The sequence below is a fragment of the Trichosurus vulpecula genome, chromosome 3 (assembly GCF_011100635.1).
Source record: "Trichosurus vulpecula isolate mTriVul1 chromosome 3, mTriVul1.pri, whole genome shotgun sequence".
Taxonomy (NCBI): Eukaryota; Metazoa; Chordata; class Mammalia; order Diprotodontia; family Phalangeridae; genus Trichosurus; species Trichosurus vulpecula.
The window spans coordinates 172856759-173103805 of NC_050575.1; the positions used below are offsets into that span (position 1 = coordinate 172856759).

Genomic DNA, 247047 nt, shown 5'->3' on the forward strand with positions numbered 1-247047 from the left:
TCTTCTGTTGTTCTTTGAGATCAGGGAGATAGAAGATTTAGTCCCTATCTTTAAGAGATTCTCAGTCTACCCGAGGAGATAGGACTTCTACACACTGAGCAACTTTACAGTGACCTGGGGCCAAAGAAGATTGATTGACTATGTGTGTTGAAATAGCTGTGTGTACAGGAAGGCCACTGTGGGCAGGGAATAGCCAAGGAAGAATTCCTGGTGGAGGTGGAGCTTGAGCTGGGCCTTGAAGGCTGAATAGAATTTGATTAGATAGGAAGGGAGTTTTCAATGACCACTACTTATCCAGGATGCTGTTGGGATTCGTGCTCAGATATAAATTAGTCTAAATGAGATTTCTTAGGTCTCTTACAATTCAGATATGCTATGATCAAAGAAGGGTATTCTAGGTGGGGGAATAGAATGAGCAAGGGCACAGAAAGAGGACAGAGTCTCTCATTTAGGAGACTAACAAGAAACAAGCCTGTCTACAGCAACAGGCATGTGTGTGAAAGAAGGTAGACAGGTCTAGTGATGCCATACTGAGGAGAGCCACACCCACTGAGTGCTTCTAGGAAAACAAGAAACTCTTTTTGGGGGGCAGGGGGAAGGGTTTGGATTTGACACAGTAGTCAATAAGGAGCCATTTAAAGTTCTTGATCCATAAACAGTGTGAGGGTCAAAAACTCACAATGTGTGCAGAGTCTTCTACTTAGCTTTATGGAATTAATTGCATGTAACTAAAGCAGTAACACTGGGAGACTAAGAAATATGAAACTAGTCATGAACTTGCGCATCATCTTTATTCAGGAGCCCTGTTAATCTGTTCAATGTTACTTCAATGAGTATCTAAGACTTATGGAAGGTGGGAGGAAACTGAGTCACAGCCCCCTTTCTTTAGTCAGTATTCTAATATTACTATGGGTGAGTAAACAATTGAATGGTTAAGTGAGTAAAACAAGCATTTATTAAGTGTTTATTATGTGCAAAAGTTCTGGGGCAAAAAATAGAAAAAATAAGATAGTCTTTGATTTCAAGGAGTTTAGTTTCTATTAAGGGAAGATACCGTATATGGATTTCAGCTGCAAGTCAGATGGAAAGGCCCCCCAGGGTCATTAGGGTAAGTGGTAAAACAGATGGCAATGCACCGTTCTGAAGTGTCATTTTCATTGATAAAAAAACCCCAAACACCTCTGTTTTGGAAGTTGAACCGTTTGACAACGCCAAGGATTTTGGTTTCAGGATCTTTCTATTCTGCCTTTTCAGTAGCCACGGCTGCGAGGAGGCAGCACCTGCTGAGACAGTCGCCAGGTCTGATACCCACAGTGGCTGCTTCTCTGGTTTCTGGGACTGGTTTGGAAGCTGGGCAGAAAGCGAAGTGCTGCTACTCCCCGGGCTCTTGAGTGCAGGGTCCTGAGATGTCTCCATCAGCGTCTGAGGTGGTCAAGGTGACAGCAGGGGTTTGACCTACCCAGCAAATGCTGCCTCCTATCACACGCTTTGGGCTGGCAGTAGGAATACTATATAGTAATAGCAGTATATAATATAGGAACAATACATAGTAATAGTATTATAATATATAGTATAAAATATAATAATGTGGGAATAAAATACAGTAATAGTACTTTATAACAGTAATATATAGTAATAGTACTCTAATATATAGTAGTAGTACTAGTAGTAGTACTGCAGTGGGAAGAGCTCTGGGAGCTCTTGGTCACTACTTGGTCACTGTGGGACTGACTGCTTTTGGGGGCCTTCAGCTTCCTCATCTGTAAGATGGCAGCAGTAGACTAATTGATCTCTAAGGTCTCTTAACCTCTAAAACAATCCACCAAACCTAACCTAAGAAGTTCGATGGATGCCAAGTTCATTTCTGCTTGGTGTGGCGGGGGTTGGGGTTCAGGGGCATGCTACAGAATAGTTACAAGGAGTTACATTGAAAAAAAAGGGGGAAAAAAAGAGAGCCGGTCAGCGGCTTGGCAGAGCACCAAGTGAACAGGGTGTTCCAGCCGATTGGAACTGTATTTATATGCAGCCAGCTGCCCTGTCTGAGATTGCACACAGGCCGAATAGATGCTGAGTTGATCGTCAGGATGGGAGGGGAGCCTGGAGCCCTGGGAGCTTAGTTCAGCTCTCATCTGTCCTGTGGAGGCAGTGGATGAAGGCCAGAATAGGCTGGGCATCAGCCGTGCCTGGGTATAATGATCCCTTGCACATCACACAGGAAGTCCTGTCTTTCCACACTCTACAGAATTCGTCCCCAGTGTTGAATTTTCTCACCCTGGAAGTTCTACCTGCTTCGGTTGACATGGTCAGAATTTACAGAGGTTGCATGCCTAGGTCACTCTTATAGATTTATGGGGGTTGGGAGAATGGGTTGATTTATTCTAGTGAAATAGGAATCATAAGGAAAGAAAGGCATTTAGGCAGTAACTGCAGAGTAATGTATTAGAATAAATATGGAGCTGGGATTTCGTATGTGATGGGCTCCCCCTGTGGAGGGTGGATGGAGGCTGGGCACTAGCCCTCACACAGCTAGTAACTCACTGTCTTACCACGAGTGAGCCTTTTTCCTCTCTGAGCCTCAGCTTCCCCTCTGTAAAATGAAGGTGCTTTAGATACAATACCCTCTCCAAGGTCCTTTGAAGCTTTCATAGTCCATGTGCTAGGATTCTGAGTTTAATCAGGTTCAGTGAAACCCATTTAGGGACTGCTTCTACTACTCCCATATGCACTTCCAGAATTCTAAGGAATCTCCATCCAGCAGGCAAGATCTCCATTCTGCTCCTTCCAGGCCTTCCCTCCTCCCTCCCCTGCCATGTTTGTTGGATCAACATCAGTATTAAGATCCATGAACACTCTCTCTGAGATTTTGAGGCTGATAATTAAAAAGCATAATGGGTGGTTTAATAATCCCGTGGCCTCAGTGCAGTTTGCCTCACATTATGAGACCATTTCACCATAAGCTCAATTAAGTTTTCCATGCCCTGGATGGGCTGTCCCAGTAGTTCAAATGATTAGGCAAAATCAGGCTCCTTGGGATGCCAGACAGAGCTGGAGTCTGGCACTGTGCTTGCAGCCTCTTTGGTTCCTGAAGCTAAATTAAAATCCTATTGTCCTGGGTGGTTAATATTTCATGCTCTTGTTTCCAGCAATTAAATTGTGTCATTGTGCCAGAATGAGGAGAGAAGGACAGACCCTCCTAGAGGTACTGAGGTTGTAGCTGCCCTCTCTAGGGGCAGAAGACCAAGAGTCCCCTCAGGGCAGAAGCTGCAACTGCAAAGTGCACCAATAAGGAGTTGTTAGGAATTGGGATGGTGCTCCCCTCTCCTCCCCTCCAAATCCTGACTCACTTTTCTCTGCCACCTCTGGCTACAGCACCACTCTCAAAGTGATGGGGGTAAGGAAGAGAAATATGTAAGTATTCCTTTCTCTAGGCTCTCTCTCCTTAATTTAATGCATGCTCGGGAGACTGGCTCTACTCCCAGCTTGCCCAGCTGTGTGAGTTTAGGCATGTAATTTAACCTCTCTGAACCTCAGTTTCCTTAAGTATAGAATGGAGATACAATAATAATAATAATAATAATAATTCTTTGTATTACTACCTCAAAGGGATTTTGTGAGGAAAGCGCTTTATAAACTATAAGACATCATATAAATGTGAGCTATTTTATACACACACAGATATGGTACTTTAAGATTTAAGCTTTATAAGGTACTTTCCTCTCTTCAACCTCATGAGGTAGTTAGTACAAGTGTTTTTATCCCTTATTTTACATGTGAGAAAACTCAAAGAGGTTCAAAAAATTCAGAATGCTCAGATGGGTTTAGTTATCTGCCCAAGTTCACACAGCTACTTAGTATAGATCCTGAGATTTGAACCTAGCTGACACATCACTCAATTGCCCAAAATTTTCACTGATTCCACATTACCTACAAGAGAAAACTCCTGGTATTTGAGGCCCTGCACAGCCCGCCATGACCCTCTGCCTCCATCCTTTTATCAGCTGATACCCAGCAAGAACTCAGATAGAACTGTCTTACAGTGTCTTAGCTGCTTGCCTCACCCTAGCTCTATGATTTTATTCGTTCTATTTCCTGTCTCTGAAATGTTCTCCCACTCCTTACACCTATCCAAATCCTCCTCATTCTTTGTGGCTCAGCCCAAGTCCCATCTCTTAAGCTTCTACATACCTACTTGTGCATATATGTATACTTACACACACACACACACACACACACATCTCCTTTTGTGTGTTAGCCTCCCCATTAGATTATAAGCTCCTCAAGGGCAAAGACTTTCTTTTTAGTGCCTGGCACACAGTAGGGACTTAATGAATGTTTATTGGGTAGATGGATATAGCACTTTAAGGTTTGCAAAGTGCTTTACAAATATTACCTCATTAAATCCTCACACCAACTCTATGATGTAAGTGCGAATATCCTCATTTTACTGATGAAGAAACTGAGGCAGATAGAGGTTAAGTGACTTGCCCAGGGTCACACAGCTAGTAAGTGTTTGAGCCTGAATTTGAACTTTGGTCTTCCTGACTGTAGATCTAATGGTGTATGCACTGTGCCACCTCACTGCCTCAGTAACAGACTGAGCTGTGATCCCAGTCCCAGACTGGACCACCCAAACCTTAGATAGAGACTGAGTCCCAAACTCCAAACCCTGACATGATTTCTAAGATATTTTTCCAAATATAGGGCTCAGTGATTCTATGAGTATAGGGTAAGAATAAAAAGCATATGAACAATTGGACTAAAACAAAGGAAACCCATAAATAGTGTATTTGAAGGAACATTAGACTGGGAGCTAAGAGACCTATGTTCCAGTCTCGTCTCTGCCACTAACTAACTGCCTGTCATCTAGGGCAGTAACTCTCCCTCACTAGAGCTCCGTTTCTCCAGTTATAAAATGTGGGAGAGAATGATCCCTGGAAGCCACAGAATCACTGAATGTTAGAGCAGGAGGGGATTTAGACATCATCTAATCCAACCCCCTCATTGAATAGATAAGGAAAATGAGACCCAGAAACATGAAGGGACTTTGTGGTGGTTGTATGAAGATCAAGTGTCAAAGCTAAGACTAGATTCCAGGCCTCTTGAGTCTTAAGTTCCATGTTCTCCCATTCAAGCAAAGGCTGGTTGACACCTGAAAATTTAGGGATTAGGCTAAATTAGGTTAAGATCCCTTCCAATTCTAATGTTCTAGGATCTTATGACCCTCTGATCATGTTCCATGGATGTTGTAGGAGCATTGCCTGCCTATATGGGGTGGGAGGCTAGTCTAGATGATCTCTAAGGCCTCTTCTAGCTCTGACATTCTAGGAGTCTGATTGGGATCAGTTAGATGCATGTATAGTAGAAGCAAAAAAGAAGGCAATATTCTATCTGAGGAGAAGGACAAGGGAAATGGGACGAGGGGATGGTGGAGATAGAGTGTTAAACTAACCAATGTTTTCCCAAGGGGCTTCTGCCATTTGCATAAGCAGATTTTTCATTGTTTATTTCTTATTAATTCATATATTATTCATCATCACAGCCATTCCTCTGAATTAGTTCTCATTTTTTTCCCCTTAAGCCTAATAAAAGCAACCAGATTGGCTCCAAAGACCTAAGTCTATTGCTTGGTTCTTCAAGACTTGATATCTCTGAGATATCTTCTGCGTCTGACTTGGCCCCTCAGGCTGATCATCAGCCCAGCATATTTACCTATATGCTAAGTCCTAGTTTATTACACAGTTGCTAATTTCCTTTCCTTTTCTCCTATTTAAAGTCTTTTTCTAGAGGCTCAGAGTTCGAACCAAGATGGCTGCCTCTGTAGACCTGGAGTTGGAGAAGGCTTTCACAGAACTACAAGCCAAAAGTTGTTGATACTTAGCAGAAGCTGAAGCTTGCAGATGTACAGATCAAACAGCTAAATAGAATGAAAAAACATGCACACTTACAGATATAGAAATTATGACTTTGGTAGATGAGACTCACATGTATGAAGGTGTAGGGAGAATATTTATTCTTCAGTCCAAGGAAGTAATTCACAACCAGCTGTTAGAGAAACAGAAGATAGCAGAAGAAAAAAATTAAGGAGCTGGAACAGAGAAAGTCATACCTCGATTGCAATGTGAAGGATGCAGAAGACAACATTTGGGAAATGCTGATGGCCAGAAGGGCACAGTAAAAAGTACCACTAGAAAACCTTTATTCAACCCCCTTCCTCTGCTCCTGTTGGGTGGGACAGAGCAGCAGACTCTGGTTTGCTTTAACCTGGAGGACATTTTGGAAACACTTGCTTTTTTTGGACCATTGTTAGGCGGCTGCCTTCACCCCAGTGGCCTCCTGCACCTCTGGCTGAGCCAACCCATATCCTTGGCCTGGGGCTTGACCATGACCTGCTGAGGGTGAGAGGAGGAGAGTCCTGGGCAAAGGAGGTACCCCCTGCCCAATGACCCCAATGGTACCATTTTTTGTTAACAAATAAAAGGTATCCATCCCCTTCAAAAATAGTCTTTTTCTAATCTGAAATTTTATGCAGGAGTTCTTGCTTTTTTTTTTTCCTGTCATAGGCCCCTTTAGCAGCCTGGTGAAAATTATGGACCTCTACTCAGAATTATATTTTTAAATGCATAAAATAAAATATATAAGATTACAAAGGAAACCTTTGATGATATGATCATCAAAATATTTTTTTAAAAACAAATCCATGAACTCTATGTTAATAGCCACTGCTAGGATCATAGGATTTAGAGCTAGGAGGGACCTTAGAGATAATTCAGATTCAATCTGCCTCATTTTATAGATAAAGAATCGAAGCCTAGAGAGAGGTGCCTTGTCACATAAGAGGGGTCATAGATTTAGAGCTGGAAGTCATTAAGTTCAACCTTCTCCTTTAACAGATGAGGAAACTGAGGGACAGAGAGGTTACATGACTTGCCCAAGGTCACACAGGTCATAAGTAACAGGGCAATAATTCAAACCTAGGTCCTAATATTCTGTTTAATTCTAAATGCAATACTCTTTTCACTATATTCCCTAGATTATTAATTCTCTGAGGGCAGAGACTAGCAGTCTTTAGTTTGCTTTGGTTCTCCTCACAATGCTTAGAGCTTCGTACCCAGTAGGTACTGTGATGCCAGTTCACCAACTGTCCTTCCAAATGACATACCTTTGCCAAGGTAGCTTTCAATAACCCTGGTTCCTGAGAGAGCATCTAGGTACATTCGTGCTCAGGGAGGGTGTCATCTAATGATACTAATAATAGCAAGCATTTATATACCGTTTACTGTATGCCAGACACTGTACTAAGCACTTTGCAAATATGGTTTCATTTGATCCTCACAACAACCCTGGGATGTAGGTGCTATTATTCTCCCCATTTTAGAAAAGAAGGAACTAAAGCAATCAAAAGTTAAGGTACTTGCCCAAGGTCAAGCAGCTAGTAAGTGTCCTAAAGGATTTGAACTCAGATTTTCCTAATTCCAGGCCCAATCTCCATCCACTGAACACAGCTGGTCCTCATGCTAACTTTTAAAAGGGAGGCAGTGTGAGGTGGAGGGGTGCAGCAGTACCCTTCTTATTGTGGTTTCTAGGCAATGTCCCCTTCTATACCCAGCTAAAACCTATTCTTTTTTTTGCCCATACCAAAGGTGTATGAGTATCTAACTTGAATTAAAATTCTGGAATCTTGGTTGGAAGAGATCTTAGAGGAAATGCAGTCCAGTTCTGGCAGGTAGTCAGAGCTTGCAGATAGGCCCATCTCAGACAGATATGCCTTTCTTGGAAAACTTGTAGTGATCATTAATTTCAAATTTCCTCATTTTACAAGTGACGAAACTGATGCTGAGAGAGGGGAGCAGACTAGCCCAAATCTATGACGCTGCTAAACACTACTCTTCCATCTCTTCTCTTCCAGGATAAATGATGCAACAGTCAGTCACTCAAGAGATTTGTGGTCAAGTTCACACATTCTCGAGAAGGGGTCCCCTTTGGGCTTTTTTGGACCTGGAAGTAGAACAATTAAGTATTTACTTTGTTTATGACTGTCTCCATAACTTACTCAGGGTCCCAGTGCCTACAGTTAGGCCTTTTTTTCTGTATATATTTTATTTAATATTTTAGTTTTCAACATTGATTTCCACAAGATTTTGAGCTACAAATTTTCTCCCCATTTCTACCCTCCCCCTCATTCCAAGATGGCGTATATTCTGATTGCCTCATTCTCCAGTCAGCCCTCCCCTTTTTCACCCCATTCCTTCCCCCCACCCCCTTTCCCCTTACTTTCTTGTAGGGCAAGATAGATTTCTATGCCCCATTCTCTATATATCTTGTTTCCCAGCTGCATGCAATTTTTTTAAAAATTTTCTTAAGCATCTGCTTTTAAAACTTTGAGTTCCAAATTCTCTCCCCTCTTCCCTTCCCACCCACCCTCCCTAGGAAGGCAAGAAATTCAACATAGGTCACACATTATCATTTTGTAGACCACTTCCACAATGCTTATGTTGTGAAAGGCTAACTATATTTCCTTCCATCCTATCCTGTCCCCCTTTATTCATTTTTCTCCCTTGATCCTGTCCCTTTTCAAATGTGTTTGCTTTTGATTACCTTCTCCCCCATCTGCCCTCCCTTCTATCATGCCCCCTTTTGTATCCCCTTCCCCTTACTTTCCTGTGGAGTAAGATACCCAATGGAGTGTGTATGTTATTCTCACCTCAAGTTGAATCTGATGAGAGTAAGATGCGCTCATTCCCCCTCACCTGCCCCCTCTTCCCTTCCAACAGAACTGCTTTTTCTTGCCACTTTTATGTGAGATAACTTACTCCATTCTATCTTCTCTTCCTTTCTCCCTCTCTCAATATATTCCTCTCTCACCCCTTAAATTTATTTCACTTTTTTAGATATCATCCCTTCATATTCAACCCATCCAGTGCCCTCTGTCTATATTTCCTTCAACTCCCCTAATACTGAGAAAGGTCTCCTGAATTACACACATCATCTTTCCATGTAGGAATGTAAACATAACAGTTCAACTTTAGTAAGTCCCGTATGAATTCTCTTTCTTGTTTACCTTTTCATGTTTCTCTTGATTCTTGTATTTGAAAGTCAAATTTTCTATTCAGCTCTGGTCTTTTCATTGAGAAAGCTTGAAAGTCCTCTATTTTATTGAAAATTCATATTTCGCCTTGGAGCATGATACTCAGTTTTGCTGGATAGGTGATTCTTGGTTTTAATCCTAGCTCCATTGACCTCTGGAATATCATATTCCAAGCCCTTTGATCCCTTAATGTAGAAGCTGCTAGATCTTGTATTATTCTGATTGTGTTTCCACAATATTCAAATTGTTTCTTTCAGGCTGCTTGCGGTATTTTCTCCTTGATCTGGAAACTCTGGAATTTGGTGACAATATTCCTAGGAATTTTCTTTTTGGGATCTTTTTCAAGAGGCAATCGGTGGATTCTTTCAATTTCTATTTTACCCTCTAGTTCTAGAATATCAGGGCAGTTTTCCTTGATAATTTCTTGAAAGATGATGTCTAGGTTCTTTTTTTGATCATGGCTTTCAGGTATTCCAATAATTTTTAAATTCTCTCTCCTGGATCTATTCTTCAGGTCAGTGGTTTTTCCAATGAGATATTTCACATTGTCTTCCATTTCTTCATTCCTTTGGTTCTGTTTTATAATATCTTGGTTTTTCATAAAGTCATTAGCTTCCCTTTGCTCCAATCTAATTTTTAAGGTGGTATTTTCTTCAGTGATCTTTTGACCTCCTTTTCCATTTGGCTAATTCTGCCTTTCAAGGCATTCTTCTTCTCATTGGCTTTTTGGAGCTCTTTTGGCATTTGGGTTAGTCTATTCTTTAAGGTGTTATTTTCTTCAGTATTTTCTGGGGTCTCCTTTAGCAAGTCATTGACTTGTTTTTCATGATTTTCTTGCATCACTCTCATTTCTCTTCCCAATTTTTCCTCTACTTCTCTTACTTGCTTTTCCAAATGTTTTTTTGAGCTCTTCCATGGCCTGAGACCAATTAATATTTTTCTTGGAGGCTTTTGATATAGGCTGTTTGAGTTTGTTGACTTCTTCTGGCTGTATGATTTGATCTTCTTTGTTACCAAAAAAGGAATATAGAGTTTGAGTCTGAGTTCATTTTCGCTGCCTGTTCATGTTCCCAGCCAACTACTTGACCCTTGAGCTTTTTGTCAGGATATGACTGCTTGTAGAGTAGAGAGTACTTTGTCCCAAGCTTTAGGGTCCAAGCACTGCTGTTTTCAGAGCTACTTCTACTCCATCATCACCACAGGCTCTGTCACAGCAGTGCTCCTCCTCCCCCAAGAACTGCTAATTCAGATCCAAGCAGGGCACAGCAAGAGAATCTGCCTTTGTGCCCACAAAGTGCACCTTGCATCCCGGCTCTGATCTGCTGCTAGATTCCTCCCACCATGTGAGCCGGGTACTCGGGAAGCTGCTGACACTGGTGCTCTGGACGCAGCCTCAGGAGCTTCCTGCTGCTGCTACTGCCACTGCTGCATGACCTCCTTCACCTCCAGAGCTGGGGGCCAGACCGCTCTGAACTCGATCCCGCAGTTTCCTCCTAACCTGCTCTTTGGTGTTTGTGGGTTGAGAAGTTTGGTAATTGCCACAGCTCACTGTTTCATGGCCCCAGGGCCTCTTCTGGCTGGCTGACTCTGGGTCTCGTCTATCCCAGTGTGCCCCATGCTGGCCCTACACTCTCAGCACCTTGTGATAAACCCTTCCTGGAGACCATCCTGGTTCTCCTGGGCTGGAGATCTGTTTCCGTCTGCTATTTCGTGGATTCTGCAGCTCTAGAATTTGTTCAGAGCCATTTTGTTTACAGGTGTTTGGAGGGATTTGGGTGGAGTTTAAGCAAGTCCCCGCTTTCCTGCTACCATCTTGGCTCCGCCCCCTCCAGTTAGGCCTTTAAGCCCAATTCATAGAAAGATAGACTCATTATTTAATGAAAACAGTATTTTTTCTCCTCATAAAAGATTCACAATTTCTAAAGTATTTTTAAACTGTTAAACTCTCATCTATTCATTCTTCATATTGTCACAGCAGCGGTATGTGGTAAGGATGGCAAATATAAATACTCTATATAGTATTTATACCCATTTCACAGATGAGGAAATTTCAGCAGAAGTGACTTACTCAAGATCACACTGTAAGTCAATGGCAGAATCAGGCTTTGATTACAGGCCTCCCAACTCTCAGTCTAGGGTTCCTTCCACTAGAATTGACCTGGAAGGGCCACTTGCTTTTTTTGGTTTCAACTGGGCCCATACCAGGCACAGCAGAGAGAGGGAAGAAAGAGGGTATGTGAAAATGATTTGTATTTGTTTGTTAGTATTCGGCATACAATGAAGTGGAACTTAAAAAACAAAACCTTGTTTCTGCTCCTTACCACCCTCCCCTTAAAAGCCTGTGCTTAGAAATTCCATGCATTTTAAAATAAAGACATCACGGAATGAGAACATTCCCTGCACAGCATCCCCCCACCAACAATCTAATGCCATCCCCGCTCTGGAATAGCTCTGCTAGGGGGTGGGGGCTTTGCTGATGAGTTTAGCATCCTTTTTATGAAGGCTGGAAATCGAGGTAGAAGGGCCATCCATAAACAACCCCATTACAGCCGTCAGAAGACAGCCAGAGAATTTCATGGAAATGTCTGTAAGGGGCTGTGGATATTTATAGCTGCTGGCAGGATGTTTAGAAGCACGATGGGAGGCCTTCGTCTCAATACAGAATGTTAAATATGGGGAGGAAAATGTATTTGCTTTGTGACGGAAGGACTCCTGCCTAACCAGGAGTTAGCCCATCAGCCAGCACCATCTATGGAATCCCTGGGCTGATCTCGGCACAAGCAGAGTAGGCCCAAGGGACAAGATACAGGAGTGTCTTAGAGAGCAACTTTGTCATTTTGCAGACGGACAGGTTAAAGAATTTGCATTTCTTTTTGTCTTGTTCTAAATCATGTATCATCTTTTAAAATATAGAAATGAGTGATTTATAATTTTTAATGCCTGGCTATTTTTATTTTTTTTTGTGGGGGAAGGGCAATCAGGGTTAAGTGACTTGCTTGGGTCACACATCTAGTAAGTGTTCTGAGGTTGAATTTGAACTCAGGTCCTCCTGACTCCAGGGCCAATGTTCTATCCATCTAGCCCCTGAATGGCTATTTTCATAAAGATTTCTATATTTGTTAAGAAAAAATAAGTGGAAAGGTACCCAGTAATCCTTTGAATCAATTAATCATGCCTACAAGAAGGCCATGAGGCAGCATGGGATAGTGTTGGGAGAGCTGGCATTAGAGTCAGGAGGACCTGAGTTCAAGTTCTGCTTCTGATATATGCTAGCTGTGCGATCATGAGTCAGTCATTTAACCCTCCAGTGTCCCAGGCAGACAAGACATTAAACTACAGATGACTTGCCAACCTGCATTGGTGAATAGAATTTCCATTTTGGGAACTTCTTACATCATTGAAACCATATGTCATTGGTTCATACATGCAAATAAAAAAAACTTAAAGGTCATGTAGTCCTGCCTTCTCAGTTTACAGATGAGAAAAGTTGTGATTTTTTTTAATCCGAGAGTAAGGCTTTATTTACATTTATCCCTATTCAATCTCATACTTTTGGATTTAGCCCAACGTTCTAGCCTGGCTGGGACGACAACAACAAACAGAAGACAAAAAATAGGAAGAATAATCACTCTTTGTGCCACGGGGCTTCCCAAGACACTACCATCCAACTGGGGTTAGCTTATACAAATTGCAGACAGGGCATGTGGAAAAAATAGAATTGAAGAATGTTAGAGTTGGAAGTCATCTAAAAATCATCTTGCCAACCCTTCCACATTTTACAAATGGGGAAAATGAGGCCAAGAGAAGAAAAGTGACTACCAAGGCTACACATTGAGCCAGTGACAGAACAGGAAGCCATTAGTATGTTTGCATGGCAAAATCAAGCCTGTTAGGTAGAGTGTGGAAAAGCAAGCACTAACTCAGAACCAAGAGACCTGAATTCAAGTCCCATTTTTTGCAAAGCAGCTATGTGACCACCTTCATTTCTTTGAGAACAATTTTTTCATCTGCAAACTTAAGGGCTTGAACTTTTCCATCACTAATGTTTCTATTGTGATGTGAATCTATTATGAATCTAAGTGGTGTCTTTCCTGGCAAGGCTATACGAATTATCATATATTCCAATGTTTTATTGCTCTGGAAAGCTATAGTCTGAGGGATGCTGGAAAAGTCCCCACTCTAAAATATAATCTCCCATACCCTAAGCATAAGGTTTTTTGTTTTTCTGCCATTAGAGCTTTATTGTTTTGGGGGAAGCGTTGCTCTCTACAACGCTCTTCTTTTAAAACACACATCTTCCTGGTGGCAAGAGTGCCAAGACACTAACATGTTAGTGATAACCAATTCCCTATGAGTTGCAGTTCAGGGATGTGGACACATGGAAAGACAAGAAGGAGAAATATTTGATATGATGGGTTAAGATCTTGGCACCTGTTTTGGTATGCTGGGGAACAGGTCCTTGTTTTTAATTTTGAAGAATTCTGGATTACAGTGCAATTTTCCATAGACAGCATGTGACTTTGTGTGCTAACAGGAAAAATGCTCTAAAAAGCTTATAAAAGGAAGCTGACAAAGCTTCTCAGACACTAACTGGTGCTTACCAGTCATTTTAGCCTAATTCAATCAGAAACATATAGATCAGATTGCATTGCAAATACATATAGTTTTTCAAATTACAGAAATAATAGCTCCAGGACAACACACAAGGTGTGAGAGGGCTCATTCAGCCCTATGCAGCTGGGAGTATAGCAATGTGGATTCTATGCCCCCTCAGACAGATAGATCCATCCACCCATCCTAACCTTTCATATATCTCTATCCCCAACCGACAGTAAAACTCAAAGGACAGTAATGGCTCATATTTATATCATGCTTTAAAATTAACAAAACACTTTTAAATGTAGTAAGTAGTATTATCTCCACTTTACTGATGAGGAAACTGAGGAATCCAAAATGAATTCGGGGGAAGAGGAAGAAGCTATGTACTGAGCTGTTGATTTGGATCCTAGATTCATTCTGAGACATGTGATCCCCAAATTAATCAAACTGCTCACCTTCTACTTTTAAGGTATGAGTGGTCATTCTCTTCTCAGCAGAGAACCCAGGATGATACCAGCTGAGAGGTTTGGGTCCTCCCCCACCCCCACCCCAGTGTGAGAATTTCATATGGCTGTCTCTAGCAGGGCAGCTTTTGGCAGAGACAAAACAAGACATCAATAAATACAAAAAGATGCAAAGAACATTGAGTATCCCAGTCCATGACAAAAGGGGAAGAGAGTAAGGGAAGGAACAGGGAAGATATATTTCAAATATGAGATCAGAGTTAGTGAGGCTAGTCTGGTGGGAGGTGAGGATTTTGAGACACATTTTGTTGTGGTAGAAAGAATACTGAACTAGGAATCAAGAAGCTTATGTTCTTCTAGTCCTAGCTCTATTACCAAACATGCTATGTGAACTTGACTGAGTCATTTTCACTTTCTGGGTTTCAGTTTACCCATTTGTAAAATGAAACGATATATAGATGAGCTCAAAGGTCCATCCCAGTTCTGAAACTATTTTCTAAGAAATTTCTGATAATTATTACTGTGCTCTTTGCTACATCACTAAGATGATTCCCCTCACTTAAAACATAGCTTGGTGAGGCAGCTAGGTGGCACAGTGACTATAGCCTTAGACCTGGAGTCAAGAAGACATGAGTTCAAATACAGCTTCAGACTCTTACTTGTTGTGTGACCTTAGGTAAGTCACTTAACGTCTATTTGCCTCAGTGTCCTCAATTTTAATATGGGGATGATAATAGCACCTACCTCCTAGGGTTGTTGTGAGAATCAAATGAAGCAATATTTGTAAAGTATTTAGTACCCAGCACATAGTAGGCAACATATAAATGCTAGTTATCATTATTATTATTATTATTATGTAGATACCTCTGGAAAGATAATAATATTAAATGATTGTTTAATATGGTCATTCTCTCCAGAGTTTGCATGACAGCTGTATCACTTCCCTATCTGATAGTAAATCCGAGATTGATTGGTGTATAGTGGGAATGGGAGTTCCATGGGAATGGGGAAGGATGGCGGTATCCTTAAATTATTTACTTGATCCAGTAAACCTTTTATTCCTAAATTATACAAAAGGAAATCCATTATTATACCAAACTCAAAATTTGTAGCATTTAGATAACTACAGTTTTTTCCCTGTCTATACTTAACAAGGAAGTTGGCAATAGCTGTAGAAGGGCCCAAAAAAATCCTCAAAGTGATGACATATACGCTACCCCTCAAAAAGTGCTTATGATGATTTGTTAATTACAGAGACAGGGATTGGGCTGGTGATGGTAGTATATGAAGTCTGAGAGCACTGAATGAAATACAATCTTCCAACTCCCCTGTGCCTATTGCCATGGGGACCTGGTTAGCTGGGCATTCTCCAACGTTCTTCTGTGTCATCATGTCATTTCTGTGATCTCACTAATTCATCACAAAGGCAACTGAACTCTCTGATGTTCCCTCCCCCCCTCAGGTGATTCTGTCTCTGTTCCTCAGTGACTTCTAAATTAAATTGTCAAAACATGTTACAGAGAGAAATATCTCCAGAGAGGGAAACACTTCATCCTTTCATCCGAACTTGGCAGCAAGGCCAGTTTGATCTGAGAAAATACTTGCCCAGTCTGTTATCTGGCTCCTCTCCTTTCATATGCCTACTTTTCATGACCCATCACAATGAAATCCACCCTGGTGAGTGCTGAGGACTAACAAATGTTTTCAAGGTGATTGGGAGGATCTGGGGCTATGGCTATTTGGGACCTGACAGAGTATTGATAAATTGGAAACAAATGTTTTTCCTCTAGAGTTATTGCCACAACTTTTAATTAATGTTCAATTTGGTGCAAGGGCCTCAGTTTCTCCCTCTGTAAAATTAGTGTGTTGGACTAGATTGTCCCTAAAGTCCTTTCTGTTTTGCCATTGTGTGACTCTATGAATAGCTCACAAGTATAATGTTAATGCAGTTTTACAGCTTTACAATGCTATGGAAATATACAATAGTCATTTCTTTGTAGTACTGAGTATTTCTAGAATCACCGCATTTTAACCTATCAGAACTTGTACTGTTTTGTTATTAAAAACACCAAGAAAGGCATTAATGTCCATCATGAAATATTCAGCAAGGAAATTGCATAAATGCCTTGGGTTCCCAGAAATGGTGCCAAACATTCCCTGCATTAAGAGCTTCCAAATACAGGCTATTTTATAAATCTTCAGAGGCTATTATCATGTGACTGGACAACTCAATACCATTTCAGCATTTATATCATTGCTTATGGGAGAGGGAGAGGAGAATAAGCATGGGAAAGGGGACAGAAGCAAAAAGAGTCCCAGAAAATGGAGTTTTTTTTTATTCTCCTTCCGTATTTCTGCAACAATAATCATACTAGGGGTGGAACATTTAGTATTTCATACAAGTAACACCTGTGTGTTGAACTATTTTATATACTCTCAGCAGCCGTGAGCTGTAAGCATTGTCCCAAATAGTTGGGAGAAATTGTGCTGAACCATTCACATCTTCTAACCTTATCCACCCTTTTTGTCTAGTGGCCCAAAACAGCCTGGAATTATAGTTCTAGAGATCCTAGTGACCAGGGATAGGGATCAAATTCTATGGCCGAGGTTAAAGCTCAGTCAGTGACCAGGGATAAAAGTTTCAGTCCATGACAGAATTAGGGACTCAATCTATGGACAGAACTTTCATAGTTTAGTCTGTTGTCTAGCACTAAGCTTAAGTTTTGTGGTTAGAGTTAAGGCTCTACTAAGGTGGAACTCTATCTATGACCAAATTGGGGGATCAGTCAACCTATGGTCAAGGTAAAGTGTTAGTCTGTGGTCATAAATTAGGAGGAAATTTGTTGCCAGAATTAGAACTCAGTCTCTGACAAGATTTAGGGTTTAGTCTTTGGCCAGGGTAAGGGCTACTGTGGCCTTCTTGGAGCTTCTCATTCCCCATTATGTAAGCAGTTGCCTATTTTTCCTTTATAGTAAGCTATGGTTATAATTTAACCTAGAAGATTTTCATAGAAGTAAAAGAAGTGAGGGAAGGCAGAGTAAGAATAAATCCTTTTTACTTTGCTTGCAAGGTTCTTCTGAAGTTTCCATTGACCACCCACCTTAGAGAGCTATAACATTGAATTTTAAGTTTGGCTCAATTTGTTACCTCTTGTTTTTGGTTTATGCACAGGTTACTCTCTTTTATTTTCCTCTAGGAGAAAGGGACTGAGTTACCTTGATCAAGTAGGTCTTCCTCCCTCTCAGGCCCAGTTACCTGTCAAGAGGATTTTAAGATCTCTTGAACTTCAAGATTCTATAATATTCTACATGGTTCTTAATTTTTAGTAGTAGAGAAAAGAGCCCTGCTGAAAATAAAGATGTTTCAGCACCTTGGAGAAGGACATGAAAGAAAGTCATGATGTAGGGAGGCTGCATCAGTCCAACAAACATTTATTAGAGTCCTACTGTGTGCAAAGAAATGTGTCAGGTAATGAGGAAGAAAAGAGTTTAGATGAGACGCAGTCCTTGCCACCACAGGGTTTACAGTCTACTAGGACGATAAGACATCAAAGAGAAATAATACAGGATATTACACATGTACTATGTATTGATTTGCCAAACAGCGCTATGTTAGGTAAGGTGGAGAGATCATTACTAATTGGGGTATCAGGGAAGGATTCATGGATGAACTAGTTTTGATTGGTCTTTAAAGGATGAGGTAGGAATTCACCAGGTAAAGTAGGGGGAAGAAGGACATTCTAGACATAAAGAACAGTTTGACAAGAGGTCTCAAGACAAGAGAGTAGAATGCATGTAGATGGGATTTCAAGTAGTTCTGTTTGGCTGAAGCATAGAGTGCATGAAAGATTTATGGACCGTGAGGCTGAATATGGTAGGTTGATGCCACATTGTGGAGGACCTTGGATACAAAGTAAACAAGTATGAACTTTACTTGGTGGATGATACAGAGCCACCAAAGATTTCTGAATGGAGAAGTTTGACTTAAATCAAAATCTCCTTCAAGAAATTGAATTTAGGTGAGTTTGGTATGGAAAAGTAGAAGATGCTAGAGAATAAGTCCAAAGCCCATCTGTTCTATCCTTAGAGCTGTTTTATTGTTTACCCAGTAGGGTTAGTACCTAATGAGATGACTAAGGATTGAGTTTACTCCAGAGCTGAGGTGTTTGCTAGAATTATGTATGGTTAAAGATGGAAAATGTCACTTCATCACACTGTCCTCACTGGGGCTTGAACATCTGAAACAACTGCTAATGATTAGAAAGGTAAGAGGAATTTAGGAAAGCAGAGCACTAGGCTGAGACTTTAGTCCCAGCTCTGCCACTACTCATAAGTCATTTAAACAAGTAAGTCATTTCTCTGGATCTTACTTTCCTCATCTGAATAAAGAGTGGGTTGGAGTAGGAAAGAATTAATTTGTTGAAAAGCATTTATTAAGTGCTTACATGTACCAAGCATTGTATTAAGCATTAAGGATAAAAATACAAAAGTAAAGACAGATTGGCCCTCAAGGAGTTTGCATTGCAAAAGGGAGAGACAATACACATAGAGGAGTGGTGGCCAGAGACCTTTGGTCCAGAAAATTGCTGAGATGGTGAGTAGATCCAAAGGAGAGTAGACTGACATGATACAGCCATTCCAGAAGCAAAGGCGGAGTTAATTTGATCAAGGTTCCAAAACTAGGATAAGGAGATGGTAAGAAATGTTTGAAAGGGTACAGGCATGGTGGTGAGGCAATTGGTAATTTTAGGGAAAATAGCTGGGGAGTAGGGAGTGAAGTTCTGAAGCATGACTGGAGCCTTCCTGAAATAGTGGGAAGAAAAGTGGTCATCAGTCCATATAGCAATGGCCCAGGGCAGAAGTTCCAGAGACGAAAGGATTAAAACCTATAAGGCATCATGGTTTCTGGTGTGGGTAGCAAGGCAGTGTGACATGGTGGACTAATATTCAGGGGAGAGATTAGTGCTGGGTTCAGGGATATAAGAGTCATTTGTATAGAGATTATACTTGACCCAATGGCAAATGATGACATTGCCACGAGAAAGGAAAGAGGACTCAAGAGTCCTGGGAAACACCCATGCTAAGTAGGGGTGGGAAATGGATTTTGGTCCAATAAAGGAGACTGAGACAGGGTGGTCAGATGGGTGGGAAGAGAACCAGAAGATACAGAGAGGTCAGGGAGCACAGTATAAGGAGTGAGGTCATTGTTTTAAGCAGTTGAGATCACTGCTAATCCGGGAGAGAGTAGTTTCATTAAAGTGAGGAATTCAGCAGTCAGATTGCAAGGAGTTGAGTGGTAAATGGGTGGTATGGGAACAGAAATGGCAATGACTTTCTAGGATTTTGAAAGTGATGGAGTAGATAGACATAGAATGATAATGAGGGAATGGCAGGTTTTCAAGGATGGCCTTTATGTGATAGAGTCAGAATTAAAACTGGTGATCAGGGCTAAGCATCAGGAACTATTCTGGGGAGATGTCTCTGACTAGCCCTGATCTTTATGCCTCTCTTTGGGGGTGCCTTCTGAAGCCCTATGTGCTGCCTGACCTCAGAACCCTTGTCATAGTGGGATACTTGAATTGGAGTGGAGGGCATCTATGGAGAATTGGCCATGACAACAGACACACTCCACCAGTCATTCATGGTAAACACTTAATCATTTGTAAAGTTATAGCTAATAATACTTGTACTACCTACCTCAGAAGGGGGAGAGAAAGAAAGTGCTTTGCAAACTTTGCACTCTAAATGTGAATTTAACATGCCAAGCCCAAACTCAGCAGGGACCCAAAGTAGAAAAGAGGTATAATATAAGGGTTGTTAGAGAAGGACTGCTCAGTTTCATAAGTAATAGTAATGTCCTCATAATATCTAGATGGACCTTAGGCAATATGTAGCCTAACCCATTCCTTTGAGAGATGAAGAACTTGAGAGGGTGGTGACTTGATTTCTCCAATATCACAAGCTAATTGAGGAACAGAACTTAGACTCAGGACACATTGACTTCTAGTCTCAGCTTGGTCACTTTTAATGATCTTAAGCCCAAATTTCTGTCCTTGTAAGGTTCTTATCAGAGGCTATCTTGTCCTTTGGTTGTTTTTGTGCCTGTCATCACCTTTCTAAATTAATTATAAGTAGGAGCAAGATTTTGCATATAATAGATGCACAATAAACACTTGTTTGATGATCAAATACTGTGCAAACATAATTATTTCTTATAATGTCTGTAGAATCTGAAATAAAGGAAGGAAACAAGCATTTGTTAAGCATATGCTATGTGCCAGGCCCTACGCTAAGTACTTCACAGGTGTTGTCTCATTTGGTCCTTACAACAATATTAGGTAAATACAATTATTATCTTCATTTTACAGTTGAGGAAACAGACAAATTAGTGACTTGTCCAGGGTTATACATCTAGGCAGTGTCTGAGGCTGGATTTGAATTCAGGTTTTCCTGACTCCAGGCCCAGCACTCTAACCACTGTGCCACCCAGCTGCCTCACAAAGATCTCTTTTATCAAGAAATTAAAGTTAACAGCAGTGATTAGTCTTAACTGCCCACTGTGATAAAGGATAGAATGGAAATAGTGATTCTTTACTCTGTTATGCAAATCATGAGAAAATTCATTAAGAGGAGGTAGGGTTGCATTCTCCTTCAAGTTTAGAATTGATCAGAGGTTCCTTGGATCTAATTCTGTGTGGCCTTTCTCATTTATTTCAACATGATTACAATTGTGCTCATCACTAAGGCACTGGGGCAGAGAAATGGAAAATTGTACGTATGTCATTGAATAATGAAGCGCTATGGGGTAGGGAAAAGAATGCAGAGGACCTGAATTCAAATCTCAGATCTACCATGACTTTGAACAAGTCTTTTCACCTATCCTGGGCATTAGCTTGCTCACATATAAAAATGAAGAGTTTAGACTAGATGAATTATAAGGTACCTTCCAGCTTTAACTCTATGTCCATATGTCCCTTTAGGGATAGGGACAGGACCTGTGATTTTATTGGTATAGGAATCTTCCCTTGAGGAACTGCCTCTATCAATTCAGGTTGGAACATTCTTTGCAAGTTATGTAGTCTTAAAGGGTTGTCTAAAGTATTGGGAAGTTAAATGATTTACTCAGGGTAACGCAGGTAGTATGTGCCAGAAGCAAGCCTGGAGCCCAAGTCTTCCTGGCTCCAAAGCCAGCTCTCTATCCACAACTCCGTGCCGCCAAATGTGCCTGTTAAAAGAATATTTACTTCAATACTTCAAGAATCTGTTATTTCACTATGGAGAGTAGTCAAATCAAGTCAACAAGCATTTATTAATTGCTTATTATGTTCCAGGCACTGTGCTAAGCCCCGGAAATACAAATACAAAGAGAAAGAAAAACAGTCCTTGTTCTCAAGAAGCTTACATTCTAATGGAGGAAGACAACACATAAAAGGAAGTTTGGAGGGAAGAGTGGAGGTAGGGGAAAGGTACCATGCCTAGGTGGCATAATGCAAGAGTCTGGACTGCAGCCTAGTGAGAAATGAAGAGATGGCTGCTTTGGGCATAGCCTTTAAATGGAAGTTGATTAAATGGAGGTTCAAGGAGTAGCTTTCCAGTTAGAGGAAGGGGCTGCAGGGGTGGAAGATACTTTCAAGGTATTTATTCCAGGGTTGGAGTGAGCTTTGAGGATGAAGAGATTTCTGGGGCATGATAGAGAAAGCCCTAAGTGCAACATGGAGAGGAATGTCCCTCTATCAACTGATCAAAACCTCTATATACCTTATTAGATCATACTTGAGGGTTGCTGTGGTCAAATAAAAGCATCTATATAACCAACCTGTCAACAAGTCTCTCTCTGAACTTAGTGATGCTGGTTTATGAACAACAGATGGCCCGTTACTGGACTACAGTAAAGTACCAATCCTACAATAAAGTGCTAAGATCACAGAATCTTAGAGTTGATATTGGCCCTAGAAGCCCTAGGGTTTGACCCCCTCATTTTGCAGATGAAGAAACTACTCTTATTAGGAAATGACTGTCAGGAAAGCTTTGCCACCAGTGTATAAGCATTATCAAGTACTACCAAACTGGAAATGCTTCAAGTATGGACTTGGTAATGATTAGAAGGAATATTTGATTAAAAATTCCAGACTCTCTAGGGTGGATAGGATCTCTAGAATTCATTAAGTCTATCTTCCTGCCTCAAAGGAGGACTCAGTTTAAATTGCCCCATTCAGAAAAGGGGGGGCATTTTAACTTTAAAATGTCAGGGGAGGGAGACTGCACAACCTCCTTCCATAGCGTTCCCATTGCTACTCAAACAAGTACAATTCAAGGCAAAGGGGGATACCATTGAAAGAGGGGTAGAAAGTAATGGCAATTTTGTTTTTATGTTAGAACTAAGGGAAGAAAGGAAGTATAGTACTCAGGAAAGAATATTGCAGATTAATAATAATGAATTTCTCTCTATCCTCTCTAGCTTCTTTTTCTTCTAGGCTGAGGGAAGATGGGATCTGTAGATTTCCAAACAAGTCTCCCCCCTCATCAATACATTAATACCTTACTTATAGGTTTCATTTCCACCAGACTCCAAACTATTCCTCTTCTTCAAAGATCCTGGCCTCCCAGTTCCCTGACATCCTAAACTCCCATGGCTTCTTTTTTTTTAGTCTATCCCAACTATGCCTAGGGATGTTCATACCTCAGACTTACCCATTGCCCACCCCCTCTTCAACTGAATTTTGACCCAGGTATCAGGATTTCTAGTTATAGTTCTGAGAACTGAGTACATTTTTAAGCAGCAGAGAAAGCAGACTGAAGATGAATGAGAAAGAAGGAATCATCAATAGGACAAACTCCCACATGATTCAGGAAAATGAGGACCAGGGATACCACTAGAAGGGTTGATCTCAACAAGGAAGACCACTTCTTTATCAGAAAATTGGAGTAAAGGAGGACATAGCGGATGAAGATATAGGCAATGCCAGAGCATCTCTTGTGGGAGATGAGTGAATTCACAATGGAGTCTCCCCACTTTCTCAGTAAAGATGGAGATAATGTCATTTGCTGAGAGAAAACCACTTGGAGTTTGAAGAAAGAGAAAAGCTTTAGAAGAGTTGTTGAGGGGATAGGGATTAGTAAGTCTATTAGGGAAGAAGATAAGGTTCTAAATAGTGAGAGCTCAGTTAAAATGAGTTAATATGAATTTGTAATAACTCCAAGTTTCTTCATCTGTGAAATGGAATAATAGAACTTTCACTAACTCCCTCATAGAGTTACTGTAAAGATCATGTAAAATGTAGCCAGCATTTCCTCAGTGAAGGACTTACCTTTGTGAAACTATCCCCTACCCCTTTGCCACAGTGGGAGAGAGGTTTACTGCATATGCACAAGGAGACAGAAAAAGTTTTTCCCATCAGAATGATTTCATAATGAAGACTTCTGCCAGAGTTCATGACCACAAGGAGAAACAGACAAACTGAGCTATCAACATGTAGACAACCATGATTGAGAGGAAGAAGACTGGCACCTGGTATAAAGTGAGCCAAGAGCTGCATCAGAGCCTGAGAGTGAGCTAGACAGAGTAGGCTTGCCCATTAGGCATGCAGTGAGATACATAGGGAATCTTGCTGAAGTCTTTAACCCTAGGAGACCATTGTGAGTATTTTCTAGCCATGACAAAAGATCAGATCCATGCCTTCCCTTTGTTTAAGGCCATGAGTCTTGGATGATATCATAAGGTTATATTCATGGTCTAGGTACTGTACTCATTTGAGAATGTGGCTGATGTTGTTTTCTGTTGCTTTATTAGTAATTTTTTGCCTTGATTAAATGTTTTACTGTTTCAGGGCTCCTCCTTGGATGGGTCTGTTAACCTACATGGTGAGCATTAAGTACCTAGGCCTGAACTAATTTCAGAAGTTCCCAATTTTTACTTCATGAGAGCAAACAAGTGAAGGTTGGCAAATTACCATTAAAAATTCCCACAAATTGAACCCAAGTCCATCAAGGTCCAAAGGTGATAGGATTTATGGGCTATAGGGACAGCATATGCAAAGCTTTTGGTAAAGCTTAAAGTACTAAGTATATTTTTACCATTATTGTTATTATTATTATTATTATTATTATTATTATTAAGAAGCAGCTTCCTTTAGTGGATAGAGTCAGTCTTGGAGTCAGGAAGATCTAGGTTCAGATTCTGTCTCTAGAATGTTAGCTGCATGACCCTGGCTAAGTGCCTGATCATCTTAGTGTCCTGGTGACTCTATGACTGTAAGCTGCATAGTAGTTCCCAGAACTACATGAGAAGACCTAATAGGATAACCATTCCTATGAATCAGTTAATTTAGATCCACAACAAAGATGTGACAAAATTAGCATGCAGAATGAGGCATATATTTTTTGCATACAGCCATTGCAGGAATTCATTTTGTATATATTTGTTACAAGAAATTTGTTTTTCTTTTTCGTCCCCCAATGAAGTGGGGTGTGGGAGCATAAGAAAATAGATTATTGTTAAGTAAAATAAATAGAGAGGTTGTGGGGGAGTGTTACAGATGTGAATTGTGGCATGTACTTCCAGATGAGGTCATCATATTATTAGTTTTACTTTGTTTCAAGTGACCTCTTGCAAAGTGGGAGTAGTCTGTAAATGTTTGAAATGCAAAAACAAATTATATCAATAAAACTTTTTTAAAAAAGGTTCATGGTAAAAACACATTCACTTTTAGGAGCTAAAGCAAAAATGTCTTTTATTCATCCATTCTGTTTAGAAAATACCTAAACGGGATTAAAACATCATTAGTTCATATTTCATGAATTTGGAATTCCTAACAATCAACCAATATTTATCAAATACCTTCATTGTGAAAGGCATTGTCAATCAATCTATCAATATTGATTGAGTGTTTACCATGTATAACATTGATAATTTAAACCTTTAAATTTAACTTAGCTTAATAACATTTTAATCTTTTAAAATATGTAATTATACTCAACTGCTATATTGATTATAAATTATTCTTATTTATTCATTTAAGCAGTTCCCTCACTCTTTGTCAATTGCAAAGGTTGTGAGTTTACATCTGATTTTCTTCTTAAAGGCACATTTAACAAATTGTTATAGTTCTTTAGACACTTGGAATTGCCCATAACAGCACTGAGTGAGAAATTTGGATGATATGAAGCTCCCAGTACCAAGATAGGACAGGCTGGATAGCTCCTCGTGCTGTCATCTAGCTCTAAGATGGAATGATTTTCATGATAACCACTCAGCAGATATAAAACCTTCAAGCTCGCAATTAGCTTTTACTACTTCTTTCAGATAAACATCTCGGTCTTCGCAACAGAAAAATGGACAACTGGTATAGACCAGCAGTTTTATTTTTGTGCAAGAATTTAAATTTAATTTAAAAAATTCAACCAACATTTATTGCATGCCTTCTTATATGCAAGGCCCCATTATAGGCAATTAAGATAAAGAAATCAGAAAAGACAATTACCTTTCTTCAAGGAGTTTGCAGTTTAGTGGAAGGAATATGGCAAAGAACATTAGATGTGGAATGGACCTTGGAGGTCATCTAATCTAATGTGTACAAATAACAATGGACAACATATCATGTGATAATGGCAAAGGAGAAATCCAAAGTATTATAAGACAATTCAAAAAGAAACACATCATTTTTAGCTGGGGAGAGGTAAAAGCCCTGAAGTGAAGAGCCTGAGTTTGAATTCTGATTGTGCAGAACCATCTGAGTGACTTTCCACAAATCACTGCTTTTCTCTGGGCCTCAAGGTCTTCCTGAGAAGGGGGCTGAACTAAATGTTCTTTCTTTGAGATCTCTTCGCTTCTAAAAAGCACCTATGACATTATGAGATTTAAAATTTCATTTAGATCCAATGTAGAAAGGTAGTCACACTGTACTACTGTCTCCTGCCCCGTCATTCTTAAAGTATCATTCATTCATTTATTCATTCAAAATTCATTAAATTATGTGTCATTATATCATGCAGGGTTTGAATTATATTGTCCTTCCTTGGACTCCTCTTTCCAGAGATCATGAATGTTCATTCTTATTCCCATTCATGTAATAGCATTTATTAAGAGAAAGACATAATTCAAAACCAGTCTTGTAATTGGAGGTTTAATGGGACTAAACACTATGACAGTCCCTCTGTCCTTTGTTACTATTGGCATTTTAAGTTGGGCACTCAGAAAGTATTTGGGAAAAAATACTTGTTGCATTGAATTGGAGGAATCAGTTTGTTCCTCTTGGTCTTATAAGATAGAACTGGGGTGAAATAGTAGACATTTTAGAAAGCCATATTTCAGCTCAACATCAGGAAGTGATTTCTAATAATCACAGCTTTCTAGCAGTGAAACAGATTGATTCCTGAGGAAGTGAAGTGGCTGTCAAGCCAAGGAAGAACAATCACCTCTGAGGGATATCATCATAGAGATTTCTGCACCAAGTGTGGGGTGGACTAGACCATTCCATGGTTCTAAGATTCTGTACCATATGATTTTATGGGCTGCCAAATCATCCCTGAACATGTTCAGTACGATTCAGTAAGCCCTTACCTTGTATGTCTTCTCCCTTTTTTACATAAACAAACATTGCCTTTCTTGACTGTTCCAGCCCACATCAGCCTCTTCTTCCTCACCTTCCATTGCATTTGCTGTCTGTACCTTTCCTTTGGCACCAGTCACTTGTACACTGCGTGGTGTTGTTCTTTTCCTCTTTTGAGTATGAGTGTTTTGTGTTCCCTTCTACATGGAAAGCACAGACTATGTCTTATTCTTGGTAATTATGACAAGGTGAAATGAGTTTGAAAAGTGAACTGGAGTCAGAACGTGAAAGGAATTAAATATCAAGCTAAAGACTTTGTATCCTACAAGTAATAAGAACTCACTGAAGTTAGTTGAGTAGAGGAATGACATAGACCTGTGCATTATGGGAATTAATTTGGCAGTTGTATAAAGAATGAGGTAGAGAGGTGAAAGATGGTAGACAGGAAGACCAATTAGAAGATTATTACAATAGTCCAAGGGCTTGAATGTTATGAGCTGGTGTGTGTGTGTGTGTGTGTGTATAAGGAGAAATAAAAAATGACACTGAAATTCTGAACCTAGGTAACTGAGAGGATAGTGATGCACTTAACAACAAAAGTGATGTTCAGAGAAGGAGCAGATTTTGAGATGAAGATGATGCTTTTGTCATGTTTCATTTGAGGTATTGGCAGAATATCTAAGTGCAGATGTTGAGCAAGCAGTTGGAGATGTGAGACTGGAGTATCCAAGGGATAAATGAGGGCCAGAGATAACACATATGGGAGTCCTCTGTATGGAAGTGATCATTAAAAGAATAGGAGTGATTGAGATCGCTAAGGTAGATTAGTGTAGTGAGAAGATGGCGAAGGATGGAGCCTGAGGGATTCCCACTTGGAGACAGGAAGAGGAAAATCAATCATTGAAAGAGTATGAAGATATATGGGAAGATAACTAGGAAAGAGTAGCATTAATTAGAATTCAAGGGAGAAGAGATTCAGAAGGATCATAGATTTAGAGCTGGAAGGGATCTTAGGAGCCATTGAGTCCAAGCCCTTCATTTTACAATTGGAGAACCCAAGACATAGTACAGTAAATGACTTCCTGGGATTATCCAGCTATCAAGTATCTGAGGCAGGATTTGAACTCTGATTTTCTTGACTTCAAGTCCAGTACTCTATCAACTACATCATCTATCTGTCTCAAGATGGGTGATAGTCAATGATGTCAAATACTTTAGAAAGATCAAGGTCAATGAGGACTGAGTAAAGGTCATTGGGTGTGGCTATTGAGAGGTCATTGGTAACCTCAGAGAAGTTTCAGAAATTACTGAGACAGAGGTAATAATGCAGGAGATGAGGAGAGAATGGGTGGTAACAGTAGAGGCAGCAAATGTTAGTAGTTAAAAGAGGGCAGATATAGGTTGTTTTGAAGGGGGTAAAAAGGTTAGTGAAAGTTTTTTTGTTTGGTTGTATAGGGAATATCTGAGCATTCTATGGGCAAAGAGGAAGGAGCCAGAAGAGATGGTGAGATTGAAGACAAAGGGTAGAGGGATGGAGATGGAGATGGTGATGGGGAGGATTGTTGCTGAGCTTATGACTAGAGACAGAAGTCTTTCTCCAAACTATCTCAGGTCCTTTTCCCTGTCTTCAATCCTTGTCTATAATAATAATAATGTTGTATTTATACAATGCTTTGAAGTTTGCAATACCCTTTCATTGCAATCTATAAGGAAGGGAGTTCAAGTATTACTCTGAGGCATTTCTGTAATTTTGATAGCACGATTGCGTATTGAAGCCCTTCTCTGAGGAGAGATGCTGTGGCCAAAAAAATCCATCACACAATGACCAGCGTGATGATGAACCTCTCCACGACAACACATATTTTGTTCATTACTGAAACCATAGCCACAGCATTTCCAGCTGCCCTTTTATTCTGTTGCCTAATCCTTTGAGAACCCCAGGTTACCTTCACGCTATGGTGTGGCATTGGAGCAGTGATATGCCGGTAAATGTTTAACAACTGGCTTTCTGAAAAGGCATGAGACACCTGTAGGTTTAATCTGCATTATTAAGATTTTCTGCCAACATGTTCTTGAGTCTAGACAACTAACAAAAAAATAAACCAAGCCTTGATTGGTAACCTTTGCCTATATCTGAGGTGTAAATATTCACAATGGAAATTTCACAATCAGCTCTCCAGTCTGAACTGGCTCCAGTACATCTCTGCAGTAGTGTAATACAAATAACAGCTGATATTTGCATAGTGTCTAAAGACTCACAAAGCATTCTTTATGTATATTCTCATTGCTCTTCACAATCATCCTGGGAAGTTACTATAGCTATGGGTCACATTTTAGAGGTGAGGAAACTAAGGCTCAGAGAAGGTAAGTGACTTACCCATGGTCACACATGTGTGTCAGAGGGGAGACATGAATACAAATCTTCCTGGCTCTAAGAAGGGCATGGCTATTCCTACTGCACCATGCTGTGTCCATGAAATGTAGCATTTTAATGCAAATATTATCCCCATTTTAAAGAAGAAGAAACTAAGGCACAGATAAGCTGAGTGACTCATTCAGATTGAATCATAGGTAACTTCACCTCCTGTGGCAAGATCTCATCCTGAATGTGAGGATGAGTTTGCCCTTATACTCCATGGGCCCTGAGTGTTTGACTACTTACACACCCTGTGTAATTACTGTCCTGGCTCTTTCATTAACCAGGGCAAGAACATTAGTATTCACTACAGCAAATTTAAAAAACAAACTGATGTCTGTCCTCTGAAAAAGCAAGTTCAGCCTGAGAATACTCATGAGTCACATGTGACTCCATGGAAAAACGTTAGAGGCACAATGATTATTAGTCCATTTAAATAAACAACAGGAAGAGTTTAGGGAAATATGCTTGTCATTCTGGGAAAATGTATGAATTTTGTTAAAAGCAATGTGTAATTTCCCAAATGCACTCCAGCCCTTTCTCCTCCTCCTCCTATTCAATTCTGTACCCAGCTCATTATCCATCTGCAGAGCCAGGCCAAGATATCTATCCTGACAGACTAACTCAATGGGCTGTCTATCTAACAACATGTTGTCATCTGAGCAATACACATTCATCAGCCATTGGGTTTCTCCTGTGCGGAATACTAGACTAAACTCTTCTGAATGGTCATGTGGATAGAGTGTTGGACCTGAAGTTGAGAAAATCTTGGTTCCAATTCCAAACGCTCTGACACTTACTAGCCGTGTGATTAACCTCTGTGAGCCTCACTTTTGTTATTTGTAGAAAAGGGTTTATAGGACCTGTAATACCTACTTGATTGGATTGCTGTGAATCTCAAATGAGAGAATGTACATAAAGCTTGTTGCAAATCTTAAAGTGCTACATAAGTATCAGTTATTGATCTTGGTTTTCCCGGGCTTGATGAAATCAAACAGGAGTATTTGGAGGACCCCAGTCTAGAGAGCACTTGATAGTTTGCTAAAAAGGAACAAATGATTCTGAAGGGTTGAAGTTTGAAACAAGCCAGTTATACGGATTACATAGCCCTAAGTGATATAGAAGCATGGAACAAAGGCCTTGTCCTTGATGAGCAGGAAGAGAAAGGTTAGAGGACTTAATCCTTATAGACACTATTTAGCTGGCTAGCTGTTCTGTATTCTAAAAGAGTATGGCTCCTGGAGGTGACTTTTCCATCAGGAGAGAAAGAAAGATGACCACAGCCAAAGTTCAGAGAAATTCCATGGTAGGGGAAAACCACTAAAGGATTTTTTAATTGTACTTTTCCTTTTTTTAATTTTATTTTTAATATATGGAATAAAATAAACATTTCCATAATATAGTACAATAAAAAGATAATTGTACTTGAAACTGCAAATGTATTATGTACAACTTGCTATTCCTTTCAAATGTATGACAAAATTATCATGTAAATTTCTTTTTTTCCTTCCCTATCCCCACCCTAGAAGTAGCTAGTGTTAGATATGAGTAGATACATATGTAAAATTATTCCATACATACTTCTATTTATCAGTTCTTTCTCTGGATGCAGAGATCATCTTTCTTCATATGTCCTTTATACTTAATTTGGGTATTTCTAACGGACAAAATAACTTATTCATTCAACGTCATTCTTAAAATAATATTGCTGTTACTATATACAATGTTCTCTTGGTTCTGCTCATTTAGCTCTTCATTATTTCATGCAAGTCTTTGCATGTTTTTCTAAAATCATCGAGCTCATCATTTCTTACAGCACAGTAGTATTCCGTTACAATCATATACTACAACTTGTTTAATCACCCCCAATTAATAGGCACCCTGCAATTTCTAGTTCTTTGCCACCACAAAGAGAGCTGCTATAAACATTCTAGAACATATAGATTCTTCCCTCCCCACCCCCACCCCCAATCATTTTTGGAAATAGACCAAGTTTCACTAAAGGATTTTTCCATGTTCTTATGCAAGGTTCACGAAGGACCTGCTTCCCTTAAAGAGATGAAGCTTAAGCCTCTGGTCTTTAAGCTAGAAGAGATCAGATGGCAGAGCCTGCTTTTCTTCTCATGGGATAGGGGGACACCCCTGCAGGCTAGCTGATGCCAGAGAGAAGATCTACAACTTTTTTTCTTATCTTCGCATTAAACTTATTTACACCATAGTCAAATTGCAAAGAAGAATTATAACCAATGGAATGAATCATGAGAGAGAAGAAACAAAACCAAAAAAGAAGAGAAAAAAAAGAGAGCAAATAGTTTGCCTCAATCTGCATTCAGACTCCATAGTTCTTTCTCTGGATTTAGCCAGATCTCTCCACCATGAGTCCTTTGGAGCTGTCTTTGAGCCTTGTATTGCTGAGAAGAGCCAAGTCTATCAAAGTCAACACAGAATCAATATGTTTGTGGTTGTGTACAATGTTCTCCTGGTTCTGCTCCTCTCACTCACCATCATATCATGTAGGTCTTTCCAGGTTATTATGAAGTCCATGTCTTCCTCATTTCTTATAGCACAGTTGTATTCCATTACATTCATATACCACAACTTGTTCAGCCATTGCCCGATTGATGGGCATACCCTTGACTTCCAATTCTTTGCTACCACAAAAAGAACTGCTATAAATATTTTTGTACATATAGGTCCCTTTCCCACTTGTGTGATCTCTTTGGGATACAGCCCTAGGAGTGGTATTGCTGGGTCAAAGGGTATGAACATTTTTATAGCACTTTGGGCATAGTTCCAAATTGCTCTCCAGAATGGCTGGATCTGTTCACAACTCCACCAACAATGTATTAATGTTCCAATTTTCCCACATCCTCTCCAGCATTTATCATTTTCCTGTTTTTTCATGTTAGCCAATCTGACAGGAGAGATATGGTACCTAAGAGAGAGTTGTGTTGATTTGCATTTCTCTAATCAATAGGGATTTAGAGCATTTTTTCATATGCCTGTAGATATCTTTAATTTCTTCCTCTGAAAACTGCCTGTTCATATCCTTTGACCATTTCTCAATTGGGGAATGGCTTTCATTACTATAAATTTGATTCAGTTCCTTGTATATTTTAAAGATGAGGCCTTTATCAGAGACACTGGTTGTAAAGATTTTCTCCCAATTTTCAGCTTCCCTTCTAATCTTTGTTGCATTGACTTTGTTTATACAAAAACTTTTCAATTTAACATAATCAGAATTATCCATTTTGCATTTTGTAATGCTCTCTATCTCTTGTTGGGTCATGAATTCCTCCCTTTCCCCTAAATCTGATAGGTAAACTATTCCATGCTCTCCCAAATTGCTTATAGTATCAGTCTTTATTTCTAAATCATGAACACATTTTGACTTTATTTTGGTATACGGTGTAAGATATTGGTCTATGTCCAGTTCCTGCCATACCATTTTTCAATTTTCCCAGCAGTTTTTGTGGAATAGTCAATTCTTAGCCCAGAAGCTGGATTCTTTGGGTTATCAAAGAGTAGATTGCCATAGTCGTTGACTACTGCATCTTGTGTACCTATCCTATTCCACTGATCCACCACTCTGTTTCTTAGCCAGTACCAGGTAGTTTTGATGACTGCTGCTTTATGATACAGTTTGATATCTGGTACGGCTAAGCCACCTTCCCTAGCATTTCTTTTCATTAATTCCCTTGATATTCTGGACCTTTTGTTCTTCCAGATGCATTTTGTTATTATTTTATCCAGCTCTGTAAAATAATTTTTGGGTAGTTTAATTGGTATGGCACTGAATAAGTAAATTAATTTAGCTAAAATTGTCATTTTTATTATAATAGCTCAGCCTAACCATGAGCAACTGATCTTTTATGGGAGAGTTCATCCCATTCACATTCACAGTTATGATTACAAGGGTGTCTTTTTCTCCACCCTATTTCCCCCCTGTTTATGCTTCCCCCCCCCCTCCCTTCCACTCCTCAAAAGTTTTGCTTTTCACCACCATCTTTCTCAATTTACCCTCCCTCTTGATTCCCCTTCCTTATCTTACCTATTTCCCCTTGCTACATCGAAGATCTACAACTTTGTGCCTAGCAGAGCCACTCCTAGCTTTGACCAATGGTAACCAAGGGGCCAGCCCAGCAGTGGTCACATGAGAACAGAATGGAGCAACATGCAGTATATCAACCCCTCTAATACACACACATACACACCCAGCGGAGCTTACAACACTGTCAGAGATGACATGACATGTCAGGCCATCAGGGAGCAAGCCCAACAGAAGCAGATAATGACACCACCAGAAGATGTTAGCAGACTTAAAAGTATCAAAGGTGTGAGCTGTCCACAAATGTTCCCCATATGGGAGCTCCTCAATGTGTGTTTTCTAAGTGTGTCAACTTTTCTCACCAATTGTGTGTATTTGTGGGAGAATGTGCCCAGATGGGAAATGTTCTACTGCTACTTTTCTTATTATTATATTACACATATTGTTATGCAATACTTGCTTTAATGAGGCTTGTCTTTTATTTTGTATCCCCCACTAGTTTCTCACTTGAATGGCACCAGACATGGATAGAAAATTCAGGAGAGTAAGGAGTATTGCCAAATTGTTGCACTTAGCAGGGCATTTAAAACCAAGAGACTGAAATGCTTTACAATAGTTATACTAGAACAACCTGCAGTCACCACATGAGAAAATTTTGTCAGAGAGGCATGCTGCAAAGAGACTTATGACTAGTGAATTTGTAGTATTGTGAGTGGGAGTCACTGTTTTCATTAGGTAAGTGATATCTCACCCCCTGTCTGTCTTACATGCCAAAAACACCAGCAAATATTGCTGGAGCCTAGCTAGAGAAGAACAGATGGATTGTAGTGAAGGGCTAAGCAGAAAGGCTGGGGGGCCGGTTGGGGGCAGATCTGTGATCTATATTTCATAGGTAAAGACCAAGAAGACTCCTGACCCTGAATCATCTGAGGCAAAGTAGATACTTTCCCTTTTCCCTCACTGACTTTGAACAAGGATTGTGGGAATGGACTTCCTAAAAGATCCTTCTGGTGTACTAAGAATATTGAAGACGAGAAAGGGGTGGGAGCTGAATTTTTTATTTCAGATAGCTGCCAGCATGATGGAGCCATCAAGAGTTTCAATACTGTATCTTTTTAATTCCAATATCATGCTGTAAATGTACTCTAATCTATAATTCAAGTGTTTTCCTGTGGATCTCAAAAAATTGGGAAGAAGATAAGAAGCTTGATGGGATGGGAGCAAATATAAACCCATTGAGATAAATTATGAAATATGGTATGATGATGCTTTTTTACATTTTAAACCCAAGATTGAGCCAAGAGGGAACCCAAGCAGGCGCTGGGAGTTAGGGAGTGCCATCTGGCACATGCACAGAGATCCAAGCTGGAAGTCTACATCTGCACATGTGTTAAGGGGTCTGAGTCTGGCAGCGCAAGCTTGGAGCACCACCTGGTGGCTCATGCTAAAATTGCATTCTGAGTAGCTGTGCCAGCCTATGCTTCTGGCAGGCACATAAGCATTACGTTTAGCCAACTATCTTTCCTCCTCCTATGCCCAGAGACAAGCTGTACCAGTAAAAGGGAAAATTGCCTTCATTAACACCAACACACCCATACAATTAAATGCTCCTTTGAATTAATTATGTCCTCTATCTGCCTAGTAAAAAGTGAAAACTTTAGGGCTTGTGAACAACACATAGAATAATGTGAACCTGGGGTAGCTTTTCTGGGCAATACGCAAGAAGGGAGATGCTCCAGGTGCTACACATCCACTGAAGAATTGTATATGATCTTAACATCTTAACCTTGTTAGACAAGAATTTTTGAGGTTGCATTTTACCCTAATGAGTCAAATGCATTATTGTATTCATCAAATAATAAACACAATTGAATCTCATATTCTTTTTTAACTTTAAATCAATTATGTGACTGTGAGGATACAGTCTGCAAAGCACTGTGAAAGTTTTTCTTTTTTCTCATATTTTCATCCAGTACTGATTCTGAATTCTGGTTCCGTCAGGCCCTTGGGGACCTGATCACCAGGTATGTACTAATCCAGATTACTGGCCTTTTTACCTGGTATTTGAGAAAGAGCACATCACAGAACCTCAAAGTTATCCTTGACTCTTCTCTCTTTCTTACCCCTGTATCCAATCAGTTGCTGAGTTATATCATTCTACTTCCCATAACATCTCTTCAATTCATCTTCTTCTATCCACTCGCATGGCCACCACACAAATTAAGGCCCTCATCACCTTTCACCTCAACTCTTTTTAATAGCTTCTTAGACTCTTTGCACCCAGTGTCTCTTCTCTGCAATCCACCCTCCCCATAGCTGCCTCCACAATCTTCCTAAAACACAAGTCTGACCATATCATTTGCCCCCCTCAATATTTTTTAGTAGCTTACTGATCTCTCTAGGCCAAACATTAACTCTCCAGTTGTAAACTTTTCACAATATGACTCTACCCTCATTTCCAGGCTTATTTCCTCCCATACATTTTACTATTCAATCAAATTCACCTACTAGATGTTCCCTAAACTCAACATCCCATCTCTTCTCTCTCATGTACAGGTTTTCCCCATGTGAAATGTATTCTATCCTCTCCTTAGTTCCATAGAATCCTTAGCTTCCTTCGGGGATTAATTCAAATGTTACTTCTTATTGAAAGACTTTCTAGATTTCCCCTAGTTAATAGTGCTCTCTCACTTCAAATTATCTTGTATTTACTTCCCTATGCATATGCTGTATTCCCTAGCAGAATACAAGTTCCCTGAGGGCAGGGACCTTTTTTTGGGGGGGGGGGTGTATTTCCTCAGTGCTCAATCTGTGCCACAAACATAGTAGATGCTTAATGAATGCATACTGAATTTAATTGAATTGGATACGTGCATTGACTATCTTCATAAAGTTTTATAGACATGAAAAATAGGAATATGGGTTGATGGTTACTGATGTCTTCTTGTTAGCTCTTTTTTGGTGATATCTCAGCATATTGATTCAGGTATATAGGTAGGCATAATAGGTAGAGCACTGGATTTGGAGTCAGGAAGATTTGAATTCAAACTCAGCCTCAGATACTTGTTAGTTGTCTGACCCTGGGCAAATTGCTTAACTTCTGTTTCAGTTTCAAGTGGCTATAATAATAGTACCCACTTCACAAGGTTGCTGTGAGGATCAAATAATTTCATATTTGTAAAGTGCTTAGCATAATAGCTGGCACATAGTAGGTGCTTAATAAATGCTTTTTTCCTCCCCCCACCTTTGTGTCTCATAAGCACACTATCTAAGCTTTGATTCAAGTTATTGATAGAAATGTTAAATAGCAAAAGGCCAAGAACAGATCATTAGAGTATTTCACTGTAGAGCTCTTTCTAAGGTAACACTGAACCAAAAGGTAGTAAATTATTGAATCTGGACTAATTTGGGTCTGGACTACTCTTCAATTACTTCCAAATCCATATAATTTTACTGTTGCCCAGACCATATTTTCCATAAGAAAAGCATGAGTTACTTTTTCAAATTCCTCACTACAAGTTAAAAAAGAAAATAAGGTCACTTTTGCATAACCAATTCTTAAAGAAGTGATTGCTGATTGAAGTGACTTCTGGGCTCTGTTGAGGCTTGCTTGTTGTGACAATTCCTTTGCATCAATTATTTTTCCTCCTTGAAATGATGATGAGTCTATTTCCTGTTTTTCAGAGTCAGGAGCTTATTTAGCTAGGTCAAGTTGGAACTGTTATAATAACATACACTGACTTCTCATCTTTATCCTTCTATTTTGATGTTACTTTTTTACCTTTGTTCTAACCAGTGGATGATCTAACTGTCCACAGATAAGCTGATAGTGAAATGACTCCCATAGCAGTAACCAGTCATTTCCTATTTCTTAAAACATAGTCTGTTTCATTTCCGGTGTGATGCTTAGTACTATCATGTCTAACACCTTCTTTGTACCTTCTTGAAGAAAATGTTCATGAAATGCTGGCATGATGACTCTAAATCACCTACGTGCTTTGGGCTTCTTTCTTTTTCAATTTATTTTATTTCATTTTATTTATTTAATTTATTTAATATATTTAGCTTTCAGCATTGATTTTCACAAGAGTTTGAATTACAAAATTTCTCCCCATTTCTACCCTCCTACCCACTCCAAGATGGCATATATTCTGGTTGCCCTGTTCCCCAGTCAGCCTTCCCTTCTGTCTCCCCACTCCCCGCCCCCATCCTCTTTCCCCTTACTTTCTTGTAGGGCAGGATAGATTTCTATGCCCCATTGCCTGTGTATCTTATTTCCTAGTTGCATGCAAAAACTTTTTTTTTTGAACATCTGTTTTTAAAACTTTGAGTTCCAAATTCTCTCCGCTCTTCCCTCCCCACCCACCCTCCCTAAGAAGGCAAGCAATTCAACATAGGCCACATGTGTATCATCATGTAAAATTCTTCCACAATACTCATGTTGTGAAAGACTAACTATATTTTGCTCCTTCCTATCCTATCCCCCTTTATTCAATTTTCTCCCTTGACCCTATCCCTTTTCAAAAGTGTTTGCTTTTGATTACCTCCTCCCCCACCTGCCTTCCTTTCTATCGTCCCCCCTTTTTCATCTTCTTCCTCCTTTCCTGTGGGGTAAGATACCTAATCGAGTGTGTATGTTATTCCCTCCTCAGGTCAAATCCAATGAGAGCAAGATTCACTCATTCCCCCTCACCTGCCCCCTCTTCCCTTCCTACAGAACTGCTTTTTCTTGCCACTTTTATGCGAGATAATTTACCCCATTCTATCTTCTCACCCTTTCTCCATCTCTCAGTATATTCCTCTCTCATCCATTAATTTGATTTTATTTTTTTTAGATATCATTCTTTCATATTCAACTCACCCTGTGCCATCTATCTATCTATCTATCTATCTATCTATATATATATATATATGTATATATTCCCTTCAGCTACCCTAATATTGAGGTCTCATGAATCATACACATCATCTTTCCATGTAGGAATGTAAATAAAACAGTTCAACTTTAGTAAGTCCCTTGTGATTTCTCTTTCTTGTTTACTTTCTCATGCCTCTCTTGATTCTTGTGTTTGAAAGTCAAATTTTCTATTCAGCTCTGGTCTTTTCACTGAGAAAGCTTGAAAGTCCTCTATTTTATTGAAAATCCATATTTTGCCTTGGAGCATGATACTCAGTTTTGCTGGGTAGGTGATTCTTGGTTTTAATCCTAGCTCCATTGACCTCTGCAATATCATATTCCAAGCCCTTTGATCCCTTAATGTAGAAGCTGCTAGATCTTGTGTTATCCTGACTGTGTTTCCACAATACTCAAATTGTTTCTTTCTGGCTGCTTGCAGTATTTTCCCCTCGACCTGGAAACTCTGAAATTTGGTGACAATATTCCTAGGAGTTTTCTTTTTGGGATCTTTTTCAGGAGGTGATCGGTGGATTCTTTCCATTTCTATTTTACCCTCTGGCTCTAGAATATCAGGGCAGTTCTCCTTGATAATTTCTTGAAAGATGATATCTGGGCTCTTTTTTCAATCATGGCTTTCAGGTAGTCCAATAATTTTTAAATTATCTCTCCTCGATCTATTTTCCAGGTCAGTGGTTTTTCCAATGAGATATTTCACATTGTCTTCAATTTTTTTCATTCCTTTAGTTCTGTTTTATAATATCTTGATTTCTCATAAAGTCACTAGCTTCCCCTTGCTCCAATCTAATTTTTAAAGTAGTATTTTCTTCCGTGGTCTTTTGGACCTTCATTTCCATTTGACTAATTCTGTCTTTCAAGGCATTCTTCTCCTCATTGGCTTTTTGGAGCTCTTTTGCCATTTGAGTTAGTTTATTTTTAAGGTGTTGTTTTCTTCAGTATTTGGGGGGGTCTCCTTTAGCAAGTCATTGACTTGTTTTTCATGATTTTCTTGCATCACTCTCATTTCTCTTCCCAATTTTTCCTCTACTTCTCTAACTTGCTTTTCCAAATCCTTTTTGAGCTCTTCCATGGCCTGAGACCAATTCATGTTTTTCTTGGAGGCTTTTGATGTAGGCTCTTTGACTTTGTTGACTTCTTCTGGCTGTATGTTTCAGTCTTCTTTGTCACCAAAGAAAGATTGCAAAGTCTGAGTCTGAATCTGAGTCTGTCTTCGCTGCCTGGCCATGTTCCCAGCCAACTACTTGACCCTTGAGTTTTTCATTGGGGTATCACTGCTTTTAGAGTAGAGAGTACTTTGTTCCAAGCTTGAGAGGATGCACTGTTGTTTTCAGAGCTATTTTTATACAGCCAGTTCTGCCACACCAGCGCTCCTCCTTCCCCAAGAACTGCCAACCTGGACCAGACTCAGATCTTCAGCAGGCTCTGCACTCCTGCTCTGATCTGCCACTTAACTCCTCCCCCAGGTGGGCCTGGGGCTGGAAGCAACTGCAGCTGTAGCTCTGTAGCTGCATGTCCCCCGCTGCCCCCTGGGGCAGTGGCTGAGCCACCAACTCCTTTCAGTCTGTCCCCTGCAGCTTTTCCCACTAACCTCCATTGTCTTTGGTGTTTGTGGGTTGAGAAGTCTGGTAACAGCCACAGCTCACTGATTCAGGGTGCTAGGGCCTGTTCCACCTGTCTCTTAGTCTGGTTCGTCCACTTGGCTCATGCTGGGCTCTGCTCTGCTCCCAGTTCTGTGTGATAGACCTTACCCAGTGGCCATTCAAGCTGTCCTGGGCTGGAGCCCTGCTTACCTCTGCTATTTTGTGGGTTCTGCAGTTCTAGAATTTGTTCAGACCCATTTTTCATAGGGTTTTGGAGGGACCTGGGGTGGGAGCTCACACAAGTCCCCGCTTTCCAGCTGCCATCTTGGCTCCACCCCGGGCTTCTTTCTTAATCCCAAATTATTTTCCAACATATTTTTCACCATCCTTACCTGTGCCGCTTTTGTCTTGAAATCACCAAGTATCAAGGGATTTGGAAGATCTCGTCTAGTTCTTTGAATGATTCCTCTACTTTTTCATCATTTACAACAGATGTTAGCACACAAGTTGCGATTATTATGGAAATCCTCTTTCTGATTCCAGTTCTCACATTATATGACACCTCATAAAGATTGGAAGGAGAATGAACCAAATACACCATGAAGTGATCTTTCTTGTTACCTTAGGAGCATAATGAAAGAACTCTGCCAAGTCTTTTGTTTGCCACTCTGATGAGAACCTATGAGGCATTATGTCATTTAGTTGCAATTTTTTTCTCTTCAGATTTTATTTATGGCAAGAATGCCAAAATGTCTGTGCTTATTTCTTCTGGGATTATGTTGATTTATTGGTCGTTTACAAGGATCTCACATTTAGAGTAGCAAACAGTTAAATTCATGCTTGTAAAAAAAATCTAAAAAAACTTCATGTGATTCTTAATTATCAATCAAGCTTTTATTAAGTGCATATTATGTGGCATGTGTGGTGTTAAGTAAGTAAAGAGAACACAAAGAAAAAATAAAAATAGCTCCTACCCTCATGGAGCTTTCATTTTAATGGAAGAGGAAAAATATACAGGCATACCTCAGAGATATTGCAGATTAGGTTCCAGACCACCACACTCACTATCCATAATTTTTGATGCTCTGTTGTATGACTAGCATTTGGTAGAAAGGAGTCAAGTCTGTGGATGTAAACTTGAGATATTTCTTCCTCTTTAAAACATCGCAACCAGGAAAACAGCTTGGACCTAAAAAAAATAAATCCCTTAGACCAGCAATACTTAAGGGAGGCAGAGAGATGTAATCTAGTCTTGTACCTCTCTCAAAGAGCAGTTTGACCAGTCTCAATGACCCTTTTCTTGATTCCCTCCAGAGAGGAATTAAAGTCTTTTGGCAAGTGGTAGACAAGATTCCATATATATCCATTCATACCTCTCCATTAGCCCTGTTTAGACAGTTCAGGTGCCTATATATGTATATATACATACATATATATGTATATACGTATATATACATATATATATTTATATATACACCTACATGGGCAACACACATAGATTCAATATAAAGGAAGGCATGGATTCTAAGAGGGAGAGGTGAGGAAGAAGAGCATCCTATGCATGGACTCTCTACCCCATTATTTCCTACATTTTGTCATTATCTCTAAGAAGCAGAAGGGAGCTGCATAGGACTGGGAATCATTTTGTCTTTTTTGTTTTTGTTTTTGTTTCATGGATTGTTGTGACCAACCTTCTGGTGATGACTCTCTCCATATTACCTAGGCTAGTCCTTGGACAGCAGATACAATCTGTCAATGGGACCATAGTCAAAGCCTTTCCAGCTTGTTACAACTTCCCAGAATTTGTACTCCACTGGGATAACCTTCAAGAACCCACAATGAAGTATCAGGGTAGTTTTTGTAGAGATATAATAATGATAATAATAGAAATAACTACTTCTTTTTGTAAAAGCTTTATACTTTCGAAGCCCTTTAATATCCATTATCTCATTCATCCTGAGAGAAAGGGAGCCCAGGGATATATTATTATTCCCACTAGACCAATAGGAACATAAGACCCAGAAAATTAATGCCCAATATCACAACAATGGATTAACTGTGGAGCTAGAATCTAAGTATCCTGACTCCACATATCACTTACGATATGAAAATAAAATTCTTGACCCTTGCTCCTACTGGGGATGAATCTTGATTCCCAACTAAGCAAGTATCTGTAAGACAGATGTTTTCCTGCTATCTTCTACATAGTATAGATTTGTGGCTGCCTTCTTCAAATGCCAAGAAGGGTCTGCTGAGTTGCTGCCTTAGGGTCAGTCACTGGGCCTTCCACCTGGGAGGAAAAAGAAGGGCCAATGGAAGAGAAAACTCAAGAAATGAAAATTTGAATGTGAATTCATTTTATCTCCAACTAGACTATAATAAGACAGGAGCTTTCTTCCCTGCTTTTCCTCCTCAAAGAAAATGATAGAATTGAGATTTTTCGAAGAAGACAAGACCTTAGAGATTATCTACTCTAATTCCTTCATTTGTCAAAGAAGAGAACATTGTAACATAGTAATTCACAATTAAGTTCATCCCCTGTTATATGTCACTGTGTTTTATAGGTGAGTCTTGCCTTTCTAACCCAATTATGACCTCCTTAAGGGCACAAAAACCATTTTTTTCATTTGTTTCTACTTAGTGATTAGCAAAGGGCTGGATTAGGTACACACTAGCTCTCAATACATACTTCTTGGATGGATAGCACTAAGTTTAAGACTCTATAAATAGAATTTTCTGATCCTGTCCCTCTTTTTGTCTTTTTTTTCCTCTTTCCTCTTCTTCTCTCCCTTCTTTTTTTCTCCTCCCCTTTTCTTCCTATTTGAATTTCTACCTTTTCTCTTTATAACTATTAATCATTTGATGCTTTGATTTTAGCAATATATTGATTTATAGCTAATCTGCATCATCACTGTGAAGTAAGCTCCAGAAAGAGAGCCAATTGTTAAATTTTCAGTGAACATTTACCCCTTGGAAGTTGGCAAATGTTATAATTCAGGGCTTGATTTATTTTATTTCTTGTCTAGACTTAAGAAAGCGATGGAGAAAAATGTTAATAATGTCGATTAAACTTGAAAGTGTGTCTTGTGTCCACTTTCCTCCGGAAAGCCGATTGTTAAAACATTTAAAAAAATTTACCAGCACACCTTACCATTTGAAATATTTACCAGTTCCAAAGGACTTATTATGAAAAATGTTTATCCATCTCCAGATAAAGAACTGATGGAGTCCAAATGCAGATCAAAGCATAATTTTCTAAAAATTTTTCTTTATTTTTCTGGCTTGATTAATATGGAACATGACTAATATGGAAATATGTTTTGCATGACTATACATGTATATCAGATTGCTTGCCTTCTCAATGGGGGTGGAGAGGAGAGAGGAAGTGAGGGAGAGAATTTGGAACTTAAAATTTTAAAAATATTTAAAATAGTTTTTACATGTAATTGGGAAAAATATTAAATAAAATTTACCATCATACTTCTGATTATAGTGTTATGATCCCCACTTTATAGCTGAATGAATTAAAAAAATTTTAAACATTTGCTATGTACTAAGCATTATGCTTAACATTTGGGATAAATATACAAGAATAAAAATAATCCCTGCCTTCAAGGAGTTTAGAGTCTAATAAGGAAGACAATACTCACAGGGAAGTAGTAGCTAGGGAGGGACACTTTTCTCCTGAAGATTACAATGATGATGAGTGGGGTAGTAGGGGAGGAGATTTACACAGTCTCCCAGGAACAAAGTTGGAGTTGATTTTGGAGTTGATTAAAGAAATTTAGGGGTGTGGGAGATCAATGGACAGAGAACCTGAAATAAAGTTATTGAGAAGATAGCTGTGAAGTGAAGCATCACAGGTTTTCCTGAAATTATGAGAAATGATAGGCAGTAAATAATTAGGACAGAAGGGCTCCAGGAAGACAGTTCCAGAGGTTAAAGGGTTAAAATCTTCAGGATTTGCTTTCTGATATGGTCATCAAATCATTTGGCAAGGCTGTCAAGATGGCTGGGGAATAGGTGGTGATGAAGAAACTGAGTGTAAATGACTTGCTCAGCTGGTCATACAGCTACTAAGGAGCAGAATCGGACTTGAACCCAGATCTCCTGACTCTAAGTCCTAACTCAAGAAGCAAGAAAGATCTTAGAGGTCATAAATTACAATCCCCCTTCTAGTATTGGAATCTCCTTTTGCCAGTGTCCCAAGCAGGTGGACATCCAGGATCCCCAGTACCCCTTGATAACAAAGTAAACTGCATTTGATTTCAAATACCTAAGAATGTAGACAGAGACTCAACCGCTCTGGCTCATCAGAGACCCAGGAAGTTAAATGAACTTGGGCATATTGGTAGTGCTGGTTCTTGGCAAAATTGTGGCATAGGCAAATTTGTTGTCACCTTTCTCATTCTATGCCTTCTCCTCCCTCCGTCAGCATCAATCCCTTCATGCACTCATCCTCCTTGTAGTCCTTCCCCTTCTAAACCTGCTCTGAAGAAAGGGGCAGTATGGTACAGTGGAAAGAGTACCAACTTAGAATTAGGACAAATGGATCCATATCTCAAACTTTGAATTTATGAGCTGTATGAGTGATCATGAACAAGACATTTTACCCCCTCATCCTCAGTTTCTTCCTCAGAAAAAAATGGCATTAGTACTTCCATTATCTGCCTCACTGGGATACAGTGCAGAAAGTGCTTTGTAAACCTTAAAACCTTTTAGAGCATGAAATAATAAAGAGTGAAATGAGCAGAATGAAGAGAACATTGCATACATGAACAGAATTTATTTATTACTATTTTATTCATATTTTATTTTATTTATAATATAATATGTATGTTATATTTTATTTATATTATTAGCATATTATCATTTATTTATATTATTTGAAGAATAATAGTGAATGACTAAACTATTATTATAAATATTCAAATCAACTACACAGGACCTATGAAGATGCTATCCACCTCCAGAGAAAGATTTGATAAACAAAAGTATGCATAGTAAGGTTTTACACATATATAGATCTAGAGATAGAGATAGAAAGATAGATACATATAGATGTGTGTTATATATATACACACACAATATACATACATACATTATGTTTATATATATATGTGTGTGTGTGTGTGAGAGAGAGAGAGAGAAAGAGAGAGAGAGAGAGAGAGAGATGATGGCCTTCTCTTGTGTGGGGTGGGGAGAAAGGGAGGTAGGCAGTTCTGAACTTCAAATGTAACAAAAAATGAATTAAATTAAATTTTTTAAAAAGGTTTTAAAAACCTTATAGAATTAATCCTAGACTTTTACTGTTAGAAGAGACTTCAGCAGCATCTAGTCTCATTCCTACACTTACCAACCTGTCAAGTGTTTATCCAGCCTCTGCTTAAAGAACTACAGTGAGAGGAAGACCACTACCTCTTAAAGTAGCCTATTTTACTTTTGCACAACTTAACTGTTAAGAAATTTTTTCTTAAATCCAGACTTAATTGTTCTCCTTGAGACTTCTAACCATTGTTCTTGATTCTTCCATTTAGTGGCAAACAGAACAAGTGTAATCTCTCTTCCCCATAATAGCCCTTCCAGCACTTGAAGACAGCTATCATGTTTTCTGACCCTTTTCTTCTCAAGGCTAAAAGCAAAAAAAAACCTCAACTCCTTCAATGAGCTGTAATTATTACCATTACTTAGAAGCAAGCTATGATCTGCTGATCTTATTACTATTCATAATAGGGAATTAATTCAAGAAGCATTAATAAGTGCCTACTATGTGCAAGGCATTGTGATTTGAGATACAAAGACAAAATTGAAACTATCCATACCTTCAAAGATGCTTACTTTTCCCCTGAGCTGAGCTTTGAAAGAAGCTAAGGATTTTTAGAGGCAGAGATAAGGGAGTACATTTCAGGGAATGAGGAACAGCTTTGATGAAGGCTAAGATATGGAAGATGGCATGTTGAGTTCAGGGAATAGTTAGTAGGCCAGTTTGGTTGAAACACATGTGAAAGAGAAGAATATGAAAAATTCTGAAAAGGTGGAATCAGATTATGGAGGGCTTTGAATGTCTGACTGATAAATTTGCATTTTTTTCCTACAGGCATTAAAGAATAATTAAAGATTTTTGAATAGTGGAGTGATGCAATTAGGCTTATGTTTTAGAAATATTGATTTGGTGACTGGGACCAATTAAAAGCTATTATAACCGTCCAGATGATCGGTGATGAGGGGCTGAGGAAGAGTGTTAGCCCTGTGTGATCAGAAAGGACCAGAAAAATTGTCTTGCGGTAAGTTATAAATGGCTAATCGTTGAAAGTATTATCCTTGACAAGGAAATTTTTATTTTAGTAGGGACCAAAATATATAGGAAAGAAATTCAATTTGTGAGACTTCAGGCACCAGCAAGTAGGTAGGGAACAGTTTGGGGAGAGAAGGAACCTTCTCAGAACCTCTGAAATCATACAGAATAGGCAAGTTCCTGCCTCTATCTATACACAAACTCTGTCCTACTGATGAAAAATTTCAGGTGTTCAATTATAACGGTTACAGCTAATGAAGTAGAAATGACAACAAAGAGAATAAAGATGGGAAAAGCAGCCAGGTTGGATCAAATACAGAGGAGATCCATGCTAGAGTAGATACAATTGTGAAGGCATTGAGGGGTTGGTTTATAAGGTATATAAAGGAGGGGAAGATTCAAAAGACATGAAAGAAACCTCTCAAACCATATTGATATGAGAAAAAAATATGACTGAGAAAGCACTAAAACTAGTGCTCTATTTGCCTACTCTCCAATTTATATAAGTGCTTTATTAGGATAATCTAAAGACTAATTAAGGGCATCCTTGATGAGAGCATTAGTAGAGAATAAGCAGGCCTTCTCAAATGATATTCAACAATGGAATACATCTTTACCATCTCACAACTGGCTGAAAGATTTAAACAATATATGATGCCATTGTGCTTAGTAATTGTTGATTACAAAAAAGCATTATACTTATTAAAGCAAAACACCACTTTATATACTGTTACAAAAAGGTGTTTTCCACCCACACATCAAGATCATTTGTTATAACTTGGAAGCTGTAACAACAGAAATAATCCTACTTTGTGACGATTGGATAACAATCATCAAATGAAGCCCAAAATTGAGAGAGATATATGATGGCTAAAAATATCTGCCACTGTGGTAGAGGAGATCTAGTGTAGAGTCCAGATTGAGGAGGGATCTCCAGTGGATGGTGAGTTTCTCTGTTTGTAGATGGCATTGTGCTGATTGCATCAATTCCCCAAGACACTGCAGAGCCTCCTAGAAGAAATCTGCAGTCACTAAAAGGAGTTTAGCCTGTTCATCCACACAGGGAAGACCAAATAAAGAATAAAGAATTATCTATTGCCCATATTTCAATATGCAATAACTTGGAATGGACACCCAATAAATGTTATCTAATTGTATCTGTATTTAGGACAGAAAATACAGATGGACAGTGAGATGAGCCCAGAGTTAAAAAAGAGAAGGAAGGAAGACAGTGGGGAGAACTTTTGGGAAACTGCAAATCTCTTTCATCAACCCCAAGTTTCCTGGAACAGCAAAGTTCTATTTTTTTTTCAGCCCAAACATTTTATCAGTACTGCTGCATGACAGTGTATGCTCTGGGGCTCAGTCTCCCAACACCACTCAGAACAGCAGGTCAGGTACCCAGAGCTGAGTTATGACTTCTCCCTCTCAGAGTTCTTTGGGTAACTCTTTGGGATTGTGAGTTCAAATACTATAATTCATGAGCCTCCATCCAGTATTTCCCAATTTCAGTTAACCAGTTAGCATCTCCTCAATATCAATTAACCAATTAACATCAATTAGCTTTTACAAAGGTTTATTTACTAAGAAGGTATAGCAAAGACTGAAGTATAGTTTAATGACATCCTTCAATCCTGAGGTTTATTCATTCTCTTCTACACACTCTCTCTGGTCCCTGGAAAAAAGAGATTCACACCAAAAGGGGTTGCTACAAAACATACCTACCCCCAACCTGGTGGGAAGATGGTACTTCCTGGCCTTGGTAACCTTAAATATATCTACTCGGTTTCAAGTCAGAATCTGATTAAAAGGTTTTTCATTACCAGTGCAATACATTTGCAGGAAGCAATCAGAGGATACCTGAGCCTGCTCTAAAATAGGAGAAAGAGTCCCTCCATTATACATGCCCAAAAGTTGGCTCACCAAGCCTCCATGTAGGTTGGTAATAAATAAAGCATATTGTGCATGTTCTAAGGACTGAATTTTCATTGGCCAATATGCCTATTGCAGCAGTGAGACCTGAAATACCACTAAAGAACCTAAAGATGAGTATCACTAAAGGACAATGGAAAGATCCATGGTGGTTTTAAGTAGGCCATAATGTATAACTGAAGAACTCCAAAGAACAGGAACAAGGAAGATCATCAAAGGATTGTAGGACAAAAAGAGAAGATGGGCTGGTCTTAGGGCAAACATGAGAGATGACAAGAGCATTCCACTTGTATATTCTGATGTTAGAAGAAAGCAAGGAAAGACTCCAACACACTGGGTGGACCACCTGTGGCAAACCTTCGGAAGGACAATAAAGTTGCACAGGATGGGCAGGCATAGCAGGGTTTCCATCTGCATCATTGGAGAGGATAGATGAGATAAGGGATCCATTCATTTGAGCATTAACTTTTTAACACCTTATGTTTCTCTCTGTCTCTGTCTCTGTCTCTGTCTCTCTCTCTCTCTCTCTCTGTCTCTCTCTCTCTGTCTCTCTCTCTCTCTGTCTCTCTCTCTCTCTCTGTCTGTCTCTCTGTCTCTCTCTCTCTGTCTCTCTGTCTCTCTCTCTCTCTCTCTCTCTCTCTCTCTATCTATCTCTATCTCTCTCTCTCCTCTCCCTCTCCCTCTCTTCACCTTCCTTATCTTGCCATTTCTCTCTCCTTCCCTGTCTTGCCTTCTCTCCTTCACCTCCCTGTCTCTCTCAATCTACAGCTCACCATTCCCCTCTAGTGGCCAATTTAACCAATTTCCACAATTTTCCAGAGCTCTAGGAACTTAACCAACTAACTAACTTTCTTGCCTTTTCACCAATATGCTCTGTTCCCCCAGGAGACAGTAGGGGAGAGAGAGGTCCAACCTTAGCACCAGAACTTTTTAAAAATACCTTTCCTGCACTTTCATCTTCAAAGTGCTATGCTCCCATTAATTAATCAGTGGCACTTAGGGCTTGAGTTCTGAAGCTCTGCTGAGCCATCTGTCCCTCCCCATCTCCACCCCCTCCACCGCCCTGGAATGGTGACAAGAGAGAGCTTCTGGCTCCTTTGGGGATGTGAAAAGAGGCTCTGAAGTCCAGCTCTCCAGCATGTCATCTGAAGTCCCCGATCTATTCTGCTCAGAGTTCAGGGAACTGTTTTTTCAAGATTAAAGCTCCTTGGTAGCTTTGGGGTTACCATGAAGGGCGTTGTTTCTGGGAGATTTTATAAAGTCAAAGTCTCCCTTAAGACTCATACCTGCCTGGCAACTGGAGACTTAAAGGAGCACTTAGATCTTCCTCAATGATGGATTTCTCCTAGATGTCAAACCAGGATTAAATAAATTGGAAAATTGGCTTGCAATTTGTGGGGTAGTATAAAGAGGCCTAGAGACTGAGGTCCTACTTCCAACTGTGCTGATAACTGTGTGACTCTGGAAGCTGCAGAGGCAGATTTGATTAGGCTCCATGTAAGGAAAACTTCCTACTAATCAGAGCTGTCTAGATCAGAATAGACTGTCACATGGGGCAGTTAGTTCCCATGACTGGAGGTCTATAGGATTGAATGTCACAGAGGGGCTTTGCCTAAGCTGACCTCTGAATCCCTTCCACTTTTGAGAGTCTGTGACCTTGGGAAAGGCACTTCTCAGTGTGTTAAACTCCTCATTTATAAATTGAAGGTATTGGGCTGCAGGATCTTTATGAAACCCTAAAGCTCTGAGATTCCATTATGTGAATTTCTCTTCCCTAGATGTTGTATAAATGTACATACTCTGGGAATCAGCAGGAGCCTATTTGGGACATTAACATTAAATAAAACACCAGTTTTCTTAAAGTCAGGGTGAAAACCTTCTGAATCAGGTGGGATGGACTCTTTTTTCCCCCCGACTGTCTTAGGTTTCACAGAGTGAAAGATAGGGAGCAAAGCTAATATCCTCATGTGGTCTCCTCCACAGAAAATGCCAAGGACAGATTCCTTTTCTTTCAAGGGAACTCTTGGTGCTGGGGCACAAAGCCAGGCTGCTGTCCTGGAAACTGAAACCTGTCTTCAGCCACTAGAGCTTGCTCAGCATAGAAGCTAGAACCAAAAGCCACCTCTAGCCTTTCTGTCCCATTTCTTTACCTCTCTCCTGTCCCAAGCTAGTTGAACCTCAGATCAAGTTCCAGAAAAGGAGGAGGGACAAAAAGAGGGACAGGGATATCCAAGGAAATGATACATCTGTGGTCAGTTCTTTTCCTCTTCCCCTTGATAGAATTGTTAAATGTCAGAGCTAGGGATTTTAGAGCACAGAATGTCAGAGCTGGAAGGGCCTTAGAACGAAGAATGTTAGAGCTGAAAGGGCTTTAGGATATAGAATATCAGAGCTGAAAAGGGACCTTAACGAAAGTCAGAGCTGGAAGGCAGCTTTTCTACAGTGGACTTTTTTTGTCTTTCTGAAGTGCTTCTAAAAGCAGGTCTGGCTATGTCATTTCCCCACTCAAAAATCCTGTTGCTTTTAGGATAAAACATAAATTCCTCAGTTTAGCATTTAATACTCCTCCCCATCTGGCTATCACCTATCTTTCCAGTTTTATTTCATATTTCTCTTCTTCATATACTCTTTGTTCCTACCAAACTGGAATGTTAGCTGTTCTTCAAACTTTTTTTTAGTAAATATTTTTTCAATCACACTTAAAAACAATTTTTAATATTCATTTAAAAAATTTTGAGTTCTAAATTCACCACCAACCCCTCTGTTCCCCAAACTTGACATGCTTTCTCCCAGGCTTTGTCTACACTATCTCCTATGCCTGGAATGTACTTCCTTCTTACAATTCACTGGCTCCAAGGCTCATTTAAGGTGCATCTTCCTTTTTGAAGCTTTTCCAGATCTCCTCCTTTACATCACATTCTTTCCATCTTCAAAGTACCTTCTATTTACACATCTGTATATATTTTGTCTTTTCGAAGTAGAATATGCCTTGAGGACAGGGTCCATTTGCTGTTTTTTGCCTTCGTACCCCCAGTGACTATCAGCAAGCAGGCCTTTGGTAAAGAAAAGGAATGCAAAGGCCAGAATGATCTCTTGAGAATTATCTGATGCTACTTTATTTAAAAAAAACAGTTATGAGCATTAACTCTCTAGTAACTTGGGAGTTACTGCAAATTGGGCCCTGAACTGTGAAATATCATGCTGTATATTTGTCAAAGGAGAAAAAACGCTGGATTCTTCTGAGCTAGGGCAAAGTGCCTTGACCATAGCAGTCTACCTTGAGGCCTACTCAATCTCCAGACTCCTAACTTCTCAACCCCCTTGATGACTGCCTTCCCACCCTGAAGATACCTCTGCATTGAGTTCTGCTCTTCTGATTGGTGAGTCTCTAGCCAAGATTACCATTTTATGAGGGGCTCAGGCCATGTTCTCTTCACTCATTCTCTAAATTTCTCCATCTTCTTTCCAGCAGAAGGAGATAGGCAACTGATCTGTTACCCCACCCCCCAACTCTATGGCTCACCTTTATGTGTTGTCTTCCCTCCTTAGAATGTAAGCTTTTTGAGGTAGATACTACCCCTCAGTCAGTCAAAGCAAAAACATGGTTGTATTTGTATCTTATTGAGGAATTACTCAGCACAGAGATCCTAAGATGCACCTGGAAAGTAGTTCCTCCCACTTTGGACTGTTTGACTGAAAGTTTATAAATCAAGAGGCAAGGCTAGAAGATAAAAGGTTTCATTATCATCAGCTGGTGGGCAGTTGATAGGTGATTAGCAACAGAACCAATGGAGATATATACATAGGATTTTACACAGTCTTAAGGCAAGTTAGCAAAAGGAATCTGTCAGCTTAGGCTACTTAGGCATTTTCCTTATCGAATAATAGGAACAGAATGTCAGGTGATTTGGAGGGAAGTGATGTTTTAAATGGAGTTTGGACTTGTTAACCTTGTTTCCTGGGCAGTGGATAGCCCATCTTTAGGAGTTCAGATCTGGTCTCAGACACTTACTAACTGTGTGACCCTGGACAAATCACTTAGGCTTGTTTGCCTCAGTTTCTCAGCTGCAAAATGAAATCTTTACCAAGAAAACCCCTAAAGTGGAGTCAAGAAGAGTCAGTCATGACTTGTTTTCCAAGGATTTAGCAAAGATCATGTTTATTCTGGTTGTTAATCCTATCAGGACAGGACCGGAGGTCTCCAAGATAGTGGAGGCCTCCTTCCAGGTAGAATTAATGGGCTTATCCTTTTGAATAAAATATAGAATAAGGGTCTGTATTTACACACTCCTGTAGCTCCCTTTGACCTCTAGAACTACTTTTTCTAGGGAGATGTTTCCCCCAAACTTACAATACACAAATTTTATCCATTTCCTCCACAGTTCCCAACAAAAACATACTTGTATTTGTATCCTCAGTATTTACTGCAGTGCCTGGCACATAAGTGCTTAATAGATGCTCTATCTAGCCACTTAATTAATACTTGGTCCCCACACGTTTTATCATGCATTTCTATGTTTTGTATAAATGGCTTTCCCATATCTGGAATGTACTCCTTCCCTCTCTACCTCTGCAAATTCTTTAGCTTCCTTTTCAAAGAGCAGTTCAAGTGCCACGTTTTAAAGGCCTTTCCTAATCAACCTATTAGCACTCTCTCCTTCTCTAAGTTACTTTGATAATATTTTGCATTTACTTACATAAGCTCTTTAAGTGTAAGGATTGTTTGTTGCGTTGTTGGTGTTGTTTTGTCTTTGTATCCCTAGTATCTGACATAGTACTTTGCCCACATGAACAAACTTTAAGTTGAATTGAATCCTATTGAAGTGCCTCTCTCAAGGTCACCACAGCAAAGGCCGTCGTGTTCTAAATGATTGCTTTCAGAACTGGACAGCTCCAAAGGGAGTCTAAACAGAGACAGGGTCAGAGTGTCCTCATCCAACTGAATTAGCCTTGTGAACTTGGGCAAGTCCCTTTCCCCCTGCATCTCAATTTCTTCATGTGCAAAATGAGATTGTTTATTTCCAAGTTCTCTTTCATCCCTAACGTTTTCTATTTCATGTTCTGGGTCTTTCGACCCTGATAATTCCTTATTCTCAGGGCCCTTCGCGTTCCAAATCTTATCCTGCGAACTCTTGCCCTTAGGGGTCAGCCGGATCCCTTCGAGGCTAGGCTCAGCTTGGACTACAACTCCCAGCATGCCCCGGGCGCACCTCCTCCTGTACTTCCGGCGTGCGGCGGCAGCGGCGGGTGGCGAGCCAGGGCGACGGCTGGGGGCCGAGGGCGGCGAGTGACAGGTCGCTAAGGGGCCGAAGCTGGGGTCGCAGCCGGGACCCGGATCTCTGGGGACTAGTTGCTCTGCTTCTCTCGCTGGTCCCCCCGCGGTGACCTTCATGGGCCGCGGGTCCCCCGCCCCGGGGCGGCTGAGGAGGGCCGTGTGAGGCGGCAGCGGCGGCTGGTGGCTAAGGCCGAGGGAGACTGAGGCGAGCCAGGCCCGGGCCGAGCCGGGCGCTGAGGGAGGGCGGCGATGTTCGTGCAGGAGGAGAAGATCTTCGCCAGGAAGGTGCTAAGGCTTCACATCTGCACCATGGAAGGCACCGAGTGGCTGGAGGAGGTCGCCGAGGATACCACGGTGGAGAAGCTCAAGGAGCGCTGCCTCAAACACGTAAGGAGCCGCCGCGGACCCCGGGGGGGCCCTGCCCCGGCGCCCCTCATCCCCCTTCACCCCGGCCTAACCCCGCACCCCTAGTCCACTCCTTCCGACAGTTGGCATACAGATGAGACCCGATCTGCCCTCTGTGCTCTCCTCCGTTTACATTTTCCTTCCCCCGCTTAACCCCCCTCTTTTCTTTCCTTTTCACTTAACTCTCCTTTTTTTCACTGACATTTCTTCCTCACTCCATCATTCCTTCTTTCTCTCCTTTTCCCTACTTGCAGTTTTGTCTCCTTCCTTTTCGTCTTTTCCTAAAGTTTCTTTCTCCTACTTAATGCACTTTCTTCCTTCTTCCTTTTCACTCCTTCCATATCTCCTTTTTTCTCACATTTAACCTTTTTCTCCCGTTCCTCTCTTCTTTTTATAGCTTATTACCCCAAATAATTAATCAATAAGAATTAAATACTTACTCTGTGCCAGGGCAGTGTTCTAGGTTCTGGGGATACAAATATGAATGAAACAATCCCTACTTTAAAAAGGAGCTCACTTTCTGATAGAGTAAGCAAGGATATCTATCTGTATCGGCATATATATGGGTGTGTGTGTGTGTGTGTGTGTGTGTGTAGGTGTAGAGAGAGAAAGAGAGAGGTATATAGATACGTATACGTGTATATAAATACAGTAGATGTAAAGAAAGTAAAAAATGCAAGGTCGTTAAATTTAAAATAGTTTGAGAGGGAGGGCACTGGAAGTTAAGAAGCCCCACCCCTTCCTCTAATCTTTTCACATTTTTCCTGTTTTTAGCTACCTTTTACTTTTTTTCCCCCACATTTCTCCTCCCCAATTATAGTTTCCTGTGCCTTTTTTTCCTCTTCCTTTCTTTTCTTCTGTCACTTGCTCTTTGCTAGTTTCCTTCTCGAATTTAAATGCATCTAACTCATTTTTCCATTTCTTTTTGCCCATTTATATTTTCCTTCCTCCACTTAACCCCTTTTCTGCTTTCTTTCTTTTCTTCCCCTCTTGTATTTCCATTTCTCATTATTCTCTTTCTCCTATATCTCTTCTTTCTCTTTTTTCCTCCTCCAGTTTTTTTCCCTTTTCCTGCTTCCCTCCTTTTACTTTTTTCACCTCATCTTGCACTGACATATTTTCTTGACCTCATTCAATAATCCTTAGTCTGTGAACTCATTTTCACCCACCTCTATTATTCTGTTTCCCCTGGCTTTTCTTTCTTTCTCTTTTTGTAATCCAATAGTGTCTAGTCCTAACTTTGCTACCAACAAGCTGTATAACTTATAGGCAAGGGACAGCTTTTCCATCTGTAAAATAAGGTGGTTGCACCAGTTGATGTTTAAAGGGCTTTTCTAGTTGTAGCATTCTATTATTTTCTTCTTTTCTGAGGGAATGTGAACTATAGAGGGAGATAGGTAGGACACTAGACACTTACCCTCATTACATAACCTGCTTCAACTCCTTTGATGATTCAAGGTCACTTTCAGTGATGCACAGTAGGGATGAAGAGGCAGCCTGACTTACTGAATAGAGTTAAGAATACTTTGATTCAGGCTCTGCCTGTAACACATACTGGCTGTGTGACTCTGTGTGACCCTTAACCTCTCAGTGCTGTAGGCTGAGAAGGTGCTAACCTTCACTGGGAAGAGGAATTTCCTAATCTGAATTTCCTGTATCTATGAAATAGGTCCAGGCCCTATCCCTATCTTTCTGGCGAGGTTTTTTTTCCCCAGTCAATTAGTCCACTATGAACTCATAATTAACGTTTTCAGGCGTACTGAAATGAGGCCATAGAGATGTTAAAATTGCCTCTATAAAGCCTGGCGTTTTGGGGCTTTTCTTGTTAACTGTTATTTTTGTTGCCTGTTGACCAAAGCAGGGTTTGGTTTTTTTTTTTTCTTACCTGAAACCACTAAAACATTACCTCTCCTCTAAAGGCATTACTCTTTGGTTTGAAATGAGTGCCTTTAAGAAAAAAAGACCAAAAATGGATTCCTGATTTCTGATTTTCTGAGGTGACCACACTTTTAAATTTATTTCACACAAATGAAATAAGAGTGTGCGTGTGTGTGTGTGTGTGTGTGTATGTGTACCATATATTATGTGTGTATATCATCTATTATATAATTAATGGCTGAAATGAATTCCTGGAGACTTATTCATTTCTGTAAATTTTAACTTTATATCACTTACAATACATAGACCAAATGTATAAATGCCTAGTCAAATAGGATATTTGTCACTATGATTACATAAAGTGTTGTGCCACAGGCTATTGTCTCATTCGAATTGGGAGAAAAGCAGTTGATTATCACCACAGTAACCCCTTAGTGAAGTGTTTCTTTATGTAATATTCATGTTATAAGGTGTATGTGACTATGTAGCATGCATGTTATAATCTATATGTGATATATCATTATCCTTGAATGTTAAATTATGGGTAAATTTTACCCCAGAGATTCCTTGGTGTTATGGTAACTGTCTAAACCAGATTGATTTATAGTTGTTTTCAGAGATTAATGAAAACTATTCTGTAGAGTTGCTATTGTTATAGGGTTACCCAGTAAAGTATGGAGTGCAGCCTCTTACTGTTTACTTTCTTGGCATAGAACTATGGAGGAGAGAGAACAAGACCTGTATCATCTTAATTGCTAAGAAGGCATTTACATATTGAAAAGAGCCCTGGATTTTGAGTCTGAAGCCTTGGTTTAAGTTCTGGCCCTTTCACTTTCTATTTTAACTCACCTTGTTTGTTGCTTCCCTTCTCTGAGCCTCAGTTTCTTTATTTGTAAGATGGTGATGATAATATACTGCTTGCCTCAAAAGGTTGTTTCATAGAAAGGGCTTTGTAAACTTTAAAGTATTATATACAGGTGAGCTAAAAATGAGATGCACAGGTCAAGACAGTGATACTTAATGTCCTGGTTCTAGAGGTTCTGTATGTAAGATTGCTTCCTTTTTTTTTCCCTTGAAGATTCAATATAGTCCTTAGATTACTGGAAAACTATCAGTGTGCACTTTAACCAGAAAAATTTGAACACAACCTGCTTTTCTTGCCACATTTTAGTCTCTGTGTATAATAACTGCCAGGCTTTGCTATTGTTTCTTGTATAACTTTACTGGGATGGTAGGTGATCTTGAAAATTGTTTCTACTTAAAAAATTTTTTTTTAAATTTTAACTGAATTAAGTACTTTCATAGTGGTTAGTAGGCAATAGCTTACTTGTCAGTGACATTTAGTTTAGCAATGCTTTTTAACTGATAGTGTAGATTTATATTACTAATGGTATTTTATGAAGGTGGAACAGGAAATGGAAAATTCTTCACTGATCACAAATACACGTTAATGAATTTCTGGAACACCTTGGGGTAAATTAGGCAGCCACTTTAGATAGGATGCTAATTAGTATATTCCTGAAATGTATTATTTTGGTAAGTACTAGAATGCATAGTAGTTGGGGTTTTTTTTAATTAAATTCTTTAACTTGAGTTTTTTCTTCTCTGTGTAGTCTCCCTAGAGGTATGTGGGACAGGCCACCAAGGATATTTTACTTTGAGTGAGACATAAATTACTGTGTAATGATAGCTAAGCAATCAGAAGTATTTCCACCTCCACATCCCTTACCATTCTACCAGATTTGAGCTATCCCTTAGCTGCAGTCAGAATTCATTAGTCAGGAAAGTGATAATTCTGAAGTTGTACATGTGAATGTTACCCTGGAAACCAGTTCCTGAATGTCACATACACTGCAGAGCAGTAATACCAGAGTATATATTTTAGTTTATATTATACCTTCTCATTTTTACCCTGATGTATACTTAACCTATCAATGATTTTCTTCCTCTGTCCCTGCCATCCATCTTTGATGAAAGCATCTAGAAATTTAATAATATTGTTATTTAAAGATGATAATAATACTAATGAAAGGATTGCCTTTACCAAGCTGTCTTTTTACATACTAGGATCATCATTGTGTTCTAGATCTTACACTTTTTAAAGATGTCAAAATTAACCCTCTTGTACTGTGGATTTAGTTACAAAAATATCTGTGATATTTTTGAAGTGTATGTTAAGATCTCAACTAATTTTCTAAACTTAAAAACATGGTTACTAAAACAGTATTTAGATCATATCATTAATATGAAGGCAAACAGGCTTCTCTATAAAATTTAGTTCACTAGCTAGTCAGAAATAATGACTGTAATTACAATTAGGTGTATACTTCGACCAACCATAGTGCAGCTAACCCGGGTAGGATTGATGTTGAAAGAGTTGAGTTGTGTTGGTGACCTAAATGTAGATATCTTTGTTGTGAACTACCACACCCTGACCTGCTCTAAAACAGCTTAGTATGTAATAGTGATTACTCATTCTTAGGTTCCATTTTTTAGGTTTTGTTCAGACTCACCAGACCAGTATGAGGTTTCCATTGGAAAATTAAATTTCATAAGATAGATTCAGAACTTTATAATTCAAATATCCCACTATTAAAAAAAACATTTCTGGGAACAGAGCTAATTAATGGTTCAGAGAGGAAAAAAGTTCATTTCTTTGTCATAAATATCAACAGTACATTTAAATGGAAAATGGCTCTTATCCCTGTTTTACTTAAATGTTCATGTCATTCTGAAGTCTTGTTAATCATTCTGTTTTACTGGTTTCCATCTAAGGGTAATGAAAAAGAAATGATACAAAACTGACATCTCTAAAAAATGTCAGTTTATAAAAAATGTCAAAATGCCTTAAGTGTTTTTGTGAGTTTATAGAACATTGTACCTTCACTGTCTCTCTGTCCTCAGTACCTTCAAGACATAAGAGTTAAGTAGTCAGTTATTAAGAATAAAGTTTATATAACTGAGCCATTTGGAGCCATTTGGAAAATGTAGTTGTTAAATAAGGGCTAAAAATTCTCTGATTATAATAATGTGGTAGCCTATTTATAGTCAGGTAAATAGCAGTCTCCACATCTTTATTTTCCAATCCGTAAGAGGGCTTATCTGGCAAAGATATTGTCAATTACGTAATTAGTTGTAAAACATTGAACAAGTTATTTAACTTGACATTATTATCTATCCCATATTTAGGGGATTTTACCACTTAGCCCTAATTAATCAATATTAATAATCATGTGAGTATGAAAATACTAATTTCATTCTAAGTTTTAAAGTGTTTTTGTTTGGCTTTAATAATGACAAGCATAATATTTTTTTCTTAATTTTTAGTTCAGTGTCATTTTTGATGTTTTTGTAGCTTGTTTATCCATTATTGATTCCTGTATATATTTTCATATTACAGATATATTTTTATATGCTTTTCATTTTATATTTGTTGAATAATTGTTCTTTTTGGAAGAGCTTTAATTCGTGAACATATTTCAACATATCTAGTATCAGTCAGTCAGTAGGAATTTATCAAGTGCCTACTGTGTGCCCAGGCATTGTGCTAGATTTTGGGAAAACAAAAACAAAAGCAAAACATTCCCTCATCTTAAGGAGCTTATATTCTAATAGGGAAGACCACATTTATTGAGCACCTGCATTGTGTGTGCAAAGAAGAAACCAGTCACATCTCCTGCCTTCAGAGTTTATATTCCAGTAAGGATGGTTAATACACATATAATTACAACCAGTCATAATATGATAAGGGCATGCTTAGCAGAATTCTTCTAAATAAGTCTAGATTGCATTTCCCAGCCCAGCATGAATTTTCTATATAAAACTTGCATCTGCCTTAGAAAAAGTCTGACAAATCGTAAACTTGAATAGTACAGCCAAGTGGATGAGCAGTAGCAATCAGAAGTTTGCAGGACTACATTTTAGATCACTGGCTTATGAAAGAAGAAATTTCTAAAAGGAAAAAAAAAAGTTTCTTAACGATTATGTCCCTGATTTATTGATATCTCAACCTATCATAGGCAGGTAGATAGTACAGTGGATAAAGCACCTGACCTGGAGTTAGGAAGACTGTGAATTCAAATCTGGGCTCAGACACTTAGCAACTGTGCATCCCTGAGCAAGTCACTCAATTCTGTTTGCCTCAGTTTTCTCATCTGTTAAATGAGCTGGAGAAGGAAATGGCAAACCTTTCCAGTGTCTTTGCCAAGTAAACTCCAAATGGGGTCATGAAGAGTTGGATGCAACTGAAACAACTCAACAACAAGCTCTTATATCCTCTGAGATGTGTGGGTGCTATTATAATAGGTTTTATGTCTAGGTTTGTGTTCAAACTACCATTTGGTGCTTTTATGAAGGAATAGGAGTTTAGTTTTAGTCATGGCTTTAAAGTAAGAGGAGAGATTATATATTAATTTTAGAAATATATTTGATCAAATAACATTTGATTATTCATGGCAAGTTTTTTCAGCCCTGGTTATACTTCTTAGTTAAAATGAAAACGAAAGGATTTACCAAGATTGTTCCGTGTCCTTGGTTCAGTCTGGCTGATGGACTTATCTGATTACATTCAATGACTCTACTTTTGCCTCTATAAAATTTGAACCATTATGTGTTGAATGGATACAACTAGATACACTGATATAATATTCTTGAAAGTTATCACTGTAGGTCAATGAACACTGTTGTATAAAGATGACTCAGCGCGAACTGGATTTATTTTATCATGTGTCACGATGCAGTGCTAAAATAGACAAGTTAGGTGAAATCATGAACTACTATATGAACCCAGGCAAAGATGTTATCGCACATAAAGATAATTATGCATACGAGACATGTTGTACTTATCACATGCTGTCATGCTGTCAGTCTCAATTCAAACTTTAAATGTTGAGGTGGATTACAATGAAATAAGAATTGAGACCTTTTAAACTTTAAATGACTATTTCTGGATTCCATTGTATTTGATTTGTCTAGAATTATGCATATCTGGAAATTAGTTTTAGGAATGGATTCTAACCTGTCATTATTTTGAGGTATTGTGAAAGGTCAGAGGAAATGAGAAGGAAAGCGAATATTTGAAACTTAATTTTTGTGAGGAAGAGGTAGTAGCAGGACTTTGGAGGGAATCAAATCATACTTGGCTAAAGAGGAAGGATAAAGCATTATTATTCTACATATGCATATGGGATATTGTAGATGAGGTTATATGATATTGCTTAGGAAAGAAACTCTAGAAGAAATAATTTGCGCGTGAATACAAATCTTTACTCTAAAATCTGCCATGTGACCTTTAGCAAATAATTTAAATTCTGCATGCAGATTTTGTTTGTAAAAAACTGATAACTGCTGAATGTGTCAAAACTGAAAGAGACTGGTAGTATTAAATACTCTTCTCTTCCCAGTATTATACTAGAGTGGTTAAGTGAATGAGGTTCCTTTTTTTAATGAATATTTTAGCTTAAAGATATAATTATTTTATTTGTAGCATCTTTGGCTCAAAAGATGTCTCATTCCCCCCTTTTATCTGTGGGAGAAAGAAAAAAAAGGAGAAAACATGAATCTTTTTTTAAAAAATCTTTAGATTCTTTGGGGATAGTGCTCCATTCCATTTCATTTAATGATATCTATGTTTTGAAAACCACAAGTTTTATATTTACTGTCTAAAATGAGATATTTAACGTAAATTGTAAAACTATATAAATAGGATGTAAAAAGAATATTTAATAGGATAAGTAGGATATAAAATAGGATATTTAATATATTTAATATAAATTGTAAAGCTGCTTGATTGACCACTTTGTTTATTTGCAAACTATGTAATATGCGGAGAAGCTGTACTTTTTCCTCTTTGATTATACTGAATCCTCCTGTCATATTTAGCTGAGTGTATCTTTCTTGGCTTAGGAAACTGTTCCTAGGTAGTTCTAATTATCTGTACAGTATCATACAGGAAAGACAGACAGTGTGGCCTGTTGATAGAGGTCAGGCCTTAGGGTCAGGAAGACTTTGGTTCAAATTCTAGTTCTGGCACATGTTGGCTATGTGACCATGAGCAAGTGATTTCACCTATCTCTGTCCCAGACAACCAAGTTGCTGATCTGCAATGGTAAAAAGAGTTTTCGTACTGGGAGTATCTTACACTGATGAAATCCCTCTCCTCATCTCAACTTTTCTATTACTTTTGAAAGTGCAGCTGTCCTCCTAGTCACACAGGCTGGTGTCTTCTGTCATCCTTCATTCCACGTTCTCACACACCCTACATATCAAAACAAAACAGATCTTGCCTTTTTTAACCTCTATAACATGTCTCATATATACTCCCTTCCCTCCATTCACATAGCCATCACCCATGTACTAGTACATTAGCCTTCTAATTGGTATTTCTGCTTCAACTCCCTCCCCTTCCAATCCGTCCTCCACTTGGTTACCAAAGTGATCTTCCTAAAGCACAGGTACAACAACAAGGTACAACTCTTCTATTCAATAAGCTAGGGTGGCTCCCTATTATCTCAGGGATCTAGTATGAAATCTTTGGCATTTAAAGCCCTTTACAGCCTTGTCCTTTTCTACCTTTCTAGGCTTCTTACATTTCAATCCTTTCACTGCACTTTATAGTCCAGCTACATTGACTTTGCTACTCCTCACACATTGCTATTCCTCACTGTACTGACTCTTGCATTTACACTAGCTGTAAGTTTCTTTGAAGATATGTATTCTAAGATATATAGAAAACTGAGTCAAATCTACAAAAATAAGAGCAATTCCCCAAATGATAAACAATCAAAGGATATGAACCAGGCAGTTTTCAGAGGAAGAATTCAAAACTGTCAATAACCATTTGAAAAACTCTAAATCACCAATAATTTGAGAAATACAAATTAAAACAACTCTGAGGTACCACCTCACACTCGCCAGATTGGCTAACATGGCAGAAAAGAAAAATGATGACAGATGCTGGAGGAGATTATGAGAAAATAGGTACACATTTGCACTGGCTGTTACTCATGCCTGGAATGTTCTCCTTACTCACCTCTCACTTCTAGCTGTCTGTGGCTTCCTTCAAGACTCAGCTTAACCTCTTCCACAGGAGGCCTTTCCTGGTCCTCCTTGCTGCTAGTACCTTCCCTCTAAGATTACCTTTCATTTACACTGTATATATCTTGTGTATATGTTATTAGGTGCTTGCTGTCTCTTCCATTATAATTCGAGCTCCTTGCAAGCAGGGATTACATTTTTACTTTCTTTTTTATTTCCAGTGCCTAGTAATGCCTGGCACATGGTAAATATTTAATAAATGCTTGTTGATTGGATGAATGAATGAATGAATGAAATCACAGATTTACAGTACCTTCCCCACTCCCTACCTCCAACCCTTGAAAAAAAAACATACATAAAAGTTTACATGTATTTTAGTACTTCATTGGGTCAGTGGAAATTGCTGAGGACTCCAAGTTGAAAGCCTGAGAATCATAGTAGAGCTAGAAGGGGACTTTAGAGATAATTTAGTCTGCTCCTCTGTTTGTTTTTTTTTTTTTACATAAGAGGAAACAAGCTTAGAAAGATGTTATTACTTGTCCCATTGCCTGATAATAATAAGTAAAGAGAGTCAAATTTGAACCCACTTCTTCGATTCCAAATCTAGTGCTTTTTCTAGTATATCATACCACTTCTAATGGCTGTCATTATCCCCTTAAATCTTCTCTTCAAGCTTAGCACCCTAATTTCAACTGGTTCATATGTGATAGGATTTTGAGTCTCTCACATACATTATTACATTCAGGAAGACAAGGCAGTTGAATGAATGGACTAGAAGGCAGTGGCTGCTGCCAGAAGCCCTTTCAAACACATCAGTCTCTCTCTTAATTCATAGGCACTTTATAAAAGTAGAAGTTGTGCTGCATTGCTAAAATGGTCCATATAGTATAGAGCTGAATGTGTTGATAGGAGGGGCAACAAAAGAGCCAGGTAAGACCTCATGGCAGAGCAGCTACTGGGAAGTCTAGTTACCTGGGTTGTTTTCCCTTGTCAGAACTGGTACCAAAAAAAATGCTTTTGTTTCTTCAGTACTTATTAAAATTAACTCTAAACAGTCATCTATAATCTAGAAAGGACAACTAGTAAATGTTGACTTAGAGCATGTCTAGAATTGTATTTTATTACCACAATGATTAGAGCAGTAGCTTGGTTATTTCTGATTCTCTTGGTCTGTATTTTATTATTTTTTTTCTAGTGCGTACATGGGAACTTAGAAGATCCCAAAAGTGTAACACATCATAAATTAATACATGCTGCTTCAGAGAGGGTCCTGACAGACACCAAAACTATCTTAGAAGAAAACATTCAAGATAAAGGTAAGATAGTTGATTAAGCACATTATACCAGTACCACTATATAAACACAGAAATTTGATATTTTATTAATTTGCTTTGTGTTAATTCTCACTACTGAGAATCAGAATGAAAAAGCAAAAAAAAAAAAACCTGCTGATCTGAATTTAAAAGTATTTTTGTTTGCTTTCTAAAGTATTTGTGTAAAATGATAGAAATATAAACTGAACAATAGATATTTAACACTTAAGTTTTATGAGTTTAATTATTTTTCAAAGCAAAATATAATCCACAGAAAGAGCTTCTGCAGGTTTGGTTAACTTGATAATTATAACTGGAAGAGGGGTCATTTTTATATCAACCACCTTTTAATTTACATGTGGCAGTAATTTAGTCATAAATTATATGAGACTAGAGCTCTAAAGTTCCATATAGCACTAACATTATATGGTTCACATGTTAAAGTTAAATGTCTATAAAACTATATACATGTTGTTATGCCCTAAGTATAACAGAAAAGTGAGTGTGTGTGTGTATGTGTGTATATAGGGGGGTATCTTTTCATAATTCAAAATAATCTGTGGTCTCACTGTGTGTACGTCCTCCACCAAAACAGATTATTGCCTTGGTATATGTTTTTCTTGAGTTTATGCGGCTGAAAAATTCTATTATCCGGTGACTCTATAAACTTAACTGAGTTGATCCTTGAACATCAGACATATTGGACATTGCTGCGTTCAGACCAAAAGCCTTTTCATTTTTCTAAGACCTGGTAGGCTTGTACTCTGTCTTTTAGAGCCCAACATCATCTCCATGCCACAGCCTTAACTACATATAGCGATAGTTATATGTGTGTGTTTGAGAGATAATTGAAATAAGCCCCTCTTAAGCAACTATTATATGTAAGTTCTGTTTGAGATTTAGATAAGACTACCCTCTAGATACATACGTACATATGTATGTACATACATGTGTATGCTAATCTTAGGGAGGCAGCATGGAAAGACCCTTGGATTTAGAGCCAGAATATCTTGGTTCACATTTCACCTCTACTATTCACTACCTATAAAACCTTGGGAAAATCACTTAAACTGTCTGCGCCTCAGTTCCCTAATCTGGAAAATGAAATAATTGTACTAAATTACATTTAAGGCCTCCTCATGCATAGGAATGGTTATGATCAACCCATGGAGTGCTGGGCCTAGAATCAGGAAGACCTGGGTTTAAATCCAGCCCCAGACATTTACTAGCTGTGTGACCTTGGGCAAATCACTTAATCTCTCTGCCTCAGTTTTCTCTTCTGTATAAAATGAGATATTTGTAAAGCAATTTGCAAACCTTAATGTGCTCTATAAACGCTAAGTATGATGATGATGATGATGATGATGTATTTCACTTCTTTTATCAAAATTCTGACATGCCTGTATCTAACTCTGACCTATCATTCCATCTCTCCCTGTGCCTCACCCCTTCTGACCCTTCTCTTTACTTTCATTGAGACCTTCAATCCTTCATCCTTCAATAAGTTCTCAAGCCATTAGCCTGCTCTGTTTTCACTTTCCTCCCTTTTCAGACCTTATAGTTGATCAATTCATTTCTACACTTTACTCTCAAATCCCTTGTTTCTTGTCCTAAAGCGACTCAAATCTTGCCAAGCCTCAGTTCTTGGATCATTTCCACCATCCACCCCCTAAACAGAGAGCTAGAGGAATTCACAAAACCACATTGACTGGGCACATTATAAATTCAGTATCAGCTTCACCTGGCCCTCACTGCATCACAACAATCCTTTTACTCCTTTCTAATTGGTTCCCTATCTCATTCTCCATAAAAGCTATTCCAAACCTCTCCTTATGCCTCCTACTGCTCTCGCTTCGTCATCCTCTTTCAACTGAAGACCTCACCTCTTACTTTACTGAGAATATTGAGGCCATTTGATGTGAGCTCCATCTTTGCCCATTCTCCTCACCTTAAAACTCCTTGACATCACCCCCATCTCATAATGAAGTGGCTCTTTTCTTTGCAAAGGCCAGCTCCTACACCATCCTATTTTCTCTAACAGACTGAAATTCAATCATCCCCTTTCTCATACGAATCTTCAACCTCTCCCTATCCAGTGGTTTCTTAACTTCCTTCAAACATGACCAAGTGTAACCTCACTGTAAAAAACCTTTATTAGAGCTTATCTTCCTCTCAAACTATTACCCTACATCTCTTCTCTATTTCTTAGCCAAACTCCTAGAAAAAGGTATCTGTGTTCACTGCCTCCACTTCCTCTCCTTTCACTCCTCAACTTTCTACAATTTGGCTTCCAGCTTCATCATTCAACTGGAACTGCTCTCTCCAAAGGTACCAGTGATCTCCTAATTGCCAGATCTGATGGTCTTTTCTCAGTTTTCATCCTTCTCCATCTGTCTGCTGTATGTGGTTGACTGCCAGAGGAGAGCCTCCTGTATAATCTCTCCTCTAGATTTTTGTGATACTACCTTGTCCTGGTTCTCCTCCTACCTGTCTACTCCTCCATCTCCTTTGCTGGTTTGACATCCATATCACACTTCTTAACTGAGTGTTCCCAAAACTCTGTCCTAGGTCCTCTTCTCTTTTTCTCTTTTAATGGCTTCATCCTCTCCTGGAGATTAAGTTATCATCTTTTTGCAGATTATTAAAAGAGCTATATATTCATCCCAGTCTCTCCTAAGCTTCAACTCCTTATCACAAAGTGCAAATTGCCAATTGGACATTTCAAACTGGGTGTCCCAGAGACCTCCCAAACCCAATATGTCTAAAACCAGAATTCATTAAAACTCACCCCTATTTTAAACTTCTCTATTTCTACTGAAGTCACCACAATTCTTCCAGTCTCCTGGGTTCTCAGCAGTAGTGTTCTCCTTGACTCCTTACTCTCCTTCACTCCACACATCCAGTCAGTTACCAAGTCTTGCCTTTTGTACCTTCATAGCATTTCTTATATCTGACCCCTTCTCTCTATTCACACAGCTGCCACTTTAATTCAGCCTCTTATTGTCTCTCTCCTTGATTATTGCAATGCCCTCCTAATTGGCTTCTCTGCCTCCAGTCTCTCCATGTTTCAGTCCATCCTACACGCTGTTGCTAAAGTAATTTTCCCTAAGTGAAAATCTGTCATTCCCTTATTCAGTAAATTTCAATTGCTTCCTGTTGTCTTTAGAATAAAAGATAAACTCTTCTGTTAAACTTTTAAAACTCTTCACAGCCTGTTCCCATCCCACCTTTCCAATCTCATGTGCATTACTCCCACCTCTGAACTCTGTGATCCTGGCAAACTGGCTGTCACTCTGTTCCTCACACATGACACTGTCTCTCATGTCTGCCTTTATTCTGACTATCTCCTCCTGCCTAAAATGAGTTGTCACTCACTTCCACCTCACAAAATCACACTGTTCTCTGAAGACAACAACTCAGACATCTTATGAAGTGTTTCCTGATTTCCCCCAACTTTTAGTGCCCTCCCTCCCAAACTCTCTTGTGTTTAACTTTTTATTTCTTACATACTTAATATTTGTATTTGTGGGCAGCTAGGTGACACGGTGGATAGAGTGCTGTTCCTGGAGTCAGGAAGGCTCATCTTCCTGAGTTCAAATGGGACCTCAGACACTTATTAGCTGTGTGACCCTGGGGAAGTCCCTTAACCCTGTTTGCCTCGGTTTTCTCATCTGTAAAATGAGCTGGAAAAGGAAATAGTAAGCCACTCTAGTATCTTTGCCAGGAAAGAAGAGTTGAACGCTACTGAAATGACTGAACAGCAAAATATTTGTATCTGTTTCTCCTATTAGAATGTAAGCTCCTTAAAAGTGTATATTATTTCATTCTTTATATTTGTATCCAAGGTTCCCAGCACAATGTTAGACACAAAGTAGGCTCTTAATAAAATATGTTATTGATTGGTTCTAACAGTCTTTCAGATAGTTCTCAGAATCAGTAAATCCACCAAATTTTTGCCACTGTGCAAATCCCAGCTAGTCCTCACTTTCACCAGTGTCATAGAGATAATATACTCAATAGCTTGTAGTGAAACACTGCCTGAATCCTGTGTCATAATTTTTATTAAAACTTTTGTTAACTAAGTTCTCTTGTGCTACTTTTCACAGTTTGCATGTGGTTGTATACATGAACATAGTATAATTAGTCTTATGTAAATAATAGAAGAATGTTTCCATAGACTCCTTGGTTTAGAAAGGAGAACCCCCAGGCCTTTTCATCCAGGCAGTGCAGCACTTTAATGAGCACAGGTACATTTTATGTATATACAATTTTTTATAATTTTGTTGACAAATATAATTTTCTTTTAGATGTGTTACTATTGGTAAAAAAACGAGCTCCTCCTCCTCCTCCAAAGATGACTGATGTCTCAGCTGAGGAAAAGGTTAGTTTCAGATAATAAATACTTGCTGGTTAATTTCAAATCTTAGTGCCTGAGGATGTTTACAGGTTAAGATAAATTCTGTTGTTGTTAATACCATTGCAGAGCAATAATCTGAATAATAAAGCTATTTTCAGGTTCCAGCAGATTATCAATATAGTGTTTTGTTGTTATGGTTATATAACTTTTTCTGTATTCCCTGATCTTGTCAACAAATTAATTTTTTCATCTCTGGACACATAATAGACATGCTCTGTGACCTGGTTGTGCCTTCTGTAAGGAAGGAGAGAGGGCAGGTGATCTCTGCTATTGTTGAGCTCTTCGAAGTTGCTTCATGCTACCAGTAAGCTAAAATTATCCATCTTCTATACCTCAGACATCTGCATCAGCCCTGATGGAAAAGCACAAATCATCTGGAAGAGCTCAACTGTAGTGCAACTCCCCTAATTACTTCCCATATATCAATTAAAAAATCTAGCATAAAAAAGAGCCTGAGTGAGGAAAGTGGTATTTCATGATATTGTCTCTGTCCCCTACTTTGTTAAGAACTCATCTTTTCACTAACTGATTATGCAGTTATTAGACGTCACTCTTCTTTCATCTTAAGTTGCAGAATAGAGATGTGATTTTTATTAGTATGTTTTTTATACAATCAAATTATCCTGTGATCAGAATTGTGGCTTAGTTTAATCATAGGTTTAAAGCTGGAAGGGAGCTTAAAGGTCATCTAGTTCTCCCCCTTCATTTTACAGACAAGACCCAATTAATGATGTGATTTAATTAAGGTAGTTTAAGCAGTATGTAGCAGGGCCAGGATTCAAACTCAGGTTCTCTGACATCAAATTTAGTGTTCTTTTCACTGTACCTCCTTGTAAGACTAGAATCCCAGGTATTATGACTCCAAGCCCAAAAATCTTGCTAACCTTCTTCTTCCCTCTCCTGGAGCACCTATGAAACAACAAACTAAACTACTTTGAGTTTACTTTCCTTCTTTTTTTTTCCTACTCTGCAAGCTTGCTGGTAAGTGATGCAGTGACTAAAAGAAAGGATCTATGACTTCCCTAAAGCCATCCTAAGTGTCAGAGATGATATTTGAATCTGAAAACAATCTAATCTTCTACTTCATCAGTGAGATTTGATCTGTAGTTCATATATTTCCTTAGTTTGGTATCTAATGATAGACTTTCAGTGAAATATAAAATAAAACTGGATGCAAAAGAAAACCACCCTCCCAAAAAACAAACAAACTACTAGTTCTCCAGGATTAGCTACAAAGCCTAAATTGCATAACAGTAAAATATAGTTTCATATTGCTGTTGCACAAGAGTCTAGGCATGTGGCCATTCAGGAAGAGCTATCTTAGAAGGTAAAAATCTTGGTTCCCTCATAGTATATTTATGTGTATTTATTTAACCCAGGTCTCTTGAAATTAAAAAAAAAATTTAACTTATCCTTCATGGCTTAATGTTTGTAGAGAAAGCTTTGTAACGGATTAGAGAAAGTGATCATCCCCTAGAGAAGTGTAAAGCCAAACTATTTTAAGACAGAATTGAGAGGGCTATGCTCATGTACTCAATACACTGAAAGTTATTTTAAGATGTCAAGCTGCCTTACCATCTCCAGTTGGGCCAAATTGTGAGGGAGTGGCTTTGGGCCACTGTGTGACCTCTTATCTTTAATTACACCTGGCCTCCAGCACACACATTGAATCAGCCAAACTATTGCCTTCCATGTCTCCAAAACACATATAAGCCTTTCTACTCTCTGTTGATGAGAATTGCTGAAGGAAAAAGTCAGTTCTCAGGTTACATTTTTGAGCATTGGCCAAGCTGTCTTTCCTGTTACTATGCAGCCTTAAAGGCCCTGTGTCTAATACATACCAGGCAAATTTTCTGTTCTGTTACTATTTATCTGACTTCTATTTAGCTCTATATTATTCAAGTTCTATTTGTTTTTAGTCTTCATCTTTAGCATATAGACCTTAAGGAATCTCACATAACCGGAAATGCATAGGAAAGTAGAATTAAATTAGCTAGCATTTTCATCATATGTTCATCTAGGGGTTGTACTAGGATACACAATGTATGTTAAAAAGCCCTAGATCTTCTTGACTTTTTTGTATCATGAACCTCTGTGACTGTCTGGACCCATTTTAAGAATAATATGTTTAAGTGAATAAAATAGGATTACAAAGGAAACCAATTATATTAAAACCTAGATATCAATTTTTTAAAGTTCAAAGGCCTCAGGTTAAGAATCCCTAACCTAAAGAGAGTTGACCTGCATATTCATTAGCTATTTTATGTATAACCTTTGCAGGAATATGGGTAGAAACTGCCCAAGATGAGATATGGGTGGGTTGTGAGCTGCATTTATGGAAGAAATACATGAGACCACAAATTCATTGAAGTATGTTTGACATTTTATGAAAGATGTAAAATTCTATGGCCCATCATAAAGTTGTAGTTGTAGAGGAGAAAGGAGTATAAATCTATAAGGTTAAGAGAGGCAGGGTGGTGTGATAGAAAGAACACTGGAGTTGGACTCAAACAACTTAGTTTTCAGTCCCCATTGTACCATAGAGTAATTTTGTAACATTAGACAAGTGACATAGCTTCTCTGAGCATCATTTTCCTCACCTTGCGTACTTGCACTGTACTCCACAGGACTATTACGAGGTAATGTATATAAAGCATTTTGTAACCTGTAAGGGGCTATGTAAATATAAGGTGGTGTTATTATGTATACCTCTTCCCAAAATTGACATATCCATATTCCCAGTTACAAATGATTAGGGCTCCAAGAATTATGCCACCTAGTCAGAGCTATGAGTTTGAGCTAATTTTTCACTCTATCTCATTCCTCATTTCTAGTCACATTAATCAGTTTAAGACATCACATTTTTCCATGTCCTAAATAATATGTCCCTGGTATATTTTTGTGACTAAGCAGTGCAAAGAATTAATTTGAAAATTCTTATTTGGACCCATCTGTCTTAAAGAAAATTGAATTTGTTGATGTGCCAGGCAGTTTAATTTCTAAGCTTTGTCAGACATTTATTAAATTTATTTATTTTCCTTCCTTCATGGTTCTGTTTTATGTTACTAAGTTTCTTAATTCTCTGTAGAAAAAACAAGAACAGAAAGCTCCAGATAAAGATGCTATTCTCAAAGCGACAGCAAATATTCCCTCCCACAGTGTAGACAGGACCGTGGCCCATCACAGCATGAGAGACGTGAGTATTTGAAGACATAACCTCATTTGACACATTTTGAGTTAACAGGTGGAAAAAGGTTCTTTGAAAGTTGGACTGGAGAGTAAGATACTGCATGAATATACTGACGATTCCATAGAATTGTAAAATCTTAGTGTTGGAAGAGACCTTAGAGGTCATCTAGTCTAATCTTTTACTATCCTAAGTATGAATCTGTTTCCACAACTCCATTCGGTAGGCTTCTAGACTCTGCTGAACTCTTCCAATGATGAGGAATTCACTTTTTACTTTTTAAACAACTCTTAATTACCCGAAAGTTCTTCCTGATTTTGCAGTAAAATTTACTTTTCTTTATTTTCCCGCTACTGATAACTCATTCTGCCATCTGGAACCATACAGAAGCAATCCTACTTTCACATGATAGCTCTTCAGATAGCTAAAGACAATGATCATATTTCCTCATAAGTCTTCTTTCTGCAGGCTCACTGTCTCAGTATCCCCTCAAATATTTCTCATATAAAATTATTTTGGTCCCTTGTTTATCTTATTTACCTCTGGACATGCTCTGGTTTTCAGTGCTTAATTCAGTGCTTCAGGGATCAATGAATTCATCAATATGAATAATCCTTCCACTGATGTGGACTAGTATCTTAGCTTAGTAGAGAGTCTTTATGAGTTTCAGTGGCCCAACAAATGAATCACCTGATTGCCAACTCTATAGTGATGAACCTCTTTGAATTTCACTTATATTGGTCCTCAGGTGGCAGGTACATATTTGTCTGTTAGTAGGCCATCCTTTTCAAAATTCCTCTTAAAATATGACATACAAAACTGAATGTATACTGTAGGAATGGTCTGATGAGGGTAGGGAGCACAGTAGCAATATTTTCTTCCTTTTTCTGGACACTATACTTCTCCCTCACATGTTATAAATACTGCTTTTATACAGATTTTTTCAAATAACTTAATTTTGAGTCATTTTATGTAGAAGATTTTGGTCCCCAAAGCTTCAAGTGATTTCAAGATGTTGGTCTCAAGTTAATTTGGATACAACCCAAACTAAGGTATTGAGTTTTATGCATTGAGACTGAATAGCAGCTATTTTGATTATCTTCTGTGTGTCTGACTCAGATTGGTAAAAACAGCTGAACTATATGGTGTATAGCGCCAACGCAATACCCACAGTGGCTGCTATGAATATGACGCCTGTTTCTGAATCGCAGAATATAACAGACTCTCTCCATGGAAGACAAAACCAAAATATTTATTCCAACACCAGAAAACCAAATCCATCATAGTAACCAAGAAGTCTATACACATTACCAATGCAGGGGCACTGCCATCCCTAAGCCTTCCCTCCATTAGGGCCTCCTCACAAACAAGCTCCCTTAAGCAAAATCACTCTCCAAGTTCCAAATCCGTCTGTCTATCTCTCGCCCAGCTCTGACACTCTAACTTCCTGTTCCACCCCTTTCTGCTCCACCCATTCAACAAGCTCCTTCCACCACGGGCTTATGTGACTCAGATTCATGTGACTCAAGCAGGTCACATAGGATGGGAATTAATGGATGGGAAAGTTCTTTCCATTTTCATTAACATAACATTGGTGGTATGAGTCTTTCTTCCTCCCTCAAGCACATAGAAAATACTTTTCTTAAGATTTGTCTGAATATTCCTTTTCTAATCAAGATATCATAATTGTTCTAAAGAGGCCAGTGTGTATGTTTGCCTGCCTGATGTATTCTTGATGAATTATTCTGTTCCATTGAACCTGATGATTCCAAGCTCTTTGTTGTCCAAGTTCATGAAGTATAGTAGAACTCCTTTGTTACATTATTAGGGGATAAAACTCATTTTCAAGTCTATGTTGGGTGAGGAACCTGCAGCCTCAAGGCCACATCTAATCTGTGTTCTTCTGGAGTTCTCCTATATGTCAGTCAGTCAGATACCATTTAAGTGCATGCTATGTGCCAGGCACTATGCTGTGTGCTAGGGATACAAAGAAAGGCAGTAGTTCATGGTGGGGGTGGGGTAGGATGTTGGGGATTTGGGGGAAAAGTTAATATAATTTAGTCTCTGCTATATCAAATCCCTATAATAACCATGTTACAATGGACTTCCTACTGTATTGCCAACAATTACTTCCTTCTAATTTAGAAAACCCATTTGCTATAGCAGACAATATTCAGAGAAGTCATTATTTTAGTAAGGCTGAAATTAGAAATCTGTGTATGTTTGATCCATCAAATTAAGGGAAGTCTGTTTCTCTTATTAAATGAAGCAAAAGAGGAGATGTGCAGAATACTTAGCAACCAGTTAGCATAATGTTGTGTTTATTAAATGAAGCAAAGCTAGGTTTGTTCAATATATTTAGCAACCAGCTACCGTCACTTTGTGCTTTTAGACTTGTGTTATTATCCAGAAAGATTCGTGGGTCACTAGAGATTCCAGACTATATTAGCACATGCTGATTTAAATAATAAGGATTTGATTATATTTGAACTACTTAGCTAATTTTCATATGTCATTTCATCTCCTTTTGAGTATAAGAATAAGAGAAACAAACACCTTCTCCCCTCCCCCTCACCCCAATAGATTTTGGTCTGTTTGATGTAAAATAGCAACATAATTTTGATGACTTGAACCTGATAGCTCAAATAAATGAAATAGCCTTTTTATAGATGAAAATCCTAGTATAAAATAACGGTGCTATCAACCTATTTCAGTCCTTTGGAGTCTTGCAGAAATCATTTACTTTTTTCTTTTATTGCAGTTCCAGACAGAACTCAGGAAGATCTTGGTTTCACTTATAGAGGTGGCACAGAAATTGTTAGCACTGAACCCAGATGCAGTTGAATTATTTAAAAAAGCAAATGGTATGATCACACCCCAGATTTATTTTATGATACTATATGACCTAATAAAAATGGTTATATGTACAATAATTGAATGAACATGTTATTTCCTCGTGCTGTTTTTTTTTATCAGTTGATTGTGACCCATAGTAGGTAAACTGGCAGAAAAAAGATTGCTCTCTCTGTGTCTGTCTCTGTCTCTCTCTAGATATGTATTTATTCCTTTGTCATTTATCATATGCTGCATTAATTAACGATATCGCATTAATCAACATCATTGTGCCTTTTAGACATGTTCAAGTTACCTAGATGTCTTGTCTAAATCTAAAATGTACATAGGCAACGTAAATTTCATCTGTGTGATCATAATGTTCGCATAGATGGAATTTCCTATTTTACTCACACTGTGTCACACTTTTTTTCTGTTTTGCTGATAGCAATGTTGGATGAGGATGATGATGACCGAGTGGATGAAGTGGCTTTAAGACAGCTTACAGAAATGGGCTTCCCTGAGAACAGAGCTGTGAAAGCACTTCGTCTCAATCAGTATGTATTTTTATAAATGTCAAAGAAAGAGTTTTTCTCCTCCCCTGACCCTTTCTCTCCATCTACCATTTTAAGGGGTAAATTTGAATACATGGATTTTAAACTGTTTTGCATCACAAAAAAATTCAAGGAAGAGCTCAGATATCTTAGTGTGGTAAATTATGTACACCAGCTTGTTTTATCTATACTCATAAGGGTCATAAGAGAAAGGGGTACCAAAACTTTTTAATTTTTTTGGTAAAGATAGTTGAATTTAAGTCTAAAACAGTCGGAAAATTTTGTCATCTATTCTTTTATTTCCCCCATATGCATGTAAGCGTTTGTGTGGGGTGTGTATGTGTGATAGCAACAACTCAAAATTGTCTATCTTTGTTATTCTCAAGTCTTCTGTTTTGAGGTTAATTCCCTCTTCATGTGCACATTTAAAATAAAAGCAACTTACAAACCAAAGAATAGTCCATGGACTGTTTCTTCCTCTCTCGAACATAAACCTGTGTTGTATACTCTCTTGTTTGATTACAAAGTTATAACCACTGCTTTAGAATGTTTTATTTTTAAATTTCTTTCATAATCTTCAAATTAAAAGTGATTTGTGCATTGTAGTGGCTAAGACAGACATTAGCAAATATCCTGGAAAACTAAGGCTTGTGACATTGCATCTCTAAATTTACTTCTAAATACTTTTAAAATTGTAAATATAAGGATAATTCCAGTTAACATTATTAGAGTTGTTGAAAAGAAATAAAAAGTCCCTTCCAGGGCTTTGAAAGAAAATTAAGAAATTCACTGAGACTTCAGCAATTAACTTCTTGATGTTTCAGAGAAACTTTTGTTATTTTACAGCATGTCAGTTACACAAGCCATGGAGTGGTTGATAGAACATGCAGAAGATCCAACTGTGGATACGCCTCTTCCCGGTCAGGCTTCATTAGAAGCTGCAGGTGCTTCTGCCTCCTCCTCTCAAGCTTCTGGTGGACCTAGTACAGAAGGGGAGGAAGTCAAGGATGAGCTAACAGAAATTTTCAAGAAGATCCGTAGGAAAAGAGAATTTCGGCCAGATCCACGAGTATGTTATATTTGATATCAACTTCTAAATGAAAGTTTTATTTTATCTTGCTCTTCAGGATATTAGTTACTTATATGCTTATGGGAGAATGTTTGGCACTTGATAGTTAACCTAGGTTAGTTTCTGCTTTTGGAAAAAAGGAGTAATGCCCTATGAAATGATTTTATGGCCTAACATCCAAACAGACCAGATTCATTTAAGCTTGAATTCCTATGATTTTTTTTTTTTTAGAAACCTGACATTTGAAGTCATAAAATAATGTATTGATGCACAATTCTTATGCAATAATAAAAATGCCATTTGGTCATAAGTAATAGGTTGAAGCAAAGAGGCTACACTATGAATTTGTGTTTTTCTCTTCATATTCAGAGCTGTAGGCCAGCTGTTGTGTGTAGCCTTATGCCTTAGTGCCTTGTGTTATCCAATCAAATAGAATAATTGATTTGTTAGTAGAGGAGAAAGGAAATTATTAAAACTAATTTACCGTCTTTTTGCTTGTGACAGTTTCAGAGGCTCTAATCTTTGAGACTTGACTTTACCCTCAATTATATTTTATTGAGCTAGCCTTATTTTACCTCTGTGCATTATTTTGGCCTAACTTAGCTGTTTTATTCTAGTTTTATTCTGGGGCAGCTATATGGTACAGTAGATGGAGAGCTGAGTCTGGAGAACTGAATTCAAATTTGGTCTCAGACAGCTACTAAGCAACCCTGGTCAAGTCACTTAACCTCTGTTGTTTACCTCAGTATCCTTATCTGTGAAATGGAGATAATAATAGCACCTACCTCCCAGGGTCGTTATGAGGATCAAACGAGATAATCATTATTAAATGCTTAGCACAGTTCCTGGCGCATAGGAATCACTCTATAAATGCTAGCTATCATCATCATCTTAATCATTATTACTATTCTCAAATTGCTTAATATTATCAGTATACTTAATACTACACAACCTAAAGCTGCCTAAAAAGACTTTTCCTTTACATCATTCTGGTAGCTATTTGAAATGTGTTAAGTATTTTCTTCTTTAACGGTGATGTTAAAAATATAAGATAGCTGAAAAATCTTTTCCTCCTTGATTAGTCCATCACAGTTGTAACAAGTAATAGCCATGTACTCCAAAATAGTGTAGCTATGTTACTAAAAAATGCATGAGTTTAGAATTAGTCTAGATGTATTCAAAAATGACTTTGCCAGTTCCAGTTCTTCCACTGACTAACTATGATTTGGGACAAGTTACTTTACCTTCATGATGGATAAAGTATTTATTAAGTGCTTACCATGTTCCATGCCCTGTACCTTACATTCCTTATTTTTAAAATAGAGGGATTGGATTAGATGTTCTCTTAATGTCCCTTGTATGTCTAATATTCTTTGAGGGTCCTCCTGGCTCTAAATCTTATTTTTAAATGGTCCTATGCTTTTATTTAGCAAAGATCACTCTAAAATACAGATTCTTCATGTTTTATAGCAAAATAGTTCTGGAAATATAGTGTGATCACACCTATGGTTGCTGAAAAGTTTCGTCATTGATGTTTAATCTTAGCAGGAAAGAAACTTTTCTTTCTGATCTTTTCCTAGATTACTGAGTGAAGGAGACATCATGGCACAGTGGTAGTAACACTGGACCATGACTCAGGAAACCTGAGTTCTGTCCCTGGCTCTATCTGTCTGACCTTAGACAAATTAATTCCCCTCTCAGGGTCACAGCCACCTTATTTGTGCCTCTGTCTTTCTTTGTGTCTCCACTTAGCACATTGCCTAGCACAGAAGTGCTTAATAAATGCTTGTTGACTGCCTATCCAGCTACAATGAGTGAGTTGAATTAGACTGTGTCTTACGTCCTTTCTGGTTGTAACATTGAGGATTCTATACTGATATTTCCTATCTTCATTTAGTAAGATCATTATACATTATAAGATTGTTTGGATAGTCACTACACAATCCATACTGCAGTAAGGTTATAAGGGAAAGTAATCATATTGTGGTAAATCTAGTGGTACTAAATTAAAAAGAAGCACCTTCTGCTCAAATACTATTAAAGAAAAGTGCTGTAGTTTCATGTCAGATGACTTGTTCATTGAATTTGCTGACTTGTTCTCAGTGAGCATGGTATTTAATGAGTTGTGTAATTCTCGTTTAGGCCGTCATTGCTCTGATGGAGATGGGATTTGATGAAAAGGAAGTGGTAGATGCACTGAAAGTAAACAACAACCAGCAAAATGCAGCAGTGAGTACTACATAGTTGAAATATTTCCAGTTGAAATGGAGATTTTTGTTCACTTCATATTCTTCTAAACCTAATTTGAAGAGTGTGGTTAACTTCTTTTCCCCTTGTTTAATAGTACTCCCCTATATCCACTCTTTACTCTAGCCAAACTGTCCTACTTCTGTTTTTCATTCTAATTCTGTCTTTTCCTGCTTCTATACTTGTCATCCCTTATGCCTAGGATTAATTTTTCTCAGGATGATAATACTTGGCATTTTATGAGACATCAGAAAGAATGAAGATTGGGAAAAAACCCTTAGACTTGCCAATTAAGAGATCATTGATAACTTTGGAGAGAGCAATTTTAGTTAAATGATGTGTTCAAAAGTCAGATTGTAGAGAATTAAGAGAGTGACAGTAAAGAAAGTGGAGGCATTGATTATAGACAGCCTTCATAAGGAGTTTAGCCACAAAAGGGAGAAGAGATGTAGGATGATAGCTATTGGTGATGGATGTGAGGATTTTGGGGGGATTGGGTAGACATGGGCATATTTGTAGACAGTAGGGAAATAAGCAGTAAACAAGGAAGGGTAAGTGAGAGGGTGAAGATGTTGGAGGGGAGAGTTTTCTGTAGAAGATAGGATAGAATGGGATCATTTGTGCATATGGGAGGTAGTATGTTGGCAGAAAGAAGACCATTTCTTCATGTGAGTCTGAGGTGAGGATGAGATAGAGGTGGAAGGCCTCTGAGTGAGGTAAGATGAAGAACAGGAAAGGAGAGAGCTTTAGTCAAATAGCCTCATGTGAAAAGATCTGGAAAAGCCACTGTGTTGAGTGAGTTAATTGATCATTTAGAGAAGTGTAAAAGAATTGCTTCACCATAATGAGGACCCGGCTGAGATTATATAATATAAATTTGTAGTGAACCCAATCATCACAGTTTTGTGGGGATTTTTTTCCAGCTTTGTTCAGCAGCACATTTATAGGAGCAAAGGCAGTGAATGGTATGAGTGATCTAAGACTAAGGCTTCACAGGGCAGAATCACAGATACAATAAAAGGTGAAGAGACTTGAGAAGAGGACAGAGTAGAGTTGAATTAATTCACCCAAGGGTCAATATGGAGAAGAGAGGAGAATGTAGCCAGTGCAAGGGTGAAGGCCTAAGAGAAAACTGAGGGGCCAAGGGATTGGAGGTCATGGTGAAAACAAAAACAGTGTTTAGGGTTATAAGAAGGAAGAAAAGCTTGAATGACAATTGATTATGATAAGGTAAGGGATTTTCAGAGTTCACGAACATGAAAGTAGTATGGTTGCAGGTGATGGCAAGATCAAAGATATGACTATATTTGTACTGGCTAAGGTAGGGTGGAGGACTAGGGAGTATCAGTATGTATGAGGGCAGGTGTTGGAAAGGAGAGATCATGAGCTACTCATTGAGGAAGGAAAGGGAATGTCCTGGAGGTGAGTAGATGATAGCTACCAGAATTTTAATTGGGTGATAGACACGCATTGAGTGAACCTCAGAAGAGCAATGGCTACTGAGTGTTGTTGATAGAGGAAGAACCTGAAAGTGGCGATGGTGAGCAAGGAGTATTTTAACTCTCCTGCTTCGATCAATGAGTCCAAGGGGAAATGAGTGCAACTGCAGCCAGTGCTGGAAAGGGAAGTCAGGGAGGTTGTGCATTCAGGAGGATCTCAGTGAGAACCAGAAAATAGAACGAGTTGGAAAGGAGAAGATTTAATATGTTAGCGCATTTGTTACCCATGGAGCAGGCTTTGGAAGGAGTTGGGTCCCTTTAGAGTCAGACATTGGAGGGGTTGGATTGAAGGGAATGAGAGTGACAGATCAGAGATTCAGAATTATTGGTATGGGAAGGGTTTAACCAGGTGAGAGTTTGCTAATCATTGAGGAATGAGTTGAAGTAGGATTTCATTGGCCCTAGAAGCGTGGCCTCAGGGTAGAGTCCTTTCTGGGCCTTAGGCATCTCAGGTGAGGGGACAAATGCTAGGCGCTAAAGGAATGGTGTTATTCCCCTTCCTTAACCACAGAAGACCAAGCAGGAAACATGATAGAATTGTGTTTCTCCTCTCACCTGGAAGGGAGAAGTCTGTTGCTTGATGAAACGGTATTTCTCTTTTTTCCCATGAAGACCAGTTACGAGACCTGGTGAGATGGAATGTTATTTTCTCTCCTTACCCCAAAGACAGGAGATTGGGGTGTGTAGAAAAGGGGAGCATATAGAAAGAGAAGAGGAGGACCCAGGACCAGATCTTGAGGAACAAAAACAGGGAGTGGGATATGGATGATATCCAGCCAAGGACACTGAGCAGAAGTAGTTAGACAGGAGGAGAATCAAGACAGAACAGTCATGAAAACACAGAGCAAGGGGTGGTTAATAATGTGAGATGCTTCAGAGAAGTCAAGGAGGAGAACTGAGAAAAAGGATATTGAATTTATCAAATAAGAGATCATTGGTAACTGTGGAGAGAGCAGTTTTAGTTGAGTCGTGAGATTGGAAGTCATTGTGAAAGCTTTAGAAGTAAGTGAGAGAAGAAGAAATGGAGTTAGCTTTTTCCAGACATTTGGTTGAAAAAGGGAAGAGAGTTATCAGATGATAGCTTTAGGAAATAGAGTCAAATAAATGTTTTTTAAGGATAGGAAAGTTTATAGGCAGTGGGAAAGAATAGGGAGAGATTGACGATTAGAGAGAGTAGGAGGATGAAGTTGGGAGCACTCTGCTGGAGGAATTGGGAGGGAATTGGATCACAGATACATATAGAAGAATTGGCCTTGGTGAGGCTATGCACCTCTTTATCAGAGACCAGAATAAACAAAGGAGGAAAGAATGGAGTGGTAATGTCAGGGGTTTTAAGATGCAGAGAAGATTCATAGCAAAGTCTCTATTTTCTAACTGAAGTATGTGTTGCCAGCTTAGTATTTGAGGCTGCAGAAGAGAACATCTGGGGAGTGTTACAGAGAATCAGTTAGGGAGAAGTAAAAGGATTGCCTTGCTGCATTTAGTGCCTGGTTAGAATTAGAGAACATAAATTTTTAGTAAACACAGTGCTGTCCTTTCTCCAGCCTCATTTATCACTTGAATAGAAGCAGAAGAAGTAGGTGGATAGTGGGAATATCCTAGGGTTGGAGCTTGGCAACACATGAGCAGTAGTAGGACAGTGATCAAGAGACTCAAAGACAGTGTAACATTGAATTGATAAACTATAGAGTTAATACTGTGAAGTCCAAAGTAGTAATAATGGCCCGAGAGGTTACTGAGAGGAGAAGGCATTGAAAGTGATGATGAGGACAAAAAATAGGTTTAGGAGAGGTGAAGCATGGGGAAGAACATGCTGTTGCCCTTATTTTATAAGTGAAAAAACCAAGGGAGTTAAACTGAATGATAGTAGCAGAAGCAACTTTGGGAGTCAGATCTATAGTTCCTTTCTTCCAGAGCCTAATCCTCTGAGTACATCACTTTCAGTCTAGACTTGGTTTAATTTTTACTTTTACTTTCAATTAGTAAACCTTGAGAATTTTTCAAGAACTAAGAAAATATTTCTTTACTGGGAACATAAAATAATTATATTAATGGTTGACACCTTATTAAAAAAAATTTTGTTTGTTGGGAAACTAATTCTAATGACTACTACTCTGAATTTTTCAGTGTGAATGGCTGCTGGGAGACAGAAAACCTTCACCAGAAGATTTAGATAAAGGAATTGATCCAGATAGTCCTCTCTTTCAAGCCATCCTTGACAACCCAGTTGTGCAGTTAGGATTAACTAATCCTAAAACCTTGTTAGGTAAGTATTGCAGCATTTTGCACACAGACAAATAGAATCTTGGCTATTCAAAAAGATGACTTTTTTTTTTTGAGAATAGATTTATACTTGCGGTTCCCATTAGGCATTACCTCTCGCATCTGGCATCCTCCAGCTCTAACAATTTATATCATGGTTACTGTGGGTAAGTTGCTTGACCTTTTTAAGTCTCAGTTTTCTCATCAATAAAATGGTGTAATAAGATGTACATTACCCTTTGGGATAAGGAAAACACTGTATAACATTTACTATAGAAATATGAGGAGTTGTAGTTTCTTAGATGGGCCAAGATCTTGTAATCCAGAATATGAGCATACAAGGACTTAGATATTTAGATCTGCTAGAGAATTTCATATTCTACAGGACAAAAAAACCAAGAACAACAAGAAACTGGCCTTAATCTTTCTAACATTTAAAAATCTCTTGTGGGTGAATTAATTAACCACATTTGTGGCAGTCTAGCATATATTAACAATCTTAGCCACAAGGGTTGAGTTGAATTAAAAGATTAGGACCTATGTATGGTTTATTTCACAGTCTGAAAAAAAAATAGTACAAAAGGAAACATGCACTTGGTACATTTCTATAGGAATGTACATAGAATTAAATGCCATTTGCTGTTTTTAGCATAGACTTTTATGTTAGATCTGTCAAGGCTGAAATAGTACAAACTTTGACCTGCTTGGAGCTTTGCCTTGTAGTAGCTGTGTTTTCTTAGTCAAAAAGAAAGTTTCTCTCCTGGAGAAAACTCATCTGTATTAAGTCTGTATCAGAATAAAATGTATATGTGGGGGCTGGGTGAGTCTGCCTCTACCAGTAACTGGATTTGGGTAGAACTTAGCTTCTGGTTCACATGTCAATCCTCAAGGTAATAATTTCCATTATGATATTGCTTGGAATTATTATTTTGGTACCAGCCCTTATATTTCCAACTGGATTTTTCCAAATAAAATTTTATTGTTCTGTTTTGTTTCTATACATTTCTTAATATATATCTTTCCTTCTTCCCTTTCCCAAACCACTTTTTGAACCACGCCCTTAGTTCTTCCCTTACAAAGAATTGAAGGAGGGAGGGTACTTACTCATGTCTCTTCTTTGGAGCCAAACTTAGTCATCACAATTCCATGGCATTCAGTTTCTATTGTTTTATTGTTATTCTTTCCTTCTACATTGTTGTAGTCATTGTGTATAATTTTCTTGCTTCTGCTTACTTCATTTTGTATCAGTTTATATCTTCTGATTATCTGTATTTAATATATTTATTGCTTTTCACAGCACAATAATACTCCATTTCATTCAATGTCAAACTGAATTTTAACTGACTTTCAGAATACTTTAAATAAACTGCTATGTGAAGAACACAAAAACTCTTGTTGATGAAAACTTAGTGGGAAATAAAATTTTATAGGTCAAAAGAGCTTTCTAGAACTTTCACATTTTAAAGTATAAAAATTTGGTTTGACATTATATTTAGCTTCATGTGCCAGATCAGGTGAATAGTACAGTTTCCCTTTTGAAAAAATGCCAAGTATTTTAATAATGAACACTTATGAAACTTTATAAGTTGGTTTATTGTTACTAGATTTCTTATCAGGAGCTTAATGAAATTTTGCTCACTGAGTTTTGACATGGAAAATCAAGGAATTTGAATTACAGGTTATTGCAAAATATTCAGCCTTTATTTATTTGATAGGAACAAAATTTGGTGATACATTTGAAGCCTATGGTTTCAAACGTGGGGTATTTGAGGGGAAAAAAGTTTAATCACTTTTTTAGGTATGTCCAGATATTAAATATACTGGATAGCGATTGTAAAAAGAAAAGTATGTTGTAGCTCTTTTATGACCCTGCTAGAAATAATATTTGCCTTATGGACTAGCCATGCTCTGGCAGGTTTTTATTTTATTGATATGGAGGGAGATAAGATTTGATATGGCATAAATCTTAATTCATACAATAACAAACATATATAATAGAGTCCTGCATTACTATGGGGTTGAGTTCCACTTGATCTGAGATTATTCAGTCACTTGACCTGAGGTTATTCAGTGTTTGCTAAATCAAAAAGGCCTATACATTTTTTTGGAAAAAGTAAGAATAAACATATTTCTTGCTATAATTTTCTCATATCTTTTGATCCAAAGTGTCCAGTCAATGCTTCTATATTAGTTGATATTTCTGTTTTGACAAGCTGCCTATTAGACATATCAAACAGAAATTCCTATAGATATATCAAACTCAACATGTCCAAAATAAGAACTTGTTATTTTCCAAAAACCTGTCCAGATTCTTGAACTTCCCTATTTCTATAGAAGGTACTGCTATCCTTCTGGTCATTTAGGGTCACAGTCTCAGCATCATCCTTGACTCCTCACTTTCACTTGCTACATTTGCCACTTTTGTCAATTCTAACCCTGAAAATCTCTCACATTTATTTATCCCTTTTTTTCTATTCACACAGCCAGTTCCTTTATTCAGCCCTTTTTGCTTCTGGCCTACACTATTACAATAGCCTCCTAGAAGGTCTTCTCTCATCATTCTCCTCTCCAGTTGATCAGCCACACAGTTGCCAAAGCAATATTCCTAAAGGATAGGTCTGACCAAATCACTCCCCTGTTTAGTAAACTCCAGCAGTTTCTGATTATCTTTATAATAAGACGTAAACTCCCTTGTGTATAAAGTCCATGACTCCAGCCAACCTTTGCAGACTTACCACATATTATTCCCCTTCACACACCTTATGTCCCAGCCAAACTAGCCTTATTGCTATTCTGCACATGAGTTATTTCCCCATTCCATGTCTTTGCACAGGCTGTCCCCTTATGCCTAGAATGCACTCCCTTATCAACCTTAGGAAATCAGAACCTCTAGTTTCTTTCAAAACTCAACTCAAAGTTATGAGGCCTTTCCTGATTCCACCACCTACTAAAAACTCTTCTCCCTCCAGCCCCTAAAATTACCCAGTATTTTATATCAGAGGCATCATGGCATACTGGAGGAAGTCAGAAAGACCTATTTCAAGTCCCACCTCTGCTACTTACCGGCTTTGAACCTAGACATTTCACTTAACCTCCATTAGCCTGTGAGCTCCTTGAGAGCAAGGACAGTCTTTTGCCTCTTTTTGTCTTCTCATCACTTAGCACAGTGCCTAATACATAGTAGATGCTTAATAAATGCTTATTGACTGACTTAAGTTCTCAGTGCTCTACAGAACTCTTTAGGAATTTAAGTTGCAGAGAATATCCTCAGCAACATTGGTAAAGGAAGTTTCCTCACAGGAAAATTCCCTTACACCAATGAAATCACAAGTCTTATTCCCATTTCCATCCCTTATTTGATGCATACTCTTGTATATATAAATGTTCTTTTCCCTTATGAAATATCAGTTTCTCAAAGGTGAAGGCTTTCATTTCTATCTTTGTATCCCCAGCTCAAAGCACAATACGTGGCATATAGTAAACACTTACTGTTCTTTGATTGATCTGTATATGTACTCTTTATATCTAAGGATGTCCCCTTTATGTCTAGAAAGTAGTTTTTAAAAAAACACAAGCACTGCATACTTACTAATATTTACTAAAGACATCATGAAGTAAATATTGTTCTTCTTCTTTCCACAGCATTTGAAGATATGCTTGAAAATCCATTAAATAGCACCCAGTGGATGAATGACCCTGAGACAGGACCTGTCATGCTACAGATTTCCAGGATCTTTCAGACGCTGAACCGCACCTAGGGGGATGGAAACCCCTGCACTCTGCTGCACCCGCTGCCCACAGCTTCAGGTTCCTCAGAGAAGAAGGAGCCGAGGATTTGGGGGGAGGGGAAGAAAAGTAGCTTTTGGTATTTGGCTAGAGGCCCTCTTAGTTATACTTCTCAAACAAGAAAGAGTGTAGCTTACGGCCAGCTGGAAATGTAGTTGCCTTATGGATATATTGGTAGTAGAAGAAGGGTTTGCATTCAGTTAGATTGAATTAAAAAATCCATATCTCAAAAAATACTCATGCAAACAACTTACATGGGATTGTTTGAGATGGTAATGACTGCTCTGGTTTTATACCTTATTGCTTTAAAAAAAGAATCTGTGAGGGTAGTTTACAAGTCAGTATTTTTAGCATCTGACCGATGTTTACAAAAAGTGACTGACCACTTTGGTGAGGAATTAAATGATACTCATCTCTAAAGAGTATTAAGTTATAACTATTAAAATAAATTGCTATTTGAATTGACCCTTAGGGTTTGATTTTAAAATCTAGATGTTATTCGAGAGAGCATGTTTCAATCCAAACTGTTAACATCAGACATACTAATTTAAGTAGATTAATTCATAGGTTAAATTTCTTTAATAAATAGTTTTCCTTTTTCCTATTTTCTGTGTTAGTGTTGTTCTAGTACCCAAAGAAAAAGTGTTACATTACTTTAAGGAACTCACATCTCACTATATTAAAGATGCAGTATTTTTTTCTCTAACAGTTCATTTTGCCACACCAATATTCTACAGGAGTAGATTTTATTAATATGTAGATAATTTTGATGGTAAAAAGGCTGTTTTCTTTTAATGAGTTTAAAAAATTGTTAGAACACAATTTCCCCACATCCCCCATAGCATATATCTTAAGGAAAAGCAAGCTCTGTTACAGGTATTAAGCTAATACCTTTTCTGCCTCTTTACCCTCTTTTTAAATTAATTAATTAATTCTTTGTAATTGCCAGAAGTAGTTATCTTCTGAGGATGTTTTGGTTACTAACATTCTCTTGAAGGCAGCTGAATAACATCTGCCTTAATGCACTAACATATTTGCCTTGATTATTGGCACCTAAATATTATCTGGCATTAGTTGGCTTATACCTTGTGCAGTTCCATAAATAGCCAGTGAATATAGAAGTCTTGTAGCTGAGTTTTAAGCTAGATGACAGTTCTAGTTAACCAGTCTGTGGAAGAGCATTTTTATCTCACTGACCAGATATCTTCATGGTTTTAGATTTTAAATTTCTGGTCAGAAATATCAGGAATGATTCTTGCAGCTCTTTTAGGCATTTTCTTGTTCCCATATTTGTTTGTTTGGAAAAAAAGATCTGTGTAAGACACTCCTATATGTGTGAAGTGTTGCAATCTATCTGTTCTCTAATAATTTGTTCTTATTTTTTTCCTCCGTGGTTTGACTTGAAAGTAACCTGTTGGGAGTTTGGGCTTATTTTTTTTTTAACTCAAAGTCCCTAATTCATTTATTTTAACTTGAAAACCTGTGGAATAAATGATTTTCATTTTTTTTCCTCTTCCTTGTTAGAGAGTAATGTTCCCCCTGGTACTTCTCCCATTGAAAAGAATAAGTTTACAAGTCAGTACTTTTAGCATCTGACCAGTTCACAAAGAGGGACTGACCACATAAATGAGGAACTTAATGATATATTCATCTCTGAAGAGGAATCACTTCCATCTCCCCCTTCAAAAAAACAATGGGGGTAGGAGGACTGCTATACTTCTAAGATGATTAGTGATAATTTACAAAGTACTAACACATTACCTATTTGACTCTATATAATATTTATGAAAGAGCAAAATATCTTAGATATACAAAATCCATGTTACAATAATGTAAAGTTTAGCTTTTAGTACAATAGGAATTTTTCTTTTGTACTACAGAATGGTTCTTACTTTGTATAAAATTTATCCAAATAGTATATACAATAATCCTTATTAAAGTACCTCTTCTCCCAGGTTGTGAAAATTTCCTGAGTTCATTGTTCCTTCTGTATACAGATTTTCAAGAGCCCTAATTAAGAAAATTAACTAGTTTCATAAGCCTAGCCTAGACTCTTAATTTGCTTGTACAAACTGGAATTTCTATGAAAAGAAAGCTGTTTTATAGCCAAAGAAGTACTGCATCTTTAAAATATCCCCAAACTGAGCAAATGTTTCAGGTTTTGTGTGTGTGTATTTTTTTTTCTTAAATTTAATTCAAGTTGTTTTAGAATGTTAATCTTTTAAATATTTGAGAGGGAAAAACTAAAAGGTAGTTGATTTTGATGTGTCTCTTCAAAAGGGCAAATTACTACTTGGACTGTATAGCTTCTCAAGATTATTTCTTGTCTTGGTAGAGCTAATTGCTTCCAGTTGCTGGACAATTAACGATGTTCTAGGGATATATTTTTTGCAGAAGGCTCAGTGTGAATAAGGACTTCATGTAGAATCATATTAAATTATCAGACGATGCCACATAAGAAGCTAGTAAAATCAAACCATTAGTATACATACCTGTTTAGTATGCAGTCAGGGCCAAGGATATGTCTGTCAAGTGGCCAATTCAGCAGATTTTAGAGAGGAGCCATGGAAATAGGCAAACAAAGAATGGTTACCTTTTATGTTCTTTCCATTGTGTTTGGAATATTTATAATTCCCTATGTTACTAAACGAGAATTTTTAAAATTCTCGTACTAAATTTTGGGTTGGGATTTGGCAAACATAGGAAGAGGTTTCCAGTGAGGGACCTTGTTGGCAGGGACAATATAGTTAAGTGCACTGTCAAAATTGATATTCTCTATCCATGACAAAAGATGGAATAATTATGTTTACAACTTCAGAGTTCAGTCTAGCATATATAGCAATATTAACATGCAGGTTACTGAATGAAAAGTTAAAGCCGCTGCAACCGCGTGTCTCTGTGTCATTCAAGCCAGATGTAGGGTAGGAATATGCAGCGTTTGATCTTAAAGAGAGGAGAAGATACAGGAAAAGAAAGGAAGACTAAGAAGATACCTAATGAATCTTCAACAGTATTGATTCTTTCCGAATTGTTCTTATACTTGTTCTCTACCATCTCATTGGTTGACCTAGACAATCTTTACCTTTTGATATTTACATGTGATTATGGAAAGGTATTTATTTATTTAATATATATAATTTATAATTTTGTCAGATCACAAAGCTTTGATATTTTTAATAGAATTGTTCTATATGAAAATTTGTTCTCAGGGCTTCATATTTATACTAACTTTGTAGAGGATGCAATACAGTTTGAGAAGCTAGTAATCATTTTACTACTGAAACATTGGTTACTTGGTATTAACTTGTGAGACAACCTCAATAGAGGCAGGTCCAGTGAGAGTTCCCTTCTTGTTGATTGGTATCTTCTAATGAAAGGGTCCATGGGATTTGGTGTAAAAACTATGAATGTAAGCAAAAATAAGATAACTTATGGTATGGGTCTAAATTTTAGAATTTATATGTACTTGGAGAGAAATGTTTGTAGGCATGATAAGGTCTGTATACCATTAGATGAGAGCTTAGATGCCTGAGTTGGGGAGTACCAAGTAGTACACTGTATCCACCAAATTATAGTACTAAAAACCATCACAGCAATGGACTATTGCCATGTCTCACCTCTAGAGGACACAGCAAGAAGTGTGTTTGTTTTCAAAGTTTATTCTCAGGCAGCTCTAGTTGTGATGTCTTGATATTATTACTGGAGCTAGAGAAGGACATGCAGAGCACCTCACCCACCCATGTCTAGTACCCCTTGCCTTGTAGTTGTTACAGTCTTTTGGGTTAAAACTTTCTCCTCATTGACTTCCAAGGTTAAATCTGAAAAGATTATTCCTTATCTTCTGAAGAATTGATTCAATTGTCTAAAAGTGACTGGGCCATTTAAATTCAATCTTAAAAAATTAACCTTTTGAGAATATTGATGGGACCAAGGACTAGTCCCAGATGTCCTGTCTAACTGAACTGTAGGCTTATTCAATAGTGGTTTTTATTGGAGCAGTTGTCCTGTTCCAGTGACTCTTGGCTCTGTTATCATTTGAGTGCTTACAAGATTGGCAAAATTCTCACCAATCTGAAGTTTTACTCCCCACCCCACCCCCTTTCTTGTACAATCAAGTGTGTGCTTGCTACACAAAATGGTAATAGCTTGTTGCCTATGAACATTTTTCATCAGAGACTATTAATTTACTCTGAAAATGCAGGTTATCCAGTGTGCATTTCCTTTGCCAAAACTTGTTCTATTAGTATCCCAGTCTTAACTAATAACAAAAGGTTATAGTTGTAATTGGGATGTTATATTTACCTCTCTAATAGTTTCCTAACCCTAGAGTCTAAGCACTTACATACCAATCTCTGGCTGAAACTGAAGGAAAGACTTATGATAAATATAAATGCATTAAATTCCACTTGAATTTGGTTATTGTTTTTGTACCATTGTGGTGTTCGGAGGTTTGGGGAAAGAACAATGTATAAAAAACTACCAAATGAAATGTTAACAGCTGCTGGTGATGCCTGTGTATTATTTTTTAAAGATGACTGAATATTTTGCTGGTTTAATAAAATATGTCAGAATGTGATTTGCAGTGACTACAAGGTAGCTCTAGTGCTGCATTTTCATTTTACCTGGTTATAAAGATAATTGCATAGGTCTGGTACTTCATACTTTTTATATGAAAGTGATACTGTAGCATGCACACTTGTTTTAAGATTTAATGTTACTCTGGGGCAGCTTAAGTTGGGTGGCTATAGCAAAAACTCTAGAATTCAGAGTTCATTCTACAGATATGGTGATAGGAGCATGATTTAGTTATAGAACCAGTAATAATGCTAAATATTTGAATTGGTTTTGGGGTATGTAGTTTGGTTTTTTTTAATACTACTGGCCTCCAGAAAGCAAATATGATAATCCACTGAGCTAGGTTTTAATGAAGTCAGATTTCAGCTACTTAAGAAAATTTTCTAGATAACACTTGTTCATATGATAGATTGTTCCCACTTTGGTAGTAGTCATCAACTATGTTAACACAGTTTCCTAGGGGACTAGAATGATTACCAAGTCTCAATTCCACACACACACACTGACTGACATTGTGCTGATAGGTGTGTTGTAAATTTATAACATAATTAAAATAAAAATTTTGTGATTATATAAACTGCTAGTAATTTTTTTGCAAGAGACATTACTTTTAAAGGCCCATATTTTAATAATCTTTGATCTATCTAGATTGAAATATAGTATTTATCTGTACAAATTAGAAAGTCATTAAGGCAACGTTTTCTTTTTGTGCACGTTATGTTATTAAAGAGATGTAGAATAGGATGTAGTCTGAGAGTACTGAAATCTTTTATACATTTAGGAAATGGGATAAAGAATCAAAAATCTTTTTTTTTTTTTACCAGATCCCTCTTTCATAGTACAATCTATTTGGTATTATAGGTGAGTATTCCTTTTAAAGCAAAAACTTTATCAGAGAATTATTATAACTGTTTTGAAGAATATCATAAAGCATTTAGTGTATAGTAACAAGGAGGCACTGTACTCTATAAGATGCTATCATAATGTGTGAAATTAAGGTCTTAAATAGCTAGGAGGTAGAATACTGTTAAATATAAGCTGATGGGGAGAAAATTACACAAAGTAACTTCATAAACTACATAAATAATTTGATTGCAGTGAGATGGTATTTTAATGATATGTGCATCTGGGTTATAAATCAAAAATTCTGCTTGGAAGCCCTGGGTTTTTGTTTTGTTTTTGATGACTCATGGAGGAGAGGTATAAACTAATGAAAAGAAAAGGGTTAATCCAGGTGTGGGGGAATAGTAAAGGGTGGGTCTTATGTGTAGTTTTTTATGCAGGATAAAGTGAGAGACCAAGATAAAAACTGTAATGGGACCTGGTACCCACAAATACTAAATTTTAGCCCAATTAGTGAGGTAATAGGGAGTCTCCAGAGTTATTTGGCATGGGTGATTGATGCCTGTGGCTATTGCACACAGATTGAGTGAGATGAGTGAATCTGGAAGAAGTGAGGTTACAGCCTGGAAATGGATCTGGTGTACACTCTTACTTGTCTTATCTTGCTTTTTATAAGTTCTCTGTCTTAGGGTGTGGCTTCGATGTTATGTGATGAATAAACTGGGATTGCTAAAGGCAAAATTGTGAAGCTGGCCAAGTTAGTTTTTGTGCCCTAATGCTGACCCAGGCCTGCCTTCCTGGAAGAATGCTCAGAGTTTCAATTTTCATCTACCCTCTCCACTTTCAAAACTTTCTTTGCTACTAGTTGCCTTGAGAATTTAATGATAGATAAAAGCATATACCTAGGGGAGAATGCTTTCACCCAAACAAACAATACTCTAATGGTAGGATTTCAAGAATTGCTACAGGCCCATGAGGGAGATTTTTGGATAAGGTAGCTAGCTTCCTAGTGCTCTTCATATCACAACAAAGAGGTGGCTTTTTCTTCAACCTCAACCTAAAACCAGCACTAGGGATAAACCTCAACCTAAAACTAGCCCTAGGGATGAGTCTCAACCTGTGTAATGTGACTACTGACTTGGCTCTGTTGAAATTTGGTTTTGATGGAAAGCTCTGAGGGGTGTAGTCAGCTTTGCCAAAAGATTTCTAATGTGCAGTGCTGGGCAGAGCCCTGTATTAGAATGAACAAATGGCTTCCCATACCCCATAGCCTATTTTGAAAATGCTGGTGTATAGAATCAGTGGAAGGGGCTGGATGTTCATTGTAGAGTAATGAGATTGGGGTTTTTTTTCAGCCACAAGTTATGGTGAGACAGTTCCTATCCTTTTATCTTATGTCTAGTTGCCTCTAGGAGAGATTAGTTAGGGCCGGGGTGGAGAACCTGCATCTATAAGGCCACATGTGGCCCTCTAGGTCCTCAAGTGCAGCCCAAACTTCGGGTCAAAAGGCCACACTTGAGGACCTAGAGGACCACATGTGGCCTTGAGGCCACAGGTTCCCTACCCCTGGGTTAGAGAGATGTGGCCTTTGTTAGATTTTCACAGAACTAACTGATTCCACAGGGTATGGGATTTGGAAACAGTTTAGTTTCTTAGTATTGTTGCTGCCAGGGACTCACTTTTCCTCAGAGGAGATGGTGAGTGGTGCCAACATGAATGAATGAAGTTTGGAGTTTTGTGGGTGTCATCTTTCTGTGGGGCAAGGAGGTTTGAAGTGTTAACTAAATCTTCCTAGATTTTAAGAATGGAAACTATTCTTTAAGCTCTGGGTAAGTTGCCACCTAGAAGGGTTCATCCCACAAACATTAAATACCTGTTGTATGTACAGCACCATACTAAGCCCTGGGGAGACAGGACCTTTACACTTACAGGATTTGTAGTTTGGTAGAGGGATAAAAACACCCAACACAGATATCCTGTAATATTGTGTATCAGAGACTTACAACGTAATATGTAATGTGAAATTCAAGAAGGGGAGATCATTACTTTTTAAAAATATTTTTTAACTTTAATTTTTTCAATTAACAAAAATCTGTTTTCTCTTCCTACCTCCTTCCCCATTGAAAAACAAAAACAAAATTCCTGTAACAAATAATATACAGTCAAGCAAAATAAATTCCTGCATTGGTCATATCTAAAATTCCATACATATGTATATGGATATATGTGAGAGAGAGAGAGAGAGAGAGAGAGAGAGAGAGAGAGAGAGAGAGAGAGAGAGAGAGAGAGAGAGAGAGAGAGAGTGTGTGTGTGTGTGTGTGTGTGTGTGTGTGGTGAGAGAGAGAATTCTATACCCTGAGCTTATCACTTCTCTGTCAGGAAGTCAGTAGCACATTTCATTATAGGTTGCCTGGGTGGGGAGGAGGTCATTACTGATTGGGGATCAGAGAAAGGCTTCATGGAGGAATTGGCTTTAGGGAGGCTGGCAAATTGTGCTGTAAAATATGGAAAGATATTTAATAACTGAAGAGGAAAGGGAAACTAGCAAAGGGAACAGACTGAGTGAAGGAATAGAGGCAGAAGGTCATAACATTTAAGGGTCAGAAAATAATGAACAGGTTGTCAGAAGGGATGCAAAGGAAGAACATGAGATAAAAGCAGGAGAGTTGCTAAACATGCGTGTGTGTGTGTGTGTGTGTGTGTGTGTGTGTGTGTGTTGGGAAGAGGTGATAAATCTTGAAACTATTCAGTCAACTGGCAATACTTTAAGTCATCCAGCTAGATGCCTGTCAATGATATTAGTCATTTTAAAGCTCTAACTCTTAGGATCACAGATTAAGAATTAGAATGACACTTAAGAGATCATCTCGTAGTCCAGAGTTCTTGATCTTTTTCTGTGCCATGATCCCCTTTAGCAGTCAGGTGAAAGAAAAAAAAAGTTCACTGACCTCAGATTAAGAACATTTGGTCCAAGCAAAGCCACTAATGGAAAATGAAGAGTTTACCTGGAAAGTTTTGAGCCCTCTGTAAAGGAAGGCTTTGGGAGGAGTTGATTTTTCAGCCCTCCAGCCCTTCATTCAGAGGAAAAAGGGAACTGAGGGAGCTGAAAAGGTGTTGAATACCAAGATCTGGTACTACAGTGGTCTAACACAGTCATTTTACAGATGAAGAAACAGTTTCAGAGAAATGGCTGTTATGATTCAAACCCAGGTCCTCCACTGTATAGTACCTAAATTCTAAAGGTATTTTTAGAAGTGAGATCTCCTAAAGAGGTTAAGTGTATTCAAAAATCCAAGTTTTAAAAGTATGTAAGTTCAAGGGAAGGAATGGTTTCATTTTTGTATCCTTGGCACACAGTAGGTACTTTGTATCCCTAGTAGATGGTTGATCACAGTATAATAGATTTAAAATTCAAAGAGACCTTTAGAATCACGTGCTACCTCTCATTTTCATAGATAAGCAAACTGCGCCCTAGAGAATTAAGGGATTTGACTGGTCATACAAATAACAAATAGCAAGAAAAAGGATTTGAACTATGGTCCTCTTAGTCTTCTACTATAGCACAATGATAGTTGGACTCAAATTGAGGCTATTTGACTGATCCAAGTCAGATAATGCCTTTTTCATCAAATATAAAATGATAGAGTTGACTAGGTAATCTCTAAGGTTCCTTCCAGATTGAAATAATTTATTCCTATAAATTTTGATTGATGAGAATTACAGGGAAGCCTTTGATACTTCTAAGCAGTCAGTCCACATTTAGTCTAAAAGACCACATAAAGGTAATATGTGATATGGGATACACTCTCTTTCTGGTCTTATTTTCCTCCTGTTCAAGAAGAGCTGAGGGTGACTGGGAGCCTTAAAATTTAACTCACTTGGCTATCTATTCCCTAAATTTCTGCTAGGAGGATGTTAATTTTAGGTTTTGCTGATTTTTTTTTTATATTAGCTATATGTAGCATTCTGCGTCTGTAGTTCATCAGTTCTCTGGAACCAAGATTGGTCATTGCATTGAACCCAAGAGTAAGCCAACTTTTTTGTTTTCATTTACATTACTGCCATTGTGTATGTTATTTTCCTAGTTCTGCTACTTTACTGTATCAGTTTCAAGATTCTTTCCATATTTCTCGAAATTTCTCATATTTATTGTTTCACATGGCAGCCATATACCAGTTTGTCAGCCACTCTGCAACCAACAGAAACTCACTTTGCTTCTTGCTTTTTTCTGCCATTAAAAAAATGCTATTTTGAATACTACATAGATATTTCAAAACATTTTTCATATTCTTGAGATTGGAATGCACATATAACTTCAGAGCTAGGAAGGGACCTTAGAGATCATCTCAATCTACTACCTTGTTTTATAGATCAGGAAACTGAGTTGTGAGTTGACAATAATTTCGATTGTTCTGTATCATATGCACTAATGCTTTTGACTTTAGGTCTCAGTGAAATGATTGCAGTTTTCCTCTGTTGCATACTATAAGGGGTATTTGATGGACAACTTTTTAAAAAGTTACCACTCTACTGCATGAACTGAATCGGCATCTTGTGTTTGTCGGAAACACCTTGAGCACATGAGAGTTCATTATATCCTTGGCAGTGTTATAAACCTGTTGTACAGGACTCCGTCTGATCTCCATACCTCCTCTAGAAATTACTGGGTAATTCAAAACTTTGTGAACCCAGGTTATTTGGTCCTAGATGATTTAAAAATAATTCTGTTCTGAGCGTGAGGGTTTAAAAAAAATTAGCCAGTCTCTCCAATTCTATTTAGTTTTTTTCTCTCAAAAACTCCTAAAGTGTGTCGTAAGCCACAGTCAAAAAAAGGAAGCAGAGGTACACATAACCTAAAATTCCAGATAATCATAGATTTAGAACTAGAAGGATCCTTTAATGTCATCTAGACCAACCCTTCTTTAGTTAGATTGGGGAACAGGCTGACAGACTCAATGACTTGTTGTAGTAACAGAGCTGGGACTTTAACTCACTTCTTCTGAAGAGATTCAACATGTTTTCCATTTTACTAATGAAAAGTAATTTCTGCATGGCTCTGAAATGACTTCCCAGCTGTTTGCTTTTTGTTTTTTGGTGTGTGTGTGGTGGAGGAGAAAGATGGGGTATATCTTCAGTAGATTCACTAATGAAACATTTATTAAATATATTGTATGTGCCAAGCACTGTGCTAAGTACTGACAATACAAGTAAGAAAAAAGACAGTACCAGCCCTCAAGGAACTTGTATTTAAATGGAAGAAGACACTGCACAAAAGGAAGCTGAAAAATGGGGGAAGGCAGGGGAGCCCTACCAAACCATACCCAGTATTGGGGCTTGATATTCACCAAGTCAAAACCAAGCAGAGCCGCTGGTGGAAAATGATGAGTTCTCTGGAAAGTTCTGAGCCCCCTATAAAGGAAGGCTCTGAATGGAGTTTATTGTTTAGCCCTCCAATCCTCCAGTCAGAGGGAAAAGGCAACCAAGGGAGCTGAGAAGTTGAGTATCAAAAGCCGAGTCTGCAATGGTCTGCATGATGGTAAGATTTCAGATGATCAGCATATCCTGGGGGAGGCACTTGCCTTGACAACAATTAATAGTCATGGACCCCCAAAGTCACCTCTACACTAAGTATCCCCACTTCAATTAATCTGTGTATAGAGTGGTTATGACACCCCCTCATCATCCTGGTTGCCCATCTCTAGACACTTTTCAGCTTATCAATGTCCTTCTGTAAACGAGACCCCAAGAATTGAATTTCAGTAGTCCAAAGGAGGTCTAACTAGGGAAGCATCTCATGGGACTGTTACCTCCCATGTTGTGGATATTACGGTTCTCATAAGGCATCATAATAATGACTGATTTGCTTAGCTGCCATCTTGTGCTTTTGACTCATATTAAGTTTGCATTCTACTAAAGCTCCTAGGTCTTTTTCAAAGGAACTGCTATCTAGCTATGCCTTTTCCAGGTTGTGAAGTTGATTTTTTTAAAGCTTGTGTAGGATTTTACATTTATTTCTAGTAAAAGTTCCCTTATTAAATTAAGATCTTTTTAGAGCCTAATCTTATGAGAAGCATTAGTTTTTTTTCCTGTATTTATATCAGATTTGATGAGCATGCCATATTATATGCCTTTGACAAAAATGTTGGCCAATATAAGGCCAAGAACAGATCCCTTGGCCATTCTACTACAGACTTCCCTCTAACTTTCATTAAGTCATTAATGAGTATTCTTTGCACACTGTGACAAATAAAAAGTTTGAGAGACATAGTTTCCAGGGAATTAATCATTTCATTAATAATGCTAGCACATTATTAATAAAAGGATGGTTATTTGACAATCTCTCTTAGACCAAAGACCCCTCATGGAACCCACTCAACACTTCTATGTTCTTGGAAGAGTGGTGTTCCTGAGGCTGGAAATAAACTCTTGATTGGTTAACAATTAATGAGAAAGTGAATATTATAATGAGAAGTGGACCTATTCTAAGGAGGGCATGGGATATGTGATTCTGATCACTCAATTTTTGTCAAAGAGAATTATCTATATTCATATCATTCTATCTGGAAAAAAAAGATAATCTGCATTTTCCCAAACCTGTCTGAGTAAAACACAATGCACCAGAAGCCATCAATTCACCTAAACTAAAATTTCTTTGCCTTCTGAGTTTTCCTTCTCAGTGTCAGCCTGCAAAGGCTGCCTGAGTAACCTGCAAAGGGCTGATTTCTGAATGAGGAAGTAGAAAAAGGTATAAACCTTGGTCCTAATTCAATAATTAGCCATTAAATACAAGAGAGAAATTAATCATTTCTCTCATTTTCCCATTTGATTCTATTGAGAGACAGTCTCCTCAATGAATTACTAACTGATATTATAAACACTTCACCAAGGGTTCTTAACTATGGGACTTATGATGGGAAACTGAGGCTGGAAAGGGAGAGATTGATCAGCATATTGACAAAATCAAAGGGGATAATCCTCTTTAGTAAATAGGCCCTATAGATAAAAGGCACAAAGGGAAAAAGTAAATAGTAAAAAAAAATTGTCCATTTCATAGAAATCTCATCTCATACAACAATCTGGTTTTCTAAGAACATCTGATGCAACCAATTTCAATTTGCCCTCAGAGAAGTTTGGATGTGGTCTCAGAGTAGTTTCCAGCTGACTGGCATCTCTGGTTCAGATCACTTGTAGAGATCCTGTTCTTTACTAAAAATCTTTTACGAAAAGACTCTTAACACGATTTTAAGTTTACTTTGTCAATAACCAGGTCAAATAGTGAAAGTTCAAACCTTATGTCTCTACTATTAAAAAAAATCAAATTAGGAACCTTTTACACCAGAGAATTTACATTTTTAGGTTAGCCAATTGTCATGTTGATATATTCAAAGAAACTCAGATACAAACCAAAAAATTAGAAAATTCTAAACCCAATTTTTATACTTGGCATAGTTCAACATATTTCTGCCAGTTCTGAATCCTCCTAACATATCTCCATATTGTCCAGAAAGATAGCATGAGAGATTTTGTCAAATGCTTTGCTGAAATCTAGGTAAGCTTTGTCTATTATGATATTCCTTTGACTTTCCCATGTGATAATCCTATCAAAAAAGGAAATGAGGTTAGGCTGGCATGACTTGTTCTTAATAAACCCATGTGAGTTCTCTTTGCCCCTTTCTTTACTAGATACAAACCAAATTTTTAATAATACACTCTTGACTTTTGCTAGAAATAAAATCATGCTCCTTAACCTATACCTTGTAGATGCCACTGTTACCTTTTTGGAAAATCAGGCTATTTGCCTATCCCCAGTTCAGCGCACCATTTTTGTTCTCCACAGTGTTTCAGAGATCAGTGGCAGTGGTTCAGCAACCAGGTCTTCCAGTTTCTCATCTATGTACTGGTAAGGGAGGTCATCATGCTAATTCTTTAATAATAAATATATTCCTTGATGCCCAGCAGCAATAGGATGCAATATAAAACATCCCGGATTCGAAATCATGAAACCTTGCCTAGGCTTTACTTTGTCACTAACAGGTTTTGTAGTGCTGGACCTCAGTTTTCTTATCTATGAAGTGACAGGATTAGACTAGATGATCTGAAGTACCTTTTAGCACTGACTCCAGGATTCAAGGTCTATCAGTCTTTATGGAGCATGAAGCTCATGGAGCATGTTTAAAACTCAGTTTTCCCACTTCCTACAAATGATAATTACTAAGCTGTAAAAAGTCTGATTATTAGGTATGAAATTAAATCAAATCTCACTCTCTGCAGCAGGATCTTCCTGGACCTTCAGGCTTTCCCTTTTGTCAGTGGATCAGTAAGTATTTAAGTGCCTTTTATGTACCAGGCACTGTGATAAGCACAGGGAACACAAAAAAAGGCAAAAAAAACAGTCCCTGCCCTCAAGGAGACCATAATCTAAAGGGGGAGTCAGGCAAACAAACACATACAAATATGTGTATACAGGATTAAAGTGAAATAATAGAAGGCTCTAGAATTAAAAGGGATTAGGAAAGTCTTCCTGTAGAAAGTAGGATTTTAACCGGGACTTGAAGGAAGCCAGGGAAGTCAGGAGGCAGAGATGAAGAGAGAGAGCATTCCGGGAATAGGGAATGGCCAGAGAAAATGCCCAGATCCAACCACTGACACTGGTCCTCTAACAGTGAGGAGGCCAGTGTCACTGGATCCAAGAGTTACCCTCTGTCTGCTCTGTGTACATCTTGTATGTCCCTGGTTATTTACAGGTCATCTCTTCTTTAGAGTGTATGATCCTGGAGGGCAGTGTCTGTTTTTTGTCTTTCTTTGTATCTCCAGAACTTAGCACAGTGCCTGTAAGTAAGTGCTTAATTAATGCTTACTGTCTGTGTCGAAGTGAACCCTGGACTTAAATTCGGCCCCTGACCTTTAACGGCTGTGTGTTCATGGGCAAGTTATTTTACCTCTCTGATCTCTCTGGACCCCGGTGTTCTTATCTATAAAATGGAGGTGTAATTCTTTCCTCACAAGTTGTTAAGCCTCCAAACAAATTCTCTATGTAAGTGCTTTATACTTTAAAGTGCTGTGTAAATATCAATTATTTTTAGAGGGAGAAACAGGGATATGTGAATTTTTAGTAATACAAATTAGAGTTATTAGAGCAGGGAAGGAACTTTATGATCATTCAGTTTTATCCCCTAATTTTATAGAGGGGGAAATAGGCCCAGAGAAGTTACGTGATGCAGCAGAAGTCTCCTAGCCAATAGTTAGTGGCAAGGTTGGAACTGGAATCCTGGTCATTTTGCACAATTCAACTCTGAATTGAGGTTTGGCAAAAACCACATGTCAGGGAATGAAAGCCATAAATTCCTAGCTGAGCTTCTCCTCCTTGTAACAAGCAGACGGAGGTACATCACCTCATCTTGGTGTTCTAGTTTCCCAGTGTTTTTCAGTGAGAGTGGCAGGTTCTTCCTCCTCTCATTTGCAGAAGGCTGTCATTTACACGCTCATATCTAGAGACAGGGCTCCAGGAAAATCACCCAATAAGCAGCTCCTGTTCTCAAGCCCTAGTGTGGAGGGTGTCTGAGTTTTTAAACACTGCACAGGTGGGAACTTGCGAGGAGTTCTTAGAGGCACTCACACAGCATCTGTCAAGCACAGAAAGAACTAAGAATAGTTAGTGGTGGTACCTGAGTCTGGGAGTAAATTGGGGATCCCGTGCCCTCTGAAGTGAGGAAGGTGTAGGCCAGGCATCATTGAAAATGGAAGGAATAAAACAAGTCAAAAGTGAAGAGCTGTTACATTATAAGACTGATCTGAACAAAATTTGATCTGTTTTTTGGCTTCCAGTCAGGGCTAAAAGCTAACAATAATAATGAGTAATATTTACATAGCACTTTATGGTTCACAAATATATGTTACATTACAAATACACGTAAGAGATGTTATCTGATTGGGTCCTCACAACAGCCCTGTGAGGTGGGTAAGACAGGTATTATTATCTGCATTTGTCAGATGAAGTTCAGGTTTAGGAAGCTTGTTTCATGTTTTAAATGATATTTTTTGGAGGGGGGAAGGCAGGGCAATTGGGGTTAAGGGACTTGCCTGAGGTCACACAGCTAGTAAGTGTGTCAAGTGTCTGAGGCTGGATTTGAACTCCGGTCTTCCTGACTCCAGGGGCGGTGCTCTACTCACTGCACCACCTAGCTGCCCCCTAAATAATTTTTAACATAACATGTACCCAGAAACATAACCTACAATCTCCTTCGATTTGAATTCTTCAGATTAATCCAAGTTCATTCAAGATGAAGCATCACTCAGAATCACAAATGCCTGGGGATCAACATCCTTATATAATTAGCATTCATAGGGCAAACCTGCCTCTCAGAGGGAGGGGACCATAGAGATCATCTAATCAAACACTCTCATTCTCTAAATGTGGAATCTGAGGACTGGAGAGGGGAAAGAACTGGTTTTAGAGGCAGTAAGGCCTAGTGGGTAGAGGCCTCGAGTGGAGTCAGAAAGACCCGTGGTCAGACACTCATGAGCTGTGTGACCCTTTGTGAGCTTCAGTTTCTTCAACTCTAAGATGGGAATAATAATGCATTTTACTCACAGGGTTGTTGAAAGGGTCAAATGACAATGTAGGAAAAGCATTCAGTAAATCTTAAAGTACTATATAAATGTGAATTATTATTTAACTTTACAGAATTTAAAATCTATCGATGTATAAACCATAGAATTCAGGAGAAATACTTGCCCTGTCCCTGTCCACTCTTTAGATACTTGTTATAAAACTTTATCACTTAGGTTCTTCTACTAGGCCTTGTAAGAAGGCAAAGAAAAGCATAAGAGGGAGGCAGTGTTGGAGTTTCTGTTTTGCCTCAGTGGTGTAACTTAATCAGGCAAGTTTTGGGTTACTTTGCTCCAACTTGACTGCAGATGTGAGTGGTAATTTCATCTCAGCCTGGGAAAAAAGCACCGGGAGTACCCAGGACAAGTTTGCCAGACAAGGAAATCTGGCTTTGGTAGTTTCTTTGCCAAAGCATCTGCTTATGCTCTTGGAATTGGGGAGCCAGAGTCGAGTGAGACACTGGAGCAAGTGGACACAATCTGGCTTTGGGTTTTCCCAGGGCAACTGTCAAGCAATTTCTATGAGCTGTTTTTGTTTGTTTTTGCTTCTGTTGAGCTTTAATTCTTCCCATCAATAAAAGGTTCTTGACTTAAAAGCAGCTCATGGAATTCTCATTTCTTAGAGCAGTTGTTGTTTCTTTAATCCCTAAAAGATCTCAACTTCAGAATCTTCTGAACTTCTCATCAGCACCCACACATCTTGCATTTTTATGCTGAATTATTCACCAGCAAAGTTTCAGGGCTGGTGCTATTGCCAACTCAGCCTCTAAAATTAGAAGAATGATGAAAACCAGGCCTTTTTATGTCTTGTTGGGGATCTTGTTTCATCCCTGGTGAAAACCATGGGAGGGGGGGAGAAGGAGGTGGCTGTCATCAAGAGTTGAGGTAATATTTATTCTCCTGCTCCCTTTGGCCATATGGAAAACGAATAGCAGGTGAAGTGGTAGTTTTTAGCTCTAAGTTATACTGGGAAGTATGGCAATTTTCATGCCAAGAGTAAAACACAATTATAGATTAATTCTTGTTAAAATCATAAATTTTTTTTTCGTTAGAGATTGCCCAGAAACCAAAGTTGTGGAAGAATCATTGATCAAGACCTGGATATGAATCCAGAATTCTCCTTTGAAACCCTTCCAGAGCTTTCCTTAAGATCTATGAATACCATTTTTATCCATTTTTATCCTTTCTCTCTTCTCCTACCCATATATCTTTAGTAAATATTACTTCCATGGTCTTGAAAGTAGGCTTGCTATCAATTCATTTAAATTCTGTGATCCTAATTTCACTTAAATTAATTCTGACTCTGTTATAATGATATGACTTTACAAGCTGGCAAATTTTATTCAATAAGCATTTATTAAGGACCTACTCTGTCTCAGGCTCTATGGTTGGTGATGGGGATAAGAAGAAAAAAATAGAATTATCTGTGCCTTGGAAGAGCTTACATTCTCTTGGGGATTTTGGGTGGGAGGGATGGAACATTCATAGAGATAGACATGCAATATATACAAAATAATTTGTGGGGTAAAGCACTAACAACTGGGGAGTCAAGACAGGCTTCATATGGGTGGTAAACCTTAAGGGGAATTGAGGATTCCAAAGAAGTAGGGAGAAAGCATTCTAAGAATGGGAGGAAGGCAGGAGACGGAATGTTATGTTATGGGGAACAGAAAATAGGTCAGTTTGACTGAAGCAGAACATGACAGAGAGTAAAAGGTAATCAGTCTAGAAAGATGCATTGGATTATGTAGATTACAAAGGGCTTTAAATGCCAAAGAGAGGAGTATGTTTCTCACTCTTAGACTTAATAGACAACTGAAACTCTTTGAACAGGAGAGTGATGGGATCATACATGTGTTTTAACAAAGATCCATTTGGTGGATGTGCAAAGAATGGATTAGAGAGGAGAGAAAAGGAGCAGAATCCATTGCTGTCATCAAAGTGAGAGGTGATGATGGCCTTAACTAGACTAGTGGCTCTGTAAATGGAGATAAAGGGATGGATGTAAAAGAGATTAAGGAGAGAGAATTGATGATAGGATGGGGTGGGGTGAGAGTGTGAACAGCTCAAGATAACACCAATGTTACCAGCCTGGGTGATTGGAAAGATGGTGGTACCCTTGACAGAAACTGAAAGGGAAGAGGGGAGGAGGCAGTGGGTTATGGTGAAAGCACTTGTTTGTGTTTTGGACATTGTGAGTTTGAGATGCCCATGGGATGTTCAGGTGGGGAAGCTGGTGATTCAGGAGAGAAATGAGGATTAAAGATATAGATTTGGGTATTATCTGCATAAAGATAATTGAACTACTGAAAGCTGATGGGATCACTGAGAGTGGGGGTTTTAACTTTTTTGTGTCATGGTCCCCTTTGGAAGTCTAGAGAAGCCTGTCTACTTCTCAGAATGTCTTTAAATGCATAAAATAAAAATATAGTATTACAAAGGTAGCCAATTGTGTCAAAATACAGTTATCAAAATATTTTTTAAAAAACAAGTCATAGACCTCAGGTTAAGAACCCCTGGAGTACAGAGAAAGTAAAAGGAACCAGGACTATACCACTCTGCGGTGCACTAATGCAAAGAGTAGAGAAGACGAATCATAGACACAGGAAACCACACAAAAACATTATGAGGCAATCTATAAATCTAGGCTAAAGTAGTAATGATATCATCTTGAAGTGTGGATGGGATGGGCAGTTGTGGATAGGTAGAGTTAGTTTAGGAAGGAAGGCTTCCTGGAGAAGGTGGCTCTTTAAGAGAAAAGTGGTAGGAATAGCAATAGGCAATGCGTTGGTGCAGTTATTAGATTTGCCAGCTTGTAAAACTTTCCTCCAGACCAAACTGTTAAAAAACTTCATTTTTCCATCTGTGCAGAGAAAGGCTTAATGGGCAGATGGCAGGTGATGGCAGAGAGGAAGGTGTGAACCATCCAACTACTGCTCAGTACTGGCTGGCCACCCACTTTTGGAGAGGATTTTTCTTCCCATTTTATTATTTATCTGGTGGACAATTTCCCAAGTAGTTCATCAATTATGACAAAGGATGTGGAAGATCACAGGATTGTAGGTCTAGAGCTGGAAGAGACCTCAGAGGCCTAGGAAATGCCTTTGTGCCTTTGGCTTCCCCCGCCCACCCCATTGCCTGCTGCTATTCCCACTCCTCTTGAAAAAAAATCACTTTCTCCGGGAAGCCTTCCTTCCTAAACCAACTCCACTAGCCCTCTAACAAGAAACAGAATCAAATAAACTCTTGGTTTTGAAAGCAAAGGAAGCCAAGAGGTGAGGAGGACATACATGTGGCCTTGTGAACTGCTTAATGAGGCAAGCACCCCAGGAGAGGAGACAAAGATGAGCTCATGATCTTGGAAGAAGAGCAAGCACTTCACATTCATTCCCTTTCCAACTCTGACCATTTGGTTCTTCAGTTTAGTGTCAGGAATTTGGTTTTCTTTTTCTGGAAGGGAATTGTAAGGACAAGTGGTCATAGAATTTTAAGAGGTAAAATACTGTAAATGTCTTATCTAGTCCAAGTCCCTCATTTTACATGTGAGGAAACTGAGTCTCAGTGCCCAAAGTCACATAGGTAGAAAGTAACTTTGCTATTTGGGGGCATCCAAGCAGAACAAAAGAACTGGGAAGAGCTCAGCTTTGGCCTACACACACACACACACACACACACACACACACACAAACACGCGCGCGCGCCCACACATGCACACACACACACACGTGTACACACATGCACCCCACATACACCCCCCCATATGCCCCCACACGCATATACACACACACAAAACACCCCCACTTCATCCCTATAAAACACACACACACATACCATTCATATATTCACACAAAAACACATACAAAACACACATACCACAAACACACATATATACACCTACACACATACCACAGGAAAATGCACATACAAACACCACATCATGAAGCAACATAATATAGTAGAAAAAAAGGACACTGAATTTGAATCCCAAGGCTTGGATTCTAATTCCACTACTGCTAAGCCACATATTTCTTGGGTAGGTCAATTATTTATATTTCTCTCTTTAGACCTGGTAGCTCCATTAATTAAGATAGTATGGAAGTACAATGAGTTTTTTCTGACTTAGTTTACTGAATTGTTTTGGCTTCATGCAGCAGGAGACCTTTAGACAAATTAAAAAAACTTAATTTCAGTCCACCTTAAAAAGAATCTCATTAATTTGGTCATCAGCATTCAAAATAAGAGTTATTGAGAACTTTCTTTTTAACTGCTTATGAAGAAAAGATTTATGAGAACTTTAGAATCATCACCTATACGAAACATTCTTACCTATTCTATATACCTCTCCAAAGACCTCTGCAGGTGATATTTAATTTTGTTCCAATTACATTAAGAATTTGGAGTGATAACACTTATTTAACAATATTTAATAATCCAGCAGTGCTAGATCTAGTTAATAAGTGGGACTTTCTTTGAGATCGCCTAAATACTTTACAGCATTTTGGTGAGATAGGAAGGAGTCGGTAAGATTGATACTCTGTTAATTTTTTTTTACATGTTAAGTATTTTATTTTTCTCCTTTTTTCTTTTTCTTTTTGAAAATTTATCTTTTGGTGACATTTTAAGTTCTAAACTGTCTCTCTCCTTCCCCTACCCACACCACACTAGAGAACACCACCATTTAACAAACACATATGTGTGTATGTACATATATATATATATATATATATATATATATATGTAAAACCATACTATATGTATTTCTATTTATCAGTTCTTTCTCTGGAGGTGGATAGCATCTTCCTTCAAAGGTCCTTTGTAGTTCATATGAGTATTTATAATACTCAGAATAATTTAGTCGTTCAGTTACCCTTCCAACAATATTGCTGTTACTGCATGTTACAACATTCTCTTAGTTCTGCTCATTTCACCCTTCCTTATTTCATGCAAGTCTTTCCATGTTTTTCTAAAATCAACCTGCTTATCATTTCTTATCACACAGTAGTATTCCACCACAATCATATACCACAACTTGTTTAGCCATTTCCCAATTGATGGGCATCTCCTCAATTTCCAGTTCTTTGCTACCACAAAGAGAGCTGCTATAAATATTTTAGAACATATAAGTTCTCTTTCCCCTATTCACCTTGGAAAACAGACCAAATAGTGGGATTGCTGGGTGAAAGGATATACACAGTTTTATAACTCTTTGAGCATAATTCCAGATTGCTCTCAAAAATGTTTGGACCAGTTCACAGTTTCACCAACTGTATACTTGTGTCCCAATTTTTCCGCATTCCCTTTAACACTTGTCATTTTCCCCTTCTCTCATTTTAGCCAATTTGATAGGTATGAGATGATATCTCAAAGTTGTTTTAATTTGCATTTCTCTAATCAATAATGCCTTAGAACATTTTTCATATGACTAAAGTTAGCTTTGATTTCTTCTTCTAAAAACTGGCTGTTCATATTCTTTGACCATTTATCAATTAGAGAATGACTCCTATTTTAATAAATTTGAAAAAGTTCCCTATATATTTGAGATATGAGATCTTTATCTGTGAAACTGTCAAAAAATTTCCCCCAATTTTCTGCTTTCCTTCTAATCTTGGCTACATTGGTTTTATTTGTATAAATCTTTTTAATTTAATGTAATAAAATTTTTCCATTTTACATCTCACAGTGCTCTCCATCTCTTGTTTATTCATAAATTCTTCTCCTATCCGTAAGTCTGCGAGGTAATGTGTTCTATGTCCTTCTAGTTTACTTAGGATATTTCCCTTTATATCTAGGTCATGTATCTATTTTGACTTTATCTTGATAAGTGGTGTAAGATATTGTTCTGTACCTAATTTCCACCAGACTACTTTCCAGCTTTCCCAACAATTTTTTTTTTACCAAATAGTGAATTCTTATCCCCAAAGCTTAAATCTTTATATTTGTCAAACACAAGGTTACTATAGTCATTTACTACTGCATATTGTAAGTCTACTCTGTACCACTGATCCACCTTTGTATTCCTCAGCTAATATCAGATAGTTTTGCTAATTGCTGCCTTATAATATAGTTTAAGATCTGGTACTGCTAAACCTCCTTCTTTTATATGTTTTTCATTAATTCCTTTGATATTCTTGACCTTTTGTTCATCCTGATGAATTTTGTTACTGTTTTTCTAACTCAATAAAATAATTTTTTTGTAATTTAATTAATATAGCATTGAATAAGTAGAGTGGTTGAAGTAGAATTTTCATTTTTATTATATTGGCTCTACCCACCCATGCACAAGGAATATTTCTTCAATTATTTAAATCTAACTTTATTTGTATAAAAAGTGTTTTATAATTATGTTCATCTGTGTGAACTTTTAAAATACATTCAACATTCTATTTGATCCTGAGAATGGCTCTGGGAAGCAGACTTGGAAGGGATTGTTATGTCCAGATCAGACTAAAATATAGGTGTAGAAGTTAAATACCTTAAATTTAGTTCTGAAAATCAGCTGCACAAGTGCAGGACAAGGGAAGCATGAGTAGACAAGAGTTCTCCAAAAAAGATGGGGGGGGGGAGTTTAGTGGACTGCAAGCTTGAAATAAGTCAATAGTATGACATGGCAGCTCCCTTCCTCCAAAAAATCCATTTGAGGCTGCTTCAAGTGAGAGACAGTATCCAGAATAAAGGAAGTGATATGTTGTATTTTGCTCTCCAGACCTCATCTGGAATACTGTAATCACATTTTGAGGAGCACATTGACAAGCTGAAGTATATCCAGAGGAGGGTGGTGAGATAATGAAGGAACTGGAAAGTATGCTGTACAAGGATCAGTTGAAAGAACTGGGGACTATTTATCCTGCAGAAGACATTGAATAGTTCTAAAAACTGTCTTCAAGTAGATGGAGGCCTGAAATTATTCAGAAGTGGAATTGGACTTGTTCTGTTTGGCCACAGAGGGCAAAACTTAGAACTACAAGTGACAATTTCAGAGGGGAAAATCCAGGATTGATACAAGGAAAACACTCCTAACAGGAACAACTATCGCAAAATGGGAATACATTACCTCATAAAGTAATGAATATGCTATCATCAGTAGTTAAGTAGAAAGAATAGGAAGAAGGATCAAAGGGAATAAGTGTTTATTAAACACGTGCTATGTGCTAGGTACTATGCTAAATGCTTTACAGATATTATCTCATTGAATAATATCTAATAGTGACATCTACTTTGATAGTGGAAGATGAGTGACCACTTATTGAGAATGTTATGGAAGAGATTCCTATTCAGATATGGATTGGAAAACATGGCTCCTGAGCTCTTTCTAATTATGAGATTCTAAATTTTATAGGACTTTAAAGTTGGAAGGCATCATAAAAATACAGTCTAACTCCATTTTTTAACATAAGGAAAGTGAAGCCCAGGGAAGATACATGATTTGCTGATGAAATGCAAAGCGAAAGCATTTATTAAGCACTTATTCTATGTGTATTAGGCACTGTGCCTAGAAATACAAATACAAAAAGAATGATGGTCCTTGCCCTCAGGAACCTTACAGTCCAACAGGTGAAGTCTTTAAATAAGATGTGTGAATTACTTAAGGTGAGCAACAATTTTGATATAGTATCATTTTGTGACAACAGTGGTCATGTATGTGTGCAAGCCTATCTCAGGATGTTTGGCTTGAACCAAATGAAACAAGATTGAAATATTTTCCCAACATTGATTTAGTTAGACCTACATCAGTTGAGTGCAAGATTTTGCGCTATACATGTGTTGCACTGCTCTTTTCTGTTGTGGTTTTAATTTTGTGGCCTATTACTCCAAGGATATGTGAAAAAGTTATAGTTCTTAAAGAACACACATGACTGTCAAAGATGTTGAGGTAGTTGGTATGAGGAAAGCAAGTGTTTCCAGGATCATTCAAGCCTATAATGAACTAGAATCAGTTATATCAGTTTCAGGAAAGTGAAATTTAAAATGAGAGGCAACACCAAGAACTGACAAAATATTGCTACAAAAGAGCGTAATTAATTCTTAAAAAATAAGCAAAGACCTTCCAAGGGACCTGGCATCTCAAGGGGCTGTTATTGATTCTTTTGCATTGTAACATCAACTTTTGAAGTTGGAAGAATAGCGAGAAGACCAGTAAACAAAGAAAAAGTTATTGATCTTTGCTGTGAAGAAAAAACACTTTTCATGGACAAAGCAATACAAAGACTGGAGTACCAAAGCATGGAAAAAGGGGGAAATGGCAAGGCTGTTGCTGGAGGAGGTTTATACCTGCTGCCTCTTTGGACGTATCTGGCAGCAGCCATGGAGCTACAGCTAACCCAGAATCAGGGCCTCAACTCTAATGGAAACACCAAAAGTATTTTGTATTAGTGTGGTATATACACATTTGAAATATTTACATGGGTACAGAAATATGGACTCATTTTTCTTGTAACAATTGATCTTGATCTCATAAAATACTTGAAAAATGTTATGTAACAACAAAGAGACTGGTCATGGAAGTGTTCAGTTCAGTTTTTGTTGGTGATTCTTAATATTGGAAGTGGTGAAATCCTTGAAAGTTTGCAATGTCATATTGCATTCTGTGTGACAAGACTGAAAAAGAGTATAGTGCCCCAAGAGAGGATCTGGGGAGAAAATCTATCCAAGATAAAATTCATTCAGCAATTTGGTAAATTATGGCCATGATGACATTTCTTCCATTGTTAGAAGTAGCTTGAACATCTGATATATTGACTTACAGACAAAGAGCTTGTAATCCATGAGAAATGGGAAGGGGCAGGGCCACAACTTATTATCAATTCTGAAGAGATCATCTTGGTTCCTTTACTACTACCATTCACAAAGTAAATCACATGGTGGTAAAGGGGTGCTTGAGTGCCTGTGCTTAGACCCCAGTTCCAAAATTACATTTCTCCCTAGCCTCAAAACACTGTCCCTGGCAGTTTCTCCCCAGCACAAGGACAGTCTGCATTAGCAAAACAGGACAGCATGCCCTAGCAAAACATTTATGTCTCTTCCTGATACAGTAGCCAGCTGTGCCTATAGAATTTATTAGTTTGAACTGGTTGTGTACTGGCTAAACTGACTGTGTACTGGCTCATAGAGATATTTACTATTCAGTGACCTCGCTGATACATATCCTTCCTTACATTTATCTTGTCTAGCAAGACATTGACGGGGGCAGCCTGGATATTTCTCAGTCAGCCCTGACCATTAGTTGACTTAGTGACATTTCAGGCCTAAAACCACACCTCCCTATAGCACCCCCATTGGGCTATTTCCCAGTGAACTCTGGGTAAAATACCTTCTCAGTAGATAAAAAAATTGCATGTTCCTTTAAGAACTGACCACTCCTTAACCACTCCCTAATCCCACCCTGAATCACCTAGTTAGTGTATTTGGCATGTTTTACTATAGTTTATCCTATATAAACTTTAACTGTACCCCTCTAAGGTTGCAGGTTCCCTAAGAACTCTTGCCCACTGAAAAGCATAACAATAAATCTTTGCCATCTTAAAGAATGCTTGAGCCCATGAATTCATTCCAGACAACCCCATTTGGCAACAATATTCTCGGGGTTCCTGTATCTCTCCTAACTCTCAACAGTGGCCTGCAAAATTCCTGTCAATGATTGAAGGGTTTCAGGGAGGAAAATATGCACAAGATACTCAATCTCTGGACTTTAGGCATTTTCACTGACTGTTCCCTGGTGGCTGGAATTCTTTTCTTCCTAATCTCCTCCTCCTGGCTTCCCTGGCTTCGTTTAAGTCCCAGCTGAAATCAGTCCCCCTTTATACTGGTACCTTCCCTCTGTTAATTATCTCCAGCCCATAACTCTGGTAAGTCCCATTTCTCATGGATATATATGTGTGTGTGTGTGTATAGTATATACATAATATATACTATACACACACACATTCTCAGACTTATAGTACTTGCCTGGTTGATCCTCTACCCCCCCTCAGTTCCTCCTTCCCTTCCCCTCCTCCAGTCCATCCCACACACAAAAGGGAACACTTAAAGTTCCTGGTAAGCCAGTCTTCTTCCTGACCTGCAGAGTTGCTATAACACAGTACCAGGAAGAGCAAGGTCTGAGTTCTTTGTTGTGGCTTGGATTCTAACTGGTCCCGTATCTCCTTCAAAGGCTCCTCTTCACCTACCACCAATTTCCTGGAGAGACTTCATGGCTATACAAGTCTTCGTGTCCTTTTGGCTTATCTGTGTCTGACTTCCCACAGGCTGAGCCCCAAGGGCATTTCTCCTCTCTACTTACACAGATGGCTTTCTAAGACTATATGTCTTGATCTTCATAGGAAGAGCAAATTCCTCACTGGAAGTTTCCTGCAATAATGAAATCACAGGTTTGGGGGGAACATGATACTACTGTGGTATTTTAATAGAGTCAATGTTACAAAGTTCTATGTGGGAAAAATTGATTTTAAAATAGAAATCAAACATTATGTAGGACTTAAGCAAATACAAGATCTGTAGCTCAAAAAGATTCTGTGAAATGTGTTGTTCTTCTCGGTACCTTTCTCCCTCCCATACCCCCAAAGTATAAACTTCTGGAGGGTAAGGATTGTTTCCATTTTGTATTTGTATTCTCAGAGCCTGGCACATAGCAGACCCTTAGAGAATGTTTGTTGGTTAATTCAAGTCACACAGAAAAATAACTCCCATGTATCAATATATTTTAAGAGTATTTTTGTGGCCTTAGGCAGACATATTTTTATCATCATCTTGCATTTTAGGGACTTGAATAAAATTATCAGAGATTAAGACATGTATTATGTAGCAGAATTATTCCATGCCATGATTGCCTCTGAAATACAAATCTGTGGGCAGAATCCTTATTCATTCCAACCAAACCAAAGGGTTTAACAGCCATCCTTTAGCCTGGATCCAATTTACTAATGTAAGGAAGGTTTTAATTAACTGTTTGGGGAGGCAAGCTCTGTAATGTTACAGTTCGATGCAAGGTACCAATTAATGAAACATCATGTGGGCTCTCAATTAGCAGTCACAAAGAAAGCGAAGTTGATGGTGACAGAAATAGTAAATTACTCAAGTGAAACCAATCATTTGTTATCAGTTTGCTCAAAGAGTATATTCTGCCAGGAGCTGTTACCCAGCTACATGAGAAAGGTCTTTGACCTCAGATTATTTAATTAAGTTTTGTAAAAATGTACAACTTAACTAAAATGTGATAGCCTGGTTTAAAAAGTCACTGTTGAAGTTATATTGATACATGGAATTTTTTTTTCTGATTTAAAAGGACAGGTTTGCTTTTGGCTTTCAGGTTTTCTTTACTGGTTAACTTCTATTTCTTTCTTTAAAGTTTACCTTTGTCCTTGTGAACAGTTCAGACTTGACAAGATTCCACACAGACAGTGTGATGTATTGGGAAGAAAATTGGTCCAATTTTGCCACTAGCCAACTGGACTTGGCTTATTCCTCACATTAAACTGTAAGTCAATCCAATGCCCCTAGAAGGCAATGACTGTGCGATTTTTCGTCTTTGTATTCCCAGTGCCTAGCATAGTGCCTTGGACAGAGTAATTACTTAATAAATTGTTGCATTAAATTATTGAATTAAGCTGGGGGTACAAATGTGAATGTCTTCACCTTACTATGCCTCAGTTTCTTCATTTGTAAAATGGTAATAAAATATTTTCATGGCCTACCACACAAGGTTGGCATTTTGGAAGGCATTTTGTAAATTGTAAAGCGTATAGAAAATATGAGATACCATATTCACTATTATTATTATTCCATACAATGTAGTGCAGTAGAGGTAGGAAGATAACTTTTGACTTTTTTTTATCCATACAGAGAGGAAGCATGGTAATAAAGAGCTAGCCTCAATGAGAAACCTGGGTTCAGGTCCTACTTCTGAAACATACTGGCTGTGTGACTGTGGGCAAATCTCTTAACCACCTCCCAGGTAACTTGCTAAGACTTTAAGTTGCAAAACAGCTGCTGATCTGCATTGGTAAAGAGAGTAAGAGGCTCCTACAAATGAAATCAAATCTCAGGCTGGGACCCAGAAACATATCACAGGAAGACAGAAAATCCTCAATGCTTGGGACCAAGTGGAAGAAAGCAATGTGCAGGTACTTGGTCTGAATGTTCTACCTTATACCAAAATGTTTGGTATATCTACTGCCAATGCTAAGTATCATATGCATGTATGTCCCAGCAGAGCTTCTCATTTTGAGCATTTAGTTGTAGCCATTGCCTTCTGTTCAACAAGCATTTATTAAATGCCTTATTTGGCATTTGTGTTGGGCCTTGGAGGTGCAAAGATACAAATGAAAACAGTCCCTGACCTCAAGGATCTTACAGTCCCCTGATGGAGGCAAATTATACACAGAGAAGCAGATTTTAAGGTTACCTAAAAAATAAATACAGGCTGCCCAGAAGGAGTTTACATTTTTATGCAATATTCAGGCAAAGTAATTTCAAGAGAGTGAGAGTACTAACAGCTGGCAGAATCAGGAAAAGTCCTGGTCCACAGTAGAGTTTACGTTGGGAAACAGATTAATAGACCACTGCAGCTGGATGGGATCTTAGAGATCAAGGCCCACTCACTTTATAGACAAAGAAACTGAGTCCAGGAGATCAAACAGCGTGTCAGTGACAGATCCAACATTGATCTAATCTGCTTCCTCAATGCCCAGGGTTCTTTCCACTAGCCTATGCTGTCATGCTTGGCATCATCTCATCTGTACCCTGTTGTGTGGCTCTGGTGTGGGATCTTGGTGGAGTAGGGGCCTTCTCTCTGAAGAGGGCACTGGGCAGGCCCAGCAGTATCCCTTGACACTGGTAGCTCAGGAAAGACTGTTGGCTACATTTTTTTTCTTCCTGGGCTTTCCATCTACACTCTATTTGCGTCAGGTTCAGCAAGAACAGGAAAGAAGTTTGCACAATCTAGATGTCCTGGACCCCTGGCCTGGGTCCATCTGTGGAGGCCACATGGGGGATCCTCTTGCTTCTCCAAGGAATATGCTATTGATGAACTCTTCCTCCTACTCAGAGGCCAGTGGTTGAACTCAGGAACTCTCAGGCTTTTGAGAACTCAAACAAAAACCTTGAAGAGTAACAACTTATATCATGTAGCACCTTAAGGTTAACAAAGTGCTGTCCTCATAATTCAACAAGTATTTGCTAAGGGCTTCCCGTGTGCCAGGCACAGCACTGAATGCTGGGGATACAAAGACAAAATAAACATAGGCTGCCCAGGAGGAGCTTGTGTTTCACACAACATTCCAAGTAGCCTGTGAGGTATGAAATAAACGAAGGCAACCAAAACTCTTCCAACTCTGAGATTCTTTGAGTCCCTCATGGGCCTGGTATAACATGGGGCTAGCTCTTGTCTCTCCATATCGATGTTATGAAAAATATGAACGCCTCTGCTAACATCCTCCATTGATGCCTCCCCACAGTTGGGTTGCGGGGGAGGGTAGGGGTGAACTTGTGTTCTCAAGGGTGATTCCCCTGGGGTAGGGGGCAACCCAAACTCTGTCAGGTCCTACCAAATTGCAGTCTTTACATAGGGGCCTAGAAGTGAACTGTGGTATGGTTTGTCCAAGGAGCAGCATAGGTAAGCGTGTTAACAGCCTGTCTGCAGAGTGATGGTATCCAGTCATGGCAGATAGACCAGTATCTCTGCTGAGGGAGAAATGAACCCAGGGATGTAGAAATTCCAAACCAAAATTCCCAAGGCAAGGCCGCCTGGAATGAATTCGCAGACTCAAGCATTCTTTAAGTCAAGGAGGCAAAGATTTATTACACTTTATGTAAATAAAGCAGGCAAGAGTTCTTAGGGAACCTGCAACCATACAGGGCTACAGGGAAAGTTTAAGTACAAGATTTAGGGATGAAACCTGTCAATTAGGTGTGTTGGGGTGGGATAAGGGAGTGGTTTAGGAGTGGTCAGTTCTTAAAGGAACATGCACTTTTAATACCTACTGCACAGTTATTTTACCCAGAGTTCGCTGGGAAATAGCCCAAAGTGGGGCTACCCGGGGGTGTGGTTTTGCTTGTGAAACGTCACTAAGTCACCGAAAGTTCACGGCTGACTGAGAATATCCAGGTGGACTGCATCACGTGTCTTGTTAGACAAGATTAACGTAAGGGAGTATACATCTGGCTATGTCTAGGACACATGTTAGACTCAGTGTATAGTCAGTTATCAGCATCCTGAATCAATCTATAATTGGGCATAGCTGCTTACTGAGGAAGAAGCAGAGATAATTTTGGGGCATGCTGCCCTTTAGCTATAGAAATGCTGCCTGGAAAAGAATATGTTTTGAGAACTAGTTGTTTTGGTAAGGCATGCTGCCCTTGAACTAGAGAGAGGCTGCGTGGGCCAATGCTTTGAAGCTAGGGAGAGATGTGATTTTAGAACTAGAGTTCAGGTACAGGCACCCAGGCAGGGGCTAAGGAGAAATGTGATGTTAGAATTAGAGTATGAGCACAAACACCCCATCATCTCTATAATCCTTTCTTGTATTATGGATACCTTTGGAAGCCCAGTGAAGCCTATGGACCCCTTCTCAAAATAAAGTTTTTAAATGTATAAAATAAAATAGATAGGATCACAAAGGAAATCAATCATGTTGAAATACAGATAGATTTTTTAAAAAAGAAATAAAGATAGATTTTATTCTCATCCAGGTTCATGGTACTAAAAAATCTATCCATAGACTACAACTCAAGTAAAGAACCCCACTGATATAGCCTAATATCAAGATTAGTAGCTAATTGGAGGTTAAAGGTAAAGATTTGGGATTCTTGCAAACTCTGGGATAGGTAGAGTTTGAAAAGAGTGCATTGAAAAGCTGGAAAAAGAAATAGAAATACAGAATCTCAAAGTATACATGAGAAAAATATCTCAAGGTATATCCTCACCACAATATCCACTCATTCCATCCCTCCCTATTTGCTCAGTCTATTGTCCCTGCCCTATCCTCATTGTGCTCCCTTCAAAATCTTGCATTATTGTTAATCAGGTCAACCTGACACTGTCCTCTACCCTCAACTCTGTTGGTGCCTTATCCTATCACATTTTCTGGTCCCAACTCTGGATTACCCTTTCCATCTGCCTTTTCTGCTCTATTTGTATTTCTGAAAAGTTCTGGAGGAGGTTACACAACACTGATGACTACAAACGTATGTCCTTTGATCCTAACTGGGCCATCATTCCTGCACAGCAATCCTCTACCGTTTCCTGATTGGTTCTCTATTGTACTCCTCACAATCGCTATTCCAACCTCTCCTCCTCCTTCTATCCCCAAAATTCCCATATTACCTCCTCTCAGCAAATGACCTTATCTCATGCTTTAGTGAAAAAATAGAAGCCATACACTGCCACATCCCTCCTCTTTCCTACTCTGCATCTCAGAATTCCTTAATCTCATCCCCAATTTTCTCCATTTTATCCCCTTCTCTGATGAGGAGGTGGCCCTTCTCCTTATCAAAGTCAACTCTTCTATATGTATCATTGATTCCATTTCCTCCAGCAGTTTATCCCCACAATTATCCTCCTATCTCTCTAATTTTCAGTCTTTCCTTATCTGGCTCATTCTCTGCTGCCTACAAACATGTATTGATCTCCTCCATCCTTAAAAGCCTTGCTTCTCCCTACCATCCCCTCACATTCTCATCCCATATCTTTTCTCCCAAATCCAAATTATTTATTTTCATCCTGCTGGACATTTCTGCAGCATTTGACACTGTTGACTACCTGCTTTTCCTGGGTACTCTTTCCTCCCTGGTTCTGGTGAGACTGCTCTCTCTCTTGACTTCCCTCTTACCTATCTCTGTTGTATCATAACCCATATCTTGTTCCTAATTGAAAGTGCCACTGTAAACCTCTGTCCTGGGCCTTCTCCCCATCTCCCCACTTTTTCTCGTGGTGACCTTATTAGTTCCTATGGGTTCAATTATCATCTCTGTACAGATATGTATCCTCTGATATGTATCCTGCCTTGGTCTCTCTCCTGAGTCCCAGTCAGTTACCAATTACCCATTTGGTGTTCAAAACTGACCTCACTATCTTTCCTCCTAAACCTTTCTCCCTCCCAAACTTTCCCATTCCTGTTGAGGGATTCCCATCCTCTCGGCCACCCTCGGTGTCATTCTTGACACCTCACTCTCTCACCTCTGATGTCCAATTTGTTGCCAAGTCTTATTGATTTTGCCTTTGCAATATCTCTTGTATACAACTCCTCCTCTCATCTGCCCCCACTCTGATTCAGGCCTTTATCACCACGTGTCTGGAATACTGTAATCACCTGCTGTTTGGTCTCCCTGCTTCTCAAGTCCTTCCCCATTCCAGTCTACCTTCCATGCAGTGATGAAATTAATCTTCCTAAAGTACAAATCTGACCATGTCACCACCCTATTCAATCAGTTCCAATGGCCCCCATCACCTCTGGATCAACTGTAAAATCCTCTCTCTGGCATTCAAAATTCTTCATGAAGTGGCCCACCTTTCTAGTTCTACCTTTCCAGTGTTCTTGCACCCTGCTCCCCAAATCCCCTCATGTAATCTATGTTCCAATGATTTTGGCTTCCTTGTTGTACCCTGAAAAAGACTCTCCATCACTAAACTCCATTTTCACTGACTGTTCCCCAAGCCTGAAATACTCTCCATCCTCAATCTCTACTTCCTGGCTTCCTTCAAGTCCCAGTTAAAATTCTATCTTTCTACAAGAAGCCTTTCCAGTGCTAGTGCCTTGCCTCTATTGATTATTTCCAATCTTTCTTGGATATATATCATTCGTACACAATTTATTTTTATGTTGTCTCCTCTATTAGACTATAAGTTCCTTGAGAATAAATACTGTCTTTTGCCTTTCTTTGAATCCTTAGGGTTTAGCACAGTGTCTAATACATAGTAGTTACATAATAAATGCTTGTTGACTGACTTACTACTAGACATTTCAAACTAAATGTCCTCTAGGCATCCTAAATACAGCATGTCAACTTCCCTATTTTTGTCAAGGGCATCATTATCCTTCTAATCACCTAGGCTTGCAACCTCAGAAACATCCTTGACACTTCACTTTCCCATCTTTCCAGTCAGCTCCTATCCATCCTGCTTTAGTAAATATTATCCCATCTCTCCACTCTCCAGGCGCTCTTGTTACCTCTCACCTGTATTGTTACAATAGCAACTAAGTGGTCTCCCTGCCTCAGGTCTCTCCCCTATCTGATCCATCCTTTACACCTCTGCCTACGTGATATTCCTAAAACACAGGTTTGACCATGTCATGCCCCTGCTGAATACGGTCCAGTGGTTCCTTACTTTCCCTAGGAGCAAATACAAGTGACATTGTTGGGCATTTAATTCCTTTTGCAATCTGAATTCAACCTACCTTTCTAAGCTTATGACATATGATTCCCCTTCATGTACTTTGTTCAAACTAGAGTGGCCTCTTTTTTTATTCCTTACATACTTCCCATTACTATGTAAATAGTAATTGTTTCTCTTTGGCCAAGCAACCCTAAGGGTCTTCCCCTCTCCGTATCATTTTTTTTTTTTTTTATTAAAGGGGCCATCCCTTGGCTTACTTTTTAAACAGGCCTATTCACTGAATGGGTGTTGCCTCACTCAAAGTAAGAACTCAGAAAGACCTTAGCTTAAAAAGGCCAAAGTCTCCCACTGCATCCTGGGCCACCTCTAGTCATCCTGATGGCTATCTGGCCACTGGACCCAGATGGCTATGGAGGATAAAGTGAGGCTGGTGACTTTACACAGCCCTCCCTCACCCAAATCGAATTCATTTGCAAGTCATGTCATCATCTTCCCAATGTTATAATCCTCTTTGAGAACAAAGGACACACCACACAACACACTTCCCAACTCTGAGTTTGTATAGGCTGCCTTCATCCTCACCTCCACCTTTTATATTCTATAACTTCCTTCAAAAACACGGCTTAAAGTACCTCCCTTCAAAAATTCCATTTTATTTTATTATCTATATGGATAAGCAGCAGGTGGTGATAGTGAGTTAAGCAAGCTGAGCTGTCAGTCATCCACTGAGCCAGTGGGTCCTGAGCATGTTCCTGACACTCATGCCTCCTCCCTTCTTTTGAGGGTGGTGGTGGTGGAGAAGGAGGAGGGGTAGCTTTCTTTCAGTACCTTCTTCCCACATGCGAAGAGTTTTCCTTTTTCAGATCTCCTATGTGCCAAGAAAGGGGGCTGGCAGTTTGAACATGAAAATATGCTTACCTACCCTTTGCTTGATTGCATCCTGAGATGTCTCTTGTTTTCATCTGAGGAGAAACATGAACAAATGAAGCATTTTAAAGTATCTATTATGTGCAAAGTACTGTGCTTAGCTATGGAGATACAAATAGGAAAGCAAGACAGTCTCTGCCTTCAAGAAGCCCTCAAGAATGGGCAAGAATTAGAAAATGGGGGAGACAACACATGTAGAAAGTTTCACCTGAAAATCAGATGGAAAGGTTCTATTGACCTTAGGGTGTAGTGGTAAAGTGATAGTAATGCCTCTTAATGTTATTCTCATTGATAAAATCATATTATTTTTATGTTGAACTATATATGACAGTGCCATGGACTTTGGTGACAAGAACTTTCTTTTTGAGTGTTCAATTAGATGTGGCTAGAGCAGCTGTGGGAGTAGTGTCCAGGCTACTTCCTCACAGGAGTTGCTTTCCAGAGTGATGGCTATAGAAACTTGACTGGAAGAATTGTTATTCCTAAGGCTCTTGGGTTCAGAGTCCTGGGCTTTCTCTAACAGGGTGTGAGGAGAGATGGTGGTCAAGGTGATGGTGGTTTGGTTTGCCTGCACATTGTACCTTTTGTCTCTCCCTCAGCTAGACTGGCTTATCTGCTCTGTGAGTAATAGGTGGTTGGCAGTAGGTGGGTATGACTGACCCCTTTTCCATAGGAATCACCTTTCTGAATGACTGTGAGGGCTGGGCTGAGAGAGCTGCTACTCCCTGGGTTCTTGTGCCTATCTTCCTGTTGGTAGCAGTTGGTCAGCAGTTGTTGCTGGTGGTGACAAGGAAGTTTGGCCCCTTCTCCATAATGATTTATCCCATCACTGATGGCTGCAGGGGCTGGGTTGGAATCAAGTATGGTAGTTTGGGATAGTCTGCTATTCCCAAGGCTCTTGGACTCAGAGTCCTGGGCTATCTCTATCAAGGTCCAAGGGGAGATGGTGATCAGGGTGGTGCATGGTTTGATCTGTTTGGCTTGTGCTGCCTCCTAAGTCAATTATTTATTCTTTTTTTATTGAAGTTTCACATCTTTGTTTACCTGTTAAACTCAACATGATTTCATGCAACATGAGGGAAAAATCAAGCATTTCCTAACTGTATGCAGAATTGTGCAGACGGCTTGTGGAAGACCTTTTTTTTCAGCAGCTGAAAAGCATCATTTTCACTTAGAATTCTGGACCTTCTTTCTTTGGTTTGCTATAATCCACATTCACTGAGTAGAACTTGTACTGGTCGGTGGGGTTCATTTTGTTCCAAGGCTCTGGGTTCTTTCTGTCCCAGGTGACGTCGGGGTTGAAGAGCACCAGGCGCATCACTTACAGCGTGGCCCCGGTGCCGCCTGCACCGATGAACATGAATGGGGGATGAGTCTCGGGTGCTTCTTGGCCTGGTTGATGATCGTGTGGAACATGGTGGCGGCTGCAGGACTCGGCCGCTCGTTTGCTCGCTCATGGCCCAATGTCACCACAGAGGAGGAAGCGGAGGAGGAGGAGCTATTTATTCTCTTTCTCCCTCTAATCCACTATATTCTCAACTAAGTGTGTAGCTAGAACCCCCCAGCCAGTTTGCACTGACAAAATCTAAATTGCTTTTTGATAACTTCAAGTACTTTAAATCTCTTCTACTTCTGGGTCGTTCACACATTTCCTATTTCATTGCTATCATTCAAGTAAGCAGAATTGGTACAAATTTGAATGGACATTCAGAATTTGGGACATTGACACACGCAGAGAACCACATAACATAATACTCTTTACAGAAATAGCAGTTTTTAAAAATGAACATTGTTGCTACAAGGAGTGAGGAGGAGGAGGAGAGGCAGAAGCAGTATAACTATCTTCTCCTCTGTTCAGTTTTCTATTAGGGAATAAGTAAAGCAAGTGAATAATGGGCCATATAACATGAAAATGGATCCGCGTCTACTAGGAAAGCATGGGGGAAGTCTCCAAGGTAGTCTCACCAACAGCCCCATTCATGCATCTTGGATGGTCACTGTCCGGTTCTGATTTTCTTTCCTTGGGTTCCCAAGGCTTGCTCTGTCATTAAGGAGATTGTTGTTGATGGCGGTTATCACAACCCAGAATGGCAGACTTCAGCGTAAGAACTGCCTGGGATGACTTCAACCTCTGCCATTCTCTATCGTTTGCCAGAGTCAAAGCCTTCCGTGATTTGCTCTCACTGGTTGCGCTTTGCTTTGCCTCTCCTCCCTATTGATTCCTTTTAAGGTCAGGGGCCCCTCAAGATCCAGATGCAAGTCATTCTGGGTAGTTGGCCCTTAGGGAAAGTCAGAAGTCTCCTGGGAACTTAGAAATTGCTCTATTTCCCTTTGCTTTGTGCCCAAGCACTTTTGGCAGTGATCCAAAAGGTGGGCCTTTATGTATTTTGTTTATGCTTCTATATGTACAAATTGTTTCCCCCAACAGGATGCAAAACCCTTCAGAGTAGAGACTTTCTCAATTTGTCTTCATCTCCCCACCTCCTAGCACAATGTATGGCACATCATAGACGCTTAATAAATGCTTGAATGCATTTAATTGAAAGTAAAAGTTGCCTTGAAACCAGATGTTGCCTTAGGGTGGGGGGGAGGGGATGCAAATTGACCACGAGCTTCCTTGGGTGACCTTTAAAAGAGAAATCCAACCCCTCTCTAAAGCCATCCCATTGGCCTGTGGCATGAGGTTGTCCTAGGAAAATACCCTCTGCCTTTTGGGGGATGGGCCTTTGCCCAAGTTTGCTTGTGAATCTGTGTGTCTGTTCACGTGTGCTTTTAAAATCTGTTTTTGGCACAGGCAGTACCCACAGCCTCCTCCTCCTTGAGAATGTTTCCAGCTTTTTCTTCCCCTTCCTGTGATGTCATGTTATAAAACAGCTATGATTCATCTAGTTGTTGCTATGGGGATGGGAGCTATGCTTGTCTGCCCTGGTCCACACTGTGCATGGGCAGCAGGTTTTCTGGGACTGGTTGCAGGAGAATGTGGGTTGAAGGCCAAGGTCTGTGCCAACAGAGCAGCTGCATAGAGCAGCCTGGACAATAGCTGCATTGGCTACAGAAGGGAGATTTTTGGCTCTCAGCTCATTAAGACGCCTGTGTTTGCTTTCCCTGGCACTGGTTCAGCCTGAAGAGGTCGAGAGGGCGTTGATGACCACCAGTAAGTGACAGTGTCCTTCTGTCTGAGGAAGCAAATCCAGGAAGGGGGGAGGCTGTAGAGAGAGCATGCACAGCCAGGACAGCCCTTCAAACAGCTTAAGGATTTTGCCATTGTTGGGGTAGTTTTCAAATACAAGCATCCTGTACTAAAGTTTTCCTCTCTTCTGTTGCTTCATTGTGACACAGAGGTGATCCTGGGTTGCTGAAAGCTATGTCAGTGAAGAACAAGCTCTTGAAGTTCTACCAAGCTGGAAAGGTATAGTCTAGGGATGGTTGAAGGACTGTGTATCTACCATTATCCAAGGACCACCTCTGATGTGTGGAGAGGCAAAAATCAAAAGGCTGCTCACTAGGTACTGAATGTTTTTGTCCAAGGCAACTCATGAAGATCTGCTACAGCATGGAGGGGTTGTAATCTGTGTTTACTGAGTGGAGGAACTACACCAATGAAATTACAGATGCTTTGTGAAATAAGCAAATTTTATTGCACAGAACAGTGCTATAGAAGCTGAGGGAAGGTTGGGGGTCTCGTAGAATAGTAGCCAAAATTTGAATCAGCACCAGCAAGGGATTGCTTTTCAAACACTCTTAGGACCACTCCATTCCTTAAAGGGATTAAAGGAGCACTGGACTGGGAACCAGAAGATCTGGAACTAGGGTTCTAGTTCTAGCATTCTAGAACGAGGAGATATGGAACTAGGGTTCTAGTCCTGGCTCTGCTCTTTAGGGAGGCAGTGCGATGCAGTGAATAGAGCATTGGATTTGGAATCAATAAGACCTGTCTTTGAATTCAGACTCACACTTTTCAACTGTGTGATCCTGGGCAAGTTATACAAACTCTCTCAGACTCAGTTTTCTCCTCTGTAAAATGATGATAATAATATTGGAAACACTTTCCTCACAGGATAGTTGTGAGGAGCAAATGTATTAATGTATGCAAAGCTCTTTGCCACCCTAAAGCACTATCTAAGTCAGTCCTTCGTATTATTATTACAGTTAACTCAATCTGTCATCTTGGGAAAGTCAGTTCATCTGCTAAAGAAACATTAGTTTCTTTATCTGTAAAATGGAAGGTTTGAATTAGCTATCTAGAGGAACTTCTAGGTTTAAAAAGCTAAGACTTGTCATGATTATTGAAAAATTCTATGGCCACTTTATAGTTGTAAAGTTCTTCATATTCTTTAAGATGCTTCACCATTTGGCATGTAGCATGGCTAGTAGAAAGGGCATTGGGCCAGGAGTCAGGAGGCCTGGGCTCTGATCCAGGCTCTGACTCTAGCTATTTCTGTCATTTGGGACAAATCACTTCCTCTCTATGGAGCTCAGTTTCCATATCTATAAAATGAGCCAGATAGACTTTGAGGTACCTGACATGCTATAATAATGTGACATCAGTTGAAACTAACAGAATCTCTGAAAAGTAGATATTATTATCCCCATTTTACAGATGAGAAATTGAGCTCCACAGAGGGGAAGGGACTTGTCTAACATCACATACAGAGCAACTTAACAGCAGCACCAGGATTAAAACATGGCTTTTTCATTTCCCAGTCCAAAGCTCCTTATTGATGCACTTGGTTTTAACCCAGTATGATAATATGGACATTGTCATAAAGCATTGTTGAGATTTCTATTTTCCTGAATCTGTGACAAGCATTCAGAAGTCTTGCCTTCTGATTTAAGGTGAATATATTATGAATTATTAGTTTTGGGGGATTTTTTTTAAAATAATATTTTATTTTTTCCCGATTGCATGTAAGAACATTTGTAAACATTTATTTTTAAAATTTTTGAGTTCCAAGTTTTCTCTCACCCTTTTTTCTCCTCTCTTCTCCCTGAGATGGTAAGCAATTTGATATAGGTTATGCGTGTGCAATCATTCAAAATATATTTCCATATTAGTCATGTTATGAAAGAAAACACAGACAAAAAAAGGAAGAAAAAGAAAATGTTTTTTTGAAAATGTAGGCTTAGATCTGCATTCAGACTCCATCAGTTCTTTTTCTGGAGGTGGATAGCATTTTTCATCATATGTCCTTCAGAATTGTCTTAGATCATTATATTGCTGAGAACAGCTAAGTTATTCACAGTTGATCACTGTATAATATTGCTGCTACCAAGTACAATGTTCTCTTGCTTCTGTTCACTTTACTTTGTATCGGTTCATGTAATTCTTTCCAGGTTTTTCTGAAACCATCCTGTTCAATATTTCTTGAAGAACAATAGTATTCCATTACATCCGCATACCACAACTTGTTCACCCATTCCCCAATCGATGGGCATCCCCTCAATTTCCAAGTCTTTGTTACCCCAAAAAGAGTTGCTATAAATATTTTTGTACATATAGGTCCTTTTCCCTTTTTTTTTACTGAGATGTTTTTCAAATGTAGGCAGAACCACTCCAGATACTTGGCTTTAAGCTCTGCCTACTTAATCACTGTACCAGAACCACATGCTCATTTATATTCTCTGCATTATTATTATTATTATTAATAGCAATAATAATAAACTTCTTCATATTAAGCTGGCTATTACATTCTAAGATAGCATGGTGAATAGTAATAGCCAAATCAACTATAATTATATTAACTATCAATTTTCCATGTTACTGATGATGCATAATGGAGCAAATAATCTAAGACATATTTGTTTGACTTAGCTATTTGCCTTTGAATACGGTCGATGCTCAGGCAACTCACAACATTTCCAGATAAATACCAAGGTTCTCCTGGAAAGATATGACCCAAAGAGAACTAGAAACTTTCCTATTTTGTGCTCCTGCTCAGATCCCTTTACCAGCCATAACCGGAAATGGAAGCAGAATCTCAAATGCAAAGCATCAGCCTACATTCTCAGCCTTCATTTGACAAGAATGCCTTTTCACGTCTTTCTTTGAATGATAGGGAGAGGAAACTCAGAGTGGAATTGGCAGACTAAACCTTAGGGTAGATAATTTTCTAGCAAATGAGTAAAATTGACTCTGTTTTATGTTTATTGTCCTCCACGGTAGTTAAGTAGTTGTCGTCGTCATTGTCGTCATCGTCATAGTAGTAGTGGTAGTAATAGCTAATATATACATACATACACACACACACACACACACACACACACACACACACACACACATATATATATATATATATATATGTATGTATGTATGGCATTGAGCCAGGAGTCAGGAGAACTAGGTTCTGATCCATGCTCTGTCTCTAACTTCCTGTGTCATTTGGGGATCACATCCTCTCTCTGGAGTTCAGTTTCCTCATTCAGGGGTGGGGAACCTGTGGCCTTGAGGCCACATGTGAGGCCCTTTGACTGAATTCAAACTTCACAAAACAAATCCTTTTATTAAGATAATCAGTCAGAAAGCATGGCATTTTTGAATGGAAGGAACCTGAAAGGTTATCTAGTTGAGTGATGTCAAACTCAAATAGAAATGGACTCCACCAAACCATATGTAAGGATTCCTGTTAGCTGCATATTGACTTAGTTTTAAATTGTAATATTGTGTATGTTTTATTATATTTTTATTTATTTTGTTAAATATTCCCCAATTACATTGTCATCCAGTTTGGCCACACTCTGGAGCACTGTGGACCACGTGTTTGACACCTCTGAACCAGTCTACCCTCCCCCTTCACATTTTACATGAGGAAACTTAAGCCAGGGAGGGGAATTCATTTACCAACTCATACTTGGAATCAGCGATAGAGCTGGAATTAGACCCTAAGTCTCCTGATTCCCAGCTCTACAGTCTTTGATTATATTAGATCTGTTACCCACTATCCCACTTCATTCACTCTATTTCCAGCTTTAATTCAATTCTACTCCATCTGCCGTGCCTGCCCTTTTCTCAAAAACCTAATAATTCAGACTGTGTTCACCTTAAATCAGAAAGCAAGACCTCTGAATGCTTGTCACAGATCCAGGCAAATAGAAATCTCAACAATGTGCTTGTCCCATCTCCATATTGTCATAGTGGGTTAAAATCACATGCATCCATAAGGAGCTTTGGACCGCAAAACAAAAACGCTGTTTCCATCCTAGGGCTGATGCTAGACCAGTCCCTTCCCCTCTCTGGAGCTCAGTGTCTCATCTGTAAAATGGGGATAATAATATCTGCTTCTCAGGGATTCGGCTAGTTTAATAAATAGGGACTATCCTTATGCCCGTTTTATAGATGAGGAAAAAGAAGCAGCCAGAGGTTAAGCGACTTGCTAGTCAGTATCCCAGGCTGCGTTTGAGCTCGGATTCTTCTTGACTCCAGGGCCGGTACTCCATCCATTGCACTACCCAGCCAGAGTCCTGGTGTAAAGCCCCACTCATGTCCATTTAGTTATAACTCTGGTCTCTCCCGTCAGAGAACTCCTAGTTTAGTATCAAGCTATAATCTTGGGGTTATGGGTCATTTTTGAGAAGTAGCTATTCCTCAGTTTCCTATTTCAAAAATGGATAAGGTTTGAAGAAGACATAGATAGCTATATATTGGAATGTGAGGAATAGGAGAAATTTTGACTGAAACCCCAAGTGTTTCTCCAAGCGCGTGTATACTATCAGATGAAAGCGGACGGGTAGACGACAGTAGAATCCAATAGGTGCCAGCTCTTGAACAAGGTGCTACTTTGTGAAACCTACAAGTTTAATTCTAGTTTACTTGTAAGCTGCAGACAGTCAGATTCTTATTCTGACCACTATTAAGCATATGAAGGGCCTCAGGGAGTTTAAAGTATGATTGAGACCTACATAGTTTGACTATAAAGAAATTTTCTTATGTGATTCAGGGAAACTAGTTTCATAACTCTATAGCCATATATAAGACTTCAAGAACATTTTAAAAATAACACAAGTAAAGGTGATTTGGTACTAAGGAGATGTGGCACTGAGTTATGACTGGTGGGGTGGAATTAGGGAAGATTTCTGGGGGGGGGAATGAATTTTAAGTCAAGTTTTGAAGATGGGAAGAAAAGTGGAATAATGGGGAAGAATAGTAAGGATTGATTTTTTTAAAGTTTACAGGTGCAAATGAATTAGTTGTGCTCAAGGGCGGGCCGCTAAAGATAGGGGTATACTTTTGTGAACATGAAATTCTCTCTGAAGACTAAGAATTCAGCCCGTTTTTATTCAGTTGTTTTCAATTGTGTCTGACTCTTTATGACCCTATTCGTGGTTTTCTTGGCAAAGCTACTGGAGTGGTTTACCATTTCCTTCTCCATCTCATTTTACATATGAGGAAACTGAGGCAAACTGGGTTAAGTGACTTGCCTAGGGTCACACAGCTAGTAAATGTCTCCTGTCAAATTTAAAATCAGGCCAGATTTGAACAAAGATGAGTCTTTCTCACTCCAGGCCAGGCACTCTATCGATTGTACCACCTAGCTGCCCATAAGGATTCAGCATAGCCTCTTCCTAGGTGAAAGAAGTCCAGCTGAGCTAAAGGATAAAGATAGAAACCTGGCAGAGGCTAGATTTAGAATGTGGTGGTAAGCGTGAAGCTATAATTGGAAATTCTGGAACTTGGGGGCTGGAAGATGACCACAAGGTGCAACAGATTTCCATAGGCAGGAAATATCCTCCTCCCCCAAACACAATGCCTATACCCTGAAGTAAAGCCCCGAGTGCCCCATGCTAGTTATGGCTTTAGGTAGGAGAAAAAATAGCTTTCTATTTACTAAAATGCATTGCTGAAGGTACCCACAGAGAAAATCACCAGGCATTGCATACTCAATCATTTCCCTGAGTCATACTTTTTATCTCTGAGTCATACATTATATAAGTTTGATTGTCTGTGTAGTGAATCGCTCTATAATGAAGCATAAACATGTTAGCCCTTTTGTGAACTAGGACTGTTGGTTTTTCTACAGATAATACTTGGCTGCCCTGGGTCTGCCTTCAGAGTTCATTATGTAGTTGACCTGTTTCGGGGAATATTAGAGTTCTATGTAGAAAAATTTTGCATGGGTCATTTTATGAGGATAACTGAGGCCTGGTTCATTTAGAGACAGGGATCAGCCCATTTGGAGCACAATTCTGATGCTGCTTCATATGAGCAAGAGGCTGGAAAGCCTGCTTCTGGAAGAGTAGCAATGACGTGTTATGGAAGTACCTTGGAGAGATTGTGAAACATGCTTAGACATTCTCCAACTGGTTCTGCCTGTTAACAACATGTGTAGGAGAGGTCTTTTTGATTGACTGTGTAGCCAAAATTGGAGGTATGTCCAAAAAGGCCTGGGTCAGGCTCAGACCTAGTTTCTTTGGTCATTTTCTTTTCAGCTGAGCTCCTGGAATCCTTCAATCACTGATAAGAGACAATACTATAAGAGACTAGCATATGCCAGGCCCCTGTTGTAGAGTTATATTTTCCTACCTCAATGATGAAAGTAATATATTTAATTTTGAAACAATTGTCAAGATATATTGATTATCAACCAACCAATCAATAAGCATTTATTAAGTTGGGGAGGGGGTCAACAAAAATAAAATTTTTCTTACCTTTGAGGAGCTTACATTCGATTGAAGAAATAATATGTACCCATATAAACAAATAGAAAATCTATATAAAGTAAATGCAAGGTAAGATTGACCAGAGTGCAGGGTGGTGCTTGCATGAGGGGGAGGAGGCATCAAGAAAGGCCTCATGTAGTGGTGGCATTTGAGCTTATTGTGGAAGAAAGCTAGGGATTGTAAGAGGTAGAGAGAGTGAATGCCAGGCATGGGAAATAGCCTTGGGCAAAGCCTGGAGATGGAAGATGTAATATCATGAATGAAGAACAGGTAGGAGGTCAGTTTGCTTAGACTGCAGAGAAGTAAAGTGATGTATAATAAGCTTGGAAAGGTAGCCTGGAGCTAAATTGTGACGGGTTTCAAAAATAGAATAGTCCATGTCAATCAGTTTCTTTTCTGTCTTATTCGGTCTGAATGACCATTTATTAAGCACCTGTTCTATGCCGGGCACTAGGGATATATGTTGAGCTCTAGGGATTCAAAGATACTGATACAACACACACCCTGATTCCAAGAAGTTTATTATCTAATGGGAGATGTGCACAATAATTATGGTACAAGTAACAATGTACAAAGGAGAGATCTTGGGGAAAATGCTACAAGAGATTTGAGAAGGGAGAGAATTGGCAAAGTAGGCAGTCATAGGATCATGTTGGTGGTGGTGGTGTTTGGTCATTTTTCAGTCATGTCTGACTCTCTGTGACCCCATCTGGGGTTTTCTCATCAACGATACTGGAGTGGTTTGCTATTTCCTTCTCCAGCTCATTTACAGATAAGGAACTCAGTCTGAGAGAGGTTAAGTGACTTGTCCAAGTTATATAGCTAGTATAAGGTGAAATATGAAGCTAGATCTTCCGACTCAAACTCTAACATCCTATCCATTCTGCCATGCCATCCAGTAAATGTTGTTGGTTGGTCAAAGTCATTATTTTAAACCATGAAGTCTGAAAAATATTCAGACAGAAAGGTTTGATTAGAAATAGATGATGTGTTGTCAGGAAAAAAGACAAACTGTTGGCAAAATTGGCCTTAACTTTTGGAGAATAATTGGAAAAAGAATCATCTTGAGAGTTCTCAATAGGACTCTTTGTGTTCATACACAGCCTCCTTACCCAAGGGACTTTAATGACTACACCTTCTGCCTGCTAATTTAGGAAGGTGGGAAAAAGGACAGGCAGAGGTAGGAAAGCTAGTTTCTACCAAATGAAGGGTATGCAAGTTCAGTTCAATTCACCTTGAGTACTTTGCCGATGTGTATTAAATGTTGTGGAAGTTGAAAGGGGATGGTGTATGGAAAAGAACTACACTTTTTAGGATGTAGAAGAATAAACGTCCCTGCTTGGAAATCTTGTTGTTGTTGTTTGTCATTAGCTCTCAAAGAGGACCATGACATTGGGGAGGTGATGCCATGACATGCAAGTAAATCGGATTTAAGTGAGGGAAGACTGTGCAAAGCCTCACTTTCTCCTCCAGGACCATCTGGGCTTAGTGGTAAGATATAGATCAGGATGACTGGAGATGTCCCTGGATGCAGTAGGAGACCTTGGCCTTGTCAAGTTGGTCTTTAATAGGTCTCAGGTTGACTGAGGAAATGCCCGTTCAGTGATTAAAGCTAGGTAAGAAATGTGGCAGAGAAAAGCCTCTTTACCTAGTTAAAAAAAATCTATCTGAGTGGGGAAGAACCTCAGGGTTTCTGGACAAAACAGAAACAATTGCTATTTACATTCATTCTGAGCCAGTTAGGGCCCAAACAATGACCAAGGAGGGCTTGGCTTGGCACCTATTGTTGGCCAATCAAGGAAAGACAGAGTGGTTTGGGGTTAAGGCTGGTCTTTAAGAAAGAAAAAACAAAATAAAACAAAAAATGTTTCAGAGATTAAAATTGACATTCCCTTTGGGCAGAGCAGCAGCAGGCAAGGGTGTGATGGACAGAAGAAAGGAAAAGAAAGGAAGAAAGAATGAAAGAAAGAAAGAAAGAAAGAAGAAAAAGGAAGCAAGGAAGGAAAGGAAGGAGGAAAGAAAGAAAGAAAGAAAGAAAGAAAGAAAGAAAGAAAGAAAGAAAGAAAGAAAGAAAGAAAGAAAAAAGAAAGACGGAGAAAAAGAAAAGGAAAGGAAGGAAGAAAGGAAGAAAGGAAGGAAGAAAGAAGCCAGTTCAAATTTGGACCACAGTGGACAGCTCCTTTTCTACTCACAGAGGTTTTGTTTGTCCTTCAATGCGGTGACATGCAAGTGAATTGGATTTAAGTGGGGGAGGGCTGTGCAAAGTCACCAGCCTCACCTTCTTCTCCTTTGACATCTAAGTCAGTTCTAAACTATTTGACTAGCTCATGTAGCAGTAGAGTAAGGCTTCTTTCAGGAATCCCCAAAGAAGGAAGTACCATAGATAATAACACTAAATTATTGTGATCACTGCAACTGTCAACACGTTGGCCTGAACCACAAAAGCAGAAGGGACACTGCTTCCTGAATGAATCTGAATCAATCAAAACCTTTTTTTTTTAAATCCCACTGTCTACATTAGGGGTTCTTTACTTTTTTGTGTATTCTGGACCCCTTCAGAAGTCTGGTAAAACCAGATTTCTGGACCCCTTCTCAGAATAATGTTTTTAAATGCAGAAAATAAAATACAAAAGGATTACAAAGGAAGCAAAAGGTTAGTTAAGATAAAGATTCAATTTTTATTTCCATCCAATTTCAGGGACCCTCTGAAATCTATCCTCAGACTTTGTTGGGGCATGTGAACCTAATGTTAAGAACCTCTGGTCTACATGGTTGCCTTTTAAAACACTGCTCCCAGTTAGAGGCCTCTTTCTATGCCTAGCCCCATAGATTTTTCATAATGAAAAGTCATGGTATTGTGAGAAACAAAAGAAGGAATTCTGTTTCCACAGGATTAGTGATAACAGGATATAAGGCAGAGGTGACTGGTTCTAATCAGAGCTGTGACCTAGTAGAACCAGGCTTCTGATGAAGTAAAAGGTCAGAAGCTTGTAAGCATACTTAACAAACTGTTTAATATTATCCAACACCCCCCCCCCCAGCGTGGAGCAAGCTAATTTAAATGACATGATGAGGGAGGGGGAACATATCAAGGAAAAGAATGGGAAATAGAAGGTTCAGGAAGTTGCATCTAGCCAACGGGAAACCAAGGGGGAAATTTGAATCAGGAACAGGGCATAAATAGCTTTGCGTTTGTCTGAGCAAGCATACTCCATTAGGGAGTTACCCATTCACTAGGAATGTAAAATAAATGTAAAATAAAATAAGAGCTTTTCCTGGCTTCACAACGAGTATTGTTCTTTCTAGAGTGAGCACATTTCTCACAATATTTTGTGAGTTAAGGGCTAATTTGGAAGTTAAGACTGGTCAAATTCAATTCAACACGCATCAAGTACCAACAACATGCAAGGAACTGTATACTAGGCACCGAGAATACAAAGGCAAAAATTAAACAGTCCCTGCCCTCAAAGAACTTACCTTCTGGGAGGAGGGTGAGTACAACATGTACATAAATACCAAATAGATACAAGGCAAGGCAAAGTAATCTCAAGAAAGAGAGAACATTAACAACTGAGGCAATGATGGCGGCCAAAGGGATCAGGAGGTGCTTCTAAGGGAGATAGCACTTGAGCTGTGCTTGGAAGGAAGCTACCAGCTTAAAATAAACCAGTGCTTTACATAGATTAGCTGGAAAAAATGTTTGTTGAATGGCATCAGGAGTATCATATTTAATTTGGAGCCTTTATATGCCTTCAGTGTTTGGCAGCCATGACAAAAGCGTAAATTCTGGGTCCTTAAGCAAAAAGTCACCTTTTATTAATTATATATTTTTTAAAAAGCCTCACCAATGGAGAGGGGCCCCTAAGCAGAATTAACCAGTATGTGAGTAGTAAAGAAAAGTGCTTCAGCTATATTTTGTTTCACCATGCTATTGTTACAATAGCATGTTGTAAAATTAGTCTCAGACAAGATGACCTTCTTCAGGATCCTAGAAGAGAAAACTTATTTCTCTAAGTTCGTTTGTTTACTAAAAGTAGTGTTTGGTGAAGAGTCTTCTTTAATTTCAGCCTTCATATGGGAAAGACTCTTTCTCCTTGCTGGATTTTTTAGTGAGCCTTCAGTCTTTGCAATCAGGAATATTGCTTATATATCCAGGTTCTCCCTACCCTTACTTTGGGCTCTGGGATATCATGACTCCGAATGCAATATGAGAATTTTGACCTTTCCCTCTCCCAAGCAGAAAAGACAAGTAAAAAAACAAACTTAGCAGAATGTTTTGGCCCTTCTGCATGGTTTGGCTCTCATTTTCTTCTAAAAATGGCCATTGGTATGGGCCAATAGAAGGATTTGCATTCTATCTCATTCCTTACCCCAAATTAGAACTTCTTTGTTTTTCCAGAGTTTCTTGGGAACCTCCCTTTTTACCACATTGAGAACATCTGGTTGATTGGTTCTGTGTTTAGGGGCTCTTAAAAATTCTTTGAGGACCTTTAACAAAAATTTATTGTTTGTGCCCTATACAAAGGAGAGGTAGGAAGGCCTAGTAGATAGGAGAAGACCTGGGTTCAAGTCTTGCCTCTGCCACTGGCTGTATGGCCCTAGGCAAGTCACTTAAATTCTCAGTACCTAAGCAACTCTCTAAGATTATAAACTTCAGAACAGCTGCAAAATCTATATTGGGAGAGAAAATTTCCTCAGTGTGAGTTCCCCACAGTGATGAAATCACAGGTCTGGGACAAAGCAAAATGTACAAGGAATTATGTTAAATTCTAAAGCTGCAATTATGAACAAAACACTGACTCTTTCCCTCAAGAAGCTACTTCCAGTCTTACTGGCTGGTACAGCATAAACACAGACAAGAATGAAACAGGGTGTATAAGGGGTGACAATTGAAATCAGGGGATCAGATGAGATCACCAAGAAACAGAGGGTTGAGAATGAAGAGTTGGCGGTCTAGGATGTCTCATAAAGTACCCAAACCTGGGTGGAGGTGGGAGAAGAAGAGGAAGATAGGATGGCAAATAGGATGAAGGAGCTAGTAAACAGTGAGAGAAGAGTTGAGAGAGGAAAGAGGAGACAGCTGATGAGAATGAGTTCCCAGAAGAGACCAGAAGGGATGGGATCAAGGACACAAAAGGAGGAGCTATTCTTGTTAAGGAAGACTAGCATCTGGGACCTGATCAAAAGAGGAGAGGATTGGTGGACATGTAAAGCAATTTTTGGTGTGTGGAAGAGGGCAGGTGAAGGTGCTCAAGGCAGCCTGAATCTTAATCTTAGTAAAGTAGGAGACAAGGTCATTTGTGGAGAAAAGGGGCGTGGATGGTGGGGGTGGAGACAGAAGCCTTAAGAAAGAGAAAAATGGTTGGAAGAGCCACTGTGAGGAACATGATAGTGAATTAATCAGAGATGATAAATGATAAAAGGATTGCTGAGTAGTAGTGAGGGGCCCAGTGAGATTATATAACTTGCTGCCAGTACTGTAGCCATCCTCCTCAGCATCTTCTTCCTCTCCCATCGGAATTCTGAACTCTGGCTCTGGAACTACCTCAGGGTCTGGTTAAGTGAGTGGTTGTCTTATCTTACTGTGAACTGTGCCTCCATTTCATTTTCTGTCAAACTGTGCAACCTTGCTTATACCTACTAGCTCCTCTTTATGTGGTGTCTTTCCCCAGTAGAATGGGGCAGAGGCTGTTTTACTTTCTAACCTTCATACCCCTATGTCCCAGGACATAGTAAATATGTTCATCATTCACTTACCAATGAATTTTCAGTGGCTCTAATCACCATTTTCTTAGGCCAATAGCAGCATTTAGAAGCTTGGAATTGGAAGTATAGGAGGCAGGTAGTGTGTAGGTGGGGAAGCAGTGTTAAGGTGGAGACACTCAAGGGTTAAGGATCAGCTTACAGTGGAAGATTTCAGAAGACAGTGGATTTAAGAGTGAAGGACATTGCCTTGTTGATTTAGTTAAGTTGTAGAATTCATATTGGGAAGAGAGGAAAGGGAGACTAGGAGAGGGGAGATCAGTTGGGAGAACAGGGAAGGGGTTAAGGGACTGATGATTGTGGGTCCATGCAGAAGAAAAGATCATCATTAGGGTGGTGAATTTCAGAATTCAAGGTATTGAAGGTTGCAGAACAGTTGCAAGAACAGTGGTAGGTGATAATGAGATCTACAATGTGACCATTCCTGTGGAAGGTAGCTTCAGGAAAGAGCCAGGTTTCAGTTAATACCAGGAAATGGAAGGAGAGTAAGAAAAAGAGATTGAAGATGAAGGGGAGTTTTTTTTAAAACAATATAGAGATTTATAGAAGGCACAATGGAAAGGACAGGCAGAGTAGTGTAGGGGACCAGAGGAAGAAGTTTGAATTGGATATTCACAATAATAATAGCTAATATTTATATAATGCTTTAAAGTCTGTAAAGTACTTAAAATACATTACTTCATTTGATGAAACACATCATAGTGATGAGAGTGGGGGGAGTCAAAGGATAAAAGGAGGGGAGGATAGGAAAATGCTAGCCATAAGGAAAGGAAAGGGGACTGTCAAATATAGAAGCTGATATGATCAACCTGCAGGTTCTAATTAGAACGTTGGTGGCAGATGTATCTACCAGGTGGAACCCAGCTCTTGATTGAAGTGGATGGAGGAGGAGGGAAGAGGAAGGTAGGTTCAAGCTTATGGTGGGCAGCAGGATCATCCAACTCTTAGAAAAAGTATATGGAGACACAGGTATGAAGAGGAAAGAGAATCCTACTAGGAACAAAGCCCTCTATTTTAGCCTTGGCCCTATCACTAATTCATTATGTGACTGTTAGCAAGTCACTCTCTTTTTTGGAGAGTTTCTTCTTATATAAAATAAGGAAGGCAATGGTTCTTCTTACCTTTTCATGGGTTTCATGGACTCCTTTGATAATCTACTAAAGCCTATGGACCCCTTCTCAGAATAAACATTTTAAGTGCATTAAATAAAATAAATCAGATTACAAAGGAACTCATTTATATTGAAATATAACTAACAAAATGTTGAAAAAAAGAAAAAAAAACTGAAAAGTTCAAAGACACCAACCAGTTCAAGCTCTCCTGGACTGGAGAAATGATCTCCAATGACTCTCCCAGGTTTAAAATACTGGGTTCTGTACATGTTGCGATCTTCAGATTTTCGGAGGAGTCAAAAGTGAAGAAAAATTCATCCTGGCAGTTTGCCATTAAGATTCAGATTTGTTCCTTGCATGCATCATTTTGATAATCAGTCAACTCCTTTAGGTTAATAACTGCCTTGTAGTTTCTTCTAGGGCCAACGGTGACATGGTGGATAGAGCACTGGGCCTGGAGTCAGGAAGACCTGAGTTCAAATGTGGCCTCAGACACTTACTAGCCATGTGACCCTGAGCAAGTCACTTAACCCTGTTTGCCTCAGTTTCCTCATCTGTAAAATGAGCTAGAGAAGGAAATGGAAAACCCCTCCAGTAGCTTGGCCAAGAAAATCCCAAATGGATATACAAAGAATTGGACACAACTGAAAATGACTGAACAACACCACCACAAAAGTGCCTTCTGAGCCATCTATTTTCTTTTAATTAAAAGATAATACTCAATGATAGGGACTGATACTATAATAACAAAATAACAAGTGATTCTTGACATTTCTCCATGTTTGTATGGAAATGAATGAGCTACACATATCGTACAATCAGGACAAATGTTTGAAAGTTAACATAGGAAAATCTCAGGCCTCAATTGAGCTGGGTTTTGGAAGATCTCAGACTTATAAGGATAGCTGCCATTTCAAGATTTGTAAAGTGCTTAAGAGTCTTTAAAGATTCCCTATTGTCTCTACAATATAACAAAAACTACTTAGTCTGACATTTAGAATCACATATTTACTAGTCAGTTTGGTTAGGCTGCCGTATGTTCCCAAGATTTCTGTGAAGAAGACAGGTGGTGATATTAATTGTAAACATCTTCAACAAAAATGCACTGGGGACATAATGTGTGTACAGATTCTGTTAGGCCTTGGGGATACCAGGAAATGTAAGATGCTGTCCTTGTTACTCAAGTCTCATTAGTGGACAGGACATGAACATAAAAAAAATAGGTATAGAATACCACATATTAAGGGCCTTAGGGACAAAAAATACTACCAGTATTTCCTGTAGGGAATGATTATCAAGGGCTGGGATGGTCAGAGAAGGCTGCATGGAAATGATGAAACATGAGTTTAGCCTTGGAGGAACAGTGAGATTTAGATAGGACGAGAAGTGAGAAGTCATTGTAGAGAGAGGAAATAGCATGAATGAGTGTTCAGAAGGAATGTACATGATAAGTTCATGGGAAAATGAGTTTGGAACAGATTAAGTAATGAGATGTAAATTTTAAGAGGTGGGAAGGGTCCAAAATGTCAGACTAAAAATTTTAGACTTTATCTTTCAAGTAGTGAGAAGGCTCTTTAGCAAGAGGGTAATTTGCATATTAAGGAGTCGAAGTGGGATGCTATTTCAATAGTCCAAGTATAATGGGATAAGAACCTAGACCATAGAGGTAACAATAGAAATGGAGAGGACAGATGAATAACAGATATTATGATGGAAGAATTGCCAAGCCTTGGTGACTGACAGCATTTGGAGGGTAAGAGGTCAGTCAAGGGCCATTCCAAGGTTTCTAACCCAATGTTTCAGTTAGTTGGATACAAATACTAATTTAAAATGCAGGCCTCTCAGTTTTGTCCACTGTCTTGTGCAGTAGACCAAGTAACTTCTCTCTGTAGCTAATATTTAATCAAACAACTGAACAATTTACAGTTATTTGTTAAGCCTTACTATGTGCAAGGCATTATGTTAGGCACTGGGGATATAAAGGCAAAACAAACAAAATCAGCCCCTGACCTCCAGGAGCTTACATTCTATTGGAGGGAATCATACACAAGTAAATACAAAATACATACATAAGGTAAGTTGGGGGAGTGGCACTAGCCACAGGGGTGGTGGTGGGTCATGAAAGACCTCATGTAAGGTATGGTACTTAAGCTGAACATTGAATTGGTTATTTTAAGAAGCAGAGAAGACAGTCATGTATTCTAGGTATAGGAAACAACCTGTGTAAAGGGAGGGAGATGCAATGACATGGGTGAGGAACAGCAAGTAGCATAATTTGACTGGAATGAGTGGATGAAGAGTAGTATTCAAAATCACTTGTATTCCGTAGCTCTTGGGTAAGGTGTGTACATAAAGATCTTTGAAAGTTCAGTGGTTTGATTCTACTTCTTTCTTTTTTAAATTAAGTGTCTTATTCAGTATTTGGTATTGAAACATTTATACAACCAATAAAATCAGCTTAATAGCTATTTACATTTAAATGAATTACCATGACATAAAGTATCATGACACATTTTGAGGAATTCTTTCTAAGTCCCAATCAGAATTCTGTCTTGTCAATTTGTTCTTCTTCACTTTTTCTTTTATATGGATATATTTAGAGTATATTTTGTCTTTCTGGTGAATTCACTTCCTATCATCCTGGGAAAACCCTTTTTTACGATCTAAATCATCTAAACCAGAATGAAGTCAACATGGAAACCAGTGCTAAAACAGGCAAATATACTAAATTCCCTACAGGTCAAGGAAAGATTATATATGTTGGTCAGCTTTATCACACTGGTAAATTCCCTTATCATTAGGTACAACAGGGAGATAAATAATTATTGTTTATATTTATTATAAAAGAAATAGTTATTTCTTTTATAAGGACTTTAACTGTTTCAATTTTAACACTCTTTAAATAGGCATATAGAATCCCAGCACCCCTGAGCTATAAAGCAATTTAGCAAAGAAACATTTCTGCATGATATTAGTAGGAAACTAGCTTTCCTTCTTACAGACAATGTATTTGCGCAATTAGATCATTTATGTTAGGGAAGGCTTTGTAGAGTGAGCCAATGTAGAACATCTTTTGTGTTGTTTAATTACACATGAAATATGAGGACCCCTAGGCAGTGCCCCTACTGCTTCTGTACAGATGGGGCTACTTAGAGTGTGGATGTGACTCCTCCCCCTCTTTGTTCCCATGAATTCTCTCTTCTCGTAGCCCCCCAAGAAAATCATTCTTCTACCAAAAACAGGAGAGGGGGAGGCAAGCTGTTCAAGTTAGATTTTTAATTATTCATTTTTATATCCATCAATTATTCATGGCGTTCTGATAATATTTAGAAAGTATAATAAAATTCGTATTTTTCTTCTATTCAGGTTTTGGGTACTGGCAATTTACTAGCTATTCTACAGAAACATAGATTTCTCTGGTTGTATTTTTCAGTAAGTTAAATATGCCCAGAGAGAAATAATTCTGGACTAAATAAAGAGCTTTTAAGCCAAAATACTTGTCTTAATTCTACCAGGTTAGATGATTTGGGAAGTGTATTCTCTTAGCCTTCTGGATATCTATCATTCAGTAAGTAACTGCTCTGATCCTTGAAAAATAAAAAAAAAATGTTTAGACTTTCCTGAGCTGTTTGTAGTGGAATTAGCTTTAAGTATTCTTTGTGAATTTGCTTAATTTTCCTCTGGGGCTCCAAATTGCCTGTCCATATTTACCCAGTAATGATGTATTTATTTCCAAGTTTTATCAAGGATTGGACCGGAAGGCAAAATACCGTAGTTCCCTGTGTATAAGATGCACTTTAATTTGGAGGCCCAAAATTTGAAAAAAAAAATATATTATATAAAGTTATTGAACTCAAGTTTTACTCATCTGCTCATAGCTTTCAGGCATCTTTTGGGCAAGTCTGGTGCAAGTACACATGCTTAGTCCATTCTGTTTCATGAATCTGAAGCACCAGTTATGTCCTCCTTTGAAATTAGTAACTTCTTTTTCATCAGCAATTCTTGCCTCATGCTGAACCATCTTTGTGGACACAGGAATTCCAATTGCCCTTTGCTCTTCAATCCATATCTTCAATTTCCTCTCTAAATTAGGCCATTTTGCTGACTTGTCTCTCATGGCCTTCTTCCGCCGTGGCATTTTCAGTAGGGTTTCTTCTTCCCGTAGCCAGTCTCAGATTGTTTTCTCAGTTGGAGGAGGACCAAATACGTTCAGCAGCACAATTTCCATTCACTTTTGCAAACTGGATCACTTTTAACTTGAATTCAGCTCTGTACGAAAATCTTTTCTGAGCCATTTCTGGGCAGAATGTGGCAAAATGTAACCTAATGTACCGGTAATGAATACGAAACAATAAGCGCGAAGACAACAAGCACAAAAAAGCAGGAAATGCAAGTAAAAAAAATCTACAACCACTGTATAAGACGCACCCAGTTTTTAGACCCCAAATTTTTCCAACAAGGGTGCATCTTATACATGGGGAAATACGGTAATACAACTTTGTAAATTTTCTAAGACACTATTTTACTTACCACAAAAGTTTCAGCTTAAAGTTTAAAACCCCTCCTCAAAAAGGCACTTTTGGTGGTGTGAAAGTTGAATTCTTTAATTCAATCATGTAATAAATATTAAGATTTCAACCCCCATATATATTTAAAACCATTTGAACCTCCCAATAGTAGGCATTTAGGGAATATTCTTTATAATCTGACCTAAATATACACAGAGTTTCAAGCATAGCATCAAATTTTTATCCAGGAAAAATCTAACACAAAAGAATATGGCTCATTGTAAAGAAGAAATGCTTATATATATTGAACTAAGAATGAGCTATCCAAAGAGCAGATGGTACAAATACTAAGAAGTGGGTTGTGTTCAGTGGGGTGTCCTGGTTCCCTCAGTATCTTGCTCCACAAAGTTACTTTGAATTGGTTTTGTATATATTTTATATATACCTATATATTTGTGCTCAAGGGTAGGGTGGTTGATTTATTCAACCTTCTCACCTCCCTCCCCCCTACCTCACCCTACCCCCACTTAAAGTAAGAGAGAAAATATCCAATCAGTCTCATAGGCCTTAGTTGTTATAGTTGTTCAGTTGTTTCCAACTCTTGGTGACCCCCTTTGGAATTTTCTATGCAAAGATACTTCTCCAGCTTATTTTACAGATGAGGAAACTGAGGCAAACAGGTTTAAGTGACTTGCTCAGGGTCACACAGCTAGTAATTGTCTGAGGCCAGATTTGAACCCAGGTTTTCCTGACTCCAGGCTCAGTACTCTATCTGCTGTGCCACCTAGCTGCCCATAGGCCTAAGTGTCCATTGAAAAAAAATCAGTTCAGATAGGTAGAGGAAATTTGACCTGCCTCAAGGATCATCTATAAATTATCGAGAGAGTTAGGAAGGGATAGATTTGAGAGATTGGAGCAAATGTAACATTCCAGCATACCCCTGAGGAACGAAAGTGGGACTGAGCTATGGTAGAGAAAGGAAACATTGAAGACAAGTATTGGCTCTCCTGGCATCTAAGAGCAACAGACCCAGGCTCAGGGAAGTCCCAAGAAAAGGTAGTCTCTTTCCTCAACTTCTCCTGGTCCCTATATATTCACAGACACTATAATATAATCTGCTATTACCCAGAAGTTTCTAGTAAACTGAATTTTGCCTCAATAGCAAAGAGGCCAGGAGTTAACTAGAGATAGATACAAATGTAGAGTTAGACAGAGAGACCTACAACTGCCTAAATGTTGGGAATTTTCCTAACTGGGGTCTCAGAGCAGTTGTGTTTGAATAATTTTTCATCTAAAATAAATTCCTGAAAGCTGCATAGGAGGAAACCTCACATGAGGAGTAACATCAGGGGCCAGGCCCTTGGATTATACCAGCATTCAGTTTCATCCCTGTTATTTTTTTCTGTTTACTCCAGTACTTTTTCTATTGCACATCTCTGCCTCCTACAAACTAGCAAATATTGCCTGTAAGCAAGTGGTTTTAATTGATTAACTCCTTAAGTTTAGCCTTACTTGACTATCCCTGACTTAAAAATAAGAACTTCGTTGAATTTTCAGTAGTTTGTGATAAATCAGTTAACATTTAATGTAAAATTTAAAATACAAAGTTCTTTCATCATTTTCTCAGGAATTTATAAATTTCTACTATGTGAGCCAACAATCTTTTCCTTCCATGTTCATAACCCTTACTGAGAGCAATGGGGCAAGGGATAATAGTGAGGGAGATGTAAATAAGCCAATGAGGCAAGCAGACCCATGTTCCACCTGTATAAGAAGCATGGCTTTGGCCCTCTGAGACTACAGCATATGTCCTCTCAGTGGGAAATTCTACTTCCATGAGAAGATTTTTGCCTGATCAAGCTATGCCAAATGTATTTGAGAAAATAATTATTTGAACTAGATTTCACTGCAGGTGTAGCAAAAATATTTGAGTCCCCAAGTAAAAGTGTCAGAAAGGTTCCCTAATTCTTCCAAACAATTTATACTGTATAAGAGTTCATTGTTCTTTGATAGAATTTGTGTTAATTTATCTAGGCTGGTTCTAATTTTTTCTTTTGTAGTTCATTTATGTCTTGTTCAATGTATTTTTTCTGAAATCAGATTGTGCAAATTCTCTCTATTAATCTGGATATTTTATATTTCTGCAACTATTTACATATTTCATTTAAGGTATGAGTTTTATTGTTGTATAATTGGGAAAAGTAGTTTCTAACAATTTTCTTTATTTCCTTTTCATCTGCTATGCTTTCTCCTGTTTCACTTTTTTATTTTAATAATTTGGCTTCCTTTCTTTAAAAAAATCAAGTGAGCTATTCCTTTGTCTATTTTATTGATACTAGTTATTTGTTTTGTTTCAGTTTTATCTTTTGACTTTCAGAATTTCAATTTTTTAAAAATCTGTTGCATTTATAGGGTTTTAAAAATTGCATTCCCAATTCATTGATCTTTTATTTCTCTCTTCTGTTGAATAAAGTGTTTACTTTCTTACAGTCTTAAATCAAAGAAGCAAAAATACATATTCATGCCCTAAGCTTGTCTTTCTTTTCCTACTCCTTTGACCCCTGAGGACAGTGCATTTCTGAAGGGAAAATTATCTTTTCACTTTCTATTAAGATGTAAGCACTTGATCGTTATTTAATCCTCATCAGATAGCTCAAATATATTTACCTTTTTAGGTTTCTTTTTTGCCCTGTATTTGTATTTCACAGTTTGACCTAGGTGTCGTTTTCTCAACAGGAATGTTGAAAAATCCTTTATTCTATTAAAAATACATTTTTCCCCTCCAGAATTACTTTCATTTATAATTTAAGGATACACTGTTCTTGATTATAAACCATTTTGTTTTGCCTTTTGCCATGACATATTTCAAGATTTTCTATCCAGTAGAGTTAATTTCTACCTAGTCTTGTGTAATCTGTCTCTGATTCCTTGGTACTTGATACCTTTCTTTTTGGATGCTTTTAGTATTATTTTTAGCCTTGGTTTTTGACTATTAACATCTCTTTCAGGAGGTGACTGGAGAATTTTTTTCTACTTTTACTTTAACTCCTGATTCTAATAGTTCCAGATAGTTTTTAAGACTTCTTAGGCTATAGCAATAATAATAATAATAGCTAGCATTTATATAGCACTTTAAGGTTTACCAAGCACTTTACATAGTTTATCTCATTTGATCTTCACAACAGCTTTATAATATAGGTATTGTAATTAGCTCCATTTTATAGATGAAACAGAAACATAAAGAGAGTAAGTTACTTGACCAAGATCACACAGTTAGTGTTTAAGCCACGATTTGACATCAAGTCTTCCTGACTTCCAAGTCCTGTACTCTATTCATTATACCACCTACCTGGTAACCAGGTTTTTGTTAGTTATAGTTTTCAGGGAGTACAATGATTCTTAAATTATATCTCCTAGTTTTGTTTTTCTAAATCCATTGTTTTTGATAGGAGATACCTCACTTATTCCAATTTTTCCAGGATTTTGACTTAGTTCTAATATTTCTTGCTGCTTCATTGAATCATAGAATTCTGATTGCTTCATTCTATTTTTCAGGATGTCCATTATATGGGTGAGATAGTATCATTTAATTGTATTAAATTTCCACCTTCTCTTTTAAGTTATTTATTATTTTTTCAAGTATTATAATCTCATTCTGTATCTATTATTTTAATTCTCCTTTAATTTCTTCCATCTACTATAGGAGTTCTGATGTCCAATACATTCTGTTTTCTGAGGTTCTATTTTTAGGTATGTAGTTATTTCCTTCTTTTAGGATTTTCTTTAAACCTATAGCATTTCTTTATTATATTAGAGGCTTTTTTCTGTTTGTTTATGGCAGCTAGGTGGTGCAGTGGATAGGTTGCTGGGCCTGGAGTCAGGAAAATTCATCTTCTTCAGTTAAAATCTGATCTCAGACTAGTTCTTAGTGTGCCCAGGCAAGTCACTTAACCCTGTTTGCCTCAGTTTCCTCATCTGTAAAGTGAGCTGGATAAGAAATCACAAACCACTCTAGTATCTTTGCCAAGAAAGCTCCAAAAGGGGTCACAAAGTGTTGGACATGACTAAAAACCAACTAAACAAAATTTTTGTTTGTTTATATCTTGATCCTTGTTATATTCATTTGCCCCTCTCACACTCAGGTAGGGTGGCCACACTAAATTTTTGTCTCCTGCTGTAGTCCCAGAGTGGCACAATGTCACACAACAACTAGGTCCTGGCCTTTATATGTAATATGATGTATGCTCTCCATATTTAAGCTCTTTAGTTCAGTTTAGCCATTGTTGCTCTGTCCCTGTCATGGGGTAACTGGGTCTTGATCCTACTCCCTCTACTGTAATTTGTGGCTGGGGGGCTGTCTGTAGTTGAGCCTTGCCTTTTTCCATAGTCCTGGACCTGGTACCAAATCTTGCCCAAAGCCATCACTTCTTATTTCAAGTAGTTTTTCACTTGATTCCCTAGGATTCTCTAAGTAAATCATCATATCATCTGCAAAGAGTGATATCTTAGTTTCTTCTTTGCCTATTCTAATGTTTTCAATTTCTTTTTCTTCTCTTATTGCTAAAGCTAACATTTCTAGTATCAAATTGAATAATAGGGGTGATAATGGACATCTTTGTTTCACCCCAGATCTTATTGGAAATGCATCTAGCTTAACCCCATTATAGATAATGCTTGCTGATGTTTTTAGGTAGATGCTACTTATCATTTTAAGGAAGACTCTGTTTGTTCCTATGCTTTCAAGTGTTTTTGATAGGAATGCGTGTTGTATTTTGCCAAAAGCTTTTTTCTGTATCTATTGAGATAATCATACGGTTTCTGCTAGCTTTGTTGTTTATATGATCGATTACGCTGATAATTTTCCTAATATTGAACCAGTCTTGCATTCCTCAAAACCATCACTTCTGTCTGTCTCCTGGAGTATCCTACAACTCCCTGTAGTGCTAGTTGTGGCCTTATTTCATTGTCCCATCATCTGTTTAGAGGCCTCATCTCCCTGGAATAGCCCTTACTTCAGGCACCGGCTTCTTGTTCAGGCCTTTATGGATAGAGAGGAAGGAAAGAAGTAGCTCTTGGGGACCTGTTTGCATGGCTTTTACCTAAGTTTTTTTTTTAATTTTCCAACAAAGATTAACCTTATCTCCTTTCCACTTCCCACTGCTCTCCTCCATTTAGAAAGCAAGAACAAAACCTCTGTTGCAAGCATATATAGAAAAGCAAAACAATATTTCTCATTGGCTATTTCTAAAACAAAATTTCATCATGAGTCTTTGGGAATTTTGGATTGGTCATTGTGTTGATCAGTTACCAAGTTTTATACACACACAATATATCTATTTATGTATATGCACATACTTACACACACACACACACACACACACACACATATGTATACATTTGTTTTGTTTTAATCAACCAGGATCTGCCTTCTCACTGTCATACCCCCCTCTAACTGAGAACACCAGGAAAAAAAAACCCACATTACACACATGTGTAGTCAATTAAAACAAATTTCCACATTGTCCATGTCCTAAATTTTTTTTTCATTTTGCATTCTGAGTTCTCTTTATAAGAAGATTGGTAGCGTGTTTCATGATCTGTCTCGTGTTTCATTCTAGTCCTCTGGAATCCTGGTTGGTCATTATGCTAAGAATTCAGCACATTAGTGTTCTATCACATTTATATACAATAACTTATTCATCTATTCCCAAATTAATGGACACCCCCTCAGATTCCCATTCTTTGCCACTGCAAAAAGATCTATAAACATTTTGTATATCTCTAGAATTTGTTTTGCTTAGGATTAATCTCTCCTTTCATCTACCCTTTCCCTAACTCCACCTCTGCTTTTCTCCATTTTCCCTAGTTACCTGTTAAACAAAATATATTTCTATACTCTCCTGTTCGTGTTTGTATGTGTGTATATTCTTCTATTTACCAGTTCAGATGAGAGGTTCAAGTGTCAGCTGCTCCCCTCAACCCAGGTATAGATGTCTACCTGTGCACCCTCATCATGTGAGAATTTTCCTTAACCTTCCTTTGTCTTCCACCCAGCGTATTCCTCTTCCCCTCTCTTTCTGTTCTTTTTTTAAAGATCATTAAGACATAACAGAACTACTCCGGGCCTTGTCTAATTGAACTCCTTCTATGAACCCTGATGATGATAGGGATCAGAGGGGTGACACATGTATCATCTCCCTATACTTAAATGGAAGCAGTTTCTCCCTCTTTAATCCTTTGCCTTTGTTCATTCATGTTTACCTTTTTATGTTTCTCTTCTCTCATGTGTTTGTACTTCAAAGTTTCCATATCTCTTCTGCCCTTCATAGCTAAACAGCCCAAGCACAATAGGTATATCCGTTTTCTTTCCTCTTACTATCTTCTTAACCCTTAGAGTTTGGCTTCTGGCCTTATCATTCCACCAAAACTCCTCTCTCCAAAGTTGCCAATGATCTCTTAACTGCCAATCCAAACACCTTTTCTTAATTCTCATCCTCTTTGACTTCTCTGTAGCCTTCGACACTATTGATCACTCTCTCTTCCTTGATACTCTCTTCTCTCTAGGTTATTGGGACACTTCTCTCTCCTACTTATCAAGCTGCTCCTTCTCAGTCTCTTTTGCTGGATCCTCATCCAGGTCATGCTCTCTAACCCTAGGTGTCCCTTGGGGTTCTGTTCTGGGTCCTCTTCTCCCTCTTCCTCTACTTGGTGATCTCATCAGCTCCTATATATTTATAATTATCACTATGCTGATAATTCTGAAATCTCCTAATCCTTCCTTCACTGTTGACCTCCTGTCTCACATCTCTAACCATCTTTCAGACATCTAGAATTGGATGTCTAGTGGACATCTTAACTCAATATGTCCAAAACAGAACTCATTATCTTCCACCCAAACCCGACTCCTCCTCTCACCTTCCCCATTATTGTTGAGGGCATTACCATCCTTTTGGTACCACAGGCTCAAAACCTAAATGTCATACTTAACTCCTTACTCTCTTTAACTGCCTCCCCCCACCATATCCAATCTATTGCCGAGACCTGTCAATTTCATCTTTGCAACCTATCTCAAATGGGCCTCCTTTCTCTCCTTTATCACTGCTACCTCTCTAGTGCAGGCCCTTTATCACCTCACACCTTGACTATCGCAATGTCCTGCTAGGGGGTCTGCCTGCCTCAAGCCTGTCTCCACTCCATCCCATCCTCCATTCAGCCACCAAAGTGATCTTCCTAAATCATGGCTCCAACCATGTCACTTCCTTGCTCAATAAACTACAGTGATTCCTATCCCTTTAGGAACAAATACAAAATGCTCTGTTTGGTATTTAAAGCCCTTCATAATCTAGCTGTCTTCTGCCTTTCTAGTGTTCTTACATCTTTCTCCCCACCACGTATTTATAGATTCAGTGACACTGACCTCCTGGCAGTTTCATGAACAAGATGTTCCCATATCTTAGCTTAGGGCATTTTCTTTGCCTCTCCCCCATGCTGGAATGCTCTCCGTCCTCAATTCTGCTTCCTGACATCCTAGCTTCCTTTAAGTCCTAACTAAAATCTCATCTTTCACATGAAGACTTTTCCAACCCTTTTTAATTCCAGTCTCTTCCCTCATCATTTCTCTTTATCATGTGTATTGCTTGCTTTGTATATATTTGTTTGCATGTTTTCTCCACACATACACTCTCACCCCCCAACTAGATTGTAAGCTCCTTGAGGGCAGGGATTGTCTTCTGCTTTTGTATCCCTAGCACAACACACAGTAGATGTTTAATAAATGTTTATTGATTGATTGATCTTAGAAGCTTAAACATGCATTAAAACTCTTGTGACACCCTGTATTTAAAGTATTGTTTCACCAGTCTTTTCAGCATTCCTAAGGGCAATCATTCCCTTATTTTGTTAGGTCAGTCTAGCAGTGTGTCAATGGTAGAAGACAGAAGTTTTTCAGGATGCTTAGGAGTGAGTTTGCAGGTTAGTGTGGCTGAATTCCCTTCCCCACCTAACTCTCTTATCTGTTCTGCTGAGGAATTCGCAGTTCTCCGTATGTCAATATTATACCAAAATCCATATTAATAGGGTCAAAGATCATAGAACTGAAAGGGACATCAATAATCATCTATTCTAACCTCTTTATTTTAATAAATGATGAAACTGAGGCTTATTTAGGCTAAGTACCTTATCTAAGGTCACAGAGGTGTTCAAACCCAGATCCTCTGACTGCTAATCTAGGGCTCTTTTTTTGGTTACAATCCCCATTAATAACAAAATGGAAGAGGCTTTTAATATCAAATAAGTTTTATGCATATCTCCATGTTCATTTCGGTACATGGAATGTTATTAGTTGTATAAATGTAGTGATGATATTTATAAGAAAGCTGATGCTAGAACCATAACCTTTTATAGCAAGAAAGGACCTTATGATTTCAGATGGGTGAGAAGATATAAATGTTGGATCAATGTTTAAAAGGAAATTACTCTGAAAGCTAATGGGGCAGGCATGGTTATTGCTAATGCAATACTCTATCAAGCAAATAGCTACAGACAAAAACTAACGTCCTTATTTTGGCAGCACTATCAATAGATATTGCTGAGTGCATTCAACAGTACCTTGGATAACTTGCCTAACCACCCACATGCTCATCTGACATTGCTTTGTCCTCTCCCTCTTTCTTCTATGCTGTCATTGTTTTCCAGGGATGGGGTGAATTGCACCATGAAGGCTCCCTGCACACTAATGCCTTGTGATAGATTGACTCAGGTGGGTGACGAGTCTTTCAAAGAAACAAAGCTTGGTGCCCAGTGAAAGTCCTGATTGGATGATTAAGAGGTGTATCAGGCACTCTACACCACATAATACCCATGTAATGCTGACATAGCCAAAATTTTCACAAGGGGTGCAAACCCTGTACTTAAATTGGGAGGTGCACCTTTAACTTGCTATTCTTGTTTCCACTGTGAGAATGTAGCCTTGTGTTTTACAGATTGCAGTAGCTACAAATAGCCAGAGTATTATTATTTCTGTTCCAGTACTACATTAATGTCTCCAAATTATTGTTCATCATTTTGCAGTACTACGATATATTTGATTTGAGAGTTTGTTTCTAGGAACTGGTAATTTATTGCTCTTTCAAGCCAAACTCATCTTCCATAGGGATGGTTTCCTTGTTTTCACCACTATTTGTCACTGTGGGTGTATAGATCCTTCAATAGCTCTTTGCATAACAATTTCTCTCCCCCACCCCCAAATGTGCAGTGGTTTACACATAGTCTCCTTGGAATATCAGCTTTTTGATACAATCCTTTTATGAAATGTCAATTAAGTTTCAGTTGGCTCATTTCCTTATAACACTTGTAAGATAGTTTGAAGTTTAGTTAATTTCTTTCACTTATTTGGAGTTCAAAATGAATAAGAAAAGTTGTTAAGGAAATAGTTTATCAGAAATATGTTCAGCCAGGGACATACATGCCTTTTACTTCTCAAATTCAAGACTGGGTATATAGTAAATATCAAATAAGTATTTGTTGTCTTGAGGAATTTATTTACTGTAGATTTTTATCTTTTTTTGGTTGTTGTTTTAAAAACAGTAACAACAACTCTTTAATACAACCCTTTCTCTCCATTCATATGGCCATCACCCTAAGGCAGGCACTCTTCACCCCTTGCCCAGTTTACTGTAATAGTTTTCTAATTTGTCTCCTTCCCATCTTTCCTCCATTTAGCTACCAAAGTGATTTTCTTAAAGTGCTGGTTTGACCATGTTGCTCCCCTACTCAATAAAATCCAGTGGCTCACAACTACCCCCAGGATCAAATATAAAGTTGTCTGGCAATTAAATCCCTTCATATCTTAATGCCTTCCTACCTTTCCAGAATTTTTATAGATTTCTCCTGTCTGTGCACTCTGTGGTCCAGCTCCACTGGCCTACCTGCTGTCCTTACACAGGTCCTTACTCCATTTCCTTATTCTATGTATTTGAACTGTCTTTGCTCCTGTGTCTGGAATGCTCTCCCTCCTTATCTCTACCTTTGAGCTTACTAGGCTTACTTTAAAACAACTCAAACTCTACCTTCTGTAGGAGGCCTTTCCCATCCTACTTCCCCCAAACTAGTACTTTCCTTATGAGATTAAATTTCATCTACTCTATTTATATCTTGTATGTATCTAGTTATTTACATGTTGTCTTCCTCATTAAATGTGAGCTCTTTGAGGGCTGGAACTGTTTTTAGCTTTGTTTATATCCCTTGTCTTTAGCATAGTGTCTGGCAATACATGTAGTAAATGCTTAATAAATACTCGTTGACTAATAATCTCAACATAAATACAACTACACAAATAAAATCATAAATAAAATCATTCAACCTGAAGTATTGGATGTTTTGAGAAAAGAAAATAGATGGATTTTTAAAATAATTATGTGTCCCTTTTTGATCTCTTCAACCTGTGTACTCATAATGCTTTGTTGATATTTACACACACATTTATATGATGGATAGACTGTTCTTTCTAATCCATTTGAATAAATGTCTTTGCTGAGACCTAATTGTATCTACTAGCTGATAATTAATAAGAAATATACCAGTGGGGGCTTGCGTACTTAATTTTTGAAAGGCAGTGCCATAGATTTATGCCCTTGAACCTTAGGTAACAGCTACTCTTTGGGTATTCAAACTGGGTATGTGAATGTAACTTGCAGGATTATTCCAGAAGGGATGGAGGTTAATCAGGATATATTTGAATCCCCAGTGCACATGCAGAAGTCCACTGGAAAGACTGTACATCTAGAATTCTCCATATTGGATAATGGCAAGCATCCAGTAAAGAATATAAGGATTTCTATTTTGTTTTATAGACTAATTGGAGGGTCAGTTTTCTGGTGTGCTTCCTTTACAAACCAGACCAATTTCTTTAGAGAACTTTTGTACAGTTGAATGCTTAAGTACTAATACCTATTGTATTACTGTAACTATTATAAGTATGGAAACTAATATGAATAGAAAGCATTTTGCATCCCTAGAATACTGGTGCCTAACAATTTGCCTAGAGTATACTATGGAACCTCATCCATATGCCCCCATTTTTTACTTTTAATCAGACCTAAATTACTTGCCTTATTGTGACACGAGTCAAGAGAGCTTGTCTGAAATCCTTATGAACTGCAGGTGCATAGGATAAGGTTTTCTTATTGGCTTAGAAACCCTGAGTAGTAATTCCCCAGTGCTTAATATTATTTTGGGGAGCCTCAGGCTCTTTGGAGTTGAGTTTATTTTCCTTTTTAAGTGAACACCAGTCTATTTTTCCTAGTGAGGGGTAAGTTTGGACTTAAGTTGAATTTCCTGTCTGCTTTGGGGATCTCTAAAGAAATTTTGGGTGCCTTATGTATTTCAGAAACCCAGAGAAATGTTACCCCTGGGATTAAACCTGGTCTGGGCATGTGGGTCCAGGACAAAGGGGAGAGAGCAAGCATGTCAGTCCTACCTGGGTCCAGCACCAGTTTATTGTAGTGCTTGGTCCCTGCCTGAGCCTTGAGCAAAGGGGTCTTTCAGTGAGAGGAAGGGCCAAAACACCCTATGCCTCCTGGTGCTATTGGGTCTGTGTTGTTATATAAGCACCAAAGCAAATACTTTGGTCTTTCCCCCAAAGAGTTAGGGAATGACTTCCAGTCAACTTCAGGTCCCTAATCCCTGTGAGTAAGTCCCATATGTTCTGGGAGCTCTGTAGGGAACAAAATTTCCCTCTGAGGAAGGTGTGATTTTTATTTCCCTTTTTTCTTTTCTACATTGTCTTTGTGTTGAGAAAGGTATTTGTAAGCATCAAGAAAAATTTTAATCTATGAAAATTTTATAAAATGATGTTTGTTTATTAAATTATATCACCATGTATTTGTGAGTGTAAAACCTAGGCTTACCAGTTATGGTAGGCCTGTATCCTTGTAGAACAAAGTGAATTCATGAGTTATTTGTGAATTGTATCCCACTGACTTTAAAGAGATTTTTTAATATAAAGGACTTGAAAGGACAATACCTGAACCTCCCTAAGTGACTGGAGAACTATCCAGAATTTGTGGCTATAGAGTTTACCAGCTGCATTCTGGTTGATTTACAAGAGATAGGAAATATTTAACAGTGGGAACAGTATAAGAGAGCAGGGATGTGGTCTCCATCCACCTCAGTTGATATAATCACAGAAAGCCCAGAATGTAATCACGAAGTGTGAAGGAATATAAAAGATGTGTTAAGGAGTTTTACTACTATCTCACTATAATATGCAAAACAGATTTTTAATCAACTTTGAGAGGATGGGCATTGGTCATTAGATGAATTTAACTGACACCATGTAAGAAAAAGGTAATTGTCGACTGAGGGAATTAGTCATGCATATATATGTATATATACACATATACATAGGCACAATATATATGTCTATAGGTGTGTGTATGTATGTGTATATGTGAATGTATATATGTCTAGCCATCTAGTAGTCAAATTTGAGAGCTGGAGCCTGGAGACATGGCAATCCAGAAGCTGCTAATGGGGGAAATCGTCAGGGGAGAGGATAGGGGGTAGGCAAGGGGAAGAGGAGGGGATTTAAAGCCACTTAGCTTTAAAGTAGAGAGGAGACAGTATAGAGCAAGGGCTGGCAAACTATATCCAATGGGCCATAGTTTGCTGATCTCTGGCATAGTAGTAACACAACACAGAGACAGGCAGTCTTTGACTTTAGAGACACACGCTTTCCAGAAAGACACATATACAGAGAGGATAGAAGTGGTTTCAAAGAATGAGACATCTAGAAGTTGAGTCAAGTTGAGGAGGTCAGACCCGGGAAATCCAGCTAAGCCAAGCAACCAACAGCAACACTACACTAGCTGAGTGGGACTATGGAAGGACCCCAGAAAGAGAAAGGTCTGCCATACTTGAAGTATCAGGAATTGTGAGCTGCCTTTGTCACATCTGTATTCGATACATAAACCTTACTACTATTGCATTCTACATTTGAACTTACTTTTTCCCATAGATATTGTGAGATTTGTGGGAAAGTTCATCCCAAGTTTATTTGGGCAATTTATTTTGTTGCTTCTGTTTTTCCATTGCATTTTGAGTAAATACTTTCGATAAGAACTGATTCTTTTGGTTCATTGTTAATGTGAAGCACCCTGGAAAGGGCTAATGAGTTAATAGTACAATAGGACAATAAAAGGCTAGTCACCCACAATGTTACCCCCTAAAACTGGAGAACAGTTCCCTTTCAGTTGACTCAACCTAAGTGTGTGAGTGAAAGTTGAGGGAATATTATAACATTTACTACTCTGAATCCCCAAATTATAAAGCAACCAGTACCATTATGGTATAAAGAAAAAAGTAGTGAATCCTGGGATCTGAAAGACACAGATTATTCTTTACTACCCATTTTTCCTGTCTTTATTGTTGCTTATCTGAATAATCATTCACTCATTCATATTTTTAAAAATGCTTAAAATGGAACTGTGGTTTCATCTGTATGGTATTTCTTCTACTGATATAGCTCATAACCTGTCTAGTCCTCTTTATTCTGGGCATTACTTGTCCATATATTTTTGTAAATCTTCCATATATGCTTCATCAAACATGTTAGAGACTTTTCTCTAATTCTTTTTAATAGTCAAAAGTATTAGTGCAACACTTAGGCTGTCCATCTGTTATTCCTTACTCTTGCTATATGACCAGATGGCTCACCTCCTTTTCTGGTCATACATGCCCTTGAAGAGGTCTTTAATGCTGCAAGTCATAATTGATAATCCTCTACAACCTACTTGCATCTACCGTGTATTTTTTCACTGTTCTTTGGCTCACCTGAAATTGTGCTGCCTGCTTCAAAAGTTCATGTTCTTAATATGCTATAGGCTATAAACCAAATTGAAAGACAAACTGGTTGATGAGAGTATAGTCCTGGGAGAAATACTTATATGTGGTTAGAAAAGAGTTTTTGATTGGCTGCTGAGCCAGAACTGTGCTTATATACAGTCTCATAAGGGCAACTTGAATTCTTTCCTCTCTGGCTGTGTTTGGATATAGAGGATGAACTGCTGAGGCCTCTAGGTAGAAAGGCAACTTTCTCTCTCTCTCTCTCTCTCTCTCTCTCTCTCTCTCTCTCTCTCTCTCTCTCTCTCTCTCTCTCTCTTTCTCTCTCTGTCTCTTTCCTATAACTGCCTTGAAAATGATGAGTATATGGCCTCTTGGGAAAGCCTTTGCTTGGCATGGGGCCTGCTCCTGTTTATGTCTTCTGTCTTTTGCACCAGAAGGGACATCAAGCCAATAGCATTAGAAAGATATGTCCTAACCCCACAGAGGTCCCCTAGAACCTTGAGAGCAAAAGGTACATAGCCAGTTCTCTGGGGGCCTAACTCTTAATGTGAGTGTGAATTGGGATAAGGATCTCCAGAGTACATAAGGGCTTCACAAGAAACACCATAAACTCAGATGAATCATTCATTCATTATTCAATAAAAATTTATTAAGGAACTATTGCATGTGGGTCAGTATCATAGGGTATACAAAGATGTATAAAATACAGTCTTCTTCTATAGAGAGCTTATAGTTTAGAAAGAAATTGGGATACAAATCAACTATAAAATACTATTAGTCTATAAAGAATTTACGCAATGGTGTAAATGGTCTTGCCCATAGTAAATACTTAATTCAATGTTCATTTGGATGAATTTGCTTATGTACAGAAACAGAAAGCTTCAAACTTGACAAAATGTAATTTCAAAAATACAACATTTCTTCTAGTTGTTCACTGCCAAGAGAAATACATGGAAGCTATGCTATACCAATTAATTTTCTACATTTCCCTTGACAGGATCCATGATACTACTCCAAAAACATCTAATTTGTGGCCCCAAATATTTGTGTTATTACTGAGATATTGAGGGACTTATTGCTTATGCAAATGTGCATTTTTCTACAACTTGGTCTAATTTGTCCAGCTCTAATTTGGAGAATCATTTGCAGCTATTCAAAACTATCTGTGTCGATTCAGGAACTCAAGTAAGCAGAATGTCCAGGAAAAACTTATTTCCACTGCCTCTCTGCTTTTGAAGTCAAAACCAAGAAAATTTCACAATGACCTTCTAATGGAGTTACATTGTTGTTGTTTGTTTTTGACTGAGCTAGTGAGTTAAATTCATTGTAGACCTCTTTGGAAGAATCTTGACATTTCAGTAAGGCTTAAATGGCCTTTTCCTGTTTGTGGCAGAGCTAATCAGTTTATTGAAGAGAAACATAATTACACACAAATGAGATTGTTATGTATGCATTGCAGATTAAGCATCATATCCTACCTCAATGAATGGATATAATTTCGTAATTTTCAAGAGATTTGGGACTACTATGCATTTCATGTAATGGTTAGTGAGAATTCATGTCAATTTCAGGAAGTAGAAAAGCACAAATTTGACATATTTTATGAAATGTGAACTAAAAATATGAAGTAGTCATTCTCACTTAAATTATTCGTCATGTACAAGAAAGTAGACAAGTTTTTTTTTTATTTAAAGCAAAATCTTGCATTTTTGTGTGAATTAAATGTTTTCAGAGCTTTAGGGAAGCAATAACAACTTTCACCTTCGGTTTCTGGCAATCACTTTTTCCTGCTCTTTGAGAATTCTTTTCTACTTTTGTATTCTTTATTTATAATCTATGTTCTCTTGTTCAAAAACAATTCTAAAGAGATTATGTAGAGTTCATATATCAAAAACACACTCACAATCAAAATGGATAAGGAAATAAATTAGCGTAGCATAATAGGTTGCTTTAAAAAAAAGTAATCTCACATAGCAAGTGCAGTCTTTTCTAGAGGTTGAAAATCTCAGTTTTTAGAGCATTGATACAAGTTTCACTATTACTGAAATGCACTCTTCCCCACCCAAATAATTTTGTAAGATTAAAGAAAAGACAGGGAAGACAAACATTATTATTGTCTAACCTCCACCAAGGTATAAAGTGCTATAGGAGACACTGTTTTGAGCATTAGAATTGTGTGGCTCAGGTTTGTCAGAATGAATGTATAACAAATAGCTAGGGATGGCCTGATCCTGAGGCTCTGATCTTTTATCATTGTTTCACTTATAATTTTGTAATCCAGAGCAGTGACCTTATTTTGTTACTGAGTAGTGGATGGAAGATGAAACAATATTTCAGTGGCTACTTTGATGCATGCTCCTGTTTCAAAGCAGGTGAAAACTCTTTTAAAGTGTTCCCTCTGATTTTCCACCACCCTCATTTTTACTTCATTAATTTCTTCACTAAATTGTTTACTAACTGCTTACTATGTGTAGTAATGGAGAAGCTACAAATGTAAGAAATGGCCCTTGCCCTCAAGGTATGGACAATTGAGTAGGCAAACAAGACAAAAACATGCAAATACCAAGTAGAATATGAGAAGCACACAAGATGAAATCCAAAGAGGAAGAACTCACTTTCCTTTCTCTCTTCTTCCCCTTCAGATTCTTCCTCTTTTCATTTTTTTTCTCTCCCTCAAAGCCCGGAGTGGTCAACAGGCAGGGAGGGAAGAATTCCACTGTTAAGCAATTTTTCTTATCCTTTCCAAAGCCCAAAGGAATGACAAGTATTTACTTTTAAATACTAGCTTTGAAAAAGTTAGTCAGTAAACATTTATTATGTACCTACTATGTGCCAGCACTGTGCTACGCACTAGGGATACAAAAAAGAGACAAAGGACAGTCCCTGCCCTCAAGGAGCTCATAATCTAATAGGGGAGAAACAGTGCATAGAGGATAAATAGTAAATAGTTAAAAGGAAGGCACTAGAATTAAGAGGGGTTGGAAAAGACTTCTTGAAGATGGGATTTTAGTTGAGACTTGAAGGAAGCCAGGGAAGGCCATCAGCAGAGATGAAGAGATCGTTCTAGGCATGGGGGAAATACCAATAAATAGGCCAGCAGAAATACCCAGATCCAAGAGATGGAGCATCTTGTTTTTGGAACAGCAAGGTGGCCTGTGTCACTGACTCTATGACCACATGGTAGGAAGAAAGATGTAAGAAGACTGGGAAGGTGGGCAGGGTGGAGACGAGGTAGGTTATGAAGAGCTTTGAATGCCAAACATAGGATTTTGTATTTGATCCTGGTAGTGATTGAGAGTCATTGGAGTTTATTGAATAGGGAGAGAGGTGACATAGTCAGACTTGTACTTTAGGAAAATCACTTTCATGGCTGAATAGAATATGGATTGAAGTGGGGAGAGATTTGAAGCAGGCAGACTGACCTACAATAGTCCAGGTATGAGGTGATGAGGACCTGAACCAGGGTGGTGGCAATGTCAGAGGGGAGAAGGGACTGTGTTCAAGAAATGTTGCAAAGGTGAAATCAAGAGACCTTGGCAACAGCTTGGATATGAGGGAGTGAGAGGTAGTGAGAAGTCAAAGATGACATCTAAGTTTTGAGCCTGAGGGAGTGGGAGGATAGTGGTGGAAGACAAGGAAGTTAGGAGTAGGGACAGGGTGTAGGAGAAAAGATACATTCTGTTTTGAACATATTGAGTTTAAGACGTCCTATCTGACATCCAGCTGGAGGTGTCTGAAAGGTAGTTGGAGATGCAAGACTATAGTTCAGCAGAGTGTTTAGGGAAGGGAAGGTAGATTTGAGAATCATCAGCATAGAGATAATAATTAAGTCCGTGAGGGCTGATGAGATCACCAAGTAAAGAGGGAGAAGAAAAGAGGGCCCAGCAGAGAGCCCTGTAGGACACCTACAATTAGAAGGTGTGACCTTAATGAGGATCCAGTAAAGGAGACTGAAAAGCAGAAATTTGATAAGTAGAAGGAGAACCAGGAAAGAGTGGTGTCCTGAAAACCTAGAGAGAAAAGAGTATCAAGGAGAGAGTGATCAACAGAGTCAAAGGCTGCAGAGAGGTCAAGAACAAAGAGGTTTGAGGAAAATCCATTGGAGTTGGCAACTAAAAGATCATTGGTGACTTTGGAGAGAGGAGTTTCAGTGAAATGATGAGGTCCAAAGCTGGATTAAGAAGGGTCAGAAGAGAGAAAGTAGAGGAATCTAGGAAGGTTCAGATGAAAAGAACATCATAAAGATCTTTTGTCCTCAAGTTAAAGCAAACAAAAGCAGTAGGAACCTAAGGTATTGATATAAAAATTTGTTTTATCCTTTATAACTGTAGTGCACTGTGGGGGAAAAATCATGTGAAGAAAACAGGCTAACTTTTCTGAAATGCTAGTTATTTTTCAGTGAATTGATTGTAACAGGAGAAAACAATTGTAATAGCACGGATAATAATGCCTCATATTTATATGGAGTCTCCCATCTCCTGAACCCTACACATTTTTTTCATGTATAACATGTATAATATTTTTTTCATGTGAATAACAGTTAATATTTATATAGCAGATTAATCCTTTGACTTCTACCTTTGCAGTATCTTTCTGAAAAGGATGCTAAGTGGCACAGTGGCTAGAGTGCTGGGTCTTAGACCTCAGATAGAGTCAGCACCTCAGACGCTTAATAGCTGTGTGACCCTGGGAAAGTCACTTTTCCCCATTTGTCTCAGTTTCCTCATCTGTAAAATGAGCTGGAGAAATCACTCCAGTATCTTTGCCATCACAAAGAGTCTGACATGACTGAACAAAATCTTTGTGAATTAAATAGGGAGTAGATAGCAACCTCTTTTACTGTTGGATGAACACGATTTTCACCATCTTCTCCAAGTGCCAGGCCACTATTTCTGGAATATTCTGTTTCTGAGAGAACTGTACTCATTTACCCCCTTACTCCAAAGAGGCTTTAGTAAGCTCCTGCAAAAAAAACTTATGGGTTAGCCATTTTTTCTGGTCACGATTTCCATAACTTGGAATCAGTTCTCTTTTGGCTTTGAGCTCCTCTGAGACGTACCATAGAAATTCAAGGTATTTTGACTGTAGCTCCAATCAAGGCCTCTTGAGGATGATTTCATTCATATTAGCTTCTTAGATGCTGCTTCCCACAACTTGCTATTTCAGGGTGATTGTGCAGTTTGACACCTCTAATCTTCTTCCTTGGAATGCATCCTACACACCACTGGCAAGCTGATTTTTCAATTTGACATTACTTTTTTCATGTCACCCCATCCTTTCAAAAACTTCCAATGACTCCACATTGCCTGAAAGACAATGTGTGGAACTCCTTAGCCCTCTAAGTTCTTGTCCCTATCCACCTCCTCAATCTTATCCCTACCATTCTCTTTCATGATCTCTGTTCTAGTAAAATTGCTCCACTGATTTCCTTATTACGTGTATGCCCCTTACATGGAATGCCCTCCCTGTAGCTGAGAAACTACTAGATAGATAAGAGCTATGGGCTTAGTGTGAGATAGCCTACCATTCAATGCAGGTTCTTCCACTTACCAAATGTGTAACTATGGGCAAGTCACATTACTTCTCTGATCCTCAAGATCCCCTTAAAATGGAGATAGGCCATTGTTGAAAATATATGATGGCCAGATTATACCTACTATACATTTCTTCATTGCCATTTAGGGGCCCACAATGTTGATTCTTTGGAAATTTTTTATGATTTGAAACCCCATAGTGTCTCTGAGCAGTTAGGTGGTACAGTGGATAGAGTACTCGGCCTGGAGTCAGGAAGACTTATTTTCCTGAGTTCAAATATGATCTCAGACACTAGCTATGTGACCCTGGGCAAGTCACTTAACCCTGTTCGCTTCAATTTCCTCATCTGTAAAATAAGCTGGAGAAGGAAATGGCAAGCCACTCCAGTAGCTTGATCTTTGCCAAGAAAACACCAAATGGGATCATAAAGTGTTGGATACAACCAAAAAATGCCTGAACAACAAGTGTCTCTGGAAGACTATTAAAAAGATGGACTTTGGGGGCAGCTAGGTGGCAAAGAGAGTAGAGCACCGGCCCTGGAGTCAGGAGGACCTGAGTTCAAATCCGGCCTCTGACACTTGACACATGTACTAGCTGTGTGACCTTGGGCAAGTCGCTTAACCCCAATTGCCCTGCCAAAAAGCAAAAAAAAAAAAAGATGGACTTTTGTTTTGGGGAGACACCTGAGTCGTTAAAAGCACTGTATAATTTCCCAAATGCAATCAGTCCGTTCTTTACTTCCTTTTCAATTCTGGTCCCACTTCACTGTCTGTTGTCCATTGCTCTTATCTACCCTAGACAGATGTACTGAGGCACTGACTGCACAGACTGGTAATCTACCTGTATGTCATAGTCTGGATGATAGATATTTTTTCATATTCTGGGGCTTCAGGTAATCAGCACATTGTCATCCATAAACAGAAATATCTGAAGGACCAGATGACACCAGATAAGGAATCTCCATTCCATTTGAACACAGGTCATCCTTTGTGACAGTGGCCATTACCTTCATCAACCATATGTCTCCTTATTTTATGCCTCATTTAAAGTTAATAATAAAAGGGCTGTTGAACAGAACTATCTCTGTAGTTGCATTTATGTGCCTATACTATCACAATAGCATTTTGGCTCCCTGCCTGAAGTCTCTCCAGACTCTGATTTGTCTTCCACTCACCTGCCAATGTGATTATTCTAAAGTATAGAACTGACCATGTCACTCTTCCCCACCACTCAATAATCTCCAGCAGCTCCTTACAAATTACTCCAGGATCAAATATTATATCCTCTGTTTGACACTTATAGCCCTTCACAAGCTGGTTCTTTCCTATTTTTCCAATCTTCATATACTTTATTGTCCTCCACATACTTTATGATCCAGCTACACTGGTCTACTTGCTATTCTTTATACATGGCACTCTATTTTCTTACTTTGTGCCTTTTCATTGTCTCCCTCATTCCTGGAATGCTGTCTCTCTCTCAATGATACCTTCTGGCTTCCCTGGCTTCCCTCCTCAGATCAAATCCCTGCTTCATCAGAAAGCCTAATTCTGAGGTGCTCCCTGCTCCCTACTAATGCCTTCTCTCTGGGATCACCTCCCATTTATGCTGTGTATTTCCTGGGTAGTCAGTACTCTCTGGGATCACTCTCCCAGGGACAGAACTACTACCAGGGTTACCTTGAGGGATTAGGCTTTCTCTAATGCCATCAGCTGGAATCCGACACCTGATATCCCTCTTCCCGTAGAGTCTGGCATCTCAGTTTCATTTAACCATGTAACAAAAATTAGCTTTTACAAAGAGAGATTTACTTTGGAGATATATCAAGAACAAAAGTGTAAACATTTCTCCTCAACAATTCAGAGACATTCTCTCCTATATCACTTTAGTTCCTGGGAAGAGTGGGCTCACTCTTAGCACAGTTTCTATACAGTCTTACCCCTACCACGTCCACTTTCAAATATGGTATCACTGCTTGATGAATCCTGCCACAAGGCTGGTTCCCTAAGGTCCTTGCCCCCTGGAACATTGACACTGGACTGGCTATAAAACCTGGCACAGACTCCCAGATACTTGGAGGCTTGCTCACCTGACTTAGAAAATTCAGAAGGCTGAAGCCTCCCATTTAATCTCCTTCACCTAAAATGAAAGAACAAACAATGAATCAAAGGGCTAAAGTCCATTTTCAGTGGGCCACATGTCAACCTTAGAGGGAGTTACATCACAGTCTTTCACCAGATGCCATCAGAGAAAGAGTCAATGGATGGGTAGCGATCTACCAAAAGAGAGCAACCAAAGAGAATGGCCAAAGCTATGGTGGGTTAGAGCCCTTTTAAGTCATCCCCCAGTTCCAGCTATGTAGCCGAATGAAGAAGCTATCACTTACCACGTGGTTAGCAGACTAGAACTAGTTACACAATGTCTACCCATGCTCCAAAATCTCTCCAAGGCACTTCCATTAAATGATATAACAATGCTTGAGAGAGTAGGATTCTCAGCCTTTGATGCACTCTGTGTCTGCTCCAATTCCCTATTACACTTGTATGTATAAAATTATCTGTGTGTTGTTTACCCCTTTAGAATTAGATCTCTCTGAGGGCAGGGACTTTGATTTTTTTTTTTCATTTGTATCTTCAGGCCTTAGCACAGAGCCTGGCACATGGTAACTGCTTTTTGACTGACTGAATCTTGTGTAGTTTTAATGTATGTATGAAGAACTACTTTTTGGTGGAGAGCCTTTAAAGCTGCATTTTGTTCTTCTGAGTCAAAAATGTTTTTCCCCCTCATCCTGAAGAATTTGAAGTACTAATATTTGTGCTACTTGCCTCATAGGTTGTTATTAGGAAAACAATATTTAAATGTTAAAATGATATGTAAATGTGAAGCATTATTGTATGACCTCTGAGAGCAAAGTCTTTTTCCCCGGAGCCCCATAATGTTTAGCACCCAGTCGAATACATACTAAACACCTAGTATAGCCTAGAAGCATCCACAGCCTCCAGGCAAGAGCACTGGATTTAGAGTGAGAGGATCAAATTCAGCCTACTTATTAACAGTGTGACCTTATACAAGTTGCTTTAATTCTCTCAGCCTCAGTTTCATCATCTGAAAAAATGAGGATAGCAATTCAATTTAATAAACATTTATATTAAACACTAATGTACACAAAATTCTGAGGATCAAAGGACAAATGTAGTACAGAGATAATCTAAGAAAAGAGACAGAAAGGAGTAAGAGAGTTTCATCATTGGAACCAAAGGAGGAGAGATTGTCCAGGAGGAGGTAACAGAGGGAAAATGTCAAAAGTTAAAGAGATGTCAAGGGTTAAAAAGATCAGTAGGATGTGAATAGTGGTGTGGAAAGGGGGCAGGAGATTCAAGGAGGATGTATAGTTAGATTGGTAAATTCAAGGGAGGAATGTGAAGCCAGAACAGAGAGGTAGGGAGGAACTGGAGGGTCATAGTGAGGATGAAGAATGGTGTTAGGATAAATGTGCTGAGATCTGTTTCTACCTAGGAGTAGAGAAAAGACTAACCTAAGGTAGAGTCACGACTGAGTGCCAGGAAGGCTGCAGGTGCCCTCTTGCTTTGACTCAAGTGCTATGAGTAATGAACTCATTCCTTTCTCAATCTCTGTGTTGACGAATCCTGGTTATCTAAGAATAAGCCATTCCTCTCCCAACTTCCCCTACACCCCCACTTCTCATTCTCTCATACTCATTCATCTCAACCCTACTCCTCCCACATCCCGTTCCAGGCAAGGCAAGGTAAGAAGTATTTATTAAGTATTTACTATGTGCCAGGCTCTATGCTAAGTTCTGGGGATATAAATACAAGCAGAAAGATAGTCCTTGCCCTCAAAGAGTTTACACTCTAATGGGGCAGAAGACATAAAACAGAATGAATGGTGTTGAAGTACAGAAAGTCTGAAGCATAGCTGGGAGGGGAATGAAGGCTGGCCTGGGGCCCTCCCCAAAATGGAGGAACTTACCAATGGGAAAAGAGGGCTGTCATACCACAGTTTTTTTTAAATAGAATTTTTTCCCCAATTACATGTCAAGACAATTTCTAGCATTCGTTTTTTTTATAAGATTTTAAATTCCATTTTTTTCACCCTTCTTCCCTCTCAGCCCTTCTACCTAAAATAGTAGGCAATTTGGTATAGGTTATACATGTGCTATCATATAAAGCCCATTTCCACATTAGTCACAGTTGTGAAAGAAGAAACAGATCAATAGGGAAAAAAACAACAAAAAAGAATAAAATACGAGAAAAAGGTATACTTTGATCTGCATTCAGAGTCTAACAGTTCCTTATCTTTATGTGGACAGCATGAGTCCTTTGTACTTGTTTTGGATCTTGTGTTGAGAAGGGCTGAATCATTCATAGTTGATCATCCCACAATGTTGCTGATACTGTGTACAATTCTACTCATTTCACTTTGGATCAGTTTGTACAAGTCTTTCCAGGTTTTTCTGAAATCTGCCTGTTTATTTCTTATTGTATGATAGTATTTGATTCCATTCATATGCCACAGCTTGTTTGGCCATTCTCCAATTGATGGGCATTCCCTTGATTTCCAATATTTTGTCACCACAAAAAGGGGAACCAAAGGGCATAGATTTGCATATCCTTTCTTTTATTTACTTTTAAAGCACAGAAACTTTAAAACTTTTTTTAGTTCCAAATTCTCTCTCCCTCTACCCTTGGAGAAGGCAAGAAAAACAAAACCCATTATAAATATGTATACGTAGTCATGCAAAAACAAATTTCCATGTGGGCCATGTTCAAAAAAAAAGGAAGAAAAAGAAAGAAAAAACATGCTTCAGTCTGCACTCTGAGTCTGTCAGTTGTCTATCTAGAGATGGATAGCATGTTTCATCACAAGTCCTTTGAAACTGTGGTGGGTTGTTATATTGAACAGAGGTAGTAAATCTTTTAAAGTTGATTATTTCTACATTATTGCAGTTACTATAAAGACCATTTACTTGTTCTGCTCACTTCACTTTGCATCCATTCATACATGTTTCCCCAGGCATTTCTGAAACCATTCCCTTCTCACAGCAAGGGCCACCTAGATTGAACAGTGGATAGTGTGCTAGACCTGGAGTCAGAAAGATGTGAAGTCATATCTGGCTTCAGACACTTACTAGCCGTGTAACTCTGAGCAAGTCATTAAACCTTTACTCGCCCTAGTTTTTCATATGTAAAAAGGATTAATAATACCACCTACCTCCCAGAGTTATGAAGATCAACTGAGATAATTATAAAGCACTTAGCACAGTGCCTGGCACATAATAAGTGCTATATAAATGTTAGCTATTATTATTACAGAACAATAATATTCTATAGCATTCATATACCAAAACTTTTCAGCCATTCCCCAGTTGATGGGCATCCTCCAGTTTCTAATTTTTTTGCCACCACAAAAAGAACTGCTATAAATATTTTTTGTATATATTTTCTTTTGATCTCCATGGGGTATTGACCTACTAGTATTATTGCTGGGTCAAAGAGTATGCATAATTTAATAGACTTTTGAGCATAGTTTCAAATTGTTTTCCAGAATGGCTGGATTAGTTCATAGTTCCATCAACAATGTGTTGGTTTTCCCATATCCTCTACTGTATCATTTTCTTTTTTTGTTATCTTAGCTGATTTGATGGGTTTGAGGTGGTATTTCAGAATTGTTTTAATTTGAATTTCTCTGAATTCTCTGATATAGTATTTTTCCATATGTCTATTGATAGCTTTTGTTTCTTCCTCTGAAATCTACCTATTCATGGCTCTTATCCTTAGAAATTTGATTCAGTTTCCTATATATTTTAGAAATAAGACCTTTATCAAAGAAACTTTCTGTAAAGGATTAGCCTTTTCCCCTCCCCATTTTCTGTTTTTCTTCCAATTTTAGCTACTTTGGTTTTATTTGTGTAAAAACTGAAATTTTATATAATCAAAATGATCCATTTTGCTTTCTGTGAGTCTCGCAATGTCTTGTTTGATCATTAACTCTTCTCCTATCCATACATCTGACAAGTAATTTCTTCCTTTGCCCACTAATTTACTTCTGATGTCACCCTTTTTGTCAAAATCATACACCCATTGTGAGTTTATCTTGGTATATACAGTTTGAGGTATTAGTCTATGCCTTTTTTCTACCAGATGACTTTCTAGTTTCCTGAACAGTTTTTGTCAAATAGTTCTTGCCCCATTATCTGGGATCTTTAGGGTTTATTAAACACTAAGTTACTGTGCCCACTTGCTTCTGTATATTTTGCACCCAATTTATTCTACTGATCAACCTCTCTATTTCTTACCCAGTACTGCAGCTTTGTAAAAAATATAGTTTGAGATCTGGTATTTCTAGGCTCTGTTCATTTTTTAAATTGATTCCTTGATATTGACTTTTTGTTCCTCTAGATGAATTTTGTTATTATTTTTTCAAGCTCTATAATGTAACCCTTTGAAAATTTTATTGGTATAGCACTGAATAACTAAATTAATTTATATAGTATTGCCGTTTTTATTATTTTGACTCAGTCTACTCATGAGCAATTAATATTTAATTATTTAGATTTTCCTATATTTATGTAAAGTGTTTTGTAATTGTGTTTATGTAGTTTCTGTGTTTGTCTTGGAAGGTAGACTGCCAAGTATTTGGTACTGTCTATAATTATTTTAAATGGAATTTCTCCTTATATCTCTTCCTGCTGGATTTTGTTGACAACATATAGAAATGCTGATGATTCATATAGGTTTAATTTTTCCACTCTACAACTTTACTGAAGTTCTCAAATTGTTTTAGGTAGTTTTTTAGTTGATGCTCTAGGGTTTTCTAGGTAAACTATCATATTATCTGCAAAAAGTGAGAGTTTTGTTTCCTCATTGCATTTGCTTGTTACTTTTTTTGTCTTCTTGTTATAGCTAGCATTTCTAGCACAATATTGAACAGTAATGGTGACAATGGACATCTTTACTTCACCCCTCATCTTATTGGAAAGACTTCTAGATTATCCCAATTAGAGATGATGCTTGGTCTTGATTTTAGATAGATACTACTTATCATTTGAAGGAAAATTCCATTTATTCTGATGCTCCTACTATTTTTTTTAAAAATAGAAGTATTATACTTTATCAAAAGTCTATTTTTTAAGTCTATTCTTTAGTCTATTCTTTAAGGTGTTATTTTCTTCAGTATTTTTTTGGGTCTCCTTTAGCAAGTCATTGACCTGTTTTTCATGGTTTTCTCACATTACTCTCATATCTCTTCCCAATTTTTCCTCTACTTCTCTAACTTGCTTTTCCAAATCCTTTTTGAGCTCTTCCAATTCATATTTTTCTAGGAGACTTTTCATGTAGGCTCTTTGATTTTGTTGAATTCTTCTGGCTGTATGTTTTGGTTTTCTTTGTCACCAAAAAAAGATTCCAAAGTCTGAGTCTGAATCTGAGACTGTTTTTGCTACCTGTTCATGTTCCCAGACAAGTGCTTGACCCTTGAGCTTTTTGTCAGGATATGACTGCTTGTAGAGAGTACTTTGTCCCAAGCTTGAGGGGCTGTGCTGCTGTTTTCAGAGCCATGTCTACACAGCAAGCTCTGCCACACCAGCGTTCCTTCTCCACCAAGAACTGACAACCAGGATGGCAGCCCAGATCCAGGCAGGGTAAAGCAGGCTTTGTATTCCCACTCTAATCCGATGCTTAATTCCTCCCACCAGGTGGGCCTGGGGCCTGAAGCAACTGTAGCTGTAGCTCTGGAAGCAGCCTCATAGCTGCACCACCTCTGCCTCCCCGGGGGTGGTGGCTGATGGCAAACTCCTTTCACTCTGTCCCAGCAGCTTTTCCCATTAACCTTCTCTGTTGTCTTTGGTGTTTGTGGGTTGAGAAGTCTGGTAACTGCCACAGCTCACTGATTCAGGGTGCTACGCCTGTTCTGCCTGGCTCCCAGTCTGGTTGGTCCTGGCATGGCCCAGGCTGGGCTTTGCTCCACTCCACTCCCAGCTCTGTGTGATAGACCCTTCCCAGAGACCATCCAGGGTGTCCTGGGCTGGAGCCTTGCTTTCCTTTGCTATTTTGTGGATTTTGCAGCTCTAGAATTTGTTCAGAGCCATTTTTATAGGTGTTTGGAAGGACCTGGCAGGGGAGCTTAAGCAAGTCCCTGCTTTCCAGCCACCATCTTGGCTCTGCCCCTGACCCACCCATTCTTTAGGATTACATTGTTTAGTTTCTAATTAACTTTTAACTGGTTCTTCAAATGCTTTATATTAAATGTAACTTTTATTGAATTATGAGAAAAAGGTACATTTAATATTTCTGCTTTTCTGAATTTGTTTGTGACCTAAAACATGGTCAATTTTTGTGAAATAAGTACTCCCATTCTTCTTCTCTTCCTCCATCTCCAAGTGCATTCCTCTTCCCTATCCTTCAAGTCTTCTTTTGCAATGATTCCCACATAAAAGAATCACACTCAGGCCCTCTGTCTAATTAAGACTTCTTCTAAGACTCTTGGCGATTGTTAAAGTTCTTAGGGATTACATACATCCTCTCCCCATATAAGAATGTAAACACTTTAACCTTGTTTATCCCCTCATGTTTGTGCTTCTCTTGGGTTCTATGTTTGAATGTTAGATTTTCTATTTAGCTCTGGTCTTACGTGAGCCTGACTTTGGTTTCATGGTACTTGAATTCTTTCTTTCTGGCTCCTTTTGGTATATTCTCCTTGACCAAAGAGTTCTGGATTTTGACTATTACATTCCTATTTCATTTTGGGGTTTCTTTCATGAGGTAACTGGTGGATTCTTTTGAATTCTACTTTTCCCTCTAGTTCTAAGATATCTGGACAGTTTTCCTTTACAATTTCCTGAAATACAATTTCTAGGCTCTTTTTGTTCATGGCTTTCAGGTGGTCTAATGATTCTTAAATTACCTTTCTTTGACCTATTTTTCAAGTCAATTTTTTTTTCTATGAGATAGGTCGCATTTTCTTCTTTTCTTCAGTCTTTTGAATTTGCTTTATTATTTCTTGATGTCTCACAAAATCATTAGCTTCTATTTGGTTAATTTTAACTTTTAAGGAATTATTTTCTTTAGTAATATTTTGTATCCTTTTTACATTTGAACAACACTAATTTTTAAGGAGTTATTTTTTTTCAGCAATGTTTTGTAGCTCTCTTACCATTTGGCCAATTCTAATTTTTAAGAAGTTATTCTCTTCAGTAAACTTTCACAAAGCTGTTAATTCTCTTTTCATAACTTTCTTGCATAGCTCTCATTTTTTGTCTACCATTTTTATTTGGTTTTTAAAATAAATTTTTTGCTCTTTTAAAAAATCTTTTTAACTCTCCTAAGAATTCTTGTTGGCTTTGTGCAGTCTGCATTTTTTTCCTTTGAGGCTTTGCTTGCAGATGTTTTTAAGTCATTGTCTTCTGTATTTTGTCTTCAGCTTCCTCGTCACCATAGTTATGTTCTTTTTTTTTAAATTGCTAATTATTCCAACTTACTTCTTGACTTTGGACATTCTATTAGTGTTGGGCTTTGCCTACTTCTGGTTCGAATATCTAACCTGAATTTTAGCTGTTTTCACAGCCTTTTTTGGGGACTTGAAAATTTTCAGGGCTTCCAAAGTAGTGTGATTTGGTCTGTTTATTGATCTTCTGGTCAGAGGGAAGTCGCAGAGGTAAGTTTCCAACACAGGTTTGGGTCTATTGGCTTGGCTGTAGTTGATTCAAGGAGATTGCTGTTGGACTCAGTCATAGTTAGATTATGGGGATTATAGGTGCATAACAGCTGTATTGCTGGCTCCTCTTTGCTTTGGTTTTCTGCCTTAGTTTTTCTATTGTAGGTTTATGTGCTGAGCTAAAGATTAAAACCAAGTCAGTACTCTGCTCCTGTGCTTAGAGCCACACAGCTAATTTTCTGGATTTTGTTTTTTACTTAGTACTTAGGGACCCATGCTCAGTCAGGGCCATTCCTTTCCACCCTAGATCCATGACCTGGACTAGATTCAGGCATCCCCTAAGATCTTTTTCTTCTCTGGTGCTTCCTGCCCTGGTATTCAGTCTCAGATACCTTATAATCCCTGGGTTCAAGAATATTTCTCATTGCTGCCACTGTTGCCACTGTTTCCATTATTGCTGTGCTCTTGGACAGTCCCGGCCCCAGGATCCACAGGCCTTTCTATCTTCCTAAGCTGCCCTGGGCTGGAAAAATGATTCACTGTGACTTCAGTCTGGTGTTTTCTAGGTTGTTGTAGAAGAGGCATGTTAGGTGAACTGGGCAACAATGCTGACTCTTGCTATACCATCTTGACTCTACTATCTATGTCCTTTCTAGGAATGGTACTTTTAATTATTATTCCAAAAGGTAAAAGGGTGAGGGAAAGGAGATATACACTTGCATGAAGTTGGCAGTGGTCAGCACCTTGGATCTGGGTCAGGCTAGATCTGGAGAATTCTTCCCATACAGGAACAAGGTACAAACCAGAGGGTCTGGTTTATAAGACAACAGGCATGACATGAAGATGGCTGGAGAGCAGTAGGTTCTACATCACACCTTCCTTCTTCCCTCCTAGCTTGGTACCTAACTCCACAATTTACTGAGAAAAAAGAGAAAAATAGCTCACTTGCTGCGAGCTACTTCTTTTCCCTTTCTCTACATCTTATTCTCTCCTTCTTGACTCAAATCTCTCATGAAAAGTTTACCCTTCTCACTAAGGTCAACTCCTTTATATGTAACCTTAATTCCACCTCACCTCATCTTGCCTTCTCCAGCAGATTGCTCTCTCATTTGTCTGTCCTTCCTTTCTAATCTTAAATTTCTTCCTATCTACAGTTTTCTTCCTTGCCTACCAATTAAATATGCTCAAGGGTTTTTTTGTGTGTGTATGTCCCCTAAAATCCTTTAGTGGACCCTACCATCCCTTTATGTCATCATTCTATATCTCCCCTCTCATAACTAAACTCCTAAAAAATGCATTCTAGACCTGTTCCCTCTACTTCTTTCACTCACTTCTCGCTTCTGTAATCTGACTTCTGACCTCATCACTCAACTAAAATCACTCTTTTCAGTTACCAGTGATCTCTAAATTGTTGAACCTGGTGGCCTTTTCTCAATCCTTGACTTTTTTGACCTGTCTGCTATATTTGGCACTTTTGACCACCTTCTACTTGTGGGTATTCTCTCCTCTCTTGATTTAGGTAATATTGCTTTTTCTTGGTTTTCCTATCTTTCTAACCACTTCTTCTAAGTCTCCTTTGCTGGATCATCTCCCATATAACAACCCTTAACTCCAAAGCTCTGCTGTGGACCCTCTTCTCTAGTCTTGGTGACTTTATCAGCTCTCATGAGTTTAATTATAATTTTTATGCGGATGATTCTCAAATCTGTATATGCAGTTCCCTAACTCCCTATTGAACACTTCTAACTAAATCCTATAGACATCCTAAACTCAAAATGCCTCAAACTGAACTTATCTTTTCTCCCATAGCCATTTCCCTTCTGAACTTTTCTACTTCTATTAAGGATACCACCTTTCTTCTAGTCACCTTGGTCCAAAATACCAAATTATTACCAAATTACCAAAATTATTCCTTGCTCTCCATTCACTTATCTCACATTTGGCAATCAGTTGCCTGAAACTTATTACCTCCATAATATCTCTCATATTCATCACCTTTTTAATTCAAATGGCCTAATCCTAGTTCAGGCCTGTGTTACCTCTATCCTGATCCTACTCCAATAGCTTCCTAATTGGTCTCCCTGCCTTAATTGATCTCCCCTCTTTCTGATTCACATGCTACAAAACTGCCAAAGTGATTTTCCTATATTACCTCCCTACTCAATAAGCTCCAATGGCTCCCTATTGTCTCTAGGATCATATATAAGCTCCTCTCTTTTCTTTAACTTTTAAAGATATTCAAGACCTGATCTCAACTTATGTCCCTGTAATATCAATTAAGTTGGGACTTTTTTTTACTGTTTTAGAAGGATACATTGTCTTTGATTGAGCCTAAGGAGGTGCAAAGCCCCAGGCCCAAACTCCTGTCTACTAGGTGCTAAGCCTATGTGGGCATGAAGCCTTCAGGGTCCTAAGAGGAGTTACTAAGACTAGAGCCTATAGGAGGAGTCTAAGTTCTGGTCTCTCAGATGAAGTTTGATGATGGCTAAAGAGCATATAAAAAGAGAGAACAGAGGTATTTGTGAGAGGCTCTTACTCCTGGAGGCATGGTACTTTGGGCAGCGGCTCACCCAGATGTTGATGGTGTCTTGGTAACTGTGAATTGTATTTGGTCTGTTTAAAATGTATCTTTGTAATTTCTTTGTATTTGCTCTGAAGTTCAGGGTGCTGGCTTTTTCCCCTGAACTAAGTGAATGATATATGTATATGTTGGATTAAAGTAAGATTGTTAACCCCTTAACATTACTTTCATTAGTAAAGCAGATCAAAAGAACCTGTGCTGGCAGTGCATTCTTGTTGTTGGGCTTGTGTTGGTCTTTTCACCCCCACAGCAGCTGCTAGCTGAAATATTGCAACATCCCCCTGCCCCAATAGTTTTTAATTTTTTCCAATTACATGTAAAGATAGTTTTCAACATTCACTTTCATAGAATTTTGAGTTCCAATTTTTTTTCTGCTTCCCTCTATCCCTCCCTTCCTCATTTCCCTCCCTCTTCCCCAAGACAGGAAGCAATCTGATATAGGCTATACATGTACAATCATATTAAACCTATTTCCACATTAATCATGTTGTGAAAGAAGAATCAGAACAAAAGGGAAAACCCACAAGAAAAAAAACAGCAAACAAAGAGAAAATAGTATGCTTCGATCTGCATTCAGACTCCATAGTTCTTTTTATGGATCTAGATAGCATTTTCCATCATGAGTCTTTTGGAATTGTCTTAGCTCATTGAATTGCCGAGAAAATCTAAGTCTATCAAAATTGATCATTGCACAATGTTGCTATTACTATGTACAATGTTCTCCTGGTTTTGCTCACTTCACTCAGCTTCAGTTGATGTAAGTCCAGGTTTTTCTGACATCCACCTGCCCATCATTTCTTATAGCATAATAGTATTCCATTATATTCATATACCACAACTTGTTCATCTACTCCCCAATTGATGGACATCCCCTAAATTTCCAGTTCTTTGCCACCACAAAAAGAGCTGCCATAAATATTTTTGTACATGTGGTTCTTTTTACCCTTTTTATGATCTTTTTGAGATACAGACCTGGTAGTGTTATTGCTGGACCAAAGGATATGCCTTTGGGCATAGTTCCAAATTGTTGTCTAGAATGGTTAGATCAGTTCACAATTCTACCAATTGCATTGGTGTTCCACTTTTCCCACATCTTCTCTAACATTTATCATTTTCTTCTTTTGTCATATTAGCCAACTGACTGATGTGACATGGTACCTCAGAGTTGTTTTAATTTGCCTTTCTCTCATCAATAGTGATTTAGAGCATTTTTTCATATGACTATAGATAGCTTTAATTTCTTCATATGAAAATTGCCTATTTATATCCTTTGAACATTTATCAATTGAGGAATGACCTGTATTTTTTGGGGGGGGCAGGGCAATTGGGGTTAAGTGACTTGCCCGAGGTCACACAGCTAGTACATGTATCAAGTGTCTGAGGCTGGATTTGAACTCAGGTCCTCCTGACTCCAGGGCTGGTGCTTTACTCACTGCACCACCTAGCTGCCCCCAATGACCTGTATTTCTATAAATTTGACTCAGTTCTCTCTATATTTTAGAAACTCAACTTAATTTTCTAATCTTATTATCTTACTCTTTTTCCCAAACTCTATGGTCCAGCCAAATTTGCCTTCTTGCAAATGATATTCACATCTAGCAAATGATACTCCATTTCTGATATCTATACTTTCTACCTACTATTTCTTATGCCTGGAATGTACTGCAACCTCAGTTCCATCCTCAGAATTACCTTGTTTCTTCGAAACTCTGATTGCGTGGCATCTATATGAAGTTTTTTCCTGTAAAAGGAGTACTTCTAGTTGGTGGTGCTCCCTCAAATTATCTTGTACTTATTTTGTATGTACTTATTTGTATATATTTATTTATATACACATTATTTCTCTTGGTAGAATATAAATTCCTTGAGGGCGAGCAGATACTGGTTTATTTTTGTCTTTGTATTCCTTGAGCCTAGGACAGTGCCTGGCATTGATTGATGAGGCAGAGGAAGAAATAGAAATACAGAAGACTGTGAGCAGAGAAGGTAATTTCAGAGTTGGATATCATAGAAATGGCACAGTTATGAGTGATGATAATGATCACTCCTGTGGTTAACTGAGATGGCATGGAGATATAGGTCATAGCAACTAAAGTGATTAATGAATTGGATGGCCAGGGTGTTTGAGGAGATATTAATATGTATACTGAAGTCCCCAAGTATCAGGGCAGAAGTAGAAATGGAGAGGAAAGCTGAACTTTTGGGGCAAGGAGGGAGAATGTTGGGACACTGCTAGATAAAGCAATAAATGTAAACACAGTAGATTTTGAGTGGTCTTTTTGCATACAAAGGGGCCAGAAATGGTGGCTGTCTGGTGAAGACTATGGACTTTACCAAGACCGTGGTGATCCTCACTGAGAGTTTAAAAAAATGAATGGAATAGACCCTGGAATTTTATTTGGAAGAGAGTTCATTTGTGCCTGGGCTGAAAATGCAAAGGAGAGAGGAATTTGGAAGGCTTCCCCTTTGCTCCTTGTGTAGGAATCCTAGTTCTTCCTGAAGGAGTCTGGCAATGATTTAGTCAGTCAATAAACATTTATTACCGGTAATTGCCTACCAAGAGCTAGGCCCTGTGTTAAGCTCTAGGGTTAAGGAGGAAAAAAAAGGTAAAAGGCCATCCCTGCTCTCAGGAAACTCACAATCTAATAAGGGGGAAGACAAACAAACGTATATACAAGAAAAAAAATGAAATAATGAACAGGGAAAGCACTAGAGAGAGCACTTAAGAGAGGTTTGGAAAAGCTTCCTGTAAAAGGTAGAACTTTAGTTGGGACTTAACAGAATCTAGGGAATTCAGTAGGTAGAGATGAGGAGGGAGAGTATTCCAGGCATGGGGGACAGCTGGAGAAAATTTCCAGATCAGAGAGATGGAATGTCTTGTTCATGGAACAGCAAGGAGGCCAGGAAAAAAAAGCAGGAGGGAGCTAGGTTATAAAGGGCTTTCAATGTCAGTTGATCTTGGAGGCAATGGGGAAGCCACTGGAATTCATTGAGTAGGAGAAGAGATGTGGTTGGGCCTATGATTTAGGAAAATAACTTTGGTGGTTGAATGGAGGATGTATGGGAGTAGGGAGAGATTGGGGCCTGCAGACCCATCAGCAGGCTATCTTAGTAGTCTAGGTGTGAGGTGATGTGGGCCTGTATTAGAGTGATGACACAGTGGAGAGAAGGGGGCATGTTTGAGAGAGATATTACAAAGGTGAAATCGACAGGCCTTGGCAATAGATTGGATATGGGGGGGTGGTGAGAGATAGTGAGGTGTGGAGGACGACATCTAGATTTCAAGTCTGAGGGACTAGGGGGGGATGGTGTTATCCTCAACAGCAGCAATGAAGTTTGGAGAAGGGGAGTGTTTAGGGAGAAACATAGTGAGTTCAGTTTTGGACATGCTGAGTTTAAGATGTCTACTGTTCTAGTGCCCTAGATTTTTTTTTTTGGAGGGGGGAGAGAAGACTCTAATATAAATCCTCTTACTTTGCTACTCCAGTAAATGCTGATGCTCTAAGCTAATTGTGGCCTGTTGGCTAACTACTAAAAGGTAAACACATAGATGGGTTCTCTTGAACTATAGTTTTATGAGTGCAGACCCACAGAGTGTTTTGAATCAGGGGCGGTCATTCTCCAGAAAACTAAACCTATGAATGAGGGTAATGCGTTTGGAAAGGAGTGATATAGGCAGATGGAGTAAACCTCAGAGGAGGAGATTTTGCAAAGTCATTACAGCAGGGAGAAGGCTAGAAAGTGGTAGTGGGAGTCAAGATGTAGTCTGACTTCTCTTGCTGGCTCAGTGAGTCAGGGGGCCTGAGAGAAAGAAAAAAAAAAACTAGCTCCTGCAATGGAGAAGGGTGTCAGTGTTATGCTGTAATTTTAAAAGTAAGCTTTCTTTGAGCCTGAAGAGAACTAGGGGACAAGAACTAGGGTCTGGGAGAGTTTGTTAACAATATATTTAATATTCCAGAGGGAACAATGAAACTGAAGAACAGAGGCTAGGGATTGTGGATGGGTAGGGCTAAGGTGGATGGGACCAAAGATATTAGGAGACTGAGCAGAGGAAAAGAATTTCTAACATCACTGTATGATGACTTTGAAGTACAGAGATTAGGGGATCAAAAGGACAGGAATTTGTGAACCTTAGGATGGAGAATTAGAGCCTTTACCTTCTAGCGTCCTGTGAATATCGGGTAGACTTTGGTGGGGGGTGATGGTCTAAGGGGGTTGTAGTCATGCTCTGGGTAGGTAAATGCTGACTGAATTCATTCCTGAGATATGGCATTCTCCTAGAAGATATTCTGAATTTTCAATGAGTCCTCCATATGATAATAACACTTGTGTTGCCTAACTCACAGGGTTTTTGTGAGGAAAATGCTTTCTTTTCTTTTGTTTCTTGTAGATAGCATTTTATTTTTTTCAATTACATATAAAGATGGCTTTCAAAATTCATTTTTAAAATGAGATTTTGAGTTCCAGATTTTTTTTCTCCCTTCTTCCCTCCCACTGCCCCTCCCCAAGACAACAAGCAATCTGATGTGGGCTATACATGTGCAATCACATTAAACATATTTCCACAATTGTCATGTTGTTAAAGAAGAATCAGAACAAAAGGGAAAAACCACACAAAAAAAAACCCCAAGAAAAAGTACAAATAGTAAAGCTTCAGTCTGTATTCTGACTCCATATTTCTTTCTCTGGATGTGGATAGCATTTTCCATCATGAGTCTTTTGGAATTGTCTTGGATCATTATATTACTAAGAAGAATTAAGTCTATCATAGTTCATCATTGCACAATATTCCTGTTATTATGTACAATGTTCTTCTGGTTCTGCTCACTTCACTCAGCATCAGGTCATGTAAGTCTTTCCAGGTTTTTCTTAAATCTGCCTATTATTTCTTATAGCACAATAGTACATTCATGTACCAAAATTTGTTCAGCCATTCACCAATTGATGGGCATTCCCTCAATTTCCAGTTCTGGAAAATGTTTTCTACACTGTGAAGTACTGATATTATCAGGTATTTCTTGTATTTATTTTCTCCACTTATGGTGTATGTTGCATGTCATCTGGCCTGTGATCTAAGTTCCATGACAAGGAACAGCTACTGGTCTAAGATGTCTTTATGTTCTCTGCAGAACCACACCTAGCACCTTTTAGATGAGAAGCAATTAATAAATATTTAATTGATTTTATAAAGGTCCATCGAGCAAGGAACATTTCACCTGTCAATGGGTAATTTCTGAGCATAGACTACTGCTGTCATTTCAGAAATCTAGGCTCTGCTGGGCTGTTTTAGAATTGGAAGGGCTCTTAAGAGAGCTGGACAATGTGTAAGTTCATTCACTGTCTCAAACTCCTCATCTATGAAATGAGGTTGGACTAAATGTGAGAAAAGGCCCCTTCCAGATCTAAATCTACCATCCTATGACCTACAGGAAAGGAGGTAGTTGTGAGTGTGATGGGAAAATAAATGGATTTAGATTTAAGATTCTGGGTTTGAATCCTAGCTTTCTTATTGTCTTATGGGAAAATGACATCCCTTCTATAGCTCGAAGTTTTCATAGAGACTACACAATCTCTAAATTCTATCCAAGTCTCAGATTTCATAAAAGAGGAAAACCTGAGCTTGACATAAAGAAAAACTTGCCAACAACTAGAGCTATCCGAAAGTGGAATTGGTCTGCCTCGGGGGTAGTGGACCTTGGAGGTTCTCAGGCCAGTGCTGGGTGATCACTTGTCAGGTATGTAGTAAAGGGGATTTTTTTTTTCATCAGGTATACGTTGGACCAGGTATACGTTGCTGAGATCCCTTGCAAATAAGATATTCCGATTCTGTGAAACCATTGGGTGGGCGAGGTCAAAAGCACAGCCCTTCTGGGGGAGACCGCTAAAAGACAAAGGGATAGGGATGGCAGGCTCTCCCAAGGAGGTGCAGAGCACCTCCCTCCTCCACCCCTCAAAATAATTTTTCTTCCCGGACTGGCTCCTACACGCCTGCCCTTGACAGATGTTAAGCTCTGGGACTTCTTTTGCCAAGCCGTCTGAAGGGTAAAGGCTCGGGTAAAGAAGCTTGGCTCGCTTCGGCACCTGCAGAAAGGAAAGGGGAGGGGGCAGGAGGGCGAGGACGACGACGGTTGGAAAGCTCTTGCGCGGTCCGCACGGCGCCTGCGCAACTGCCCAAACGCTTTCCCATTCTCGGTGAAACCGTTGGGGGCGGCCCGGAGCGGCCGCTCGCGAGCCGCGTGCGCGAGCGCCCCAGCCGCGCGTTCCCTGCCCCGTGCTCTCGGCGCGCGCCCTCCCGCACCCGGTCCTCCCATTCGCCCCGAACGACCGGGCCCCATCGGGCAGTCCCCTCTCCGCCCGCCTCTCCCCGGCCTCAGCTCTCGGCGGCGGCCTCAGGATGAAGCAGCAAAGGCGGCGAAGGCGGCGGCTGTGAAAGGTTTGTGAGGAGGCTTTGGCAGGGAGGGCCCCTCAGAGACCCCCCGCCCCCGCCCCGGCTCGGCCCTTCCTCGCTCCCGGCCCGGCCCGGGCTGGGCTCTCCCGGCGCCCCCATCGGACCGCGTCGTCTTCTCCTCCTCTGCCGCGCCCGCCCCGGGGCGCTTCGGCTCTGGCGGCACGGGTTGCTAGGTAGGCCTCGGCGGCGGGGCGGGCGTGAGGAGCAGCGGCCAGGGGCGGGGAGGCTCCCGGCTATCTGCCCAGCCTGAGGGGAGCCGGCGGCCCCTTGCCCACGGGAGCCCCCGCCCCTCCTGTAGTGCTGGGGCAGGGGCGAGTCCATCACTCCCTTAGTGCTCTCGACGCCCCGATCCTGGAGCGCCACGGGGGGGGGGCGGTCCCCACCGAGAGGGGCCCCCCCCCAAAAAAGATGTGCATTTGATTGGGATGCAGAAGGCAGTGGTTTGTTCCGTAATGGGAAAGTGGGCAGGTAAAGATAGCCACTCGCGAGTCCTTTTTGTGTGTGTTTGTCTCCCCATCCACAGCTCCTCCTCCCACCTTTATCCGTGATAGGTTTCCTTGTGTCTGTGCCTTTACAATGGAGATGATCCTTGCAAAAATGCACGATTGATACAATGGGAATGCAAGGTGGCTGTACTGCAGAATTTCAAGATGCCGGTATTCAATACCGGGTTTATGTTATTTTAGGTTCCCCTTCCAGTCAATGTATCTTTTTCCTTTTTATCTCTTAAGTATTTTTTTAATCGGACGACAATGGCAGTTCGGGGAAAAATTGGGGTTTTAGCATGGCCTTTGGCATTGAACCTAGTGTATTTGAATGGAACGTTAGAGCCGATAGGGTTTTTTTTTTTTAGGGTGGAGGTGCCTGCTGCCAAATTTGATTTCTCAGTCCTTACTAAACCTCTTATCTGTTTTTGTTTTTAGATGGTGGATGTTGATGTTTCTGCTGGTGGAGATAGCACCAGGAGAAAAATGGAGGCCCTGACAGACAGTGCGGTTGAAATTGTCCCTTCTGAGCTCTATGATTCAGCCAGGGCGAAAATAGCTGCTAATCTACAATGGATCTGTGCTAAAGCCTATGGAATAGGTATGATTATTTTCCAAAAATTCCTTGTGTTTTTTTTTTTGGCTATGGTCCCTGATCATTATTCTATCTTTTAAAATAATATGAAATCCGGTAATACCTTACAACATCAGTATCATTATCTTTTCTTAGATCCCATGCAAAATAAATAGAGGGAAGGAGAAGAAACTTATCAGCGTCTTGCCTAGATGTTCATCTTTTGTTGGTGAATTATACGTACTTAGAAACATAGCAAAATCTGTTTCCTTGAACGTGAATGGTCCCATAAAGGGCTTGTCAGATAATCACCTGCTAGCTTTGAATCCTTACTGCCCCTGTTAGTCTTAAACATTATCCTTTGTCTAGTGATTTTGACAGTTGAGTTCTGAGACCTTTAGTTTGGCAGAGTATGATGTCTTGAAATTTGAAGAATGTAAAACTGGGTTTTCTGAATCACTGAATAGTTATTTAAAAAATACCATTGCATCTTTTCACTGATAAGTAACAAATTTATTTGCTTCATCTTGAAATACAAAAGGAAGGGAACATTCAGTATTTTGATATATATACCATTTAGTAACTATATAGCATTGATAATTCCTCTAATTACAGGAATCTGTAAAGGGAATGACACAGCTTTTCTAAGGCATATTAAATTCTAAAAACTTAGAGATAGAACCTTTTGTTTATGCTAAAACTCTATAATTCCCTGACTAGAGGTTGTATCTTAGAATACTTCTTCATAATGACTGAACCCTTAATTATTGTCTTGGGAAACAAGGAAGCTTTGTAATTTGAAGTCCAGTTTGCTAGGACCCTTAATAGATCAATACTAACTTCATGTTCTTAGAAATTGACTGAGCAAATTATTCTTAAATTCAATTCAGACTGTTTTAATCTAGCATACCTATCCACAAAGGCAGATGGATAGAGGATGGAGCTTGTAGTTAGGATTGGGTTCAAGTCCTGTCTTCAATACACAGACCTGTATGATCAGGAACAGGTCATTTAATTTGTCAGTGCTTTAGGCAACTCAAGACTGTAAGTTATAGAAGAGTTACTCATCTGTAGTGATGGAGGAAGTTTATACACTTAAGAAATCATAGGTCACCAACTCCCTTTCCCAAACATAACACTGTTGAGTTTAAATTCATCTGTTGAAAAAAGATTTCTGAACAAGCACAAATCAATAGACCTTCCCTCCTGCCCTGCACCCCAATATACAGAATTTTATGACTCAGTGTCAGTCCTCCTTAGGTTTTTTGGAAAATATTTTTGCCTTAGTAAAAATATTCCCTCTTTAATACTAAGAATGTAAGTGTGGAATTTCCTTAAAAAGTATAATCTAGTTTTGAAAACTTGATGAACTGGCATTCTGTATGTGACAGTATTTCAGCAGTTGGAGTTGAGATCTTGAATAACAGCTACACTTATTAGTCATGAGGACAAACATGTTTTGTAAGTTGTAGGGATTAAATACATATATGCCCTATTTTGTTTCAAAATGCCTTCATTATTTGCTGTTTTTAAATACTGTTTGTTTTATAGCTACTGAAAGTGACTCAATTTATTAGATTAGAGATGGGGAAAATGGTTTGTTTCCCTTGCACATGAATCTTTATGACCTAATACATTTCAGTACTTAACTGAGAACTCTGGAGATGTCATGCAAACTTAAATACTTGTTTGAAAAACCTCTTCCACTCATTTTTCTCCCAATTCCTTCTGCAGAGTGAATTTTAATTTTAGTTTTTGTTTAGTGTTAGCACTTAACATAGGAATTTGTCAGGATTTCAGTAATGAATAATATGTACAATCACTTCTTTTATTATTTCTTGGGTTAATGTGTATAATTTTATTTCCATTATCAGATATTACTTAAATACTTGCTAACTTATTTAATAAGACATTCTTAAAGCTGATGTATTTTGAACTTACTAAAAGGTAGATATTTGCAGTTGGTTATAAACTGAAAGGATTGGATGCATGCAGTAATCACTTAATAAATATTTGTTAAGTGAATGAAAATAGAAATCTGAGCTATATTTGAAGGCGCATAGAGACTTGCCTTACAATCTTAGATTAAATTGCCATATTTCTGGTAGTATGAGACTGATGTCATTTGGCGGTAACCTTATTTCTAGGAGTATTACGCACATTGTATTGTTTTTTCATTCATTTGTGCTTGTTAAGAAATCTTTCAACAAATGGACTTAAAGTCAACAATAATTATATTTGGGAGAGGGAGTTGGTAAAATTGAATATTTTTTTTTACAATTTTATAAATTGGGGGAGGCTAATTCAAACTGATGATAAACAGAATTTTAGGGTACAATATGAATTATATTATGTATTGCATATTAGTTTACTGCTTATCTTGGTATGTGAGATTGCTGGCAAGTTTAGAGTTCAGTTGTTTGAGTGAATGATTGGGGGAAGCCTTTCATAGTATCCTGTAGATTTCTTTGAAAAAGTTTATTTTTTTTTTGTAGTCTGTGAAAATAATCCTTAGCTTTTTAAGTTCTCTATACCGCTTAGATTTGGACCTTTGAATTGGGACATTTTTTTTTAATCATAAGGGCTTTGTTGATACCGTTTTATATGTATATAACAAAGGTTACTTAAATATGTTGTTAGAAAATTATGCAGTAGAGAAATGACATCAAACAATATTCTTTAAGCTGTCTTATTTGCCGTTTAGTTGAAAGTATGTTGAAATTCTATGGGAAGACTTGAGGCACTCTTTTTTTTTTTTTAAATCTCTTGTGTTGTCATCATTCCTGTGTACCATTCTGCTAACCAGTGCATCTGTCATTTGTAGTAAATAGTTAGGACTACAATGGAACTCTGCCATTTCTAATGCCTTGGATTAGCCTCTCTAGCATATGGTTTTACTGAAACATTTCATCTAGTTTTTGTTCACTGTTAATGCCATAGCTAGGAGAAGTAAATCTTGTTGTTCCTTTATTTGTTTTTACTTTTGTGTTTTGCCTGAATTTTTTCACTCTCTTTTTCCTTTTGTTAAGTCTCCTAAGTCTTTTTGATATTAGCTTTATGCTGTGTACCTAATAGGGTGTCCCTAAAGTCTTAGTGCAGTTTGAGCTTTACTAGCTTTAATAGACGACTAAAACTGCATCAAGACTTTTGGGATAACTCTGTTTAAAGGTAACATTGGAGATGTTGAAAACTATTGCTTTAGGAATTGCTAAAACCTGAAAACTGGAAAACATTGACATTTATAGGGTGGAGGAAAAGGTATAACTTAAAATATAATTTATTTTAATGGACTTTTACCTTCTGATTTAAATTTTGTACTATTCATATTTTAATAGCATTATATTTTCTGCACATGTCTTATCAAACTTAATAGATAACCAAATTCAAAATTGATAATTAGTGTAGAATCTTAGAATTGAAGCTAATCCATTTCCCTCATTTTACACATGAGGAAACAGACCCAGTTTGGTTAAATAATTTGCTTGAGGTTACAAAACTTTACATTTAATCTCTGACATTTCATCCCTGTTGAGGTGATTTTGAAAACAAAATTGCCCTTTCAGACAGGGATTCTTGAATACCTTGGATTTCAGAGTATCTCTGCCACCTGAGGTCGGGACCCAAAGTCAGGAATACTTGAGTTCAAATTGAACTTCAGATACATACTAGCTGTGTGACTTTAGGCAAGTTACTTCTTTTTGCCTCAGTTTTCTCATCTGTAAAACGGTGTTAATAACACCTACCTTCCAGAGTTCTTGTGAGGATCAAATGAGATCCTCAGAGATTTATTTGTGAAGTCCATAACACAGTGCCTGACATGTCGTAGGTCCAGTATAAGTGCTATTATTATAATATTGCACATTCGTTTTCTTAATACTTTGATAATTGTATTTCATTATAATTGGCTCCCTTTGTAATCCTCTGTTTTTTATTTTCTACTGCTAAAAACAGTATTCTGAGAAGGTATTTATTGCCTTTACCAGGCTGCCAAAGCAGTCCATGACACAAAAAGGGTAAGTATTTCTTATACACGTGCATATACGTACATGTGCTAAGAGATCACTCTGAAGGTGTGCTAGTTAGAGGATCAGTAAGAGAATGAATAAAAGGTTTGTTACAGACACAGCATAATTAGGGTTAGAGTTAGAGCTCAGAGAGTGTGAATTTCACAGAATCACGAAATTTGGAACTTGGAAGGGACCTTAGCAGCTATCTAATCTAACCCAACACTTGGAAGGCATCTTTACTCTGGGGAGCCAGATCTGAAAACAGAATTAGAACTAGTATCACTAAGATAGGCAACTGCTTGTGGTATAAAGAAGGATACTTCTTTATATTACTTTTTAGAAAATATTATTTTTAATGGTAGAAAATTCTATTCTGTGTCATGCATAGATTTGTTTTGTGATAAAGCAAGGTGGCTTCTGTAAGATCTCCCCTAGTTTGGGCATTCTCTAACTTAAATTACATATATGGGTCTCTTCTAGCTTTTAGTTACATTTTGTAACTCTGAGTTACATGTATGAAAGTGAAAGTTTAAAATCTTTGGGGGTATGGCTTTCAAAGCCTGCCTGATCTGTTCTGACCATGCTTTGACTTTCTCTTGCAAGTCTTTGTGGACTTAGATCAGGAGCAGGGAAGACAGATGCTTGGGGAGCCATCTGTAGTTGGTAATAGGCGCAGAGAGCATGTTGGAAGGTCTGCAGACAAGGGCGTTTTAGTGAATTGAAGTGATTCATCATAGCCTAGGCAAGGTAGAGAAAGGGTTAAGTGTAACCAGAAGGGGGTTAATGGACTAGGTGTTTTAGGGCTCGTGTGAATGGCAAATATGTTGAGTGAATTCAAGGAGATTGTAGCTGTGTAGGATAGTTGTGAGTTCTTTGTTGTGATAAAGGACATGATTTACTTAGAACACATTTTCTAAAGATTTGCGTGGGATTTAGAAGACAGCCTTTAATATAGGAGCCAGATAAACGTTTTGTGTTTACATTATAGTGATTTCAGAAAAAGACCCACTCTGTTCCTTCCAGATTGAATCTTTTTTTTTAACCGCCCCTGCCCCACAAAAGGGCTATAATATCTGATGACAAGGACTCCTGTGTATACAACATTCTCTCCTTGTAGTTCCCCCACCTCTGCCGTGAAGATGGTGGTATTTTTCATTATTTGTTCTTTGGGATCTTTTAGTGGTTGTTGTAGTCACGGTAATAATTATTCTTTTGGTTCTGCTTCCTTCTGCATCAGTTCATAGAGATCTTCTCATGTTTCTCTGAATTCCTTGTATTTATAATCTTTTACTCTGTAATGCTCCGTTAAATTAGTTGGTGGTCACACACTTTGTAGTTATTTGTTACTGCAAAGTGTGTTGGTATGGATATTTTGGTACATACTGGATCTTTGTTTCTATCTTTTTCTTTTTGGATTTTCTTAGAATTTATGCCCAATGGTGCATTTGCTGTATCCACAGGATATAGGTAATTGTGACTTTTCTTATATGGTTTCAAACTGTCATCAAGAATAGTTGGACTTGTAGACAGTGCTACCAATATGTTGGTACTGTGTGTCTTCCTGTAGCTCTTTGTATATTGACTTTTATGTTTTTTTTTTCCTTTTCCAGTTTACAGGGTGTAAGGTGAAACCTCAGAGTTGTGTTAATTTGCATTTAATTTACAATTAGGGATTTGAGACATTTTCAAATGGTGATTTATAGTTTGTAATTATTCTTTTGACATTTGTTCATAGCTTTTGACTGCTAATTTATTGGGGGAATGGGAGCCAGACGTAGTATTCAGCTTCTAGAAGAAAATCAAAAGGAATAAAGAAAGGAAATCTGTTACTGTAGTACATTGATTCCCAATTGTAGGTTGAGATCCAAATTATAGTCACTGAATATACAAAAGGTTCTTAAAGGATTCTTTGAAAAGACCCAAAAAGGAAGGAGAACACATCTGGTCAAGGCATTACCTGGGTCATATATAGAATTGTGGTAGGAAGTTGCTTTCCTTCTCCCCTGTTCTGCTTTATCCATCTGTCTCCTCTGTGTGGAGCAGGGACTGGAGCAGGTATATATGCACAGTAGCTGAGAAAACCAAGGTGTTTTTAGGAAGATCCCCACTGCTGTCTACATTAAGTCTTGATTTCTGTTTCTTGAGACTTTTTTGTACATTGTCACAATATTAGAATGTGAGTGAGCATGAATAAGAAAAATGGCATACTTTTGTAGGTACGCTTTTACCCACTTCTGGAAGTGGGGTAAGAGTTGTATTAAAAATATAAGATGCTATAGGACATTGTGACATCTGAAAATTTTTCAACTCTGAATTAAGAGATTAGAGGAAAATAGGTTGGATCAGTCAACAAATAAAAGCAGTTCCTAATATACAAATGTCCATATGTACGTGTGGCTGCTATTCTCCTTTACCTCACAACTACTTATTTTGTGGGGAAAGTTGGGTGCTTTAGAGAATCTGTAAGACTAGAAATAGAGGAAGGGAAGAAGCTATTAAAAACAGCACTGTTAGGGGAATTTCTAGCATTTGGAACTGGAAGGGATTTTAGAAATAATATATGTAGTCCAGCCCCCTTATTTTATTGATGGATTCTAACTGATGCTTATATAGAATATTATGTTGTTGTTGTGTTTGTCCTTCATTCTCGAAGAGGACTGTGACATCAGGAAAATGATGACATGACTTGCAGTTGACTTTGATTTGAGTGAGGGAGGGCTGTCATATAGAACAAGAGACTTGCTAAAGGTCACATATAGCTTGCTTGTTTCTTTTGTTGTCTCCCACCTCTGCCTAAAGATAGGACTGCCTTGCGTTTTTTAACTTCCCTTTGTTAGGATGTCTGAAACGCTACTAACTAACGATTAATTTTATTTAATAAGCATCATCTTAAGAAAATGAAAAAGTTTCGTTGAGTTAAATGAATATCAGTAAGTTATGCTTTAGTGAGAATTACTTCAGTATTTTTTCATTGAGTTGTGCTGTCTTTTCAGAGTAAATGATGTCTGTAATTCTGTGAGAAAGATTAGACGACAACTAGATAAAGAATAACTTAGATCATTGTACATCCAAATTATAAAATAAGTTTGTATGTTTATATAGTAAAACATTTCAAATCTGTGGAATTCTGAAAGAGGTTGTTCTGAAGTATATCCAAAAAGCCTTTCATAAAGCAAATAGTTTTAAATTTGATTGTAGGGGAATATTTAACCTATTTGAAACTATTTTCAAACTTTTTAGGAGGATATTTAGTTATAATTAATAGATAGTTTGATTTTTAATTACTTCAAGGCATGTAGTAAATACTTGATAATATGTTGTTAAAATGCTTAGAATAGTGTGTTTTGAAAAAATTACATTTCTTTATAATTTCAGACTTCAAGTTTATTTAGACTGTATTTTCCTCTTTCTCAATGATGGAGAACATCCTGGCTTTTTAAAAAATAACTACTTTTCATTGTATGTATAGTTGTGGATGTTTAGAATGATCTACTTTTTATGTTACTATTTTTGCAGGTTCTATAGCAGTACTTCCTATAGTATAGAAATTTGGCAGTTGATAGGTTCTTTTTGAACTTTTTCAAGTTGTCTTAATAGTGGTAATATTGGTTGGGCCTTGTTATAATATTGTTTAACCTAAATTATTGTCAAGTGGCATGAATTCTAAGCAATCTTAATTATATTATGGAATAATGCTAAGATTTAGCTGTAGGAAGAAGCTAAGGTAATAAATTTTTGGTTTGATGCTGGTATTTAATTTTGATTTCAAAATTATATTTGCAGTTCAAAGGATGTTTGGAAAAGGTAGATTAATCATATACCTTTATTATGAAGACGGCATTCAGTAGAGGTATATAAATGTAAGGACAGCAAATATCACCACCAATATTAATGATAACTTATACTTTTTAAAAAATTTTAAACGGAAGTATTTGTTGATCTGTTTTTTTGGTAGCAATTTAAAAAAAATTATTTTCATTCCAAAATTATCTGCCTCTCTCCCCATTAAGAAGGCAAGAAATGTGATGTCCATTATACATATGAAATCACGCAAAATGTATTTCCACATTAGCCATGTTGCAGGAAAAGAAAAAAATAAAGTTGAAAAAAATGCACTCAGTTCATCAGGTCTTTCTCTGGAGGTAGATAGCAGTTTTCATGAATCCTCAGGAAATTGTCTTGGATCGTTGAATTGATCAGAATAGCTAAGGGTTTCACAATTGACTGCAGTTACAATATTGCTGTTACTGTGTACAGTATTCTCCTAGTTTTGCTCACTTGACGTTGCATCAATTCATATAAGTCTTTCCAGGTTTTTCGGAAACCATCCACTACATCATGTCTTATAACAGCATTCCATCACGCAATCATGTACCATAACTTGTTCAATTGATACGTATCTCCTCAGGTTCCAATTCTTTGCTACCACCAAAAGAGGTGGCTTCTACTTTTCGTAGTGCTTTTGTGTATATGAGCTCATTTGAGCTTTCTGGGATCCCTTTGAATTTCAGTAGGGCAGGGGTCATTATCATCTTACCAATGGATAAGGTCACATACCTGTTTAATACCATTAATATGTGCATAAAATTACTCAGATTTTCCAAGCCAGTATTTTATATTGTGTTCATATTCATTATATTGATCCTGTACTAAATAGTATAATCACTTTCAACTTATAAGCTATATTGCTATTACATTGAATAACTAATTGATTATGAATCTGTGCCAACCAAGGTATCTGAATCCAGACTACAGAGAGATTACTTGCATAGGGAAAGATCTATACAGCCATTGCTCAGGCTGAGCTGTGGTCCATGCTAGATGCCTTATTGGGGATATTCATTGAACTTGGCATTACCTTTCTCATTGTTCCATGCAACCAGCCATGAGGGTACCCAGTTCTTGAGAGCATACTTAGAACTTTTGGGCTTTAACCCTTGTAGTTAGAAATGGGCTTCTGTTCTCCTCTGTCAGTGGGAAGTGTCTGTTTAAGTAGATTTTGGGATGGGGTGGTTTGTGTGTATATGTATATATAAAAAATATGTTATATGTAAATATCATATATTATTATATGTAACATATTAAAGAAAAAATCAAAGAGGGAAAGTCATTGTCACTAAGGGAGATTAGGAAAGACTTCTTGAAGAAGGCAAGATTTTAGTTCATACTTAAAGGAGGCCAAAGAGGATAGGAGACAGTTGAAGAAAGAGAGAATTCCAAGCATGGAGGGATAGCCTGTGAAAATGCAAAGTCTAGAGATGGAGTATCTTGTGTGAGGAACAGCAAAGGAGGCCAGTGTTAGTAGATTACAGAATATGTGGAGAGGAATAAGGTGAAAGAAGACTAGAAAGATATGGAGGGGTTAGGATATGAAGGTCTTTAAAAGTCAAATAGATAATTTTATATTTGATCCTGGAGGTGATAGGGAGTTAATGGAGTTGATTGAATGGGTGTGACTTTATGTAACATGGTCAGACCTGTGCTGTAAGATGATCACTTTGACAGCTGAGTGGAGGATGAACTGGAATGGGAAAAAACTTGAAGGAAGGAAGTGTTTGAACAGTATAGGCATGTGATGGGATTGAGGCCTGCACCAGGGTGGTGGTGGTGTCAAAGGAGATAAGGGAACTTAATACAACAAATATTGTGAAGGTAAAATAACTAGACTTGATACCTGATTTGCTATAGGGAGGAGTGATGAAGAGTGAGGAGTTGAAGATGACACATTTCAAGCCTGAGTGACTGGGAGGATAGGGATGGCATTCTTGACAGTTATAGGAAATGAGGGTTTGAGAGGGGTGGCACGATAACAAATTCAGTTTTGGATATGTAGAGTTCAAGACACTTATGGGATATTCAGTTTGAGGTGTCCAGTAGATAATTAGAGGTATGAGACAGCAGGTCAGGAGTGGATAAATAGATCTGCGACTCATAAGCATAAAAATGATAATTGAATCCATGGGAACTGATAAGTAGACCAACCAAAATAGTAGAGAGGGAGAAGAGATGAGAGCCTAGGACAGAGCTTATGGAGATACTCATAAAATCCAACAAAGGAAATAGACAAGGAGTGGTCAGGTAGGTTAAGTAGAGAACTAGGAGAGAGAACAGTGTCATGAAAATCTAGAGAGAAGACAATATCAGGGAGAAGAGAGTGATTAACAGTGTTAGAGGCTACAGAAAGGTCAGGAGGATGAAGATTGATAATTTTGGAATGAGCAATTTCAATTGAATGATGAGGTCAAAAGCCAGACTGAAAAATTTTTAAGAAGAGAGTTAGAGGAAAAGGCAGTGGGGGCACTGATTATAGATGGCTTTCTCAAGGAGTCACGAAAGGGAGAGAATGATACAGAAGGATAGCTAGCTGGGATGGATTGAGCAAGCAAAGATCTTTTGAGAGATGAATTGGGATCACTTGTGCTTGTAGGTGTTTGCCTTAGCAAAAAGGACCACCCCTTCATGTGAAATGGGTAAAGGGGAAGAGAGTTGCGGAAGGCATCTGAGTGATGTGAAATGAGGAACTGGAGAAATCAAGGAGCTCTTTTGGAATGGAATCAATTTTTTCAGAGAAATATGAGTTCTTAGCCGACAGGATTGGGGTGAAGCTGAGCTGTGGCAGATTCGAGGAGGGATAAAAAGCTTTGGGAAAGTCTGTGTGGTGAGTTGAGAGTGAATAGATTAAGAAGGTGTAAAAGAGTTGTCTTGCTGCCTAATTGAGAGTATGCAACATAGATTTGTAGTGGATACAGGCATCATGGTTTGGGTATTTTTCTCCAGTTTTGTTTAGTAGCACATGCTTGAGTGATGAAGGGAAAGAGGACAAGCATTTATTAAGTGCTTATTATGTACCAGGCACTGTGTCAAGCACTTTACACATATTATCCCATTTGATCCTCTTATAAACCATGTGGGGTAGGTGGTGTTATCCCCATTTTACAGATGAGACTGAGGCAGACAGATATTAAATGACATGCTCAGGGTCAAATAGTTAATGAGTATCTGAAGCTGAATTTGGGTCTTCTGTCTCAAGGCCCAGTGCTCAATCCGCTGGTGCCACCTACTTGTAGATTGTAGGACTAATCCAAGGCTGAGGCTTAGCAGGGCAAGATTTTTGATAACATAAGGGGGCAAGGTACTTGAGAGAAGAGGGTAGTGTAGAATCAAACTGGTTTACCAAAGGATCAAAAATGGGGAAAGGAAGAGATTGTAGTTAGAGTGATGGGGGTGGTTTGGGAAAGAACTGAGAATAGGAAAAATTGGAGGTCATGGTGAGGACCAAGAACAGGTTTAGGGCTTTCAAAGCAGAGGCATATCTGTAATAACAATGAATTATGATCAGATAAAGGAATTTCAGGGTTTGTGAAATTGGAAGTGGAACACTTGTGGGTGCTGGAAAATCAAGGGTATGACCATCCATCTGTCTTTAGCTGACATGCAGCGGAGGTACAATAGGTCATGAGAATTGAGTAACTTGAAGAACTGTGAAGTTAAGGTGTTTGAGGGAATATTTACATGTATGTTGAAGTCCCTTAGTATTAGGCAGGAATTGAGGAGGATAGAGACAGTGAGCCAGACTCTGAACTCATTAAAGAAGGGGGGGAGGGGGAGAGTGTCTTGAAACTCAGTAGCTACCAGAATCTTGATTGAATGATAAACATAGATTGAATGAACCTCAATAGAAGAAAGGTGAGTGATGGTGGTAGAGGGAGAGCTTAGAAATGGCATTCGGGAAAGCAAGGGGTATTCCAACTCCTCTACTAGGACCAGGGGGTATGAGTGAAAGTATAGTCATTGCTATTAAGGGTGGCCAGGGTAGCTTTGTCATTAGGATAGACCCAGTTCTCAGTAAGTGCAAGAATATAAAAGGAGTGAGGAAGAAAAATATTTTTTTTGTTGTTTTTTGTTTTTGTTTTTTAAAGTTTGTTACTTTTGGAGCAGGCATTCCAGAAAGCACAGTAGAAGGAGAGTGGGTAGCTTTGGAGTAGGAAGTTGAAGTTGATAGTAATAAGGGTGCTGGCAGTGGGGAGATAGAGAGCAAGATTTGAACAGTGACAGTTAGAGGTTCAGACCGACTGGGATATGACCAAATGGGAGTATGTTAATCATTGAATAATGAATTCAGGCAGGCTATTATCACTAGGGAGTTTGTGTTGGGTGGGGATGGAATTGTAGGGTGTTAGGCCTCTGCTTTGTGTATAGCTAGAAGGGGGTGGAGAAGTATAGGTGCAGGTGAAATAGCTGATAATCATAATTGAGCAAAACAAATCCACACATCTGTCGTGTCCAAAAACGTGTGTCTCATTTTCACCTCCTTGAATCTGTCATTCCTCTGTCAGGAGGTTGTAATATGTTTCATCATCAGTCCTCTGGAGTTGTTGGTCACTACATTGAACAAAAATTTTTAAGTCTTTCCAAGTTGTTTTTTTTTTGTGTGTAGTATTGTTGTTCTTGTGTACATTGTTCTTCTGATCCCAGGAACACCTGAGTTCAAATCCAGCCAGCCTTAGACACGTGTCTAAGCTTAGCTGTGTTACCTTGTTAAACTCGGCTTCAATTTTCGTAACTGTAAAATGGTAATTGATAATAGCGCCTGTCCCCCAATGTTGTTGGGAGAATTAAACAAGGTAGTAATTGTAAAGTGCTTAGCACAGTGTTTTGCACAAAGTGGGTAAAATACCTCTTTCCTTCCTTGCTTCCTTTCTTAGTATGTACCAAAATTTTTTTCAGTTGTTTCCAATTGATGGGAACCCCCTTTGTTTCCTGTCTATTGCTACAACAAAAAGATGCTGTAGTTGTAAATATTTGCACACATCGGTCTTCTTTTCTTTGGGGCATATTTAGTGGTATTGCTGAATCGAAAGTATTTATAATTTAGTGATATTTTGGGCATAATTCTAAATTCCTTTTTTTAGAACGGCTGGACCAATTCACATATTGAGATATTTTATATATTGACTTTTGTTTCCTCTTTGCTGATACACATATGCCTTTTTTTTATGCCTTCTTTCTCTTATTGTTATTGCTAACATTCTAGAATGGTGTCAGACAACTTTGGTGAAAACTAGGCACCTTTGCTTTACTTTTGTATTATGGGAAAGATTTTAGTGTTTGCTCATTGCAAATAATGCTAGCTTTGGGTTTTAGTTACGTACTTTTTATCATTTTTACAAATGGCTCTTCTATCTTTGTATTTTGTTTTTAGCGTAAGTGAATGTTTTTAAAAACTTTCTGTATTTATCAAAAATAATGTGATTTGGGATATTTTTCTTTTTTAACATAATTATGTTAATTATTTTCCTGTTAAATCATCCTTGTGTACCTGCTAGAAATTCAGCTTCATCATATTGAATAGTTTTTGGATATATTGCTAATATCTCTTTCTCAAGATTTTATTTAAAAATTTTGCAGTTAATATTTATTAGTGACATTGGCTTATAGTCCTCTTTTATTCTCTGGTTTGGGTAAATTTTTCCCATAAAAGAATTTTGGTAAGAGTGCTTTCTCAATTTTTGGGAATGATTTGAGTAGAATAGGTTTAGTTCTTTAAACATTTAATAAAATTCATCTGGAGATCTTCTATGACCAGGGTTTTTTCCCTTTGGTAGTTCTGTTATTGGGCAGCTAGATGATGTAGTAGATGGCATGCTGGGCCTGGAGTCAGGATGACTCCACTTCATAACTTCAAATATGGCCTTGGACACTTACTAGCCCCGTGGCCCTGGGCAAGTCACTTAACCCTGTTTGCTTCAGGTTCCTCATTAATAAAATGAGTTGGAGAAGGAAATGGCAAACCACTGCAGTATTTTTGCCAAGAAAATCCCAAATAGGGTCACAAAGAGTTGGACATGACTGAAAAAAAGATTGAACAACAAAGTTCCTTTACAGTTAGTTTGATTTCTTTCTTCTGTTTATTTTTTGAAATTACATTGTTTATATTCCCTATTGTTTATTTGGCTATCTTATATTTTTTATAGATATTCCTCCATTTATTTTGAAATCTTAGTTTTGCTAAAATGTTTGTGTATAGTAAGTCATGATAATTTAAAAAAAATTTTCTTTGGGATTTTACCTTGCTGAAATTATCAAAATAAAAAGTGATTTTTTTCCCCTCCTTTTTAATCAAGTTAGTGAAGAGTTTTTTGATTTTTTTTCTTTTCAGAGAACTAGCTTTTAGTGTTATTTAGCAATTCTTTAGTCCTTTTGTTTTTCGGTTTATTTACTTCTAATTTAAAACATTTTCTCTTATGTACTGTTTTGTGATTTTTACTTTATTTTTTATTGATGGTTTTTTATTCCCTTTCCTTTCTTGCCTAACATTTTATTCATTGTCTTGAGAATTTTTTCTAGTTTTTACTTGCTAATTTTTCTGTCTTTCTTTGCATTCACTGTTTTATTGGTTTTGGGGGTAGGCCTCTCTTGTTCTTGTTTCTTACATATTTTTTTTCTGTTCCAGGTAGATTTCTATCACTATTTGGGCCTTTCCCTATTTAGTGCTTCCATTTTAATCCTTCCTAGACCACTGGAACTGGTATCTTTCAGTGACCTCTTCATGTTGGAATTTGGATAGGATAGATTAGATCCCTGAATGCTGTATTTGCCCTGTTGTTACCTCCTCCTCCCAACAAGTTGACCACTGCTTCTTGACGTTTTAGTGTTTTCCTCTAGGAGGTAGGAATGGGGGTGGCAGGGAGTGGGTGTCAGACTTGGTCATTACCAAGAGGGGACAGGATAGAAACCACCAGGATCACAGTGAACAAGATCAAAATGGTGTGTGCTAGGTTCATCACAAGCAGGACCATTAGGTCTGTTTACCTAGGTTTCTGTTGTCATTTTAGAAGGCTTTACATTTCAGGGGCAGAGATTGCGTCTCATCTTATTACTGCCGTTTTAGTAATGTATTTGGCCAATTTCTTTTTCTTTTTTTGAGATATTATACAGATAACTGCCAACACTACCATCTTTTTGGAAGCCTCAATTTCCTAATATTTATGAAGAGCTTGTCCTTGTGTATGCTATGTAAATGAAGGCTTTCTCTTTTAATTGTGGGTTGGGGCCAGAAAGCCTAGCATGCAGGGAAGCAGATATGGAAGTCTCTGAAGAACACAGTGGCAAGGTGAATTGAAATGTGTTTATATCATTAGATAATTGGATTTTATCTTGTAGCTTTGTATGCTTCTGACTGACAAATTAAGCCTAATTCTTCACCGTGCCTTCCCCATTCTAGCCTCCCAGAGTGGAACAGAGAAGTAGAAGTAAGTTTCTGGAGTATACACAGGGCAAGGTTGTCCTGAAGTATGTTGATCTTATATTTAAGTCTCTTATCTTAGTACTTTTTCCGAGTACTTAGTTCAAAGTTAGGTCAGCCAAGGAGGCTGTCAAAAAGAAAACAAACAACTTTGGAACTTTATTTAAAACAAATATGCCAGAAGGGCAACGAAAATTTTGCTATGACTTAGAGAGTGTATTATGTTTATATTTTTGCCAATATCATGTAAAGGCTATGTATACGCAGAGTTCTAGTTGATTTCCATTCTAGATAAGAAAGTATAAAAGCTAGAGGAATGATTTCTAGTCTCTTGGCTATCAGTTAAAAGGAAATATTCCTTTAAAGATGGGAAATATTTCTTCAGAGGTTTAAGGAGATATAGGGGAATTCCCACCAGGGGCAGGAGGTTGGATGGTAGAACAACATTACAGAAAGAAGGAAAGAAAAATGACCATTGAACATCTGAACAGTTCTGAGCTAAATAAATGGTATAAGTTTCTTCCTGTAGAAGGATGAGAGCTGGATCATTTTAAGGAAGCAGCTTCTGGTGTACAAAGGAATGGTGGAGTGAATCCATAGGTGGAGGTCATAAGGTAATGGTCAGAGGAAGAAAGTAAGAATAGTGGTGGTTGGTGAATCGTTTCTGAGGAGTGCTAAGGCAGCTGTTAGTGAACCTGATTTTAACAGAGAGGTCTACTGTTTTCCTGGGACATATATCTGGAATTTAATGGAGCTTTTAGGAATCCTTTAATACTGACAGTCACTACACACTTTGGGTCATCCATGTAGGAACAGGATATCATTAGAATGAACCTATTAAACATTCTTAGGGAATATGAAGCCTTGGGCAAAAAACTGAAGATGTTAGCACTGATAGTGATTTCATGCTTCTTCTGTCTATTGAAGGTAGAGATTACAAAAGAGAACAGTGGACTTGGGAGCTGAATGACTGATTTGGGAGTTGAAGGTGTTATCTCAAAATGGAGTTTGAATTTCTGGACCATGGATTTAAAATACAGGAATGATAAGTTCTTGGCCAGGAATGAATTGTACCTAACCAACTGCATGTAAAAACACTTTCTTGGGATATTGCAAAGGTAATCAAGCTTTAAATTAAAAAGGTAGGTGGAGGGAGAGAATGGTTTTTGTAAATTGATAGGCTTGATACTACATTGTGTAACAGATACAGCACTGGAGAAGAAATAACAACAGAAAAGAAGATCAGAAATTTAAGTGAGATAATATCGAAAAGGAACTGCCAATAATACAATTCATTTGTATCAGTTATAAAAAGGGTGAATTAGAGATCCCTGTTCCAAGGGGGCAAAATTAACTTCATTGGGATTGATGAAACCTAATAGGATGGCTCTCATGACTGAAGGTTGAGTTTGAAGGAGTATACCTTATTCAAAAGGACTAGAGTAGATAAAAGAGAGAGGTATTTATATAGTGTGACTATATATTTATTTGAGGAAATCTAGTACCCTGATGGTTGAAATGTGGAAGAGAGAATTTGGGAGAGGATCAAGAGACTTAGAAACAGAAGTGATACTGTTGTGTGGGTATACTGTGTACTACATGGATAGAAAAAGTTAGATGAGGAGTTTGGAAAAAAGATCTTGAGGCTTGTATATAGGCATGGTGTAGTGATTGGGGTCTTCTGCTTTCTGGGCATCTCTCTGCTGGCACTCCTCTGCCAAAATCAAAGCAGCTGGTAAATTAGGACTTGCTGTGATTGTGGTTTTATCCAGCAACAAGGAGAATTGCTATTTTGGACTTCTTACCAAAGAGGAGGAACTGGTTGTTGAGGTAGAAATAACAGAAACCTTGGGGGCAATACTACTACTGCATCATACAACTTGCCATGCAAAGCTGAAAGCTAGACATTGTTTGATGTTTATCCTAGATTTTGAGAGAGGAGATTTAGAAAATTCAAAGAAAGGATAGATAGGATCCGTATTTTGAAGGGAAAGTTGACTCAGGAAGCACTCAGAAATAAAATAAAGCACCAACAGTAATCATTCCAAGGGGAGGGAAAAGAGGTGCTGCCTAAAGAGATTAATGTTGGATATACAAACAAACTCAGATTTTGAAAAGACTTATATAGAATGTGAAACTAAGAGCAAGTAGCTAGAGATAAATAACAAGAGAATAATATAGTCCTGTAAAAATAGTGTCAGTAGCACTAAACTCAGAATAAGCTATGTCTGGTGATGAATGTTCACGGCCAAAACAAAAATTTTTTAAAGTTATGTTGGAGGCAAGAGAACAATCCAAGTATAGATGATGATTCCTCCTTGGGGGTGGGGGTGGATGGTGATAACAGACAATGGTGAGAAGACTGAATAGCTAGATTCTTATTTTGCTTGTTTTCTTTTCCAAGGGGAATTGTCTTTGAACTGAGAACAGAACAAAAATAGGGAGTAAAAACTCAAGATACATGAGGAGACAGAATCTGACTTTCCTCATTGAGTTGTTATTAGGCCTGAGTAGATTATATTACAGAGTACTGAAGAATTAAAATTGTAATTATTGATCTGACGTCTGTGATGTAGAAGGTCTTGGGGAATGTGAGAGGTTCTGCAGACTTGGTACATGCTCTAATTTTTGAAAAAAGGAAAGAATGAATTCTGCAGACTATTGGGCCATTGAGTTTGACGTTTTTTTGCAAAATTTCAGTACACCATTTTATAGTTTTATTGATTGTTGTCAAGTAATAAGGTGATGAATATGATAGACAAAGCATTTATTAAGTACTTATATGTCAGACAATATGCTAAGCATTGAAGATACTAATAATGCAAGTAAGCAAACCATAGTTCTTGCCCTAAGAGTTTACATTCTAATAAGGGAAGGCAACATAGGGGACCTGGAAGGAGATGGAGTGTAAGTGTAGCTCCCTTCCTCTCTCCCAGCATTTATATTTAGAATCCCAAGAGAGAAAGCCACAATCAGTTCTATAAATCTTTTGATTTCTCACCTGAGTTATCCAAAGACATTTTTCTAGCCTTCCTGAAATTCCAGGGAAAATTGATGCTCGCATCATTTGGCTAGGAAACTGTGTTGTTACTTCTTTTACTTTCACACCTCCCTCCTCCCCAAACCACTGAGATCTGTCACTCTTTTCCTAATTATGATGTCCCAGGTTTCAAACAGTCAGTTAACAAGTATTTATTAAGTGCTTACCAAGTGCCAGACAGTGCTAAGCTTTGGAAATACAAGTACAAGCAAAAAGGTAGACTGTTCTTACCCTCAAGGAGGACTTGTGTAAATGAAAATATATAACAGCCTTTATGGAAACAAAAACCTAAATAAAAATATTTAATACTTATAATTGGGCAGTATCAGCAAAATGAAGATAATACCTAAATCAATGTACATGTTTATGACAACACCCAACTACTTCATAGAACTAGTTAAAATAATAACAAAATTCATTAGTAGAAATAGGTCAAGAATTTCAGAGGAAATACAAAAAAAAATGAATTAAAGTTGCTTAATGCTATGAGATTCAAAATTATACTATGAAGTATTAATAATAAAACTATTTGGTTCTGGTTAAAAAATGCAAAAGAGGATTAGTGGAAAGGAATAGATAACAAAACCTAGAAGACAATGAACGTTGCCTAGAATTCAGTAAAATCAAGAACAGAAACTACTGGAAGATAGCAACCTCCTCAGCAAGAACTGTTAAGAAAATTGGGAAGTAGTTAGGCTGAAAATAGGTTTAAACCAACATCTTCGTCATGTGTCATGATCAATTTCAGTTAATGTCATTTAAGTATAAAAGGCAAAACTATAAAAACAGAGGAAAATGGAAAGAAGTACCTTTTCACAATTATAGGTAAGGGAAAATTAAGAACCTTACAGGGGATAGATATTATTACCAAAAAAGATGAAATAGAGAATTCTACTTATATAAAATTTTTACAATGAACAAAATTATGCTTATTCATTAATATGTCTGTTTGGGCCAGATGATTCAGAGGTATAATGAATTGGATTCAGAGTTGAACAGGAGGAAAGCAGACTAGATTACCTTCAAGAAATTGCAGATCTGGAGAACAATTTGAAACTATGCCCAAAGGGCTATAATAAAACTGTGCATACCTTTTGATCCAGCAGTACCACTTCTAGGTTTGTATCGTAAAGAGGTCATAAAAAATGGAAAAGGACCCACATGTACAAAAATATTTATAGCAGCTTTCTTTGTGGTGGCAAAGAATTGGAAATTGAGGGATACCCATCAGTTGGGGAGTGGCTGAACAAGTTGTGGCATATGAATGTAATGGAATACCATTGTGCTATAAGAAATAATGAGCAGGCAGATTTCAGAAAAACCTGGGAAGACTTATATGAATTGATGCTGAGTAAAGCGAGCAGAACCAGGAGAACATTGTACACAGTAACAGCAACATTGTATAATGATCAACTTTGATAGAGTTAGCTCTTCTCAGCAATACAGTGATCTAAGACAGTTCCAAAAGACTCATGATGGAAAATGCTATTAGCCACATGCAGAGAAAGAACTATGGATTCTGAATGCAGATTGAAGGATACTCTTTTCTCTTTTTTTTGTTTTTTATTTTTTGAGGTTTTCCCCTTTTGTTCTGATACTTCTTTTACAACATGATTAATGTGGAAATAGGTTCAATATGATTGTACATGTATAGCCTATATCAGATTGTTTGCTGTCTTGGGGAGGAGGAAGAAAAAAATTTTGGAACTCAAAATCTTATAAAAGTGAATGCTGAAAACTATCTTTACATGCAATTGGAAAAAAATACTATTAAATGGAAAAAGGAAAAAATGCAGAGCTTCTTTAATGATCCCAAACTTCTCAAAGTAGAGGCCCTTCTTTTTAACATTTTTGGTATTGCATGGAATGCAACAGATTCTGAAGGATTAAAAATTTGAAAACACAGAACAATTGAATGGTACTTTGATGTGTTAGTGGGCTATAACATGTATTCACCTTCAAAGAAGAATATGAGTAAAAGATGTCATCAAGTGATTATGATAGGCAGAAATGATGAGTTGGTCCTGTGATGATGATACATGGACATCCAGAGTGCTTCATTACCCTTGTGATGTCAGAAGAAACTGAGGAAATCCTTCAGCATCTAATGACCTTATGGGTGAACATGAACAAGAGTCATACAAGATGAGTTTTCAGGGATGGTTTGGGATCTGCACTTCACAGCAATAGATCATAGATCCTTTTGAGCATATTGAATATATTGCACAAATAAAATCAGTGATGCTAGAATAAAAAAAGAAACTATCAGAAGAAAAATGTTTGAATCAAACAGCTGTAATAAAAGCCTGACAATCAAAATATGTAGGATATGAGCAGTCTTCCAAAGAAAAAATGTGAATGATAATGGTCATGTAAAAAAAAAAAAAACCTCAAATCACTGATGGAAGTATTGCCTCAGCATTCATCAGCTGGCATATAATAAATACTGGAGGTTCAGTGGGAGAGAGAAACACTTTAATATGCTTATAATGGAACTGAATTGATCTGACCATTCTGACATTGTGAAACTATGCTAGAAAAGTGTTGTTTGTACATTGGGAGTTAATGATAGGATGAAAGCTCATACCTTTGAAAAAATAATCATAGCAGCACCTTTTTTAGTTTCATAAAAATACCCAAGGGATCAATGTTAGGTTTTGACATTTAAACTAATTAATAGATCCTGGCATAAGTGACATGTTTATTAGCAGATAACAAAGTTAGAAGGAGTAGCTAACACACTGGATGAATAGAAATAGGGATTGGGCTTGTGATTTCATTGATAGAGAACTTCCAGATGAGGAAGTTCCCTCTACCAAGGGAAGAAGGTATGCATACCTTCTCAGAAAGTTAAAGCCTTCGGATTTGCCTAGAATACTGAGAAGTAAAACCATTGTGTTTCAGAGGCAGGACTTGCACCTAAGTTTTTACTGTCTCCAGGGCTAGCTTTTTTCCATGACACCACACCATCATATTAAATGATAGACTATAAAAAGATCGCAATAGATTTAATAGGGCCAATTCTAATAAGATTTAACTTAATAGGGATAAATGTAAAGGTTTACACTTTGGTTAAAAAAATCTTCATAAATACAAAATGGGAGATATGTGGTTTATTAGCACTATCTGAAAATGATCTGGGATTTTTAGTAGCTTATAAACTTAATATGAACCAACGGTGTCATATGGCAGCCAAAAAGTCTTTTGCAATTTTAGGCAGCACTAAGAAAAATATTTTGTCCAGGATTAGGCACATGATAATGCATTTGTACTCTATCATGGTCAGACTATATCTGTAGCATCGTGTTGGTCCTAGGTGCCATATGTTAGACAGGACAGTAACAAGCCAGAGTGTGAGTGGGAAGGATGGTGATGGGTGGCAAGAACAAGACATGAAAGGATTAGTTGAAGGAATTGTTGATTTTTAGCTTGAAGACCAGTAGTAGCACTAGGGATGGGGACATAGTAACTTAGACAGAGCTATCTAAAAGTGGAATTCGCTTCTTTGGGATTTAGTGGGTTTCTCTCACTAGAGATTTTAAATCAGTAACCAATGCCTTGCTAACTACTTGCTATATACTTTATTTGGGGATTTGTGGAGAACTCGAAGAAACAATAGAGTCAAATCATGGTAATGTTTCAAAGCTTAGAAAATAGGCTTCATAGGCTAAGGAAATAGTCTCATAGGTTAGAGAGGCTGCATGGTATAGTGCAGGGCTGTCCAAAGTGTGGCTCGCCTACAAACATAAAAATTTACATAAATGCTTAAGTAAACGAAGCTGAGCTACCACAGAGCTCTCACTAAAATGGCAAATCAAAATATATTGTCTACTATTTCAATAAAAACCTAAGGTTGGACAACCCTGGTATAATGGAAAGGAGTGCTGTTGGAATTAGGAAGACCTTGGGTCACATCTTGCTTTTTACATTGTAACCATGGGCAAATCACTTCTTTGAGCATGAGGCAGTTTACTCTCAAGTTCCTGGGAGAGTCACTTTACCCTTTTTGCCTCAGTTCCTCATCTGTAAAATGAGCTGGAGAAGGAAATGGCAAGTCACTCCATTATTTTTGCCAAGAAAACCCTAAATGGAGTCTTGAAGAATTGGACACAGTTGAAATGATTGAACAACAACAACATTATAGGTGCATCTGTGATGGTGAAGGGAATTACCCTACAAATGAAATCAGAAGTCCTTGATGTGTAGAAGTTAGGGGACATGTAAAGAAATCAGAGGCAGGGTTATTTTGCCTGTACAAAAGATGAAGAAGTACTTTAACTCTTTCTAAACTTTCCAAATTCACTTATTTCATTATTTCTCAAAAGATAATGATTTTTTAAAAATCAACTTTTCAACTCAGTTGAGGACAGGAAGAAATGAGCTTAAATTACAAATATGTTGGTTTGATTTAAATGAAGAATACTCTTGAAAATTAAGTGGTATATTCATTAGAAATCTCTTGGAAATCTAAGTGGATTGCCATGTCCATTAGTCTGACATAGTAGGTGAAGTGCTGGATTTTGTAGTTAGAAGATCAGGGTTTGAAAAACCACTTCAGTTTTGTTTGTTTTTTTGAAATTCAGTTTTATTTTCAGCTCTGAATTCTTTATTTCCTTATGCCCCTCCACCACCTATTGAGAAGGCAAAAACCCCCAAATCCTTTGCAGATATGTGCAGTCATGCAATACAAGTTTCCGCATTGTCACCCCCCTGCCAAAAAAAGAAAATTAAAGAATGAGAAGCAAATATTCTCTAATCTGCACTCCAGAATCCGTTGGTTCTCTATATAGATGTGGATAGAATATTTAATCATGAGTCCTTTGGAATTGTGGTTGGTGATTGTTGATGAGAATTACTAAGTCATTCAAAGTTGAATATCTTTACAATATTACTGTTACTGTAGAAAGTAGTCTCCTAATTCTGTATACTTCACTTTGCATCAGTTGATGCAGTTCTTCCCAGGTTTTTCTGGAACCATCCCCTTCATCATTTCTTACAGCTCAAAAGTATTCCATTGTATTCATATAACTTAACTTATTTAACCCCAATTGATGAGCATCTTCTCAGTTTCCAGTTCTTTGTCACTACAAAAGAAATGCTGCTATAAATATTTTTGGGTCCTTTTCCTTTTTCTTGTCCCATTTTGGATACTTATTATCTATGTGATGATAGGAAAAATATTCAACCATTAACCCAATTTCCTTATCTATAAAATGTGAATAATGATAAAATGATTGTTGTGAGGAGAGCATTTTGTAATTCTTAAATGCTATGTCATTGTTGTCATCATCATCAGTGATTTTAAAGGGTTTCACCTCTTTTGGTGCTTTATATTTGAATGGTAAACTGTATACTACTTTATTCTTTAGGTAATATTATTAATGACTCCACAGTATTAAATCCACATTTTTTTTTTCATGAAGGCATTGCTCATAAAGGTAGTCAGAATTGACTCCTAGTCCTATAAAAATCTAGACCTATCATTGGAGATAGACAAGATGGAAAAAGTTTTCCTCTTTGTAGGCTCTTGGTGCACTTAAAATGCTAACACCACTTTCGAGACCAATTTGCTTGTACTGCTACGTGTCTGGATATTTGGTTCTCTCCCCCCCCTCCCACTAGCTTGAAAGGTAATTTATTTCATAAATGGACAACAGAAGTGATGACAATTTGGGGTATAACCCAAAAGTTATTAAAACAAAAGATATGTGTTCATTTAGCATAATGTCATGAGTTATAATGATATTTCAGTGAAAGTAAGGCACAGAAGACTATACAGAAATAATACTGCTAAGTACACAGTCTTGGGAAATAGGCAAAGAATGAATTGTTTCTTAAGATTTTACTTTAGTGAGGAAAATTCTTATTTGTAGATGTAATTCCATGTTAAAGGAAATTTTAGATTGAGGTTACTGTTATAGCTTTAATGTATTTATTGAAAGATGTAATACATCTTTCAATATTTGCAATGTCCCATGTTAGTAATCTTTCAGAGCCTCAATTTCCTTATGTAGAAAATGAATTTCCATATAGTATATTCTATATATTTTATATATGCATTTCTAGATTTTTTTTCAGCAACCTTTGTCTTTATGGATTTAGATCTGTATTTTTAATGCATATATTTAACAGCAATACTCATTGGCTATAATTTAGTTTTAAAATGTAATATGGTGTTATTTAGTTGTTTCAATCGTGTCTGACTCTTTGACCCAGTTTGGGGTTTTCTTGGCAGAGATACTGGAATGGTTTGGTGTTTCCTTCTTCAGCTCATTTCATGGGTCAGGAATTGAGGAAAACAGTTACGTAATTTGTCTAGGGTCACACAATTAGTAAGTGTCTGAGGCCAGATTTGAACTCAGGAAGAACAGTCTTCCTAACTCTAGGTTGAGCAGGCTATGCACTGGACCACCTAGCTGCCCTAAAAATGTAATATATAATTTTCTTTTTGTCTCTCTTGACTTTGTGAATTTTTATTTTTGCCTCATGTGAAATATGATTGTAACTCCTTTTTTATTTTTGGAATTCCCTGAAACAATTGAATTTTGGTGAATTTTGTTCTAGTTCCTCTTTTCATTTTGTATCTTTATTTTATAAATGTTTCTTGCATACAACACATTTTTTTTACTAGTTACTTTCTTTTTTTGGATAATCTAACCCATTTACATTTAAACCTAATAATTAGGTTTGTTTCTTCCATTTAATCTTTTATTTCTTAGGTTAACAGAAATGAGGTGTTTCACATTTATATATCAAAATTGTATAAGATTCCTTGAAAGATATGACAGTAGAGCCAACCTTGATAATCAGAGATAGTGCTCTGATTATTAATGCCAAGTGAGGCATACAAAGATTTTCACCATTGTTTGTGAAGGGAATCTAGTATAAACCCCAAGTCAGAGAAGAATTCTTCAGATGTTCTTCTTTGTAAAAGACATTGTATGATTGTCAAGCTCCAGCACATTACAGAGCTGCTTTGATGAGATCCATAATCATTTAAGAACTTGATCTAAATAATCACACAGGAAAATCTTAAGTAGGTGAAGAGTGCTCATGGAATATTGTCTCTAGTATGGTAGTGGGTAAATGGACAACTTGTAGATCTTGTCTAACATATTTGGACAAACACTGCAAATGTACAATGAGCTGGGGCCAAAATTGAGTAGTAGAAAAGTGGGCTGGATTGTCTTTGGGAATTTGCCAAGTTTTTTTTGAATGACTTAAAACTTTACCCTTATAGAGCTTTTACTTCTCCTCTTCTCCCATTTGAATTTTTTTTTTTTTTACGAGGGAACAGGGATTTTAAAGTTCTTGGAATATTTGGTTTTTCCTCTTTTCCTTTGCCTAATCCGTTTTACAACTCTTTTAATCTTTTGGTTCCTTGGAATCTTTTGTCTCCAGATGAAGCTCTTTTTGTTCTCTCTTTGGAGAGAACATTTTGAAAATTTTTTTTTAAATAATCTTGCACCAGAAACATGAGATTATTGATTTCGTTGTTTAGTGTTTTTCTTGTTAATTGTATTCATTTATCTTGTGTTTTGTCTTATTTGAAATATTCGCTTGTCAGATGCTCACTTTATTTCTGGTTTCTTTGGAAGTAATTACTCAGGTAGATGGATAAATAATAGAGCATTTATTAAGTGCTTACTATATGGCAGGCACTGTGCTGAGCACTATCTGATTCTATTTTACAGGTTCCACCCCAAATAAATAGCTATTTTTTTTTCCCCATGGAGGGACTTTTAAAGTTCAGCTCTCTCTTGTTAAAGGGATGTTAAAATGGGTCACTAAAAAGAATGGAGAGGATAGAGGTCACTGTACCTCTAAAATATACACCTATTGAGTTGTTCCCACTGAGTGTAAAACCCGGAATGGGACTTCAACCCTCTACTCTTATTTTACAAGGTTTTGCATTGAGTGGAGATGATTTTCATTCACTTTTTGTTTTTCAGTTGTTCAGTCATTTCAATCGTGTCTGACTCTTTGTGACCCCTTTTGGGGTTTTCTTGGTAAAGATATTGGAGTGGTTTGCCATTTCCTTCTCTAGCTCATTTTATAGATGAGGAATTGAGGCTATCAGGGTTAAGTGACTTGCCCTGGATCATACAACTGGTAAGTATTTGAGACCAGATTTGGACTCATATAGATAAGTCTTATGAACTTCAGGCCAGGCACTCTGTCCACTCTGCAACCACCTTGTCTTGGTGCAATTCTGATCACTATATATGCCGCTCCCTTTTTTTGTTAACTTCTTACTTTGTGCCAAGCTATGTGCAATGTGCTGAGTGCTGTGATTACAAATAGAAAAATTGAGACACTCTCTTTTCACAAGTGACTCACTCTATTTGGCAGAGATCATCTTAAGTTTAGCTGCAGAATGAATGGAAAGGTTTGAAAATCCTGAGAGCTAGTGATTGGGTGGGTTGCAAAGCCCAGAAATTCTTTGGTTACATAAGTAGTTAATATGGTTGCCTAGACAAATTCATCAGTATCAATTTCATGACTGCATGCTTGCCTGTGTTCTGGAAAATGGACAATGCTCTTGTGCTTTCCCAGTTACCAGTGGAGTGAAATAAGGCTGTGTGCTTGCTCCAGTGCTTTTTAGCATGATGTTTTCAGCAATGTTGTCAGACACTTTCAGTGGGGATATAAATACAGCATCAATGTCAGCTACTGCACTAGTGGTAAATTATTTAACTTGAAAAGGTTACAAGCCAAGACTAAAATGGAAGGAGAGTTGGTGCATGATTTTTTTGTTTGCAGATGATTGTACACTCAGTGCAGCCTCTGAAGCTGAGATGGAACAAATTATGGATCGATTCTCTGCTGCTTGTGCAAATTTTGGCCTAATACCAAGAAAACACAGGTGTTCCACACGCTAGCACCACGCCATCCATATGTGCAACCATTAGTTATAGCAAATGGAGAAGTTTTGAATACAGTAGATAGATTCACTTACATTTCTAGGGATGTACACGTGGATAATGAGGTTGACACATACGTTGACAGAGCTAGCTCAGTGTTTGGGAGGCTCCAAAGGAAAGTGTGGGAGAGAAGAGGTATTAAACTGATTGTCAAATTGAAGGTCTACAGAGCCATTATACTGACCTCCTTGTTGTATGCCTGTGAAACCTGGAGAGTATACCAGTGCCATACCAGAAAACGGAATCACTTCCTTTTGAATTGTCTTAGGAAGATTCTGAAGATCACCTTGGACACTGAGGTCCTTTCTTGAACTGAACTGCCAAGCATTCAAACTCTACTGCAGAGAACACGACTCCAGTGGGCTAGCCACTTTGTTTGAATGCCAAAGGTACTTTCCTAAAAGATTTATTTTACAGAGAACTCACACAAGGCAAGCCCTCACATGGTGGGCAGAAGAAGTGATACAAGGACACTCTAGAGGTCTCTCTGAAGAATTTTGGAATTGATTGTGTGACATGGGAGGGACCGGCATAGGACCTCCCAGCATGGCATACCCACATCAAAGAAGGCATTATGTTCTCTGAGCAAAGCAGAATTGAATAGCTCAAAAGAGACATGAGATGCACAAATTTAGAGAATCCATCCTAAATGTTCACATAGACTATTTGTGCCCTACCTGTGGTAGAACCTCTTGAGCTCGTATTGGTCTGATCAGCCACAGTTGGACACAGTGTAATTTGACTTTACATAGTGATGTAATTTTGGTCTTCTTCGAGACTGAAGAACAACAGCTAGTTAATATGACAGTGTATGAGAGTGTAGGGCATAGAGGCAGCACCAATGGTAAAGCCTGGTAGCCCTCCATCTTACCGGGGGATTGGAGTTGTCTCCTGTCTACTTTAAGCCCTATGATCAGTTAGGCAGCTTGGCTAAAGGTTAAAGACAAGGTGGGAAGGCCTTCCTGGTGGTAGTGGTGATTTGGCCAGTGGGAATGAGTTAAGGGGGAAATGTAAGGATGGGTAGAGAACTTGTGGGGGAAATTATGCTGAGAGCCATTTACTTTTCACTGTCTTGCTAGTGCTTTTTCTGCATTTTTTTCAGTAATGATATTTAACAATTTAGACAAATATTTTTAAAGCATTAGTGAAAATATTAACTTTATTAGCATTGGTATTTTTCTTAAAATAATGTACATTATATATTACTGAAATCTTATATATGAAAATAATTTAAAAACCATTATATTTTATGTTATTAGTTAGTTAACTGTAATTCCATGGTTGATTATAGTCATGTAACTGATACTTGCCCTTATATCATTGTTTTAAAGGTCCATGAGAGTTTTCTTATTTGTTTATTGTATAAATTCATTTACCTTTTTATTATTTTCCTTGTTTCAGATAATATCCCAGAAGATCTAAAAGACCCGTTTTACATAGACCAGTATGAACAGGAACATATTAAACCACCTGTTATCAAACTTTTGCTGTCCAGTGAGTTATATTGTCGGGTCTGTAGCCTCATTTTGAAAGGTGACCAGGTAGCAGCATTAAAGGGACATCAGTCTGTTGTTCAGGCTTTATCTCGGAAAGGAATTTATGTAATAGAGAGTGATGACACACCAGTGACTGAATCTGACCTTAGTTGTGCACCTATAAAAATGGTGAGTACTAGCAGGATTTAAAACATTTTTTAAACTTAGGCTGTTGTGTGTTTTTTAGGGGATAATATTCCCTTGGGCTGTGGTGATGTGAATTGAAATGCACTGAATTTTTCTCTTTAATATTTTGATCTCTTGAAACAGGATTGACTTTTACATCGCATACCTGCATTGTGCAACTGCCTCTGCATGTTTTGGCTAAGTGAATAAAAAGTAATTTAGTTAAGTCAGCAGCTCATCAGCAACTTCCAAAATTCAAGTAAAATGTAATGTAAACATTATATAAGTATTAAATAAGATATTAGAAAATTGGATTTTCACAAAAAAGGTTTTTTAGTAAGTTTAAAATTTCTTAAAATTTGGGTACTTATTTTTACATTATGAAAAAAGGCCGTGTTTTAAGCTATTTTTATCTTGGTGAATGCTGTGTAAGAAAGTTCAAGAAAGATATGACTTAATTTAGGCACATAAATCAAACATTTTTGAGGCAAGCATCTTAGAAATGTTGTGTCTTCATTGTCTACCAGTTTGTCGAATGGATGTCTTTTTAAAGTATTTTTGTTCTAAAACAAGTGATTATACTAATCCAATGCTACTTTCCCTTCATGTTCAGCAAAAGTAATCATATGATTTATGTGATAATGCTAGACTCCAGTTGGATGTATTTTACGTTGACTATATTGGTGATGTTCTTGTCCACAAATACTGTGAATGATTGCATTTGCTCACTGGTATTTTGTAAATGTGCATGACATTTAAGAAAAGGTTAGCGTGTTCATTATATACACTATCTCCCACATGAGTGTACCTACCATTTGTTTATTTGTAATAAGCCCATGGCCTAAATTTCAAATAAAACTGGAATCGAGGAAATATCAGCATGGTATTTGTAAGTAGAAAGAGTCAAATTCTTTGCCACAATTAGGAATTTGAGAAAGTACTAATTGGGAACACGGTGAGAGATGTGTAGTTTTGAATGAGATTGTGACTACCTGCTTTACATATCTATTCCCTAGAGTTCGCATATGGCTATGATTGATGCTTTAATGACGGCCTACACTATAGAAATGATCAGCATTGAAAAAGTAGTTGCCAGTGTCAAACGCTTTTCTACATTCAGTGCCTCAAAAGAGCTTCCATATGATCTGGAGGATGCAATGGTTTTCTGGATTAACAAGGTCAGTACTTTGAAGACATTGCAGTGTCTCTAGGTCATTCAAATATCCTGAATCAATTATGGGCCTGTTGTTAGGGTAAATAATGTTTGTTTAAACTATTCAGATAGAGAACTGGAACTGTGTTCTCCCTTGTGGGGGAGGAAGAAAAATAACTTTATCCTGACAACCTGACCTGTAACTACATATACCTTAGAATTAGTAGCATTAATTTACCTATTGCTATATAAATGTACATATAGAAATTATTACATTATATTAAAGGAGAAAAAAATTGCTTTTCAACTTCAAAAGGAAAATGTCACCCACTCTTAATGATACCCATGACTATTTGTAAAATCATTTAATAATAGTACGTGGGTTTAAGAGCTGTCTATTAAGAATAAATGAAATGTTAAATTCTAGATATCTCTGGGTGGGTAAACAAGATATCGATTATAGCATCTGAAGGTATTTGCATATTATATATTTTTTTTCTTTCACTATTTTAGGTGAACTTGAAAATGAGGGAGATAACAGAGAAAGAGGTAAAACTAAAGCAGCAGCTATTAGAGAGCCCAGCTCACCAAAAGGTAATAAAAGGTTATATTTAACTCCTGGAAACTTTTTGGTTTGGAATCATGGTCAAATACAATTTAATTCAGCCCCAAATGGAAACCTTTCATCTTTGTGATAGTAGCTACTTGTTTACCATTTGCCTCAGCTCACTAAATTTAAGCTGGTGAAATTATTGAATTCACATAAATTCATAAAGAATTACTAAGTGTTCGTTATGTGCAGTAAATTGGAGGTAAAAAGGTAGGTACGATATAAATTCTGTCTTTGCTTACATCCTTTTAGGGGGAAGAGACACCTATACAAGTAACTGATAAAAGAAAGATTGGAGTAAATGCCGAGAAGTCAAGTAGATTATTATGACAAACTAGAGGATGCAGATTCCTCTCTTGGGTGTGTGTGTGTGTGTGTGTGTGTGTGTGTGTGTGTGTGTGTGATGTGATGCAGATTCCTCTCTTGGGTGTGTGTGTGTGTGTGTGTGTGTGTGTGTGTGTGTGTGATGTGTGTGATGTGTATCAGGCAAGTCTTATGGAGGACATAGTACCTGAGTTTAATGGGGATTTCAGGACATAGGAGAATGGATGGTCAGGAGAGACAAGAGTATATTGAGGGAGGAAGTACATTCTATATATAGGGACAACGAAGCAAAGGCATGGAGATGGGAAAGAGCAATATGAGAGCAAGGAATGGAGAATAGTTTTGCTAGAACATGGAGTAGTGAAAAATAAGGAAAGTGGATTGAAGACAGAAATTTGTTGTTCAATAGTTCAGTTGTGTCCAACTCTTTGTGACCCCGTGGACCATACTGTCCATGGGGGTTTCTTGGCAAAGATACTAGAGAGATTTGCTGTTTCCTTCTCCAGTGGATTAAGGCAAATATAGCTTAAATGACTTGCCCAGAATCACACAGCTAGCAATTGTCTGAGGCTGAATTTGAACTTGGGTCTTCCTGACTCTAGGCCCAGCTTTATATCCATTGCGCTACCTAGAGCCTCAGCCAGAAATGAAAGGACCCTGAATGTTAGAATTAGGAGCTTAACTTTTAGTCAGTAGACTGTGGAGAATCATTGAAAGTTTGTGAGTAAGGAGTGGTATGATCAAAGCGTTTAGGAATTAGGAAAATTATGTGACTAACAGTATGGAGGATAGATTAGATATGGAGGGTGGAATACTAGTTATAATGGTCTTTATCATATGTAGTTTAGGTTAGAAGAGATAAAGGCTATGACTGGGGTGGTTATAGTGGCAGTAGATAGAAGAGCATGAATGAGAGATATCTTGGAGGGGGAGTCATCAGAAGTGGGCAGGTTATTTTGGATGTGAGGGAGATGACTCCACAGAAAGGTGGAAGCATAATGTAGAATACTATGGAGGGCAAGATGGGAGAAAGAGTATGTGTGAGTTCAGAATTCTGAGATGACTTAGAGGGAAATGGACGTGTTTGACTTGTTTCCCTCTTTATTAGAGCATGTCTGTTTCATATAAAAATTAGGCATGGGTGTGGAGGGAGGAGGTTCAAAGAGTAAGGGAGTTCTACTGAACTGAATAATACTGTATATGACCCTACCCTTTGTTCCCTCCTCTTCCTTCCCTAATCTGTGTAAATATATTGGTTATAATGCACTTCTGCACTTTCATCATTAGAGAATGTAATGTACTTAAAATGGGAATGTGCCTCATTTTCTCTTGTATTTAAAAACAGCTCAAGCTAAAAAAAATGCATATAAACAAAAATAAAAGACCAAGATTAAAAATGCATCTAGAATTGGCTTTTTGTTTTAGGTATGAATGCTTTTAAAAACTGCTACGATAAAATAGCAAGTATGCATCATATTAATTATTATTGGATTTGCAAAGGGGCACTAAGGCTTAAAGTTTTTCTTTTAAACTATTATATTTTAAACTGAAATTTTCTAATATTACTTTCAACTTGTAGTAGTCATTTAACCAAAAACTTAACTATCTTGTCTTACTAGTATTATATACAAAGTGTGCCTTGCTTAAGTGCATTCAAATATCATTTCTTGATCTGCTGATGTTCCTTTCCTTTCCTACCTTCCTTTCCTTGCTTCCTGAGCAGTCTCCTTCCAAATGGTATTGGAAATTAGTACCTGTAAGTGAACTACGTTTACACCAGTCACCATGCAGATTTCCATGGCTTTTAAATATAAATGATTGCTTTTATTAAAAACTACTTAACAGTAAAACCTATGACAAATTTGTTTACTTGTTCATAATCTGCTTTAAAATAAAATTAAGTTTCTGTAATGTGAATGTCTACTGCATAAAATAATTTTATAGTTACAAGTTATATTTCATTTGAGAATGCTGAGTTTTATGTTTCTTAAGTTATTTTTAAGTGTTTATTTTTATGAGCACTTTCAGTAACATCATGGTAATAGGCTAAACAGTCAGCTGAAAATTGAAGGAATGCATACTTTTTTCAGACAGTACATGGAAGGTATTTTCCTAAGCCGTAAATTGAAGAGTATGATACCATACTACATGAATTTTTCTGCTTTATAGTTGGCAGATGTTTTTTTTATTATCTTCCATATTGTTTTCCACTTTGGAGTTCACTCACTTGTATGTGAGTGAATAGATTACCCAGTTACAGAAATGGCATTCTTTAAAAATAATGGGTATTAAAGTAGTCATTGTTAATTGACTATAGAGAAGTGGGTTTTTTTCACCTTTAAAATCCTTCTAATGTATCCTTTGATTGTGTTTTAGCTTTACCATCATTTGTCTGTAAGACTTGATAGCCACAGATTCACCTCTGCCAAAAAGCTAGAAATACCTAGCAATCATTTATGATACCTTTGTGAGAAAATTTATTCAAAAAACAATTATTGAATGTACTCCGTATGTAAAACACAGTGAGGCTTAAAAAGATGACTAAGTTCCCAGAATAATGGAGTTGGAAGGAATCTCCCGTATCAGAACAGATCTGTCTATCCTTTGATCTCAAGTGAGGAGGAAGCCACTTTTACTACCACTTGAGGCATCCTATTCTCCTTTTGCATAGCTTTGTTAGGAAATTTTTCCTTATGCCATGCCTAAATCTACCTCTCTTGATACCACTGCCCATTGTTCCTAGTTCTGCCCTTTGAGGTCAAACATTACAAATTTAATTTGTGCACATGATGATATGTTTCTTTAGATGATATGTTTCTCTGAACCCAAGGTTGCATTAGTTTTTTGACTGCCTGTCGTACTATTGACTCATCGAGATTGGAACCCACTAAAAACTCTGAATCTTTTTCAGAAAAAACTGCTGTTTAGCCATACTTCTCCCATTTTGAACTTGGGAATTTGATTTTTGGAACCTAAGTATAAGATTTTATATTTTTATCCCTATTAATTTCATCTTAATTAGATTTGACCCAGTGTTCTAGCCTGCCGAAATCTTTTTGGATCCTGACCTGTGCCATCCATTCTATTAGTTTGTGTCATTTGCTCAGCATGCCATCTAAGCCTCCATCTAAGTTATTGATAAAATTTTAAATAGCTCTGGGCTGAGGGGAGGACCTCTAAAGACTTCGTTCTGAGTTCAGATCAAGGCATTGATGCCTACTGTTTTTTGGGTCTGTTCATTCAGCCAGTTCTGGACCCACTTAACTGTGCTTTTCATTTTATCCAAAAGAATAGCATGACTTTGTTAGATGTTAAAATCTAGGGAAACTATACTTGTATAGTGTTTGCCTGATTTTTTGGTTTAATAATAATCCTTTCTAAAAAAAAAAATGCAGTTACTCTGGCATTACTTGTTATTTATGAATCTGCAAACTTTTTGATCACTGCTTTCTTTTTCACTTGCCATCTCTTTAACAATAGATTCTGGAATTTTGCCAGATATTAGATATAAGCTTATTGTTTGCAGACCAGTCTTTCTTGAATTTATTTCCTAACTACTGTATTTTGTAGCAAAGTAGAGTAGTATTTCTATGTTACAGAGTAGTATTTCTATGTTATGGATATGGCTAGATATACATAGGCAGTTTTTTTTTTCCTTTCCTGTATTGATTTGCAGATAATGTCTTTGGCTTTGAGGATCTTAAAACCTACTGGGGAGACAGTCCTGTATGCAGATAATTATAATAAAAATAGTGTGATGGATGGCACAAAAGGTACATAGTAGTATGGACATTCGGAGGAGGAGAAGGTTTATTTCTGCTAAAGGAATCAGATTCTCCCAGAGTGCTATACATTTCAATTAAAAATGAACTATATAACATCTCATAAGTTGGAGACTGCCTGCACTCAGCTTGATTTTCCTACTCCTTTTACACTTAATTGTTTGTGCTAAATTATTATTTTAGAATTTGTAAATAGAAATTAAATACTGATGTATATTTTATATGTTTTATATCATTCACATTAGCAGTAGTATTCTTGCTTGTTGGGGAAAATATCTTTAAGAACATTTAAAGTTTCCTATCTTCTTAAATCCTTAGAGCCAGACTTAATTATAGATACTTTTAGTGAATACATGTAGAATTGTAGGCCTTAAAGTAATAAGATTTCAAATAAAGATTATGTATAAATTGAAAACAGGAAGTACTGTACCTAAGATTTCATTTTATCAGATAAATCATTATTATGATAGTTACTAATAGGTTTGTATTAAAAATTGATGATGAATTACTTGCATTCTCAAGGAGAGGGGAGAGGAGGGAGGGAAAGAGAATTTGGATCTCAAAATTTTAAAAAGGGATGTTAAAAATTGTTTTTACATTTATTTAGAGAAAAAATAAAATAATAACTTTTAAAAATAGAAAAAAATTTCCTAGTATAATTTGGCAGGTGCCAGTTTTACATTAAGTTACAAAAAGCCTAGAGAACTTTGAAAAACCCACATTACTGTATTCTTATTAATTTAACCTAGATTCCTTAAACTGCTAACTGGAACATTATAGATGATTTAATATCCACATCTTATCCCCTTCAGTAGAGGATAAAACCTTTTGAGTTGCTGCATGAGTTTGTTTAATCACCATCATATGTGTCTCATGATCTTTTTTTTGTGTAAGCCTGATCTGATGCATGCTATGTCATACTGCATGCTGGAACCTGTGGACTGTGCTCTTGTGGTACAATATGATTCCTATTATTTAGATGATAGAGTGCTTCAGGTTAGGAAAAGCAAGTTTTAATCTGTATTAATGCAGATTTGTTATCTAAAACATATAGAATTTTAAAGTATAAACAATTCTCACGACATTTGTATTGTACTTTTTTGTGATTTAGAGCTAATTGTGAAAATGATTACTTTTTACTAAATAATAACTATTCTTGCTTTGGTTTAGTTTATACTTTTCTTGAAAATTAATGATTTTTATTGTAGAGTTTGAGATTGCCTGCAATTTGAACTATAGAAGAAAATTGATTGGGAGTAACAATAACATTTTAAAACTGGATATTGAATTGTGGATCACATTAGAATCTAGAATTAGTTCTTAGTTTATAGGTTAAAATTTGAAATTAAATTGTTACTCCTTTTTCCAAAAATTTAATTTATGTTATGTGTCTTCATAAATGTTCAATTTTTTAGTTAGGTCTCAAACAGTTTATTAGGTTTTTGAACTATTGTAACTAGCCATAGTTTATTCTTAATGCAAATGTATGAAAACTGAAAAGTAATTGTTTTATGTAGTACTCTTCTATGGATTCAATTTCCTGTTACTTGGTTTTACTTACTTGTAGTTGCCTTACTTAAAAAAGAAACCATTTCATTATATTTAAAAATTTGTTGCTATTCAGGCAAAGAATAGCCGATATTTTATTAGTATTTCCTAATGTAAAACATTTTAACCTTAAATGATGTAGGTTTGAAGTAATTTCGACTGTAATGCTCTTTTTGTATCTTACTTTTTGTGCACCGTTTTTCATTAGCCTTTTAAAGGTCAGCCTCCAGGTTGGGTAGTAGGTCTAGTATTATGGGCAAATAATTGTTTTTAAGCAATGTAGAAAATATAAGTTGTATGTTTTGCTACGTCAAATTACATAGCAGGTTATGACTTGTATAAACACATTTTAAAACATCCTCATGTAAACAAATTTTCTTTCTCAAATACAGGTTCGATATCGACGAGAACATCTTTCAAATAGACAATTACCATACTTTCCATTGCTGGAAGATCTAATGAAAGATGGCAGTGATGGTGCTGCTCTTTTAGCTGTGATACACTATTATTGTCCAGAACAAATGAAATTGGATGGTAAGTAAAGAATATTTTTTCCTTTAAGAAAGTTAAATGCAGTGGTTCTAAATTCAGTTATGTAAGTGTCATACTTAACTTTTGATCGGCATTTTGCCTGACAAATAGACTTGTTTTCTGAAAAGATTCGGCTGAAGTGCTAAAGAAAGGATATAGGCTAGACATGTTTCCCTAAAGGATTAGACTTTTGTAGGTCCTGGTATATAAATTCCCTTCAGATGTCTGGATCTTTTTGGTTTTTAAAATAAAAATCAATGTAGAAACGAAATTTCTGATGATTCCTAAAAATTTATATTCATATTTTTAAAGCAGTGGTATTTCTATTTGGGGGAAAGACAAGAAGCCAAAATCATGACTTATCTAAAAATCTTATATTAGAGATCATAGTGATAATAATTTGCTTTTACGTAGCACTTTGCATTGTATAAAGTGCTTTCCTCACAACAGCTTTGTGAAGTAGTTAAGACATTGTTATCCTCAGTTTATAGATGAGAAACTGAAGGTCATCATTATTATTATTCTGTTTGATAGTTCTGTGAATTCATAAGAATTAAAAGTAAGCAGTGAGTAGAGCACCGGCGCTGGAGTCAGGAGGACCTGAGTTCAAATCCGGCCTCAGACACTTGACACATGTACTAGCTGTGTGACCTTGGGCAAGTCACTTAACCCCAGTTGCCCTGCCCCCCTCCCCCATTAAAGGAATTAAAAATAAGACAGAACTTGTTTAGGGTAGATTTAGGCAGTGTTTATCAGATATTAACTTATAATCCTTAAAACCCTAATCAGCTACTGAAATGATTTTGCTTTAGAGTATAAAACAAAATCCCTTTTGATTTGGTATGTTTTCTTTCTCACAGTTTGTTCATATTGCTACCAAAGTGAATTTTGTTTTAATGTGTGTGCTTGGAAGGCAAATAAATGTGATGTAGAAAAGTTGTTTTTGATGTTTATTTTGACGTGTAACTTCTTTTTTTAGCCATCCTCTTGCCTCTGCTTTTATTGTCATAGATTTTATTCTCTTATGTTTATTTACATTTAAGAATAATGTCTCAGTCATCATTGAGTAGACTTGAGGGATTTTAAAGAATTCTTTACTTTCTCCATTTTAAAAAATGTGTAGAAAAGGATATGAAGACATTTATTTAGGAAATGGATATAAGACACTTTGAATTTCATGGAATAGTCTCTTTATATATGGAAGATGAATAATGGAAAATAAGTTTTGATCTTCATTTTGGAGACTATTAGCCTTCTCACAAATAATTTTAAATAGTCATGGTATTAACTTCTAAATTCTAAATCACCATGTTTCCTTTATGTTCCTTTTTTCCTATCGAGTGATTGCTAACATATGGAATACAGTGTGAAAGGTTTACTTTGTTCTAGAGGTTTTACTGTTACTGTAAAAATTCTTAATAATTTTATAATCTTGTTCAATATTGCCTCTCTTGTAGTATTTTTCACATCATCATAATTCACTAATAGTTGCATAATTGAAATACATTGTGAAACAGAACTTTTTCTTTGCAATAAATTTCAGTTGTGTTTCTACCCACCAGATATATGTTTGAAGGAAGTAACATCAATAGCTGACAGTTTATACAATATTCAGCTTTTGAGAGAATTCTCAAATGAATACCTGAACAAATGCTTTTATCTCACCTTAGAAGACATGCTGTATGCTCCTTTAGTGCTAAAGGTAAATATGAAAGTGTATTTATTATTTAATACAATTATATTAGAGATCTACTTACATTTAAAACAAGTCACTTACTTTATCTTTATTTTATTCTTTAAGCCAAATCTTATGGTTTTTATTGCGGAATTATTCTGGTGGTTTGAGAATGTAAAGCCAGATTTTGTACAACCAAGGGATGTTCAAGAAGTAAAAGATGGTAAGTGATTAACTTTTGATACACCTAAGTTTATATTGGCTTTTTCCCTTGAGTAGTAAGAAAAGCCTCTTTAATAGATTACTAGCCTTTTTAATCACAGGTGTTTTGGTAAGACTGCTACTATTTTCATGAACTTGTTCCATCTGAGGTTATGTAAACTTTATTTGCTGTCCAAACTTGCAGTTTGTTTTGTGATAATGATTGTTTAAGTCTGTTTTGGGAGTCTGTGGACTTATTTTTTGCTAAGACTTTCACTTTTTAAAAATTAAATTGATTTGAGCCTTGGTGGCTTTTTTTTTGTTTTGTTTTCTTGTACAGTGGACATTTTGAGTGGTTTCTTTAGGAATTGCTTTGCTATGAAAAGTAAATCTACTTACTTGACCTCCCACTCTGTTGTTCTCTCAAAGTTATAGTGAGCTCCTAACGAGATCCAGTGGATTTTTTTCCTATTCCCAATTTGACCTTTCTGTAGCATTTTGAACTGTTGCCTACCCACTGCCATAGAAAATGATGTGTGTTCTTCAGCTTGTTTTTCTCTGTCTCCTTTGCTGGTATATTTCTGCCTGACCTGTAACAGTGGTCATCACCCAAGGCCTTATTCTTTGCCTTTCTTTCTCTTTTCTCTTTTTTTGGGGGGGGGGGGGAGGCAGGGCAATTGGGGTTAAGTGACTTGCGCAAGGTCACACAACTAGTATGTGTGTCAAGTGTCTGAGGTTGGATTTGAACTCAGGTTCTGCTGTTTCCAGGGCCAGTGCTCTACTCACTTTGCCTTTCTCCTTCCCTTACTTTCATTTTTAAAGGGACTTTGGCTTTTGAACTACCACTTTACCTAAATCTACATTTCCTAAGTGTACCTGTCTTGTTACTTAACCATGTAACTGAAGCAGTCAGACATCAAGTGATTAACCCAGGGTCTCTTGTCTAGAGTATAGAGGGTGTAGGATCTGGCTGTGCTCTCTAGATCCTTAGGCACTGACTGACATCTGGCTTATTAATGCATCCTAAAGACCCCTGGGCATTTGTCCTGTCACTGTAGTGCCCTCTCTTCTGCCCTGCAGATAAATTCTTCTTTATGGGCTTTTTCTGTTTGTGTCCTCAGTGCTTAGCTCAGTAGTTGGCAGGTAATCAGTGTTTTTCATTCATTCTTTCCTTCGGGAGTTGTTGATTGAAAGTTCCTTAAGTCTTGTGTTTATCGTAAGACCAAACTCGTTTTACATCTGGCAGTAAAAAGCAAATAGAATCCTTGATTATTTGGCTTTGAGAAATAGATTTGGGGTGGATTATAGAATGATCCCTAAGACCATATAGTTGTATGAGTATATGTCATATTTTCTACTTCTGATAAAAGTTCTAGAGGAATTTTAGCCATAGAATAGATAGAATGTTAAAAATCAAGATTGAAGTATGCTAGTCATGTTTAATTTGTTCAGTCAGGATTGTTCTCTGTTACTCTTCTATTGTAGGAAGTATAATCTTGATTTTTTTATATTGTTAATAATATTTTAGGACTTTGTTGCTAAAAAAATGTACTCAGGTATTGAGTTTTAAACATTTTTCAAAGAGAAGTTAGATTTAAAGCAGAAGCATTTTACGTAGATCATGGCATTTTATTTTATAGTATTGCTAATATGTTTAGTAATTAAAAATAATCTAATATTACTATAAAATAAATATTTCTACAGCTAAAACAGTTTTGCATCAAAAAAGTAGCCGCCCTCCTGTTCCTATTTCCAATGCAACTAAACGAAGTTTCATGTCAAGCCCCAGTACTTCTGGCCAAGCAGATATGCAGCCTCCAGTTCAGCTGCCACCGGAAGCTTGCAACAGGTATTACCTGCACCCTGAAGAATCTGACTATCTGTAAGTCTGTCTTTCTGCCCCCAGAATTCACTATCTTGTTTTTCTTTTTTTTAGTATTTCTGAAATTGTTTTGAAGTTTTTTTTAAAATGATTTGTTTTCAGATTGTTTTTGTGTTCCCTGTGTAAGGGGGAAAATATAATAAATGGTTTAAAGATTAGAGAAATAGTCTTGCTGAATCTAGGTGAAAGTTTAATTTGTAATATAGGACTTATAGTATATAAAATATGAACATCACTAAGATTCATATTTCCATGCATCATTCTTTAAAAAGTGAATGATTATGTAAAACATTTTAGTGAATGTGAATGACTATGGGAAACATTTTAAAACTATGTAAAACTGCATAGCTTAGAGGACAGGCATCAAGTCCTTGTTTTTAAGTATTGTAGCAAAGTAGAAGTGAAGTTGCGTTTTACCTAAAGGGCAATGAAGAGATGAGTGGTGAGTATTAACAGTTTGAAATTCATTACAGACCAAAAATTCTACATGAGAAGTAGTTTAGAGGATGTCATCAGAGAAATGGATGACTAGAAAAAAAATTGGTTGATTACAGTAGGGTAAGAGATAATCATGCAATATCAACAAGAGGAAAGTCCCTAAAACATTGAGTGAACTCTCCTATGACAGATTTACAGGAGAACATCTTTGAGTCATCCAGGATGCGAGGGCATGGATGAGTAGTGATCTGCATTATTTAAAGGAGTACCCTTATCAATAAGATTACAGATGCATTGGACTATTGAAGTACTTCAGAATAAGAGTGGATTTGGATTTCATCAATGGGTGATCAATAAGAGTGCATATTGCGACCCATCCTTGCCCTATTACCTGGTGAAATTCTCCATATTCTTTCATAAATGTTCCATTGTCAATCTACCTAATTTTGCCATACTCCTTTCTCTCTCTCTTTTTTTTTTTTTTAACATTTCTTGGGTACCACTGTAATACTTATGCTGCCATCTGTTGTCTCTTTCTCTCACTACATGGCCAGGCTACCTCCTTTTCTGCCTATAAGTTTTTTGATATCTTTATTTTTTTTCTTTTATACTTATTTAATATATTTAGTTTTCAGCATTGATTTTCACAAGAGTTTGAATTACAAATTTTCTCCCCATTTCTACCCTCCCCCCCACTCCAAGATGGCGTATATTCTGGTTGCCCTGTTTCCAAGTCAGCCTTCCCTTCTGTCACCCCACTCCCCTCCCATCCCCTTTTCCCTTCCTTTCTTGTAGGGCAAGATAAATTTCTACGCCCCATTGCCTGTGTATCTTATTTTCTAGTTGCACGCAAAAACTTTTTTTTTGTTTTTGAACATCTATTTTTAAAACTTTGAGTTCCAAATTCTCTCCCCTCTTCCCTTCCCACCCACCTTCCCTAAGAAGTCAAGCAATTCAACATAGGCCACATGTGTATCATTATGTATAACCCTTCCACAATACTCATGTTGTGAAAGACTCACTATATTTTGCTCCTTCCTAACCTATCCCCCTTTATTGAATTTTCTCCCTTGGCCCTGTCCCCTTTCGAAAGTGTTTGTTTTTGATTACCTCCACCCCCATCTGCCCTCCCTTCTATCATCCCCTCCTTTTTTTAATCTTCTTCCTCCTTTTTTCCTGTGGGGTAACTTACCCAATTGAATATGTATGGTATTCCCTCCTCAGATCAAATCTGATGAGAGCAAGATTCACTCATTCCCCCTCACCTGACTTCTCTTCCCTTGCTACAGAACTGCTTTTTCTTGCCACTTTTATGCGAGATAATTTACCCCATTCTATCTCTCCCTATCTCCCTCTCTCAATATATTCCTCTCTCATCCCTTAATTTGATTTTATTTCTTTTAGCTATCTTCCCTTCATCTTCAACTCACCCTGTGCCCTCTCTCTCTCTCTCTCTGTACACACACACACACACACACACACACACACACACACACACACATATACATACATACATACACACTCACATATACATAATATATACATAAACATATATATGTGTATATATATGCATATTCCCTTCAGCTACCCTAATACTGAGGTCTCATGAGTCATACACATCATCTTTCCATGTAGGAATGTAAACAAAACAGTTTAACTTTAGTAAGTCCCTTGCAATTTCTTTTTCTTGATTACCTTTTCATGCTTCTCTTGATTCTTGTGTTTGAAAGTCAAATTTTCTATTCAGCTCTGGTCTTTTCACTGAGAAAGCTTGAAAGTCCTCTATTTTATTAAAAGTCCCTATTTTGCCTTGGAGCATGATACTCAGTTTTGCTGGGTAGGTGATTCTTGTTTTTAATCCTACCTCCATTGACCTCCGGAATATCATATTCCAAACCCTTCGATCCCATAATGTAGAAGCTGCTAGATCTGGAGTTATTCTGATTGTGTTTCCACAATACTCAAATTGTTTCTTTCTGGCTGCTTGCAGTATTTTCTCCTCCTTGATCTGGGAGCTCTAGAATTTGTTGACAATATTCCTAGGAGATTTCTTTTTGGGATCTATTTGAGGAGGCAATCGGTGGATTCTTTCAATTTCTATTTTGCCCTGTGGCTCTAGAATATCCGGGCAGTTCTCCTTGATAATTTCTGGAAAGATGATATCTAGGCTCTTTTTTTGATCATGGCTTTCAGGTAGTGCAATAATTTTTAAATTATCTCTCCTGGATCTATTTTCCAGGTCAGTGGTTTTTCCATTGAGATATTTTACATTGTCTTCCATTTTTTCATTCCTTTGGTTCTGTTTTATAATATCTTGATTTCTCATAAAGTCACTGGCTTCCACTTGCTCCAATCTAATTTTTAAGGTAGTATTTTCTTCAGTGGTCTTTTGGACCTCCTTTTCCATTTGGCTAATTCTGCCTTTCAAGGCATTCTTCTCCTCATTGGCTTTTTTGGAGCTCTTTTGCCACTTGAGTTAGTCTATTTTTTAAGGTGTTGTTTTCTTCAGTGTATTTTTCAGCATTTTTTTTTTTGGGTCTCCTTTAGCAAGTCATTGACTTGTATTTCATGGTTTTCTTGCATCCTTCTCATTTCTCTTCCCAATTTTTCCTCTACTTCTCTGACTTGCTTTTCCAAATCCTTTTTGAGCTCTTGCATGGCCTGAGACCAGTTCATGTTTTTCTTGGAGGCTTTTGTTGTAGGCTCTATGACTTTGTTGTCTTCTTTAGGCTGTATGTTTTGGTCTTCTTTGTCAGCAAAGAAAGAATCCAAAGTCTGAGACTGAATCTGGGTGCGTTTTTGCTGCCTGGCCATATTCCCAACCAACTAACTTGACCCTTGAGTTTTTCAGCGGGATTTGACTGCTTGTAGAGTTAAGAGAACTATGTTCCAAGCCTGGGGGGATGCGCCAGCTCTGCCACACCTGCACTCCTCCTTCCACAAGAACCCCCAACCCAGACTGGACTTAGATCTTCAGCAGGCTGTGCACTCCTGCTCTGATCCGCCACTTAATTCCTCCCACCTGGTGGACCTGAGGCTGGAAGCAATTGCAGCTGTAGTTCTGTAGCTGCCCTACCTCCGCTGCCCCTGGGGCGGTGGCCAAACACCGTGAACTCCTTTTTAAACTCTGTTCCCAGCAGCTTTTCCCACTAACCTTCTCTGTTGTCTTTGGTGTTTGTGGGTTGAGAAGTCTGGTAACTGCTGCAGCTCACTGATTCAGGGCGCTAGGGCTCGCTCCGCCCGGCTCCTGGTCTGGTTGGTCTGCGCCCCCCACTCTAGGCTCTGCTCCACTCCACTGTGCTCCACTCCCAGCTCTGTGCAGTATAGACCTCACCCAGAGCCCATCCAGGCTGTCCTGGACTGGAGCCCTTCTTCCCTCTGCTATTTTGTGGGTTCTGCAGTTCTAGAATTGGTTCAGAGCCATTTTTTAATAGGTTTTTGGAGGGGCTCGCCGGGGAGCTCACGCTAGTCCCTGCTTTCCAGCTGCCATCTTGGCTTCGCCCCCCTCCTACTTTTCAACCTTTCGCAGTCTAGGTTCCAGGCTTATCCCTCAACTGAAACTACTTTTTCCAATGTTAGCATTGATCTTTATTTAAAAAAAAATAAAATATTGTTACTGTTTTTGTTTTTACATTACTGTCATTTCTGATTATATCCCTCCTTAGTTCCCAAGATCCAGTGAGTCTTCTCTTATAAAAAAAATATTAAAGAGAAGAAAAAAAGTATTATAGTTAAGCAGAACTGTTTTTGCTGCATCTGACGATATATATGTATAATGTTCCACATCCATAGAGTCTCTCTTCTCTTCCTCTCAACCCCCAGTGTTTCAGTGAAGTAAGAAGGTAACTCATATCTTCTTTGGGTCTAAGCTCAATAAAATTGCATACCATTTAGTTGCAATTTAGAACATTCTTTCATTTACATTGTTTTAAATCAAGTATAGTTTGCCTTTTGTTTACATTGATATGTTAGTTCTCATTTATCTCAAGTATATTCATTACTTCTCTTTTAAATAAATTTTATTGATATCTTTTGTTTTTATAGTATGTACATTTCCCAATAAACCCTTCTCTGCCCTACTCTCAGAAAGAATAAGAAAGAATAAAAGGGGAAACAAAACACTTTAGCAAAACTAACCAACACGTCAGAAATGTCTAATACATAGTGTCCCATACTCAGATAGTCTCCTATCTCTGCAAAGGATTTAAGGTTCCCTTAGCTATTCTCCCTTCATTCCTACTTTTTAAAATTACTTCTCTTGAGATTTCACACCTTTTTTTCTCTAAATGTGTTCTTATTATTTAATCTAGCCCTAGAAAGTATTCCCTAGGTAGATCAGGATAGCAGTGAATCTCTAAGTTAATTTAGATAATATTTTTATTATTGGCAGCAGTGACTCTCCCTCAAACTATTTAAGAGATAAGGCCTGTGATTTCATTGTTATGAGGAAGTCACAGGAGAAGAAATGCCTATTAATGCAGGGCCATGCCTTCTTTGCATCTTATAGTTTCAGGGAATTACCTGTAGTACTGAGAAGTTAAATGACTTGTCCAGGGTCACATAGTATGTGTCAGAGGTGGGACTTGAACTTGTTTGTCTTTGAGGCCAGCTCTCTGTCTACAGTTGTCATATTATCTCTTAATTAAGTTTATTTAATTTTTTAAAGAACATTTTTTAATTGGCAATTATATGTCTTGAATGTGCCTTAATAGATTGATTCTTGGATTTTTTATGAGCTTTGCAGTTATGTGAAAATATTTCCTTTTCAATTAGGCCCTCATAGATTTTCTTATTGCCATATAGAAATGCTATTAATTTAAAAAAAAAATTGTCCCAGTACTTTACTGAAAGTATTTGTGGAAACTGCATTGGTTTAATTACTGATTATTTGGTGTTTACTAAGTAAACCATGTCTTTAACAAATAAGGGTAGTGTGCTTCTGTTTTACAGGGTGTTTTTAAATTGAATAAGTTACTCACTTTTTCTTTTTAAGAATGACATGACATTCCTTCTCTTGTTTCCATATCTTCCTTCAGGTTTTCTCTATTCCTAGCATGCATTCTTTCTTTTACCTCTTAGAATTCCTAATTGTCTTCAAAGTTTTCACTCAAGTGCCCTCCCAAATGAGGCCTTTACTGATTCCTCCAGCTGTTAATGTCTTATTGCTGCCTTTATTTTGTATTTATCTTATTTTGGCTATATTTGTATTCATATTCAGACTATATTTATGCGCAGTGATTCCTGCAGGAGGACTTAGATTTGATGAGATTGAGGTAAACTAGGTGGATGGCCCTAAAATTAAACAAAAAACTTTTATTGGTTAGTAACAGCAAGGATACATACACTCTCAACAAGGATGTATAATGCTCTGATGGGTATATCTCCTTAAGTCCCCCAGTTGCCCTTGGGGATGTGTCCATGTCATTAGCAATAGTACCCTACATGGAAGTAAGTAGTCCATGAGGTTCAAAGAGCTATGCCTACTTCTGGATTATGTGAAGTTTGTCATGCAGCTGTAGGTGGACTTCAGCATATCTGGTTAATCAATGAAATGGGTATAGTTTTATTGTTTAATTTGGAACTTTAGCTATCTTTCTCTAAAGAACAGCACCCTCTTTTGATGTTACTTATTTCCTTAACTCTATTATATAGCTATGCCTAGGACCTTCACCCTTGTGCCTTCAATTTCTAACTGGACCATTTGGGCATTTTTGGGCCCGAGGCCTGGGGAGTCTGTGGTGCTCATTACTACTTATATGTGTACATATTTTTTTCCCTTCTTAGATTGTGACCTCCTGAAGGGGAAGAGACTATTTTTTTTGTTTTTCTGTTCCCAGCACAGTGCTTGCCCCTTAGTCACATTTAATAAATGCTTGTTAACTGACAAACCTACCACACAGGTTATTTTGAAGAATAAAACAACTTTGTAAATCTTAGAGTGCTGTACTAATGTTAGTTGTTAAATTGTTATTATTTTTGTTATTCTTATTATCAGCTTCCTGACATGCACAGTGCTTTATATAAGGTTGGGTATATGCTGATTACTTGGTAAATATTGGATGCATCCATTGTATCTCAGAGTATAGGTGTAAAAATTGCTACCTACATACCATGCAAAATTTCTGACTGCTCACGAACCTAAATTAAAATGTAATTGGGAAATGTTTAATAAAATAAATATAATAAAACATAGAAAATGTTAATTTGTAATTTTTAAAGTCAACATGAAGCATTTCTATTTGTTTGACGTTACTGATGCAGAGAACTGAATTAGGACTGAGAAACAAGGGTTGAATCCTAGCTACTTAACTATCATTGTAACCCTAGTCAAGTCACTTAAGCTCTCAATTCAGTTTGCTCATCCCAAAATTGGGATTTTGTGTTCTCGTTTAATCAGTTATATAATTGTGAAGATGTAGTCTGTTGTAGAAATTTTTTTTTGGTAAAAATATAGTGTTGCTTTCTCATATTTTCATCAGGGATACTTTTCAAATATATATAGATGATTCTTTTCTTTTCTTTCTTTCTTTTTTTTTTTTTTGGAGGAGCAAAGGCAGGGCAATTCAGGTTAAGTGGCTTGGCCAAGGTCACACAGCTAGTAAGTATGTCAGATGTCTGAGGTCAGATTTGAACTCAGGTCCTCCTGACTCCAGGGCTGGTGCTCTCCCCACTGAGATTCTTTTAAATGAATTTTACTTATTTTTCGAACCATTGTATAATTTTTTGCTCTTGTAAGCTCCTTGACGACAGGGATTGTTTTATTTTTGTCTTTATGGTCTCAGTGCTAACATATAGATATAACTGGTGCTTAACAAAATGTCTCTTGATTATTTTATGATCTCTAGAGAGTCAACAGGATTCTTTCAGTCAGTCAGGCAACAAGTATTATTAAGTGTTCACTTTATGTCCGGTACTGTGCTAGTGCTAGCTGGGGATATAAAGAAAGGCAAAAAACCTGGTCTCTCCCCTCAAAGAACTCCTATTCATGTGTGTGTGTGTGTGTGTGTGTGTGTGTGTGTGTGTATCTATGTGCAAATAACTGTACACATAAGATATATGCAGTATACATGGAAGGTAATCTCAGAAGGAACTTGTAATGGTATTGTATTGAGATAAGCTTCATATATAAGGTGGGATTTTACCTGAGTCTTGAATTGGGCCATAGAAACAAGGAGATAGTGGTGAGGAGGGAAAGCATTCTAGGCACAGGATCCAGGCAATGAAAGACCTAGTTAGGAGATGGAAGTGTCATGTTCAAGAAACAGCAAGTAGGCCAGTATGGTTGGGTCAGAGAATAAGTGGAAGGGATTAAAGTTTCTGTCTTTTAACAAGCAATATTGGTTTACTTTTCTTCATACTATACTACTTGTTTAATGTATTTTGGTTTCTCCTGGAGGTTTTACTCATTCTTCCTAAAGGTTTTAGTATCCTTTCTGTTGCTTTATTTGCATATATGCTGGATTTTAATCTTCCCTCCCCCTCCCCCCCCTTCCCGCTCCCATCCCCCCCCAGTTGCTTACTCTTTTGCCCCCACCTCTCTATTGGCATACCAATCTTGAAGATAGAAGTAGAGCTAAACTTATTCTCCTTGCTTTGGGAGGATATAGAGATTGCTGAGGTTAAGGGTAGAAGTCAACTGGTTTGCCCAACACTGGTCCCTCTCTGGCTTGTGATTGCACCACTCTATATGGCACATTTTTAGGCTACCTGATTCCTCCTTCCCTTCAAGGGAGTGGGCAGAATCAGGGCCTGCTGTTTTCTTACTGGTTGGAGGTAAATTCAGGTAATATCACTATATCTGCAAGGTATTTTAGGATCCGCAGTCATGGACCTTGTAATTTGCTTGTGCCCCTTTTGGTGTGCACTTGGAGTTGCATAGCAAAGGGGTCCTGAAGTTAACTCATGGTGTGTGTGTGGGGGGGGCGGGAATGGGGTGAGTTCTGTCTTGTGGAATTCAACTTTAAGTTATATTTAGTACATAATTTATTTTATTTGAAGTTGTGGGGTCAAAGATGCTTGCAGAAAGTGACTATTTTGCCATCCTGTTGATCACCTCTACAGATCATTCTTGTAAAGGTTTTATAGAAGCACTTTTTTTGATAGCTAAGAATTGGAAACAGAGTAAGATAAGCTCCCCATTGATTGAGGAATGGCTCAACAAATTATGGTACATGAATATTAGAATATTTCTGTGCTGTAAGAAATGATTTTTGTGATAAATACAGAGAAACATGAAAAGATCCCATATGAACTGATGCAGAATGAAGTAAATAGAGCCAAGAAAACAACATATACAGCAACTATAATAATGTAAGTGGAAAGAACAACTACATACCAAAAAATCAAAAGTAAATGTAGCAAAATTATAAAGATCAAGTGGGACTCAAATGAAGACACTTGAGAAAATATTCCCAACTTGGTGGAGGTGGCAGGTCCACGGGTGTTACATATTGCACGTGCTGTTGGACTTTCTCAATGTATTGATTAGTTGTGCTGACTTTTTTTTCCTTTCTAAATAAATAAGTGGCCCTTGGGGAGGGGGTGGGAGAAGGATACATGGTAGATACTTTGGTGATGTAAGAAATAGAAAACATCAATAGGAAAAAGATTTTACAGAGATGCTGATGAGAAAGTGGCCTTTGGGTCAGTAATTGCTGATTTCTTCTCAGTTGTTCCCCTCTTCCCCCCACCACCTCCATCACCATAATGATAACATCTGAGATTTTTTTTCTTACACATTCTCTCCTTTCTTTTTGAGAAATATAAGTGACTCTAAGCTCCTTGAAATCAGGGACTGTTTTATTTTTGTTTTGTATCCCCACTGCTTCGCACATAAGTAGGTACTTACAAAAAAAGCTTATTTTCTATCTTGAATATTGTTGAGTATGTTGCTGTATCACCTCCAGAGGGCTTTCTCCTGTATTTATTTGATTTGACTGAGTCAATCTTCTTAACTTCTGCTTCACTTGTTCTTTTTATATGTCAAGTTCTGAAGTAGAGTTTAAATATGTTGATACTGCCATTGATGAGAATAGATTGCTGGAGAAACAATAGCATGTGTATTCCATATCCTGTCTAGTTTCCATCCTGTCGTGAAATAGTCATTTTCATGTTTTGTAATATTGAATCTTGCCACGTCCTTCATCTTTGCGTTTTCTTCTTGAATAGTGCTTTCATGCAATACAAGTGTTAGACTTTTGAGGTGTCTTGACTTTTTTCACTCCTCTAGAATCATATTTTCCAGTTATTTTTCCCTGTCTTCTTGTACTTGACATTGTGCTTAACATTGAAGTTACTATGTATCAGTTTACATGTTGTATAACTTACAATTATCTACATAATGGTCTCTTTTGCTTATGCTTATTATGAACACTGTTAAGTGTATCATTAGCTAAATGATGCTTCTTATTGCCTTTGAGTGCATAATGAAAACAATTCCACTAACTCCTTTACTTTCCAAGGAGGACCTGTGATCCATCCATGCAATTATTTGTAACTTTTGTTTCTGATTTCATTTATAAGAAACATGCCAAACTGATGTGGTTCAAATCCTCTAGTAGTATAGCAAATCATTTAACGACTGAATAATTTATTAAGCACGTACTATGTGCCAAACACTGTGCTAAGTGCTGAGGATACAAATAGAAAAAAGACCTTCTTTATCTGTTTTCAAGATCTCATATTCTCATTTGTGGACACAACATGAAAGAAAGTTTTAGCTGCAAGGTAAATGAAAATGCTCAAGATGTCTTCAGGGTGCTGTGGTATGGTGAATGACAAGGCTCAGGGAGTCTTTCAGTTATAGCAGTAAGTCAAATGACAGTGGGGAGAGTGGTGTAGGAGATCCTATCTGGTTCTTGACCTTAGCACAGTGCGTGGCAGGTAATAATCTCTTAATAAATGTTTGCTGAGGGTGTAAGAGATCAAATGGTAAAGGAAGGAGGACTTTGGGCAGTGGTAGGTCAGAGGGCAAGTCCTGGAGGTCCTCCATCTCACCAGAAGCAATAGAATTCGTGACTCCCATGTCATCCATACAGCACAGATGGATTCTAGAAGACCAGGAGAGGAAGTAAAGGATTAGGGCAAGGAGTTCACATTTTAAATACAGCTAATTTTAATGTTTTTAGATGGTCTCAAAATTTAGACCCCTTTGCTCCCTTATTTTTCTGTGTGTTTAAAAAAAGTAGAAAAAATTATTTGTAACAAAATAACATACTTTGTATGTATAGATATTTAACTGCTATGGTTATTACCTGGAGCTTTATGTTTTATTTCATTATGTATTACAAAAATGTTAAAAATTTAGGTTATTATAAAAAATCATTTCTGGTAGAAATGGGACATTTGGGTAAATGTAATTTAAATTTTAATCAATTCTATTTAAAGAATTCTATTTAAAGAATTCTATTTAAAGAATTCTCTTAAAACAGTTTGGATTGGATATCTAAAGTGTCTCCAGTTAATATTTGAAATTTAAAACAAAGTTTTGGAAGTTGCTACACAGTAGAAACCACCTGTGGTGTCAGTTCTTTAAAAGCTGTATGTTTATAGGCAAGGTATTAGGGTTAGGAAAAGTTTTACTTTTATTGGCAGGTGGAGTAGAGGGAAATGTATTTTAATAATTTTTTAGCATACTTAAAAATGCATGATCACCATTAAATTTCAGACTGCTTTTTGAAATGAGTATCATTTATTTTGAAAATTTTAGTCTTTTGACTGTTTGAAATTCTTTTCAACTATTTGAGTTATTTGAACTATTGTTTTATTTTTGTTTACCTTTGATTAGATTGTAAACCACTTGAGAATAGGGGCCCATGCCATTATTTTTTTATCTGCTCTTTAATTTGAAAATAAAAGCATACAGTAGTAATTATTTTCTCTTTTTTCCCCATTTAGTGGGAAAGGGAGTCCTGCCTTTAGCCCATCTCATCCTTTATTGCCATTGAGACAGAAACAACAGAAAACAATACAGGGGGAGGACAACCAGGGTAAACTTTGTTTTTCACCTTTTTCTTCTCATATATATAGCTTTACTTTGATGTTCTCCATTATGATTAAATTGAACACACTCCTTGTTGATAATATTTTTATGAAGAATAGATTATAATCGTCATTGATTTTTATAGATGTTGTTTATTACTTTGGCATGTTTTATAAGGGTAGCAGCACTTAAAAATGTAAATAGCAAATATCTTACATAAAATTCTGATCTCAAAGATTAGTATTTATGTGCTATGCTAAAGAAAGGGTCCCTGGATGTTGAATTTTACTTGTTCTACAGAATATTTTGCTTAATATTTTTAAGGATTGATTAAACCTTGGATGGGAGGAAGCATGATACAGTCGAAAAATTGGGAGTCAGGAGATTTGGAATCTCTTGTCTTGGTTCTGCTACTAGATTACTCTGTGGCTTTGGGCAATATTACTTAATCTATCTGTTAATATGTTAACCTTTTTGTTTTGTTTTCTTCACCTATAAAATAAGGGGCTAGACTAGGTAGTCTTTCAGCTTCCTTTGAGTTTGAGACTTCTGAGAGTGTAAATACATCATAAATTATTGCTGTTTTGAAACTCATTCCAAATTGCTGTGATAATGTGTTCTCTTTCTCTGATTTAAAAAAAATGTAAAAAAGCATATTGTGTTGGTACAGGTGATTTTTCTTGCTCTTATGAGTTAGTCATGTTGTTATGTTCTGGAGAATTGATTATTGCATTTCAGATATTTCAAATTGTGACGCTGACTTTAACATGGTACATTTTTTCCAATTTGTAGATCAGCGTCATCGTTCTAATTCATTAACTCGAGTTGATGGACAGCCACGTGGTGCAATCATTGCATGGCCAGAAAAAAGGCCCAGGTAGATGTTTATTATATAAACTTAAAAAAGTGTACATAATTTCTGTTTTCAGAAGGCTTAAAAATCCTATGTTGATTATACCTGCTTGAATTATGTCTCTAGCCTTCTTTTACCTTGTGGGAAGAATTTGAAGTCCAAAATATCCTATATTCATAATGAATATTCTAGTCATTTGATATTTTAATTTAGGTCATTTGTATACCAAACCATATTAAAATTTGACTTTTTCTCCTTTCTTATTTTAGGCCTCTATCTCAGCCAACACCATTTGCTCTTCATCATGCTGCAAGTAGTGATGTGGATCCTGGTTCTGGTGATAGTATTAGCTTAGCTCGATCAATTAGCAAAGATAGTTTAGCATCTAATATTGTTAGCCTCACCCCCCAAAATCAACCTCACACCACGTCTATTAAGACTAATGGGAAGAGCTTGCTGAATAATGTTGATATTGAAGATGAAGATGAAGAACTTGTTGCAATAATTAGAGCAGATGAAATTCCTAGCTGTGGTGACTTAGAATTGCAAAGTACATCTTCCAGGGCCTCAAGTTTAATGGCAAGTTCTCGGTCTCCTAAAAGACAAGTGGAATCCCTAGAAAGTAAACCTGATAGTTTTTTCTTAGAACCCTTAATGCCTGCAGTACTTAAACCAACAAAAGAAAAACAGCTTATTAATAAAGAAGATGAATGTGGAGAAGGGAAGCAAAGAAGTTTTTTGTCTAAAAGACTTGGTGAAGGACATCAGCTGTTGGGAAGGAAGAAAGTTAATAGCAATCATGTTGATCATGATATGAATAGGACTTTTACTCCAATTTCCAGTTCAGAATTTCCTACAGCTGTAGATTCTGCTACTACTGATTCAGTAGAATTGGGACTTCTATCAACAGAGGTTTCATTAGAAACATGCAGGTCATTGGCTAGTGGTGGTTTAGATCAGTTGTCTCAGGAACAATCTGTGGAAGGCTTCTTTCTTCATGTTTCCAAGGCTGATGAAGATACAGAAAGTAGAATAAATGATAGCAGTGCAAAAAGTACAGATTCACATGGTCTAGAAACAACATGGACTATAATTAGGCAAGATTCTGACTCAGATATCCTAGATCTAGAGGAAGCTGAACAAGATTTAATTGGAGAGGGCCCCCCTTTAGTCATTACTAAATATGTTGGTGAAGAAGAATCTGCAAAGCTACAAGAGGACATGAAGGTAAAGGAGCATGAAGATAAAGATGATGCAAGTGGACGGTCCAGTCCATGCTTAAGTACCATCTCTCAGGCTAGCAGTGTGTCTATGGCTAGTGGAAGTGTTAGGATGACTAGTTTTGCAGAACGAAAACTCCAGAGACTTAATAGCTATGAAGCAAAGTCTAGTACAAGCAGTTCCCAGAAGACCACACCTGATGCATCAGAGAGCTGTCCAGCACCACTAACTACATGGAAACAAAAGAGAGAGCAGAGTCCTAACAGGCAAAACAAAGATCATGCCAACCTCTTGGCTTCTGAGCTGGTTCAGCTTCATATGCAATTGGAAGAAAAACGCAGAGCAATAGAGGCACAAAAGAAGAAAATGGAGGCATTGTCGGCAAGGCAGCGACTCAAGTTAGGTAAAGCAGCCTTCCTTCATGTAGTTAAGAAGGGGAAGACTGACATCGTTCCACAACCACTTAAACCGGAACATTTTTCAAAAGAATATTCTCGGCACAATGGAGAAGAATTGGATGATGGAATTTCTAAAGCTGAAGATTTTCTTGTAAAAGAAGAGGATAAAGAAGATCTCCTTAATGATTCTCAAGAAATGGCAAAAGTAAAGATCCAAGAAAATGTGGCTTTTGTTCAGCACAAAACAAAAGACACTGCTGCTATACATGAATTAGAGAAAAGTAAGATGCTCTCTGCTGCTCTTTTAGAGGATAATGTTGGTGAAGTTGTAGATATAAATGAATGTGATGTTTCCATTGAAAAGCTAAATGAAACCATTAGTACACTTCAGCAAGCTATATTAAAGATTTCTCAACAGCAAGAACAGCTTCTTATGAAATCTCCTACAGTACCAACACCAGGTACTAGAAATAATTCCCAGGACCAGAAGGTAAAGCCATCAATTCACTTTGTTGAGCCTCTCTCTCCAACTGGAATAAACAGTCATCGTAAACCTCCTCGTCTTGGTCAAGGACGAAGTCCTCGATCAGCACGACCAGCTGAGCTAAAAGTTTCTAAAGACAAACAGCAAAGTTCTTCCCGTATTAAAACTCCAACGCCAAGTGTAGAAACTGTGCCTCACTTAAGACCTTTTCCTCCTAATAATCATCCCAGAACACCCACAGAAACATGTTTGGAAAGTGCCACAAGCCATGGAAACGACTCTCAAGAAAAGTTTTTCTTTGATAGTTATAGGCTTCATGATGAGAGTAACCAGAGGACATTTGTTTTGTCTGCTTCTAAAGATGCAAACATTATTTCTGAACAAATGAGCAAGGAAGTTTTGAATAATAGCGTAAAAGAAACAGGGCTAAATTCTTCAGATGTCTCAGGAAAAGAAAATGTTCCTGTAGAAGAACCACTAAGGAGCAAGGGCAGTCTCATTGAAGTAGACCTCTCAGACCTGAAAGCACCAGATGAAGAAGGAGAAATGGAAAGCCATGATAGCTCTTTAGATTTAATTAGTGAATGTGATCAGAAGCCTGGTGTAGGCTTTTTCTTTAAGGTAAGCACGTGATAATATTATTTTTGCATGTTGGTGATGAATAATCTTTTTATCATTTTCTTTGTTCTTCAGAGAAGTCTGTACTGGCAGGGAGCTTTTACTTGAAGAATATAGGGGGACATAGAAAATACCAATTCCCCATGCTTTTCATTTACATTTTTGAAAGGGAAAAAAATGGAAAGACGTTGAGGGAAGATCAGGGAGTTTCTCCTTAAATTTGTAAAATCTCCAGTTACATGATGTTTGGAAGATGATTGGGACAATATGAACTTGATTCTTAGATCTTGTTAAAAGAGAAGCATACAAATATAGCATATTAGTGTAATGTTAACGTTGCTTAATATTTATAATTTGAAGCTATGTATTGTTTTGGGTTTATTTGGGTCACTGTGCAAACTGTTAAATCTCAAAAAGTTTTGTAATGTCTTATTTCATTGATACCTATACAGTTTCACTCCTTGATCACTTAAAGTAAACTCAACTTCTGAATGGTGCCTAATGAATTAGCTTTTTTCCCCATCATTTTTATGGGTACTGTCACATGATATTTTTTTCTTCTCTTTGAAAGTGAGCAGACTTTTTGGATTAAGCAGTATATTTTTCTAGATCCACTTCCAAGTGCTTTTTTTTTTCCTCTGCTGAGTTTAAATATGATTTTCTTATCTGTTTATATTTTTTGTTTTTAAGTGTTATATCTGATATTAAGTTCAACTTTGCAGGATGAACAAAAAGCAGAAGATGAATTAGCCAAGAAACGGGCTGCATTCCTTTTAAAACAGCAGCGCAAAGCTGAAGAAGCTCGTGTACGGAAGCAGCAGCTAGAAGCTGAAGTTGAACTGAAAAGAGATGAAGCCCGGTGAGGCATATTTACTTTTTGGCCATTAGTGACAAGATAGATGTGTGTGAAGCATTGTACCTGAGGTTACAGATAATATAAAATAACAGAACTAAAGTAGTAGTTATGGTAAGTGTTGGGAGAGGGAAACCTTTATGTTTCCTCATCTCTATTATTTCTGATGCTTTAGTGTCACAGTAACAAGTTAGCTACTAAAAAGAGGCTGTTGGCCAGTTTATTCTTTATCTCTTCTGAGGCTAGAATGGAAGGAAGTGGAAAGAAACAAAAACAGTAACAGTTATTAAGTCACATAGCAGGTACTTAATGCTTGTTTTTATTTTTAAACTGCATTATGAGGAAGTTATATTAAGAGTAAAACAGCTTTCTGACAGTCAGACTTAACCAAAGACCCTACTAGATGGCTAAAGGAGATTGTGAAAATTTTCCAAAAGTCTTTTAATATAATTAACTCTGGAAGAATTTTGGTAAGGTTCATTTGGGTCTTTTTACTAGTGTATAGCAAATGATTATTTTGGAAATTGACTTTTTTTTTCCTAGGCGGAAAGCTGAAGAGGACCGGATACGAAAAGAGGAGGAAAAAGCTCGACGAGAACTCATTAAACAGGAATATTTGAGAAGAAAACAACAACAGATTTTAGAAGAACAAGGACTTGGTAAACCAAAATCAAAACCGAAAAAACCACGGCCAAAATCTGTTCATCGGGAAGAGTCATATAGTGATTCAGGAACCAAATGTTCTTCAACCCGTAAGCAGATTTTGCTGTGTAATTTATAATTATGGGTGATGTGTGTAGATAATTATACTTCTACATTACCTATTCACAGTTCATCTAAAGTTACAGATGTTTTCATATGAGCTTTTAAAAGGCTTTATTCTTTTTTTTTTCTCCCTAATTAAATAGCTGATAATTTAAGTAGTGCCCAGTCTGGCTCCAGCCTTTCTTTGGCATCAGCAGCAACAACAGAACCCGAAAGTGTTCATTCTGGTGGCACTCCTTCTCAACGGTAAGGAGGAATTCAGACTATGATTATGTGTTTGAATTATGTGTTTAGCAACTCATATGTGATTAATATGTAAGAAAAAGACTTAAAAGAAAAAATTTTTGATAAAAATGAAGCTGGTTACATCTTAATGAATGAATTGACATGAAAAGTAACAGACTAGAAGGAATGTGACATTTTTCTTAATCATTTTCATCTTCTCTTTCTTTTTCCTTTCTTTTCTCCAGAGTTGAATCCATGGAATCTTTGCCAATATTAAGCAGGAATCCTAGCAGGAATACAGAAAGAGATTGGGAAAATGCTTCTACAGCATCTTCAATTGCATCTGTGGCAGAATACACAGGTAAAGCTTCAGAATGTTTCTGTGGTAATATAAATCTTAAATTCCTTATTTTGGACTATTGATGGCATTTTCAAATAAGTTATATTTGCCATTTCAGACTCATTGATTGAAAATGATGTGGTAGTATAACTGTAATGTTGTTCTTTAATCAGAGAAGAGTTTTTAAAATAAATTTCCTAAACTTGTCCTCTTCCTAATGCCCTTTTCATCCCATCCTCTCTTTCCTTAAGGAGAGGGAGAAGAAATGAACTTAAACTAAAATTTTCAGTATTTGACTTTCATCTACTTAATTCAATAATATTTTTGTGAGTTCTGTTTAATTGTAACTTGTTATAAATAATTATGTGCTGATAGCATATTTTTTGCCAGATCTCAGTTTTGTGCTCGTTTTTGTTATTTTCATGAGTGTGTTTTCTTTTGTTTCCCCAGCAGAAAATACAGTGTTGGGGGAGAGGGAAATATTGCTGATTGCTGCTACTGCTTTTTAAAATTGATTTATAACTTATTACCGTTTTAAAAAAGGATTTGTAGTAGCTACTGTTATTGTTTGATTCTAAGAACTATAGTTTTAAATTTTTTCTGTTGCTTGTGTATCTCAGTATTTGTTTTGAACATTTTTCTTTTGTTATATTATCCTAGGTCCTAAGCTATTTAAGGAGCCTAGTAGCAAGTCAAATAAACCAATTATTCACAATGCTATATCCCATTGCTGTCTGGCTGGAAAAGTAAATGAACCACACAAGAATTCAATACTGGAGGCAAGTATTAGTAGTATTATTACTGAATTTCATATGGTTAAGAGGATGAGTAGAAATTTCCAATTTTTTTTCAATGAAAATTCTCCCAGATTTCTAAAAATAACTGATATTTATATACCACATTATACTTTAAGTGCTTACAGGCATTACATTTGGCCCTCACAACAGCACTTTGAGATGTAATTATTATGAGTAATATTATTCCTGTTTTACAGATAAAAGAAACCTAAAGATTTCTAGAGTTGAAGTGACTTGCTAGTAATTACATAGCTAGTAAGTGTCAGAGGCAGGTTTTGAACCCACATTTGTCTGACCCCCAGTCTAGCATTCTGTCTATCATTCCATGATATATACCAGCCTTTTTAATAAAGAGCATAAAAAAATTGAACTCTTAATAGTTCAGCTCCACTAAGCAGCGCATTCAGTGAGTATTTACTATGTTCAGAGTACTGTCAGGAGATAAGAACTATGTGATGGAATCCTTGAGTTCAGTGTATTTGCAGCCTTATTAACAAGATAAAACTTAAATGAAAAAGAGAGTAATATAAAGTAGTATACAGTAAATGATAAATTGTGTCCAATGAGAAGAGATAAATGTGGGCCATAAGTGCCTGGGAAGACTTCATGGAAGAGATAGAATTTGAGTTGAGACTTGAAAGACTCAGATAGACATTGATGAGGAGCGTGTTGTAATTGAGGAAAATGAGCAAAGGTATACAGGCAAGAATAAGGCTGGTATATGTAAGGGATAGTGATGAGACAGATTGGATTGGAGCAGAGTATACCTGCTGAAGAGTAGTCAGAAATAAGGTTATGTAGTTGGAGAAAATAATGGAGGAATTTGAATGCAGAATGAATCTGGACTAGAGGTGGAAAGGACCTTAGAGGTTTTCCATTCTTCATTTTGCCAGTGAGGAAATTTAAATCTAGAGTGGTTAAATGAATTTTTTGGTTACAGTGGCAGAATAGGTGAAGGGCAGGATAAAAATTGTATTTTAGCAAAAGATTAATTTCTCTAGTCAGGATGGGTGGGGGAAAGGGAAGAAAGAAGTTAAGAGCCTTTTTCAGTAATAATACAGCAGTAGCAGTAATTAGGGCTTGAATGAGGTTGATAGCATTCAGAATTCAGAAGAAAGAATTGTCAGGACTCGATAGAGATGAAACAATTTATGAAAAATGAGTTCTTGTTTTTGAGCCTAGAGAAATAGTATTGCCATTGATGACGGTAGGGAATTTGGGGAAGAAATTGGTCTCCCTAGGAAAGAATCAAGTTCAATTTCAGACAAGCATTTCCCCAAGAGAAGAGGTACTAAAAAAGAATAAAAGCATGGATGGCTGTCTCATATCTTAGTGGTTTTAATATCCAGTTTACAAATACTTGGCTACTATGGGCACATGTTTTTCAGGAGAGTTTAATTTTATTTAAAGAACTTTCTGGTTGTCTTTAACCAAAAATTCCTCATGAACCGACAAGTCCTTTTGTCTTCATTTAATAATTTGCTGTGATAAAAATTAAAAAGTTTATCTCATAGAGGTCACTTAATCATTACTTCTCTGATTGAAGTGAGTCTTGATGCAATATGATTAGCCCACCACAATGTCCACTTAATGATTCAAGCTTGGTCGTCTGTCTTAGCACTGTGTTTACTTGAAGAGTTTCATCTAAATGGCAGATGAGATTTCTTTCCCTCCTTGATTCTGCTTGCTGCAAAATTGCTAGATTTATTTTTTTCCATGCCTCTCTTCAAGATAGTAGATATTGTTCAATTTAAGGCTTGTAAATTCTGTGGCTGTGTAACATATTATAAATTACAAGTTTGAAATCTTGGGGACTATAGTAATTTTTTTTCCAAATAGGATTCATAAATAATTGGTATGCCTTTTTGGTAACTAACCCTGTTCATTTGTCACTTGTATTTGTTAACTCCTTTGTAAATATAGCTAATTTTGCTGCTCTATTTCTTAACTCTGTTGTAAATAGTTAATTTTATTGCTTCCTTCCAATTTAGGAATTGGAGAAGTGTGATGCCAACCACTACATTATACTGTTTCGTGATGCTGGATGCCAGTTTAGGGCACTTTATTGCTACTACCCTGATACTGAAGAAATCTACAAGCTAACAGGCACTGGGCCAAAGAGCATCACTAAGAAAATGATTGACAAGCTTTATAAATATAGCTCAGACAGAAAACAGTTTAACTTGATTCCAGCCAAAACCATGTCTGTCAGTGTGGATGCTCTCACCATTCATAACCATTTGTGGCAACCCAAGCGGCCAGCAGTGCCAAAGAAGACTCAGACTCGTAAATGACATTGGTTTGGGGGACAAAAATCTGAGGGGATTGTGCTGAAAGAAGAATATTTACCACTTTCTTCAGTTTGGGTACGAAATGTGCGAAACCATAAAACTTTTTAAAGAGGCTTCTAGATAAAATCAATCTTCCCCCTCAACAGACACACACACACACACACACACACACACACACACATACACACACACAGACACACAGACACACACACTCCTCTTCTCTTAAAAAGAATGAAGGAACAATGCCAGTGTTTTTTAATGACTCAAATCTGCTGTTATATTTAATGCTAACTACTGAAGCTTTCAAATGAGGGACTGTGCATGTAGCAAGATCTTTAACCAGTGAATTTCCTTTTACTTGAAGTTCTTTATCGGTACAAATTGGAAATTATTTAATTTGCTTTTCTTGCCTTCTCCTCTTCCACTTTACAGTGGAAGAACTGAGAATTGATCTTGGGTCATGAGTTTATGAATGTGTATAGAAAAAGAAATTCTTATTTGGGGACTTTATTTTTCTTTTGAAGAATTGTATGATATATGATTGTATCTACTGCCAACATTTAATCTCAGTTTTAAGATTTATGGAAAAAAAATCCCCAACTTAATGTGGCTCAGAACAAAAAAGTTTATTGACAATATTAGTTAACAAAAAGCACTGAAAGATTGCAAAGTCTGTCTAAAATAACATTTATAGATTTAGAGGTGACTATTTCTGGAATACAATCATGAGGACTCAAAAAACCATAGGTGCTATAAACTAGTACTTGCTTAGTAGGCAAGATGAATGAAAACCGTTATCATTGACGAAGTTTTGGATAGTGTTCTAATGATTTGTTAACTTTATTAAAGACATATTTTGGCAAAAGTAGAATATTTTCACTCTGAGCACGTTCCTCTTATAAGATGGTGCACTTAAGATCTTAAGTCCTTTTACTGTTTTTATTGTCATGACGTGTAATTCTATTTGCTTTGTCCTGTCTTTATTCTGAAGGAGCAGCATGCTCTGAACAGAGTATGTGCAATTTTTTACTAACATTAATTTAGGGTGATAAAGTAATTTTGTTTTGTCTTATTTAAAAATTTTAAAGCAGAGAGTTGCTGTTGTTTCAAAAGTCTGGTTAAATGAAACGGCTTTGGATTCTTTTCATGTTGAAATATTAAATCTTTAGTTATGACCCTATATATCTTTTAGTGTTTTTCCAGCAGATCAAATCATTTGGGGGAGTAAACTTGTATTTTGATTTCCTTCTTTGTGCACTTACAGTTCCCTTCAGCACCTATGTTTTCACGTGTACATCTAGAGCTCTGTAGTTGAAGCCTATTTAATCGTTAACTGGTTGCTATGACATCTTGATTTGACACTATTGCCTGAAGGCATTTGTTAGGTTTGCACATGTTTACTTGGAAGTGTTACTTGGATATATGTATATCTATCTTGTACTGAAGAGGGCACTATAGAACAGTAGAAAGAAAAAAACTTCTCTAAAATACACAAGTGTAATTATTACATAAACCTAAAGACAAGAAAGGTAAGTTGTATAAAGGAGAAAATATGGTACAAAATAAAACACTAGCACTGCAGGTTTTATTGCAGTCTTCTCAGCCCTTTGAAGAAAAAGATTGTAGTTTGTTGCATTGTTGTATATATTGTGTTTAGAGATAGCTGGTTCCTTGTACTGTAAATAAATAACTAAAGGTTTTATGATTTCTAAAGTGCTGAGTATTAAAGTTATGAGTGAATTTTTCTGTTACCATGCTTTTCATTCTTCTGCTTTATTTCTCACTGTATGTTTGATATATTATCATATTTATTTTAAGAAAGCACTGAAATGTAATAAAAATGATTAAATAATTTGCTTTATTTTAATTTCATTTGTGTGTGAGGTTAAGATTCATTTTGGTGAGAACTCATAAGCCTTCATGCTTTAAAGATGTACTGTATTCCATAGTCACATTTAATAAAGGGCTGCTGTGAGGTAGTGTATCTGTTGGAGTAGTGATCATCTCTTACCTTTTTATCTCATAGTCATGGTACAAATATGTAACAGCTTGACATATGCATCAGACAAATATATAACAGCTTGACATATAGTATCAGAAAGCATAGAGTCATTTTCAGTAGATGAAATTTGATAATTTTTAAAAAGTGATTGAAGAAATCCTATCATATACAGTTGAACCATTATGTTGCTATTTTTTAGTTCTTAGCATTTTTCATTAACCTTTCCTCCATTTATCTATTATATAACATTAATTATAGCCTTTAGAACTTTAGGTTCTATAAACTATATATAAACTATGTAAACATACTTATATAAACTATAGTTTATATTTCGGTTTGTAACTTCTAATAGTATTTGATTATAACCTGATTTTCAAGTTTCTAAACCTTTCAGCTAGCATTTCCTTAACATACTTTATTCATATTTAATATATATGAATATAAGATTAATTTTATTATAAAATTTTGAGAATAAGTATTTCATTTTTTAAATGTGAGATTTGAATTTCTTGTGGTGTAGGCAGCAATGAAGTTAACATTTAGGTTTCAAAATGGTATTATAGCCCTATTTATTCTCCAAAATTGTTGTAGCATATATAGTATTTTAAAACTGTGTAATTTTCCTGATTATAGCAAGTATATTCCATATTACATAGTCATACCTCTACTTCTTTATTCATTTTGAAAATAACTATAATCAGTTATACTTATTTCTTGAGAATGGCTGCACTCATATGTCTTCCTACATGGATATATCATGTGGTTTCACTATATTGTGTAGATCCTTTGTTGAGGGTTCCTCCTGGCTCAGAAATTTAAAATTCTATGATCCAGGTGATGTCATCCTAAGATGAATGGATATTAGGTGGGTCTGTTATGTGAAAACTCTTAATTCATCACAAATGTTGAATTATTTCTAGTTGTTTATCTAGCTTTCCTTGAGTTTATCATAGCACACATGTTCTTTTACTCTGTGTCAAAGGCATTACACTGATAAATGCTTTGGGAGTTTGCTCTTATTAATATTTTTTCTTCATCTCAGGGTAAATACATCCAGCCCAAATTGAAACTCTAAATAATTTTAATGTTCTTTTTAGATCAGTTAAGCTTTTTCTGAAACTATCATTATTTAGAGCAATTTTTAAAAATATTTACCCTTGATTTAAAATTTAGGAAGAATCTAACATAAATCTCTTGTCTTTTACATTTATTTTATTTTATACCTTGGGATTTCACAAAATTTTAAAATAATTTTCTTAATAATAACTTTAATGGAAAATAAGAAAAAGAAATGTTGCTAGCAGATTTTGAAAAAATAGGAATGTACATCTTTAAAGCTATTTGGTTTCACTTTTCCATTTTGTTTATTTTTGTTAGATTAGTTTTGCACATTCTATGAAAAGGACTGAGGATGTTATAGTGGTCTCGCTACTTCTGTTATTCATATTGTTAAACATATGAGCAATATTATCCTTTAAAAGGAAACTATGTCCCTACTTATTCAACATTTCATAAGATACTTTATAAGATACTATTGTAAGAATTTATCTAGGGTAAGTTTCTCATTGAAAGTTCAATAATTAACAAACATTTTTTGAGCTCCTACTATGTGTAAAAGCACTGTATTAGATGTTGAGGGAGAAAAAAAGATAAATTAGACATTGTCTCAAGCTTGTAATAACCTCACAAAGGAAGATAAGACACATACAATGCAATCTACAATGCAAACATATATTTATCTCTAATACACAAATATAAGCATATGGAATTACAAAGTACTTCGAGAGTTGAAACCCTTTTTGGCATCAGAAACTGCTTTTAGAAGTTAAGTATTAAATAGAGTGACATTTCCTCTGGGCCTTGAAAGATGGGAAGAATTTCAACGGCTTTATTGAATTGAACAGGTAGGGAAAAGCTTTTAAGGCATAGGTAATGTGCATGATCACAGGCATTGAGGTGACAAAAATATGAGAAAACATCAGGAAATAGCAATCCAGTTAGGTTGAAGTAGAGTAAGTGAAAGGAGGTAGTGGGACATTAGGTGGGTACCAGATTGTAGAGGGGCTTAGGAGTTTTGACTTAATTTATTAGGTATTGGGGTGATAGTCAAGGGTTTTAAATATTACAATCACATGATCTAGATGTTCCTCAGATTTTTTGGCAGCATTGCATAGAATGGATTTGAAGGAAAATGACTTACAATGCTATTGTAATAGTCTAGACTAGAGGTAATGAGGGACCAGGCTTAGAGTGGTAGTGGGAAGGTGGAAGGCAAGTTTCTGAAACTACTTGGGAAAATGCCACCTCCTTCTGCATCTAGGGACTGGGAGAATGGGGAAAGGGTGGTGCTTGTGGTGGGATTGGTAAGACTTAGCAGGTATTCATAGGAAGGGAAAAAAGATGAACAGTTGTAGTTTAGAGCTCATTTTGCAATGTTCTTGAGAAAAATGTTTTAAGTATTTTTCAATTACAATTCAAATAATTGCTTGATGATAGTGGTTTTTCCTTTATTTCCTTCTTCCTGGAACTAACTACTTCTTAACAGAGGTTATTTTCAAGTATGAATTAAACTGGTTTGTATTTTGAAATTCAAAGAGAAGGGTTATTAGATAGAGATAGGATCTGTAGTTGATTATATTTGAGGATATTTCTCACAAGTTTTATGGTATTTGATAAAGTTTGTCCTGAGTAGAAAGTTTCTTCTAAATTCAATCTTTTATGGATTTTTAAATCACCATTAGATATTTATTTCAAATACATTGCAAATTTCCCCTTCAATTTCTCACAGTTGGGAACACAAAGAAAAGGTGAAATAAAGTTTATAGGAAATAGTTTGCTATAGAAATAAAATTTGTCACTTTGGCATTCATTTTTGAGGTAGTTCTGAAATAAGTTATCAGTAACATTTTTTGCCGGTACTTGTACCAAATATGAAATATTTTTGATATGAGATTTTCATTTTCCCAAATAACACTTCTGACTGATAGGTGGATCGGAGAAAAGTAGAGGGGCAGGTAGGTGGTACAGTGGATAGAGCACCAGGCCTGGAGTCAGGGAGATCTGAGTTCAAATATAGCCTGTGTGCCCTAGACAATTCGCTTAACCCCTATTCGCCTCAGTTCATCTGTAAAATGGGGACACTGGAGAAATGGCAAACCACTCCAGTGCAGAGTTGGACACAATGACTGAACAACAAAAACAGTGAAGATGTAACATATAATTTGATAATTTACTTTTCTCCTATCTCCTCTCCTAAAATGTCTATAGTCTTTTAAATGTGGGCCTGGTCAAAATGAGAGTGAATAATAGGAGCAGAGAGTATAAAGAGTTAACAGGCTGAAATTCTATTTAACTTACCGAGTCCAGACACGTATTTGTGGATTATTTGTTTAGGGTAAGAAAACGATTAAAGCTAAACCCAGATTGCCATGTTGTTTACTCCTTCCCTCTACGTCCCACAAGAGGGACATCTTCACTTTGGGGGTTGATGTGTTGATTCAAGCTTGACAGCAAATTCTGTTGGCAAGTTTATAGTAACACCAAATGTTAGATTTTCAAATGTAGTGTTAGAGGTGGCATCAAGTTGGAAGGAACCTTAGAGATTATATAAACCTTCATTTTACACATTAAACAGGTTTGGAGTGGTTAAGTGATGACCAAGTTTATATTGATATTAAGTGTCCGAATTAAGATTCAAATCAAGAGTGTCTGACTCCTACTTCAGCATTCTATTGCCCCATACAGGGCTGGATGTTACTGTACTAAGAAAACTTAATGTCAAAGTTGAAAGAACATTGAGTTGTGAGTTAGGAAGTATGTATTTTTAGATCTGGTTCTGCCACTGTCAAGCTGGTGACCTCAGGCAATTTGCTTCCCTTCATTTATGCAGTGAGAGGGAGCTGGACTAGATGATGTTAGGGCCAAAATTCTGTGATTTTGACCTACTGGACCAAAGACTAATTTTAGGACCAGGAATACATATCCAGTCTGTCCTTTGAGAAAAATGAATGTTTTGGGTATAGTTTTGATTAAGTAGTTGAACAGGCTAACCTGTCCAAATATCTGCCTCTATGACATTTTACCAGAGGACTTTGTTAGTTTGTGCAA

At 37.8% G+C, this 247047-nt stretch overlaps 2 protein-coding genes and 3 pseudogenes across 5 annotated transcripts; 4 read left to right on the forward strand and 1 right to left on the reverse strand.

The window, feature by feature from the left end:
* Positions 1-5805: 5805 nt before the first annotated feature.
* LOC118845011 lies at positions 5806-6175 on the forward strand (annotated as a pseudogene).
* Positions 6176-53102: 46927 nt separating this feature from the next.
* Positions 53103-90960, forward strand: UBAC1 (UBA domain containing 1). Its single transcript, XM_036749482.1, has 10 exons — positions 53103-53544; positions 63671-63791; positions 68096-68169; positions 71294-71401; positions 74154-74256; positions 74673-74781; positions 75625-75847; positions 77990-78076; positions 81721-81859; positions 85498-90960. The coding sequence occupies exons 1-10, from the start codon at positions 53407-53409 to the stop codon at positions 85611-85613; spliced, it is 1218 nt and encodes a 405-aa protein (XP_036605377.1). The 5' UTR covers positions 53103-53406; the 3' UTR covers positions 85614-90960.
* An 18891-nt stretch (positions 90961-109851) lies between these two features.
* Positions 109852-110558, forward strand: LOC118842292 (annotated as a pseudogene).
* A 10509-nt stretch (positions 110559-121067) lies between these two features.
* Positions 121068-121336, reverse strand: LOC118844871 (annotated as a pseudogene).
* Positions 121337-123023: 1687 nt separating this feature from the next.
* CAMSAP1 (calmodulin regulated spectrin associated protein 1) lies at positions 123024-242120 on the forward strand. Of its 4 annotated transcripts, none has more exons than XM_036749580.1 (19): positions 123024-123074; positions 179956-180118; positions 208709-208971; positions 209985-210146; positions 210635-210715; positions 212779-212811; positions 216778-216919; positions 218479-218618; positions 218718-218814; positions 220497-220674; positions 232009-232100; positions 232886-232970; positions 233216-235670; positions 236390-236526; positions 237064-237272; positions 237429-237531; positions 237756-237871; positions 238511-238629; positions 240639-242120. In XM_036749580.1, the coding sequence occupies exons 2-19, from the start codon at positions 179956-179958 to the stop codon at positions 240939-240941; spliced, it is 4878 nt and encodes a 1625-aa protein (XP_036605475.1). In that variant the 5' UTR covers positions 123024-123074; the 3' UTR covers positions 240942-242120. The 4 variants fall into 4 exon arrangements, with proteins under 4 accessions (XP_036605475.1, XP_036605476.1, XP_036605474.1 ...); XM_036749579.1 differs by lacking the exon at positions 123024-123074 and adding an exon at positions 178776-179017; XM_036749582.1 differs by lacking the exon at positions 123024-123074 and adding an exon at positions 178902-179017 and having other exon boundaries at positions 220497-220641.
* The last annotated feature ends 4927 nt before the right edge of the window (positions 242121-247047 follow it).

Bases quoted from the DNA above. Each gene is read 5' to 3' on its own strand.
- UBAC1 (XM_036749482.1), top strand. From the start codon at position 53,407: ATGTTCGTGCAGGAGGAGAAGATCTTCGCCAGGAAGGTGCTAAGGCTT. The intron at 71,402-74,153 runs GTGAGTATTTGA...CTTTTATTGCAG, and splicing joins CCCATCACAGCATGAGAGAC to TTCCAGACAGAACTCAGGAA. The intron at 74,782-75,624 runs GTATGTATTTTT...GTTATTTTACAG, and splicing joins AAAGCACTTCGTCTCAATCA to CATGTCAGTTACACAAGCCA.
- CAMSAP1 (XM_036749580.1), top strand. From the start codon at position 179,956: ATGGTGGATGTTGATGTTTCTGCTGGTGGAGATAGCACCAGGAGAAAA. The intron at 210,716-212,778 runs GTAATAAAAGGT...CTTCCTGAGCAG, and splicing joins AGAGCCCAGCTCACCAAAAG to TCTCCTTCCAAATGGTATTG. The intron at 218,619-218,717 runs GTAAATATGAAA...TTATTCTTTAAG, and splicing joins ATGCTCCTTTAGTGCTAAAG to CCAAATCTTATGGTTTTTAT.